This window comes from Geotrypetes seraphini, chromosome 2, assembly GCF_902459505.1.
Source record: "Geotrypetes seraphini chromosome 2, aGeoSer1.1, whole genome shotgun sequence".
Classification (NCBI taxonomy): domain Eukaryota; kingdom Metazoa; phylum Chordata; class Amphibia; order Gymnophiona; family Dermophiidae; genus Geotrypetes; species Geotrypetes seraphini.
The window spans coordinates 315035558-315323915 of record NC_047085.1 but is presented as its reverse complement, the minus strand read 5'-3'; the positions used below and the strand labels follow the sequence as shown (position 1 = coordinate 315323915).

Here is a 288358-nt window from a genome sequence, read left to right as displayed (position 1 = left end):
AACTTATTTATAAATGATCTGGCAATTGGAATGATGGTGATAAAATTTGCAGTGAGGTGATTAAATTTGCAGATGACACTAAAATGTTCAAAGTTTGTTAAAACGCATGTGGATTGTGAAAAATTGCAGGCAGACCTTAGGAAATTGGAAGACTGGGCGTCCAAGTGGCAGATGAAATTTAATGTGGACAAATGCAAAGTGATGCACATTGGGAAGACTAACCCAAATCAGTTATCAGATGCTAGGGTCTATCTTGGGGGGGGGTTAGCACCCAAGAAAAGATTCTAGGTGTCATTGTATATAATACGATGAAACCTTCCACCCAATGTGCATCGGTGGCCAAAAAAGCAAACAGTTTAAGAAAAGTTTGGGCAATTTCTTCGAGGAAAATACCTTAGTCTGTTATTGAGGAAGACATGGAGGAAGCCACTGCTGCCCTGGATCAGTAGCATGGAATGTTGCTACTCCTTGGGTTTTGGCCAGGTACTAGTGACCTGGATTGGCCACCATGAGAACGGGCTACTGGACTTGATGGACCATTGGTCTGACCCAGTAAGGCTATTCTTATGTTCTTAAGAAATATCATAGAAGTACAAAAAAGAGTTGGATAAAACACAGTCCAGTGCAATATGGTAAGTCATGGCTATGTTTCAGCTCGAACCTACATCAATCTTGAGGTGGTAAAATGATACCTGATAGATGTATCCCAATAATAATAGTCTACTTATGAAGACAGGTCTCAAGCCACAGGATAATGAAACTCCTTGGCACTGAAGCCTAACAAAATATGGCTGCACTGAGCTTGTTTGAATAAATGTGACTTTCACCATACAGCATTAGACTTTGTATTTTATCCAACTGTGGAAGGGTGTATATCCCATCACTGGCCAGCAGAGGGGAAGTCTCAGCAGCAGAAGAAAGAGTCTATTTGCATATAGATGCTGCAAAGATACCTGGGAGCTCTCTAGTCACCCTGAGTTGAAAAGAGAGCTGAAAACAAGAGTTCCAGAACAAAGAGTTGGGAAAAGCAAGAGCTTCTGGAGCTTAGATGATCCTTGAGGGGAAGAATGCTGGTGAAAGTCTAACCCTCACTAAGCCTAACGTTGACCGGCTGTGCCTGGTAGAACTTGGAGTGACTGGAGGGTGCTCAAGCTTGATGACTGGCCATCGCTGGTGGAGAGTGTCTGAGAGACTGGGAGAGTCCTCAGGGAGAGACTTAGGGCTCCTTTTACAAAGCTGCGCTAGGGCCTTAACACGTGGAATAGTGCACGCTAAATTGCTGCGTGCGCTAGCCGCTACCGCCTCCTTTTGAGCAGGTGGTAGAATTTTGACTAGCGCGCGCTAATCCGGTGCATGCGCACCTTCGTAAAAGGAGCCCTTAGTGACTATCACAGTCTTCAGGGAGTGACTAGTGACAGGATGTTCTGTGAGGGACCAGTGGTATCCTAGCTGAAGGTGACTGACGAGAGACCAAAGGAAGTGGCCAGAAGACCCAGAGGGAAGCATCCAAAGGAGTTCAAAGTCCTAGGTTGATGGTGATTGGCAAGTGACCAGCAGAGAGACTGGCAGGAGTAGTGGCAACCAGCGGAGAGAATGGTAATGGTACCGGAAGCAGCCAGAAGACCCAGATGACAGGAGGGTCCTTGGGGCACCAGTGTACCAGTAGTATCCTAGTAGTACCAGTGTACCAAGTTCTGTTTTAGAATACTAGCATAATCCAGTGCAATGCCCTTTATCAAGGTATAACCCAGAAAGAAATCCGCCGTTTCCAACTATTGCAAAACCCTGATGTCAAATTAATCTATCATGCAAAAAAAATTTGACCATGTCACTCCTCCTCCGCAAAGCACATTGGCTACCCATCACTCATCATCTCACCTATAAAATACTTCTCCTCACCTTTAAAACAAAAAACTCTAACCAATCAGCATTCATAAATAAACTTTTGATCCCATACTCATCATCCAGGGCCCTCCGATCTAACAATCAAAACCTACTTTCCATACCGTCAATACACGAACTGTTTTATGATACTACTCGCAAATCCATTTTTTCAGTCACCGCCCCCTCTCTGTGGAATGCCCTCCCATTAGATCTTCAATTAGAGAACTCTCTTGAAAAATTTAAAGCCAAACTTAAAACTTTTCTCTTTAAAGAAGCCTTTACTCTTTAGTACCAGCTTCCGCTTCTCAAACCTTTAATTCTTGTGAAGCCTTGAAACATCAAACGCTTCTTCTGAAGTGATCCCTATCCTAATGTTTTGCCACTCCCCATTTACCTTCCTTTTTTTATTAATTTTACCTCAATGTATTTTAAACAACCTTTCCCTCCCCAACTTCCCTTTTGTTCCACGTATGTCAATGTGAATTTGTCTAGTATTTTAATATTTGATAAAATATTGCTTTTATTTACCTATTTTAATTGTTTTCTACCATCTTTTTATATTGTACACCGTTTAGACACTTATTTTGATAGACGGTATATAAAAAATAAAGAAACTTGATACCTAACTTCTAGCCGGCAGCGTGTAGGATCCACTGCCAGTGGCCGGAAGAGAGAGAGGCTGAATGGGGTGTGGGGGTGAGAAGGGAGGGAACGCAAGAGGCTGCAAGGGAAGGTGGGAAGGGAGGGAGGGAGGGAAAAAGAGAGGCTGCATGGACTAGGAGGGTTGGCAAGGGAGGGAACGACAGGCCCGCCCATGTTGAACAAAGGCTACTTCAGATACACTGTGCCAGGTGTATCTGAAGACTAGCAGCATTCAGTAACTATTTGGATAATGGTGCTGACTTTGACATTGCCTGGATAATGGGTGTGATAGATTGTGAGCTCACCAGGACAGATAGGGAAAATGCTTTAGTACCAGGTAGAGCTTTGGATTCTTGCCCAGAAATAGCTAAGAAGAAAAAAATTAAAAAATTTATCAAGTTGGGCAGACTGGATGGACCATTCGGGTCTTTATCTGCCGTCATCTACTATGTTACTATGTTTAGTATTTTGTAAATTACGTGCATAACTAGAGGTCCTGCCCATGTCTCATCCATGTGTATGCCCTCTTGCTTTTACATGCTATTTAAGTTATATGTACTGTTAAAGAATAGTGCTTAGGTGCCCTGCTGGCATTTTTTGCAGATAAGCATACACTTCCATGCATCAGTGCTAGTATTCTGTACATTTACATGTACAAGAAGCATGTAAATGAGGTTAAAGTAGAGCAGTTCTGAACTTGAGAGTCACCTGGTTGTGTGCATGATTAATCCTGCTGTCTATAGACCATACCTGTTATACGTTAGCAGCTTTGCTTTCTCCAACCCAAGGAGAATGTAATCAGGCACTCAGTGACTAACCTGCCCATACTGGCTCCAATCTCAAAACTTGCCGCAAACATTTTGACACTGGAGCCAGCTTGGGCAGGGGTGAATGCCCAAAGTGGCTACTAGACGATCAGGGCTAAAGATAAACCTAGGGTGAGTCTTTGGGTGGCTGGAGGGCAGAGTTTGTGGTCAGGCAGGTAGCGGCCCAATAGGATCCACTGTCTGCCATGGGAAACCTGCGTGGAGAGGGAGACCCATTGGTTTTTGTTTTGGATGAAACCTACTAGCAAATCTTGAATGCAGATTTGGTTTTGGTCGCCCTCTACATCAGTGGCATGGCTTGAGGGCTTGGGCTCCCCCCATAAGTCCCCCCCACACACACACTTTGGGCTCAGTCTCCCACCAAATTTGTGGCACCAAATGCATAGCTGGTGGGAATCCTCAAGTCCTGCCATCCAAAAAGATTCATCGTTGAAGCCCAGGACCATGCTGTCTGAGCAGCAGGAAGTCAACCGCTTCATTGCTCCTCAAACAGCTCAGTCCTAGGCTTCAGTAGAGAATCTTTGAATGGTGGGGCTTCCTCATTCTCCAAGCAATTCCTCTGCTTTACTTTGTGATGTTTACTTTGCTTTACTTGTTGAATTAAGACGTTTACAAATTGGTGATTTTTCATTAAGCTTGTACAAAAACCAAATTACGGATATTGGAGCCAAATATGTTGCAAGTGTCATTGAAGAGTGCTCAAGCCTGACGTGTGTTAAGTAAGTAAATATGCTTTTTATTATTTTTATTTTAAGTAGAGAAAAATTTGTATTTAAATATTATTTGATACCCATTGATATGGTAGCATTGGTACGGTGCGATTCCAACGCTGATTTTTTAGGTGCTGGTAGGCACCTTGAAACTCAGTTAAAAACATAGCTTAAACTGCATTTTTTATTGAGCACCTAAAAAATCAGCACCAGTTAGAGAATCTGGGCTAGTCCAGTGATTTTATACTTTTTTCATTCACTTAAGGGAAGAACACAACTTGGATAAATTTAAGAGCAAATTAAAAAGCTTTCTTTTTAAGGATGCATTTAATAATCAGTAAGCCAGTCTTGTGGCCAGATTTTAACTTCACTGTATAGCTTCTTTGAAGTATACTGATTTTTCCTTCCCTCTTGTTTTTCCCTTGAACGTCTTATTTACTATCAAACAATTTGTATTTCCTTCCCCTTCATCTCCTTGTGTTTCATGGGTCTGTAGTGTTAGTCATTAGTCTTGTAAGACTTAGTTTTGTCATTTGTTGTATTGTTCCCTAAATTTTATAATTTTAGTAATATGTACATCGCTTAGAATTCTGATTAAGCGATCAATCAAATCTTTATTAAACTTGAAACATGAAAATCGCTAGACTAAATGTTTAGCTGTCGATGAAGACTGTCCCAGCTTTATTGGTTGGGCTGAGAACTTTTCCACAGCCCCTCATATATTTGAAATTGGCAAGAAGTGGAGTCTTGCCAGGACACGTGGAGGGGCATAATGAAAAGAGACATCCATATTGCAAGTCGTCCAAAGCTAAAAAGAGCCTAAGACACAAGCGAAAGATACGTCCAACTTTTTTTTTATTTTGAAAATCGTCTAATTATACGTCCTGCCGATCTGATCGTCCAAGCCACTAAATCGTCTATCTTTATACCACATTTCCGTCCAACATTCCGTCCAAGTCCAAAACGCCTAGAACAAGCCCTGTTGTACGTGGGAGGGGTCTGCAAAGTGATGGACTGCACACCCAGACATGCCATCTAAATAGTGGGGTACCTTACAGGGCACTGCTGTGAACTTCACAAAAAGGGTGCCATGGCTTCTCCTCACTACAGCTCCCTTATAGGTGACAGTGAGCCCCGCAAACCATCTCCACAATCCCCTAGACCCACCTATCTACCACCCCAATAGCCCGTATGGCTGCAGGAGCCACTTATATGCCAGTAAAAAAGGGTTTTGGGGGTGTATAGGGCAGTGCACATGTTTCAGTATCAATGCAGTGATTACAGGGGCTTATAGGCATAGGTCCTCCTCTCTATGGGTCCCCAACCCACCCCCAAGACGACTTAAGCTGCCTCTGGGCTGGACAACTAGGCTTTCCTATGCCAGGCGGCCAGGTGATGATGGTCTGGAGGCTAAAATTTAAAGTTGTGAAAATTTTTGTGGGGGTGGGGGGGTTGGTGATCACTGGAGTAGTGTGTGGAGGTCTGTGTTATGTGTTTGCAGTGCTTATCTGGTGAGTGTAGGTGGGTTTTTGTGACTTAGACCATGTTTTACATGGTCTAAGTCACAACGTCCAAGTTCCGTCTAGGCTCTGTTGTTAAACTTTCGGTTATACATGCTGTACGACTAAGTCTAAGCCGCCCTACGTCCCGCCCAAGTCTCACCCTCGACACGCCTCCCGAAATGCCCCGTTTAGCTTTGGACGTTGAGCGGCACTATGAAGGCCTAGGTCGTTTTTAAATACGTCCAAAACCCGGTTTTATTATCGGCGCTTGGATGTTTTTGAGAAATGTTCGTCCAAGTGCTGACTTAGGCCGGTTTTTGGACGTTTTTCTCTATCGATTATGAGCCCCTAGGTATTCAATCCCTTCCCGCAATCCGGGAGTTGCAGAAATCCAAACACTTTTCTGAACACATGCTCCTCCCACCTAAGAGAAAGAGTTAGAGCCCCCTGTAGTTCAGTCCCAAAGCCAAGCAACATACCTGAATAAATCCATGACAAGGAAGAGGGTACTGGGGAAGATCCCCAGCAACATAAACCATTTGTGAACTGCTGTGCTCTGCAAAACATGAAAACAAGCAATAACAGGCACAAAGGCAACATAGAAAAACATTGAAGAACAATGTAGAACTAAACTGGTGTGTGTAACGCGCACCCACATGAAGCAACCTTCGGTAATATGCATACTCACAGAAGAGTGAACTCGCCAGAGGACCCATCTACTGGCGGAAAGACCCTCAAGCCTGTAAGGAGAATAATCGAGGCCAAAGAAAGCAGGCGATGCAGAACAACTGATAGGGCAGGCCGTACTGAATCCTCTAGGGACTAACAGAAAGTAGATTATCAAATAAATAAATAAAAACCTAATCTTCCATTCTGTTACGTCCCTTACGGATTCAGTTTGCTAGGTGACGTACTAAAGCAATGGTAGCGTCTAGGGAGGAACAGAAGAGCCTGCCTGCCACACCGAGATTCCAAAAGCGACATCAAGCAAGCCGCCACATCCACGTGAAAAAAAACGGATAAAGGTAGGAAGAGAGGACCAAGAAGCAGCCCTGCAAATCTCATTTGGAGAAAACACACAAGACTCCACCCACAAAGCAGCAACACTAGGAGTGGGCCTGAAAGGAAATCAGCAGCGGCTTGCATCGGGTAACATAAGCCACGGAAATGGCCATACAAACCCATCGGGCGATCAAGGTCATAGACACCTGCTGACTACGCTGAGGCGGAGCAGTCAGAACAAAGAGGAGATCAGATATCCTAAAATCATTGGTCCTCCAAAAATGGAGCAAGACTCTCTTGACGTCCAACTTGCGTAAGATATGATCCAAGCCTGTGGAATGAAATGTAGGCTGTCACCAGCGGGGTCAGGGCAATGGGTCCCGAGCCACTGGGACATGGATTTTTAGCTCTTGTTTGCTGCAGCTGGCGACACAAGGAAGAATAAGTCTGGTTTAGCCAAAAAGAAAACACAATGCAAACAGGTAAGTAAGGGAAAACCAAACCCTGGACTGGATTTAATTTGTGACATCCAAAACAAAACGGTTGCTTCACACTTCAGCTTTACACCAGTCCCCAAAACAAAGAAAGCAGAAAATAAACTTTGTCAGGAAAATGACCATCAATAGGTAAGTCTCTGAATGTTCAGATGAGGCAAACTCATTAGTCTTATTGTGCTGAATACTCTCTCCAAAAAGGGAATTTCAAAACCAAAAACAGTCAAAACAACCAAACTCAAAAATCTGAATCTTTAACTCTTCATGTTCCAAAAAGAGTTCTTTTCAGCTTAAGACAGAGTTCCCCACAATAAAGTTTCTTTAGTCTGACTAAGACATGGGTTCAGCACAAGTCCTGATTTCTCTCCTAATCAGACTGAGCCTGAACCAGTGCTAACGCACTGATTCCTCCAGCCTCAGCAGGGCTGGACAAGGTGGTGTGCTCCACGTGATGGAATTTTGCCAAACAATGGCCCGCTATCCCTCCACATGTAACGTGGGGCTAACCCCGCCACCTTCTAAACAAACACAGTCTGACCTGCTCAAAAATAGTACCTCCAGGCAGCCTGGATAATTGTAATCCACTATTCGCAGTAATGGACACTTGCCTTCACTTAGCAGACTTCCATAGGCTGCATGCTGGCAGGCAACTCAGGGAGAGACTCCGGCTCCAAATCCAGCTCCACGTCCTGGAACTCTTCAAAAGGACTTTCAAGGGACTCTGCTCCAGCCTCTACCAGTTCCATCTGCTCAGGAACTGAACAGTTTTGCAGCGCTCCCAGCCCTGAGCTTTGCGACTGCCTGGCTTCACTCCCCTTTTCATTCTCCTATTCCAGCAGGGCAGACCTCAGATTTAGGAGCTGAGAACCACGCCCCAAACGCTCAGGTGTGCAGGATATCCTGTTTCTTCTTCCCTGACTACGTGGGGGAAGGGAAACCTGCAGTCTGGCACTAGCACTCCCTCTGCTGGACCCAGGAGTAATGGCAGGAAAAAGTTTACCCTGAGGTTTTAGCAGAGCTGGATAGGCACTATCCACTCTAGCAATGGGGCTTTATATTAGGAACAGCCCTAGCAGGCATACCTTGCATATCGCAAGGCAAACGAATCTCCTGGGTGACATGGAGAGCGGAAACCACTGTTGGTAGAAAGAAAGGTACAGTACGGAGAAAAACTCTGGCATATGAAACACGGAGAAAAGGTCTTAGCGTGAAAAAGCTGTAAGCTCCAAAATATGCCATGCCAAGACAAAGGTGACAAGAAAGACAGGCTGAGCTTCAGATCCAGAAGAGTAGAAGCCTTCAGTGGCTTGAATAGGCTTCCACAAAGCCCTGTAGAATGATGGTAAGATTCCAAAAGGGAAAGGAAGACGCAAGGGAAGCCACAAACGAAGAGCCCCTCTCAGAAACCTGGTCACTTCAGGATGAGCAGGAAGTGAACTAGAACTCTTGCATGTCCTGAAGCACGAAAAGCCTGCTACCAGAACTTTAAAGGAGGCCACCGCTAAACCCTTATCTAAGCCTGCTTGAAGAAAGGCCAGGACCACCAAAATGGAAACCCACTCATGCACCACTTGGTCTTTAGAATACTACTATCGGGAAGCCTTCCAGGTAGAAGCAAAAGAAGCCATAGGTTAGGGTTTCTTAGACTTTGAGTGTCGCGAGGACCTCCTCTGAAGAACCGTGCCTCATGCTGGATGACCAAAGCACTGTGGGTCTCCTTGGACACTGGACCCTGACCAAGAAGGTTGCCAGGGAGAGGGAGGTTGAGCTGCCTGTCCTACTTAAAACTGACGAAATTCACAAATCACGGATGAAAAGGCCAGTCTGGAGCAATTCAAATCACGAAGCTGGGAGGCTTCGTCATCCAATGGATAACCCGACCAACTGGAGGCCATGGAGGAGACACATAAAGGAGCTCGGGAGCTGGCAGGGCTGAATCAAGGCATCCAGCCCTAAGTTTCAATACTAAATTCATTGACTGAAGATGCGCCTGACTTTCCATGAAAGGGACAGTGCTCCCGGGTCTAGGACTTGTTGACTGAAGAGGTCTGTAGACTCCCACCACATGCGCCGCCAAAAGAGATAGAAGACATAACTCCATCTAGCGAAAGAGCATATGAGCCTCCTGGCCCAAGGGAGCGCTTCTTGTGCCCCCTTGAGGAATTATATATGCCACCACTGTGGCGTTGTCTGAGAACACTCGCACTGCTGCGCCTTGCAAAGTGGGCTGGAAGCAAATAACACCAAACGAATTGCCTGAAGCTCCAAATGATTGATCAACCAACACCACTGATGAGGAGACCACTTCCCCTGAATGGAGCAGTCCTCGCAGTGATCACCCCAACCTGAAAAGCTGGGATCCATCTTTAGAGTTAACCATACTAAGATCTGAAGAAATTTGCCCTGGCGGAGAGCTTCTTCCTGAAGCCACCAGTGCAGACTTCTGCACACTGGTTCCATCCAGGGGAGTAGCATCTGAAAGGGATGATGTTGTGGAGACCACCGAAGAGGAGGGACTCCTGTAAAGGGCGCATGTGCGCACTGGCCCAGGGAACCGCCTCCAAGGAGGTTGACATGGACCCCAGCATCTGCAGATAATGCCAAGGCATGGGAGCTGGAAGGTTCAGGAGATCTCCGATCAGCCGCTTAAGTTTCGGACTATGTAGCTTGGGAAGAAATGCACTAACCTGCTGGATGTCGAAGAGAAGGCCCAGATGCTCCAAGGTCTGAGATGGCATCAACTGGCTCTTTTTAAGTTGACAATCCAGCCCAAGCTCTATAGCAGAGAGACAACAAAAAGCCACAATGATGCCAGGTCAGCAGCCACCCCCCTTACATTGGCGGGCAGCTGTCGGCTTTCTGGAAGGAATGGGAACAGATCTCATCAGACCAGTGGGTTCTGGACACTATTCGTGAGGGGCACAAGTTAGAGTTTTCTTGGCCCTCTCCAGATCTGTTGCTCGACTCTCCAGCTCAGGGAAATGTTGGTATCTGATGTTTATTTAATGGGCCCTTTTACTAAATCTTAGGGCTCCTTTTACTAAGCTGCGGTAGCGTTTTTAGCACACGCTGCCCCCTGCGCTATGCGGAAAAACTAACGCCAGCTCAATGGAGGAGTTAGCGTATAGCGTGCACGCTAAAACCACTAGCGCAGCTTAGTAAAAGCATCCCTTAGTGTGTACTAGTGCTTATTAGCATGCAATAAGGTCCTTTAAGCCTGTAGATATAAAATAGGACACCCAGGATTTAGCACACACTAAACTTTAGTAAAAGGGCTCCCTAAGATTTTTTAATGGGCCTCATTTTGTTTGAAATTTCAGGGAGGTTTTTCTGTACTACTTGAACTTTGGTCATAACTAATGAATGTTATCACTTATAATCACCAAAACTCATATGGCACTAATTTTCAGAAGAAAAAAAAAAGTTCATTATATCTTTCTTCAATATTATCACTGCATCTTTAAAAAATGGTCCATTGAAACCCTGAATGACTTTCTTTCCAGAATTGGATGTAACAGAATAACAATGGAGGGAGGGAAGAGTCTAGCACACGCTGTTCAAAAGAGCAGAACTATATTGGATGTTGGGTAAGTCAGATCTTCCAAAATTATCCTTTTTTGTTTTGTTTTGTTCTAGCAGATTTCTCCTGCTCCTATGGGCTTTTCATTTCAGCCAAAATCAGGTGTGTGTTGTGATGCTGTGTACTTTCTTTCACTACTGTCTAGTACTTTTTCCCTGTGATACAGTGGTCCCCCGCGAATTTGCGGTTCGCGAATTTGCGGTCGCTCTGACCGCCTCTTCCTGTAGTTAAGTTGGGCTACACCAATCAGGAGCTGCGTGTCAAAGCAGCTTCTGATTGGTGTAGCCCGACTTTAGACAGGAAGAGGCGGTCGGAGCAGAGCGCGAGTGATTTTCTTCACCCGTCAGCGCTCCAGCTGCCCTCTCCTGCCTCCCCTGCCTTTTGATAGGCAAAAAACTGCATTTGCGGTTTTTCGAAATTCACGGGGGTTCCTGGAACGGAACCCCACAAATTTCAGGGGAGTACTGTATATCCATCTGCCCCCTATATATCTAGGGCTGCAAACTGTGCTAAAGATTATCACAGTTTTATTATTTTCATGAATGCACTGCAACTTCACCTCTGAAGGTAAAACAGTTTTATGTTTGATTAGATTTATTAATTTACCACCTAGTACAAACACAAGGGTCCTTTTACAATGCTGTGGTAAGCACTACTAATGCATGCTTATAGCAGGTTAAAATCCACTACAATGTGGTGTGCTCAGGCGCTCCGTGGTAATATTGGTATCTATGCAAGCTTCCCATGTGCTAAAAAATCATTATTATTTTTTAGTTCTGGGGGCATGTTTGAGGGTGGAGAGTAGGTGTGCTCAGCGCTAATCACATAGGGCAGCTACGTCCCCACTCACTCTTAATATCTGCAAAATAGGTGTAGTTAAAGGCATTAATGGGATGTTTAGCGTGTGGCCATTATTGCACAAATGGATATTACAGCCACGCTAAAAGTGGCCTCGGTGCTAATCGTAGCGCAGGACACTTTTTATAATGACTTTGTAAAAGGGCCCCATAATGTTATAATAAAATAGAAATAAAAGAAAACAATTATTATATTGTAATTACAATTCTGAATTGTATTCTATTACACATTAGTTATTATAGTTAAACTCAGCCTACAGGTAATACATAACTATTCTCAAATAGTTATGTCTTTAGAGCTTTATGAAACACAGAATAAATGGTAATAATACTAAATTCCGTTGGTAGCAAATTCCAAAGTAAAGATCCAGCATAGCAAAAAAAAAAACAAACAACAACCCTGTTTTTAATAGTTATCAGCCTACCAGAGTTCGAAGAAGGAAGCTGAAGCAAATATTTTTGAGAGGAGCGCAAAGAATGTGAAGAAAAATATGTTACCAATTTGTTTCACAGATATTTTGAGGTTCCCATGCAAAAAAGCCTTGTAAACAAGACAAAACAATTGAAAAGAGATTTGCAATGCAGCAAGTAGTACCGTATTTTCACGTAGATAACGTGCACCCGTGTAAAACGCGCACACGGGTATAGCGCACGGGAAACCGAAATATATGTAAAAAAAATTTTTGTATACCACGCACACCCGTATACCGCGCATGCTGCCCGACTCTCCCGTCGCCGCCCTACTCTCCTTTCGCCCGCCCCGACTCTCCTCTGGCCACCCCGACTCTCCTTTCACCCGCCCCGACTCTCCTCTCCCCCTTGAAGTCCTGTCCCCACCCTGAAAGCCTGATGCCCCCCCAGACGTCCGATTCACCCCCCCCCCCCCGCAGGACCGCTCGCACCCCCACCCCGAAGGACCGCTCGCACGCGCACACACCCGCACCCCCACCCTGAAGGACCGCTCGTACCCCCACAGCCTCCCGACCCCCCCATCATGTAGAAGCTCCTACCGATGTCCTGCTGCTTCCTCTTGGCGGTCCCGCCCTTTCTCGGACGTCAAGCCCTCTTGCCCCGCCGACTCCCTGACTCCCCGACACGATCGGGGCAAGAGGGAGCTCAAGCCCTCTTGCCTCCCCGACTCCCCGACACGATCGGGGCAAAAGGGAGCCCAAGCCCTCTTGCCCCGCCAACTCCCCGACAATATCGGGCCAGGAGGGAACCCAAGTCCTCCTGGCCCTGGCGACCCCCCCCCCCCGCTAGTTGTTCGGGCCAGGAGGGAGCCCAAACCCTTCTGGCCACGGCAACCCCCCTACCTCCACCCCGCACTACATTACGGGCAGGACCGCCCCCCCAGCCGACCCACAACCCCCCTGGCCGACCCCCACAACACCCCCACCCCCCCTTCCCCGTACCTTTGTGTAGTTGGCCAGACAGATGGGAGCCAAACCTGCCTGTCCAGCAGGCAGCCAACGACAGAATGAGGCCGGATTGGCCCATCCGTCCCAAAGCTCCGCCTACTGGTGGGGCCTAAGGCACCTGGGCCAATCAGAATAGGCCCGGGAGCCTTAGGTCCCTCCTGGGGGCGGGGCCTGAGGCACATGGGCCCAACCCGACCATGTGCCCAAGGCCCCGCCCCCAGGAGGGACCTAAGGCTCCCGGGCCTATTCTGATTGGCCCAGGCGCCTTAGGCCCCACCAGTAGGCGGAGCTTTGGGACGGATGGGCCAATCCGGCCTCATTCCGTCGTTGGCTGCCTGCTCGACAGGCGGGTTTGGCTCCCGTCTGTCCGGCCAACTACACAAAGGTACGAGGAAGGGGGGTCGTGGGGGTCGGCCAGGGGGGTCGCGGGTCGGCTGGGGGGGCGGTCGGAGGCTCTTGGGGGGGGCGGTCGTTGGGGGGAGGGAGGTTTGCGTCGAGGGCAGGAGGGCCTGGGATCCCTCCTGCCCGTAATGTAGTGCGGGGTGGGGGTAGGGGGTTGCCGTGGCCAGGAGGGTTTGGGCTCTCTCCTGGCCCGAACAACTAGCGGGGGTGGTCGCCAGGGCCAGGAGGACTTGGGCTCCCTCCTGGCCCGAACAACTAGCGGTGGGGGGGGGGGGTCGCCAGAGCCAGGAGGGCTTGGGCTCCCTCTTGGCCCGATATTGTTGGGGAGTCGGCGGGGCAAGAGGACTTGGGCTCCCTTGGGAATCGGGTTGCCAGAGCAAAGGAGAAGAAGGCAGCGTGCTCTGGTAACCTGACTGAGAGAGGGAGAGTCGGAGATACAGAGTTCTGCACAGGGGAAGGAGGCAGGAAGAAGCACAGGACTCGGGGAAGTGGCGAGAGTACGCTCCGCCCACCCCCACCGCATCAGAGGCAGCGTCAGACTCCCCCTTGAATAGGGGGCGGAGCCAACGGCGCACAGCCGTTCGGCGCACGCCGAAGGCAAGCGGCAAAGGCGCTCGCCTTAGCGAGAGCGCCTTTGCGAAGGGCCTTTGAGAAGGGACAAGGCAACGGAGTAAGACAGAAGGGTAAAGAAGCGACAAGTACAGAAGGAAAGCACAGAAGGTAAGAAAGAGACAGACACAAAGGGCCAAGCCGTTCACACAAGTATAACAAGCAGGCAGAGGGAGAGAGTGAGAGAGAGGACACCAGCGGCTGGTAGAGAGAGAGAGGACCCCAGCAGCAGGTAGAGAGAGAGACACCAGCACAGAGCACCAACACAGAGAGAGAAGAGACAGAGAGGACACCACCAACAGGCAGTGAGCAAGAGGACACCAGAGACAGTTAGAGAAAGAAAGAGAGGGCACCAGCACAGAGAGTCAGGGAGGACACCAACAGCAGATAGGGAGAGAGAAAGGACACAAAGCGGACACAAGTCACAAGTAATCTCAACTGATATCTTAAAGAAGGAACAACAATGGAAGCAGAAGGAAGCCAGAAGATGAGCTTTCCAGTGTTCTGCACAGACTGTCATATGTATGACTATCTCCCCTCGGGGAGACAGTCATATGTATGCAGTCGCTGTCAGGAACTGAAAAGCTTGAAGAAGGAGGTCAAGCGACTAGAGGACAAGATTCAGGAGCTAGAAGGATTTCACACCACGGAGAGACACATTGAGGAGGAAGTCAGGGAACTCGAGAGATTCATTGAAGAGGCATACAGGACGAAGGTGGAAGAGAGCGAACTTCAGATGAAAGAAGAAGCTACACGGATACCAACATGCAAGGGAGAGCAAGAAGAAGATTACCTCAAGGATGACACCCACAGAGGACTACCGCAAGAGGGGGAGAATTTGGCTAGTCGAGGCCCAAAAGAAGAAAGTGTGAAGCACATTGAGGACATTGACCTGAGACCGAAGCGAAAATTGAAGAAAGGTAAGTCAGCTATCCTAGTGGGAGACTCGATCCTTAGGCATGTGGACAGCCACATAGCAGGAGGGAGAGAGGACCGACTGGTGACCTGCCTTCCGGGAGCAAGAACCAAGGACATCGTGGACAAAATTGGAATGATCCTGGAAGGGGCGGAGACAGAAGAGACCGCTGTAGTGATCCACATCGGGACGAACGATGTCAGCAGGAGAGACTACAAAAGAAGCACGCTGTTAGAACAATTCAAGATTCTGGGAAGGAAGCTGAAGATGAGGGCCCAGAAGATAGTGTTCTCAGAGATCCTACCAGTACCGAGGGCAGATGTGAAAAGGCAGGAGGAACTACAATCAATAAATACGTGGATGAGGAGATGGTGTGAGGACGAAGGATTCCACTTCGTGAGGAACTGGACGGCGTTCTGGGGCAAGAGCAAGCTCTACAGGAAAGATGGACTGCACCTGAGCGCAGCAGGAACTAGACTCCTAGCAAACAACGTCAAGAGAGGAATAGAACAGGCTTTAAACTAAGAAGAAGGGGAAAGCCGACAGTTGACAAAGGGTCGACGATTCGGAAGACGGTATCCTGTGAAGATACCGAGGGGAAAAATGGCTGGGAAGAAACAAGGGACAAACTGCAGGAGTCGACTAACCCAGAAGAAGTGGTTACAATGTCTGCAGCAAAAGAGAAGAAAATATGGACCGAAGCACAGGGAAAGGAAAGGAGGACAGCAAAATACCAGGATCTAAAGTGCATATATGCTAATGCAAGGAGCCTAAGAAACAAAATGGGGGAACTAGAAGCCTTGGCCAACGCAGAAGACATCGACATCATTGGAATCTCTGAAACATGGTGGAATGAGGAAAGCAAATGGGATACAACACTACCGGGATACAAGCTCTATCGCCAGGACAGAACAGGACAAAAAGGAGGTGGAATAGCCCTATACATAAAAGAAGGCATACAATCCACACAAATGGACACAGCAGAGACGGCCAGCAAGCCGGAATCTCTATGGGTTAAAATACCGGGAAGGAAAGGGCCTGAAATAAAGATGGGCCTATTTTATCGCCCACCCGGGCAAACCAGAGATATCGATGAGGAAATGGAAGCCGAGATGAAGTGTGAATGCAAAAGCGGCAACACGGTTATTATGGGAGACTTCAACTACCCTGGGATAGACTGGAGGCTTGGAAGCTCGAAATGCGCTCGGTAAATCATGCCTGGTCTTTCTTCAGGGACATGGTGAGTGAGGCACAAAATCTGTATATCCCCAGATTCAGGAAGGGGTGTAAAAAGAATCGAACAAAAGACCCGGCGTGGATAACCAAAACAGTGAAGGAAGCGATAGGCAATAAGAAAAAATAATTCAAGAAATGGAAAAAGGACAAAACTGAGGGGAACTGGAAAGAGCACAAGACGCATCAAAAAGAATGTCACCGTGAAGTTCGGAAAGCCAAAAGAGAGTATGAAGAGAGGCTAGCTAGGAAAGCAAGAAATTTCAAACCGTTCTTCAGATATGTTAAAGGGAAGCAGCCGGCTAGAGAGGAAGTGGGACCGCTGGACGACGGAGACAGGAAGGGAGTGGTGAAGGAGGAGAAGGTAGTGGCAGAAAGGCTTAACATGTTCTTCTCATCTGTATTTACAAACGAAAACATGTCCAACATACCGGAACCTGAGCAATTCTTCAACGGAAGTCAGGCAGAAAAATTAACATCCATAGAAGTGAACCTTGAGGACATTCGTAGGCAGATAGAAAAACTAAAAACTGACAAATCCCCGGGTCCGGATGGCATACATCCAAGGGTTCTGAAGGAATTAAAGGAGGAGATAGCGGAACTACTGCAGCAAATTTGCAACTTATCCCTGAAAACAGGCGAGATCCCGGAAGATTGGAAGATACGTTACGCCCATCTTTAAAAAGGGATCAAGAGGTGACCCGGGAAACTACAGGCCGGTGAGCCTGACTTCGGTTCCGGGGAAAATGGCAGAAGCACTGATAAAAGAAAACATCGATCAACATTTTGAAAATCATGAACTTCTGATAACCAGCCAGCATGGTTTCTGCAAGGGAAGATCGTGCCTAACGAACTTATTGCACTTCTTCAAAGGGATCAACAAACGGATGGACAAAGGAGACCCCATAGACATCATATATCTAGATTTCCAAAAAGCCTTTGACAAGGTGCCCCATGAACATCTACTCCGGAAACTGAAGAACCATGGGGTGGAAGGAGACGTACATAGATGGATCAGAAACTGGTTGGAGGGTAGAAAACAAAGGGTAGGAGTGAAGGGTCACTACTCCGACTGGAGGAGGGTCACGAGTGGTGTTCCGCAGGGCTCGGTGCTCGGGCCGCTGCTATTTAATATCTTCATAAATGATCTAGAAACAGGGACGAAGTGCGAGATAATAAAATTTGCGGACGACACCAAACTATTTAATGGAGCTCGGACTACAGAGGACTGCGAAAAGTTGCAAAGGGACTTGAACAAATTAGAAGAATGGGTGGCGAAATGGCAGATGAAGTTCAACATTGAGAAATGTAAAGTATTACATGTGGGGAGCAGAAACTCAAGGTACAACTATACAATGGGAGGGATGTTATTGAATAAGAGTACCCAGGAAAGGGACTTGGGGGTAATGGTGGACATGACAATGAAGCCGTCGGCACAGTGTGCAGCGGCCGCTAAGAGAGCGAATAGAATGCTTGGTATAATCAAAAAAGGGTATTACAGCCAGAACAAAAGAAGTTATCCTGCCGTTGTATCGGGCGATGGTGCGCCCGCATTTGGAGTACTGCGTCCAATATTGGTCGCCGTATCTTAAGAAGGATATGGCGTTAGTCGAGAGGGTTCAGAGGAGAGCAACACTTCTGATAAAAGGTATGGAAAACCTGTCATATTCTGATAGATTGGAGAAGCTGGGTCTCTTTTCCCTGGAAAGATGAGACTTAGAGGAGATATGATAGAGACTTATAGGATCATGAAGGGCATAGAGAGAGTAAAGAGGGACAGATTCTTCAAACTTTCTAATAATAAAAGAACAAGAGGGCATTCAGAAAAGTTGATAGGAGACAGATTCAAAACAAATGCTAGGAAGTTCTTCTTTACCCAACGTGTGATGGACACCTGGAATGCGCTTCCAGAGGATGTAATAGGGCAGAGTACAGTACTAGGGTTCAAGAAAGGATTGGACAAATTCCTACTGGACATGGGGATAGAGGGGTATAGATAGAAGATTACTGCACAGGTCCTGGACCTGTTGGGCCGCCGCGTGAGCGGACTGCTGGGTACGATGGACCTCGGGTCTGACCCAGCAGAGGCATTTCTTATGTTCCTTTTGCCCCGATCGTCTCGGGGAGTCGAGCTCCCTCTTGCCCCGATCGTGTCGGGGGTGCCGCGGTTGGCTGGGGCAAGAGGGCTTGAGCTCCCTCTTGCCCCGATCGTGTCGGGGAGTCGGCGGGGCAAGAGAGCTTGACGTCAGAGAAAGGGCGGGACCGCCAAGAGGAAGCAGCAGGACACCGATAGGAGCTTCTACATGATGGGGGGGGGTCGGGAGGCTGTGGGGGTGCGAGCGGTCCTTCAGGGTGCGGGTGCGGGTGGGAGTGCGTGCGAGCGGTCCTTCGGGGTGGGGGTGCGAGCGGTCCTGCGTGAGGGGGTGAATCGGACGTCGGGGGGGAACTATGTACAAAAATTTTGTACAACGCGCAAGGTTATGCACGGCTTGTAAAAATCGTGTATAACACGCGCGTTATATGCGTGAAAATACGGTAGTCGAGGCAATTCCATCAAAATAGGTGTAATAGAATTTTTTTTTTCTTTCCTGTCACCAGTCTGCCTGCTCTATTCTAACCCAGATTCTCAAAACTTTTAATGCCTGAACGCATTTTAGCGACGGATTATAAAAAAACGGCTTATCTGTCTTTAGTGAGATTTCTAGCAGCATCTGACACTGACATACAAAGGGGCTCTTCAGCATTGAAATGAGCATTCTGATGGATTCTTAAAAATTGCCGAGCCATTTTCTAAAAGCAGTGTCGGCTTTTGGGGACAAAAATAAGCAACTGGTACAGTGGTGCCGATACTGTCACAGCACTGTTTTAAACCCTGGTATGGCAGTGTCAGAGAATGCTAGAAAAGCCGTTTTGAAGTGAACCCCCCCCCCTCCCCTCTTCCCCCTTACCTTTAGATGGCTGACTGGAGGGATGCCTACTCCTTCCAGTCAGTTGGCCTGCTTCTTCCAAAATGGGCCTTCCCCTTCCTGGTGCATCCTGGGATTCACCAGGAAGGGGGCTAAGGCTCTAATTGGCCTAGACGCCTAAGGCCCCTCCTAAGGGGCATCCGTGCCAATCAGAGCCTTAGGCCCCTTCCCGGTGCATGTCTTCCACTGTTGTGTTTTGTTTTGTTTTTGGAGGGGGGAGGTTTGCATTTTTTCTGCACATGTGTCCATCACTATCACCAGCAATGAGCACATTCAAATTTAGCAAGTCTTCGCTACTCTCTGCCAATCTCATTTACATGAGTGTTTTTTTAAGAATGACTCGCTTTTTTAAATTCGCTATCAGAACGGGTTCTATAGCAGCCCGTCGCTTTTTAATGCAGTTTTTTGAGAATCTAGGCCTGACTCTTTTTCAGACTGTGACTCTTTTTATGACAGTTCCTGGTATCTAAATTTAAAATAGTTCAGACCACCTTGTAACTAAGGCATGAACTATTTTTACCAGGTTTAATTTGATAAAAGGTCTGAGTTTCCACTGACTTCAATGCAAAGTTACTGGGAAGTTTAAAAAAACTCAACTTGGGATTCCTGTGTTGGGGACTCTTAGTCTCCAGGTCCCATGGCACCTCTTGCCTTCTGACTAGAAAGCATATCATACCAACACCACAGCCCTTCCCTTCCCAAATTTTCTTATAAAAGTTGCTACAAAAAAGGTTCCAACAACATTTTATATATACCGTTTCAAAAATTAAAAAAGCTATACAGAGCTTGCTTTTTACATAACTTCAAAACCTGACAAATTTCAATCAAATTTCAGGTATATCATCATGAATAAATTTATAATAAGCCTACACTCATGCCGGCCCCCTTACCTAAACAACGTCGCTTCACTACCTGATTCTTGAACTATCACAAGTAGTCGCCTCCGCCGGGGCAGACCAGAGGTCCATCCAGCCCAGCGGTCCGCTCACGCGGAGGCCCATCAGGCATATTGCCTGGTCAGCGGTCCCTGACTAATTTTATGCCTACCTCTACACTTATCTCTAAACCTTCCACTGCTCTTATCTGTACCCCTCAATCCCTTTGTCTTCCAGAAACCTATCCAGGTCATCCTTGAAACCCTGTACTGTGCTATTTCTTATCACGGCCTCCGGACTGATTGGGCCCTGCCGCTTCCTGACTGGCAATCAGTTGAGTCTGTTTCTCACAATTTCTCCATAACATATTCTACACTTTATTCTCTTCCATCTCCTTTCTGGAAATTCTTGTGCCAGTCATTGAGAACTATAACCTTTCTGTAGATACAAATTTTTTATAAGGATCAGATCTTCCTAATGGAAAACCATTTAAAGCAAAATAGCATTTGCACATTTCATGACGGTAATCGCTAGGTGGTAGCAATGTTGTTTAGATGAGATAGCTGGCGTGAATGTAGCTTATACTGCAAATTTATTCAGGATACTAAATCTCAAATTTTATTGAAATTGATCAAGTTTTGACAGTTATGCAGAAAACAAGCTTTGTAATTTTTATTTATTTATTTTTTTAACGCAGTGTGTAAAGAACGCCTCCATTCAGTTTCGGCCATCCAGTAAACCTATCATTGCTGGCAGGCCGCCTCTTCAAAATGGTGGGCCTTCCCCTTTCTTATGCATCCTGAGATGTCCTGAGAGGATCCTAAGACCCTAATAGGAGTGGCCTTAAGTACCTGGGCCAGTCAGAGCCTTAGGCCCCTCCCCGATACATCCCAGTATGCACCAGGAAGGAGAAGGCCCATCATTTTGGAGGCAGGCCTGCCCCAGCCGGCCTTCCTCGTAGAGATATGGGGGATTGGTGGGGGCAGCTACATGGTCCTCCATACATACAAAAATTATCCTTTATTTAAATGCCAAATTCCCTTCAACCCTTATCTTGGAAGCTAGGAAGTCCCACATGTGATAATATGCTGCCTGTTTGTCCTAGGATAAAGCACAATTACTTACCTGTAACGGCTGTTATTTGAGGACAGCAGGCAAATATTCTTACAATCCTCCTACCTCTCCTAGTTGGCTTCTTAGCTTTTTTACTGAACTAATGGCGGAAAAGTGCCAGCACATGCAGAGTCTCGAGACAGTACACTTTTGCACTGTCTGTACCAGGCTCCGTGGATGACGTCACCCACATGTGAGAATATCTGTCTGCTGTCCTCAGATAATACCTGTGACAGGTAAGTAACTGTGCTTTCTTTAGCACTCTCCAGACCAGTAGAGGTTAACTTTACGAATGGGTATATATCTAATCATGACCAGCAGGTGGAGACTGAAAACAAAACTTTGGGACAGTATATACTATCCTCCCTTCTCTATTTCCCTCAGTCTTCTTTCAGTCTCCAGCAGGTGTTGAGTGATCTGTACCCATCTCTCTTGGTAGGGCTGTTGGAATTTGTTTAGGGGTTTATTGTCCCTGTTTTTGGCCGGACGGAGCTTGGTCGGGCCCTGTTTGGGGGTCCGTCCGACCTCGGGGGTGTCAAACCCGGCGGGTCACGAGCGGGGTCCCTCCCCCCACTTCCTCCACCTCCCCACATTTTTTTAGAGGAGCCTCAGCAGTAAGCCTTGCCCCCTAAGTCAAGCAAGGCATATTGCTTCGAGAGCCTGTGGAGTCTGTTCTGTAAAAAAAAAATAAAAAAAAAAATCCTGAGGTAGTGCTGGTCTGAAGGGTTGTTTCCCTTTAAGAAAACTGTATTTTACTGTATTTTTTCATGTAACCGGCACTTTTTTTATAGCTAGGTCGCGTATGGAGCAATTGTGCCCTTCTCCGGGGGAGTAGGACACAATTGAGTCCAGCCGCGAGGCACTCGCGGCCGGCCTGAACTCGGCGGTTTGGGTCGGTGAGGTGGTGGAGCTCCGTCGGCAGCGGCTGCAGGCGCCCAGAGCTCCCCGCCGATGGTGCCTCGCGAGTCGGCTTGGAGCAGTGGGGAAGCCCGGTCTTCCACAACCGCCCACGGAGGGATTCCCCGTAGGATTCCCTCTCAGCTGATTTTTTGACAGCTGATGCCGACTTGCCTGTCTTAGCGGCTGAGACTGTTCAGTCTTCTCAGCCGCTACAGGCCATGGAGGGAGCATTTTTGGCGGGAACTTCGCCATTTTCTTTGTCTGGCCCCTCCATTTTGTCTGCAACCTCAGGTGACCTTCCCCCTGTATGGCGAACACAGGGGCAGGTTTCAGCATGGACCCCTGCTGGGGCAGGGAGTCCCTGGGGACCCCCAGGGGTTTTTTGCCCCCAATTTATTTTCTTTCTTTGTGCGGACTTTTGGGGGTCCCACGTGCGCCTGGGGGGTTTCGGGGGGGGGTTTCCCTCCGCGCCCCCTATGGCTTTGCCTCCCTCTTTTCGTTTGGCGTCCCCTCTTCCTCCTCCCTCATCCAAGCGCCCGCGGGGGGGCTTGGATTGCGAATTGGTGGGCGGAGGAGCATGTTGGCCTGGTTGAGGACCTGGCTGCTTTGGCGGGCTTCCAGGATCCTCTAGAGGGGACGCCTGTTGGCAGCGGGGCGGCGGGTTTCCCGTCTTCCAGAGCAGATGCGTCCGTGGTGCGCTTTTTTATTCAGAGGGATGAGCTTTTAGACCTGTGTAGCAGGTCTCCTTGGTGCTGCATTTTTGCAGTGGCGCCGCCGGAGACCCCGCGTATGGGGGCCCCTCTGCTTCAGGGGGTCTGTCCTGTTTCCCGCTCTTTTCCTGTGCGTCAGGATTTGCGGGATTTTGTGTTGGCGCAGTGGCCTATGGGCGCAGTTTCGTTTGGTGTGCGCCTTGGCTCTTGGGTATCCCGTCTCGGAGGGAGGTAGGGCTACCTTAATTTCGCCAATGGGGAACGCGGTGGTCTCGGCACTTCCTAAGCGGCATACCGTGCCTGTTTTGGACGGTTCTGCTCTTAGGGTCTCGGAGGCGCGTGCGTTAGAGACACTTCTTAAGTATGATTTTGATGTCTCTGCCTTTGGGGTCCAGGCGGCTGTTTGTGGGGAGCTAGTCGCTCGCGCCGGGTTTCGGTGGGCTGAGCGTGTCCTGGATCGGGAGTCTGATGACTGGTCTCTAGTGGATCAGGAGGTAGCGAAGATTGCGATGGCTGCCTCGTTCCTCTCAGATGCTCTTTATGACTTGGTGCGGATTTCGGCTAAGTCTTTGGCATGGCCGCGCGGCGTATTTTGTGGCTGCGCGCTTGGGCGGCGGATTCTGCGTCCAAAGCTAAGTTTATTAAAGTTCCCTTTAGGGGGTCTTTTTGTTTGGAGAGGAATTAGATGAGTTGATTCAGACTCTGACGGACTCGAAGGTGCCCCGTCTGCCTGAGGACCGTGCCCGCCCTGCGTCTAGGTGTGGGGCTGCCCGGGGGCGTTTGCGGGAATTTCGCAAGTATCGCCCGGGGCGTGGGGCTGCTTCTTTCCCGGCTCAGGGTTTTTCCCGGGGTCGGTTCTTCCAGCGCATGCAGCCCTTTCGGGGGGCCCGTCGGGGGGCAGGGAATCCCTCCGCCGGTTCCCCCGCTTCCCGTCCTGCGCAATGACTCCTTGCCGGCGCCCCCTTTGGTTCTGGTGGGGGCCCGGCTGCGCAAATTTTTCCCCAAATGGGCCGAGATCGCGTCCGATCAGTGGGTCCTTGAGGTGGTGCGGGACGGTTACGCTCTGGAGTTTACCCGCTCTCTGCCGGACCTTTTCCTCGCTTCTCCATGTCAGACTCCATGGAAGACGCAGGCTTTTCGTCAGACCCTTCAGCGTTTGCTAGATCTCGAGGCAGTGGTGCCGGTGTCCCCTACGGAGTGGGGCACCGGCAGGTACTCCATTTACTTTGTGGTGGCCATAAAGGAGGGGACCTTTCGGCCCATCCTGGATTTGAAAGGGGTCAACAGAGCTCTCAAGATTCCGTCTTTCCGCATGGAAACGCTGCGGTCGGTCATTCTGGCGGTTCAGCCGGGGGAGTTTCTTACGTCTCTCGATCTGACGGAGGCCTACTTGCAGGTTCCAATTCGGGCCTCTCATCAGCGCTTCCTTCGCTTTGCGATCTTGGGGCGGCACTTTCAGTTCTGTGCGCTTCCCTTTGGTCTGGCCACGGCTCCTCGGACGTTCACCACGGTAATGGTGGTCGTCGCGGCAGCCTTGCGGTCGGTGGGCATCCTGGTTCACCCCTACCTGGACGACTGGTTGATTCGGGCAAAGTCGTTGCAGGAGAGCTCCCGGGTTACGGCTCGGGTGGTGGAGTTTCTCCGGTCGCTGGGCTGGGTGGTCAACCTTTCCAAGAGTCGGTTGGTCCCGGCTCAGCGTCTGGAGTGCCTTGGGGTTATGTTCGACACCTCCTTGGGGAAGGTCTTCCTTCCAGAGGCCCGGGTGAGAAAATTGCAATCTCAGATTCGCCTGCTTTTGGCGTCCCGGGGTCCTCGGGCGCGAGATTTCCTCCAAGTCCTGGGGTCAATGGCGGCATCCCTGGACGTGGTGAGGTGGGCGCGGGCCCACATGCGTCCTCTTCAGTATGCTCTGCTCCGGAGGTGGTCTCCCCGGAGGCAAGATTTGGATGTTCCGGTTCCCCTGCGAGGCTTGGCGCGCTGCAGTCTGCGCTGGTGGCTCCGGACCCCTCACCTGGTTCAGGGGGTGGGTCTGGATCTCCCGCAGTGGACGGTGCTCCTTACGGATGCGAGTCTCCTCGGTTGGGGGGCTCAGTTTATGGGCCACTCAGCTCGGGGCACCTGGTCCGCGGAGGAGGCCTCCTGGTCGATCAACGTGTTGGAGACCAGAGCGGTCAGGCTGGCGCTGTTAGCTTTCCACTCCCTTTTGCTGGGCAAGTCGGTCAGAGTCCTGTCGGACAATGCCACGGCGGTGGCTTATGTCAATCGTCAGGGGGGCACCAAGAGCACTCCTGTGGTGCAGGAGGCGGCTCGGCTCATGGTTTGGGCGGAGTCCCATCTTCTGGACCTCTCGGCTTCTCATATAGCCGGGGTAGAAAATGTTCAGGCAGACTTCCTCAGTCGTCACTTCCTGGATCCAGGAGAGTGGTTTCTCGGCGCCGGAGCGTTTCGGTTGATAGTGCAAGATTGGGGGCAGCCCCTGATGGACCTGATGGTCACGAGTGGCAACGCCAAAGTGCCCCGCTTCTTCAGTCGTCGCAGGGAAGGGCTGGCCGAGGGTCTGGATGCTCTGGTCCAGCCGTGGCCAACGGAGGGGCTGTTGTATGTGTTCCCTCCTTGGCCGCTGGTGGGCAGAGTGCTTCTTCGCATTGTTCACCATCCGGGTTTGGTGGTGCTGGTGGCTCCGGATTGGCCTCGACGTCCGTGGTATGCGGATCTGGTGAGGCACCTGGTGGCGGTTCCTCTTCCTCTGCCTCTCTCGGACGACCTTCTGATGCAGGGTCCCATTCCCATGTTCGACCCGTCTCCCTTCTGTCTTACGGCGTGGCTCTTGAAAGGGGTCGCCTTAGCAAGAAGGGATATTCAGACAAGGTGATCTCTACACTGTTGGGGTCCCGGAGGCTTTCTACCTCTCGGGCTTATGTGCGGGTTTGGCGTCTCTTTGAGGAATGGTGTCGGGCGCGGGGAGTGACCTCTTTTCGCGCTTCTCTGCCTAACATTCTAGAGTTCTTGCAGGATGGCCTGGATAGAGGCCTGGCTTGGTCTTCTCTCCGGGTTCATCTTGCGGCCCTGTCGGCCTTTCGAGGGTTGGTGTCAGGTCAGCGTTTATCGGCTCTTCCTGGTGTGATTCGGTTTCTGCGGGCGGCCAAGTTGCTTAGGCCTCCCCTACGGCCCTCGGTTCCCTCTTGGGATCTTAATCTGGTTCTCTCTGTTTTGGTGCGCCCGCCTTTCGAGCCCTTGGACGACTGTTCTTTGAAGGACCTTACTTTGAAGGCGGTCTTTTTGGTGGCCATTACTTCTGCTAGGCGTGTTTCTGAGCTGCAGGCTTTCTCTTGTAGGGCTCCCTTCTTGGAGTTTTCTAGGGAGCGGGTCGTCTTGCGGCCTGTTCCTTCCTTTCTGCCGAAGGTTGTTTCTCCTTTTCATGTCAATCAATCGGTGGTTCTCCCGGTCTTGGGTGGTCGGGAGGGCTCTTCTGAGCAACGGCAGCTGCGCAAGTTGGATGTCGGTCGGGTCCTTCGCTCTTATGTGCAGCGGACCCAGGAATTCCGGAAGTCCGATCATCTCTTTGTCCTCCTGGCTGGTCCTCGTCGGGGAGCTGGCGCTTCTAAGGCTACTATTGCGCGCTGGATCAAGGAGACGATTGCTTCCGCTTATCTTCTGAAACAGCAGCCTGTTCCGGAGTTTCTCAAGGCTCATTCCACTCGGGGTCAGGCGGCTTCTTGGGCTGAGTCGTCGCTCGTGCCTCCGGTGGATATTTGTAAGGCTGCGGTTTGGTCCTCCTTGCATTCATTTGTTAGACATTATCGGGTAGATGTTCAGGCGCGTCGGGACGCGGTGTTCGGTGAGCGTGTTCTGGTATCGGCCCTTCGGGGGTCCCGCCCGTGAGAGGGACTGCTTTGGTACGTCCCATTCGTAAAGTTAACCTCTACTGGTCTGGAGAGTGCTAAAGAAGGAGAAATTAGGTTCTTACCTGCTAATTTACTTTCTTTTAGCTTCTCCAGACCAGTAGAGGTCCCCACCCTGTCTGTTGTTGTTGTTGTTGTTGGGGCTGTTTTCGCGGGCAGTTTTTGTTTTTTGCTGCGGGTTCTAGTATTTTTCTAGGGCCGGGGAGAATTAAAGAACAGCGGCTGTGGCTCGGCTGGCTTAGCTGGCGAGCTGTGGGGACATTTTCCTTCGGGTATTTCTCCTCTGCATTTTCCAACAGCATTTGGGTATGTTATTTGTTACTCCTGTTCGGAGTATTGTTTTCTTCCTGTTTTCCAGTTCTTGGTTCTGCTTGGCTATTCGGCAGACTGAGGGAAATAGAGAAGGGAGGATAGTATATACTGTCCCAAAGTTTTGTTTTCAGTCTCCACCTGCTGGTCATGATTAGATATATACCCATTCGTAAAGTTAACCTCTACTGGTCTGGAGAAGCTAAAAGAAAGTAAATTAGCAGGTAAGAACCTAATTTCTCCTTACCTGGAGTTTTCAACATAATACAGCAGTAATACAACAAATCAGAGATAATTTTTAACATAAGTTGTACATATTGCATAAAGCTATTAACATGTTACACAGTATGAGTAATGTATCAGATAGAAGTTCAATTCTCAAACACCTGCCTTTGTTCCTATTGGCTTCTGCTTTTGTATTTTGCATTTTCTGTGAGACACCAGTAGGGATTTCTTAAAAAAAAACAGAGTCAGACACATCCAGGGTAGGATGGAGGAAGTGAGTTTATTGGAACTTGATTGAGGGTATATATGAATAGTTTCTTGTAGGTTTTATTTTATTTGAGTTTTGGGTGGGAGGTTGGGGGAAAATGTAATTGTATGTTAATGTCTGAAAGTTTATTATGCTTGTCTTGCGATATTTTATGTATATGAATTATTTGTTGCACAATTGTAGTTTGAAAATCTAATAAAGATATAAAAACAACAACCCAGAGTCAGTTCAGTGCTTAATGATACCATCAAACTTTTCAGTCTAGATTTTTGCTTATATATAAAGACAGGTTGATCACTGACAGTGTTTGCACAACCAGGATTCAGCAGTATCAAGTACTGTGTAAAACCAGCTGGCATGGGCTCCCTCTGCCTCATTATTTTTTGTTTTACAGGATGTGGGGTAACAAGATTGGAGATGAAGGAGCGAAAGCATTTGCAGATGCCCTGAAAAATCATCCTAGCTTAACAAATTTAAGGTGTGTTGTGTGGGAGTAGGGTGGGGAGAAGTGCATCAGATGCATCCATTTTGGGGTATTTGTATTTCAAGTTGGCGTTTTTACTGAAAAGCCAACTTGAAATACAAATGCCCCAAAATGCAGTGTTTGGGTAAAATTAGCAATGTATGGGTAAAACTAACATGAGAAAAGAGTACAGGGATAATTGTAAATTTCATGTGATAAATACATTGTCATTCCAGGGGGGTGTTTTCAAATCTATTCACATTATTTTCTAAGTGAGAAAAAGCTGGTGTGATTCACTCCATGTACTTTGCAACCCTGGCAGTTTTCAAAAAGAAAGTATGCTCATACTTTCCTTTTGAAAATTGATACATTGGCGACTTCTCACAGCAGTTTGTGACTCTTGGCGTGATACCTACGTTTTTTTGTGACATTTTTTCTCTTTTCTTTTTTACCACGGACCCCTGATGAAGGTTGTCCGAAACACGGACCGTGTTGGGTCCCTCGCTTGGTAAAAGGTTTTTAGATATGATTTATTTGTCACAATAAAATTTGCCTGCATCGTGTACAAGCCTGCAGTTTTGGTTTGTTTGCAAACTGAGGCAGTCATATGTGGGACGATATTACATCTGAAGCCCTCAGTGGACAGATATAGAGGTTGGCTTTTCCTTATCATGACCGGGGTAGCCATACAAATGGTTACGCGCAACTGGAAAAACTGGGATCGCTTTAATTTTAATTTTTGGTGGGCAAATTTATGTTTCATTTATAGATGTGAAAAAATGAATGTGGATATGCTGGGACATACTAAGATACTATATTGCATTTTTGTTGGTTTTGAAACTCAATAAAGATTTATAAAAAAAAAAAAAAGAAAATGGATGCAAAGCCCATGAGTAAAAATATCTGCGGGCTTTACAACAATGTTGGTACTTTTAAAAAATGCCTTAAATTTCAAAAAGTTGTACTTTTCTGGCAACTTTGTGTGCTGAATGAGGTACTTGTCAAAATCCTAAAATGCATATTTGACCTGCTGAGCGAAAAGGTACTGAAAGTGGGATATGTGACTTATTTATACCATAAGATAGAAGGATATCAACTCTATAATTCTGCAAAATTTCAACCTCAGGTAAGGACTAATTACATATGAGTTATAAATATTAAGATAAAAAAATATATAATGATATGCTCAAATTAAAGTAAATCAATCAAATATAAAGCATATCTTGTATTGAACTCTAATAAATTATTAATAAATATTGTGAAAAGTGTTCAGTGTCTGAGTGTTTCCTACGAGTACAAGCCGTTAGGGAAACAGAATCGGGACCATCATTACACTTATCTTTTGGGTCCCTGGTAGTGATTTTTATCAAATTTTTTTAACTACTATTGGTTATCTGCTATGCAGTCAGTTGTTAATTACAAAGATAACGAATTAGTAGTGAAAATCACTTATCTTATTCATGATGTTGGCCATATCATGTCTTAGCCCAATCAGCCTGGCCCGGTAGGTACTATTTTCTGATTTTATTTTGATTGTGATTTTATTTTGTGATAAGCTTTCTCTACACTTGAGCTTTCAGAGCAGTTGGATCCTGTAATATGAAATATAAACACAGCTAAGAAACAGTGGTTATAGGATGCAAGACAGGCAGAGAAACTAATCAGTTAGTAAAGCACCTTGGACATGTCAGTGTTTGAATAGTTTTAATATTCAGGAAGTGGAAAAGTCACATTACAGGGCCATACAACAAATAACACTTAATTGGAAAAGTTGGAATAGATTGAACTTTAGTTTTTGGTGGAATTCACTATGCCATATTTATAAAATGGAAAGAACATTAGCCATTCAAAAAGGGAACTTTAATAAATTTCAGGATGTGTGGAGGCCATTATCAGATTATTGTAAAGAATGAGTATATATTTTTCTTCCCTGATTAGTACAAATGGAAATTGGGCGGGGGGAGGGGGGTATTTATTATTGGAAAATGTTTTTATGAAATATAAAAAGGATGGGAGGGAAGGGGATAAATTTAATTTGATAAGATTAACTGTAGAATTTCAAGTGATATATCTATGTTAAAATGTTAATACCAATGTTGATGTACTCGATGTAAGTTATAAAATGAATAAAGAATTATAAAAAAAAATAAAGGAGCCTAAACGACTGCTCCACAGATTGGAACTCCTATATAATACAGTGGTATCTTGGATTACGAGCATAATCCGTTCCAGGATCATGCTCGTAATCCAAAACGCTCGTTTATCAAAGCAAAGTTCCCCATAGGCCTTAATGCAAACTTAGAAGATTTGTTCCACAACCAAAGTTTGCAATGGGGGCCCAGGGGTGAATACCTGCCTGCGGGTGCTGCAGCAATTCCAAAGTGGTGCCTTCCTTCTCTCGGGGTCCCTCAACGTCCTGCGTGCTTATATGTGGTGAGCGTGTTATTGGGGCAGCGGCTGACTTAGGAGAGGAGAGGTGAAACCGCACGCATGCTCATTTAGGATGGCAGCAGGCTTAGATGGGAGTCAGGAGGCGCTGACCGATGGTAGAGGCATCGGCCGAAGCGGGAGGGCAGCCACACGGGGACCCCGAGGGAAGGAAGGCACCACTTTGGAATCGCTGCAGCACCCGCAGGCAGGTACTCACCCCTGGGCCACCATTGCTGAGTGCTCGTTTATCGGGGCAGTGCTCGGTTTACGAGACAAAAGTTTTCTGAGTGTTTTGCTCGTCTTGCAAAACATTTGCAAACCGGTGCACTCGTAAACCGAGGTACCACTGTACGTCAATTCCTGAGCTCTCAATATAGCCATCTTTCTGACCTTAATAAACACTGTTCCGCAAACCATTAATCAAAAAAGGCCGGGACAAAGAAATGAGTCTTCAGCATCTTCCTAAGACTCATATTGTTACTATAATGCTATTAGACATACACAGTCGTGTAAACAAACATGTAAGAGACATTCCCTGTTTGACAGAGCTTACAGTTGATTCATGACAGACAAACAGGACAAATAATAGATCTGAGAAATTCCTTGATTATGAATATGATTAAATCAACATAGGTAGATATGCTCTTTGATATGGCCCTGTAATGTGACTTTTCCACTTCCTGAATATTAAAACTATTCAAACACTGACATGTCCATGGTGCTTTACTAACTGATTAGTTTCTCTGCCTGTCTTGCATCCTATAATCACTGTTTCTTAGCTGTGTTTATATTTCGTACTACAGGATCCAACTGCTCTGAAAACTCAAGTGTAGAGAAAGCTGATCACAAAATAAAATCACAATCAAAATAAAATCATAAGCTGATCACAAAATAAAAGAACCTGGTACCTGTCAGAGTTAATAGACTTTTATCAAAAAGCATGTATAACCAGATATTTCAGCAGGGCATTGTCACACTGGAAGGAGCATACTGGTCAGCACACAAAAGTTATTTTTTTTGTTCTTACCAGAGATGCAAAATTGGAAGACTGTTTTCAGTTGGACATCCATAGGCAGCAATAGTCATTGATATACCAAGAGCCCTTACTACACTTGGTTTTCACAAAAATAATTTTGCAGAGTGGAACAGGGTTGGTGAGGTGCCCTTAATATGAAACTGGTAAAAGAAGTGACTATTCTTGTAAGGGAGGTATTCATTTCACTGCACTAGTTTGCCCATTGAGTTATTGGAGTCCTTTACTTCTGGCCCTGTTTAAATCTCTATCTATCTCATGAAATGTCACTGTTTTATTTTAGCTAACAGAAAAGCAAATCTGCCATGTGCAGCAATTTTATTTACCTCTGTTTCACTGGACATCATCATATTTAATTTTGTTTCAGAGCAAACATATAAAAAAAAAAATGTTTTCTCGTTTCTTCTTGCAGCCTAGCCTGTAACAGCATCTCTACTGATGGAGGCAGAAGCATTGCAGAGGCTCTTCAGCAAAACACTTCTGTGAGGATATTTTGGTAATCATTACAATTATTATAGATGAGCTTTGGCAGTAGATAGGTTGCATTGTTGGTTTTATACCTATTTTACACTATGATCCAAGATAAATGAATTTATTCACATTCTCCAACTTAGTTTCATATATGAAAAAATTCTTAGTAGTTAGTTGTCTTTTCATCAAATTTGATTGTTATTTGATCAAAGTTTATAATTAGTCTGCAACATTGTTTCATAGTAATTGACAGCAGATAAAGACCTGAATGGTCCATCCAGTCTGCCCATTAGTTATATTCATTAAAAATGCATGATTATATTAACTTGTCTCTTCTCTGGTATTTCTGGGTCATAGACTGTAAAGTGCACCTGGTATTGTCCTAGGTTCCAAATGCTGAAGTTGCTGCCCAAGTTCACTCCAGTCTATCCAACCATCCTGTTTGCAGGATATCTACCATAAAGTCTGGCCAGTAACATCCTCATGTTCCAAGCTAGTGGAGTTCCCATTGATGCCCTCCCCAGCCTATCCTACACCAAATCACCACATATGGGACACAGACCGTGCAAGTCTGTCCAGTATATTCTTTGTTTTCTAATTAGAGATTCTCTGTTTATCCCACGCTTTTTTGAATTCCATCACCGTTTTCCTCTCCACCACTTCCCTCGGGCAAGTAGGCATCTACTACCTCTCCGTGAAAAAGAATTTCCTAACATTGCTCCTGAGTCTTTCTCCCTGCAATCTCAAATTAAACCCTCTAGTTTTACCATTTTCTCTTCTCTGCAAAAGTTTTGGTTCTATATTAATACCTTTCAAGTATTTAAATGTTTATATTATATCTCCCCGGTCCCTCTCTCTCTTGACTTCTTTTAGTTTCATCCAGTATTTCTTTCTGTACTCCTCTTCTTGAGTTTTTTTTATATTCCACGAACACCAATTCATTTGTCTTTATTTTTTCTGCCACTAGTTTGGAGAACCATATCGGCTTCCTTTTTCTCTTATTTTTATTTATTTTCTTCACATAAAGGTCAGTAGCTCTTTTTATTGCACCTTTCAACTTGGACCACTGTTTTTCCACTTCTCTTATGTCTTCCCATCCAATCAGCTCTTTCTTCAGGTATTCTCCCATGCTACTAAACACCGTACATTTGAAATCCAAAACTTTGAGTTTTGTATAGCCATCTTCCACTTTGGCAGCTAAATCGAACCAAACCATATCAAGTTTCAAGTTTATTCATGGCTTGATATACCGACCATCACAAGTATCTGGGCGGTTTACAATGTTAAAAATTAAAAAGGTCTAATATTATTTGTGATTTGGGTGGGGTAAAATAAACAGAGGGTAAACCTATAACTATAACAAATTAAGACTGATTAGAAACGAGAGGTTTTGGGGGATAGGGAAGTTTTAATTACAATGATAAATGAAAATAAAAGGAAGGGAAGTAACGAAAGGGAAACAGGGATGTCACTTCTTAAAAGCTTCCCCCCCCCTCCCCCCAGTTATTGGTAGGCATCTTTAAAGAGAAATGTTTAGAAATTAGTTCTAAATTTACTTAAGGAATTTTCATTGCGAAGGTAGAATGGCAATGCATTCTAGAGCAAGAGAGCAACTACTGAGAAAATGGAATTTCTGGTATAGTAAAGGTCCTTGATTGAAGGCACTGTCAATAGATTTTGACGATCGCTACTTTCTAGGTGGGTCCCCACTCAGACATTGGAAATACTTTCTCCATTTGTGAACACCAGATCCAGTGTCACTTTTTCCCTCATGGGTTCCATCACAATTTGTCTGAGCAGAGCCCCTTGAAAGACATCCACGATCTCCCTTCTTTCCGATTCCACAGATGGAACTTTCCAGTATGCATCTGGCAGGTTGAAATCACCTAGCAATAGCACCTCCCCTTTCTTTCCCAACTTTTGTATATCCGTAATCGGATCTTTGTCAATTTGCTGCAATTGAGTCGGAAGTCTGTAGACAACACCCAAGTGGATAGAAGTTTCATCTTCTCTTTACAAAACAATCCATATTGCTTCTTCCTTACCCTAGGCTCCCTGCATTTCAGTCGCTTGGATATCTGTCTTTACATAGAGAACTACTCCGCCACCTTTTCAACCATCTCTGTCTTTCCTAAAAAGATTATAGCCCAGTATGTTGGCATCCCATCCATGTCTATGTGATAGCAACAATATCCAAGTCTGCCTCTAACATCAGGGCTTTTGCTGATCCTGATTTTTGTTGCTTAGACTGTGGGCCATATCTTAACACACGCTTTAGACTTTTAATATCATCAGAGTGCCATGGCCTTTACACGTCAAGAAATAATTTTCTTTAATGGTACTATGTCATCCAAACAAGCTTTCAATCCCATCCTTAAAACATATCAACACCATGTGAACTAATAGTTTCTCTCTAACTGCCCCTATGCTCTGGAACTCAGCACCTAACCACCTAAGAGACGATACGTCACTAAATATCTTCAAGATCAACTTTAAAACATTCTTGTTCAAAGATGCCTTTGGATTATGACTGTCCTTTTAAGGATGTTTTACATGCATTTTAGACCTGCACTATTGCCGGTTTTTCTGTTTTCCTTCCCCCCTGTTCTTCCCTACTTTCTCTTTTCTCTTTAAATAATGTAATCCTCCCCCATTTTCCCTATCATCTCAGTTTTAGTCTGTTTTATTCTGTGTTCCATTACTACCTGTTGTCTGTCCTATTGATTATGTATACTTCTTTTATGTTTCCCCTTTTTATCTATATAACATTACATTAGTGATTTTTATTCCGCTTGTACCTTGCGGTTCAAAGCGGATTACATAAGAAGAGAACTGGACATTTCCAGGAGGGTACATGACATTGGAGAATACAGATTGAGGGTATAGACTTAATAACATTGGAAGATAAATCAGGTTACATTACATTACATAGCAAGTAGTCTGTTTCCATACGTTGGTAGATATAAACCGCCTCAAAGCCTGATTTAGATGGTATATCAAATTTTTTATAAACTTATACCAGTCATCCAATTGTTGAAGCTATGTCTGCTTCAATTTTGCTAAATCAACCTCATCCCTTAGAATAAATACAGGTGCTACTGACCTTGTGGTAATTTGTTGTGATAATGTGATCTTCAAATTTACCATATAATCTGTCCATGGCACAGGATAGCAGACTTGTTTTGCATACTCACAAAGCATAAATCTAAAGTATGACCTTTATGTGTCACTTCTGAAACAGTCTGAATCCATCCCATTCCACTCGAAGCATTTAACCACATTTCAACACGTCAATCTTTTATCAACCTGATCTACTTGTATATTGAAATCACCCAACAGTATTGTACGTGTAAGATCGAGCTTATTTTCAAATAATACCTCAAAAATGATGCTATAATAATAATAATAATAATAATAACAGTTTATATACCGCAGGACCGTGAATTTCTATGCGGTTTACAATGCTTAGAAATGTTACAGATTGAGTGAATAAACAGTTACAGATTGAATGAACAAACAAAGTACAGATTTAGCGACAGGTGATTCTTGCGCTCGGTTGTTAAGGACTAAGATTGAATGGGTTGGTCTCCTAAGTATTTCAGGAATAGATGTGTTTTCAGACGTTTCCTGAATTTTCCATAGGTAGTAGGCACAAGCTATATCTGTATAGATCAGTGTTTTTCAACCGCTGTTCCGCGGCACACTAGTGTGCCGCGAGATGTTGCCTGGTGTGCTGCAGGGCCGCCATCAGGGCAATACTACCAGTCCTGCATTCAGGGGCCCGGAGCTGACAGGGGGCCCGAGGCAGGGGCGCCAGTAGCTCGCCAAGGCAAAGTGAGTCGATCACCCAGGACTCACTTTGTCTTGGCGATCTAATCTATCGAGCCGATAAGTCTTCTTCTCCCCGACGTCAATTCTGCAGTTGGAGAGGAAGTTCGGGCCAGCCAATCGCTGCCTGGCTGGGCGGAACTTCCTCTCCGATTGCAGAATTGACGTCAGGGAGAGCATGCATCGGCGTCGGCTTTGGGGCCTGTTATCCATTGGTGGGTCCTGTTCCCCGATGGCAGCGGCAGTGGCAGTGGCTTGGGGAACGGCAGGGAGAAAGAAAGAAAGGGGGCAGGCAGGGAAACAGAAGGAAAGAAGAGAAACAGAAAAAAAGAAAGAAAGGTCAGGGAGAGAGGAAGAAAAAGTTGGGGGAGGGAATGAGGTGTGGAGGAGAGAAAGCATACAGGCTGATAGAAGGGAAGAAAGATTGGATGCACAGTCAGAAGAAGAAAGTGCAACCAGAAATCACCAGACAAGATAGGAAAAATGATTTTATTTTAAATTTAGCAAAGTGGAGGCAGTATTACCACAGTTTTCAAAGGAATTTGCCCAAATAACTTAATAGTTAACTGGGTAAATTCCCAGAGATGAAAACTTCCCTTCACTTACTATGCACAGTTCTGAATTTATATCTGCTGTCTATATTTTACAATATGGTCACCTTTTACTAAACCGCAATAGTGGTTTTTAGCGCAGGGAGCCTATGAGCGTCAAGAGCAGCGCTGGGCATTCAGCGCAGCTCCCTGTGCTAAAAACTGCTATTGTGGTTTAATAAAAAGGATGGAGGGTATATTTGTCTATTTTTGTATGCTATAAAAACCAAATACAGAGAGAGACTGAGAGCTGTTGACGAAGAGCTACGTGTGTGTCTTTCTTCGATTCCAGCCAGAATATCAGCTTTGTGTTCAGCCAAACAGGCCCAGGTTTCGCACTGAATAAAGTATTTTATAATTTTTCACTATTCTGTTTACTTAATATTTCATAATAAAGTAATTATAAAATACTTTCTTTGTGTTTATTTGATTCCTATTCAAGAGAATTACTTTATATATAGTCAATATAGGCACAGAGTTAAATTTTTTAACATTTTCTAATGGTGGTGTGCCTCGTGATTTTTTTCATGAAACAAGTGTGCCTTTGCCCAAAAAAGGTTGAAAAACACTGGTATAGATGATTCCTGGTGGAGAATAACATAATAAAATATCAATGCTATTGGAAATTAGCAAAAGGAATTCCATATTATTGTTATTCACATGCCATATGCGATTTTACCAAAATTACTAATCCACCCCCTTCCTATTTAACACCTTGTGGCCTAGAGAAAACAGTGTACTTTGAACTGTTAAGTTTATTAATCAGCACCATGTCAGAATCTAATAGCCATGGTTCTGTGATGCACAATATATTAGGGTTAGTCGTGTAGAGCAGGTCGTCTATTTTCTCAATTTTATTCCGCACTTAGTAAGCATTAATTAGTCTCACCTCTAGGGGCTTAAACTGCACTTTCTGATTGGCCATCGTCACTATGTCAACATATTTTAAATTTATGTACGACACCCGATTTTTTTTTTCACGCTTAGAGATCCATATATCCCATTGCTACCTGACAAGGGTGTATCTTGTCACCATACTTGTTCAACTTTTACAAAACAATGTCAAAATACAAAATAAAATATGAAAAGAAGTATAATTCTATTCATAGTAGAGATAAAGTAAGTCTCACAGTATTGGGTCAAGTTGCCTACCATCACACAACTACTAGTAATGTGAGGGGCATAATCAAAAGAAACATCTAAGTCCATTTTGGCCTAAATCACAAGTCGCCCAAAGTCGGACACAGGAAAAGGTCCATTTTTGAAAAATACGTCCAGCATATTTTTTTTTTCAAAAATCGTCCAACTGTACATCCAGCCGTCTGATCATCCAGAACGCTAAGTCGCCAATTTTTATACCCCATTTTCGACCAAAAATTCATCCAACACAAAAACGCTAAGAAAAAGACCTTTTGGGCGTGGGAGGGGCCAGAGAAGTAAGGGACTGGATGCCCAGACATGGCACCAGAGTAATGGGGTACCTTACAGGACACTGCTGTGAACTTCACAAAAAGGGGGCCACAAAAAAACATCTCACTACAGTTCCCTTATAGGTCATGGTGAGCCCCCCCAAACACCCCCAGAATCTAGACCCACCTATCTACCACCCCAATAGCTCTTATGGCTACAGGAGCCACTTATATAGCAGTACAAAAGGGTTTGGGTTTTTTTTTGGGGGGTGCACATGTTTCTCCATGAATGCAGTGAATAGAGTGGCTTATGGGCCTGGGTCCTTCTCTCCATGGTTCACTAACCCAAACCCCAGACCACTTAAGCCATCTCTGTGCAGCTCTACTAGGCTTTCCTATGCCAGGCTGCCAGATGCTGATGTTCTGGAGGCAGATTTGTAAAGTTGTAATTATGTTTTTTTATGGGGGGGGTCAGTGATCACTGGGGCAGTGTGTGGGGGTCTGTACTTTGTGTCTGCAGTGCTTATCTGGTCACTTTGGATACCTGATTTTAGATGGCCTAAGTCACAATGTCCAGGTTCCATCTAGGCAGTGATGTAAAACTTTCGGTTATACTGTACATGTAATACGACTAAGTCTAGGACGTCCCACGTCCCTCCCAAATCCTGCCCTTGACACTCCTCCTGACACACCCCTTTTAGCTCTGGTCATTCAGCAGCGCTGTGAAGGGCTAGGTCATTTTTAAATATGTCTAAAACCCGATTGTCCAAGTGCTGATTTAGGCCGATTTTTAGACGTTTTTCTGTTTCGATTATGAGCCCCATACTGTATTACAAATATTTTTGAGAGGATTGCAAAGCTCAGGAAGGTTTTGGATTGGATTGATTACTTTATATACCATTTATCACAATGTATTTAAGTGGTTTATAAAAAAAATATTAAAATATAACTATAGTTAAGTATTTCAGCTACAAAAATGTAAAGATAGAAAACTATTCCAAAATTCATATATCTTCAAAACAATAACAAAAAATCTCACGAATGTGAAAATCAAGAAGAAAAGGAAGTAGGGAAGGGAATGGGGACTTGTATACCACCTTTTTGTGGCTTTGGCATCAGTGGCGTACCCACGGGGGGGGGGGGCAGTCCGCCCCGGGTGCAGCCTTATGGGGGGTGCACAGCCGGCCCGGTCCCTATCGCACTCCCACCCTCCCAGCGTGAGCAGCAAATCTCCCTCCAGTAGCGTCGGCTGCTTCGCGGCTTTCTCCTCCCTCTGCTGCGTCACTTATGACATCATCAGTGACGCTTCACCGGCAGGAGAAAGCCGCGAAGCAGCCGACGCTACTGGAGGGAGGTTTACTGCTCTCGTTGTGAGGGTTGGAAAGGTTCACTTGGAGGGGGGGGAGAAATAGGAGAGTCAGCGGGGGTTCGGCTGGGAAGGGGGAGAAGCGGTCTGCCTCGGTGCTCCAAGGCCTGGTGCTAGTACCTTCTTCGGGCAGCAGCAGCTTTTACAATTTGCTGCTGTTGCCGGCTTCAGGCCTTCCTCTCTGCCGGGTCCTGCCTACTTTCTGTTTTCATGAAGACAGGACCCGACAGAGAGGAAGGCCTGAAGCCGGCAACAGCAGTGAATTGTGAATGCTGCTGCTGCCCGATGAAGTTCAGGACACCAGGCCTTGGGTAACAGATGGAGGAAAGGGAGCAGAGGGGGAGAGAATTGGGGAGAGTGTTGCTGTGCCCAACTGGAGGGAATGAAAGGAGATGCCAGGGCTTGGAGGGAAGAAGAGACACCAGGGCATGGAGGGAAGGAGGAAGGTATGCCAGATCAAGGGAAAAGGAAGGAGGAGATGTCAGAGCATGGAGGGGGAGGGGGAGATGGAAGAAAAGGAAAGGAGAGAGATGCCGGTAATAAGGGAAGGGATGATGGCAGACTGTGAGGTGGGAAGGAAAGAAAGGAGAAGAGAGAGATGCCAGAGCCTAGGGGAAGAGGGTGGTGACAGAGAGAGAAAAACGGAGAGGTGATAGAGTTGAAATCAATCGTGTACAAAGGAGAGAAGGGGCACGGAATAGATAGTTTATGGAAGGAGCATAGAAAGAGCATAGAAAGAGGGAAGATGCCATATGGAAGAGAGATAGAGAGGGTGCACACTGGATAGAAAGAGCACAGAGGGCAGTGAATGGAAGGGGCGAGATAGAGGGTGAACAGTAGATGGAAGGGGTAGAGAGAGAGGGAAACAGACACTTAATGGAAGTGTGGGGGGAGGAAGGACAGCTGCTGAATGGAAGTGTGAGGGAAAGGGGGAGCAGATGCTGGAAGGAAGTGGGGAGGAGAAAGAAAAAAAAGGGCACATGCAGGATTGAGGGAAAAGGATAGAGTTAGTTACTGGAAGGGGTGAGGGAAAGAGGTGGCAAGCTATAGGTAGACACAGTGAAAGAGGGAAATTGAGGACTGAATAGTAAAAAAGAATTTAGACAGGAGGCAGAAAATAAATTGAGAAGGAAGACCAGGGAAGAACAGGAGGAAGGGAGCGGAGAGAGAGATGCCAGAGCAGGGGGGAAGGAGAGGAGACAGATACCAGACCAATGGGGGTGAAAGGAGAGATGGAAGGGGGAGGCATACAGTTTCTGGAAAAGGAATAGAAGATGCCATATATGGGCAGAGAAATGGTAGACAGTGGATGGAAGGAAGAGAGTAACAAGAAGATGAGGAAAGCAGAAACCAGAGAAGACAAAGGTAGAACAAAAATTTTCTATTTATTTATTGCTTTAGGAGACATGTGGCACTGTTTTCTGTGATATTACACTGTATGCAGAGTCCAGCTTCTTGCTGGTTCAATTTAACCTTTGTCTATGTATTTCTATTTTATCCCCCCTTTTACAAAACTGTGGAGCATTTTTTAGCGTTAGCCGTGGTGGTAGCAGCTCTGATGCTCAGAATTCTATGAGCGTCAGAGCTGTTACCACCGTGGCTAAAATCCACACTACAGTTTTGTAAAAGGGGGAGGGGTAAGTTTTTGATGACATTCCATACTAGGCGAAGGTGTTTTCTGTGTTCTGTGTGTTCGAAAGACATGGTTTTCTGTTAGGATTGACTGCAGGATTGATCTGGCTTGTTTAGTTTTACAATGGGTGTATTGCTGTTGTACTTCTCACTGCAGTATGTAAGATGCTGCCTTTTCCTAGGTACTCATGTGTGACGTGTGGCTTGTTATTAAAAATCATGTTTTTCGTACAGATGGGGGGTGCCAAAAAATGATGGGCCCCGGGTGTCACACATGCTAGGTACGCCACTGTTTGGCATTTCAAAGCTTACATTCAAAGTGGTGGGCATTGGAGGATTAAGTGACTTGCCCAGGGTCACAAGGAGCAGCACTGAGATTTGATCTCATAACCTCTTATACTATTAATAGTAACAGGTAGTGTGTTCTACAGCGACGGACCCAAATAAGAGAAGGTTTGCTGTCTAGTTGAAGTCTGTCTAACCATTTGGAGTATAGGAAGCTTTAATAAATACTGTTGAGAAGAATGCAAAAAAAAAAATAAAAAATGTTGATCTGGCCTAACAAGTACACTTGAAAGATATATTGGTGTATTTAAGTGAAAAAGAAACATAAACTGTGGAACAAAGTTCTGGATTAACCAGTTTGAAACAATTTAATAAACATCATAAAAATCCAAAGAGGCTAAAATAGCAGTACAATACAGTTCACAATAAACTTGAATATACAAAGACCCAACACGGGCTATGTTTCAGCAAGCCAAATTGTCTTCTTCAGGGGTCCTAAGATGGAACACATAAAGAACTATAGGCTCCTTTTTAACTAACCACTGGTAGAGGTTGCTACTGCATGCCAGTGAGGTAAATGCTCCAACGCTCATAGGAATTCTTTCAGAAGCATTAAGAGTAGATAAGTCTAGCTTACGAAGTTTTATAGATATGAAGCTAACATAGCTGAAAGGTCTGGGAATATGGCCTCATTTAACCCTTTAGAGGGTTTTATTAAGCAGTATGAGTGATCTGCCAGAGAAATGGGACAGAGGGAGAGTGGGGATTTGGGTTAGGGAGGGAGGGATGAGTAGATAATGACATGTTTCTGTTAAGAATTTTCTATTGTATGTTTATATGTGTTTATAATTTGTGCATTGCATTTCTCTGTAAGATGTAAAAATTTAATAAAAATTGAACTAAAAAAAGAATGGTCAGACCAAGGTAGAGGACAGCATTTAGATTGAGAAAAAAGATGCAAAGACTTGGTTCTTGTTTTAACTAAATCTAGCTTATGTCCAGCTACATGAGTTGGAGAGCTTACTGATTGAGATAGTTCTAGGTTTTTCAAAAAAGTTAGAAAGTTGTTATTCTTATATTGGTTTAAATTCTCACTGTGAAGATTAAAGTCCCCCTTTATAAGCAATAAGGAGAACTTAGTGTTAACGTCAGTCAGATAATGATGGTAGGCAATAGAAAAGTAACAGCATTGTAGATGGTTGAGAGAGGAGCTCTGGATATGAAAAGTTAAGACCTGTCAATTCTCTAAGGGCTGCTTCTATCAAACTGCGCTAGCAGTTTTTAGCGCAGAGAGCCGCACTGAATGGCCCGTGCTGCTCTCGATGCTCAGAGGAACTCTATGAGCGTCAGGAGCAGCGCAGGCCATTCGGCACGGCTCACTGCGCTACAAACAGCTAGTTTAATACGTGGTGAGGAAATAAAGACTATGGGGCTCATAAACAAAACGACATCTAAAAACACACCCAAGTCGGCACTTGGATGATCTAAAAGCAGGTCATTCAAGTGCTGATAATCATAAAAGGGTTTTTAGACGTATCCAAAGGCGTTTTAGGCCTCTGAATCCCGCTGTGCGCCCAGAGCTAAAAGGGGCATTTTTGGAGGAGTGATTAGGGTGGGATGTGGGCCAACCTAGATTTAGTCGTACTGCAGGGATAATCAAAAGTTTGACGAGGCTGCCTAGATGGAACTTATACGTTGTGATTTAGGCGATCTAAAACCAGGTATAAGTGCCCAAAAAGTATCCAAAGTGACCAGATAACCATCAGGGACAAGGTAAATACCCCCCTCCATGATCACTGACACCATTGCACCCCCACAAAGTTCAGAACAAAAATGTACATACCTGCCTCCAGAACATCAGCACTTGGCATAGGAAAGCCTAGTAGAGGTATCTTAAGTAGTCTGGGGTGTGGTCTACTGAACCACAGAGATGCTCAAAAAGCCACTCTAACTACTACATTCATGGTGGAAAATATGTGCCCCCCCAAAACCCTACTCTACTGCCTTATAAGTGGCACCTGCAGCCATAAGGGCTATTGGGGTTCTAGATAGGTGGATATAGTGGGTTTGGGGGGGCTCACCATGACCTGCAGGGGAGTTCTGTTTGGGATGTTTATGTGGCACCCTTTTTGTGAAGTTCACAGCAGTGCCCTGTAAGGTGCCCCATTGCTGTGTTGCCATGTTTGGGTGGCTAGTCTATCACTTTGCTGGCCTCTCCCATGTCCAAAAGGTCTTGTTCTGGGTGTTTGGGACTTGGACGATTTTTTGGACAAGAATGTGGTATAAAGATAGACGTACTAAAGGTCTGGACAATCAAATGGCTGGACGTAGAAGTAGACGATGTTCGGAAAAAATATATATTTTGGACGTACTTTTCGAGAGTAACATTTTTCCGCTGCTGACTTTGGGTGACTAGCGCTCTACGTCCAAATCTGACTTAGACGTTTCTTTTGACACCCAAGTAAAGTAAATTATAGAATAGCCTGGAGGAAAACCTTGAAAAAGAAGGGATTCTTCACCAGTATGAATCTTTGTTTTTGTGAGATCTAATATATCAAACAAAGAATCAAATTATATAGTAGAGGAGCTTTATTTCTAATTGAACTGCAGTTAAGGTGGTCTAAAGACAAGGTACCTTCCTGTTCAAAGGAGAGAGAACTAAGAGGAAAAGCAATAAAATCTATATCACAGCCTTGTACACATACCTTACTATGAGAAGGGCAGCGTCCCCAACGGGATGGAATACATTCTATATCAGAGAAAATAAATAAAGCGATGACAAGAAGGTTATATGTGTAAAGAGACCGTGAGGTCCTCCCAACGCCCTTTGGAGCTCGCCCAAGAAGCACGACCTTGGACTACAAGTTGCTGTTTTGTGAAGCTTTAAAAGCATTCTTTTTGAAAAAGCTTTTGGGGGCATACGAGCCAACTCTGTGGGTGCTTGAACATCCCCATTATTGATCAACCTCCATTCCTATGTCCAATGAGGGGCAACTGTTTTGTGCTTAGCACTCATAATTATTTTGAAAAGATGGCTTTTATTTTTGGGAGTTCTTAGATTTTTGGTTCCGAAGTTTTGATTGCGTGTTGTTTTGTCATACTGTTAGTTCCATATATCAGTTATGTATGTATTGTATATAAATTGTGTATGTGTTTTTGTAACACACCTAGAACAGTGTGGATTAGTAGGTTATAAAATTGTAAATAAATACTTACAAAAAGTCTTCATCTTATTCCCTTAAAACCAGGTTGACAGAAAATGAATTAAATGATGAAGCTGCAGAGAGTTTTGCAGAAATGCTGAAAGTCAACAGCACACTCAGACATTTATGGTGAGTTGCATGAATACAAGAAGAATGTGCTTTTATAACTCTGCCATCATCCTGTTATAATGCCGCCATCCTCTTATTGGTAAGGTGGAGGTATGCTTACAAAAATTTTATTAAAGCTGGAGCAGTGAACTGTGTGCCACACATGCTTGCTCTTAAACTCATACTCATATTGTGAAGGGAAAAGTTTGGGAACTCACTATGGGAGTCACTTACTAATAGTTAACATACATTGTTAGAAGCTGACCAAAACCAGTGAATTTGGTTCCTGCTGAAATCTGCACCTCAATTTCAGTAACTGCAACAAAAACCATGCCCCCCCCCTACTGCTGCTGCAGGCCAGCCAACCTCTCACAGAAAACATGTACCTCCCCCCCCCCACCCGAGCTACCCATAGCTTTTCGCTCTCTCTCCCTCTGAAGATCTTCACCAGGCCTACCTTGTAAAGACCCTGGTGGTCAAGTAGTGCCTTTAGGGCAGGAGCATTCCAAGTTGCTCTTGCCCCCATCCGTTACACTGAAAAAATTGTAGCAGCGATTCCTTGTGACAGTCTCACAGCAGCCATTTTGGAATTGGGAATGGCCTGAGCAGGAGTGTGTGGTGCAGTGGTTAAAGCTACAGCCTCAATTGCCAACCAAGTACGAATCTGCATATATTAGCGACAGCGTGGGCTGAGGACTTGCATTGCCAGTTGACTGCTCAACAGTTACAACGGGTCCTGAAGAACATTCAGAAGGTGTCACCCAATATTACTCACTGGGAAATGCAATTGAAAATTGTTCTTAGACTTTACATTCCACCGGAACATGCAGCCCGGATGGGGATTACTGCATCGCATTCTTGCCCGAAATGCAATCAGGCTCACGCATCTTTGAGTCACATGTTTTGGGCCTGCCCCGCAATCCAACATTTTGGAGACATCTTGGCCTATATACCACATCGCTTTGGGGACAGCAATGGCTTCCGCAACCAAGGGCGTTATTTGGATTTTATAATATAGCCTCGCCCAAACCCAGGAGAATGTCAGCATTTATCTCCAGAGCCCTTTTGATGGGGAAAAAAAACATCCTCACCAACTGGCTCTCCTGTGATCCCCCGTCATATGCACAATGGAGATCCCTAATGATAGTGCACGCAACTCTGGAGAGACGCATGGTGGGAGACTTGACTCTTGGTCCGGGTCGCAAATTTTGTCAGGTGTAGGAGCACTTCTGGCAGGACCTCACACCGCGTGCTCGCAGTAGACTTTTGAATCTTTAAGATTTTATTCCCACTCTCAGCTGTTGAACTGGCCATGGATTCTTGGGGAGGGGAGGGGAGGGGGGGTTGGGAGGGGAACTGATTATATTGTTGAAAATGTTATTTCCTGAATGGTACTACTGTTTGTATTTGCTTCTTATCCCAGGACAAGCAGGCAGGTATTCTCACTAGTGGGTGATGTCATCCGACAGAGCCCCGACACGGACATCTTGAAAGCATGTCTTGCTTGAAGAAACTTAGAAGTTTCGAGATGCCCGCACCGCGCATGCGCCAGTGCCTTCCCGCCCGATGTACCGGGCGTGTCTCCTCAGTTCTTTTCTTTCCGCGGAGCTGAGAAGTTTGTACTTCATTCTGCGCTGACTGAATTTCAGTTTTTTGCCTTCTTTAACCCGCGTTTCTGTTTATTTCTTTGACTTTATTTCAATTTTACTTTATTTTTCTAAAAAAAAAAAAAAAAATTTAAAATTATTTCTTCCGGCGGTTCGGCCGGGCCGGCCTCGTGGCTGCGGCCTAGCGGCTTCGACCTTGCAGCGTCGATTTTCCGTCCTATGTCCCGACCAATCACCGGTTTTAAAAAGTGCAGCAAGTGCCAGCGTGCGATTTCGCTGACGGACCCACACCGACGCTGCCTTCAGTGTCTTGGTCCGGAACACGTTCCGAAATCGTGCCGGCCTTGTTCCACGCTCACTGCGCGCTCGTTTAAGCGGCGCTGCTTGCTCTGGGAGTCGATGTTCAAGATGGAGACTGCCAAGGACATCTCTGCTACTGCGGCTGTTGAGGTTTCGCCGGTCCATTCGAAACCTGCGTCTGCGACTCCTGCATCGAGCATCGTGAAGCCCGCATCGTTTGTCCAGGCTTCTGCTTCAAGTTCAGCATCGGCACCTGCCTCCGTCTCCTCGGTTCAGGTACCGCCTTCCACTGTCCCTCCCGTGGTCATCAAAGTGCCTAAAGCTAGCAAGCAGAAGCACTTGGCCACGAAGGAACGCGAAGACCGTGCAGGAGGACCCTCTTTCGGTGCGGATCCCTCCATATCGGCTTCGCTTCGATCCCTGCTAGAAGCTCAGTTTGTCGAGCTTATGCGCACTATGGGACCCCGGCTTATCGCCAACATTCAAGGTGAGATTCCGACCTCGGTTTCAGAGGGCGGTCCGCCCCCTCCCCCTCCTCCTCGTCGTTCGATATCTCTGCTCGATGAGGGGGATCGGCGGAGGGCGGCGGAATCCTCCAGGAGGGCTTCCCTTCCTGAGATGCCACCTTTGGAGCCCATCACACCTCCACGCCAACAGGGTGCTAGGGCGGCTCCTGATAATCGTAGTCCTGGGCATACTGCATCGCAGGAGGAGTTCTTCCGCACTCCATACCAGACATGGGTGGCGCTGCGTGAATCCGCATCTCTGCCACCTCTGCGATCCACGGCATCGAGCCCTATCCATTCCTTTGAGGCTTCGAAGGATCAATCGATGCATAGAAGATCTCGTTCTCCGTCCCGTTACCGGGAGGGGCATCGATCTCGGCACTCTTCTCGGCACTCCTCACGTCATTCGGAGGTGTCTCCGCAGAAGAAGATGCAGCATTTGGGATACTCCTCGTCGGATGTGTCCCAGCCGGAGGGGCCGGAGTATGAGGAACCGTCTGCCTCCTATTCTCCATGCCGATCTCAGCTCTCCCTGGACCCGGAGGCTTCCACGTCTTCTAGTCCGTCTCGTCGGCCGGCCTTGGCAGACCAACTGTCTTTCTCATCCTTTCTCCGACAGATGGCGGATGACTTGGATGTGACTTTGGACACTGGGTCCAAATATTCTAAGGAGTATTTGGACACCATGCATTTACCTCACCCTCCGGCGGAGACACTTCGGCTTCCTCTACACAAGCTGCTGGACCAGACTTTCATGCGCTGTTTTGAGACACCGTATTCCTTGCCTGCAGTTCCCAGTAAACTGGATGCTCGATACCGCATCGTTCACCACAAGGGATTTGAGGGAGCTCAGCTTTCTCATCAGTCCCTTCTAGTTGAGTCCTCTCTCAAACGTTCTCATCCCTCCCAAGTCTATGCTTCTGTGCCTCCGGGCAGAGAGGGGAGAACGATGGATAAGTTTGGTAGACGTATCTATCAAAACTCGATGATGGCGACTCGAGTGCTCAACTACAACTTTTTCTTCTCTTCATACTTGGATTTTTTCTTGCCGGTGCTCCGCAAGTTCACTCCTTTCATCGATGCTCAGGCTCGTTTCCAGTTTGAAGAGGTGGTGGCGACCCTGTCCCAATTACGCCTTCAACTGATGCAATCCTCCTACGATGCCTTTGAGCTCTCGGCTCGAGCTGCGGCATGTTCGGTTGCCATGCGTCGCCTGGCGTGGCTTCGAACCATCGATATGGATCCGAACCTCCAAGACAGACTTGCAAATGTACCTTGTGCAGGAGCTGATCTATTTGATGAGTCTATAGAAACTGTTACTAAAAAGCTGTCGGACCATGAAAAGTCTTTTCAGTCTATTCTGCGTCCTAAACCGAAGCCTCAGCAGTCTCGTCCCTCTAGACCGCCTCAAATTTACCAACGGCGTTATCAACCGAGACAGACTCCTCCTGCGAGACAGCCTGCGAAGAGACAGTCTCCGCAAAAGACTCAGCAGAAGCCTCAGATGCCGGCTGCACCCAAGGCTACTCAGCCTTTTTGACTCTCTTCCAGGGAGCATAACCAACGTTCTGTCTTCCCCTGTTTTTCCCATAGGGGGTCGTCTCCATCATTTTTGTCATCGATGGGAGTCAATCACCACAGACCTTTGGGTCCTTACCATCGTAAGAGAGGGATACTCTCTTCATTTCCAACGGGTCCCCCCGGACCACCCTCCAAGAGAGTATCCTTCCAACTTAACGCAGACCGCCCTTCTTCTCCAGGAGGCTCAGGCCTTGCTTCGGCTTCGGGCCATCGAGCCAGTCCCGTTAGATCAGCAGAACCAAGGGTTTTACTCTCGATATTTCCTGGTTCCGAAGAAGACGGGCGATCTGCGGCCCATTTTGGACCTTCGAGTCCTCAACAAGTTTTTGGTCAAGGAGCGGTTCCGTATGCTGACCCATGCCTCTCTCTATCCCCTCCTCGAGCAGAACGATTGGTTATGCTCTCTGGACCTCAAGGAGGCCTACACTCACATCCCGATTCATCCGGCCTCCCGCAAGTTCCTCAGATTTCGGGTGGGACATCTACATCTGCAGTATCGAGTACTTCCACTCGGCCTTTCCTCTTCGCCCAGAGTCTTCACGAAGTGTCTGGTGGTGGTGGCCGCTGCACTCCGGAACATGGGTCTCCAGGTGTTTCCATACCTCGACGACTGGCTCATCAAGGCCCCGTCGGCTCCAGAGGTCATTTCGGCGACCTTGACGACAATTTATTTTCTGCAGAACTTGGGCTTCGAGATCAACTTTCCCAAGTCACATCTTCAGCCCACCCAGACTCTCCCCTTTATCGGGGCGGTCCTGGATACCATCCAACTTCGAGCGTTCCTTCCTCCTCAGCGCATGGATGCCCTTCTTCTGCTCTGCCAGTTGGTGTCTTCTCGCCCGTCCATCTCAACGAGACACATGATGGTCCTCTTGGGTCACATGGCATCCACAGTTCATGTGACGCCTTTTGCCAGACTACATCTCAGAATTCCTCAATGGACCTTGGCATCTCAGTGGACTCAGGTGTCCGACCCGTTGTCCCGCCACATTGTAGTCACTCCTGCTCTACGGCAGTCTCTTCTCTGGTGGATGACCTCTTCGAATCTATCCAGAGGTTTACTGTTTCACTCTCCTCCCCACCAGAAAGTTCTCACCACCGATTCATCGAACTATGCATGGGGAGCTCATCTGGATGGTCTCCGCACTCAGGGATTCTGGACCAGTGCGGAACGACTCCATCAGATCAATCTTCTGGAGCTCAGAGCCATCTTCAATGCTCTTCAAGCTTTTCAACATCTGCTTCACGACATGGTGGTCCTAATTCGCACCGACAATCAGGTCGCCATGTATTATGTCAACAAACAAGGGGGCACAGGCTCGGCCCCTCTTTGCCAGGAAGCTGTTCGAGTCTGGGATTGGGCGGTCCGCCACAACTCCTTCCTCAGGGCTGTCTACATTCAGGGGAAAGACAATGTCCTGGCAGACAAATTGAGTCGTCTTCTCCAGCCTCACGAATGGACTCTCCATTCCAAGCCCCTTCATCAGATATTTGCACAGTGGGGGACGCCTCAGATAGACCTCTTTGCAGCCCCCCACAACTTCAAACTGCCTCAGTTTTGCTCCAGGATATACACTCCCCATCGCCTCGAGGCAGACGCTTTTCTACTGGATTGGGGGAATCGCTTCCTATATGCGTTTCCTCCTTTCCCTCTCATTCAAAAGACTCTAGTCAAGTTGAGATCAGACCATGCCACCATGATTCTGATTGCTCCTCGGTGGCCCAGACAACCTTGGTTCTCCCTTCTACTTCAACTCAGCAGCAGGGAGCCACTACTTCTTCCAGTGTTTCCTTCACTACTCACTCAACATCAAGGTTCATTACTTCATCCCAATCTGCAGTCTCTCCACCTGACAGCTTGGTTCCTTTCAACATAACTCCTCACCAGTTTTCTCAAGCAGTGAGGGAGGTCTTGGAGGCTTCCAGGAAGCCTGCTATTCGACAATGCTACTCCCAAAAATGGACTAGATTCTCCTCCTGGTGTGTTTCCAATGCCACGGAACCTCAGCGAGCTTCCCTTTCTTCTGTATTGGACTATCTTCTACACCTGTCTCAGTCTGGTCTCAAGTCTACCTCTATACGAGTCCACCTGAGTGCTATTGCGGCTTTCCATCAGCCTCTACAGGGGAAACCTTTGTCTGCTCATCCTGTGGTTTCCAGATTTATGAAAGGACTTTTCCATGTCAACCCTCCTATCAAACCTCCTCCTGTGGTTTGGGATCTCAATGTTGTCCTGTCTCATCTTATGAAGCCTCCGTTTGAACCTCTCAACAAGGCTCCACTTAAGTATCTCACCTGGAAAGTGGTTTTCCTAGTGGCCCTCACGTCAGCTCGCCGGGTCAGCGAGCTTCAGGCCCTAGTGGCGGATCCACCATTCACTGTATTCCATCATGACAAGGTGGTCCTTCGTACTCATCCCAAATTCTTGCCTAAAGTGGTATCCGAATTTCACATCAACCAATCCATCGTGCTTCCAGTGTTCTTTCCAAAGCCTCATTCTCATCCTGGGGAATCTGCTTTGCACACTCTGGACTGTAAACGTGCTTTAGCTTTCTACTTGGATCGCACAAAGCCTCACAGAACTGCTCCTCAACTTTTCGTCTCCTTTGATCCAAACAAGTTGGGACGACCTGTATCGAAGCGCACCATCTCTAACTGGATGGCGGCTTGTATCTCTTCCTGCTATGCCCAGGCTGGATTATCCCTTCCCTGTAAGGTCACAGCCCATAAGGTCAGAGCAATGGCAGCCTCTGTAGCCTTCCTCAGATCGACACCGATTGATGAGATTTGTAAGGCTGCCACTTGGTCCTCGGTTCATACATTCACCTCTCATTATTGTCTGGACACTTTTTCCAGACGGGATGGACAGTTTGGCCAAACAGTGTTACAAAATTTGTTCTCTTGAACTTGCCAACTCTCCCACCATCCCATTGGGGTTAGCTTGGAGGTCACCCACTAGTGAGAATACCTGCCTGCTTGTCCTGGGATAAAGCAATGTTACTTACCGTAACAGTTGTTATCCTGGGACAGCAGGCAGCTATTCTCACGTCCCACCCACCTCCCCTGGGTTGGCTTCTCAGGCTAGCTACCTGAACTGAGGAGACACGCCCGGTACATCGGGCGGGAAGGCACTGGCGCATGCGCGGTGCGGGCATCTCGAAACTTCTAAGTTTCTTCAAGCAAGACATGCTTTCAAGATGTCCGTGTCGGGGCTCTGTCGGATGACATCACCCACTAGTGAGAATAGCTGCCTGCTGTCCCTGGATAACAACTGTTACGGTAAGTAACATTGCTTTACTGCTGGAATAATAAAAATCATTTAAACATAAAGCTACAGCCTCAGCACCCTGGGGTTGTGGGTTCAAACCCACGCTGCTCCTTGTGATCCTGGGCAAGTCACTTAATCCCCCCATTGCCCCAGGTACATTAGATAGACTGTGAGCCCACCGGGAAAGACAGGGAAACTTGCTTGAGTACCTGAATAAATTCATGTAAACCATTCTGAGCTCCCTTAGAACGGTATAGAAAATTGAATAAAAAAAGAAAAGTTGCTGCTACTCAGGCCGTTCACAATTCCAAAATGGTGGCTGTGATCTCCTGCAGCACAGAGGAAGGGGGCAGGAGCGATTCAGGATGCTCTTGCCCCAGAGATACCACTATACCACAAGGGCCTTTACAAGGTAGGCCTGGGGAGGGCCTACTGAAGGGGGGATGGGGGAGGAGGGTGGAGTGGAGGGTGCCCCAAATGGGAGTGTGTTTTCTGTCAGGAGCAGTGGGAAGGAGGCTGCCTTGAGGCAGCAGGGAGCGGGACTACAATTTCGTGCTAAAACCAAAATTCAATTGGTCTCTACTGTTAGTAAATGATCCCTAGTGTGGTTTGCCCAAAGCACTAAAATCCCCAGGATTTGGTTGTGTTACCCATCACAGCTGAAGTGCATCAAAGTGATAAATTTAACTTCAGACAAGGCACTCTGATTCTCTGAAACACTCGGGGGCCCAAGCAGAATACATTACCATAGGTTTAGCCCGCTTTTACTGTGTGTTTTTACCGGCTGGTCAATGCAGAAATGGTCTCAGTGTGCGTGTTAACTTAAGAATTGCTATGCTAGGACAGACCGAAGGTCCATCAAACTCAGCATCCTGTTTCCAACAGTTGCCAACCTAGGTCCCAAGTACCTAGCTAGGTCCCAAGTAGTAAAACAGGTTTTGCGCTGCTTAACTTAGGAATAAGCAGTGGATTTCCCCAAGCCATCTCAGTCATGGCCTCTGGACTGTTTTTTTAAGGAAATTATCCAAACCTTTTTTAAACTTTGCTAAGCTAACTGATTTTACCACATTATCCGGCAATGAATTATTTTCTCAAAAAATGTAAGTCTCCCTCCAACTTAGGAATCAAGGAAACTCTTATTTCTTGGCATCCCAAGTCCTCTAAATTTTCTTCACACTTCTACCTCTAACCCTCTGTTGTAGTTCCTTCCTATTTCTCCTACTGTAAACCGCGTCGAGCTCTACGAACGTGGAGATGATGCGGTATACAAACCTAAGGATTAGATTAGATTAGATTAGATCTTGTGTGAAGAAATATTTTCTCCGGTTTTAAATCTACTACTACTTAGTAGCTTCATCGCATGCCCTCTAGTCCTAATATTTTTGAAAAGTAAACAAGTGATTCACATCTACCCTTTCCATTCTACTTAGTATTTTATAGACCTCTATCATTTCCCCCCTGAGCCGTTTCTTCTCCAAGCTGAAGAGCCCTAGCTGCTTTAGCCTTTCCTCCTAGGGAAGTGGTCTCATCTCTTTTATCATTTTTGTCACCCTTCTCTCTATCTTTTCTAATTCTGCTATATCTTTTTTGAGATACAGCAACCAGAATTGCACACAGTATTGAAGGTGCAGCTGTACCATAGAGTGATACAAGGGCATTATAACATTTTTATCTTTGTTTCCATTCCTTTCCTGACAATTCCTAACATTGTATTTGCTTTCTTAGCCGTTGCAGCATGTTGAGCTGAGGGTTTCAACATATCCTCAACAATGAAATCTAGATCGTTTTTCTGGGCACTGACTCCTAATGTGAAACCCTGCATCATGTAACTATAGTTTGGGTTCCTCTTTCCCACATGTATCATTTTGCACTTACTCACATTAAACATTGTCTGCCATTTTGACAGCCAGTCTCACAAGATCCTCTTGAAATTTTTCACAATCCTCTTACAATTTAACAGCTTTGAACAACTTTTTGTCATCAATAAATTTAATTATCTCACTAGTTATTTCCATTTCTAGATCATTGATAAATATGTTAAAAAGCAGCGGGCCCAGCACAGACTCCTGGGGGACCCCACTATTTACCCTTCTCCATTGAGAACATTTAAACCTACTCTGTTTTCTGTCTTTCAACCATTTCTTAATCCATAATAGGATATTACTTCCTATCCCATGTCTCTCTAATTTCCTCAGAATTCTTTCATGAGGCACTTTGTGAAATGCCTTTTGAAAATCCAAATACACGATATCAACTGGCTCACCTGTAGCCACATGTTCATTCACCCCTTGAAAGAAATGCAGTAGATTGGTGAAGCAAGATGTCCCTTAATCTATGTTGGCTTTCTCTCATTAATCCATTCTTATGTACCGTATATGTTCTTTATGATAGTCTCTGCCATTTTGCCCAGCACTGACGTCGGACTTGCCAGTCTATAATTTCCTGGATGACTTCTGAAACCCTTTTTAAAAATCGGCATCACGTTGGTCACCCTCCAGTCTTCTGGTACTATACTGGATTTTAGAGAAAAATTACAAATTACTAACATTACTTGCATTAAGAGGGTTAGTTGAGAGCATAAGGTGTCTAGCAGCACCTTCTCTCTCCCTACAACCCAACCTCCAAATAATTACCCCAGGTTAAAGGTCCACTTAGGTTGTTCTCCTTCTTTGGAAGTAGAACTAGTGGTTTTTATCACATCTTTAGGTAGTGGGAGGGGATCAGTGACCACAGGGGGAGCAAGAAGGGGTCATGCTTTAATTCCTCCAGTGATCATCTGGTCAGTTTGGGCACATTTTTGATCCTTATTCATTTTTAAAACAGGTCTAATCCCAAACATCTAATGGTGCTCCGGAGGTTTTGTTAAAGGTTTGATTATCCCTGCAGGATGTCCAAGCCCTAAGCCCACCCAAAACACGCCTCGTAACACACACCCTTAAAATTTAGATGCAATGGAGAGAAATAGATCAGAAAGACTCACTTGAATGTTTTGACTAGTAAGACGTTCAAGTGCTGGTTAATGCTGTCTTTTAGACATCTTTCTTTTTTGAAAATGAGCCTGTTAAGCTAGGGTCAGTAAAAATCGGTGCTCAATGATATTATAATAGGCTCTCAGAGAAGAGCACACATTATAGAATAGCACTGAGTGGGAATTCGGGTACCAGCACTTCCACGTTCTGAAGCCAGGAGTAATTCCCGGTGCCCAATTTAGGTGCACATCCTTGGTATTCAATAACAATATTCATAAATTTTAGAAATATCCCCAAGGCAATGCCCATGCCTCCTTTTGGGTTGTATGCTGTGGGATTTGAGTGTATATTGTTCTAGAATATTGCCTCAGATACTTAAAAAAATCTCAAATTGATGCAGCAAATGCAAATATTAACAGGGGGTTGTGTTGGAGGAACCACACTATGATAACATAAAGAAATTATTAAGAGTGTGAATCCTCAGTGTGAGGTAGTAAGTTCTAAGAAGCAAAGTCCCAGTAGGAGCAAAAGCTTCAGTGCTCTACCAAGACCCGGACTTGACCGGCATGAGTCTGCTCACTATTTCAGCCGCACACCATCATGGGATTTCACATAACGTGTGCAGAACAAGTGAAAATTATAATAAAAAATATGATAATTCAACAATCCTAGTGAAAATGAAATTCCACAAACACAACACCCTATAATGTCAGGCAAACTTAGAAATGAGGAAGATATTTTCATGGTTAGAACTATACTTAGCTTGTGTAGAGCCTTGTGTATTGCAGACGCTGTGAAAATGTTGATGGGACCACCAGGAGAATAAAACGTTTTCAAGTGTTTTTCCACATCTCCTCAAAACTTGGCTTGGCTTGGTTTCAGTGAATACAAACCCCTTCTTCAGGAACCCTTCCAGCAGTCACACAATTGAAATAAACATCAAAGAAAAGTGAATTTTTCAGACTCTACTGCTCTGCACCATTGCTCGTTACAGGCTGAAAGGGGAGTGCTGAAGCAGAATGCAAAAACCGTTCAAGTAGATGTGATGACATTATGTAGATCGCTCTGAAGAAAGGGATGTTACCAGTGGTGTGCCTCAAGGTTCTGTTCTTGGGCCTGTTCTTTTTAACATTTTTATAAACGATATTGTTGAAGGGTTGTTGGGTAAGATTTGCCTCTTTGCGGATGATACCATAATCTGCAATAGAGTAGATATGCCGGATAGTGTGAATAATATGAAGAAAGACCTGGCGAAGCTTGAAGAATGGTCAGAAATTTGGCAGCTAAAATTTAATGCTAAGAAATACAAGGAAATGCATTTGGGCTGCAAAAACCCGAGGGAACGATATAGTTTAGTGGGTGAAGAACTTAAGTGCATGACAGAAGAGCGGGACTTGGGTATGATTGTATATGATGATCTTAAGGTGGCCAAACAGGTTGAAAAGGTGACGGTGAAAGCTAGAAGGATGCTAGGTAGCATAGGGAGAGGTATGGCTAGTAGGAAAAAGGAGGTATTGATGCCCCTGTGTAAGACTTTGGTGAGACCTCATTTAGAATATTGTGTACAATTCTGGAGGATGCACCTTCAAAAAGATATAAAAAGGATGGAATTGGTCCAGAGGAAGGCTACTAAAACGGTATGTGGTCTTCATCATAAGGCGTATGGGGACAGACTTAAAGATCTAATCTGTATTCTTTGGAGGAAAGGCAGGAGAGGGGGGAGATATGATAGAGATGTTTAAATATCTACGTAATGTAAATGCGCATGAGTCAAGTCTCTTTCATTTGAAAGGAAACTCTGCAATGAGAGGGCATAGGATGAAGTTAAGAGGTGATAGTTCTCAGGAATAATCTAAGGAAAAACATTTTTACAGAAAGGGTGGTAGATGCATGGAACAGTCTCCTGGAAGAGGTGGTGGAGACAGAGACTGTGTCTGAATTCAAAAGGGCCTGGGATAGGCAATTGGGATCTCTCGGAGAGAGAAAGAGATAATGGTTACTGTGGATGGGCAGACTAGATGGGCCATTTGGCCTTTATCTGCTGTCATGTTTCTATGATTAAAGAGAATTTTAAATATAAAAAATTACTGATTTGGACAAAAACAAAGAGAAAGAGACCGAAACTTTAAAGGGAAATAAAGGAGGGTTTATAGTTATCATACTGGTTACCAAAAACTAAATTTGTTATACCAGAGGTGTTAAAGACTAGCTAACTCTAATGTAAGGAAAAAGTATCATGAAACCCTGCTGGAAACATAAACTTGTGAATTTAAATAATAGTATTCCATTCAATAAGTTTGTTAAGTCCATCTGGTTGAATGGAATTAAAGCCAAAAATCCAAAATTGCTCACAAAGTTGAATGCGAGACATCTTGTCTCCTCTAGAGGTGATTGGGATCTATTCAGTAATAAAGCATCTCAGATTATGAAAAGCATGGTCATGTTCTAAGCAATGAGAAACTAATGGAGCCAAGATGGTTGTTGTTTGTATCCTGCTTTTGTGCTCTTGTAATTTAACCTTAATCTGGCAAGAAGTACAACCTACATAGAGCAGAGTGCCAGACCCATTGTGACTGGCATGAGGTAGTGTCTTAAAGAATAATTTTGTGAGTGTAAGGGTGACTCCGAGTGGAAAGTTGTAAAGAATTGACACACAATGGAACACACACCACATGGGTGGTGTTCACCCAAGGTTGTTCCCAATTGAGTCCCAGTATCTCTATTACAGCTGGTAAGGTAATTCTGAGCTGCTGGTTTATTATTAGAGGAAACAAGAGGGCTTGTATTCAACTTCGTGAGAAATTTGGGATTTTTGAATTTAATTCCGTTCAACCAGATGGACTTAATGAATTTATTGAATGGAATACTATTATTTAAATTCACATGCTTGTCTCCAGCAGGGTTTTATGACGCTTTTTGCAATACTTAGTCCATCATACACTAGCTAGTGGGTATTCCATTTCTTACATTAGTGTTAGCTGGTCATTAACATCTCTGGTATAACAAATTTAGTTTTTGATAACCAATATGATAACTTTATACCCTTTAAAGTTTTGGTCTCTTTCTCTTCGTTTTTGCCCAAGTCATTTGGTTATTACTGTATATCTTTAAATTTTGCTTTATTCAAGCTTCTTTTTAATACATGATGTCATTATGTCTACTTGAATGACTTTTGTATTCCGCTTCAGCACTCCCCTTTCAGCCTGTAACAAGCAAGAGTGCAGAGCACTAGCATCTGAAAGTTCACTTTTCTTTGATGTTTATTTCAATTGTGTGACTGCTGGAAGAGTTCCTGAAGAAGGGGTTGTGCTCCCTGAAACCAAACCTGGTCGAACCTATGAACAGTTTTGAGGAGATGTAGAACAGCACTTGAACAGTTTATTCTCCTGGTGGTCCCGTCAACATTTTAATGGCGTTTGCAATACACAAGGCTCTGCACAAGCTAAGTATAATTCTGACCGTGAAAATATCTTCCTCGTTTCTAAGCTTGGCTGACATTACAGGATGTTGTGTTTGTGGAATTTCATTGTCACTAGGACTGTTGAATTATCATATTTTTCATTATAATTTTCACTTGTTATGCACACATTATGATGGTGTGCGGCTGAAACAATGAGCGGTCTCTCTCGCCGGTCAAGTCCGAGTCTTGGTAAAGCATTGAAGCTTTTGTTCCTATTGGAACTTTGCTTCTTAGATCTTATTATCTCACCCTGAGGATTCACTACACTGCATAGAATATTGCCTAGTAAAATGTGTGCTAAATTCATAATCAGTGTCAAATAGTGACAATTAGCACCTAATTATTGGCTCTAGTTGGCTCCTTAGTCAATTTAATTGAGCACACATCTTAGATTGGCATCCAATTTTGGGCACCATATATCGAATCTGGGGGTTGTTGTTTAATTTTAGCAGCTTGTGTATATTCCCATCTTGGGGGTGGGGGGTTTATCATGTTTTTAATTATCATTCATAAGCACAACTTTTTGTTAAAGGGAATTACATTAAGTGAAAATGGCTTGCCAGTTGGATGGATAGTTATTTGAAATCTTAAAAAGAATATGTTTTGTTTTGCTTAGCTCACATTTATGATTTAATCTATGTTTGCACTTTTCATAAAAACAAAGTCCAGGCAAAAGAGATGCCTGTCTTAATCAGGCTAGTACATAATTTGCTGATATCAATCAAGAATCTAAAAGGAATCAGAAGCCGAGCTGTGCAGGTTCCCTTATGTTGGAAGCTGTGATAATGTTTGTCGGCATTTTAATATTAAGAGAAATTTCAAGCTGTAAAATTATTTGCAATAAAACATATACAACTGCATATAATATAAAGAGATAGGAAAGGATTATATGTTTAAAAGTTGAAATATTCTATTTTCCAGGCTAATCCAGAATAAAATTACGATCAAGGGTGCCATGTGCCTCAGGGAAGCTCTTAAGGAAAATACACAAATAAGTGAAATTTGGTAAGATCTTGCATCTTAGATATTGGAAGGCATTTTTATGCTCTTTTGGGGATAGTTCTTGTTGCTTAAATAGTTCTCATGAGCAATGTGCACATTTTTGTCTTTGACAAGATACAGAGTTTTTAACATCCATTCCACATTGACTTCGCTCGTTACCAATTCTTCAGGTACTGGTCAGTAAATGACATTCGCAAACAACAAGGAAATCCAACGGTGTCTACAATTCAAGAACAGCAAGCAGAAAACAAAAGAGAAAACTGCAGCCAGTATGTACAAGATGCAGGCTAAGTTTATTAAACCAACTATTGTCACCCTTTGTTTTACAAACCCTGGGACCCTGAAGAAAGCGTGTTCTCTGAAACACGGACCGTGTCAGGTCCCAGGGTTTGTAAAACAAAGGGTGACAATAGTTGGTTTAATAAACACAGCCTGCATCTTGTACATACTGGCTGCAGTTTTCTCTTTTGTTTTCAGTAAATGACATTCAGTATATAACCAAATGCTCGATCCACCTGAAAAAAATGTGGCTTTTGGAGGAAAAATATCAGTAAATGCCAAATAGAAATTGTTGTAAAATCAAGTTTATGGCATAAAAAGAAAATATATTTGGAACATAGAGGAAGGGAACGGACATAGATGCTTCATTAATTTTTCCACAGACCTGCCAGTTAAGACAGGTTTACCTAGAAAATTATATTCCTTTTTATTAGCTCTAAGAGACCTGAGACCTGAATGTATTTAGGCAAGAGTAACTCCAGACTAGAGAATGATACAGGGACAAATTTGTCCCCGTCCCTACAGGAACTCAGTTTCCCCATCACATCCCTGTGAGTTTTGTTGCTATCCCTGTTCCTTCCCCATTCCTGTAAGCTCTGCCTTAACCACACAAGCCTTGAACACTTATGATTTTAAAGTGTTTACGGCTTGTGCAGATGAGCTCGGAGCTCGCAGGAATGGAGCAAGGACAGGAAAAGAACTCACATGGATGGGAAAATGAGTTCCCGCGGGGACGGGGGAAAATTTGTCCCCGTGTCATTTTCTACCCCAGACTGCCATAGCTGTGTAACAGCTATTCATTCTTATAAAAGTAATTTTGGTACTTCAAATTTCATTTTTAATTGAGTGAACAATAAGGAAGCGTTTCCTGTCACACTCTCCCTAGTTACACAACCAAAAGTCTTATAGAAATGTTTTGAAAGAGATATTTCTATTTTTTATATTTATAGAAATTCCTTTTACTAAAACCCTTTTAATAAATTAGTGCTGGTTTTCCTAGCCAGTTGTTGTGTTCAGCTTTTAAAAGCTGACTTGTTCATCTCTAGCATCTATAAAATCCTTAACATCTTGTATACTATATTCACAAGTAAACCCACATTCATTCAGTGTCAGCTCTCTCACGCATGCATTCAGCATACTATCTGCTCTTTAATATGTGGAAATACTAATATTTACTTATAGGGAAGCTTGTCATATATCTTAGTACTTGTTAAGCTATCCCAAAACTATTCACATTCTGTAATACAGTTGGATTATCAGATGGTGAGTTCAGTAATTATTTTCTACAGCATTTGTTTTTCTTATTTGTAATACTAGTACAGCATATATATTTTTCTGCATATTTTCTCAGGTGTAATTTCTTTAATAGTAATAGTTCCAAAACCTTTCTTAATATCTTCAAGAGTGACATGTCATGTCGGAGATTGCTTGGACATTATTCATTAAGATGCATCAGGGTACAGGTTCCTGCAACAAAATAATAAATTGACATCTAACCTTTTCAAACACTTATAGCAACTCCTGGCACATTAGTAATACCTTGCATTCACTCTCAGTACTCCACTCAATCTAATTATAGGCTTCAAAATGGTACCGACATTTATGTCTAATTTAAAGAGAGATCAGCTTTCCACCCATCGCTTCATACTAACGTCATCCATTCTTGTTTTTCATTGTCTATTGGGAGAAACAGAATCCGGTTTGAAAATCCACCATTGTTCCTTAAATAGCACTCGTAATTGCCACTCTCCCACACTCTCTGCACTGTATCCAAGATACACCAGTGCATATCTGAAATAGTGTGCTGCTGTGTGCTTTCCAATGAGCTGATTCAGTACCAGTTTGACTTTTAGATTTATGTTCATTCAGTACAAATTCACTGGGTGCACATGCCCAGCTCTGCCCAGTGTTCCCGCTAAGCTGCGCTGGGGTGCGCTCACGCACAAAATATTACCTCGCAGCGCACAAGTTTCTCGTCACAGCGCACACAGTGTAGAGCACAGTTCTTCAACCGCCGGTCCGCAAACAAAATCTTGCCGGTCCGCGAAGGATTCGGTCCCCGCCGCAACGAAAGGCCGGCGTCAGCTGACTTGCAACTTCCTGTTGCAGTCGCTGTGCCGGGACTCCTGCCTTCGCCGGGACTCCTGCCTTCCACCGCGTTTGCCTCCTGCCTTGTCTCCGCACCTCCAGACCAGCAGCGGCAGCTGTGTATGCTTTTAACTTCGGCACAGAGCTGCCCCTAATCAATAGTTTAGCGCGGTTTCATAAGGCAGCCTCGGGGCCTTTGCTAGGCCGGCCCACATCGCATCATCGAAGCGGGCCGGCTATCAAAGGCCCCGAGGCTGCCTCATGAAACCGCGCTAAACTATTGATTAGGGGCAGCTCTGTGCCGAAGTTAAAAGCATACAGAGCTGCCGCTGCTGGTCTGAACTCTTGGGCCGCTGAAGGAGGGCAAAAAGCAGCTGTCCTGGAGGTTTCCCTTCCTCTCGCCTTTACAGGTTCCTTTTTTCCTTCAAACGGCAACGGGCCCCAGCATCGACATCAATCAAGTAAGTTCCACTGTCAATCAAGCGGTTCTGCTCGGCCAAAGCTTCCCCTGTGACATGAGCCACCCTCAGGGGAAAGAAAGTGACCCACAAAGGTGAGGGGAAGGGGGGCAGATGATGGAAGTTGGGGGGGTGAGAGAGAGAGAGAGAGAGAGAAGGGGCAGATGATGGAATGGAGGAGATGAGAGAGAGAGAGAAGGGGACAGATGATGGAAGTGAGAAGAAGGGAGAGAGAGCAGAAGGCAGATGGATGTCAGTTGAGAAGGGAGAGCAGATGCTGAATGGAAGTGGGGAAAGAACACATACTGGATGGAAGGAGGAGATAAATAAAGGGGGAAGAAAATAGTAAGATAATGGAGGGGTGAGGGAAAGGGGTGACAAGCTGTGTGTAGACACAGTGAAAAGAGGGAAACGGGACTAAATAGTAAGAAAGAATTTAATTTAGATGGAGGCAGAAAATAGAGAAGGAAGACCAGAGAAGAAAAGGGAAGAGAGAGCAGAGAATGATCAGATCTGAGTGGAGGAAATGAGAAGAGAGATATGCTAAAAACCACAGGGGGGAGGGAAGGATAGAGATGCCAGACCATGAGGGGAACAGAAGGAAGATGATGGATGCTAGACCAAATTGGGGGGTGGGGGGGGGCAGGAGGAGAGATGGCAGGGAAAGACAGACAGTGAATGGAAGGGGCAGATGCTGGACTGAAGAGACAGAGAAGGTTATCATGCTGCTGTACCGGGCCATGGTACGCCCTCACCTGGAGTACTGCGTCCAGCACTGGTACTTTAAGAAGGACACGGTACTACTCGAAAGGATCCAGAGAAGAGCAACTAAAATGGTTAAGGGGCTGGAGGAGTTGCCGTACAGCGAAAGATTAGAGAAACTGGGCCTCTTCTCCCTTGAGCAGAGGAGATTGAGAGGGGACATGATAGAAACATTCAAGGTACTGAAGGGAATAGACTTAGTAGCTAAGGCAGGGAGAACGAGAGGGCACTCTCTAAAGTTGAAAGGGGATAGATTCCATACAAACGTAAGGAAGTTCTGTGGTAGAAAGCAACATATTTATTTGGCTCATAACTTGCTGGCGCCCGATATTTTTAGCTCACAGTGAAAAAAGTTTGCTCACAACACCCGCCCGCTTAGAGGGAACACTGCCCCACATAGATCAAATATACAGCAAATGTCAAGTCACATGATATCGCATAAAGCAATTTATACTTCACCCCAATTTATGGATGAATCCATTCTATACCATCCATAGCTGATGACAGCACAACAACCACATCTTCTATAGTATCCAATCATCTTGTTCTTTTATGTGCCATGTATTAAAAAAAATTCCTTAATAGATATACTTCTTTGAAAAGAAAAGAGGAGCTCTTCTGAAAACACTTTCAATAAATCCATAATATGCCAGTGTTTACACACTATACGAGTGATCTCCATAGATAGCTGTGAATAAGGTAACACAAAAGTCAAAAACTCTTCTTCTCTTTAACAGTATTGTAAAAGGTTATTTCATTGAGGGCTCTGCCCGCCTAATTTAGGTGAGCACCCTGCTGTCTGCCAGGGAAACCTATACCTTTTTTTGCCTTTTTAAATCCGGGTGGTCCAGAAGTGTGTCGGCATGAGCGAGCTTTCTGCACTCCTGCCCCATGCTGAGCCCCTCCCTCACTGGTTGGCTGCCTCAGATCTCGCGGCCAGCGTTGCACAAGGCAGGAGCATGTTTTTCACGCACCAGCCTGGGCCCACGCTGCTTCCAGAATGGCTGCCGTCAGTTCTCATGAGATCTGAGGCAACCATCCAGCGAGGGAGGGGCTCAGCGCGGGGCAGGAGCGCGGAAAGCTTGCTCCTGCTGATACACTGCTGGACCACCAGGATTTAAAAAGGCGAATAAAGGTAAAGGTTTCCCTGGCAAACAGCCAGGTGCTCACCTAAATTAACCAGGTGGAGCGCCCGGCTAAAAGACACTAGGGAGAACACTGCACATCACGGTCTGTTACGCAATATTCCCTCCATTAGATGCAGAAAAAAAGTAGTGCATCTTATGGAGCAAAAAAATATGGTACTCTCTGTTTTTTGTCTTTCAGCCAGTTCTTAATCCATAATAGGATATTACCTCCTATCTTATGACACTCTAATTTCCTCACAAGTCTTTCATGGTATCAGCACTGGGACACAGATCATGCAATGATCTGGAAAGTGCTGACCCCGCAACATTGTGTTCTGAACATTCTCACAGTACCAGCCTTAAAGTAACCTAGACCCCCTTTTATCAAGCTGCAGTAGAGCGTTTTAGCGCAGACTGGCGAGGTAAGTGGTCTGATGTTCATAGGTATTGAATGAGCATTGGAGAATTTACCTCACCGGCCTGCACTAAAGTGCTCCACTGCAGCTTCATAAAAGGGGTTCTGGTTTCTGGTTTATTGAAAATCCAAATACATGATATCAACAGGCTTACCTGTATCCACATGTCCATTTACCTCTTCAAAGAAATGTAGTAGATTGGTGAGGCAAGCTTTCCCATGACTAAATCCATGCTGGCTTTCTCTCAGTAATCCATGCTTATGTATATGTAGGGACCTAACGAGACTGGAAGAATGGGCAAAAAAGTGGCAAATGAGTTTTAATGTAGAGAAATGCAAGGTCATGCATATAGGGAAAAAGAACCCGATGTTCAGCTACAAAATGGGGGGAATAATGCTAAGGGTGAGCAACCTTGAAAGAGACCTGGGGGTGATGGTGGACACAACATTGAAACCTTCGGCGCAGTGTGCAACAGCCTCAAAGAAAGCAAACAGAATGCTGGGCATCATCAAAAAGGGTATCACAACCAGGACGAAGGAAGTCATCATGTCGCTGTATCGCGCAATGGTGCGCCTGCACCTGGAGTACTGTGTCCAGTACTGGTCGCAGTACCTCAAGAAGGACATGGCGGTACTTGAGGGGGTCCAGAGAAGAGCGACTAAACTGATAAGGGGTATGGAAAATTTTGCATACGCTGACAGGTTGAAAATGCTGGGGCTGTTCTCCCTGGAGAAGAGGAGACTTAGAGGGGACATGATAGAAACCTTCAAAATCCTAAAGGGCATTGAGAAGGTGAATAAGGACAGATTTTTCAAACTGTGGGGGCCCACAACCACTAGGGGTCACTCGGAGAAATTGAAAGGGGACAGGTTTAGAACAATTGCTAGGAAGTTCTTTTTTACCCAGAGGGTGGTGGACACATGGAACGCGCTTCCAGAGGATGTGATAGGCCAGAGCACTTTACAGGGGTTCAAGGAAGGTTTGGATAGGTTCCTGGAGGATAAGGGGATTGAGGGGTACAGATAGAACCAGAGGTAGGTCATAGAAGGGGTCAGAAACCACTTCACAGGTCATAAACCTGATGGGCCGCCGTGGGAGTGGACCGCTGGGCGAGATGGACCTCTGGTCTGACCCAGTGGAGGCAACTTCTTATGTTCTTATGTTATAATAGTCTCTACCATTTTGCCCAGCACCAATGTCAGACTTCCTGGTCTATAATCTCCCGGATCATTTCTGGACTCCTTTTAAAAATCAGTGTCACATTGGCCACCCTCCAGTCTTCCGGTACTATACTGGATTTTAGACTAAGAATGTTATAATGCCTCTGTATCGCTCCATGGTGTGACCTCATCTGGAGTATTGCATTCAGTTCTGGTCTCCTTATCTCAAGAAAGATATAGTGGCACTAGAAAAGGTTCAAAGAAGAGCAACCAAGATGATAAAGGGGATGGAACTCCTCTCGTATGAGGGAAGACTAAAAAGGTTAGGGCTCTTCAGCTTGGAAAAGAGACGGCTGAGGGAAGATATGATTGAAGTCTACAAAATCCTGAGTGGATTCTTCACTCCATCAAAAATGACAAAGACTAGGAGACACTCAATGAAGTTACAGGGAAATACTTTTAAAACCATTAGGAGGAAATTTTTTTTCACTCAGAGAATACTTTCCAAGTTTATTATATCTTTGATATACTGTCTCAAAATGTATCTAGACGGTTTACATTCAATAAAAGAATTTAAAAACAGAGATTAATTTAAAAAAAAAAATTAAAATCCATCACATGAGCAACAGATGTGGAGGAGGGGGAGACTACATTTACGATTGACATGAACGAAATACATCAAGATTAAAAAAAGTAAAGGAGGGAGGGGGATGGATAGAACATTGGGAGTTCAAACGCCTCCCTAGAGGCGAATTGAGTAGATGACCTGAGTTGAGTGGTAGACTAGTTAAGCTCTGGAACGCGTTGCCAGAGGGTGTGGTAAGAGCGGATAACGTAGCTGGTTTTAAGAAAGGTTTGGATAAGTTCCTGGAGGAAAAGTCCATAGTCTGGTATTGAGAAAGACATGAGGGAAGCCACTGCTTGCCTTGGATCAGTAGCATGGAATGTCGCTACTCCTTGGGTTTTGGCCAGGTACTGGTGACCTGGATTGGCCATTGTGAGAACGGGCTACTGGGCTTGATGGACCCTTGGTCTGACCCAGTAAGGCTATTCTTAGGTTTACTCTGAATACCTCCCAGGCAGAAACCCTTCCTAGTCCTTGTTTCCCTTTTCAGAGCATGATAAAGAGAAAGAAATTCACACAAACACAGACTCGGTGAAAGCTTTCAGAAGCAGTTAAGTGTCCACTTAACACAGTGGATTACAACTGACTGGCTCACTCTACCTTGCTGCTTTTGCCTTTTTATTGAGAAACTTCTAACCAATGTTATATAAAACAAAAGGTCAGCAGTTTTCCAGCACTGATCTATTCTCTGGTTAATAGCTCAAACATCCCCCCTTTCCTATTATTTTTACCTTTTATGTCTGCTTTTCTTGAATTATTGTAGTTCTACCTCCTCGCACTTTGTTTTGAGTTGCATCTGTTATTGTCCATGTCAGATATTTTTATTATTGATTACAAGTATCCCCTTTTTATTGTACGTCACCTAGAAATCGTGATAGGCGATTAATCAAAAATTTTAATAAACTTGAAACTTGTTAGGCATAAAATTTACCTATCAGCAATTAAAAGGTAGTCCAATAACTGTCAGCACTTAGGTAAAAAATCCTTGGTAAAGTCCAGGCATTGCAGGAAGTTAATACAGTTGCCATATACAGTATATGCTACATTCTGATTACATATGCAATGTTCAAATAGTTCAGGAGCTAAAGGTAAAAAAATATATAATTCAACTTTGTCCTATATGCTTGTTCTTCTGCAAAAGGCATATCGCAACTTTCAGAAACTTTTCAGCATCTGCTCAGGGATATTCTTATCACATAGTGAAAATTATAAATTGCTTAGTCCACTCTTTTTTCTAAATCCTTGGTACTCCTCCCTGGAGAGGGGGATCCTATTCTTATAGATGTTCTCGGGGGTCATCAGGTACATATGAAATACTCTTACTTGGTGCTACCCCCATGATGGTGTCAAATCCAGAATTTGGGCCAATGAGAATTTTAAAAAGAACAAACCAACTTAAAATCAACTGTTCTTAAAAACTGATTATGATGAATGGAGAAGTAATGGGGAAATGGGTGGGAGAAGACACAAACCACACAGAATTGCCATGGGTAAGAGAAAAGGTGGCTATAGGCCAATAATAGCTCACAGGCCATAGTTTGCCCACTCATGCACTACTGCTTTGAGGCTGATTCCTTTCTTAATAGTAAATTCAGCCAATCAGTTCTCAGAAATCTACTTAAAATATGTGATTAATCTCTAACTACCGTATTTTTCGCACTATAAGATGCACCTGACCATAAGACATACCCTAGATTTAGAGAAGGAAAACAAGAAAAAAAACATTCTGAACCAAATTGTGTACTAATATATACCAGGCTCTAAACCCAGCTCCCTTCACTCCCTGCCAGACTCTGCACCAAGCCCCCTTCCCTCCATACCCTACCAGTCTATGCAGCCTGCCCCTCTCCCTGCCAGGCTCTGTACGTTGTCCCACCTCTGGTGGTCTAGTAGTAGGCCGAGACAGGATGGATCCATCCCTGCTGGCTAACAATTTTTTACACCCCCTGTACCTTTTTTAATCATCCCCCTGTACCCTCCCCCAGTACTTTGAAATCATCCCCCGTACCCCCAATACCTTTAAATCACCCCGTACCCCCAGTATCTTTTAAATCATCCCCCAGTACTTTTAGATCATCCCCCTGTACACCCCTAGTACTTTTAAATCATCCCCCTCCTGGTAATTTTAAATCATCCTCCCCCCCTGTACCTGGTGGTCCAGCTTGCTCCTGACCTGTGTGCCACTAGCGAGGGAGGGATACACGCTGGACCACCAGGTACTACAATGGCAGCGGCAGGTAGGCGGGCGGGTGTTTTAAAAGGTGCAGCGGGGTGATTTAAATTGAAGCGGGGGGGGGGGTGTGTGTTAAAAATTGTACCTCGCTCCATAAGATGCACCGAGATTTCCACCCACTTTTGGGTGGAAAAAATGTGCGTCTTATGGAGCGAAAAATACGGTATCCAAATAGTGGGTTGTCTGACAGGGAAGGGATTTTGAATTAAACTTGCACCTTTTTCAGTTGTAGCTCAAGGTAAGTTACATCTTGAAGAGGTAAAATGGCTGTTTGTCCATGGAGAAAGCAAAATTTCTTATTGATAGCAGAAGGAAGAGTCCCACATTCTCTTCCCAGCTCCCTGTAGAGTTTCAGTTGCCTCCTTATTTTGCCTGCTCTTAGCTTTGATATAGACCGAGAAAGCTTCACTGAGCGCTGCTTAGTACAACACTTACTTGTATATGTGCAAAGTTTTATAGGCTTTTTTAGTCAATGAATCTACTTTCTATAGATATATATATATATACACACACACCATATTTTTCGCTCTATAAGACACATCTGACCATAAGATGCACCTAGGTTTAGAGGAGGGAAACAAGAAAAAAAATATTCTGAACCAAATTGTGTACTAATATATTTAATAAAATATACCAGGCTCTGCACTCAGCCCCCTCACCCCCTGCCAGGCTCTGCACCCAGCCCCTCGCCCTGCCCTGTACCCTGTCCCCCCTCTGGTCTTGTGGTAAGCTGGGACAGGCTCATTTAAAAATCTCCAACACGGAAGTAAAACTCAGCAAAGTCCTAGAAGTGCCCACCTAAGTGAGAACCATGCCAGCACCTCAGAACTCTAAAAAGGAAGGTAAAAGGGCTGAAAATATGGTCAGAGAACAATGGATACCCTTGTACTGCTATTGTAGGCCATACTTACACCAAAAACATGGGAGATCATCCAGCAAACCATAGTGCCCTTGGTCAACACCTGCTGCACTGGGTTCACGAAGAAGCTCAAGTTCCCTGGGGGAAGAATTGATATCCCTCGCTCCCCTTAGGCCGGAAAGGAGATGCGCGATTCCTTGCACTTGCCTTGAGGGTATGTAACTTGCTGGGAAAGGGTTAATCTTGTCTGTCTCGTTTCCCCCAGCTGTATCGGGCCTCACTGCTCATGTCTGTTTTCCGCAGCGTTAGAGGCTCGGCAGGTATAGTCACGTGCTCTTTACTTCCCTCATTTATTGGCCGCAGTCTTGCTCGATTACCTTAGTAACAGCTATGAGTGCCGCCCCGTGTCGCAGGTACTCGGTCACGTGCTCACTTCCTCTCTCTGCCATTGGCTGCGGTCTCACTGTTACCTTAGCAGCACTTTAATTATATTTGATTCATAAGACGCACAGACATTTCCACCCACTTTTGGGGGGGAAAAAGTGCATCTTATGGAGCGAAAAATACAGTATGTCGTAATGACATCACCCACCTGTGAGACTTAATCCTGCTGTCCACTGAGAACACTAGGTAGAAGTAAACAGCTTCACTATGTGGACACCAACAGACATGGTGCCATGCAAATGCATTTCTTTATTAAACGTGATTTACCCACACTGATTAGCATGCATTTATTTCTCTAGTATACAAACTAATGGATATATATATTCATTGCCTTCCTTCACACCATACATACAGCACTTTTATATATGGCTCACAGTTGTTTGTTTGTTTTGGTTTGTTGTTGTTGTTTTTTTTTTTTTGGGGGGGGGGGGTTGGTTTGTTTGTTTGTTTTTGTAGGGGGGTAGAATAGTGCCATAGAATATGTTTTGCATCCTGTCCTGGAACATAACTAGAAATCTTGAAGAACTGCACAATCATATGATATACCTCAGGATTTTGCATTGTCATCCATACTTTTTTTTTTCAAAGCAGTTTATTGAAAGACAAAGTACAAATCAGCTGATATAACATTTTCAGAATACAAAATACAGTGCGCAAAACAACAAACCACCAGAACAGGCGGAGACAGTCTGAGGTCATCCATACCTTTTAATGTCTACCTGTATACTATTTGTTTAATACTAAATCCACTTGGGTTACTGTATTGGCTGTATACTGATGATATAGTTTTTTCCCTGTTGATTTTAACATTGACTTGGCTTTATTGCATGGTTCTGTATTAATTTGCTGATTGGATGGAGTAAATAAGTTAGCTTTAACTTGATGAGAGATGCAAGTGTGGAAATTCCAAAACTTCTATTTCCTTTATGTTTTATAAGATAGTGTTACTAATTTGTTCATTGTAACTTTACTTATATTTTACTTTTTACTACTGTCCCCCCCCCCCCCAGCTCAGCATCTCTTCCCCCTCCCCCCCCCCCCCCCAGTCAATCAGGGGTTCTCAACTCCAGCTTCCCAACCCCTGGTACCTTTTTGTTTCTTGCCAAGAACAAACCGTTTAGGATAGGCAAGCTAGAAATTCTTCTAAATTGAATAATAATAATAAACTTGCGGATTTATTCCTTTTTTAGGCCTGTCTGATTCTCAGAATGTCCACAATGAATATGCAGCAGTAGGTTTGCATATGGTGCACATATGCACACTCTTCTCTGCATATACCTTGTGGAGATCTTGAGAAATGGACTGGTTAGAAGTACCTCCAAGACTGGCTTGAGAAATACTGTAGTAGGACTCTTTCTTTATGCTCCCTGGATGACTACCTTGCTAAGGAATAAAATACCAGGGTTTCATTAGCTGTTGTTATGCAGAGGTATCAGAATATTCTGAGAAATGTTTTCCCACAGATGGAATGGATAGTGCAAAAAGTGGTGATATCCATGTTATATACTCTCAAAATTTTACAGCACAGCAAACATACATACCATGAGAAACGCACAGAGCCCCTTGAAAAAATATGCCCCTAAATGTTCATGGGGTTATTCAAAATGCCCAGGTCCAGCACATTTACGGCTTTCCCTTGAAAAAATCACCTCGAGGTAGGAAAAAGCCTCAGAGCCCCTCCTCCACCGGTGTGTGGTGTGCTTCTAACTTCAGATGAGTATCTCCATTGTGGTTATAAGAAAATCTGTTTGTAAAACAACATTTTCATGGTGGCTTTATTCAATACCTAAAGGTTTGCATTGCACAAGGCTTTTTCCTAGTAAAATATCAATCGAGGAGGTTTTTTTATGCTAATGATTTAACTTCACCCCGTGATAGTCTCCACTTCTTCATTCATTTTGTTGTTTGGTTGGTGGAGGAGGGGCTCTAAGGCTTTTTCCTACCTCGAAGTAATTTTTTCAAGGGAAAGCTGTAAATGTGCTGGACCTGGGCATTTTGAATAACCCCATGAACATTTAGGGGCATATTTTTTCAAGGGGCTCTGTGCGTTTCTCGTGGTATGTATGTTTGCTGTGCTGTATGATTTTGAGAGTGTTGTTGTTAGTGATTTATTTTTCTCATTTTGCTTGTGTGGTTTTGGATATCCATGTTATGCCATCGGTCTTCAAGGTGAGCACCATGGTTAGTTCTTAAGAAAAGGAAAGTGGTACTTGTAAAACTGCTCACTTTTTAGGCAAAGGAGCTTATTTTCTAAGCATTTAGACACACAAAGTACCATAGGTTTCTGTGGTACTTTGTGTCTAAGTGCTTTGAAAATGAGCCCCCAAATCTTCTGTCCTCTCACCACCTTTGAGCAAAGGAACCTTGCCAAATAAATAACATTCTTTTCTTATTTTTCCTTTCCACAGCTTAAATGGTAATTTGTTAGAAGAAGCACAGTTCAGCCTCCTGGAAGACGAAGCAAGGATTATTTGCTTTTGAGTAATTTCTTTCCACTGCAAGGCTGTGAATCTTACTAGAGTCTTAATACAATAGATATTACTGACTATAAAATCTCACCAAAGGTTTTAACTGAATGTTTTCAGTTCTTTGTGAACTGGAGACTTTGATGAATAGCTTTGATTTTACTTTTTTTAAAAATATTATTTATTGAATTTTAAATACACAAGTAAGATAACAGCTGAAAAACTTTGCATTGTAGTCAGAAAGTGTACTAATGTAGTATTTATAACTCCAAACTCATAAAACCATGGTCTTTCAAAATAAATAGAAACCTGTTCTAGTATTATATTTGAGAAATCCCCTTTTTTTATGACTATGCTGTCTTACCACTGTAAGGCAGGTCTTCAGATACTGCATTACAAACTGTTTTGCAAAGGATGGCACTTCATTGGTCAGTATTTAAAATGAGTATTCACTAAATATGTGCTCAATCAAAATACAGTTTGTGCTCATACTGAGATATGGGATATTGGGAGACCCTTATTACCATGAATCAAATCCAAAGGTATCCTATGAGCTGAAAAGGTCTGAATCGAGCAGTCTGAAGAATCACTGGGCACAATGAGATACAAGTTTCAAGTTTTATTAAAATTTGATGGATCTCTTAATCTTAATACAGAGCGATGAACAAATCTAAAAAACATAATACACCACCCAATACGGGGAGACAGCATCAATGACATAAGCCAATTACTAGACAAAAACAGACCCGAAAGGGAAGTGGGGGAAGAGATACAATATATGATAGTGAGACAAATATGGATAAAAAAATAGGGAAAGAAGCAACATCAATAAAATATCTAGCTGAAATTAAAAGTGAAATATGATTCTAAAAAATTAGCAGTCAAAAAAAAAAAAGCATCTTTAAAAAGAAAACGTTTTAATTTGCTTTTAAACCTATCAATAAAACGTTCTTCTCTTATGTGTATTGGGAGGGAATTCCACAGTTCTGGAGCGACAACTGAAAAAACATATTGCCTCCAAGGGTTAATAGATTTAAGAGAGGGGATGACCAGCAGATGTTGGTAGTTTGTAATCCTTTTTCTTCTTCTCTACCCACTATTTTAAGTTCTTGTAAACCGTGTCGAGCTCTATTCTCATGGAGATGATGCGGTATATAAACTTAAGGTTTAGATTAGATTAGATCTAAGTGATCGAGCAGGAGTATAGGATATTAAGACTCGGTCAATAAAGGCAGGAGTTTTATTGCGTATTGATTTAAGACTTAGTAGGCAAATCTTGTAAGTTATACAATGTGCTACTGGGAGCCAATGAGATTTCTCGAGGAGTGGTATGACGTGGTCAAATTTCTTTGCTTTCCATATGAGTTTGATTAAGGCGTTTTGAATAAGCTGTAAGCGTCTAATTTCTTTCAGGGGAATTCCTGTGAATAAGGCATTACAATAGTCAATTCTAGAAATAACCAATGAATGGATTAATATATTAAGAGATTTGGGTTCCAACCATTCTGATACTGAACAGATTTGTATAATATTAATTTTCTGGCAGATCTGAGCTGACATAGCCTTTATCCCAGGACAAGCAGGCAGCATATTCTTGACTGATGGGTGACGGCACCGACGGAGCCCCGGTACGGACAATTTTAGAGTGATTGCACTCTAAGAACTTGGAAAGTTCTGGTAGGCCGCACCGCGCACGCGCGAGTGCCTTCCCGCCCGACAGAGGCGCGCGGTCCCCAGTTTCTTAGTTTCCGCGGAGCTAAGAAGACGCGTTTTTCAACGGCTGTTGAAATTTTTTCTACTTGCCTTCCCGCTCGCGTAAACCTTTTTGGCTCTATTGCCTTTTTTCTTTTGTTTCATTTTTGTAAAAAAAAAAAAAAAATTTGTATTTTTTTCCTTCATTTTTGGTTTTTCCCTGGCGGGGCCTTCTGCCACCATCGAGGCCTCGGCCTTTGATTTGGCTGAAGCCGTTTTTACTTTCATGCCCCCTCAGCCAGGGTTTAAAAGTGCCAGCGGTGTGCTCGGCCTATATCTCTCACGGACCCACACAACTGGTGCCTACAATGTTTGGGTCCTGAGCATCAGGCTTCCACCTGCACCCGCTGTGCCACGTTAAAAAAACGTACTCTAAAAAATCGCCAGATACAACAGCGATTACTCTTCGGTGCCGAGATGTCCGACCCTGTTCCATCGACACCGGCTTCGGCACCGGCTCAGTCAGCACCTTCCTCTTCGACGCCGCGCAACACCGCACCGGCGTCCCAGCACTCAGGTAAGCCGGCTAAGAAGCCTTCCCCGCTGGAGCGTCCTCCGGTCTCGAGTGCAGCGAGCCCAATCCTGCCGACTGTGAGGCGCCAGCGGAAGCGCTCCGCCCCTATTGAGGTGAGTCCCTCGACATCGGGCTCCTCATCTCCGGGACGTCGAGCGGCACCGCAGGTACCGCAAAAGAAAAAGGCGGTACCGGTGCCATCCCTGGATGATCGCATTGCGGCCATCCTCCAGGTGCAGCTCAAGGAGCAATTACAACATCTCCTTCCAGCTATCTTGGCACCGAACCTTCCGGTGCCGGTCCGCACTGAGCCGCCGGTACCGACAGTGGAACAGCCTGTACTGTCTACATCCACTGTTTCGGTACCGCTTCACTCGGCCTCATCGGTATCGATGCCAGTCCTCGAACCGGAGCCGAGAGCTCATCATCAGTCGGTACAGACTTCGGCACCGGTGCCACCGATTACATCCCCTGGTTCCATATCGATGAGGTCGGGTAAGTCGGTGCGCAAATCCCGACACTTAGAACCATCTACCCCAGAGTCTCGGGACCGTACTTCCCATGTCAGAGACCCTGATCTGTGGGGAGATTCAGAGGAACCCTTTCTCTCTGAGGGTGAATGTTCCTCAGATGAGGATGACTCTGCTGTACCTGACCCATCCTCTAAACATGACTCCACATCTTTTTCTTCTTTTTTGAAAGACATGTGTGACTCTCTGTCTATTCCTTTGGAGGCTGAGTCTAAAAAGTCTAAAGCCTTTTTAGATGCCCTTGACTTTGACCAGCCCCCAAAGGAATTTTTGAAGCTCCCTCTTCATGACATCTTGAGGGAGACTTTCTACAAGAATCTAGAGACTCCCTTAACGATTCCAGGTGCTCCACGTAAATTAGATTCTTTATACAAAGTAATTCCCATTCCTGGATTCGACAAGCCTCAGCTTCCACACGAGTCTCTACTTGTGGAATCTACGCTTAAAAAATCCTCAGGAGCTAGTGTATATGCTTCTGTACCTCCTGGCAGAGAGGGTAAAGCCATGGATAAATTTGGTAAGAGGCTCTACCAAAATGCAATGTTGGCTAACAGAGCTGGTAATTATGCCTTTCATTTTTCATTCTACCTTAAACATCTCCTTACCACCATGGCTTCATTTGAGAAGTACCTTCCTCAGCGTAAACAACAATCTTTTCATCATTGCTTGTCTTCTCGGTTTCAACTTCGTAAGTTCATGGTAAGGTCCATTTACGACACTTTCGAACTTACCTCCAGAGCGACAGCAATGTCTGTGGCAATGCGTCGCCTGGCCTGGCTTTGGGTATCCGAGCTTGATGTTAACCATCAAGATCGGTTAGCCAATGCCCCGTGCCTAGGGGATGAGCTCTTTGGGGAATCCATGGACTCGACCACTCAAAAGCTCTCTGCCCATGAGACACGCTGGGATACCCTGCTTAAAAATAAGAAAAAGCCTCCTCCAACTAGACCTTTCAGGCAGCAATCGGCCTATCAACGCCGCTTCACAGCTCGCCCATTACCAACAACTTCTCAGCAACCCAGGCGTCAACGGCAACAGCAACGTCAGCCTCCCAGACAACAACAACAGCAACAACAACCTGTGAAGCCACCTCCACAGCAGAAGACACAGCCCTTTTGACTTAATTCTCCAAAGTATAGCCAGTATTCCCATATCTGCTCACCTGCCTCAACCTATAGGAGGTCGTCTTTCTCTGTTCCTCAGCCGGTGGGAAGTTATTACTTCGGACCTGTGGGTCCTCAACATCATCCGCCACGGCTACTCTCTCAACTTTCAGTCTCTTCCGACCCAAAACCTGCCAAAAGAGTCTGCTTTGCACAGTCCTCAATCTGCCCTCCTTATTCAAGAAGTTAAATCCCTCCTCCTTCTGAACGCTATAGAGGAAGTTCCTCTAGATCAACAGGGGCAGGGATTCTACTCCCGTTATTTTCTAGTCCCCAAAAAAACGGGAGATCTCAGACCAATCCTAGATCTTCGCGATCTCAACAAATGTTTGGTAAAAGAAAAATTCAAGATGCTTTCTCTAGCCACTCTTTATCCTCTCCTCAACCAAGACGACTGGCTGTGCTCCCTCGATCTCAAAGAGGCATACACTCATATACCGGTCAATATGACCTCCAGAGGGTATCCCCGCTTCATGATCAATCATTGTCATTACCAATAGAAGGTGCTACCCTTTGGTCTTGCTTCCTCTCCAAGGGTGTTCACCAAATGTCTCATTGTGGTGGCTGCATTTCTATGCTCTCACCACCTTCAGGTATTTCCTTACCTGAACGATTGGTTGATAAAGGCCAATTCATCTCAGACTGTTCTCCTTGCCACCAACCAAACCATCAAGTTTCTTCAACTTTTGGGGTTCGAGATCAATCTACCCAAATCTCATCTCATCCCCACTCAGAGACTTCAATTCATTGGAGCGATACTGGACACTATCCTCGGAGCATTCCTGCCATCCAACCGTCTTCAGTCTCTTCAATCTCTATGTCAGCAGGTGCTTCCACAATGTTCCATCTCTGCCAAGCAAATGATGATTCTCTTGGGTCACATGGCGTCCACAGTCCATGTCACACCCCTCGCACGTCTTCACCTGCGCACTCCTCAATGGACCCTTGCTACTCAGTGGTCCCAAGCGACGGATCCTTGCTCACGACACATATCTGTGACATCATCTCTTCGTCAGTCTCTACAATGGTGGTTGGTATCCTCAAATCTATCCAGAGGTCTTCTGTTCCATCTACCTCCTCATCAACTAGTCATCACCACCGATGCCTCCCCTTATGCATGGGGAGCTCATTTGAACGAGTTCCAAACTCAAGGCCTTTGGACAGCCCAGGAAAAGAAGCATCACATCAATTTCCTGGAACTCAAAGCGATGTTTTATGCCCTCAAGGCTTTCCAACATCTTCTCTTTCCTCAAGTTCTTCTGCTGTGCAAAGACAATCAAGTTGCGATGTACTACATCAACAAGCAGGGTGGAACGGGCTCTCGCCTCTTGTGCCAGGAAGCCCAGAAGATCTGGACTTGGGCCATAAATCACCACCTATTCCTGAAGGCTATTTACATTCAGGGAGAAAAGAATTCCTTAGCGGACAAGCTCAGCAGAATTCTCCAGCCTCACAAGTGGACAATCGATCCTGTCACTCTACAATCCATCTTCGCTCAATGGGGCACTCCTCAAATAGACCTCTTTGCAGCTCCTCACAATCACCAGCTGCCCCTATTCTGCTCCAGACTCTACTCTCCTCACCGTCTGGCAGCGGATGCGTTTCTCCTCGACTGGTCAAATCTGTTCCTGTATGCTTTCCCTCCTCTGCCTCTCATGTTGAGAACCTTGTTCAAGCTCAAGAGGGAACGAGCCACCATGATTCTGATTGCTCCGAGGTGGCCCAGGCAGCATTGGTTCTCCCTTCTACTTCAACTCAGTTCCAGGGAACCCTTTCTTCTTCCACTATATCCTTCTCTGCTTACACAGCATCAGGAGACCCTTCTACATCCCAACCTCCAGTCTCTGCACCTGACAGCTTGGTATCTCTCGGGCTGACTTCTCATGATACGTTTTTGTCTCAGCCTGTTCGTTCAATTCTGGATGCCTCCAGGAAACCGGCCACTCTGCAATGTTACCGTCAGAAGTGGACTCGTTTTTCTTCCTGGTGTCTTCTCTATCATCATAATCCCACTTCTCTTGCAGTGGAGACCTTGTTGGATTATCTTCTTTCTTTGTCCGACTCTGGCCTCAAGTCCACTTCAATCAGAGTCCACCTCAGTGCTATTGCGGCTTTTCATGAGCCAGTCCATGGAAAACTCCTCTCAGCTCATCCCCTGGTATCCAGGTTCATGCGGGGTCTTTTCAATGTGAAACCACCTCTTAAAGCCCCTCCTGTAATCTGGGATCTCAATGTGGTTCTTTCCGCCTTAATGAAGCCTCCATTTGAACCTTTGGCTACCACTCCTTTCAAGTTTCTCACTTGGAAAGTACTTTTCCTTATTGCTCTTACCTCTGCCAGGAGGGTCAGTGAGCTACATGCACTAGTTGCAGATCCACCTTTTACGGTCTTTCATCATGACAAGGTGGTTCTGCGTACACATCCAAAGTTTCTCCCTAAGGTTGTCTCTGAATTCCATCTCAACCAATCCATTGTTCTGCCTGTCTTCTTTCCGAAACCTCATTCTCATTCTGGGGAACAGGCTCTACATACTTTGGATTGTAAGAGGGCTCTAGCTTACTATCTAGAGCGTACTAAACCCCACAGATCAGTTCCCCAACTCTTTCTGTCCTTTGATCCGAATAACTTGGGACGTCCTGTTTCTAAACGTACGTTGTCTAATTGGCTGGCAGCGTGCATTTCATTCTGTTATGCTCAGACCGGACTGACACTGGAAGGTTCTATCACGGCCCATAGAGTCCGAGCTATGGCAGCATCTGTAGCTTTCCTCCGTTCCACTCCTATTGAGGAAATCTGCAAGGCTGCTACTTGGTCCTCAGTTCATACTTTTACATCTCATTATTGTCTGGATGCTTTCTCCAGATGGGATGGACTCTTCGGCCAATCTGTTTTGCAAAATTTGTTTTCCTAATGGCCAACCTTCCCTCCATCCCTCTTTTTGTTAGCTTGGAGGTCACCCATCAGTCAAGAATAGCTGCCTGCTTGTCCTGGGATAAAGCACAGTTACTTACCGTAACAGGTGTTATCCAGGGACAGCAGGCAGATATTCTTGCGTCCCTCCCACCTCCCCGGGTTGGCTTCTTAGCTGGCTTATCATAACTGGGGACCGCGCGCCTCTGTCGGGCGGGAGGGCACTCGCGCGTGCGCGGTGCGGCCTACCAGAACTTTCCAAGTTCTTAGAGTGCAATCACTCTAAAATTGTCCGTACGGTGCCGTCACCCATCAGTACGGTGCCGTCACCCATCAGTCAAGAATATCTGCCTGCTGTCCCTGGATAACACCTGTTACGGTAAGTAACTGTGCTTTCTGGTCAGTGCCTGAGCACTGATTGACTCAGGCATTGACAGGAAAGTAAGGCTTTACAGGCTTTGCATGACGGCGGGAGGAAGTGGGCATCTCTCCCTTTGCCGGGGGTGTGTGGAGGGGTTGTTGCGTGGAGGGGTTGTTGCATGGCAGAAGGAGGGAGTGGGCATCTCTCCCGCTGCTGGAGGGGGGTTGCTTGGCGACAGCAAAATTTTTTGACAGGTCTGATGGCAGCGGAAAGGAGTGGGCATGCATCCTTCCTGCCGAACTTCAATTTGGAGTCCTTTTTGTGCATTTATTCTGTGCATGTGCCAGCTACCATCACCAGCGATCAGCATATGCAAATTTAGGGACCCTCCACGACTTTCCGTGAACCTCATTTGCATGCATGTTTTTTTTAAGAATGGCTTACTTTTTTACATCATTATAGTAGTGTCCGTGAGAGCTGTCCTTCGGATTTTGCCACAAACATTTGAGAATATTCCACTTAGAGATCTTTTACTAAATTACACTAAAATTTGCAGTTAGGTTGGCTTTAAAAGGATTTTACCACACGATAGCTGCAAATTTTACACGGTACCTTTTGGGGGAGTTTCCATTATTTTTATTGCAGGTTGTACATTAATATTCTCATTAGCATGGAGTACCTGCTAAGAGTTAATGCGCAATGTTTCCTTCTAAGGCAGTGGTTCCCAAACCTGTCCTGGGGGACCCCCAGCCAGTCAGGTTTTCAAGATATCCCTAATAAATATGCATGAGAGAGATTTGCATATAATGGAAGTGACAGGTATGCAAATCTCTCTCATGCATATTCATTAGGGATATCGTGAAAACCTGACTGGCTGGGGGTCCCCCAGGACAGGTTTGGGAACCACTGTTCTAAGGACTGGATTGACGTGAATAAAAATTTGAGTTGACATGAGCAAAAAATTTCCATTACATTACCTTGTGAGCACTTCTTTCAGATGCATACATAGACACGACACACACACACAAGGAGATTAGAATTGAGCATTATTCTGTAAACTTTCCTTACTTGTTCACCTGTACTTTATAGCTGCTCTAAATTTTACTCAGACACTGGGGGCCGAATTCTCAAACCTTACCGTGCCTTTAATGATGGTCGCTAAACCGGTTCCAGCTGGTTTAGCATGTCAGTATTTTACTGGCCGAGTATCAGAACGGCTCATCGTGATCTTTTCTGAGCTTCCTAGCAGACTCTGACTCTGCCATGCAAATGTAGTACAATGAGGTCATTACTATTAGAATGGTAGTAAAATAAGCTCATTAATATTTAAATGATCACTCTGGGCAATTCTCTATCATTGCCGGGTAATTCTCAAATCTCAAGCCATATTTGTGGGCACCAGGAAGGAGAAGGCTCGCCATTTTGAAGAGGAGAGTCCTACCGACCAGAAGGCGTGGACATCCCTCCAGCCATCCTTCAATTTCAAGGTATGAGGGTGGGGGGGGGACAAATGACGGAGGATGGCAGTGGCGAGAGGGAATGGGCATCCCTCCTGCTGTCTTTCAATTTAAAAGTATGGAGCGGTGGGTTGTCGGGGCACCCCGGCAGTGGGAGGGATTGGGCATCACTCTTGCCAACTTTCAATTTAAATGTGTGGGGGGCAGTGTGTTAGGGAGTCCAGGCAGCGGCAGGCGAGGAGGGGGACACTTTTCTTTCTGCTGCACTCCCTGCCAGTTAATAAGCTGATTTCCTTTTGAAATCACAGGGGTAATACTAGTCAAAAACTAGTGGAAGTCAGAAAATGCTAGGATCCAAAAAAGTAAACTGACCTCACATTCAAAATAGTAACCTAACCATGGACAATGACCAACAATTTTTAAGTCACTCAGAAACGTGAAACTCTTCAAGGGGGACCGCATCCCCCTAGTGATGAACCAGAGTTTGCCTTCCAGTCATTGCAACTGTTATGGTCACGCTCCAAGGGTGGTTACAAAAATAAATAAAGATTGTTACTGTCTTGCAAATACTTGTGTGAAGATTCTTTCTTTCTTTCTTATATTGTCAAACAAACATCACTTTGAAATGAATAAGTTATGACATAGTGACTTAGCTTTATGAAGGGTTAGGGGTCTCTACATGGCCCCGTTTCGATTTCTTCTTCAGGAGACCCTATCATAAATGTAGACTTTGTTATGTAGCAACATCTAAAAAACAGAGTATATAAAGGAGCCGGTTTGTGAGGAAAGGATTCACTATCCACACTACGGCAATGTCTAAATAAACTTTAAAGGCTATTTCATGAGGGGAGGCACTGCAAGATACATACCGTCGAAGAACGCTGTCGGTGCAAAAGATTTCAACTGCCAGAGGAACCACAACGGCAGCTCTCCGGTTTAAATGTAAAATGGGGGGAGTTTGTTTGGGGCCAGAAGTTAATGTTTTATTGTCATCTGAAATATCAGAAGAAGTGTGTGTATATGTGGGTCGTCTTTTTTGTTTGCTACTACTGGGGAGACCTAACATATAGTAACATAGTAGATGACGGCAGATAAAGACCAGAATGGTCCATCCAGTCTGCCCAACCTGATTCAATTTAAATTTTTTTTTTTTTTCTTCTTAGCTATTTCTGGGCAAGAATCCAAAGCTTTACCCGGTACTATGCTTGGGTTCCAACTGACGAAATCTCTGTTAAGACTTACTCCAGCCCATCTACACCCTCCCAGCCATTGAAGCCCTCCCCTGCCCATCCTCCATCAAACGGCCATACACAGACGCAGACTGTGCAAGTCTGCCCAGTAACTGGCCTAGTTCAATCTTTAATATTATTTTCTGATTCTAAATCTGTGTTCATCCCACGCTTCTTTGAACTCAGTCACAGTTTTACTCTCCACCACCTCTCTCGGGAGCGCATTCCAGGCATCCACCACCCTCTCCGTAAAGTAGAATTTCCTAACATTGCCCCTGAATCTACCACCCCTCAACCTCAAATTATGTCCTCTGGTTTTACCATTTTCCTTTCTCTGGAAAAGATTTTGTTCTGCGTTAATACCCTTTAAGTATTTGAACGTCTGAATCATATCTCCCCTGTCTCTCCTTTCCTCTAGGGTATACATATTCAGGGCTTCCAGTCTCTCCTCATACGTCTTCTGGCGCAAGCCTCCTATCATTTTCGTCGCCCTCCTCTGGACCGCCTCAAGTCTTCTTACGTCTTTCGCCAGATACGGTCTTCAAAACTGAACACAATACTCCAAGTGGGGCCTCACCAATGACCTGTACAGGGGCATCAACACCTTCTTCCTTCTACTGACTACACCTCTCTTTATACAGCCCAGAATCCTTCTGGCAGCAGCCACTGCCTTGTCACACTGTTTTTTTCGCCTTTAGATCTTCGGACACTATCACCCCAAGGTCCCTCTCCCCGTCCGTGCATATCAGCTTCTCTCCTCCCAGCATATACGGTTCCTTCCTATTATTAATCCCCAAATGCATTACTCTGCATTTCTTTGCATTGAATTTTAGTTGCCAGGCATTAGACCATTCCTCTAACTTTTGCAGATCCCTTTTCATATTTTCCACTCCCTCTTCGGTGTCTACTCTGTTACAAATCTTGGTATCATCTGCAAAAAGGCACACTTTTCCTTCTAACCCTTCAGCAATGTCACTTACATACATATTGAACAGAATTGGCCCCAGCACCGAACCCTGAGGGACTCCACTAGTCACCTTTCCTTCCTTCGAGTGACTTCCATTAACCACCACCCTCTGGCGTCTGTCCGACAGCCAGTTTCTGACCCAGTTCACCACTTTGGGTCCTAACTTCAGCCCTTCAAGTTTGTTCAACAGCCTCCTATGAGGAACTGTATCAAAGGCTTTGCTGAAATCCAAGTAAATTACATCTAGCATATGTCCTCGATCCGGCTCTCTGGTCACCCAATCAAAAAATTCAATCAGGTTCGTTTGGCACGATTTACCTTTTGTAAAGCCATGTTGCCTCGGATCCTGTAACCCATTAGATTCAAGGAAATACACTATCCTTTCTTTCAGCAACACTTCCATTATTTTTCCAACAACTGAAGTGAGGCTCACCGGCCTGTAATTTCCTGCTTCATCCCTGTGACCACTTTTATGAATAGGGACCACATCCGCTCTCCTCCAATCCCCAGGAATCACTCCCGTCTCCAGAGATTTGTTGAACAAATCTTTAATAGGACTCGCCAGAACCTCTCTGAGCTCCCTTAGTATCCTGGGATGGATCCCGTCTGGTCCCATCGCTTTGTCCACCTTCAGTTTTTCAAGTTGCTCATAAACACCCTCCTCCGTGAACCTGCAGCTCAGTAGAGCGGGGCAGGGAGAGCAGCTTTGACAGAAGGGAAGAACTGTGCTTAGCAATTGCTCTTCTGAGCAAGTGCCAGGCACAGTTCCTCCCGCTCTTTACCAGCGATTCTCCGCCCTCCACTTTTGCTGTTACATCAAACCAAACCTTTTGGTGATCACTACTTCCCAGGTGGGCACACACTTGGACATTCAATACCCTCCCCGTTTGTTAGCACCAGATCTAGTATTGCTTTTTCCCTCGTGGGTTCCAACACTATTTGAGCAGAGCCTTTTGAAAAACATCCATGATCTCTCTATTTTTCTGAATCTGCAGACTGAAATTTCCAGCCCACTTTCAGGAAGTTGAAATCACCCAACAGCATCTCCCCTTTCTTTCCCAACTTTTGGATATCTGCAACCAGATAGATCTCTATCAATTACCTGCGATTGAGTCAGATAAAAGTTCCATCTTCTCTTTTCTTTTTCAGATCGATCCTAATCACTTCTTCCTTTCCCCCAAGCCCCCTGTATTTCAGTCATTTGGATACTGGTTTTACATAATGAGCTACTCCTCTTCCTTTGTGACCATCTCTTTCCTGCCTAAAAAGATTATAGCCCGATATGTTTGCATCCCATCCATGGGAATTGGTAAACCATGTCTTTGTGATAGCAACAATATCCAAATCTGCCTCTAGCATCAGGGCTTGCAGATCATGAACTTTGTTGTTTGTTTGTGGTTATTGCTTTCCAGTTATCTTTCTGTGGCACTCATTTTTTTGCAGTTTTTTATTTAGTTTCACTTCCTGTTGTTATTTACATTGCTATTCACTTTGCTATCTTTACTACCATCACATCTTGTCTTTTGCTGTGGTGGGCACCATAATTGTCCTGCTTACATATGCCACTCCCCACCTTCTAGAAACATATTGGATGAATTTTTCAGCAAGGATTCTTTTTCCTGCTATAGTTACATGTAGCCCATCATTACAATATAGGTTTTTTGTCTTTCCTTGTATTACCCCATCCTCCTATATACCTAAAGCCTTCTTGATGGCTCCGTGCTTAGAGCAAACTATTGAGAATTCCTCTATTTTGTACTCTTTCCTCTCCCTTTCCATAAGTAGGCAGTACTGCTGAAAAGCAGCAGTCTTAACAAAGGGTTTTAAGCCCTCCTCCCACTCCTGAAAAGTTTTCTGTGCAGTAAGTGGAGAGTTTTTGGCTAGATCATTTGTTTCCAGGTGGATAACATCATCAGTGTTAGAACTCTTACTTTCTTCCCTAATTATAGTCAGTACAGTGGAACTTCGGTTTGCGAATGTTTTGCAAGACGAGCAAAACACTCAGCAAACTTTCGTCTCGCAAAATGAGTGTTGACTCGCTACACGAGCTCTCACTATGGGTACCTGCCTGTGGGTTCTGCAGCCCTTTCAGCATGGTGGCTTCTTTCCTCGGGGTCCCCATGCAGCTCTCCTCCCTCTTCGGCCGATGCCTCTGCCGTCCACCAGCGCCTCCCGGCTTCCGATTCAAGCCGGCCACCATCCTCCAGACGCATGCGCAGGACTTCTCAACTCCCCCGTCAAGCCGGCACCGCTCCAACAACACGCGCACCATGTACAAGCATGCATACTGAAAAAGAAAAAAAATAATAATAATTTAAAGAATAACATAGGTATTTGAACATCTGAAGACAAGAAAGCTGTCAGAAAATATAACACCCATGGATGCATATTACCATTCAATTCTGCTGATAAAGGAACAAGGGAAGGCTGTTGATTTTAATTACCGGAAGATGGACTTTTCATTTTGTTTGAAAAAGGAATTCCTCATTTTCTAGTTCTAATAAAAGACAGTGAGCTCCTCTTTAAAAGATCAGATGAAATGACTAATATTCATTTGACATTGTTACATTTTAATGCTTGTTTGATGCACAGGTGCCTGAGAACCCCTGACTGACGGAGATGCTTCTGCCCTTGAGCCTTGGAATCAGAAGGAAAGGATGGCGTGAAGAACACTGCATTAATGAAGACACAGCATTCATTGCTAACACAAACATGGATGTTGGACCCTCCTATTTGTTTCAATTGTGGAGCAAAGGAATACTTAGTATCGCTTCTCTCAGGCAATGGATGTGATTCTAGCGAGTCTGCATTCCTATAATTTTGTGGCCTGTGTTCAGGGAGACCAAAGACAATACCTGACGGCTCAGGTCTCAATAAAAATTTCACTGGGACAAGCCAAGCTGGAAATGGCAGTGTTACCCTGGCTCTTCTCTTCAGTTGTCTTGGGTTAGGACTTGAGAGAGTAATCTGAACGTAGCTACATTCCATGCCAAAAAGATGAGAAAGAATCATGCTCAGTGATTTTCCTGCCAGAAGAATGGAGTGCTCTGGCCAGGACTCTAAACTACCTAAATCCTAGCTGCAATGCCACTTAGAGAAATCTAGAGTTTCTTGATCACTAGCCCAGCACACTTCTCATTTAGCAGTAGGAGCAATAAATTAGAACCAGCCATTCCAACATAAGACTTTAAATGGACCATCAGAGGTAGTATTTTTCAAACAGGCTTGTTGTTGACCTGAATCGTTGTTCATTATTTTTTAGTTTTTAACCTTTCTATCCAAATACAGTATATATATATATGCATTTCTTTTATTTATTTTTCTATACCATTCTCTAAGGGGAGCTTAGAACAGTTTACATAATTTATTCAGATACTTAAGCATTTTTTCCTCTGTTCTAGTGGGCTATCTTTAAAGTACCTGGGGCCATGGGAGGATTAAGTGACTTGCCCAGGGTCACAAAGAGCAGCATGGGTTTGAACTAGAGAATGACACAGGGACAAATTTTTCCCCGTCCACTCAGGAGCTCATTTTCCTGCCCCATGCCTGTGAGTTCTTTTCCTGTCCCTGCCCCATCCTCATCTGTGCAAGCCTCATACACTTCAAAATCATAAGTGTCCGAGGCTTGTGCGGTTAAGGCAGAGCTTATAGGAATGGGGCAGGGACAGCGATACAACTCATGGGGATGGGGAAATTGAGTTCCAATGGGGAGAAATCTGTCCCCATGTCATTCTCGAGTTTGAACCCACAACCGAATGTAGCTTTAACCACTGGGCCACACTCTAGCTTTTTTTGCATGTGTCCAAACATTATGTGACCTCAAATCACTTAACTTATTTCTTCAATGTAACAACCGGACCCACTGCTAACATGGCCAGTGTTTCTTCAGGGAGGTGGTCCACTGCAAAATGGCAGTAAAACAAGTGAGACCTCAAGCAATGATTTTACAAAAAATTAAAAGTAATCATTGCAAACATGAAAAAGTGTAGACAGGCTGGTCCTTATTTATTTATTGGGATTTATTAACTGCCATATGAAGAGATTTACCCAAAGCGGTATACAAACAGCTCTTGCTGCATCATATACTTCTTTAATTCCAAAATTGTGGCAATAGTGTTGCCACTATGCTATATATAGCAATCAAATGACTGAGATCCGGATTCAGGAACTCGATTGGAGGATATTTGCCAATCAAACCCAAGACCACCACTCAAGCTCAGCATTAAGGCCATTTGATTGGACTGAATTTAACTGGTAAATCCATTTCTGATCCTTTTAGTTCAGCCAGTAATTAACATTCCCACCCTAGCTGAATAGTGTCAATCACTCACTAATGAATGTTCTGCCAGGCATGATCCAATTCAATGATGCATCAGAGAAGATGATAAATCTTGAATTGTGAATAGAGTACTATGTTCATTTAAATGTACTTTGATCTTGTAAAAACATCCCACATAAACCAAGGAGCATGGACATATGATGATATAGATATTGCTAGAATTAAAGGACCGAGATGCATAAGAACACTGAGTTCAATGACAAACCCAATCCCACCTCTCTATATAGTCAATACACACCACTGGCAGCCACCACATTTGACATGACGCAGTGCTTCATCAGTAGATGATACATAATCCAACCTTTTGTAGGTAAGCCACTCACCAATTGTTTTGCCACATCAAAACACACAAATTGGATGATCATAAAAACAAGGGTGAATTTACAACACTTGCCAGTGGCCATGCAAACATGTTAATATTTTAGAGCCCAGATTAGAAAAGGTAGCACCGCTACCCAAAAATTATTAGGTGGAGATTATTTATATTGCAATAATAGTACCCTCTGGGCATTTAGAGCTCAGAGATAAGCTTTACAAAGTACTTCTACCGGATACCCTCGATCCACAAATTGCTGAAACATCTTCATTGCTTGTAGAAGGGATGAAAACTTCCAAAATGCAAGTATTCCTTGCAAGTTTTCTGGAACAAAGTAGTAGAGACCTTCTCACCATCTCAGACCATCCTAGCATCCCAAATCTCCAAAGTACTGGCATGAGCATGTCCAGTTTCACTGTAGGATCTAGGACATACATATCTACAGTTTGGGTTCCTCTTCCCTCCATGTGTCACTTTACACTTGCTCACATTTCATGTTGCTATTTGGATGTCTAATCTTACAGGCTTATCTTCTTGTAATTTCTCACAGTCTGCTTGTGATTTAAGAACTTAGAAAACTGTGTGCTAGAACAGCTGCTTTAACATTTATACAAGGCACATTCAATAATTTATCTATCTCAGAATGAAAGAAGAATTTTCAAAAAATTTGTTTTATTTTTTAATATAGCCCCTTGATAGCTCTATATACTTCAACCATAAGAACATAAGAATTGCCATACTAGAACAGACCAAAGATCCATCAAGCCTAGTATCCTGTTTCCAACAGTGGCCAATCCAGGTCCCAAGTACCTAACTCAATCCCAAGTAGTAAAACAGATTTTATGCTGCTTATCCTAGGAATAAGTCTTAGCTTTCCTCAGGCCTTCTCTCAATAACAGCCTATGTACTTCTCTTAAGAAATTATTCAAACCTTTTTTAAAATCCTGCTAAGCTGATTTCACTACATTCTCCAGCAACAACTTTTAACCCCTTTGAAAATAATTCTTGTTTAACCTTCAAACCAGGATGCCACAGCTTCCTTGATGTATTCATCACTTGAAAACTGCTGTCCACAGCAAGATTTCTTCAAAACTCAGCACAGGAAATAATCTGAGGGAGCCAGGTCAGGACTGTAGGGTGGATAGTTCAGCTTGTTGCAACCCACATTCTCAGATGGAAGCCTGTGATTGTCGTGACATGTACACCGGTACATTGTCCTGGCGAAGTAGCATGACTGCTATGAGTTTTCCTCATCTTTTCTCCTTGATTGAGTCTGCAAATTGATCCTTGTGTTGGTGTAACTCTCCTTGTTTATGGTTGTCTTGCATGGCAGGAAATCCAGAAGCAAAAGTCCTTCATCATTCCAGAAGACAGTTGCCATAATTTTGCCTGCAGATTTTTCTGACTTGAACTTTTTGGGGTGGGGAATGACTTGTGTTTCCATTGCACTGACTCCATTTTAGACTCAGGACCTCTGAAATAGAACCAAATCTCATCTCCATTTGGCCTTCATGGAGCATCTCCAAGTTCTCCTGACAGCACTGGAGCCTCATGGTCTTCTGTTATCCCAGGACAAGCAGGCAGCATATTTCTCTGACGTCATTTCATTTTCTTTGTTTCTGTTGGTTGCTATGTGTACTGCCAACTAATATCTATTGCCAAGGGCTGGGCTAGATTAGGATATTGGGAAAATAGGAACATACCTAGGGTCCAGAGCTTAGAGCAGGGGTAGGGAACTCCGGTCCTCGAGAGCCGTATTCCAGTCGGGTTTTCAGGATTTCCCCAATCAGACCTTAGATTAAGTGGGGATGGGCGGACCCGCTATGCCTAAGGCCTGATTGGTCCAGGCTTCTAGAGACTGGGCCAATCAGGCCTTAGGCTTCAGAAGGATGGGCCGGGAAGGGGCGGGCCCGCCTCATTTCGGCCAGACGGGCCTACCGGCTGGACGGGCAAGTCCTGTCTGGTGGGCGATGTCATTTACAGAACCCAGTATGGCCGGTCTAAAAGTGTCATATTACTAACTCTTCAGAAGTCTCGAGACAGCCCATACCACGCACGCACAAGTGCCTTCACACCTGACATCAGCTCACAGGACCATCAATTCTTCGTTTTCCAGAGAGCAAAGCAGCTGTGTGTTTCAGAACTCCTTATCACTTTTTGGTGCCTTTGCATGTAAGATTTTTTAAATTTATTTCTTCAATATTTATTTCCTTTCCAGTTTACTTTAGTGCTTCATTTTTCCTCTTTTTATCCTTTTTAATTGATATTGCACTTTTGGGTCTTCAGCCCTTCAACTGTCTTTTTTCCTTCAGCAAGCATCGTCTAAAACGTATACCTCTACTATCTGTAAACATTGCTTCTTTCGACCTTGCTTAACAGGTTTTTCCTTTGATAACGAAGCCTTCTAGCAGTTTTAAGAGATGCATTTGGTGCAAGAGGACCAGTTTGATCTCTCACCCGCACAAGTGGTGCCTTCAGTGCCTTGGCCCTGACCATTGGGTGGACTCTCTTACACACTGTCTCACTCTTCTATCACGTTCTCTAAAGGCTTGTTGGCTTCAACAGGAAAAGCTTTTTAGGACTTCCTCAATGTCAGCCTCTTCCACAATGGATTCTGCTACTGTACCGGTACTGACATCTGAGCAACACGCTTAACAGCATTCTTCCTCTTCGCACCATGCATCACTGATTACATCAGCTTCAAGTTGATGCAGTCAAAACATTGACACAAGTAGCACTCCCCATCAGTGCTGGCTGTGTCATCTCTGAGGCATACCTCTTACTTAAGATCACCAACGGCTTGGCATCCTGCCGCACCATCTGTAGTGATTGCTCTAGACACAGTACTGGACCAGCTTTGGGAGCTGCTTCAAAAGGAGCTGGCTGTTATGCTGCAGAAGTATCCATCACCACTGCCTCCGACTCTTCGATACCAGCCAGGCCTAAGCCTGGTTTTTCAAGGTCTCATGGTACTAGATCTTGTTCTCTCATCAACAATCAAATCTCTACATTCCATCATCACAACTCCACATCTACTTCAACCAACTGGTACCATGGGAATACTAGAGATTCTTTTTGATGCTCCAATAAGCATCGTACTCCTCATATTTTACAGCACCAGACTCTTTCCTCTCCATGTAAATTTTCAAGGATTGGCTATATGGACTGACATCTGTCGATGCATACTGGGTCTGAACCAGAATTATCGGCCCCAGAGTTTATGGGATTCCTTTGGACCTTTCTCCTCCACCACCACCACCACCCAGCTGGAGAGCTCTGCCAGATAGTTTAACCTTTATGGCATTCATTAAACAGCTAAGTCAAGCTATCCCAGTCAACCAAAACTTTGACCTTGACCCACAGGCTGACTTACTTGATGCTCTAGATCAGGGGTGTCCAACCTGCAGCCCCGGTCAAAGGCAATGCAGTGTTTTCCTCTGCTGCCCCGGGTGTTTACTGTCTTATCAGCTCCCTCCTCTGTCTTGCTGCAGTGTTTGTGCGGCCCCAGAAACATTTTTTTTCAGCCAATGCAGCCCAGGGAAGCCAAAAGGTTGGACACCCCTGCTCTAGATTTTAATGAAGTGCCTAGAGCCCTCGTCAAACTTCCATTTCATACTCTTTTATAGGAGGCTATGTTTAAGAACTGGAAGACCCCATTACATATTACAGTTGCTCCCAGACACATTGATTCACTCTACAAGGTGCAGCCCTGTCCTGGATGTCACCAGCCTCAACTTCATCACCAGTACCTCCTCATGGAATCTGTGCTTAAAAAAAGCTTCCAATTCCAGATCACATGTCCTTGCACCACCAGGTAGAGAGGGTATACCTTGGACATGTTTGGCCGCCACTTCTTTCAGAATGCCATACTCACCAATCGTGTTCTGAATTATCATTTTTATATGACATTTTAAACAGCTGGTGCAATATCTTACTCCATTTCAGTAGAAAACAATAAGAGGAAGCATTTTATGAAGCAATATGTCAATAAGCATGAAAACTCCTTAAAGATTTAACAAGGAAAATGTGAACGGATTTCACACTCCTTGTAAAAACCAAAAAGTTGGTCGTTTGTTTTTTAAGTCTCATGTACTGAAAAAAGAGGAGCTTAGTAAGAATAGAACACTACTAAAAGTGTGATCTGAACCCCTGAAAACATATGTCTAGAAGGAAAGTAATTGAACTTTGAAAACTACTGTCCCCTGGTAATGGCGCATTAGAAACTTGGGAATCAAAATATATAAAATTTTACAAAAATAAAATAAGGAATGGAGAAACGAGTCATGATACAAGTATAAGTGCCACATGAAACACAAATACCTAAAAAGATGAACAGGAAAACCTAAGAAACAAACCTATGTCATTGAATTCCTGTACCCTCTTACTTTAATATAGAAGAGGAAACATGGGTAACCTGGGCTTAGCCATGTTCGAACACATTAAATCAAATAAATTACTCCTGAGCCAGTGGCACCAACTTAAGGTAAGGAGATACCGTAGAGTTGAGAGTGACCTAACTAAATGACAAGAGGCAATGTTCCTGCAGAGTTAAGGTGCTGAATAGAATCTTAGGAAGCAACAGAGATTCTTCAAGAAAAGTGGTCACCAACATAAGAAAACACAAGAGGAAATGGCAATCAGGAGTAAACCTCAATGTTGCACAAAGAAGTATGTAATGGAGAACACCAAAATGAGGAGAACTACATTTCTGGATCAGAAGCGTAATACCAGAGATCCAGCAAGAAACAAACGTAGACTCAGAATAAGGTCTTGTGTGTGGATTTTAGAAATAGAAACCATAGAAAAACATGTGCAAATATTTCCCGCACTCAAACCCATTGAAGGAGCTATGAGTAGGATGAAATGCACACCACAATATTTCCTACAGAAATATGGAAGCATAAGGGCAAAAAAGTCAAACAGACCAACTACTCTGCTCCTTCGCAACAGCCTTTAACTCTTCTCTAGATCAACACCAGAAGTAAAATAACTCTGCAAGACTATTAAGAAATAGTTGTTACAGGAAAACCCACAAGGTCATCAACCAAGAAAAAAAATAAATTTTTTTTACTGACCTCCAGGTCAGTTAAAATAATTCCAAAGATGGATCAAGATTACAGACTTTCGATGCCACCATGGAGGGGTTCTGACTCTTCTCCCGAGGAATAGAGAAAAACAAAAAACAGGAATTAGTCTTACAAAGATGTGACTGTACTACATTAGCAGGAATGAATATACTATCGGTATACATTAGCAGGAATGAATATACTATCGGTAAGAGATTTAAAAAGGAGGTGACCTAGGAGTAGTCTAGAGCAGTGGTTCTCAACCCTGTCCTGGAGGACCACCAGGTCAATCGGGTTTTCAGGCTAACCCTAGTGAATATGTATGGAGCAGATTTGCATGCCTCTTACTTCCATTATATGCAAATCTCACTCATGCATATTCATTAGGGCTAGCCTGAAACCCCGATTGGCCTGGTGGTCCTCCAGGACAGGGTTGGGAACTACTGGTCTAGAGGACACAACATGTAAATCATGTTAGATGAGATCCCAGCATACCGTAGAGAAGTGTAAAAGGTAGAATGGTAACACACTGAATGAAGATCAATAGAAACCCAAAGACTTGTAACAAAGGTACGGCTTGATTTCAGTACTTGATTTAATATCCAATAAGTACTGTGTGATGCTATAAAAAAAAAACTGCAGCCGATATAATGCTCTGTCAAGAATAAGCAGGACATAGTCAATGTAAATGATGTGAAGTGAGCACAAAGTCAGCGACCCTGGAATGAATATCCTGCACTGATACCTGAGACTGAGCGGGTATCAATGGTGCCACAGGGTGTCGAGAGGTGGGAGATCTCCAAGAGGATGCATGCCCAGTAGGAGACAACCTGCACATAAGAAGAACACCAGTGTTGATGTGGAGTTATTCCTCAATGATGTATCCTAGACAGGTACCATTGATGTAGATACCACAGTACTGAAGATAAACTACTACTGCAAGGAAATACTGCATAAAGGCTCAATAATCAATGCTACGATGTAAGAAGAACCTGGAGAAAGTACCATTGTTGGATATGCTACACTTAGCATGGATCAGAACAGATGCAGAACGATGCATGAAGAGGCACCAAAACCATATTACATCAAGTGGTATTGAAAGTGTCACAAACATCGAGGCATTGAAGCGATGCACTTCAAAATGACAATCTGTATCAATTTTCATCAATGAAGAGGAAGCACCATGACCATGTAGCGGTGTCCACAGACGTCAAAGCATGAGTGCCTGAAAAGATGATGTGCTTCAGAAACGACACCCTATATTGCCCAGAAATCAATGCATCAAAATGAACTCAGTGCTTAATTGGCAGGGCACAGTCCACTGCGATGCATCTGCGTCGACATGGTTGAAACATTGGTTACAGAAAGGCATGCATCAAATAAGACTCGATGCTAATATGCCACCGAGGTAAGTAGATGGAGGTATCAATGTATATCAGAATAGGCAAATCCCAGTTGCAGGAAGTCCCACTCCAGACCTATAAGTTGAAATAAAGAAACAAAAGAAGAAAAACTGCCATTAATTAATAGTGTTATCTTCTTCTAATCTATAGCCCCGGAGTCAGATACAGTCGATGAGGGTGAGCCAAGGTAGAGTAGAAACAAGGCAAAAAAATCTATCGATGATCACAGTATCAAAGTAAGGATGGAAATTTCCCTGAGGGCTGCTGAACATCGAAAGAAGTTTGAAGAAAGTCCAAAATTTATTTTCCTTTCTACTTTTTTTCTGTACATGATTTTCAAAGAATATAAAGAAGAAACTTGAAAAAGTTTGTAATAAATATAAATGGGAAGGCAACTTGATGGAGAAATTAGAGATTCGTCTTCTTCACGCCGTGGAAAATGAAAATCTGACTTCACGAGCTGGTGTTGGGCAGGAAGGCATTTGTGCATTTGCAGTGTGGTCTTAAAGCTTTTGAATTCTTAAAGTGCCAGTGGACTTTTTCACTGTCTATACCGTCTCCATGGATGACATCACCCACATGTGATAATATGCTGCCTGCTTGTCCTAGGATAATTCCCATTCCATGTTTGTCTGGGGCCTTATTTCAGTTAGGATTGTTAATTTGCCAAGTTAAAAAAAACCCAAAACTTTGATATATCATCTTCTCTATTTCATTGCCTACTCTCTCCATCCCAACCAACATAGCTAGGGAGTCCATCTGTGAGAATATGCTACTTCCCTGACCTAGGATAAAGCACAGGTACTTACCTGTAACAAGCATTTTCCAGGTGAAGGGAAGGCCCCGATAGGGCAGGTCATGAGCAACCCACTCAGAGTGCTGCCTCTGCTGACTGGCCACTGCTGTTGTTACTTTAGGAAGCCTGGAAGTATGTCAGGTCTTGGGGGTGGGGTTTGGCCACCGAATCTGTGAATCTGATTTTTTTGGTCAACAATCGATTCACCAAAGTGAATCAGGCAGCACTACTGTGCAGGAGTAAACTTGAAACATGTCACAACATGCATAGACTTGTTTCAACATACTTGCTACTTTCTTTCACACTCAGGTAGATAATTAACACCCCTCGTAAATGGCTTGATAACAGGAATAAGCGAGGTGATCAAATGTGCTGACAACAGAGCTCTGAAGAACCCCACTATTCTCCCTTCATCAGGTTTTGAAAAGCCATCCGGGGAAATCCGGACATCTGGTAGCCCTACTCAATCCACAATAGGCCACTGCCTCCTATCTTAAGACTGCAATTTCCTCAGAAGTCTCTCAGGGTAGTTTGTCAAATGCTTTGGGAAAATTTAGATACACTATAGGGTGCATTTTCAAAAAAGAAAAAACATCCAAAATGTGGCATAAAAGGCAGACGGAAGATTTTCCTCACCTAACCTCTCAATTTGCTATTTTCAAACCTTATTTTCTAGACGTATTTCTATGCTGTTGATCAGTAGTTCATCTAAATCTCAAGGGGGCAAGTTAGAGGCATGGTCTGGGCAGGCTTATGACTTGGCCATTTCTGCCATAATCAAACAATTGAGAATACATCTGGATGTTTGGGGCTATACCTGTTTTAATAGCAAGTGCCAAAAAGGTGCTCAGACTGACCAGACCACTGAAAGATGTAAACATGACCTCTCCCCCAACCATACTCCTCCAAAGGTAGACTCCCTCCCACCCCTAAAATATGAATGGAACAGTACATATCTGCCTGTATGATAAGTTTTGGATGATATAGCCAGTCCTACGAGAGCAGCAAACAGGTCTCTGGAGTAGCTTAGTGGGAAGTATAGTTAACCACAGAAATGGGGACTCAGGCCCATATCCCACTCTACTACACTTATAGTGGAATCTGTGAGGTTTCAAAAATCCACCCAAATCCCACAGTACCTACATATAGGTAACAGTTGCAGACATAAGAGCTATTGGGGTGGTGTACACTGGGGTCCAGTAGGTTTTAGGTGGGTTATTGAGGGCCCACCATACACTGTAGGGAGTTATGGTGAGATGTGTACCTGGACCTTTTTATGTGAAGTTCACTGCCCCCCAAGGTGCCCCGCTGCTCTGCTGAGATGTCTATGTGACCAGTCTACTATAAATGCTAGCCCCTCCTACATACCAATGGCTCGTTTTGTGTGTTTTCCTTTTGGACATGTTTTTTTCAAAAATAGTTCAAGAAGATAGACGCACATCTGAAAAATGTCAATTAAAAAAAAAAAATGGGATAGCCATTTTGCAATTTTGAAAACAGGCATATTTGGTATTGGATTTTTGTGCATCTTCTGCAAAACACTGAAACTTGAATTTGGACATCATATCGAAAGTGGACCTCCACCTAAACCAGCTTATCTTTATCCATGTCTATTTACACATTCCAAAAAAATAATGGTAGTAAAATGGCAAAGCAAGACTTCTGCTTGGCTAAATCCATGTTGGCTTTGTCCCATTAAACCAGGCCTTCACAACTCAAAAATGATCCGGGGCCGAAACAAAGTCAGAAAATGTAGCAAGGACCGCAGATAGTGGCCATGGCTCAAGACACCCAGAAGTGCGCAAGCGTGACATCATATCAACATCCATGCATGCGCAGAGACCTTCCAGACGGGCCCTGAGATGCCAGCAGGGAAGAGGGCGGGAGAGAGGTACTTGTGCCGGCTGATTGCCTACAGCAGTGTTTCTCAACTAGTTCAAGCTAAACACCCCCAAACAACAGACCTCCCAAGCTCCGCCCCAGATCCTGCCTCTTTACTAATTGTAATGCAATTTTTTTCCTTTTATTTTTCATATACACACTACACACAGCAGATATAAATTCTCAAAACTGAAACATTTCAATCACTATATTGAAAATAAAATCATTTTCCTTACCTTTGTTGTCTGGTGACACTATTTTTCTGTGCTTTTAACTGTTTCCAGGGCCTTTTTATCCATTGACTGTTTTTCTCTCCTTCACTTTCTGCCCTACATCCATCTTCAGCATTAACATTCAATTTTTCCATTTTTCTGCTTTCTTCACAAAATCTACTTTTCCATGTCTTACCTTCCCTTCCTATTTCTTTCTCCTTCCCTTCCCATTTTCATGGTCTGACATCTCTCCTTCCCCCCAATAGTCCATCTCTCTCCTTCCCTCCCTCCTCCAGGGATCTGATCTCTCTCTCCTTCCCTCCCTCCTCCCATTGGTCAGACTTCTCTCTCCTTCCTTTCCCCCCTTCACAGTCTGGCATCTCTCTCCTTCCCATAATCTGGCATTTCTCTCTACTACCATTATTATTTCTATAGCGCTACCAGACTCCCCTCCTTCCCTGGTATTTCTCCCTTCCTTTAGTCATCTCTCCCCCCCCAAGTGTAAAACTTCTCTCTCCCTTCCTCCTTTCCGCCCCCTGCAGTCCATCTCCCTTCCCTTCCTCCTTTTTTTCTCCCCATGCACCATCTCACCCTCCCCTCCAGTGTGTAGCACCTTTCCTTTCCTGCTCCTGCCAGGCCAGCAGCACGTCTCCCTTTCATCCCCCTTGTCCAGCAGTACCCCTTCTCCCTTCCCTCCTCCCCTGTCTAGCAATACCTCTCCTCTCTTGAGTCTAGCCTAGCGGCAGCTCCATATGTACTTTTAACTTCGCTACACCATGATGTAGGCAGCTGTCCAGGCCTACCTCGGTAATGAGACCTCGAACGCTATATACTGGTTTCAATAAGTATATATTTATTTAGCCAATCAATAACAGCTTACAGGAATAAATCATTTAGCATATAGCGTAACAGAAGGTGATCTCTAGGCCTAGAGGTCCTCTGATGTCTGTTCTGCCCTCTCCCTTCTAAAGGCCTGGTTTTTATACATTTCTTAGTGGCCAACACCACGTTGGTCTACATCACATGATACATCCTTATTGGTTATTTACCTATGCACTACTGCCTAGTTACCTTCCTTTATTGGCTGGTTGACCTGCGTCATGTTATATGTTCACTCTGTTTTCCGTAAGACCTACCTTATTCCCTGAAATGCCTGTTTCCCCACCATATTAGTATTTCCGAGCACAAGCCCCCCTCCCAACTTTAAACATCTCTGACACTTTCTATTAGATGATTTTTCTTATGAATTCTTTCTTCTGAGAATTCTGTCTTCTGACCATGGTCTGTTTATCTCTTTATGGTATCTGGCTGGGTGGGCCTTGGTGTAAAACCACAGCTAGCCCACAGCTTCAGGACCTGTTGCTTTTTCTCTAGTTTTACTTCTACAGTAGCTAATTGAACTCATAAAACAGCGTATTTCTCCATCTTTGCATGCTCTTCAGTCAATGGTGAAATATCTTTCCATAGTTAATCTACTGTTTCTATCATCTGCAGAGATAGATAAGGTAGATGTCAGTTGCAGGGGTTGAGGGCAGTTTTTCTATAAAGAGAAAAGTGATCTTTGTCTTTTTCCCATCCCCCTTCACCTGGTTTAATAATGTCAGGACTTACAGGGATGTATCCCACTTCACCTGGTTTGCTAATGTCAGGACTTACAGGGATGTATCCAGAGCTTCCATGCTTTATCCTCTCTCATCCCCTCTTCAAAGCCCCGCCAGGTGGCTTTGACCCCTGTTCATTCGGTTAGATTGTGTCAGAAATTGTACATTATGGGCCCAGGGCTATGTGCTAGGAACTGCATATGGTAAAGGAAAGAGACAAGTGCCCACCCTTACTACGCTACCGAGGACAGAGCAGTATAACATGTTGCAGTGTACTTATTGCTTATAATACTAGGCTAAGCAGTCAATGATTCAGATATTGTGCGAAGCAGAAATTACATGGGCATTTAAGCTTCAAATAAATGACTTATACCTTTAGGGTTAGACTGCTGTGTTGGAAACATCAGCATAGATTACTGATGTAGTGGGGATAGGTGGTGACTCGTGGGAGGGGAAATCAGCTGCTGGTGTTTCATAGGGAGGTACATTAAAAATCAGCCAAGTCAAGATTATCAAAAATGTTGTGTATGGGTCTGTGTAGGGGTCTCTATTTCAACATTTGGGATAGTTCGGGCAACCAGGCATCTGCAGGGGTTAACCTGATACATTTTAATATATTCTCTCTTTATGGCTTCATCCTGTTATGAGCATACCACATCCAAAAGGGATGGCGGGATAAATTAACAAGTTAGATTATTTCCATGCTCTTCCAAAACAGCTGGGATCGGTGCAGACTCGGCTGGGTCCAGACGCTAGGGGTGAAAGTCCAGGTAACCACATCAAATCTTACGTCATCATCCTTCAGCTGGGCTCATCTCTTCTTCTTCACTGCAGTTCTCCTTAGCTTAGCAGCAAGAAAGGGAATGGAAAGAATCCAACTGGATGGGAAAATAACTAGGGAGCTATTGTGGGAGTCAAAACAGGATGAAAATGCATAAAGTCACAATCAAGAAAAACACATGAATCTTGCAATAGGGCTGTTAGAAATAATTATGAACACATGAAAATATATATATGTACTAATACTGCATGAGTCCATAAAAGAGTGAACGTGCAAATTAATAAGTCCATAATTAAAGCTGTAAAAGTTCAAGGTCATAAAGATCATCCCGTCTTTGGTAGCAACAGTCAGGAAGTCTTTGCTGGTAAGTCTAGGCACTTATCCAGTTTCTTCTCCGGTAGCAAGATCCTTCCGTTGGGGCTCATCCGTCATCGGGGTTTCATACGGCCGAAAATCTTTCTTCCAGCGATGATATTTCAAATAGCATTAGTCCATAATTATGCAAATAAGTCATTAATAGACATTAAAAGGATGTAAACACGGATTCTCATGTAGCATACAGCTTCCTCTGATAGGCAATTGTCTTTGAAGTGATCCATAATTAATAAGACAAAAATATCTGTACTGTATATATCATTTAACTTGTTTCCAACAATACCTGAGCAATATTACTAACAGGATAAGTACAGCGTTAAAAGATGACATACAAAAGAAAACAAAAACTTATCTGCTTTAATTCAGATAGGCTAAGGTCTAATATATATATTAGCTGAATTATATTTGTCAGCCTAAGGGAGTTATAGTTACAATGGCATATGATGTTCAAAGGACAGGAGTAATATGCTAAACATAAATATGAATTAGCAAAGAGTCAAACCCAAGCAAAAGGATGGCTAAGCTTTGCCTTTAATTTTCTTTACAGCCAGCATTCATACGACGGCGTTCTGGTAAGAGTTTTTCTTATTTTCAGCTTTGCCTTTTATTTCAATTTTTGGCTTATCGGGTTGTGGTTTCACAGTTTCACTTTTTAACTTTTATGTTAGTTTTCAATACATACTTTATGTGCCAGTATTTTAGAGACGGCGTTTTGACAACCGTCCTTCTTTTTATCTTCAGCTTTAATTTTTAGTGTCTATCGGTCTGTGACACTTCAATTTTATGGTTTACTTTATTTTTCATTCCTTTTTTGTTACATATCTTTTAATAGGTGTACTATTTCTATTTTAGATAAATACAGTTTTCTAGAGTGGTCCATACTAGAGGTTATTTATACCCAAAGATCTCCAAGGTACTGCAGTGTTCTTAGATCTCATTTATTTTACTTAGTATGCTTGGGTGTTTTATATCCTTTTTTAAATTTGATTATTGCTCTTCTAGTTGTTTTTTGGTTTAATTTGAAGTATACTGTGGGACATTGGTCCAATATTTTTATAAAATATACTTAAATAATACATTATATATTGTCTCTAGTGTTTAAATATATTTTATTGCTTTGTGGCTATTGATTATATAGTATTGAGATACATTAATTGGTTTTGACTTGTTGTTTTTATAAATAAAAAATATTTTTGTGTTAAATATATGTTTCTAGTGACAATACATATATATAGATTTTCCTACTCCATAGATTATAATACATTGATTTCTAGGGATAATACATTGATTTTTTAATTACTTAATTAACATTTTTTATTTTTTAATTACTTTATTAGTATTTATCATCTTTTAATTACTTAATTATTTATTTTTGATTCGTTAATATATGAAATGTCTTAATTGCTTTGCTGTGACATTTAGATTATGTTTGATTTTAATTTTATGTGTTGTTATGGTTATTTATATGATATTTGTATGATAAACTTACACAATATTAGTTATTTATAAATTTGTATTATTTTTGATGTTAGATTTATTAAATTATATGTTTGTTTGCATTGGTGAATGAGATTTTTATACGCAAATTGTTGTTTCTTTTAATATATTTTTAATATGTTTTTAATATTTTCTAGTATTTTGAATGTGTTTAATATTCTTATTAGTATATATTATATTATTATAGTGTTCATATGTCTCTATATGCGTTTATATAATTTTATACATTACCTATAGACTCCTGACGCAGGCCGTAGGGCCGAAACATGTACATGTCGGGTCGAGTATTTTTGGAAGAATAAAGAATAACCTGATTGTCCAGATGAGTTGAAAGACATCTTTATTTGTTGCACCTTTCTTTATTGGACAATTCCACTTGTTTTTATTGTTCTATCTTTTGTGGATTTGTTACCCCTGTGTTTTGCGTAAGCTATAGCCTTAAACATATTAACACATAGGTTATATTGAAACATACTAAAATAAAGAGGATAAACCCTAAAAATTACAATAAAATAGGATTTATGGGAGAAATGTCCTTCCCATGGGATTCTATCAAATCATGGGTTCAATTTTGTTTCTTTCACTAATATTCTGAATGTCAATCAGCAAAAAGACCTAAACTACAATAATTTGAATTCCAATCAATAGGACTGGACATTTCCTTCAGCAACTTATTAGAAAAGATCTTAAACAACAGTTAGAACCATTTTTTAAAATAAAGCCAAACGCTAATTGCATTGTGTTAAACCAAAAAGTATTTCTGCGTGTATCAGAGAATATGTAAGAAAAAGAAGAAGTAATATTTCTTTTACAAGTTCCAAGAAAAGGCAGAGAGAGAAAGACTGCTAGAAGTTTGTTTTTTTCCGAAACTGTTATGATAAGTAAAGGAACAATAGTTTCCCTTTGATATTGCTACTTATATTGAGTACTCGTAAATGGAAATCTAGCAAAGTCATAGTTGTTTAGCTCATAATATATTACACTAGCTGATGCCCCGGCGTTGCACGGGTATTTAATTATAGCAATAACACTGTAAATGGATTCAAATAAAGATACTTTATAGTGGTGAATGAAATTATTTTTTTATAGCTTAATAAAAAATACAATATTCAAATTATAATGTGAAATATATGACAAAATGAATACAATACAACTAACGCAAAACGTGATTATAAACAACATTTTTAGTTTCACCTCCTGGAGCAAGAACATATAAATTATTGGGTGAACCCAGCCTTGAGCAAGCAACATAGAGTTGTGGGCCGCGAGACCCCCAGAACATATCACCCCAGGTAGTGAGGGATCTGCATACCAAGTTTCGTTCAAATCAGTCAAGCCGTTTTTGAATTACTGTGAGAATGGCAGCTTTTTACATTTTTTCCATTGACATGAATGGGTGAAATCTGATTTTCTGTTTGTAGCTCCGCCCACGTGTGCAGGTGGGCCGCGAGACCCCCAGAACATATCACCCCAGGTAGTGAGGGATCTGCATTAGAGAATGACACGGTGGCGGTTTACCCGCGGCCACCGCATTTTAGCCGCGGGTCACCCGCCGAAAACGGGGAAGAAAACTAGCAGTTGCTGCGGCGACGGGGACAAGGCCATTCACCGCCCGCGGGGCGGTGAATGGTCTTGTCCCCGCAGTGAGGCATGAAGGATCGCGCGGTCCCCGCAGCTCACACCCACCTGCCCAATCGATTCTAGTGTTTAGCCAGCTCTCTCCCTTCTCCTCACCTTAGTTTGTAGATTTTCTTTTTCGGCGACCCGCCCGCTATCAGAGAGCCGCGCACCCGCTGCTGCTCAGTTTCAATCTTCTGCTCTGACGCAACCGGAAACAGGAAGTTGCAGCAGAGCAGAAGATTGAACACTGAGCAGCCGCGCGTGTGCGGCTCTTTGGGAAAGCGTGCAGGTCGCCGAAAAAGAAAACCTATAAACTAAGGTGAGGAGAAGGGAGAGAGCTGGCTAAACACTAGGATCGATTGGGCAGGCAGGTAGTGGCTGCGGGGACCGTGCGATCGCTAGTGTTCCCGGCTCAAATTGGAAGGAGGGAGTGAAAGGGAAAAGGATTCTGGGCCAAGGGGATGAAGTCGGAAAGAAAAACCCACAGCAGGAAAGAAAGGGAAGGACTGGCAGGTGAGCCAGATGCTAGAAGCAGGGGGGGGGGGAAGAAAGAGGGAAAAAAGCTAGATGGGGTTGAAAAGAAGAGACACACTGGTATGGAAGAGGAAGATAGGGGAAATCTGGACACAGGAAGGTAACAGAAAGAGGGGAAATTATGTGCATGGGGCATTGGGACAGAGACATAAAGGGGACATGCCATGGGGATGGTATATGGACACAGGGGGGGCAATGACAGATACATAGGGGAGATATTAGAAATGGAGAAAATAGGAGCACAGAAGCGAGATGGTTTGTGGGGATGGGACAGGGACCGAGCTTGCAGGCTCCAGTGGCTTGCACAAATTACATTGTAACGTGCCATGAAAATAAGAGGAAGGAAGGTAGATAGGCCACGCGAGAGGAGCTGAAGGGTAGTAGAAAGGAACAGATGGTAAAGGAGGGAGGGAAGGGTGGTGGTGGAAAGGAATAGAACAGACATTGAAGGAGGGTGGAGAGGAACAGACCCCCAAGGGAAATGTGGAAGACAGAGTGGTAAGAAGACAGATGCCAGACTATGCGGGAGCGGAGGGAAGAAGATGGGTGCTAGACCAATTGGGGGGGGGGGGTTAAGGGAGAGGCACAGTAACAGCAAATGGAAGACGCAGAGAGAAGACACACAGTGGATGGAAGGAATTCAATGAGAAGATGTGGAAAGCAGAAACCAGACAACAAAGGTAGAAAAAAAAAATTATATTTATTTATTTATTTTTTGCTTTAGGATAAAATAGTATATTAGTTGTGTTGATAAAAATTTATAAACAAAGCCCTGCCAGCTGAACATCTCTTTCTCTAGTTCAGCAGCAGGAACTTTGATTTATAAGAAAGGAATAAGCTAAATATTACAGTACTAAGGCTTATATGGATGCAGCGGGGACGGTGACGGGGCGGTGAATGGGATGGCAGTGGCGGTGACGGGGCGGTGAAAGGGATGGCGGTGACGGTGACGGGGCGGTGAAGGGAACGGCGGTGATGGGGCGGTGCAGAGGATGGTGGGCCGGTGACGGGGCGGTGACGGGGACAGATTTTTTCCCCGTGTCATTCTCTAATCTGCATACCAAGTTTCGTTCAAATCGGTCAAGCCGTTTTTGAATTACAGTGAGAATGGCAGCTTTTTACATTTTTTCCATTGAGATAAATGGGTGAAATCTGATTTTCTGTTTGTAGCTCCGCCCACGTGTGCAGGTGGGCCGCGAGACCCCCAGAACATATCACCCCAGGTAGTGAGGGATCTGCATACCAAGTTTCGTTCAAATCGGTCAAGCCGTTTTTGAATTACTGTGAGAATGGCAGCTTTTTACATTTTTTCCATTGACAAGAATGGGTGAAATCTGATTTTATGTTTGTAGCTCCGCCCACGTGTGCAGGTGGGCCGCGAGACCCCCAGAACATATCACCCCAGGTAGTGAGGGATCTGCATACCAAGTTTCGTTCAAATCGGTCAAGCCGTTTTTGAATTACTGTGAGAATGGCAGCTTTTTACATTGTTTCCATTGACATGAATGGGTGAAATCTGATATTATGTTAGTAGCTCCGCCCACGTGTGCAGGTGGGCCGCGAGACCCCCAGAACATATCACCCCAGGTAGTGAGGGATCTGCATACCAAGTTTCGTTCAAATCGGTCAAGCCGTTTTTGCGTGATCGCGGCACATACACACACACATACATACCTCCGATTTTATATATATAGATTCAGGGGAAAAAACCAAACAGAACAATACACATTGCTTAAAGCTAGACAAATAATTTTCCTAACAAGAAGTGAACAACCTTTAATGGGTTAACATGTTGAAACACTCAAAAACTTGGCTTAGGACTTAAGAAATAAAAAGCAGAAGTTATTCTCACTTCGGTATGTTAGCACAACATTAATTAATATTACCATTTGGGATAGAAGCAGATCATAAGAACCCTATGCAATATGTTCCAGTTATTGTAGAGACATGAATAATGAAAAAACAAAAAGAAAATAGCAACTGATAATTTCAAGTTAAAGAAATAGAGCACTACATTTCCCAGTGTCCTTAAACATAGACACATCAACCAGGAAGTAGCTCGGTATGTTTGTGTAACGGAAAAAAAAAAAGAAGAAGCATAACTCATTTCTTAAACTTTGATCACAGACAAAGAATAAGGTTTGAAATCGTTGTGGTGAGTAGTAAAAAAATAAATCTTCTTTCATTATATTGGTAATTATAGTGAGCGCTCATAAATGGAAATCCACTCGTATTTCCATAAACACTGAAGTTGACACAGGGCACAATACAACAGATAATGACTCATAGTAACATAAAAGACTGTAACGCTGAAAAATAGACAGACATTAATTGCTAGCAAATATCAAGGTAGTGCCCCTCTTGTATAATTTTTTATTTCCTTTTTTTCCTATTTAGAGTACTCGCATTAGGTGTTCTTTTCAAGTGCACTGTAGTTTTTCCTAACTCTAGAAAACAAATGATCGTTAGTAATGGGAAAAAGTGAGGTGATGAGAAACGCCCATAATAAAAATCCCAGACCTAGAAAGACAAAGGGTGCGTTTATTTTTACATTGCCAGTTATACTTAATGCCTGTGAGTTATTTGGTTAGACATAATCACTTGTCACAAATCCTTCCTATCTACGTACACTATCTTTATATATTCCCTTCATTGCCAATCTAACATAACACTTTCTATTGACTTTCGATATTTGTCTCTTATCCCTTCTTTCCAATACTGTTTGTATTTATATATAAAAACAATAGTGATCCAAATCATTTCTGTAATTTCGTTCTTCTCTTTCTCAAAAACAATCCTTTATAATCCAGCAAACTTATATGAAATAAATAATTGTTTAATGAAAGCTTATGGTAACATTGAAACGCAGTTAAAATATATACTTCCTCTTTCAGTCTCATTCACTCTCATCCCCCTCACCCCCCCCCCCCCAATTTTTTTTTTTTTTTCTCTGGTTCGTGACCACAAAAGAACAGGAAACAAAAACTCACGAGAGCAATGCTTTCGCTGTCTCACAAAGTGCCATATGTTACACAGGTGAATACACAAGCGTAAAGCAAACAGCATAAACGGAAGAAAAAAAGGAAGCCATTAGACAGCATGACAAGCTGAAAATATTACAGTAAAACACAGACTCAGAGCTATGCCAAGGCTAGAAGACCCCTCTTGTTAGTAGCAAAGAAATAAACCCATAAAAACAGAACTAATAAGCCAAAACTCATACAAAATAGTGGCCACACATGATAATACTACATCATAAGGGGCTAGGTAACACAAAGCACAATGCAGAGAAGAGGTGTATACTTTCGGCTCAACAATGGTAGGAAATATGGGGGCAAAAGGAGGAACAGGATTGTCTAAGCAACAGCGTAACAGCTTAACAGAAGATCAAGAGGGAACAGACAAGAGAAAGAGAAGCTAGGGCTAGGGGCACAAGACAAATAACTCTGGCTAGCACTGGCAGCCAGAGAAGTATAAGACAAGGGGATTCCTAAGGTCAGCAAGAGCAGGGGGAGAAATCAGACATAGCAGCCTCCGAGACAAAAACACTACTTAAGCACAGTTTCCTAGAAAGTGGGGGAAGGTGGGGAACGGGGTGCATTGCTGTTGAATAGTTTCACAGATATCATCTAATGCCTGAGAGATAGTGGCCCACGGGACAGGGGAGTAACGACCAGTATGTGTTGTAAGAGTGCGATCTGTCTGCCATTGCACTTGGTGTGCAACGGAAGGTGGAAAGATAGGACTAGGGTTAAGAGTATTTGCTGGGGAGAGCAAAGGGGCAGTGAACAGTGGCAGAGAGCGATACAAATGGGAGGACTGAGACGCTAGCAGCAAAAGCGGAGAAGCAGGAGAAGAGGGTGGGAGACTGCAGGAGCAGGCAACATGGGAGAAATAAACAATATATCCAACTACAAAGTGTACAAACTAATGAGTCTAAAAATAAAACTAATAAGAATACTTACAAAATGATGCAATGTGATCACAGAAGAGCAGGTACCTTCGTAGCAATAACTCAGGTGTGGCCAGAGACCACAGAAACAGCATAACCACCAGTCAAAGCTGGTCCAACAGTCACACCATAAACAGTGATAGTTTGATCTAGCAGAGAAAACGTCAGGCGTGGCTCAAGACCACAAGAAAGAAAGGAAAGAATTTAACCAGCAATCGAATCAGTGTCTGTACCCAAAAAGAAAAATTAAGGAGAGTAAAAAGAAGGCATATAACGGAAGTGTTAGTAGGTAACAACACAGCTGCGCTGAGACTATACCTAAACACCGGCTACCCGACCCGCCAGTAATTGATCAACTATTAATTACACTGCACAACAATTTTTTGGTTAAGTCTTGATTCCTGAAAAGTTTTTGGTGATTATGACAGGTACCAACTTGGTATGCTCAAATATGGTTTTGGTTTTACTGCATCACGTAAGAACTATGAGAAATAGACATTTTTATGTTTACTGACAATAAAATATATAGTCAAGTTTACGTTTCGCACAAGCGACTAAATGAAACAGAATTAAAAGTGTTTTGCTCCCGAGTTTCTTTTATATTCAGTGTCTGGTGCATCACGTTGTAGCATCCAACAATAGTCGGCAAGCATTGACGGATTCCAATTGCCCTGGTATCGTTTCTCCATCGTAGCTATGTCTTGATGAAACCTTTCACCGTGCTCGTCACTCACAGCACCGAGATTTGCGGGGAAGAAGTCCAAGTGTGAATGGAGGAAATGAATCTTGAGTGACATATTGCACTTCATTCTCTTGTATGCTTTGAGAAGTTTGTCTACCAGCTGAATGTAGTTTGGGGCTCTGTAATTGCCCAGAAAATTGTCAACAACGTCTTTCAAGGCTTTCCAGCCAATTTTTTCCGGCCCAACTAACAGATCTTCAAATCGCTTGTCACTCATAACATGTCTGATCTGGGGGCCAACAAAAATACCCTCTTTGATCTTGGCATCAGTTATTCTTGGGAACATCTGTCTTAAATAACGAAAACCTTCCCCTTCCTTGTTCATTGCTTTCACAAAATTCTTCATGAGTCCCAGTTTAATGTGAAGAGGAGGCAAAAATATCTTTGTCGGGTCAACAAGCGATTCATGTGCTACATTTTTCTGTCCTGGAACTAACTTTTTACGGAGTGGCCAGTTCTTTCTAGAATAGTGCGACTCTCTGTCTCGGCTGTCCCATTCGCAGATGAAACAGCAGTACTTTGTATAGCCAAGCTGCAGTCCTAGTAACAGAGCAACGACTTTGAGGTCTCCACAGATATTCCAGTTATACCTGGTATACTGGACATACTTTAGTAACATTTCCATATTCTCATATGTTTCTTTCATATGTGCTGCATAGCCAACAGGTACTGAAGGATAAACGTTGCCATTGTGCAACAGAACAGCTTTCAGGCTTAACATTGACGAATCAATGAAAAGACGCCACTCTTCCGGGTTGTGATCACAACCAAAGACCGAGAACAATCCTTCAATGTCACAACAGAAACAGAGACTGTCGACTTGTGCAAAAAATTTGGTTATATCATGATGCCGGTCTCGAAACACAGAAATTTTCGTACCTGGTGATAGCAAACACCATTCCTGCAGTCTCGAACCTAGCAGCTCAGCTTTTGCTTTTGACAGACCCAAATCTCTGACCAAATCGTTCAATTCGGACTGTGTTATCAGATGTGGATCGCCTGATGAGGATGGTTCAAAATCCGGGTCAATGTCACTGTTAGAACCCTGCACTGCAGTTTCTTCATCTGGTTCGTCTAAGGTCCAATCCTCTGGTGGTTTCGGAACTGGAAGACTGTCATCATGTGGCATGGGTCTCATTGCTGAAGGCAGATTAGGATATTCAATTGACTTCTTGTTTTTGGCAGAGAAACCAGACACATTAGTCAAACAGAAATAACAGTCCGTCACATGGTCTTTCTGTTCTCGCCATATCATCGGAACAGCAAATGGCATCGTCTTTCGAGTACCTCTGAGCCAGGCTCTCAGACTAACAGCACATGTCGCACAGCAAATGTGAGGCGCCCATTGCTTGTCTTGATCACCTATTTTGCAGCCAAAATACAGATGATAGGCTTTCTTTACAAGGGCAGTCATCGAACGTCTCTGAGGCGTAAGTGTATATTCCCCACAGATATAGCAGAATGTGTCGCGGCTGTTACGACACCGACGAGACATATTGCCCGACACCAAAACGTCTATAGCATCAAGCTTACTTACTGTTATATTGCTACAGCTACTATACTACTATACTTTACTATACTGATACTATATACACACACGGACTATCTATATTAACCAAATGAGCAGGATCGGTGTATGGAAGCCACCATTATAGCATGGTGAGACAGCGCAAGCTCGTTCAGACCTGCCCAGACATGCCCAGGATGTCATCTTCCATAAAACAGCTTCCAACCTGGCTAGATTTTATGCATGGACATACCCAGGCGGCACAAACCGTTGTTGATAAGACACTTATGGGAGAAAAAATTGTTTGCATCCAAATATAAGAAAAAATCACGACAAAATTGAAGATTTCTCTGAAATGGTACGTGATGGGTAATTTTTGATGTAATATTCATGATCAGCACCCAAAATTCTATAAGAAACACCCAGCAGTGTTCAGGAAGCAAAAACTTTGTTGTGCAGTGTTACCTACGTATGTATATCGACAACGCCCTGCACTATCGACTGACTAAGCTATCGGCTGACTACATGACCCGTCAGCAAGCAAATATATCCTAAAACCTAAGCTATCGCCTAACTAAGCTAGCGGCTGACTACACAACCCGTCAGCAAGCAAATATATCCTAAAACCTAAGCTATCGCCTAACTAAGCTAGCGGCTGACTACACGACCCGTCAACAAGCAAACCTAAGCTATCGGCGGACTACTCAACCCGTCCGCAAGCAAATATATACTAAAACCTAAGCTATTGACTACCTAAGCTATCGGCGGACTACTCAACCCGTCCGCAAGCAAATATATACTAAAACCTAAGCTATTGACTACTTAAGCTATCGGCGGACTACTCGACCCGTCCGCAAGCAAATATATCATCTTATGAACTATGGACTGCCTACCACCGGTCAGTCCGACTAACTACCCAACGCGCTAGTCTATACAGGACCCGTAGGACAGCTAAGGATGGTAGCCCGGTCCTGGGTGAATTGACGTGAACTCCTGCTCCAGGGTCCGGGATCGTCCAAAGTTGACGCCACAGGGCCTGTGTAACGACAAACAAACAGGATTAGTAAAAGAGAAACAAGAGTCTTAGGGCAGACTACATTCTATTGCCGGTCAGGAGGAGAAAGAGAGGAAAAAAAAACAAAAACGGTGTAACAGGGCAAGCAAGATAGGAAGGATAAGGCAACAAATCAGCAAGAAAAGAATGAAGTTTAGGTACAAACAGTACATGAGTAACCCATAAAGCAAACCCTAGACCCAGGAGCGAACTTTTGGCCAAAAGTTATATGGAGAGGCAATCTGACAAGCAGAGTATAGGCCTGCAATCCAGTGAGGTCTCTAAAGGGGCATGTTCCCTCTTTCAACGTCGGGGTTCACCACTGATGTAGGCAGCTGTCCAGGCCTACCTCGGTAATGAGACCTCGAACGCTATATACTGGTTTCAATAAGTATATATTTATTTAGCCAATCAATAACAGCTTACAGGAATAAATCATTTAGCATATAGCGTAACAGAAGGTGATCTCTAGGCCTAGAGGTCCTCTGATGTCTGTTCTGCCCTCTCCCTTCTAAAGGCCTGGTTTTTATACATTTCTTAGTGGCCAACACCACGTTGGTCTACATCACATGATACATCCTTATTGGTTATTTACCTATGCACTACTGCCTAGTTACCTTCCTTTATTGGCTGGTTGACCTGCGTCATGTTATATGTTCACTCTGTTTTCCGTAAGACCTACCTTATTCCCTGAAATGCCTGTTTCCCCACCATATTAGTATTTCCGAGCACAAGCCCCCCTCCCAACTTTAAACATCTCTGACACTTTCTATTAGATGATTTTTCTTATGAATTCTTTCTTCTGAGAATTCTGTCTTCTGACCATGGTCTGTTTATCTCTTTATGGTATCTGGCTGGGTGGGCCTTGGTGTAAAACCACAGCTAGTCCACAGCTTCAGGACCTGTTGCTTTTTCTCTAGTTTTACTTCTACAGTAGCTAATTGAACTCATAAAACAGCGTATTTCTCCATCTTTGCATGCTCTTCAGTCAATGGTGAAATATCTTTCCATAGTTAATCTACTGTTTCTATCATCTGCAGAGATAGATAAGGTAGATAGATGTCAGTTGCAGGGGGTGAGGGCAGTTTTTCTATAAAGAGAAAAGTGATCTTTGTCTTTTTCCCATCCCCCTTCACCTGGTTTAATAATGTCAGGACTTACAGGGATGTATCCCACTTCACCTGGTTTGCTAATGTCAGGACTTACAGGGATGTATCCAGAGCTTCCATGCTTTATCCTCTCTCAACCACTGCCGTTAGCATTAGTTTAAATACAGTTTCATCATTGAGAAGTAAGGATTGAACCTCCCATAGAAGAAGAGAGGACTGCACAGGGTTGGAAGCAGATTCTCTTGGAGGATGATCTGGAGGGAGGGTTTTGAAATGTAGAATATAACCCTGACAAATGACGTTAACACCCATAGATCAGAGGTGATGAGCTCCCAATTGATGTAATACTGAAGCCGTCCTCCTATAGGCCGAGGGAGAGATTGCAGCAGTGGTACTGAGGCTATGCTCTTGAAAAACACGTAAAAAAGGACCAGGCAGGTTTGTGCTGAGTAGCCGGCTGGGCTTTTGCCCGACATCGCTGCTGCTTCTGTCTTTTCGGTGGAGGACGAGGAGGAGCAGAAGCCTTGGCAGAAAACCTGCGTTGGTATGAAAGAGGGGCTTTCTTCTTAGGTTTGACCAGAGTGTCCCATCAGGTCTCGTGGGCAGAAAGCTTTTGTGTGGCAGTGGTAGATGGTCCAAAAAGTTCATCACCTAGACATGGAGCACTAGCGAGACGGTCCTGGTGATTTAAATCTAGGCCAGACACCCTAAGCCACGCCAACTGTCTCATAGCCACAGACATGGCTGCTGCTCTGGAAGTGAGTTCAAAGGTGTTGTAAGCAGAGCGCAAAATGTACTTTCGTAACTGGAAAACTGTGGAAAGAAGATGTTGGAATCCTTTTGACTTGTGGGCAGAAATCTGTTTAACAAGATGTTTTAAATAGCAGGAAAAAAATAAGTTGTAATTTCCTGATCTGTTTGCAAGTATAGAGTTCTGGTATAGATGCCTACCAAATTTATCCATGATGTGTCCCTCTCAGCCTAGAGGGATCAATGCATAAACACTGGTGGAGGATTTAAGTGGATTCTACAACAAGTGACTCATGTGGCAATTGTGGTTTATCAAATCCAGGCAATGCCACTATTTTGTAAAGAGACTCAAGCTTTTTAGGTGCCACTGGGATAGAAAGAGGAGTCTCAAAATTCTTGTCAAAAGTCTCCTGTAAAATGCCATGAAGATGTAACTGAAGCATTTCTTTGAGAGGTTGTTCATAGTCTAGGGTTTCCAAAAATTCTTTACTGTATTTAGAATCAGCTTCTAAAGGAATGGAAAGATCTTTCCCCATCAGTCAAATTAATTTTGAAAATGAAATCTGTTCTGGAGATGAAGCCCTGGTAGATTGGAGAGCCAGATGCAGAAGAGGCAGCTTCAGTAGATGATGGTGACCGAGGGTCAGATTCTCCAAACAAATCCGAATCCTGCAGTAGTGAAAGAGAGCGATGTCGGGATCGGTTCCGACAATCCGGTGAAGTCTCAAGGTGCTTACTTTTATGTAAAGCCTCACCAGATGGTACCGGAGACACTGGTATGGAAAACTGTAATGAGAAAGACCAGTGCCAGGAAAATGTGTGCTTCGACCCCCATGTCGAAGACCTGGAGCGTCAAAACAAATCCTTGGTGCACACCGGTGTTTCAGTGGTGCATGCAGTCAGTGTCATGATATGCTCAGACTAAGTGTCTGTGTCAGTACCAACAATTGAAAATGCTTCCCTAATTCCTCTCAAAGCAGTGCATCAATCTTTTGCTTCAAGAAAAGCACCAGTACCTTGGGTTTTTTTAGCCATACCAATGGTGCAGCGACACAGTCCAGTGAGGAAAATGCCGATGTAGAGGTACTCACTGAGATTGGGACCATGTGCTTTTGGGGCTTTTGTGAGGTCAGCATGACTTAGCTCAATGCAGCTTTGACCTGTGTTCCGGAGGGGGAAGTGGAAGGCTTCTTAGCTGGCTTACCTAACGGGATGGTATACTGCGACACCAGTGTCATTGCTGGTGTCTATGCCGGAGTCTTCGGCACGGATTTAGTTGAAGAAGCAGTCGGTGTCGACTCCGCTTCAATGGTGTCAAACAACTTTTGATGCTACAAAAGGTGATTCTGAAGAGTTCACTTCTGTAAGGAAGAGCAGCACTTACACTTCTCAAGACACTGAAGGCACCAAGAGTGCGGGTCTATAACAGAAATGGGCCAAGCGTAGTGACCTCACTTTTAAATCCCATCAGCAGGTGTGACAAGGATGGGATTACCACTAAAGTGAAATCAAACTCTATGATAAGGCAGCAAGAAGGCCCCGCTGGGCCAAAAACTCGTAAATGGCGAAAAAGAGGTGTTTGTTTTTTTTTTGTTTTATTCAGAAAAGAAAAAAAGATATAAAGAGAAAAAAAAAGATAGTCACAAGCCACAAGAGCGGGAAGGCAGCAAAAAAAATTCAACTGCTGTTGAACGCGTCTTACCTCCGCGGAAACTAAGAAACTGAGAGACCATGCACCTATGTCGGGCGGGAAGACACTCGCACATGCACAGTGTGGGCTATCGCGAACTTTCTAAGAAATTAAAGTGGTGATGCACTTTTGAAGTGTTTGTACCAGGGCTTCGTCGGTGACATCACCTATGTGTGAGAATATGCTGCCTGCTTGTCCTGGGATAAATGGTGCATTCCCTTAGATTTACTGGCATTAATGTTGTGGCTTCCTCCAAGAGACCTGTCTGATGCTTACATGAAATGTTGGATCTTCTGTTAAGGCCCCTTGTTTGTGGAACACTTAGGGCTAGATTCACTAACCTGACTCTCCGTGCCCAATCCGTGCAGGGCCAAGCGTAGTGACCTCACTTTTTAAATCCCATCAGCAGGTCATTGGCACTCAGACTTGATGGGGTGGGTCAGAGGAGTGGGCAGATTTGATGGGCTGTAGCCCTTTTCTGCCGTCATCTTTCTATGTTTCTGTTTCAATTCAGGAAACAAAAAAATTAAAATAAGGGTGATCGGAGGAACGCCCCCCCTCCAACCACACGGATCACTAATGTGCGATCCTGACACATGCGCAGACCATCTATTTTCCTGTAGATGGTCTGCACATGCCTTTCTATTTCCCATATGATTTGGTCTACCTGATAGGCCCCTTCACAATGCAAGATTGCTATGCATCTTTTCGGAAACATTTGTGTTTAATGCGGCTCTATAAACTGGTTTTTGGATGGTTTTATCTGCTCCCCACCATGTTTCCCAGTCCTGTGACCTCCACACCTTTCTCGGTGAAGGATATTTTGAAGCTGGAGCAGCATCAAAGTGGCCTGGTCGCAGAAGGCCTCACCTCCTCTTGCCTGCTGTCAACCTTTAAGCAGGAGATGTACCCGGGGACCCCAATCCTCTCGGACATTAGCGAGGATCTGACCCAATGTGAGTCCCCCAAATCCTCCCCCGGCCACCTTCAACAGTTTTCTATGTGTGTCCTATAATGGGAATTAGAAAGCTTGCAAGCACACACTAATTTGTGTCCGTTTGTGCTGGGTTGTTGTGTTTTTTACTGGCAATTTATTGATTCGCCTGCTTTCTGCCGCCCTTCCCCACAGTGCAGCACCATTTTAAAATCATGGGCTCACACTGCAGGGAAGGGTGGCAGAGAGCAGGAAAGTCAGGGCCGCAAGAGCAGGGCTTGGCTGGAAGGGGCAAAGCAGAGCGGCAGAGATGGGCTGCAGGGCTGGGATTTCAGGCCGAGGACAGTCATAAAGGATGTTTTCAACTGGGCCCCAGCAGTTGCTTCTTGTGTTGATCAGCCAGCCCAGTCGGTCTGCAAGATTTCTTTAGTGACTCGCGTCCCTGCCTACTTTGCATGCCGTTCCCCTCATTTGCATGCACGGGTTGGAATCGGATCGGCACAGAGGTAAGTGAATCGGGCCGGAGTAAAATCGGATCGCAAACCAATTGGTATACGATCGGTTTGCTTAGTGAATCTAGCTCTTAGTGAGGATTGAAGTTAATTATTTTAATTTTTGGAAAAAACTGAAAATTTTATTTATGCTACCTATTCAGTTTTGTTTTTACTACTGGCTATATTTTGAATGTTTTTGTACTCTGCTGAGGCTGACTTTTTAAGATCATGCATAATACAAATTTAAACAATTAGTACCTAAGGTGCTGAGGAGACTTGTGTGAGGGAAGGACTGTGTATGCTCTATACTAGGTTCTCTGAGCTCTGGAAGGTCTCTTTTGCTCTGGCATTACCCCAGTTTTATGTCCGACTCAATCCTTGCTGGTCATTTTTCTATATTAATGTAAAAATAAAATGCACTAGTGCAACTTAGTGTGCTATATAATATGGTACCTTTTAATAAATCTAGCTCTAAATGAGAAGACTGGATGGACCAAGTCTTTCTGTTACCAACCATGGTGTTACCCTTCTTCACATCGAGAACAAGTTTACTACAACAAAAGCTATATTAGGTTTTTAAATAAAGTAGATATGTAGTCATTCATCCTTGGGGTATTAATGCATCTAAATACAGTACATAAATTTTTACTCATACACATAGGCAAGACTGTTGTGGCCAGATGAAGGATTAAAATAATTTAATCAAAACACATTAAAATTGGCAATCAAAACATTTACAGGGATAGGTATGTATAGCACACAAAACACATGAATTTATTGCTTCCTACATGTGCAAGTGTGGATTCACACTACTTAAAACACAGCAAAGATTTTAAACAGACATAAGCTTATAAAAGCATTACAAGTTTAATTAGATAACTAAAAAGTGCCTTGAACTTGATTTTCATAGCCTGAACATTCAATTGTTTAGTAGTCTGAACTAAGAATATCTATGAAAATTCAGAGTAAAAAGCAAGCAGCAAGTGTTTACACTGTAAGTCACCAAGTAAAAGGTTGTTTTATTTTAAAAAATAACACTAAAACAATTGTGGAATGTACACTAACATTTGGATTCCCTGGATGCTTTTCAGGGGTAGGATACATGTTTTGCAGCAGTGCTGGTAGAACAGCAAGGTGAAGGGAGGATGAGAACTGATTGTTTACAGCAGCAGTAGCTCAAACTAAAAATCAAATTGGATTCTTTACATTATCAAGCCTCCATTTCTATTTTTCTCCAAAGATTTTTAAAAACTATCAAGACTGCATGTGCTTAGAACAAACTATGGTTACCCTTTAGTTACTTCTGCTTTCGTTCTACTTTAGAGTCAAATACTGGTTTACAATAGATCAGCACAGGACCATTTGATGAAGAATGATGAAAGTGAGCATGTAAGAACAGTCAAATCTCAATTTTCCTCAAACTACGGTAAATAAAAAATATAGCAGTATCAGTTATGTTTAACTAGTATTTTAGAGAACATGTTCATAGTAAATCTCCTGAAGTTCTATCAACATGTTCTCTAGAAACTTCTACTGCTCCTTTGAGGAGCAGCAGAGTCTACCTAGGGCAGGGGTAGGCAATTCCGGTCCTCGAGAGCCGGAGCCAGGTCAGGTTTTCAGGATATCCACAATGAATATGTATGAGATGGATTTGCATGCACTGCCTCCTTGATATGCAAATCTATCTCATGCATATTTATTGTGGATATCCTGAAAACCTGACCTGGCTCTGTCTCTCAAGGACCGGAATGGCCTATCCCTGACCTAGGGTCATCCTCTACCGCAACACAAATTCAGCACCCCCATCCTCCCTTCTACCTCAATGTCTAGAGATGCTGCTCACAGTCAGGTTTCAAGCCAATCCGCAGCTCTATCTCCAACAGAGGTAAGTTATACAATTGAGAGCAACAGTGGCAACTCAAATATAAACAGGAGTAGGTCATAAAAAAATTCAAGTTTAAACACTGCCCTATATACCACCACATGTAGGTTATGGGTTAGTTTGAAGTATAAATAACTACTATATAAGAATATATATATGTTACACCATCTGAAGCCACAATAAATTGTGTACTGGGGGCATGGGAGAAAAGGGATTGGGGCATGCATAATTTCATAGGGGGGGGATGAAGTTGACAAGAGGGGATAATTTTATAAGGCACATGAATATACAAAACAACATTATATGTGCACGAGGGCTCTTATAACAATTGCCCAAGAGTACATGACCATAAAGTAGCTATTTTAATGTAACTTAGTAGGAATTACTGGGGCTGAAAACAGGTAGAGCAGAGAAAAGATTATACTTTATAAAATATGCTTGAGTGTGCCCATTCTTTCTGGACAGCAAACAATAGGGATAAACCAAAAAGAGGAGACCTGGGTTCCTCAAAACAAAATCAAAATGTTTTTCTACAGATAATATACAAGCTTTTTATTGTATGTTTGACATATAGAACATAGCTTATAAAAATCACATGAACAAAAAAAAAAAAGCTTTTGCTGTGTAATCTACTGACTGAAGTAGGATTCAAAAACCTTTGCTGTATTTCTGACCGACAAAGGTAGGACTCGATGTGGTGCCAAACACCTGCATCAAGAGTCACACAATCTGATTGTATTAAGCACAAATACCAGCAGCAAACGTAGGTCAGTACATACATGAAAGCATATCCTTTAATCTTTTTTGCAGCCTTCTGCAGCTCAGCTACCTGGCACACGCTATAAATTTTAAAGGATATACATTCATATGTATACTGACCTACTTTTGCTGATGTTATTTGTACTTAATACTGACTCCTGAAGGAGGCACTTTTGCTGAAACACAGGGCTCCTTTTACAAAGGTGTGCTAGTGTTTTTAGCGCACGCACCAGATTAGCGCGCGCTAGCCGAAAAAACTACCGCCTGCTCAAGAGGAGGCAGTAGCGGCTAGTGCATGCTATTCCGCACGTTAAAGCCCTAACACGCCTTTGTAAAAGGAGCCCACAGTATCATGTCACGTCCTACCTTTATCTGTTGGAAATACAGCAGAGGTTTTTGAATCAGTCGGATGCACAGCAAAAGCTTGTGTGTTCATATGAGTTTTTATAAGCTTTGATCTAGATCAGTGGTTCTCAAACCTGTCCTGGGGGACCCCCAGCCAGTCAGGTTTTCAAGATATCCCTAATGAATATGCATGAGAGAGATTTGCATATAATGGAAGTGACAGGTATGCAAATCTCTCTCATGCATATTCATTAGGGATATCTTGAAAACCTGACTGGCTGGGGGTCCCCCAGGACAGGTTTGGGAACCACTGATCTAGATGTTGGACACAATAAAATTCTTTATTCTTTTTTGCTATTTTGTTTTGAGGAATCCTGCCCCCAGGTCTCTTCCTCTTGTGTGCTTTTTTATTGTTTGTTTTGTTTACCCCCTACTCTGTTTCGATTCTCTGGTGGCGATGTTGTCACACACACTTACCCCTGCCCCAGCAGATGTAATCAAGTATACCTATTTCTCTGGGCACATATAAAATGTGCACTTTGTGCCTTGTTATAAAATTACCCTCCACAAGTGGGAACGAACTCCATTGGGAACTACTTCTGAAGGATGAAAAACTGAACTGTCAAAATGATCACCAGTTTTAAAAAAAGAGATATATATCTATAACAGACTTCTCCTGTCCCTTCAGATAAATCAAAGGAAATAAGTATTAGGCATGGTAGCTATTGCTGGCAAGACAAGTATGGCATTCATTTGTATAAGATTATGCAGCAGAAAAGTTAATCTTTTCTTTTTAGAGCACTTGTGAACCAAGCCATCAGTTACCATTTACAGTATTTTGAAGCTCTTTGCTGGCTATTTCTTTTTTTAATGCATGACTAAAGGCATTTCACAGTACCAACAGATAAAAACTTGTTTCTCACAGAAAACCATAAAGCATGTAAATGGGATGGGCTATACTTATTCCCACACATGTTCTTTTCTGTCTAATGCACTAAAGCAAGAATACTAGAGGAGATGAGAGTAGGGTTAGCCCTATTAAATTGTTTAGGACAGCTATTTCCCCAAATTCAGAATCTAGTGCCTCTAGAGCAGGGGTAGGGAACTCCGGTCCTTGAGAGCCGTATTCCAGTCGGGTTTTCAGGAGTTCCCCAATGAATATGCATTGAAAGCAGTGCATGCAAACAGATCTCACGCATATTCATTGGGGAAATCCTGAAAACCCGACTGGAATATGGCTCTCGAGGACCGGAGTTCCCTACCCCTGCTCTAGAGCAGGGGTGGGCAACTTTGGTCCTCAAGGGCTGGAATCCAGTCGGGTTTTCAGGATTTCCCCCATGAATATGCATTGAAAGCAGTGCATGCAAATAGATCTCATACATATTCATGGGGGAAATCCTGAAAAACCGACTGGATTCCGGCCCTTGAGGACCGGAGTTGCCCACCCCTGCTCTAGAGCCACAATTTTAGTCTTTCTTGCAGAGATTTTAAGCATCTACATCTCCCTTTAATGATTTCTCTATTCTTAAAAAATACATTTTTAAATAGAAGGCATAAGCAGCATTTACTACAATGGACTTGTAACTTACCTTAAGTTCTGATTTGGAAAGTAAAGCAACTAAAGAGGAAATTCATCAATGTGTGCTACTATTGTGTTATTTTACCACAAGTTGTGCTATTTTAGCACAAAGTCTCATTGAATAAATTGGGACCCTGTGATAAAATAGCACAACTTGTGGTAAAACAACCCATCTTAACAGTAGCACACATTGATGAATTCCCCCCCTTAATCTAAAATCCAAATTCATAAACTAACAAAATTTATAAAGGCTGAATTAATTCTCCCCAAAAATGGCTTTAAGCAAAGACAAAATTTTGGCATTCGTTCTTATAATTTCAATAAATTCAAACAACACTCATATAGCATGCAATTATCTCATCCTTTATCTCTTATTTATAACTTTAAGGATTTCGGATGGGTGCAGTAAAGCTTCATTAATAAGCTTTATGAAGTACTACTAAAATTGTCATTCATCCTTAAAGTTATTTTATTATTTTAATCTTTTTATTTTGCTTTTTATAAAGCCACTTATCTTTAGTATTCAGCTTAGTCGGCTGGGGACTGCTGCCGACATGTTTCGCCGTACTGGCTGTATCAAGGCTGTCCCCTAGATAGAAAACAATCGTATTATTACTGCATCCTACCAGATAAACTTATAATATCTAATAACTGTTTCTTGTTTCTTATCACCTTATCGTATATTAGTGCTCAACTGCATCTGTCCCATCCTGTCTCTAGGGTTAAGATGACGGCGGTGTTTTTTCTAATCAAATTTATTGCACGTTCTCCTATGACATCTCACGTCCAGCATTTCTGATTTGACGGCCTGCCGTATAGGGAATATCCTCACATATATAGTTATTCCCTATACGTCAGGCCATCAAATGAGAAATGCTGGACGTGAGACGTCATAGGAGCACGCGCAATAAATTTGAAAAAAACGCCACTGCCATCTTAACCCTAGAGAAAGGAGGGGACAGATGCGGTTGAGTACTAATACACGGTAAGGTGATAAGAAACAAGAAACAGTTATTAGATATTATAAGTTTATCTGGTAGGATGCAGTAATAATACGATTGTTTTCTATCTAGGGGACACCTTGATACAGCCAGTACGGCAAAACATGTAGCAGTCCCCAGCCGACTAAGCTGAATACTAAAGATAAGTGGCTTTTAAACTATTTATAAAAAGATTAAAAATAAAAATAACTTTAAGGATGAATGACGATTTAGCAGTACTTCATAAAGCATATTAATGAAGTTTTACTGCACCCATCCGAAATCCTTTTAAAAAGTTATAGATAAAGGACAAGATAATTGCATGCTATATGAGTGTTATTTAAACAAAAAGATGCATGCAACTTGATGACCTATTTCTCCACAAGATCCTTGTGGTGGTATTTTTTAAATAAACAGTTGTAAAACACATGACTATGCAAAAGAGTAAATATTTTCAGTCCCAGGGCATTTCAGTTTACTAATCCTATCAATATGTTTTATAGGGATTCTTAGCATTAGCAAGAAATGGATTGTCAAGTATTTTCAAATAAACTGTTTTAACCCTCTCTGAGGCAGTGCAGAACTGGAAATATTAAAACAAACACTCTACAAATTAAACAGGTAGATAGATATCAGTTGAGATTAAAACTCCTAAGTATCTAACACAAATAGTTGTCCTTCCTTAGAAAATTAGATGCAAATTATGAGAGAAAAATAATCTAAATTAAAATATCCTTTAACAAACCTGTCAAAATTTATATCAGTGCCTCTCCTTTTCCCATAACTAAGTCATGGAAACACTTCATGCAGCTGGCATCTACATTTGAAAGCTTACATTTCTAAAGAGCAACCTACACCAGCAAACAGATTGTATAATCTTCAGTGGGGGGAAAAAAAAAAGATACCCGTTAACTGTAATTACTGTAATTGGCAGCACTTTAAAAGAAAATTGCATAGCTACAAGATTATATTTTGCTGCATTTACTCTCCACAGTTAAACATCCCCCTCCTCTCCCCCAAAGATGAGTAGTATATAGAAATTTGAAGTGTATGCAAAATTTAATAATCATTAAAAAAAAAAAAAAGAGAGAGATGAATGTAGATTTGACTGCTTGCTCAGATTTTCCTCTTCAGGCTGCATTCTGACAAAACAGTAACATTTTATTAAAAATACATTTTTATTAATCAGCTTATTTGTAGCAAGTAAATTTACCTTTAAACATCTTTAAAACACCACACCATTGGAAAATCCAGTTACAGTTAGTTTATCTTTCTTCAATTCACTTGCTGTGTTTTCAAATTATGAGGTGGAAAAGCTTTTTGTTCAAATTTTTCCATTTGCTGTATGTTATAATTTTTAGGATCAAACTTGTTTGTTGGGGGTAGGGAGGAAATGACAACTGTAATCTGTCTTCAGCAGCATACAATACAAAAAGTATTTATACTAAAATGATTTTAACTTTGGCCTTCAATAGAAAATGTTTATCAACTGTAATTATGGAAGGGGGAATATACAAGGTTTATAGTATGTACAGCAGCTTCTTCAGTTCCTGTGTTTGGCACACCAAAGCAGTCAGCCTGGTTAAGAAGATTCAACACAACTTGATTCTGTCTTTATATGAAGATTCCGTTCCCACAGAAACTCTAGTTTTAGGCAGGGTATTTTCTTGTTCTCATCTTTAGAGGGAATCCTGGTTCTCAGTAGAACATTCAGTGTTCATGAAGCAGTGAGAAAACCTAGAATATGAAAACATTAAAATAAAAATCCTTACCAATAAAGTCCACATGAAGGTTTTACAAGCAAGGTAAGGAACCTAACATTTTCTGATAATACACTAAAACTATTTACACTAATGGCTGGATTCTGTAAGAGGCGCCTATATCGGCAGGTGCCTTGAAAATAGGCAGTGTGTCAGTCACACTTAGGTGCTGTTTACAAAATTCTTAGGCACTGGTAACGTAGGCCAGTGTTTTACTGGCCTACACTGCAAGTGCCTAAGTTCTTTTGAGAATCGCGTCTAACGGTGCCTAACTCTATGTCCGCCCTAAACACGCCCATTTAGGTGTTGGGCACCCTACCTTTTATAGATTAGATAGGTGCCTATAGAAAATTATTTTTTTCTCCCAATTATGAGTGTGATAAAGCTCATTTTGGTAATTAATACAGGTGCCTGTAAAATAACCCTGAACTGGGTGACCATTGCAATGACTCCTAAAAGCTGGCATCAACTGTATCTCCCAGGAGGGAATGCAGAGGTGTGCCCCTGGAGAGGGCAGCTGATTGCAGTCACCACCACAGGCTGCTCTTTGCTGCCAGTAACCATGGAAGCGATTGTGAATTCTGAGTTACCCGTGTCAGCACTGTCAGATTGAAAATTAATACATAGAAACAGAAATATGATGACAAATAAAAGCCAAATGGCCCACCCAGTCTGCCCATCCACAGTAACCATTATCTCTTCCTCTAAGAGATCTCATGGGCCTATCCCAGGCCCTCTTGAATTAGACACAATCTCTGCCTCTACCACCTCTTTCGGGAGACTGTTTCATGCATCTACCACCCTTTCTGTAAAAAAAAATATATATATATATTTCCTTAGATTACTCCTGAGCCTATCTTAACTTCATCCTATGCTCTCTCATTCCAGAGCTTCCTTTCAAATGAAAGACAACTCATGCGCATTTACGCCACAGATATCTGCATGTTGCTATCAACCCTCCCCCGCTTTTCCTCCAATACAGATTGAGATCTTTAAGTCTGTCCATATACGCCTTATGACAAAGACCACATACAATTTTAGTAGCCTTCCTCTGGACCGACTCCATCCTATTTATATCTTTTAGAAAGTGCGACCTCCAGAATTGTACAAAATATTCTAAATGAGGTCTCACCTACAGGGGCAACAAAACCTCCTTTTTCCTACTGGCCATACCTCTCCCTATGCAACCTAGCATCCTTCTAGCTTTTGTTGTCACCTTTTTAACCTGTTTGGCCACCTTAAGATCATCACATACAATCACACCCAAGTTCTGCCCTTCTGTCGTGCACATAAGTTCCTCATCCCCTAAACTGTAACATTCCCTTGGGATTTTGCAGCCCAAATGCATGACCTTGCATTTCTTAGCATTAAATTTTAGCTGCCAAATTTCAGACCATTCTTCAAGCTTCGCCAGGTCTTTCTTCATGTTATTCACACCGTCCTGGGTGTCTACTCTATTACAGATTTTGGTATCATCCGCAAAGAGGCAAATCTTACCTGACAGCCCTGCAACAATATCATTTATAAAAATATTAAGAACAGGCCCAAAAACAGAACCCTGAGGCACACCACTGGTAACATCCCTTTCATCAGAGCGACCTCCATTGATCATTACCCTCTGTCACCTTCCACTCAACTAGGTCTTGACCCAGCCCGTCACTCTGGGACCCATCCTAAGGACACTCAGTTTACTTATTAGATGTCTGTGTGGGAACACTATCAAAGGTTTTGTTAAAATCTAAATAAGTCTACTCCGCTTAAGTGCAAGCCCTTTGGACCGGACCGCCACATGCGCTTAAACGGAGTGTGCGCTTAATCTGAGTACCACATTTTAGTCATGAAAAATCATAGTACGCTGTAGTCAAATACAATAAAACTTTTATTCCGCAAAAAACACACTGAATACAATTTAGCACGATTCAGTTATAGAAACAGCATTGTTCTGTCTAATGCACTCCACTGTAAACCTGTTTTTTAAACAAACATTCTACATCATTGTTTTCTGCACGCAGATTGCACGATTCAGGCTGTGTATCTGACTACTGATGCTGTAAAACTGGCCATAGTCGTGACATCCATTTATCTCCAGATAACAATGCAGCATGTGTAGGGACTTCAGCATGTCCCAGAAGGAAACAATCTCTGCAGGTGGTTCATTAGTCGTGATGACCGCAGCAGGATCTCCATCCTCAGATTCTTGGTTGTCTGCAGTGTCCTTTATGACTGTACAGATATCGGAATTAGTGCTGTCAGATGATGTGGGCATATCGTTGTCAACGGTGACATACAGCTCAAACTTTTGTGGCGAGAGTCCAACTGGGAGTTCAATGGACAACGTGTCAACTTCGATTGTCTCATCAGATGTGTGAATGAAGCTCGCCCGTCGATAGCAATTTGAAATCGCTGATGATGAGACCCGACGCCATGCCTCCCGTACCATGTGAAGAGAGTTGAGCACTGTCATTTTTCTCACGAGCTCAGCAGCTCGGGGGCTGGATTCCGGGCTTGAATCAATCACTGTCATCACATATCTTAGGACGAGTGACCTGTAATGACGTTTGCGATTATCCCTTGGTCCATCAGTTGGATCAAAGAGGTCATGTTTGGTGGCAGAAACACGAGTTTGATGTTGGTTAGTCTTACATCACTGCTGTGTGCTGCACAGTTATCACACAGCATTACAATGGATCTTACGCCTTCTCATCAGACTGTCAAGCTTCTGCAACCATTCAATCCACAGTGTCGCCGTCATCCATGCGTTTTTGTTGCTTTCATATTCAACAGGCAGGCATTTAATGTTTTTGAAGCACTGAGGATTTTGATTCTTCCCAATCACCAGTGGCTCAAGCTTTTCACTACCGTCCATATTGCCACTGAGCAGCAATGTCAATCGTTCTTTTGGAACCTGGAAGCCAACAGTTTCACTGTGTTTGAAAACCAATGTTCCATCAGGGATGAACACCAGTACAGGCCTGTCTCATCGGCGTTGAAAACATCATATGGTTCATATCCACCAATGACTGATGGCAACACTTCCATGACCCATCTTTCTGGACCAAACTCATCCGTGTCTTGTTTTTCGCCATGCTGCTTCTTAAATTTTATGCCATTATGAACCACTCTAACCCATCCGTTTGTTGTTTTGAAGTCTTCTACGCCCAGTTTTTCAGATAGCTGTGCTGCCTTCTCCATCAGCAGAGGCCCACTGATTGGCAGTTGTCGACTTCTAGCTTCAGCAAATCATCGCAGAAATGCCTGTTCAATGTCTCCAGCCTTCCCAATTCTTTTCCGTTTTCTGGTAGGATTGCTGTTTTGCCAGTCTTTCAATATGGCTTGCTTTTTTTTTTTTTGTAAATCCTAGAACGCTGTAATGTTTTGCAATAGAGACCTGACTCTCCCGTTGGTCAAGTCTCTAAGACATCGACACGTTCAGCCAAAGACAATGACTTTTATCCAGCATGGTGGACACGTTCAACCAAAGAGAATTATTTTTATCCACGCGATGCCATGGTGCAGTTCTGAAAATTCGAACACCTGGCCAGGCCTAGACTGCTGTTCTGAAACACATGGCTCATCAACATCAGAACGTGATTGCTTTCAACCGGAGTGCACATAATGTGAATGAATAGAGGTGGGACCTATAACATCAGTGTGCATAAGCAGATTGTGTGCTTATCAGAATTGCAAATATCCAGAGTTTGCGTCCATTGACTTTAATGTAAAAAAAAAAAAAAGGGGTGGTAGGCTGCAGATAACCAAAGCGTGCGCATAACCTACGTGCACTTAGGTGGAGTCGACTGTACACCACATCTAGCGTACTCCCTCTATCCAATTCTCTGGTCACCAAGTCAAAGAAATTGATCAGATTTGTCTGACAAGACCTATCTCTAGTGAATTCATGTTGCCTCTGGTCCTGTAATCCACAGGATTCCAGAAATTTCACCATTCTCTGTTTTAAAAGTGTTTTCATTAATTTGCTTTCCACAGAAGTCACACTTACCAGCCTGTAATTCCCTACTTCTTCCTTACTTCTACTTTTGTGGAGAGGGACCATATCCGCCCTTCTCCGGTACCACTCCCAACTCTAGACTCATTGTCAGTGGTGCCACCAAAACTTCCCTAAGTTCCTTCAGCACCCTCGGATGTACACCATCTGGCCCCATCGTTTTGTCTACATCAGTCAGTGGTTCTCAACCCTGTCCTAGGGCCCCCCCCCCCCCAGCCAATCAGGTTTTCAAGATATCCCTAATGAATATGCATGAGAGAGATTTGCATATAATGGAAGTGACAGGTATTCAAATCTCTCTCATGCATATTCATTAGGGATATCTTGAAAACCCGACTGGCTGGGGGATCCCCTAGGATAGGGTTGAGCACCGCTGGACTACATTTATTTTAGCTAGCTCCTCATGAACGCAACCCTCTGAAATTGATCAGGGTCTACCACTCCTCCATCTCCTATCTCCTAATCTGTAGCTCTGCACCTGGTTAAGGTGTTTTCTCCACAAACCTTTTGAGTCATTATTATTCTGTAGTATCTATCCTCAAGGATTACTAGAAAACAGACTAACTCCCCAGTTGAGTGAGATTCCACTTTCCACTATCCTGTTCTGGCACCATTTTCCCTTGCAGGCTATTAGTAAAGACCAGAGGGCACACAATCAAGCAAGCATTTTGTTTTTGGAATGGTAATGATTGCCTGTGTCTAATCAGCCCAATATTCCCCCATTATTAAAAAAATCCTAGTTTAAATTAGACAGATCTCACCAGAATCAGCCCAATATTCCCCAATTATTAAAAAAAAAATAAAAATCCTAGTTTAAATTAGAGAGATCTCACCAGAAACTGATCACTGGAGAATGCCAGTGCCAGTCAACTCAGTTTTCCACATCACTTAGTAGTTATGGTACATATCTCTCTATGCCTCTTGGGATTTTATCTGTTCTCTGTCTTTGATATTCATTCTTTCTTTAACTCAATGCCAGATATTCATTTTTAGTGTCTTAACTGGTGCCACACAGTTTCAAATTATTATCTCCCACCTTATTTTTAATTGCAACAATTGCTAGGCACAATTCATTGGTTGAATAATTCTAACAAGGGGGACTATCCCTTCCTACATTGATCGTCTGGTTATACAAAATGTTCTTCAGATCTTAGATGGTCTATGACATCCACTCACAGGAGTAGGAATGGAAGAATATTCTCAAATTGGTTTAAGGTCAAAATTTTAAGACACAGCACAAATATCTGAACCATAAGTGTAGCCGATTTATAAGAGTAAAGTGATAAGTTAAAGTAGCACACAGAATTCAAACAACATTTGTGAAATGATTTTCAAGCTCCTGAGTTATAAATTATAAGCTCTGTTCCTTACTAGAAAATGCCGTGGGCCAGGGAAATATTTGTCCCCACGATCTCTGTCCCCATCCCGCCCCCGTGAACTGTTTGATCCCATCTGCACAAGCTTTGAATAGTTATGATTTTATATTGAAATCATTTTATTAAAGTATAAAAAGAAATATTCTGTACAACTGTACTTTTATAAATCACAAATACAGAAGAAGAATCAACAAAACCCATCTTCCCTCACAATATCCTCTCTACTATCACTAGGAAGGGGCCTAAGGAAGTTCCTGATTGGCCAAAACAAATGGAATTGATGTGACAGAGATGGTCCATTCTGCACCAGAGTCCCTGGGTACGAAGATCATCCAGATAAGCCCCCCAAGCATAGGCCGACGAGTCCGTCGTGAGAACCTACTCCGGGGTAGGAGTGTGAAACAGAAAACCTCTGGAAAGATTGGTAGAGAGCATCCACCAACGGAGAGATTGTTTCAATAAAGGAGTCACGACAATGTGTCGAGACACCGGATTCCGGTTCTGGTTCCACTGGGAAACCAGAGTCCACTGAGGTATGCAGAGGCGAAGTTTGGCAAAAGGAGTGAACTGTGGAAGCCATATGGCCCAACAGGATAATCATGAGACGGGCCGTGACCGAGGACAGGAGAGACACCTTTCGACAAAGATGAATAAGAGTCTCCCGGCGAGGCCAAGGCAAGAAAGAGCGAAGACAAAAAGTGTCCAGCTTCGCCCCGATAAACTCGAGGGACTGGGACTGACACAGCTGGGACTTGGGAAAGTTCACCTCGAAGCCGAGACTCTGAAGGAGGGAAATAGTTTGATTTGTAACCACCAGAACCGTCTGGCGAGACGATGCCTTGATCAACCAGTTGTCGAGGTAGGGGAATACCTGAAGCCCCTGTAGACGCAGGGCCACGGCAATCACTACCAGGCATTTCGTGAAGACTCTCGGGGAAGCAGCAAGGCCGAAGGGGAGAACACAATACTGGAGGTGGAAATTCCCCACCCAGAATCTCAGATACCGGCGAGTAGCCGGATGAATCAGGATGTGCGTATAGGCCTCCTTGAGGTCCAACGAGACAGCCAGTCCCCCTTGTCCATCAGGGGATACAACGTAGGAAGGATGAGCATCCTGAACTTTTCTTTGCCCAGAAACTTGTTCAGAGCCCGGAGGTCCAGTACTGGCCGCAGGTCTCCCGTCTTCTTGGGGACCAGAAAATACTGGGAATAAAACCCTGTATTCAACTGCTCCGGAGGAACCTCCCCGACTGCCCGGAGGCAGAGGAGGGCCTGAGCCTCCCGCAGAAGAAAGGGAAGTTGTGCCCTGGAAGAAGGAAACTCTCTTGGCGGAAGGTCCGGGGGTACCCCTCCCAGACAATGGAAAGAACCCACAGGTCTGTGGTAAGCTTCTCTGAGGATAGAAATGATGGAGACGGCCCCCGATTGGAAGGGAAGGAGGGGGAAGACTCCAGGAGGAAGGGAGCCGGCAGGCTCAGCAGGAATTGTCAAAAAGACGGTCCAGGCTTCGCCGGAGCAGGAAGCTGGACCTTAGAAGGACACTGCTGCTTCTTCTGGGGCCGCCACGGGGGCAGGCGAGAGAACGCAGGCGTAGATTTCTGAGGGTATCGCCGAAGTGGAATTTTGTACAGTTGAGCCAGAGGAGTCTTTGGTTTGAGGCTCACTAGGGTAGCGAAGGACCGCTCATGCTCCGAAAAGCATTTAGTGGCAGCCTCGATGGAGTCAATGTTTTCTTAGGGACTTAGATTTGTCTGTTTTGATTAGATTATAAGCTCTATTGAACAGGGATTCTCTTACATGTTTAATGTACCTTGCTGCTTATGTCTGGCAGAACTTTTAGAAATTAGTAGTAGTAGTAGATTAGTTTAGTACCTGTAGTGGGATAAATTCTTTTTAATTTGAAAACTTTATTAACTTTTAATAATGATAAAGAACAATAGGTAAACAAAAGTCCAAAGTGACTTACGAGCTATGTTCCCTCTAAGGTACGGTCGCTCATTTTTCGCATGTATTCAGTCGCTCATATTTTTTGCAAGTGTTGCTCGCATTTACACTGCTGCTCACTTCCAGCAGCCAGAAGTCAAGGAAGGAAACTGCAGATCCATATGAAATACATCTGTGAAGGCAAGAAGAAGAAACAAAACGCAGTACCACTCTGCTTAGGCAAGGTGTGTTGGCTGTGCTAATCCCCTGTCCTGTCTTGATTCCACTCCTTTTCCAGGGCAGAGGACCAGCACAGCCAACAGTGCATGCTGAGCAGAGCGATCCTGCATGTGTTTCTGCTCCACCAAGTAATTTCACGGATGATATGTTTCATGTGTATCTGCATGTATTCCTTACCTTTTGGGTTAGTTCAATTTTCTTTTCCTCCGGGAGTTTGAAGCAACAGAAGTTGCTGATTTGACCGGTAGAAGTTCTGCCTTAAAATCCCGATCCAAGCATGCTTTCAGTGTCCAGGAGAGGTATCCTGTTCTCTGAGAAAATGAGATAATGCAGTCAGGTGATAGAAATCATTATAAACATTCTGTAGAGGAATTAGGAAAATAACTTACAACAACCAGATAGCAGTTGATTAAAAAAAAATGTGTAAAGAGTGACTTCCTACCAGACATAGGCTCGCAGTTCCTCAGTTCTTCGTTCTCCGTGGAGTGAAGTGCGTTTCTCTAGTACCTGGACTTCAGTAAAGCTTTTGACAGTGTCTCACACCGCAGGCTGCTAAGCAAGATGGAATCGATGGGGTTAGGAGAGACACTAACTGCATGGGTCAATGACTGGCTGAGTGGCAGACTTCAGAGGGTGGTGGTTAATGGTACCCTCTCTAAAACATCGGAGGTGACCAGTGGAGTGCCGCAGGGCTCGGTCCTGGGTCCACTCCTTTTCAACATATTCATAGGGGATCTGACTCAAGGGCTTCAAGGTAAAATAACACTATTCGCCGATGATGCCAAACTATGTAATATAGTAAGTGAATGCAGTTTACAGAATTATATGGCGCAGGACCTGCTTACATTGGAAAGTTGGTCCTCAACCTGGCAGCTAGGCTTCAATGCTAAGAAATGTAAGGTCATGCACCTCGGAAGCGGAAATCCATGCAGGACATACTTCTTGAACGGAGAAACTTTAACTAGGACTTCAGCAGAACGAGATTTAGGAGTAATCATCAGTGCAGACATGAAAACTGCCAATCAAGTGGAGAAGGCTTCATCTAAGGCAAGGCAGATATTGGGTTGTATCAATAGAAGTTTCGTCAGCCGAAAGCCTGAAGTCATAATGCCGTTGTACAGGGCCATGGTGAGACCTCATCTGGAGTACTGTGTGCAATTCTGGAGGCCATATTACAGTAAAGATGTGCGCAGAATTGAATCGGTTCAACGGACGGCCACCAGGATGATCTCGGGGCTCAAGGGTCTCTCGTACGAAGAGAGACTGAACAAATTGCAGCTCTACACTCTTGAGGAACGTAGGGAGAGGGGAGACATGATCGAAACATTTAAGTACCTCACGGGACGTGTCGAAGTGGAAGATGATATTTTCTTTCTCAAGGGACCCTCGGCCACAAGAGGGCACCCGCTCAAACTCAGGGGCGGAAAATTTCATGGCGACACCAGAAAGTATTTCTTCACAGAGAGAGTGGTTGATCATTGGAACAAGCTTCCAGTGCAGGTGATCGAGGCAGACAGCGTGCCAGACTTTAAGAATAAATGGGATACCCATGTGGGATCCCTGCGAGGGTCAAGATAAGGAAATTGGGTCATTAGGGCATAGACAGGGGGTGGGTAAGCAGAGTGGGCAGACTTGATGGGCTGTAGCCCTTTTCTGCCATCATCTTCTATGTTTCTATGTTTCTATGTATGGCCAATTCATCCTACAGGTTAATTGAAAATCTTTTATTTTCAGTTTGTGTGACTGAACTTGTTAGTTTTTGGGATATGAATATCCGACGTGATTGTAGTCCAATTTATAACACTCCTAGGGTCAGCTACAGGACAAAGTACTTTATAGGACTCTTAGGGGAACTCTGCTTTAGTTCAGACTCCCCAAAGTGAATTGCCAGTTATCAGTGTGACAAGACCTCCCAAACCTGTTAAGAGGACCCTATAGCCAAACTTTCATGAAGCCTATAATGAATATGCATAAGATGCTTGAATGCATCCAGCTTTAGCCACAACAAATACGCTATATGGCAGGATTTCTGAAAATATATCCTGGTGACTTCAGACTGTGGCTTTCTAGCTCTCATGCAATATCTATTGTAGCTAACTTCTCATGGTGTTTGATGTATTCTGAGTTTGACTGGCTACAGGGTCACCACAACAGGTTTGGGAAATCCTGTCATATTAGTAGTAGGTGAATATAACTATTTTAGGAGTGACTCAAAGAAGGCTTAGACCCTTGGCTAGCCCCCCTCCCCCAACCCCCCAAAAAAGAAAGCCCAAATAGTTTTGTCTCTTAATCTTATATGAAGAATGATGTTTTAATAACTCAGAATAACTATTACTGGAATATTTTTCACATAGAAACATGATAGCATATAAAGGCCAACCATCCAGTCTACCCATCCGCAGCATCCACTGTCTCCTTCTCTCCCTAAAAAATCTCACAAGTCTGTCCCATGTTTTCTTGAATTGACACACAATTTTTGTCTCCATCACCTCTACTAGGAAGGAGACTATTCCACACATCTACGACCCTTTTCTGTAATAAAATATTGCCTTAAATTACTCCTGAGCCTATCACCTTTTAACTTCATCCTATGCCCTCTCATACCAGAGCTTCCTTTCAAATGAAAAAGACTCGCCTCATGTGCATTTATGCCACAAAGGTATTTTAATATCAATCATATTTCCCCTCTCCTGCCTTACACCTCCAAAGCACACATATTAAGATCTTTACATCTGTCCCCATATGACTTATGACAAAGCCCACTGACCATTTAGTAGCCTTCCTAGACCGACTCCATCCTGTTTATATCCAGATGTCCAGATTTGTACAAAATATTCTAAACGAGGTCTTACCAGAGTTTTATATAGGAGCAATCAATCAATATCTTCTTTTTTCTATTGGTCATTCATCTTCCTATGCATCCTAGTTATCCTTTTAGCTTTCGCTGTCACCTTTTCAACCTGTTTGGCCACCTTTAGATCATCACATTCCATCACACCTAAGACCTGCTCCTTTTTCATGAACAAAAGTTCTTCAGCCCTTAAACTCTACTGTTCCCTTGTGTTTTTGCAGCCTGAATGCATGACCTTGCATTTCTTAGCATTACATCCTAGCTGACAGATTTCAGACCATTCTTCAACTTCACTAAGTCCTTCCTCATGTTATTCACACCATCATGGGGTGTCTACTCTATTACAGATTTTGGTATTCTATGCCAAAAAAGAAAATATCTTACCCAACAGCCCTTCAGCAATATCGCTAACAAAAATGTTAAAAAAGAACAGGCCTGAAAACCAAACCCTGAGGTACACCACTGGTAACATCCCTTTCCTCAGAGCGATATCCATTGACCACTACCCCATCACCTTCCACTCAACCCGCAGCCTGTCATTTTGGGACCCATACCGAGGACACTCAAGTTTATTTATTAGATGCCTATGTGAATACTGTCAAAGGACTTGCTAAAATCTAAATATACCACATCAAACACTCTCCCTCTATCCAATTCTCTGGTCACCCAATCAAAGACATTAATCAGATTTGTCTGACAAGACTTAACTCTAATGAATACAAGTTGCCTCGGATCTTGGATTCCAGAAACTTCACCTATTCTCTATTTTAAAAGCATGTCCATTAATTTACTTACTACAGAAATCAGACTTACCAGTCTGTAGTTTCCTACTTCTACCCTTCTCCAGTCCTCCAGTGCCACTCCCATCTCTAGAGAAGCATGGAAAATGTCAGCCAGCAGAGCCGCCAGAATTTCTGAGTTCCTTCAGAACCCTCGGATGTACATCATCCGGCCCCATCGCTCTGTCCACCTTTAGTTTAGCTAGTTCCTCACAAACACATTCCTCTAAAAAAATTGATCAGGGTGTGCCACACCTCCAGACCTAGTTGCATTTGTCTTCTGCAGTCCTATTTCTGACGTTTCAACTGTGAACAAAGAACAGATTTGTTAAGTAATTCAGCCTTATCAGCTTCTGTATATTTCTCCCCTTCACCTTTGAGTCTCAATGTCAATTTTACATTTTCCCCATCACTAATATATCTAAAAAAATGTTGTGCCCCCTATTTACCATGTCGGCTATTTTCTTCCATTTGCATCTTTGCTTTTCTGACTACCTCACCAGCCTCTCAATTTTTCCAGATATTTTTGCCATCTTTCTCTTTCTGCAATCTTTTGTAGTTTATGAAAGCTAACTTCTTTTTCCTTACTTACTACTTTTGAGAACCAAAGAGGCCTTCTTTTCCTCACTTTCCTTACAAAATGGCTGTTGCCCTCAGAATAGCTTTCAGATTTTTTTGCTGCTTTCCTACTTCTTCCAGATGGTCCCATTCAATTTCTTGACATAATCCTCCAACTGAGCAAAGTTAGTTTTTTAAAGCCTAAAAACTTTACTGTCAAATGAGCCCTCTCTACACTTATCTTAATATTAAACCACATTATAAAACTCATCCACCTTAACGTGCTAGGTACAAAACTGTTCTCAAGAATGAGCTCAAACTATCGTTATATACGTATGTAGTATAAATAACTAATGTAAGCTATTCAAAACCATAAGAGGAGGAAAAAAGCCTCAGAACCCAACCCTTGCCATCCAGAAATTTGGCTAAAGGTATAAAGGGTAGCGAACCTCACTGGCCTAAAAACAAAAAAACCCCACCTCTGTGTGGTGCAATATATCACAATAAGGTAAGAACAAAATTACTTATCTTGCACGGAAGGTCAGCACACATGCATGGAGATACAGTTTTTGTATTCCCAGACAGGATTGATCGGCAACATTTACACCCTGAGGCAGCATAAAATTGTGAAACACTGACCACACTTTGTGTGCTCAACTTCCGTGCAAGATAAGTAGTTTTGTTTTTACCTTGTTGTGATACGTATATTGCACCGCTTTTTCATAAACAGAGGTGGTTTTTTTTACGCCAGTGAAGTTCGCTACCCTTTATACCTTTAGCCAAATCTCTAGATGGCAAAGGTTGGATTCTGAGGCTTTTTCTTCCTCATGTTTTTGAATAGCTTGCATTTGTTATTTATACTCCACACCTATATACTGATAGTTTGAGCTCATTCTTGAGAACATTTTTGTACCTAGCCTGTTAAGGTTGATGAGTTTTATATTGTTCTATTGTTGAATTCCACTGCACTTGGTTTTGTTTGGGTTTCATATTAAACTACACCATAAGGTGATCACTGGATGCCAGATCACCCATTATAACATCAAACATTTTCCTGGTTAATAAGCACTAAGACGCGGATGCACTAAAGTCACTGTGCATCCAATGATCATTGCTAAACCGGTTGAACCAGTTAGCATTGATAACTTTACTGACCGATGTAGTCAATGGCTCACTGATGCTTTTCCATGCGTCCATTGCAGCCTCTTACTCTGCTATGCAAATGAAGTCATTAGTATTAAAATGAAGTCATTAATATTAAAATCAGCCCTCCAATCGAGGCCCTAACATTGCTTTGCAATGCACAAAAAATAGCAATTAGTTCTACTGACCCAAAAAACATGACAGGTCTGCCATATTGCCACAAGGGGGGGGGGGAGAAACAGGAGGGATGCCCACTCCCTCCTGCCTCAGAAACCCAGACCCCCCACATTTCCAAACCCCCTAAACTCCCAACCACCCCCAGTGAAGATTGTGACCACCCAAAACCCTCCCTCCCCTGTGAAGATCAGCAGCAGGAGGGATGCCCACTTCTCACCCGCCTTGTCCTCAAGACCAACTCCATACCCCTGTCTATCCAAAATCTGAGACCCCCTCACAACCCCAGGCTCCCCCTGACACCAAGGCCCCTCCCACCAACAAGTCCCCAAGAGAGTAGCCTAGGGGAGTCATGTCAGAACCTCCTCCCCAGCAGATCAAGCACACCCCTCCCAATTCCCCCCCATATACCTTGTTGTAGAAATCTGACAAAAGGATGCCCACTCCCTCCAGCCAGTAGACCCACCTCTTCAAAATGGTAGCCCTTCCTCTTCCTGGTGCATTGCATCCTGGGATGCACTGAGGAGGAGCCTAAGACTATCTTGAGAAAATCAGACTCACCAATTCAACGACCAACACTCCCCACGCCCCTGACGAGACCAGACATACTTCTGAGGCCTCTTAAAGCAGTAGTGGCGGCAGCAGCAGACAGTCAGCAGCAGCATCACTCTGAATGGGCTGTTCTGCAGGCTGCCCTGCCGTGGTCTTCCCTCTGCTGCATCACTGATGATGTGGCAGAAGGAAACTCTAGAGGGGTAGGCTGCAGAGCGTGTTCAGAGCGCTGCCATTTCCTTTTGCTGCTCTCCCTGCCGGTCAATCAGCTGAGTCAGCAGCACTCAGGGAGACCTGCGGCTCAATTGATAAGAACAGGGAGAGTAGCTTTGACAGAAGGGAGGAGATGTGCTTAGCAATTGCTCTTCTGAGCAGAACACCAGGCACAGGTCCTTCTGCTCTTTACTGAAAATGGCGTACATATAATTTGCATGCTATTATGCTGAGAATCGTCCATAAAATAAAATTGCTCCCACTACATCGACTCAACTCACTGGATTTTACTACGAGTTTTGCGAATCCGGCCCTTAAGAATGCCATTTTGATATGATGTCTAAGTCCAAATTTAGATGTTTTCTATAGCACATCCAAATATCAAGTAGAGAAAATGTCCATTTTCAAAACTGCAAAACATCTGTCTTGTTTTTCAAAAATGACCATTTCTAAATGTGTTTGCCCTTAATGCATCTTTCTGACCACTTTGAAAAAACATCCAAACGCAAAACATATAGAGGTAGGAGGGACCAGCATTTTCAGTAGACTGGCTACACAGATATCCTAGCTGAGCAGTGGGGAACCTTAGTTGGCACTGCTGTGAACTTCACATAAAAGATTCCAGATACACCTCACTATAATCCCCTTATGGCAAGCCCACCAAACCCCACCCAAACCTGTCTACCACCCAAATAACTCTTATGCCTGCAGGTGGCACCTATTTCAGCACAGAAGGGTTTTGGAGGGCACACACTTTTCCATCATGACACATGAGAACAGTAGAAAATCCCATGCCCTATTTACGTTCCCTTCAGCTAAGGGCTGTAAAAGTAAGAAACATTATGGGCACTGTTTTTCTTATCAAGCAGCTTATTTCAACAAAGATTTTCGCCCATTATTGACCAAATCAACATCTTATAAACATTACAGAAAACTATTGAAGACTTTTCTTTTTTTTGAAATTTTTGGCTAGTTAAATCTTTGTATATTGCATAATCTTTTGTTAACCGCATTGAACTAAGGGTTATGCGGTATAGAAATTTGTTGTTATGTTATGGGATATAGGCCTGGGTCCACTGCATTGACTACAAGGCTACTACAGACACCATTTTGCTGCTCTACTAGGACTGGTCCCAATATCTGCAGCTGTCAGACGTATGTACTGGGGTTTTTTCACATCTTTGGGGGGGGGAGGCAGTCAATGACCATTGGGGGAATGTAGGGAGGGGGGCATGCCTAAATGCCTCCAGTGGTTATCAGGTCAGTTTGGGCACATTTTCAGCATTTATTCATATTTAAAACATGTCTAGATCCAAATGTCTAAATGGTGCCCTGGATGTTTTGTAAAGTGTTTGATTATCGCTGCAAATCATAAATCTTAAGCCCACTCTAATCCCACCCATAAACACACCTCCAACAAACCCCCATGAAATGTAGACGCACTGCTGAGAACCATCTAGAAAGTAGGTTTTGAAAATGGCAATCTAGACATTTTGGTGATCCAAGTGCCACTTTATAACATCTTTTGGAAATTTTTCTTTTTTGAATACGAGTCCCATAGCTAATCAGTGTTTCCCAAGTCACTCCTGGAGTGCCCCCTTGCCTGTCAAGTTTTCAAGATATCTACAATGAATTTGCATGAAAGATTTGCATACATTGCCTCCATTATATGCAAATCAATCTTATGCATATGCATTGAGGATATTCTGAAAACCTGACTGGCAAGGGGGACTCCAGGACTTACTTGGAAATCGCTGGTTTACAAAACATCCAAGAGTGCATAACAATTTTTTCTTGCTTGTTTCTAACTACACTACTCAAAAGGGGGTGTGAACATTGTTTACTCCTACAACATGCTTACTTTAAAGTTGTCAATCAATTCATTCTCTAAAATTACCTATGAAAAGGGGGGCCACCAGCTGTCCTTAATCTGAAGGATGTTCAGGGCAGGATCTGTTTACTTCAAACCATTCATCTATGCACCTGAGAACAAACACAAAATAAGCCACTAAGAACAAGCAAAGCATTTTTCCTTTCTTTTCTTTTTTTATTTTAAGGCTACCTCTCATCCAGGAACCCTTTATGTAAAAAGGGTGAGGAAGGTGAAATTTGTTCTTAGCTGATAAAATTTTCTTTCCATGATTCCTGCTAGACCAGTCACCCTACCAGCAAACAGACAAGAGAACCATAGTTTTCCAGTGACATCACCAGCAAAAGGCATGGTGCAGCCTGGAATTTGTTAATATGTTAACATCAAAGCTAAAATAATATACCCTATATTCCACAGAATCCCTGTAAAAACAGAACCCTCTACAATAAATACTGAAGACTGTTTTTAATAAGCTGAATATAAGGCAGATCCTAAGAGGTACCCCTCTCCCCCCAAAAAAAACTCGCAGTCTTCTCAGCAGGACCTGGTGAGCTAGCAGGAATCAAAGAAAATAAATTAACAGGCAAGAATAAGATTCACCTTATCCTCCTAGCCCAGTCCACACTGACAGATGTGCCACAGCTTTATTCTTCACTGATATCAGATCTGTAAAGTACATTATAAATAGAGTACAAAGGTGGCCCAGTTGCTACCTATGGGTCCACAGCTCAGGCCTCTGCCCAAGAGGTTTTGCGAGACTTTATAGAATGTGCCACCACCCTCTGGTTCAGAAGGTATACCAGCTCAATTGGACAACTTCAGCAGATTGTACAAGGGTGATGCAGTGTTGAACAAACAGGCAGTCAGACTTTTGAAAGGAATTAATGACTTCCAGGTAACAAATAAAAATCCTGTTGACATCCAGCTTGTGCTGAATCTTTACTGTCTCATCCTTCCCCTTGAAAAAAAGCCAGCAGATATGAATTGGTTGAGGTGGAAGATAGACACCACCCTTGGGCAAGAAGTACACCACATATACAGGAAGAGACAGTCTGCTCTGAAAGGCAATAAGGATCTGCAACACAGGCTCACCTGGCTGAGCATATAGTCACCAGATAGACCTACTTCAAGGTTAAGTTCGTCCCCATCATACACCATGACTCACAGGAAGGCTCTGCTAACACTTTTACCAGATTAAAATCCCTTTGCATAGGTCAGAAGTTGAATATGCCTGACCCGCTGCCAAAAAAAAAAAAAAAAAAAAGATCCCTATACACCAACACCCTTAAACAAACAAATTAAGACTGGGCTGCCACATGAACTTGAGTCGAAGGCCAAGCCCCAGTCATGCTTGCCTTATAGAAAGGCTAAAATGGAAGGAATATCTGGCATATGCAAGTGGTGTTGTAGAGCGCAAAGAAGTTTATCCCATTGGCAAACGGACCTGAACACACACTAAACAGAGCACCTGCAAGTCCTTTGGTAAGATAGCAAGAGCAGACACTGAGTAGCTATTACTCTTCAAACAGACCCTCTCAAGGGCCAAGCCACAATTAAGAAGGGATTCAGATTCTCTATGAGAATCAGAAATACAAGACCTATACCTTGTGGCAACTGCAGCAGAAACCCTGATGGTAACCAAACTATATTGGCCAGTGTGGAGTTACCAGGATGACTAGAAATAGATGCTCGACTACACTTCTCCCTCCGTATTTGCGGTGGATGCGAGCTGCCAATAGGCGCAAATATGGAAAACACACGAATAACTTTTTTATGTGTTATTCGCAGTTTTGAGAAAGCGCCATCGTTTTTACTTTTGAAACCGCGAATAACTTTTCAACTGTTATTTGCGGTTTTTGAATTAAGCAGCCAATCAGCAACTTCTGGGCAGCCAACCAGCGATTTCAGGGCAGCCAACCAGCGATTTTATGCATGCTGGGAAGAAGCCTTTCTCTCTAGGGATGCTGGGAAGCAGCGTTTTTCTCAGTGCACATTGGGAAACATGGAAGCAGCGAATTTGTGGGAGGAAGCAGCAATTTTCAGAGTTACAGTACAGTAATGGTAAGTGATAAACTTTATCAGTACTGTACAGAACAGTAAAAGGAAAAAACTTTAGTGATGATGTTTTTTTGGGGGGGCGGAGTCAGCGGCCGAAAAATCGCAAATAAGCAAAACCGCAGGTAAAGAATGAAGACACAACATACTCTTGACAGGGCAGGGCTTCCGAATATCATCCCTATCTATTGGAAAAGATATTATCAAGGTAAAAACCTCATCTTTTTCCAGTGCATTAGGTATGGTATGCTGAACACTTGGGACGTACCTAAGCAATCCCTACATCAGGGCGAGTACAGGCACCTGCCCGTAGCACTGAGGACCCAAAAGCCATATCCTCCCATGCTGACCTGCAAATCTCCTCAGGCAGGATTGCTCATGCTTCTGCCCAAGAAAAAGCTACACCTCTCATCAAGTGCACTTTCAATGAAACGGGCAACTGCTTACCACAATCAACCTATGCTGATTAAATGGCTGAATGGATCCATCTGGAAATAGCAGCCTTGGAGGCAGGACTGCTACATCTCAGACCACGAAAAGATGATCTGAGAGTCAGAAATCATTAGTCACCTCAAGAATGCCAGAGGTCTCTCCGGATGTCCAGGACCTTCAATGATTTTGTCTTCCTTCCTACAACATGTGGCATGAAAAGCTGGCAGTCAGACATCCTAGTTAACATGAAAAATAGGCACCACCTTTGTAAAAAAAAAAAAAAAGGGGGACTGTCTGTACAGACACCCCCCACTTCCGCAAACCCGAGGAACGGCTCCCTATACGACAAAGCTTGTAATTCGGAAACTCTTCTGGCAGATGTAATTGCCACTAAAACATCGTTTTGACCATAAGATCATCAGGAACACTGCCCAAAAGTTACAGAAAAAGCACAGTTACTTATCGTAACAGTTGTTATCCAGGGACAGCAGGCAGATATTCTCAACAGTGGGTGACGTCACCGACTGAACCCCGCAGCAGACAGCCTCGCAAGCAGACTTGCTTGAAGATCTTTATAAGAGCTTACGAGTGCTGCACTGCACATGCACGAGTGCCTTCCCACCCGGGTCAGGGTGCGCGTCTCCTGTGAAGTACCTCAGTTCAGATAGCTAGCTAAGAAGCCAACCAGGGGAGGAGGGTGGGTTGTGAGAATATCTGCCTGCTGTCCCTGGATAACAACTGTTACGGTAAGTAACTGTGCTTTATCCCAGGACAAGCAGGCAGCATATTCTCAACAGTGGGTGACCACCAAGCTAAGCATAGTGGGATGGAGGGAGAGTTGGCAAGTTAAGAAAAAAGATTTTATAAAACAGACTGGCCAAAATTGCCATCCCTTCTGGAGAAAGTATCCAGACAGTAATGAGAGGTGAATGTATGAACCGAGGACCAAGTGGCAGCCTTGCAGATTTTCTGAGGAAAGCTACAGACGCCGCCATTGCTCGAACTCTGTGGCCCGTGACTCGACCCTGCAGAGGGAGACCAGCCTGAGCATAGCAGAAAGAGATGCAAGCAGCCATCCAGTTGGATATGGTTCGCTTCGAGACAGGATGCCCCAACTTATTTGGATTGAAGGAGATGAAAAGTTGTGGGGCTGTTCTGTGAGGTTGAGTGCGTTGCAAGTAGAAAGCCAAGGCACGCTTACAGTCCAAAGTATGGCGTGCCACTTCTCCAGGGTAAGAATGAGGTTTTGGAAAAAATACTGGAAGAACAATTGATTGATGTGAAATTCTGAAACAACTTTAGGCAAGATGAGTACGGAGGACCACCTTGTCATGGTGGAAAACTGTGAAAGGTGGATCCGCAACCAAAGCTTGCAACTCACTGAATCTTCGAGCAGGACGTGAGGGCAATCAGGAAAACTACTTTCCAAGTATGATACTTGAGATGAGCCTTATCAATTGGTTCAAATGGAGGCTTCATTAATTGAGCCAGGACAACATTGAGATCCCAGACCACTGGAGGTGGCTTGAGCAGTGGATGAACATTAAAAAGTCCTTTCATGAAGCGGGAAACCACAGGGTGTGCAGACAGAGGTTTCCCATCAAGAGGCTGATGAAAAGCAGCAATCACACTGAGATGGACTCGGATAGATGTAGACTGGAGTCCAGATTGTGATAAGTAAATAATCCAAAACCAAAGCCAAGGATGTAGACATTGGCTCAATTTGGCGAGTAGAACACCAAGTAGAAAATCTAGTCCATTTCTGGCCGTAACACTGCCTACTGAATGGCTTTCTGGAAGCTACCAAAATATCCTGTACAGATTGAGAAAACTGTAGAGAGTCAGTTAGGTTTAAAGGTACCAAGCTGTTAAGTGTAGAGACTGCAGATTGGGATGAAGTAAGGACCCTTGACTCCCGAGTAAGCAGAGAGGGAAAAACTGGTAGAAGCAGAGGCTCCCTGGTGCTGAGTTTAAGTAGAAGGGAGTACCACGGTTGTCTGGGCCACCGAGGAGCTATCAGAATCATGGTGGCATGTTCTGTCTTGAGTTTGACAAGAGTCTTGAGAATCAGAGGGAATGGAGGGAAGGCGTAGAGAAACTGACCCGTCCAGTCCAGGAGGAAAGCATCTTCCTCGAGATGCTAGGGAGAGTAAATCTGGGAGCAGAACTGAGGCAGCTTGTTGTTGAGGGGAGACACAAAGAGGTCTATCTGAGGAGTCCTTCACTGAGCAAACACCTGACGTAGAGTCGAGGAATTGAGTGTCCATTCGTGTGGTTGTTGAAGACGACTCAATTTGTCCGCCAGACAGTTGTGCTGACCTTGAATATAGATAGCTCTGAGAAAGATGTTGTGATGGATTGCCCAATCCCACAGTTTCAGAGCTTCTAGACAAAGGGAGTGAGATCCCGTACCTCCCTGTTTGTTGACATAGTACATGGCGACTTGGTTGTTGGTCCGGACAAGGACTACCTTGTTGTGAAGAATGTGTTGAAAAGCTTTGAGAGCATTGAAAATCGCTCTGAGTTCCAACAGATTGATGTGACAAAGACGGTCCGCGGGAGACCAATGGCCTTGGATACGGAGACCGTCTAGATGAGCTCTCCATGCGTAGGTTAACGAGTCTGTTGTGAGAACCTTCTGGAAAGAATGGAAGAGAGCATCCACCAGTGGAGAGGCTGCCTCAACAAAGGAGTTACTGTAATTTGTTGGGAAAGTGGGTCGGTAGCTTGTTGCCACTGAGATGCCAGGGTCCACTGAGGTATGCGAAGGTGAAGTCTGGCTAAAGGTGTCACGTGAACTGTAGAAGCCATGTGACCGAGTAGCATCATCAACTGTCCGCGGAAACTGAGAGTAGATGGGACATTTGATGGCAAAGGCGAATGAGAGCATCTTGGCGTGGTGGAGGCAGGAACGCTCTGAGCCTGACAGTGTCTAGAATGGCCCCTATGAACTGAAAAAACTGAGAGGGGCTCAACTGAGACTTTGGAAAGTTGACTTCGAACCCCAGACATTGGAGGAACGTAATAGTCTGTTGGGTCGCTGCAATAACCCTAGTTGAGAGAGGGCCTTGATGGGCCAGTCGTCTAGGTATGGAAAAACTTGAAGACCCTGGGTACAGAGGGCTGCAGCCACCACCACCAGACACTTTGTGAAGACTCTGGGAGATGAGGTGAATCCGATGAAGATTCCCCATCTGGAATCGTAGATATTTGCGAGAGGCTGGATGAATCAGGATACGAGTGTAAGCCTCTTTGAGATCCAGAGAGCATAGCCAATCTCCCTGATTCATCAGGGAATATAAAGTTGGTAAAGAAAGCATCCGAAACTTCTCTTTAACTAGAAATTTGTTGAGGGCTCTGAGGTCCAGAATGGGTCGCAAATCCCCCGTCTTCTTTGGGATTAGAAAATAACGGGAATAAAAGCCCATGTCCCGTTGGTTGACGGTAACTTCCTCGACAGTTCGAAGGCGAAGAAGAGCCTGAGCTTCCTGAAGAAGAAGGGGAAGTTGCGACAAATTTGAAGAACATTCTTTTGGAGGGCAATCTGGAAGCACCTGAAGAAAGTGAAGTGAGTATCCCTCCTGAAGGATGGTGACAACCCAGAGATCTGAGGTGATCATCTCCCATGCTCGGAGAGGAGTTTGGTGGCTGCCTCGATGGAGTCGTCAAAGAGTTCATTGCCCAAACACGGGAGATTTGCCAGCCGGTCTTGCAGATTTGGGTCCATGTCAACTATGCTAGGCGACGCATGGCTACCGCAAAGGTGGAGACCCTCGAGGAGAGTTCAAAGGCATCATACGTCGCCTGAAACATATAAAGTCGAATCTGTGACAGCTTATCCAGTAGCCAACGAAATTCCATCCGGCGATGGACAGGCAAATCATTCTGAAAAGAGGGCATGGATTTGATGCCCTGTTTCAGATATGATGTAAAAGTAAAATTGTAGTTCAGAACTCTGTTCGCCATCATAGAATTTTGGTACAGGCGCCTGCCAAACTTGTCCATAGTCCGGCCTTCCCGGCCCGGTGGGACAGCCGCGTAGACCTTGGAAGGATTAGACTTTTTCAAGGAAGACTCCACCACCAAGGATTGGTGGGAGAGCTGAGCCTTTTCAAACCCTTTACAGGGGACCGTTTGGTACCTGGACTCCATCTTGGACGGAATTGCTGGAATAGCGTAAGGAGTTTCCACATTCCGGAAGAAAGTCTGCTGCAAAACCGGATTCAAGGGGAGGCGAAGGGATTCCTTCGGTGGATAAGGAAGCTCCATCTCCCCCAAATATTCCCGGATATACCTGGATCCGGACTGGAGGTCCAGTTGCAGCGCTTTGCCCATGTCCATCACAAACCTGATGAAGGAGGACGGCTTGCCCGCAGAATGCCCCTCAAGGGGCAAAGCCGAGCGGGACTTCGAGGCAGCAGAGAACGAGGAGGAAGCCTCCCTCGAGTACTGCGCCGGCATGTCAGTGTCCACAAGCATGGACGTCGAGGAGGCCCCACTGAGAGAACGAGGGGGAGTCAACGACAGCCTGTGCTTAGAGAGCCTGGAAGGCGAGGACCTGGGGGTCTGAGGAACGGAGACCAGGGGAGCCCGCCTTGGCGAGCCTCGGGAAGAAGAGACTTTCCGACATGGCAGGGAGGTTGGAGTCTTCGACCTCGAAGCCCCTTGGTGCAGAGACCAAGACGGCATGGGAGAGCGATGAAGACGAGGGTCAGACAGTACTAGGTCCGAGGACCTTATGGACCCCGTAGTGCGTGGACAAGGCGACCTACCCCGCCTCAGAGGAGAATGTCTAGGTTGTTTGGCGGACCGCTGCCTCGAGGAAGAAGTACGTTTAAGCCGGTGCTTCGACCGAGGTTGGGCGGCAGGAGAAGTCCGCCTTGAGGGAGTAGGCGAGGAGTCACTCAAGAACAAGCATTGAGACTGACGCACCTTGCCTCGAGAGCCCTCGGCGCGACACTCAGGCTGTTAAATGAGCGAGGTCGAGGCCGGGGCAAGCTGAGCCAAAGCAGAGGAGATCTGCAAGGTTAAGATAGCCTTAAGCATATACTCTAACATCGGCACCAAGACCAAAGGATTTGGATGAACTGGTGCAGCAGTGCGCTCCAATAAGGACGACCTCGATGTAGAGTATTCCCGTAATGTGGAGGCACGCTTAGAAAGAGGTCTCGCCGAGGCTGGCAGGACTACACTCACTACCTGTTTGGCCAGAGACTCTGAGGACGGCTTCTTCGGTAGCTGAGCTGAACCTAAAGGAGGAAGAGGAGACTTACCCGAGGCCGAGGTCTTCGAAGCCGGAGCTGCCGAGGCCTTCGAAGTCGAGGGAGACTTGCTCGGGACCGTGGTCTTCGAGGCCGACGTCGAGACCAAGGCCGAGGTAGAGGCTGAGACCGGGGTCGAGGATTTCTCCGCTAGTGGGTCCATGTTGAAGAATTCCACAATCTTGGCCTGCCATCGACGAAGAGCCCGAGGCTGAAGGGTGGCACGAGGGCAAGAGTCCGTGATGCAGGTCTGTGATGGAGATCATCCGACCGCACTGCGTGCACTTCTTGAACCCGGTAAGAGGCCAAGACATAAGGCAGGAAGGAATGCCACGGCCACTGTGAGGCCGGGCGGCCAAGGAAAAAACCGGGGTCCCCCAGTCGCGAACGAAGAAGGAAATCAAAATGGTTTTTTGGGGGGGAGGGTTTCATTTAGGAAAATAAGGCGCGGGGCACAGCGACTTCCGAAGAAAAACAATAAAAGAAACCGCGGTGCAAGAAAGGCACTTAGTCGCAGAGAAGAGAGACAGGGCTTTCTGGCTTCCGCGGAAAACTAAGAACCGAGGACCACGTTGAGGAGACGCGCCCTCTAGCTGAGCAGGAAGGCACACGCATGCATGGTGCAGCACTAGCAAACTTTAAGATCTTCAATCAAATTTGCTTGAAAAGCTGTCCGTGAAGGGGCTCCGTGGATGACGTCACCCACATGTAGAGAATATGCTGCCTGCTTGTCTTGGGATAATAAGGAGTTTCCATATTCCTGAAAAAAGTTTGCTTTAAACCTCAAGGTCTCCTTGGGTGGATGAGGCAACTCTATATCGGCCAAGTATTCAGGAGAGTACTTGGAATCCGAGTAGAGATCCAGCTGAAGAGCTTTTCCCATGTCAAAAACAAACTTGGCAAAAGAGGCAGACTTCGAGGTCGAGGCATCTTCAGGAGAAGTTGTGCGAGACTTAGGAACCACCGAATAGGAAGGAGAATCCTCTCTGGAATACTGAGAAGGAGGCTCAGAGTCCAGGCGCACAATGATTGAAGAAGCTCCACTACTCGCGACAGGAGGAGTTAGAAAGTGCTTGCACTTCAAAACCCTCGAGGGTGAAGTTCTCGGGGTTCGAGGAACAGAGTGGGTCAAGGCAGGAGGAGAAGACTCCCTCGGAGGCGGTCTCGATGGAGTAGTCTTCGACCTCGATGGACTGCGAGGAGAAGTAGCTGATGTAATAGCCTTGCGAGACTTATGTTTAAGTTTAGTAAAAGCCTCGATAGCCTTTGATATACGAGGCATGGAAGACTCCGTATCCATAGGAGAAGAGGGTTTCTGCTGAAGAAGGGACTCTTGACTGAGTTTAGAAGTGAGATGCCTCGAATGCCTTGAGCGATGCCTCGATCGAGGTTGAGGAGACTATTTAAAGGGACTCTCTGCGGCGCACGCCAATCCTTCCAGCACTTTTGCACCTACCTGCACTTTACTTATATGAAGCTGTTATTTTGTATATGTTTTAGTCTTTTTATTTTAAAGTTTAGAGGTTTTTAACCAGGCTTACTGTTTCAATTTCAGTTCTTTCTGCTACTGTGCCTCTGCCGCCGCTTTGCGGCGGCCCGCCGGACTCCTCCCCCTCCAGGTCAGCGCATGCACTATTTAAAGGGACTCTCTGCGGTGCGCGCCGAAGGAGCGCACATAAGGAGCAGGTCCTGCTCCTTAGTTCGCTCCTTCGTGCGCACTCTGAGAGCGCCTTTACTAATACCATTTCTCTTACACTTTTTACTATATTCATTTACTTCAATATATTTCTATTTTCTACTTTCTACATACTCAACAACTCCTTTTTTGTTCTCAAGATGTCTACTATAGACAATAATATCCCCGTTTATTGGGGCAACAGACCCTCTAAGCCCATTTCTCTTAAGACAAATGCATCTTCCCCACATTCTTTCATAACAATACCACTTTCAGCTCTACACTCCAACAATTCCTTAACAACACTCTCGCAGGTTCCTAAAATACACTCTCTTCCCATTAATCATTCTTTAAAAATTGGTCTTATTAACTCCAGATCAATACGTAATAAACATCATTTATTGAAGGACATTATACTCTCACATAAATTACATATTCTATGCATCACGGAAACCTGGCTTACTTCTGGGGACGAAGCTTTCCTTTCCTATTGTTGTCCTCCAAATTTTGACTACCATTGGAACCATAGGCAGAACCGTAAGGGAGGCGGAGTTGCCATTATCTTTCAAAACAACTTAGTGAAGATTTGCGAACAATCAACGAACAACACTACGACTGAATTCTTACATGTACAAATTAAACAAACCCCAAAAACTGACCTTCTATTAATCTATAATCCACCCCCCATAGATAATACCAAACTTAGTTCGTTACAAAATCTTATATTTGATTTCTGTTCGGATACGATTTGCCCAATTATACTAGGAGACTTTAACATTCATTTTGACAACCCGATCAATTCGTACTCAGCCGAAATGATTAATTTCGCTAAGACATTAGATTTGGAACCTCTTATTAACGAATCTACACATTCGTCGAAGCATACTCTGGATATGATTCTCACAACCAAACTTCAGTCTATAACTCATTCACTATCCCAAATTATACCAGTACCATGGTCTGATCACTATTTAATTGTATTCGATTCTTGCATTTCTCATCCTGTAGAAACAATCTCTCCCTCTGCGTCCTTAAAAAAATGTACGTTTAGAGATTATTCCAAATTGGAAATCTCTAAAATTTCTACTTTCTTTAGCCCTTCGATTCTTATACCTAACTTTGACTGTATAGACGATCAATTATCCTTCTGGAACTCTTCTTTAGAATCTTGTTTAAATGCAACAGCTCCTTTAACCTCCATAACTATCTCTTTCCGTAAAATACGCAATCCATGGTACTCAAAGGAATTATCACTAATCAAAACTCAATTACGATCTCTAGAAAGAAAATGGCGCGCATCAAAATCCCCTGTTAATTTACAACGGTTTAAAGAACATGCACATTTCTACAAAAATAAAATTAATCAAACAAAAAAAACTTACTATTCTAACAAAATCTATAAAGCTAAAAACAGCTCTGAACTATTTTCAATTCTTAAATCTATTACGCCAGAATCAAAAATCAATAATAGCTCATTTGAATCTACTCCCAAAGCACAAGATTTGGCCAATTACTTTTGTGATAAAATTGAGAAATTACAAAAAACCTTTTCTCTTCAAATATCTGAAGAATTTTCTCTCTCTTCAGATTCATCTGTTGTACCAACATCTAAATGTTCCAATTTTAATCTTCCATCACTTAAGGAAATAGAATGCATCTTTCAGCGAATTAAATTAAAAAACTCTCGTTTTGAACTTATCCCGCCTTTCTATTTGAATAAATTTTTTTCCTGCTTTGGTTCTTTTATCCACTCACTTATCAAGAATAGTCTTTTAACAGCAACTGTTCCTACTGACTGGAAAAAAGCAATAGTCACTCCAATTCTGAAAAAATTCAATGCCAATCGAAGTGATGTAGCTAATTATCGACCAATTTCCAACTTACCGTTCTTAGCAAAAGTGATTGAAAAATTGGTCTTTGAACAACTATCAGATTTTATTGAAACCTCCAATGCATTACATCCCAACCAAACCGGTTTCAGGAAACACCATAACACTGAATACTCAATGCTAGGTCTTATCAATAATATTCATTATTTTCTTGATCACCATAAATCGGTTGCCTTATTCTCCTTGGATCTTTCTGCAGCCTTTGACACTATAGATCACACTCTGTTACTTTTCCGTCTGGAATCCTTTGGTATTAGTGGACAAATCTTAAACTGGTTTAAATCTTTTCTCTCTGATCGCTCATCTACTGTTGTCACTAACAACGTTCACTCTGCTCCTTATACTACATCTTTTGGAATACCCCAAGGTTCTATTCTATCACCTCTCCTATTTAATATCTTTCTCTCCCCATTACTCACCATCTGCCAATCTTTAGGTTTCACTCCATTCTCATATGCAGATGATATCCAACTCCTTCACCCATTTGACCCAGAAAAGGACGATGAATTTACTGAAATAAACACTAAACTAGAAAAAATCAAAATCTGGCTTAGCTCCAATAAGCTTTCTCTGAACATACAGAAAACACAATCAATGATTTTTACCTGGAGAAAAGACATCGTTCCAATATCCTCATTTTTACTTGATAATTCTCCACTTGCATCAGTAACATCATTAAAAATTTTGGGTGTAACTATTGACTCTGACTTAAACTTCCATAACCACATTAATCAAATTGTCAAATCTTGTTTCTATAAACTCCGACTTATACGCTCTATTTCCTCTTTTTTAGAACCCAAATCTATTAATATACTTATCCATTCTATGATAATATCAAAACTAGACTATTGCAACTCTCTACTCTTCAATATACCACAAAAGGATAAAAAGAGGCTCCAAATTATCCAAAACACCGCAATAAAACTAATCCATAGAGCAAAAAAATACGACCATGTAACCCCTTTACTGATAAAATCCCATTGGTTACCCATTAACCATCGAATCACTTTTAAAATAGCACTACTAATCTTTAAAACTATGGCATCTAAGGAACCACAATTTATTTCCAAAATGATTATTCCTTACCATGCTTCTCGTTCCCTTCGATCTATTTCTCAAGATCTATTATCGGTCCCTTCTTTAAAAACCGTAGGCACAAGAAGAAACGAAATGTTCTCTGTTTTAGGACCTCACACTTGGAATTCCCTGCCCTTCTACATAAGAAAAGATAAAGACCTCAATTCTTTTAAAAAATCTTTGAAAACTTTTTTATTTAAAGATGCTTTTACTATTTAATTTTATACTCGGTTTATATATTTCTTGTTTTTCAAGCTCATCTTTTAATCTCTTAATTCTATTTTTGCCCCTTCCTTATGTGTGTAACTTTAATGTTTTTTCCATCTTAGACTGAGAATATTGTAACTTTTTCCCTTTTTTCCCTAATGTATCAAGTTTGTGATGTAACTCCTTAAAGTTCTAACATTGTATGTTATAAATTTTTGCCTTTGAAAAATTTGTTAAGAAGTTTTGTTTTTAACACTATTTGTTATCATTTATGATATTTTACTGTACATCGCTTAGAAATTGTTATAGGCGATACATCAAATAAAATTGAACTTGAACTTGAACTTGAGTAGGTGAGGAGTCACTGGATGAGAGACGGCGAGACTGCCGAGGCTTGCCTCGAGGTGCTTCAACTGGAGTCTCAGACTGCCGCTCAGGCAGCAGGGTCGAGGACGGGAGGAGTTGAGCCATGATCGAGGAAATCTGAGTGGTCAGAATGGCTTTTAACATGTCCTCGAATATAGGCACCGAGACAAAGGGATCAGGTCTCGAAGGTGCAGCAGTGTGCTCCAAGGAGGGCAACCTCGAGGATGAGTATTCCCGATGCTTGGAGGCACGCTTAGCTGGAGGTCTAGAAGAGGCTGGCAGGACCGCAGATATGGCCTGGGATGCCTGGGACTCTGGAGGCTTCTTAGGAGTAGTACCTGAAGGAGAGAGAGGAGACTTATCTGTCGAGGAACACTTCAGAGGAACTGCCGTTGAGGCCTTTGCGACAGAAGGTGTCGAGGTCGAGGCCTTGGTGGAGGCGAAGCTGGCATCGAGGTCGAGGCAGAAGCTGGCATCGAGGTCGAGGTCGTCCCCGAAGCCAAGGTCAAGACCTTCTCAGGCGGTTGGTCCTTTCGAAGAACGTAGGGAGAAGGGAGACATGATTGAGACATTTAAGTACATCACAGGACGTGTAGGGGTAGAAAATGATATTTTCTTTCTCAAAGGACCCTCGACCACAAGAGGACATCCGCTCAAACTCAAAGGTGGGAAATTTCATGGCGATTCCAGAAAGTATTTCTTCATGGAGAGAGTGGTGGATCATTGGAACAAGCTTCCAGTGCAGGTGATCGAGGCAAGCAGCGTGCCAGACTTTAAGAATAAATGGGATGCCTATGTCGGATCCCTACGAAAGTTGAGTTAAGGAATTGGGTTATTAGGGCATAGACTAAGGGGATGGGTCAGTAGAGTGGGCAGACTTGATGGGCTATAGCCCTTTTCTGCCGTCATCTTTCTATGTTTCTATGTTTCTATAGTGCCAAAAAGTTGGAGAAGCTTGGCACGGCGTCTATGAAGGGCTCGAGGTTGAAGGGTAGCACAGCGCGAACAAGCGTAGGGGCAATGTTCAGAACCCAGGCAAGTAATACACCGACTATGAGGATCGGTGATTGAAAGGGTCTTGTTGCACTGGCTACACTTTTTGAACCCGGTAAGAGGCCGGGACATTGAAAAAACAAAGGCCGACATATCGAACAAGGTGAGCGGCCAGGCCTAGGCCGAAAGGCCACTGGCCGGAAGAAAAACAAGAATACAGAAATAAGTTTTATTTTTTTATTTAACAAAAGAAAGTCCATATGGAAACGCGAGCACAGCGATTATCAAAATAAAAAAGCTGCGGTGAGAGAAGGCAACGAAGGCTGCAGAGCTGAAGAGAAGAGGACTTCTCGGCTCCACGGAAAACGTTGAACTGAGGTACCTCACAGGAGATGCGCGCCCTCACTCGGGTGGGAAGGCACTCGCCCAAGCGCAATGCAGCACTCGTAAGCTCTTATAAAGATCTTCAAGCAAGTCTGCTTGCGAGGCTGTTCGCTGCGAGGCTCCATCGGTGACATCATCCACTGTTGAGAATATACTGCCTGCTTGTCCTGGGATAATAGGGGTTTTAGGAAAGAGAAACCAAGTATCTAACAGGGGAAACCCTCAAAAACTGTTTTTAGATACACCTCCCCCTCCCATCCCCCCCCCCCCCCCCCCCGATTTTCTCCACAGACTTTCACAGCCTGTACTCACAAAACCTTGTGCTGGGAGAGAATGCAGCAGCCTGCTTCAGCCCCTCTTTTCAATGTAGCTGGAATAACTTCCACATCAGACCAAGGCTCAGCGCTTCTGCTGAGATCTTCAACTACCAGTCAGACTCCGGACTGGACCTCAACTCCTGCACCACATACTGAATGATAAGGGGGAAAAATGTGTGTGGGGGGAGAGGGAAGTAACCCCCCCCCAAAAAAAAAAAAACAAACCCACAGCTTTCCATAGGAACGCTTTAATGACAAACAGCATATACTCAAGCTACTGCCAATGTCAAATAAGTGAGCAAATTGCTGGGGACATGGGTCCTGAGCTCCAGAAAACTTCAGAAAACTGGCTGAACATATCCCAATAGGCAACACCTGCCAGCTGCACCACATCTGCTCAAATCTCCACATAGGCCAAGCAGCCACCGGTAACAGTGGTTTCAGGAACCACAGCAAACCCATGAAACCCAACAAAAAAAAAAAGCAAAACAACAAAAGGAACAGCAAACAGAACAATAAAGCACCTTCTGGTTCGCTTGCAGAAGAAAGAACTGAAGGGGGTAGATGAACACATGGAGGAGGAGGAATTTCAGAAGTCTGAGTGGCATCTTCTGCAGAGGTTTGCAGGTTTGGGAAAATTACCCAAGCGCTCAACATACCATTCCTACTGCACTGGAATAACTATTGCCCTGAGGTCAGTTTTGTTTTGTTTTTTAATAAATTGCAGAGGCCAAGATGGAGCGGGGAAGAACAGACTACTCATCCTTGCTGGCAGCAGCCCAATTATGTTAGTGCATCAATCACTTGGCTAGTTTGCATGGGGTTTTAGCTAATTTGCATGGCTGGATTGGAAAATGGGCAATCAAGGGGAAAAACACACAGTGAGCCGTTTTGTGCATTGGGTCAGCAAATTTGATCATCACTAAAGCAGTCCAAACTGGTGAAAGAAGAACAATGGTAACTTTGTCTGGAGGAGGCAAACATTCCAAGCACTATCCCCCTGGTTGGTGGGGCCATGGTCCCTGCGACCCATCCCATTCTACTGATCTATGAGTCAAAAGTAAGAGAGAGAGAAATTACTGCACTTAAGCACTTGTATGTTGTAGCCTGGTGATGAGATCGCACTTTAGATATACTGCAGACAAAAATTTGAACCACAGGGTTCCATGTATTTTGTTGTACACACTACTCTGCGGAAATCAAACAGAAGTAGATACCTGTGAATAACCCAGTAGGGATATTTCAGGACTAAATGTACACCAGTCAAAAATAAAAAATATCCATATTTGGAATGGGATTTACAATCATAATTGCTTTACCTATCATATCATAAGCACTACAAACCCAGTTTCAGCTGGCACATTTAGAAATAAAAGTAACTTTGTTGATTGCTGGTATTAAATATTTAAACACTAAGCTGCACTTACCCTTTATGGTATATACATAGACAAGGCAGCCGTGCTATGGTATCTCCCTGCAGCAACTCTTCCAGACATATTGCACACTCCCCAGCATCTTTACTCAACACATCCTCTGGAAGAAAAAGCAAATTTGTAGATAAGATCAAAACGTCTTACTGGGAAAATGCTGTGAGTTGCTGTACAGGTAGTTATCTGTATTCTTTAGGCTTCAACATCAACTATGCAATGTAAGCCATTATTTGAGTCACAAACATTTTACACTCCTTGTTCAGATTTTAGTTCTGCCTCACCTAGATTATTGTTAACCGTCTCTATTCTTCATCTAATTACATACAAAGCTCCAAATACACCAAAATATGAACTTATATTAAATCTTATTAAGTTTGATAGGGTGCATCCAGTGGCATTGCGAGGGTGAAAGGCACCCCACCCCCTCCTCCGCCCCTTCCCCTGTACTTCTAACTTTCCCAGCGCATGAAGGTGCATGCGCAGTGGGGGGAGGAGTGGGAAGGAGCGGGAGGTTGGCGAGGAGGATGGGTCCTGGCTCCCCTATCAAGACGGTACCCAGGGAAGACCACCTCCCCTTACTATGCCACTAGGCACATCTGGTGCTACGCAGCCTTCACTGGCTTCCTAATGAGGCCCGTATTCTTTTAAGTTAGCTTGTATAGTATTTAAGATGTTTGAGGGATCTCATGCAGAATTTCTACTGGGTTTACTTTCAATTCCCTCCAATCATAGAGTCTAGGACTAACAATCCCTTTCTTTCCATCTTTCTAAGGGATATATTTTTAAGAAAATTCTGTGCAAACTCAGCCCTCAGGCCATTTTCTTCTATCTCTACCTCCCAAGTTGTGGGCATCATCGTTTTATGCTCTTTTTCATAAGAATTTGAAGACTCATTTACTTTAAAAAATTATGTATAATGTTTCCTCTTTTTTATTAACTGCTTTGAACCACCATTTGTTGGGATTTAGCAGGATACAAGATTATTATTACAGGACATTGAATCTTTTTATTTCTATTTTTTAACAGCCCAGGCTAAGGATGTTGTGGGGTTGATGTTCATGGCCTTGACGTAAAGGGTATACCAGCTATCACATATAGCACAGTTACTTACCGTAACAGGTGTTATCCAGGGACAGAAGGCATATATTCTCACATGTGGGTGACGTCATCTACGGAGCCCCAGCGCGGACAGCTTTTCAAGCAAACTTGATTAAAGTTTCAAGTTTGCTATGCTGCACCACGCATGTGCATGCCTTCTTGCCCACTAGAGGGCGCATCCCCACCTCGTGGTCCTCAGTTCCATAGCCAGCAAAGAAGCCATCCCCGGGGAGGAGGGCAGGTTGTGAGAATATATGCCTGCTGTCCCTGGATAACACCTGTTACAGTAAGTAACTGTGCTTTATCCCAGGACAAGCAGGCATGATATTCTCACATGTGGGTGACCTCCAAGCCAACCAAAAAAGGGCAGGTGGGAGGATGGCAATTTAGGAAAACAGATTTTGCAAAACTGACTAGCCAAACCGGCCGTCCCTCCTGGATAACGTATCCAGGCAGTAGTGGGAGGTGAAAGTATGAACCGAAGACCAAGTGGCAGCCTTGCAGATGTCCTCCACCGGAGTAGACTGGAGGAAAGCAACAGAAGCTGCCATCGCTCGGACCTTATGTCCCGTGACCCGACCATGCAGCTCGAGACCAGCCTGAGCGTAGCAAAAAGAAATACAAGCAGCCAACCAGTTGGACAAGGTGCGCTTGGAAACAGGACGTCCCAACCGATTAGGATCAAAGGACAAAAATAATTGAGGAACCTTCCGATGAGACTCGGTGCGTTGAAGATAAAAAGCCAACGCCCTCTTACAGTCAAGCGTGTGAAGCGCCGCCTCCCCAGGATGAGAGTGGGGCTTCGGAAAGAACACCGGAAGAACAATGGACTGATTGAGGTGGAAATCAGACACAACCTTAGGTAAAAACTTTGGATGGGTGCGAAGAACCACCTTGTCATGATGGAACACAGTAAAAGGTGGGTCCGCAACCAAAGCCTGCAACTCACTAATCCGACACGCGGACGTGAGTGCAAGTAAAAAGATCACCTTCCAAGTGAGAAACTTAAGATGAGATTTGTCCATAGGCTCAAAAGGAGGCTTCATCAGCTGAGCCAAGACCACATTAAGATCCCAAACCACAGGAGGAGGTTTCAGAGGAGGATTAACATTCACTAGACCCCTCATGAAACGAATCACCAGAGGATGAAGAGAGAGAGATCGACCCTCTAGATGCCGATGGAAAGCAGCAATAGCACTAAGATGCACCCGAATAGAAGTCGTCTTCAGCCCAGACTTGGACAAATGTAACAAATATTCCAGAACCGAGGACACCGGAACCGAACTCGGATCCAGATGGTGCGAAGAACACCAGGATGAAAATCTGGTCCACTTCTGGGAATAACAAAGCCGAGTCGAGACCTTGCGCGAGGCTTCCAACACCTCCCTGACCGACTGAGAAACAGAAACCGAAGTCAAGGGGAAAGGAACCAAGCTGTCAGATGTAAGGACTGAAGATTGGGATGCAACAGCGAACCCCGACTCTGAGACAGCAGAGAGGGAAAAACAGGCAGAAGTAGAGGCTCCCTGACACTGAGTTGAAGGAGCAGGGAGAACCAGTGCTGACGAGGCCAACGAGGCGCAATGAGAATCATAGTGGCTCTGGACGACTTGAGATGAACCAACGTCCTCAAGATCAGAGGGAAAGGAGGAAACGCATAAAGGAACCTCCCTCCCCAGTCGAGAAGAAAGGCATCGGCCTCGAGATGGTCCGGGGAGTACATCCGAGAACAATAGAGGGGCAGTTTGTGAGTCTCCGGGGAGCAAACAGATCCACCTGAGGAGTCCCCCAGCGATCGAAGACCTCTTGCAGAACTCGGGAGTGTAGCGACCATTCGTGCGGCTGGAGAAGACGACTGAGTTTGTCGGCCAGACAATTCTTCTCTCCCTGAATGTAAACCGCCCGCAGGAAGATGTTCTGGGAGACCGCGCATTCCCAAAGGCGCAGGGCTTCCCGGCACAGGGACCAAGAGCCCGTCCCCCCTTGCTTGTTTACATAATACATTGCCACTTGGTTGTCCGTCCTTACGAGGACTACCTGATCGCGCAGCAGGTGGCAGAACACTCGAGCTGCCAGAAAGATGGCACGAAGCTCCAACACATTGATGTGACAAAGACGGTCCTCCGCTGACCATAGACCTTGAGTCCGCAGACCGTCGAGATGAGCCCCCCACGCGTACTCCGAAGAGTCCGTGGTCAGGACCTTGCGATGCGGAGGGACGAGAAAGAGCAAACCTCCGGAAAGATTGGAATAATTGGTCCACCAACGGAGCGAGCGTCTCAAGGAAGGAGTCACCGTTACAGGAAAGGAGAGCGGGTCCCGATCCTGACGCCACTGGGAGGCCAAGGTCCACTGAGGGAGTCTCAGGTGCAATCGGGCGAACGGTGTGACATGAACCGTCGATGCCATGTGGCCAAGTAGAATCATCAGACGGTGTGCTGAGACGGAGCGCTGCAGCGAAATCTGACGGCACAGTCGAAGCAGAGCCTCCAGCCTCGGAGGGGGGAGGAACGCACGAAGGTGAACCGTGTCCAGCACGGCCCCGATAAACTGAAGGGATTGAGCAGGGCACAGCTGCGATTTGGGAAAGTTCACCTCGAACCCCAGACGTTGAAGGAAGATGATAGTCTGTCGGGTCGCTGAGATAACCCCCTCCCTGGATGACGCCTTAATCAGCCAATCGTCCAGGTAGGGGAAGACCTGCAGCCCTTGAGATCTTAGGGCAGCCGCGACTACCACCATACACATCGTGAAGACTCGAGGAGACGACGCCAGCCCGAAAGGGAGGACCCGATACTGAAGGTGCAACTCTCCCACCTGGAACCGTAAGAACTTGCGGAAGGCGGGATGCACCGGAACATGAGTATACGCTTCCTTCAAGTCTAGGGAGCACATCCAGTCCCCTTCCTCCAACAGAGGGTAGAGAACCGGAAGCGACAACATACGGAACTTCTCCCGGACCAGGCACTTGTTGAGCTTCCGGAGGTCCAAAATGGGGCGTAAGTCCCCGGTCTTCTTTGGGACCAAAAAGTAACGGGAGTAGAACCCCCGCCCCCGTTGTTTTGGGGGGACCGGCTCCACCTCCCGAAGGCTCAACAAGGCCCTGGCTTCCAAGAGTAGAAGAGGAAGCTGGGCTCGAATGCCAGGAAATGCCCCTGGCGGTTGTTCCGGTGGCGCTGCTGAGAAGTTCAGCGAGTAACCCTCGGAGATGATACGGAGCACCCAAGCGTCTGACGTGATCATAGCCCAGGCCGAATGAAAGGCCCGCAGCCGGCCCCCGATGGGCAGGGGGTCCGGCAAGAGTGCAGAGGGGGCCCGCCCCCATCCGCGCATCACGTCAAAAAGAGGGCGCCGGCTTAGACGCCCCTTGCGTCTGAGGTTTCGGCTGAGCCCCTCTGCCCTGCTGCGGGGGTCGCCGGGGCGGAGGCCTCGAGAATGCTGGTGTAGACTTTTGAGGGTATCGCCGCGGTGGAGGTCTAAATGGCTTCTGTGGCGGTACCCGTGGCTTAGGACGGACCAAGGAGGCGATGGAGCGCTCATGTTCGGACAGGCGTTTGGTCGCCGCCTCCAAGGACTCATCGAACAATTCCGATCCAACACATGGCAGATTGGCCAGGCGCTCCTGCAAGTTCGGGTCCATATCAACCGTTCGGAGCCATGCAAGATGGCGCATCGCTACTGCAAAGGCGGAGACTCTGGAGGCCAACTCAAATGCGTCGTAAACAGCATGAAAAAGGTATAGACGCAGCTGTGACAAGTTGGCCATAAATTTACCAAAGTCCCCCTTATGGGAATCCGGCATGACCCCATGATAACGGGGTAATGCCTTCACCATCTGCCTCAGATAAGATGAAAAAGTGAAAGCATAATTAAGGACCCTAGCCGCCATCATGGAATTGGAGTAGAGGCGGCGACCAAACTTGTCCAGGGACCGCCCTTCCCGCCCGGGAGGGACCACAGCCGAGATCCTAGAAGGCTGGGACTTCTTTAACGCCGACTCCACCAGCAACGACTGGTGAGACAGTTGTGCTTTCTCGAAGCCCTTGCATGGGATGGTACGGTACTTCGACTCCATTTTTGACGGAACCGCTGTGACCGTAAGAGGGGAGTCCAAGTTCCTCAAGAAGGTCTGATGGAGGACCTTATTGAGAGGCAGACGAGGAGTCTCCCTCGGGGGAGAAGGTAAATCCTGCTCCTCCAAAAACTCCTTGGTGTATTGAGAACCGGACACCAGATCAAGGTCCAAGGCCCTCCCCATATCAAGCACAAATCTCGAAAATGAGGAGGGCTTGGAAGGCGGGGAGGGAGACCGAGAGGCCCGCGTCGCCAAAAAGGAAGGGGAAGCCTCACGGGAATACCGAGGTTCCCTACCGGTACCAGACCCCGAATCCCACGACGACGCCCCGAGCGACCTTGAGGGGGTCGGGGACCGCCTATGCCTCGAGGAACCCCTTTGGGAAGTTCCCCGGGAACGAGGTACTGAGGCCTGCCCCTTCCGTTTCGGCGAGGAGTCTCTCGACAACCCTCCCTCGGAGGAACGGAAAAGCCTCGGATTATCGAGGTGGAGCTCCGAGACACGCAGCGTCTCAACCCCGGTCGGCGAGGAGCGACCACGTCTCCGAGGAGAACCCATAGAATGCTTGGGCTTCCTTGGCCGACGCTTCGCCCGAGGCCGACCCGAGGGCGAGGAGCCCCGGGAGGACCTCGACGAGGAAGAAGTGGAAGAGATCCTCTGAACTCGCCGCACCCTGTCCCGAGGCCGCACACTCCGCTCCGGCTGGTCGACCGAGGTCGAGGGCAAGGTCGGGGTCGAGGCCGGAGCCATAATTGGGGATGCTAAACCACTACTAGTCAGTCCAGGGAGGATGGGCACAGATAGGAGGTAAAACACAAAGGGCTAGATTCACTAAGCAAACCGATCGTGTACCGATCAGTTTGCAACCCCGTAGCGACCAAATTTCCCTCCGGCCCGATTCACTAACCTCTCCTGCAATCGCTTCCAATCCGTGCATGCAAATGAGAGGAACTGCATGCAAAGAAGATAGGGACATGATTCACTAAATAAATTTCCCGATCCGACTAGGCTGGTCAATCAACCCAAAAAGCGACTGCTGGGGACTAGTCAAAAACATCTTTCCAACTCTCCAGCTCCTGCCCTGCTCTCTGCTATCCCGAACCTCTTTTGCCCTGCCCCGCACTGCGAGCCCGTGGTTTTAACACGCGGGTTAAAACCACAGGCTCCCTGGCTTATGTAAAAAAGTTAAAATTAAAAAAAAAAAAATTGCATCTCGCACTGCCCCCCCCCTGCGCCATCTCCATGCCGATTCCCCCACGCACTGAGACTTGCCATTTGCATCAACAAGTAGTGTGAAAAGAGCAAAGCCGGAACTAGAGACGCCGTTAAAAGCAACAGCTAAGTCAGCTGATGTGGATATCGGCAAAGAACTAAAAGCATTTAAAGAAATTGTGACAGAAACGGCAAAAAAGGTAAATGCGATCACAGAGGAAATATCTGTAATTACTAAAAGGTTGGAACAAATGGAAAATAAGTCGGTGAATATAGAACTGAGATTAGAAGCAGTGGAAGCAGTCGCAGCAAGGAAGACGGTGGAACAAAAACAAATTGACTTTCTCACCCAAGAGTTGGAGGACCTGTCGAACCGCGAAAGAAGATGTAACTTGAGGGTCTTAGGTCTTCCGGAAGGGGTGGAGAAAGGGAGCCTTATTTCCTTTATGGAGAATTTGCTGACTAAAATACTGCCTGTGAAATCAAAGTTCCCGATAGAGATCGAGAGAGCACATAGAGTACCTGCTAGGAGGGATGAAAAACAAAAAGGTCCACGTCCTTTAATCTTTAAGCTTCTCAGGTATCAGCAGGTTTTAGAAATTATTCAATTGGCAAAACAAAACAGGAATTTAAAATATCAAGATGCCAGGATTCATATAGTTCCAGATTTTGCCAAAAACACTGCTGTAAGAAGAAAGGCTTTCTTAGAGTTCAGACCCCAATTAAGAGCGATGGGGGCTAAGTATGGCTTGCTTTATCCGGCGCTAATGAGAGTCACTATCTATATATAAAATCGGAGGTATGTATGTATGTGCCGCGATCACGCAAAAACGGCTTGACCGATTTGAACGAAACTTGGTATGCAGATCCCTCACTACCTGGGATGATATGTTCTGGGGGTCTCGCGGCCCACCTGCACACGTGGGCGGAGCTACAAACAGAAAATCAGATTTCACCCATTCATGTCAATGGAAAAAATGTAAAAAGCTGCCATTCTCACAGTAATTCAGAAAATCACATTTCACCCATTCATGTTAATGGAAAAAATGTAAAAAGATGCCATTCTCACATTAATTCAAAAACGGCTTGACCGATTTGAACGAAAATTGGTATGCAGATCCCTCACTACCGGGGGTGATATGTTCTGGGGGTCTCGCGGCCCACATGCACACGTGGGCGGAGCTACAAACAGAAAATCAGATTTCACCCATTCAAGTCAATGGAAAAAATGTAAAAAGCTGTGGGACCGATTTGAACGAAACTTGGTATGCAGATCCCTCACTACCTGGGGTGATATGTTCTGGGGGTCTCGTGGCCCACCTGTACACGTGGGCGGAGCTACAAACAGAAAATCAGATTTCACCCATTCAAGTCAATGGAAAAAATGTAAAAAGCTGTGGGACCGATTTGAACGAAAATTGGTATGCAGATCCCTCACTACCGGGGGTGATATGTTCTGGGGGTCTGGCGGCCCACCTGCACACGTGGGCGGAGCTACAAACAGAAATTCAGATTTCACCCATTCAAGTCAATGAAAAAAATGTAAAAAGCTGTGGGACCGCTTTGAACGTAAATTGGTATGCAGATCCCTCACTACCTGGGATGATATGTTCTGGGGGTCTCGCGGCCCACCTGCACATGTGGGCAGAGCTACAAACAGAAAATCAGATTTCACCCATTCAAGTCAATGGAAAAAATGTAAAAAGCTGTGGTACCGATTTGAACGAAACTTGGTATGCAGATCCCTCACTACCTGGGGTGATATGTTCTGGGGGTCTCGCGGCCCACCTGCACACGTGGGCGGAGCTACAAACAGAAAATCAGATTTCACCCATTCATGTCAATGGAAAAAATGTAAAAAGCTGCCATTCTCACAGTAATTCAGAAAATCACATTTCACCCATTCATGTTAATGGAAAAAATGTAAAAAGATGCCATTCTCACATTAATTCAAAAACGGCTTGACCGATTTGAACGAAAATTGGTATGCAGATCCCTCACTACCGGGGGTGATATGTTCTGGGGGTCTCGTGGCCCACATGCACACGTGGGCGGAGCTACAAACAGAAAATCAGATTTCACCCATTCAAGTCAATGGAAAAAATGTAAAAAGCTGTGGGACCGATTTGAACGAAACTTGGTATGCAGATCCCTCACTACCTGGGGTGATATGTTCTGGGGGTCTCGTGGCCCACCTGTACACGTGGGCGGAGCTACAAACAGAAAATCAGATTTCACCCATTCAAGTCAATGGAAAAAATGTAAAAAGCTGTGGGACCGATTTGAACGAAACTTGGTATGCAGATCCCTCACTACCTGGGGTGATATGTTCTGGGGGTCTCGTGGCCCACCTGTACACGTGGGCGGAGCTACAAACAGAAAATCAGATTTCACCCATTCAAGTCAATGAAAAAAATGTAAAAAGCTGTGGGACCGCTTTGAACGTAAATTGGTATGCAGATCCCTCACTACCTGGGATGATATGTTCTGGGGGTCTCGCGGCCCACCTGCACATGTGGGCAGAGCTACAAACAGAAAATCAGATTTCACCCATTCAAGTCAATGGAAAAAATGTAAAAAGCTGTGGTACCGATTTGAACGAAACTTGGTATGCAGATCCCTCACTACCTGGGGTGATATGTTCTGGGGGTCTCGCGGCCCACCTGCACACGTGGGCGGAGCTACAAACAGAAAATCAGATTTCACCCATTCATGTCAATGGAAAAAATGTAAAAAGCTGCCATTCTCACAGTAATTCAGAAAATCACATTTCACCCATTCATGTTAATGGAAAAAATGTAAAAAGATGCCATTCTCACATTAATTCAAAAACGGCTTGACCGATTTGAACGAAAATTGGTATGCAGATCCCTCACTACCGGGGGTGATATGTTCTGGGGGTCTCGTGGCCCACATGCACACGTGGGCGGAGCTACAAACAGAAAATCAGATTTCACCCATTCAAGTCAATGGAAAAAATGTAAAAAGCTGTGGGACCGATTTGAACGAAACTTGGTATGCAGATCCCTCACTACCTGGGGTGATATGTTCTGGGGGTCTCGTGGCCCACCTGTACACGTGGGCGGAGCTACAAACAGAAAATCAGATTTCACCCATTCAAGTCAATGGAAAAAATGTAAAAAGCTGTGGGACCGATTTGAACGAAAATTGGTATGCAGATCCCTCACTACCGGGGGTGATATGTTCTGGGGGTCTGGCGGCCCACCTGCACACGTGGGCGGAGCTACAAACAGAAATTCAGATTTCACCCATTCAAGTCAATGAAAAAAATGTAAAAAGCTGTGGGACCGCTTTGAACGTAAATTGGTATGCAGATCCCTCACTACCTGGGATGATATGTTCTGGGGGTCTCGCGGCCCACCTGCACATGTGGGCAGAGCTACAAACAGAAAATCAGATTTCACCCATTCAAGTCAATGGAAAAAATGTAAAAAGCTGTGGTACCGATTTGAACGAAACTTGGTATGCAGATCCCTCACTACCTGGGGTGATATGTTCTGGGGGTCTCGCAGCCCACCTGCACACGTGGGCGGAGCTACAAACAGAAAATCAGATTTCACCCATTCAAGTCAATGGAAAAAATGTAAGAAGCTGTGGGACCGATTTGAACAAAACTTGGTATGCAGATCCCTCACTACCTGGGGTGATATGTTCTGGGGGTCTCGCGGCCCACCTGCACACGTGGGCGGAGCTACAAACAGAAAATCAGATTTCACCCATTCAAGTCAATGGAAAAAATGTAAGAAGCTGTGGGACCGATTTGAACAAAACTTGGTATGCAGATCCCTCACTACCTGGGGTGATATGTTCTGGGGGTCTCGCGGCCCACCTGCACATGTGGGAAGGGTGGGTTCACCCAATAATGTATATGTTCTTGCTCCTGGAGGTGAAACTAAAAATGTTGTTTATAATCAAGTTTTGTGTTAGTTGTATTGTATTCATTTTGTCAAATATTTCACATTATAATTTGAATATTGTACTTTTTATAAAGCTGTAAAAAAATATTTTCATTCACCATTATAAAGTATCTTTATTTGAATCCATTTACAGTGTTATTGCTATAATTAAATACCCGTGCAACGCCGGGCCATCAGCTGGTAGAAAATAAAACTATAACATTTAGTAGTCCAGAAAAGCTGAGTGAGTTCATTAACAGATATGAACAGCCAATGACAATGTAAAAGGAAAGGGAATGTAAGACTTATAGAAAAGTGAATTCAATTTTTTTTTTTAAAGTGTGATCTGAACTTATGAAGGATAGATGAATATACTGAAGGGGATGTATCTTTTGTTTGTTCAACTTTGTGTGGTTTTTTTTTTTGTTTGTTTTTTTAATGACATGGAATTCAGTTATAATTTTCACAATTTTAAATTCAAGAGATGGAATGTTTGTTACTGCTGATATCCTGCACAATATGAGTTAGTTTTTGGTGACTAAAATGACTAAAAAGGCATTTAGAGGGGCATGATTTGGTGCAGGATTGAGAAATTGATTATACAAGATGGAGTACATGTAAAAGAAATAGACAGAAGCAAAAAGTTGAGAAAATGGAAAAGCACAAAGTCTCTGTAGTACAGGAATACCGAAGTTTGACTGTAATGTGATGAATGATTTTCTTCAATCAACGTCATACTTTGTGGAATATTAAATATAACAAGGAAGGAAACGAAGAAAATAATCTTTAAAGTTTAAAGATATGCAGTTCTTTAAAGATATTTTAAATGTCTCTCTTGGTAATTTTGGATGTTCTGTATGATTATTGTTATATGGTATGATGAAAAGTTAGGAGACAGGAGTAGTTAGCAAATAAATGTTCTAAGGAGTCACGTGATGTCGTGAGCCGGCGTGCATCTAGCTCAGCCAGCTCCGGAGCTCGTTCCCCTCATTAACAGCAACGCGGGACGAACGGCGAAACCGATTTAAGCGTACTTCGGCGCATTCAGTGGGGAATTGTATGGACAGATTCCTAACTACAAATCACCTAACCATGGCCACGAAATCGGCGAAAAAGGATAAAGAACGGGGTAAAACAACGGAGGACAAAATGGCGGACCCAACATGTGGAGTGCTAAGACAATTTACGCCGGAGACCCTGGCAGAATTGAAAAGTATAGTTACCCAAGCACTATCTCCTAGTATGGAGCAATTGTCTGCCCAACTCACGAAACTGGAAGGTATTATGGAGGACCATTCAGCGAGGGTGACAGAGCTGGAAGAACGAGTGTCAGCAGCGGAGGATGAGGCCCGCGGGGTAACAACGGATGTGGCCCGCATGAAATTGCAATTAGACCAACAACAGGCTAAGTTGGAGGATCTTGAAAATAGATCTAGAAGGGGGAACTTAAGATTTATGGGGTTCCCTGAGACAGTTTCAGACTCCTCTCTGATATCAGTGTTAGAAACATGGCTAGCTAGCGAATTGCCGATGCCTGCAACCATAGGCCCAGCACGCTTTGAACGGGTCCACCGCGTGGGACCCCGAGTGGGGAACGACCAAAGGCCACGGGTAGTGATCGGAAAATTGCACAACTACAGGCACAAAATGGAGATACTTAAAGAATTTCGCCTTAAGAGGGAGACACTGAATTATGACTCTGTACCCATTCGAATTGGACAGGATTACTCTGCTGCATTGACAGAAAAGAGAAAAGTATTTTACCCTCTGTGCAGGAAGCTGGCTGATCTCAAATGTCGATTCCTCTTTCTATATCCAGCTATACTGAAAATCCAATTTGAGGGCAAATGGCATGTGTTTGAATCAGATGTCATGGCTGGAGAATTCATAAATAGACTGGGGACTCCAGGAGCATCCATACCTCGACTATCTGAAGTTTACTAGACTTATGTGTGATTTCTCACTGTATATTACTGCACCTGCTGTTTCTCCCATAATGTTTTCCTATTTTCAGCTAGTCTTGTGGGGGGGACGAGTTTCCATGCATCAGAGACGTGCTCTACCGTCCTGTATCCTAGTGCTACGGGATGGGAAATTGTATTGGGGGGGAAGTTAGGGCTCAGGGGATTAAGGGGAGGGTGGGGGGGGTATTAGCAAGGGAGGGAAGGAACGCATATATTGATAACTGCATACCGTTAGATTTATCCTCTTATGTATTATGTTTCAGTGAATTAAGTACTTGTTGCGGGTTATGTGACCAAACCAGTTCGGGTGATGCCCCGGGGGTAGGCTGGGCGCCTGGGGTTATCATGGAAATACTGTTGCGCCATGCATGTTACCCCGGTTGTGATGAGCGGTAGGACGCTTAGAATATTGTCCTGGAATGTAGGGGGCATAACATCTCCAGTGAAACGGACTAAAATCCTTAGCAGATTAAAACATCACAAGGCAGATCTTGCTTGCATTCAGGAAACTCGGCTAACCGTGACTGAACATGCTAAATTACAAAGGGGATGGGTAGGACAGATTTGTTCTGCATCTTCCCCTAATAAACATGCTGGTGTGGCGCTGTTGGTGCGCAGAGGGTTTCAGGGGAGGGTGGAACAAATACATGCTGACCCCATGGGAAGATCCTTACTTTGTAGGGTGATCACGTCAGATCAGATACTTAACCTACTTATTGTATATGGCCCTAATCAATATGACCATAAATTTTTCCAGGGCCTGGTTAAACTGGGCCAACGAGACCCAACAAACTCATTGCTGATACTGGGGGATTTCAATCAGGTCATGGACTCGGACCAGGACCGTACTGGACCAGGCATGGGTCAATCCTCAGCGCCACACAGAGGCCTACCTTATTTGTGTGACGCTCTGGACCTGGTAGACCCCTGGAGATTATTGCACCCACGAGAGAGAGACTACACACACCAGTCACGGGCCCACCAATCTTTCTCCAGAATAGATTACATCTTAGCATCCACATCTCTATTTTCCCATATTGAGACCTCTGAAATTGGTCCTCTTTCTATATCAGACCACTGTCCAATATGGATGGATTTACTGAATGGGACATCTCAGATTTTGGGGGGGTGGCGTTTCCCTTCTTATTTAATTGATCATCAAGAATTCAAAACATACTTAACGGGAAAGTGGGAAGATTATCTGCGCTTTAATGCTCAACACAGGGACACACCCCTTCTGTTCTGGGAGGCGGCTAAGTCCGTCCTTAGGGGAGATATCATATCCTATGTAGTGGCTTACAGAAAACGATTGGCACAGGGCATCATCCACCTAGAGCGGCAATGTTTACTTCTAAAAAAACAACACATAGCACATCCGACGCCACGCTCCAATGAGCAACTGACGTCAGCACAGATTGCTCTTAACGCCTTGATTCATGACCGCACAAAAAAATATCTATACTTTACACAACACAAATATTATAGATACGGGAACAAACCGGGCAGATTACTTGCCTCTCTCACGAAATTGAGAAGGTCAGATCGGTATATTCCCTGTTTGCATATGCCGGATGGTACGAAGTTGACAAAAACAGGGGAAATATCGGATAGGTTTTTCCATTATTATAAAGCACAGTTACTTACCGTAACAGGTGTTATCCAGGGACAGCAGGCAGATATTCTTTACGCATGGGTGACGTCACCGACGGAGCCCACGGTACGGACCTTTTTACTAGAAAGTTCTAGTTGGCCGCACCGCGCGTGCGCGAGTGCCTTCCCGCCCGACGGAGGAGAGCGTGGTCCCCAGTTAGTATAAGCCAGCTAAGAAGCCAACCCGGGGAGGAGGGTGGGACGTAAGAATATCTGCCTGCTGTCCCTGGATAACACCTGTTACGGTAAGTAACTGTGCTTTATCCCAGGACAAGCAGGCAGCATATTCTTTACGCATGGGTGACCTCCAAGCTAACAAAGAGGGAGGAGGGATGGTTGGCCATTAGGAAAATAAATTCTGAAGTACAGATTGGCCGAAGTGCCCATCCCGTCTGGAGAAAGCATCCAGACAGTAGTGAGTAGTGAATGTGTGAACTGAGGACCAGGTGGCCGCCTTGCAGATTTCCTCAATGGGTGTGGAACGGAGGAAAGCAACAGAAGCGGCCATAGCTCTTACCCTGTGGGCCGTGACAGCACCGTCTAGTGACAGACCGGCCCGAGCGTAACAGAACGCGATGCAAGCTGCAAGCCAGTTGGATAGCGTCCGTTTAGAGACCGGTCGACCCAAACGATTTGGGTCGAAGGTCAGGAAGAGCTGAGGGGACAAGCGGTGAGCCCTTGTACGATCAAGATAGTAAGCCAGGGCACGCTTGCAGTCAAGACTGTGCAATGCCTGTTCTCCGGGATGTGAATGAGGTTTCGGGAAGAAAACAGGCAACACAATGGACTGGTTGAGGTGAAAAGCTGAGACCACCTTAGGAAGGAACTTTGGATGGGTGCGCAGAACCACCTTGTCATGGTGAAAAATAGTGAACGGTGGATCGGCAACCAGTGCATGAAGCTCACTAACCCTCCTGGCAGAGGTGATGGCAATGAGGAAAAGAACCTTCCATGTCAGAAATTTGAGCGAAGTTGTGGCAAGCGGCTCAAAGGGAGGTTTCATGAGGGCAGATAAAACCACATTCAGGTCCCAGACGACCGGAGGAGGCTTCAGAGGTGGTTTGATGTTGAAGAGGCCCCTCATGAATCGGGAAACCAGAGGGTGAGCCGTGAGAGGTTTTCCTAAGACAGGTTCATGAAATGCCGTGATGGCACTGAGATGGACTCTGATAGAGGTAGACTTGAGGCCTGCATTGGACAGGGAGAGCAAGTAGTCCAGAACAGTTTCCACCGCTAAAGAGGTGGGATTGTGATGATGACGGAGGCACCAAGAGGAGAACCTGGTCCACTTCTGATGGTAACATTGGAGGGTGGTCTGTTTCCTGGAGGCGTCCAAAATGAGACGGACAGGCTGAGACAGATTTCCTGAAGAGGTCAGCCCGAGAGAAACCAAGCTGTCAGGTGGAGTGAAGACAGATTGGGATGTAGTAGAGACTGATGTTGCTGTGTAAGTAGAGTAGGAAACACAGGCAGAGGAATGGGATCCCTGGAGCTGAGCTGAAGCAGGAGGGAGAACCAGTGTTGACGAGGCCACCGGGGAGCTATGAGGATCATGGTGGCGTGGTCTTTGCGGAGTTTGGACAAGGTCCGCAACATCAGAGGAAGTGGAGGGAAGGCATACAGGAACCGATCCCTCCAATCGAGCAGGAATGCATCCGGGGCCAGACGATGAGGAGAGAAGAGTCTGGAGCAGAACTGGGGCAGCTGATGGTTGTGAGGAGCTGCGAATAGGTCCACCTGCGGAGTGCCCCAGCGAGCAAAGATGGAGTGGAGCGTGGGAGGGTCCAAAGTCCACTCGTGAGGTTGAAGGATGCGGCTGAGATTGTCGGCCAGGGAGTTCTGTTCGCCCTGGATGTAGACAGCCTTGAGGAAGAGACTGCGGGCCGTGGCCCAGGCCCAAATGCGAAGAGCCTCCTGACAAAGGAGGCGAGATCCGGTGCCGCCCTGTTTGTTGATGTAGTACATGGCAACTTGGTTGTCCGTGCACAGGAGCAGAACCTGAGGGCAAAGAAGGTGCTGGAAGGCCTTGAGAGCATAGAACATGGCTCGTAGTTCCAGGAAATTGATGTGATGAAGACGCTCCTGCGGGGTCCAAAGACCTTGGGTGCGTAGGTCTCCCAGGTGAGCTCCCCATGCATAAGGGGAGGCATCCGTGGTGATGGTCATGGAATGCGGGGGCAGATGAAAAAGAAGGCCCCTGGAAAGATTTGAGGAGTTCAACCACCATTGTAGAGATTGCTGAAGAGACGATGTCACAGAGATGGGATGAGAAAGAAGATTCGAGGTCTGCGACCATTGGTTGGCCAGAGTCCATTGAGGTGTCCTGAGGTGGAGTCGTGCCAGGGGAAGCACATGCACCGTCGAGGCCATGTGGCCCAGGAGGACCATCATCTGTCTGGCAGAGATGGAGTGATGAAGGAGCACCTGACGACACAGGCGGAGCAGGTTCCGCTGACGGTCGGAGGGGAGAAACGCCCTCATCAGTGTGGTGTCGAGAACTGCTCCAATGAACTGAAGGCGCTGCGTGGGAAGCAGATGCGACTTGGGGTAGTTGATCTCGAACCCCAGGAGGTGGAGGAGAGAGATGGTATGATGAGTGGCTTGTAGCACAAGCGGAGACGTAGGTGCTTTCACCAACCAATCGTCCAAGTAGGGAAACACCTGGAGGTTGTGAGACCTGAGGAAGGCCGCCGCCACAATGAGGCATTTGGTGAACACCCTGGGTGATGAAGCGAGGCCAAAAGGTAGCACTTTGTACTGATAATGGCGATGGTGCACCTGGAATCTTAGGTAGCGACGTGAAGCTGGATTGATTGGTATGTGAGTGTAGGCCTCTTTGAGGTCCAGGGAACATAGCCAGTCGTTCTGAGAGAGATGAGGGTAAAGCGTGGCAAGGGAGAGCATTCTGAACTTCTCCTTGACAAGACATTTGTTGAGGTCCCTGAGATCGAGAATGGGACGTAGGTCTCCTGTCTTTTTTGGAACCAGAAAGTAACGGGAGTAGAATCCCCGGCCCCTTTGTTCCAGAGGTACTTCTTCGATGGCATTGAGGAGAAGGAGGGATTGGACCTCCCTCAGGAGGAGGGGGGTTTGAGTTGAAAGAGAAGCAGACTCTACGGGAGGATTGTCTGGTGGAAGAGTCTGGAAGTTGAGAGAGTAGCCGTGGCGGATGATGTTGAGGACCCACTGGTCCGATGTGATGACCTCCCAACGGCTGAGAAAAATGTGGAGCCTGCCTCCGATTGGTTGAGGGAGAGGCAATGAGGGTGGAAGACTGGCTAAGCCCTGGAGAGAGGAGTCAAAAGGGCTGAGAAGGTTTGGCAGGAGGAAGAGGCTTGGCAGGTTGATTAGACTGTGCACGAGCCTGGTTGTGGTGTTGTTGGCGAGCCCGCCTAGGTTGCTGTGAAGGCGGGTTAAGCGGCCTAGCGGAGAACCTGCGCTGGTATGAAGACTGTGGTTTGTAAGGCCGAGCAGGAGGGGCCTTCTTCTTTGGTTTAATGAGAGTATCCCATCTGGTCTCATGGGCGGAGAGTTTTTGTGTGGTGGTATCCAGAGACTCTCCGAACAATTCGTCTCCCATACATGGGGCGTTGGCTAGTCGGTCCTGATGGTTGACATCCAGATCAGAGACCCTGAGCCAGGCCAGGCGGCGCATGGCCACAGCGATGGCAGATGCACGAGAGGTGAGCTCAAAGGAGTCATAGATGGAGCGCACCATAAATTTTCTAAGTTGAAGCAGGCTGGAGATGTGCTGCTGGAATAGTGGAACCTTGTGCTCCGGCATGTACTTTTGCATGGCGGAGAGTTGCATTACCAGATGTTTCAGGTAGAAAGAAAAGTGGAAAGAGTAATTGTTTGCCCTGTTGGCAAGCATGGCATTCTGGTAGAGCCGCTTGCCAAACTTGTCCATCGTTTTGCCCTCCCTGCCAGGAGGGGTAGAGGCATATACACTGGAGCCTTGAGTCTTTTTTAAAGTGGACTCAACCAGGAGAGATTCATGGGGCAGCTGGGGTTTATCAAATCCCGGGATTGGGATAACCCTGTAAAGGCTATCCAGTTTACGGGGTGCCCCAGGGACAGTTAATGGATTTTCCCAATTTTTATAAAAAGTTTCCCGTAGGATGTCATGCACGGGTAACTTCAGGAACTCCTTAGGAGGTTGATCGAAATCTAATGCCTCCAGGAAAGCTTGTGACTTCTTGGAATCAGATTCCAGAGGCAAAGATAAGGCCCCCGATAACTCCCTGAGGAATTTTGAAAAAGAAGATTGCTCAGGTTTAGATGTGGTATCGGGGGCCGAGGGCTCTTCGTCCGACGACGATGCATCCTCCTCGGTACCGAGGGGAGATTCCTCCCAGAGGTCCGGGTCTCTGACATCGGTGTGTGCGTGCCGAGAGACTGGAGTGGAAGGTTCGGTATGATGAGCTTTAGACCGAGACTTGCCTGAGCGTACCGAGACGGTACCGGGGGATGAAGACCTGTGTCTGTCTCGGTCCCGGGAAGAACGGTGCCGGTCAGGTTCGCGGGAAGACCGGTGTTCCGCTCGGTCCCGAGGAGGATCGGATGTCGTCAGAGCTACGGCCTCGGCATGGGCATGGATATGCGGTGCCGAGAGAATGGGCATGGAGGGGTCCATAGGTACCGATGGCGTGGATACCGGTTGGACGGTGTGGGGCTCGGGCCGGTCTGGTACCGAGAGCAGCGGTGCCAGGATAGAGGGCAAGAGCTGTTTAAGTTGCATTTGGAGTTGTTCCTGCAACTTATCCTGGAGGATGGCCGCAATGCGGTCATCCAGGGTTGGCACCGGAACCACTTTTTTCTGCTTTGGTTCCATGGGTGCCGCTCTACGCTCCGGCGATGAGGCGGCCGATGACGAGGCACTCACCGATATCGGAGCGGAGCGTTTTTTAGTTCGGCGTGGAGCCGAAAGAGCCGGTGTCGCCACCGAGGTGGGAGGGCGCTCAAGGGTGGAAGGCTTCTTAGCCGGCTTACCTGGCGCCGGTGGCGCCGATGTAATGTCAGGCGGTGTCGAGGTGGTCGGTGCCGACTTCGATGGTGCCGCAGTTGAAGAAGTCGAGTCCATAGTCGGGCCGGTGCCGAACAGCAGACTTTGCTGGATTTGGCGATTCTTCAAAGTGCGTTTTTTAAGAGTGGCACAGCGGGTGCACGAGTCCGCCCGATGCTCCGGTCCCAAACACTGTAAACACCAATTGTGTGGGTCAGTGAGGGAGATCGGGCGTGCACACCGCTGGCACTTCTTAAAACCGGGCTGCGGGGGCATGAATGTGAACACGGCCTCCGCAAAATCAAACCCCGAGGCCTGGATCGTGACAACAGGCCCCGCCGGGGCAAAGACAAAAAACGAAACAAAAAGAAAATATTTTTTTTTTTTTTTTTTGGAAATGAAATAAAAAAGAACCCGAAGGTAAATAAAACGAAAAAAGAACGCGAGCGGGAAGGCAAAAAGAGGATTTCAATCGGAGTTGAAAAACGCACGTCTTCTTCGCTCCGCGGAAACGAAGAAACTGGGGACCACGCTCTCCTCCGTCGGGCGGGAAGGCACTCGCGCACGCGCGGTGCGGCCAACTAGAACTTTCTAGTAAAAAGGTCCGTACCGTGGGCTCCGTCAGTGACGTCACCCATGCGTAAAGAATATGCTGCCTGCTTGTCCTGGGATAAAAGATTTTACTCCTCGGTAGAAGATGAGGGGGGACCCGACGCAGTTGATTTTCTGGAGGATGCGGGGATGCCCAAATTGACCGCCCCAATGCGCACCTCATTAAATAGACCAATCCAGGGGAAGGAAATACAGTCAGCAATAAAACAACTAAGGAACCGAACTTCCCCGGGCCCTGATGGGTTCACTCCGGAATTTTATAAGCTTTTACTATCACAGTTGTGTGGACCCCTGGAGGCGTACTATCATGCGGCAGATGAGGGGGGAGCATTTCCGGAGGGAGCCAATCATGCATACATTACCTTAATACCAAAACCAGGGAAACGAGAGACGGATGTAGAATCATACAGACCAATTTCACTACTTAATGTAGATATTAAAATATTGGACAAGGTATTGGCCAATAGGTTGGCAACACTGCTTCCTCAATTGATTGTCCCGGAGCAGGTAGGCTTTGTTAAACAGCGTCATTCGGTCCTAAACGTTCGAAGATTATTGACGGCCATACATAGAACACAAATAACACGACAAGATGGGATTTTGGTAAGCCTAGATGCGGCTAAAGCCTTTGATAAGGTCAACTGGAAATACCTATTTTCAGTGCTATCCTATATGGGTATTACTGGTTGGTTTTCTGACATGATCCGGTTATTATATACGTCACCTACAGCTAGTATTTTGGTAAATGGGACACGGACTCCTTCCTTCCAGATAACACGGGGCACGAGGCAGGGTAGTCCTCTCTCCCCATTGTTGTTCTTGCTATATCTGGATCCTTTTCTGCGAACGCTGCAGAAGGATGATGGTTTGGTGGGCCTCCCCGAGGGGGAATCTCAATTGCGTGTACTGGCGTATGCCGATGACATGCTACTGACATTAGCTGACCCTCAGGCCTCTCTGACCAGAGCTTTAGCTATATTGGTTGAATTTAGCCTATATTCTGGAATGGTTCTAAATTTTCAGAAATCCCTGGTACTCCCTCTGTCTCGAGATATCCCTACTAGATGGAGGGGAGCCTTTCCATTAAAATGGGCAACCACTTCATTGTCATATTTAGGAATACAAATACCTATAGATATTACTAGTTTATATTCATTGAACGTCCTACCGCTTCTCACTACTACCAGACAGAAATTGTCAATTTGGAAGGACTTTCCTATATCATTAATGGGTAAAATTGCTTTATATAATATGGTGATTTTGCCCCAGTGGCTATATATTTTTCAAATGCTCCCAATTATGTTATCCTCCAAACATGAGAAAGAAGTTGGGAAATGTTTAACTTCATATCTGTGGAATGGTAAAAAGGCTAGGATTTCCCTGTCCATTTTGATGCTTCCTAAGGAACAGGGAGGACTGGGACTTCATAGCCTCCGACTGTTTTCTCAGGCGTGCCAAATGAGGCACCTGAGTGATTGGTTCCGGGGGACCAGCCATTTTTCGGCAACTTCTTCTGAGCAGACACTCTGCTACCCATATCACTTCAGCTATTTAATGCATACCTTACATCTTCCAAGGAACCCACCACCAGTTGGAAATATTTTATTTCAACCGCTGCGACAGGTGTGGAGGCGGTTATGTAGACAGTTAAAGATAAATCCAATAGCCACTGCTTACCTGCCTTTCATAGATAATAACGACTTCTCACCTGGGACGTCTAGATTCCAGACATCGGTGTGGAGAACCTCTAATCTACACTATATTTCACAGGTGGTAACGGCACAGGGAATGGTGCCACCCTTCACTGTGATGCAGACTGAATATAACTGGACTCCTAGGGACTGGTTGGCATATGCACAGATGACATCTTATATTCGATCTCTACCGTCGGCAGGACTCACAAATCATAGTCAGGAAGCTATTTCCGAAGCGTTATGCCTGACGGCCCAGACCCAAATTCCATTGAAATTCCATCTACGTTTTTTACGAGACAGTTTGGAGCCCATTTCTTATGACAACTATGCTGCCCGTTGGTCAGGGGATATACCATGTGAGGTGACTGGACTGCACATTCAGCAGGGTCTTAAAGCTATCTACAAAGTAACACGTCAAGTGACCCTAATTGAATTGAATTATAAATTCTATTTACGTCTATACAGATCTCCAGCTTACCTATATCGTGCACAAATTAGTGCTACTGACACGTGCGCTAAATGTGCTCAACCAGGAGCATCATTGGGTCACCAATTTTGGACATGCCCTTTGGTACAGGGCTTTTGGATACAGTTGCAACAGCACATCACCTCTATGTGGCATCATGGTTATGTTACTTGCCCGGACTTGTTATTTACCATGGACTCAATCCCCCGGGTGTCCCCGAAAGGATTTCGAGGTTTCATGGCCCGGACAATCCTCTTGGGAAAGAAAACAATATTACATTGTTGGATCACGTCGGATCCTCCGACGGTGTCACTCTGGAGAATACTGATGCTTCGTCAAGCGTCAATGGAAAGACTATCTTTGGCATCACTGGACACTCCTATAGGACGTACATTTTGTTCCGTTTGGGAACCCTTTTGGCTGACATTGTCTCATAAAGCGCAAAGTAATTTATTGAACCCGTAATAACTTGATAGATAGAAGATGGAATCTTGTTAATTAAGGATGTTGGGGGGGTGGGGGGGTGGGGGGATGGGGATAGGGAGGGGGAGGGAGGGGGGATGATTCGAGTTTGAAAAGATGTAAACAGTTCTTTCTGTTATGTTATAAAACTCAATAAACATATTTAAACATAAATGTTCTAAATGAGAGGATATTAGCAGAATGAAAGAAATGAAGTTGTGAGGATCTTTATGTAATAATACTATAACTTTAATTTTAATGAGAGTTTTGGTAGAAGTAACTGATAAAAGAAAAGAAAATGAACTCAAATATATGGATAAAACTATATAAGAATTCTTAGTTGATTTGATAATTTATAAGGAAGATTGGGGGTGGATAAATCTTTTGAATTGAACATAATTTGATATGTAAAATTTTATTTATAGGTAATATTTGGTTTCAATTAATGTAATAGTCTTATATAGTAGAATATTGGTTGAAATTCTGAATAGTAATGAATGTTATTTGAATTTCAGAATGGTACTAATATATATTAGTAAACATCCTATCAGTATGGCCAGCTGTTTTGAATGGATATCCATAGAGTATTTATTATTACAGTTGAAAATTAATTTAATTCTTTAAAGATGCAATACAGAGCTAAGGAATGTTGATAAACGTTATTAAGATATGATACAATGATATTATCACTTTAGGTTGTGGGTATTGGTATAGAAAAGGAATAAACTTAATGAAATTTTATTCAATAAATTAACAGATAGCTGATGAGTTAATGAACAATGTTTATTGAAAAAAAAAGAAAAAGGGAAAAAAAAAAGAGAAAGGGGAAGGAAAAAGGAAAAAAGAAAAGAAAAAAAGGGGAAAAATTAGTTATATAGAATACATAGGAGGATACAGGGAAGGATGAATTTATATAAATTAAATAGATTGATATGAGTTGAAGATGGTAAAGTAATGTAATTTATTTTACTTCTGTCATTTTAATGAAATGTTCATGACTTTTTATATGATGTTGTTTTTAAGATGGTCTTTGGGGAACTTATTATTATCTAATCTAGTATGCGTGTCATCAAGTATACACTGTTATTTATTAATTGGGGGGGTGGGAGTGGGTGGGATTTGGGATAAGGGAAAGGAGATTTGATGGAATAAGGAATGAGGTATTTTTTATAGTAGAAATGAAGATATATTTATTGGGTGTGAGGGTGTCTGATCATTATAATTTCATTAAATTGAGTGCTATGTTTTTAAATGATATGTTAAATGGATATTAAGTTTTATTCTAGTAACGTCAATGGCCTGAATCATCCAATAAAGAAAAAGAAAACTTTAAATTTTTTGCAGAAACAAAATGCGGATATATATTTTATTCAAGAGTCACACTTGTCGTTAGAAGAATCTAAGAAACTAATAGGTGGTTGGGTTTCGAAATGTTTTTTTGCCCCAGCAGTGGGTAAGAAAGCTGGGGTTGCTATTTTAATTAATAAGAGATGTTCAGCAAATTTTCAATTTTGTAGCTGCGGATCCTTTAGGAAGGTGGGTACATATTAAAATGATAATGGGAAATACTGCCCTGGACTTATTCAATGTGTACACTCCAAATGTGAATCAAATGGAGTTTTTTTTAAATATTCAACAGTTGTTATTACCACTGGCTACTACTAATTTAGTGGTGGCTAGAGATTTCAATGCTGTAATAGATCCAATTATAGATAAAAGACCAATTAGAATTATTAAATCATTAGGGCTAGATAATTTAATACAGTCATGTGATTTAGTTGATATGGCGTATTCTTCATTTTAATGATCGAGAATTTTCATTTTGTTCACAGGTCCATAATTCATTTTTGAGAATTGATTATATCTTTGTTTCCAATAGTATAGTTCAAAAGGTTGGAAAAGCGGTTATTGATCCTATAATTTTATCTGATCATGGTGGTGTGTGGATTGAATTGCAATTGGATGAACAAGAATGTCCTAAACCATTCGGCATACATCAAAAAACAACTTAAAAAACAATTTATTGATTTGGAAAAAGACATTAAGGTAATGGAAAATAAACTAGTTAATAGATGGGAACAATATACTTTACAAAAATTATTAAAAGCAAAAGCTAAATATAATGAGATTGCTTCCCAATTTGTTAGGAAAGACTTGTTTTCTCAGCAAGTTAAATTCTATGGAAACTCAAACAAAGCAGGAAAACTATTAGCTAATTTTCTTAAAGCAAAAAAAAGGAAAACTAAAATTATTGCAATTAAGGATATGCGGGGAGGTTCACACACTACAAATCATCATATTTTGAAAGTTTCTTTCTTTTTATAAGGATTTGTATTCTTCTGAATCTTATGAAGACAAAGAACAGGATGGTTTGGAGTTTTTAAATTTTATTAATGGACCGAAGATTCCTGATCATATAAAAAGTTTAGAAGATCCTGTTTCTTTGAAAGAATTAGAAATAGCATTGAAATCTCTTAGAGTTGGATCCGCTCCAGGTGGGGATGGATATATTGTTGAATTTTATAAATCATTTCAAAGTACTCTTTTACCTTATCTATTAAATTTATATCAATATCAACTGACTAAAGGTTGTATTAAAGGTACTATGGCTGATTCTTTAATTATTGTTTTGCCAAAACCAAACAGAGATTCAACTTTGGTTTCAAACTACAGGCCTATATCGTTAATAAATGTGGATGGAAAACTTATAGCAAAAGTATTGGCTCTAAGAATGGCTAAAGCTCTTCCTTTTATTATTGATACTCACCAAACAGGATTCGTTGCTAAGAGACATTCTTCAAATAATACTAGATTAGCTTTCCATTCTCTAAATTTAACAAAAAGTATGAAAGATCCGGCTTTTCTGATATCTTTGGATGCAGAGAAAGCTTTTGATAGAGTTGAATGGTCTTTTATGTATCAGGCTTTATATTGGTTTGGTATAGGTTCTGGTTTTATTCAAATGATTCAGACATTGTATAGCTCTCCTGGTGCAAGGTTATATATTAATAATAGTATGTCAGATAGATTCAACTTGTTAAGGGGAGTTAGACAAGGTTGTCCTTTATCTCCTTTGCTTTTTGATGTTGTCCTGGAACCTTTGTTAATAGCCATCAATCAGGCAAAGGGGATACGAGGTATTCCTTATTCGAATTGGGAATTTAAACTCTCTGCTTATGCAGATGATATTCTGCTTTATTTGAGAGAACCAGAAATTACCATTCCAAGTTTACTTGAATTAATAGAAATGTTTGGAAAGTTTTCTGGTTATAAGATTAATTGGAGTAAGTCAGAAATTCTCCCGCTTAATGTTCACTGTACCAAAGGTTTATTTGATCATTTCTCATTTATATGGAAAGAAGAGGGTTTAAAATACTTAGGTATTACCATTAAAAACATAATAGAAGAAACAGTGGAGAATGAAAAACTTTTATTAAAGAAGATAACAGATGTGTGAGCAATAGAATCCTTTACCTCTTTCTTGGTGGGGAAGAGTTCAAACGATCAAAATGATGATGTTGCCTGTGGTTTGTTATCAAATGAGCACGATACCAATTTTTTTTCGGGGGTCATTTTACAAAAGGTTAAATAGTATTCTTACTAAATTTGTTTGGTTGGGTAAAAGACCTAGAATTGCTTTAGTATCTCTACAAAAAACAATTATAGAGGGAGGGGTAAATTTTCCAAATTTTTATAGGTACCATCAAGCCTATATTTTAAGACAGGGTATGTATTGGATCCTCCCAGATCTCATGGAAAATGTACCAGACTGATTGTATTTGGAATGGCGGCTCCTGTTTCCCTTACATTTATCTCATCTTATTAGTATAAATTTGCCCAGGAAATATAAAAATAATAGAATTTTGTTGGATACTTGGAAAACCCTACGTTATGTTAGTAAGTTATCACCAGACCCAATTTCAAAGTCATTAAATCAATCAATTTGGGTAAACTCCAAGATCAAAAGCGGGTTTAAAATCGTTTGGAAGCATTGGATTATTGCAGGTATACGGACTTTAAATGATGTGATTACAAATGGATCATTGCTTAGTTTTTCACAATTGCAACATAAATTTGGTTTAAATAAGTCACAAAGTTTTAAATGGTTGCTGTTGAAGCAGGCCATCCAGGAAGGGTTTCCTGAATGGAAAGTTCTTAATTCTCAGTACAGTTTGGAATTCCTGTGCTTTCAGGCAGATTTCTTGGGTCACCAAGCCGCACAGTGGTATAAATTGTTATATGGATATTTAAATAAAAAACAAAGAACTGGTCTTAGGAACATTTGGAGCATTGAGCTTGGGCATCAAATTTCTGCCTCTCAATGGCCACGTTTTTGGTCTTGGAGAATAAAAACTACAAGGGCAGCATCTATGAGACAAACTTGGTTTTTTTTGTTGCATAGAGCTTTATGGACCCCAGTTCGTTTACAGAAGTTAGATAGTTCCAGATCTAATAGATGCTGGCATTGTGGTTTAGAAGTTGGGACATTGGATCATTTGATATTTTTCTGTCCCTATATAAATGCCTTTTGGAAGTTAATTTGGCCCCAAATTAATTCACTGTTAGAAAATCATGTTGCCCTTTCATATGACACTATTCACTGTTAGAAAATCATGTTGCCCTTTCATATGACACTATATTATTCGGTACTTCAATAAGATTTAAAAGCCAAATTTCAGCTAATAATAATAAACTTTTATTAATTTTAACAGGGGTTGCCATTCAGCAGATTACAGGGAATTGGAAATATTATACTAAATTAAATTATACTTTTTGGTGGAATTCATTGTGCCATATTTATAAGATGGAAAGGGTATTTGCTCTGCAACAAGGTAATTATAATAAGTTTAAAAAGATTTGGGGGCCATTGGCGAATTATTCTAGTGATCAGACATCTTAAACACCAAAGTATTGAATAAGATAAGGGGGTGGGATTCTGAAGGATAATAATTGATAATTTATTTATTGGTATATGGGCGGGAGGGTTGGGATTCTTATAATTATTTATTTGGAGTAATACAAATTGGTATCTGGGAGGGAGGGATGGGTTTCTTATATTATTATTTATTTGGAGTAATACAAATAAGAATGTCAAGTGATGAATTAAGGTATTTCTGAATGAATGTTGTACACTTGTTGTAATTTTTGAAAATGAATAAAGAATTATATAAAAAAAAAAAAAGAAGAAGGTAAACTGGGTTGGTGGATGATCTGGGTTTCACTTTTCAAACACAGCATTTGATTGTGTATCTAAGAAAACACGCACATACGCTTTTTGTTTTTAAACACCAAATGAAAGAAGGCCGTACCGTTTATTTTTTCTAAGAAATGTTACTCATCATAAGAGGTTTTTAGCAGCGTCCATATATTTTTTTAAGTTTCTTTTCTAATATATTTTTTCAGGAGTTCATCATCATGTGACTAAAAATTGGGATTAGTGTTTTAAAACTGCATGCAAATTGGTAAGGATATAGGAATCCATTGGCAATGTTAAGTTTTTCATGCACAGTACTTGTGCTTTTTGTAACTCCTATTGCTTTGGGACATTTTGTATGTATTACAGTCTAGGACATGAGTGGTTTCAACCATTAATCATATTAGAAACTTCAATGGATAGAGCATGTGTCACATTTGATCATACCAAAACAAAATATTTTTTTTAAACAAAAGGGAGCAGGTGCTATGTAAAGACAGTTTGGAAAGGCCCAACACAGGTCCTTCAGGCTACAGTAATCAATAATTCATTGACATTTCTCAACATGCTGCTTAAGGCTAATAGGTTAGCTTTTTACGGAAATGAATAGTTAGCTACTTAAAAGTACGTAAGAAATATAATATACTCACTGCTGGGCCAGCAAAGGAGTTGCGGGGAGAGCTGAGCCTTGTGAGCACGTGGCTACGTGCAGCTAACAGAGAGGGTTAGCAGAGGGCAGAGCGGAGGAGACAGCAAGCCGGTGCAGCGAGGAAAACCGGAGAGAGAGCTAGCAGGGAGAGAGAGGAAAGAGCAGGCAGCGGAGGAGAGTGTAAAAGCAGAGCGGAGGAGGCAGTTAAAGCGGAGAGAGGGCGGAGAAGGCAGCGAGTGGAGTGGAAAGAGGAACGGAGTAACAGAGCAGACCGGGAGAGAGGCAGACGGTACACGGAAGGGGGAAGAGGCGAGAGTTAGCTCCGCCTACCCCCCGACGTCACCAGACTAACTCCCCCCATAAAAGGGGAGGAGCCAACGGCGGAATCCACAGCGCTGGGCCAGCAAAGGAGTTGCGGGGAGAGCTGAGCCTTGTGAGCACGTGGCTACGTGCAGCTAACAGAGAGGGTTAGCAGAGGGCAGAGCGGAGGAGACAGCAAGCCGGTGCAGCGAGGAAAACCGGAGAGAGAGCTAGCAGGGAGAGAGAGGAAAGAGCAGGCAGCGGAGGAGAGTGTAAAAGCAGAGCGGAGGAGGCAGTTAAAGCGGAGAGAGGGCGGAGAAGGCAGCGAGTGGAGTGGAAAGAGGAACGGAGTAACGGAGTAACAGGCCTTAGCGAGAGCGCCTTTGCGAAGGAGCCTTGCGAGGGAACCAGAAACGCCAAGTAATTCACTTTTCTCTTTTCTCGTTTCTCCTTTTTCTATTTTCTCTCTCTTACCCACAGCAGGAGCACACCAGCACTTCACGAGAGCAATGGAGGACCCAGGAACCCAGAGGTACTTTCCAGTATACTGCACAGAGTGTAATATGTACGACTACCTCCCCTTGGGAAGGCGGGAGTACATATGCAGTCGGTGTCAGGAACTGGAGAGCCTGAGGATGGAGGTCGGCAGATTGAGGGTCAAGGTCCAGGAACTAGAGGGACTAGAGGGACTGAGAAACACAGAGGAGACGAACTGGTCAACCAAGGACACAGACGGAGCAAACCCCATGGTGGACCAGGTGAGGGACCTCGAGAGATTCATCGAGGAGGCCTATAGGAGGAAGGTGGAGGAACAGGACCATCAGCTGCACGGACATATGTCGGCAGACGAGACCCAGGATCCACAAGGCGACACCGGGGAAGGACCTAGCGGGGGAATCACGCAAGAGGAGGAGATCGTGATCCACCGGGAACCCGAGGGAGAGACACCACATTACACTGAGGACACAGACCTGAGACAGAGGAGGTTGCTGAGGAAAGGGAAGTCTGCTATTGTGGTGGGAGACTCGATCTTGAGAGAGGTAGATAGTCACGTAGCTGGAGGAAGGGAGGACCGGCTAGTGACTTGTCTCCCAGGGGCCAAGACACGAGATGTCACTGATAGGATCGAGAGGATCCTGGACGGAGCAGAGACAGAGGAGACTGCGGTGATAATCCACATCGGAACGAATGATGTGAGCCGGAGGAACTTCAGCATGGCCACACTGACTGACCAGTTCAGGACCCTGGGACGAAAGCTGAAGCGGAGTAACCGGAGGATAGCATTCTCAGAGATCCTGCCTGTACCGAGAGCAGATGAAAAGAGGCAGGCAGACCTCCAGGCTGTGAATGCATGGTTGAGGAGATGGTGCCAGGAGGAGGGCTTCCACTTTGTGAGGAACTGGACGTCCTTCTGGGGAAAGAGCCAGCTCTACCGGCGAGACGGCCTGCACCTGAGCACAGCGGGAACTAGACTACTGGCAGCAAATGTGAGGAAGGAGATCGAGAGGGCTTTAAACTGAGGAGAGGGGGAAAGCCGACAGCTGATCTGATGTTGACGCTTCGGACAACAGTATCCAGAACAGATGCTGAACGGGCTGACTGCAAGGAGGAAGTAGAGAGACCGGTGAATCTTATGATCAGACAGCAAGGGAAACACCAGGTAAAGGGAGCTTGCTGGGAGGAGACTAAGGGGCATAGAGACACAGGGGGACTGGGTGGCACGAGGGCGAAAACTGAGTGCAATATAGGGGTGCCACAAGGCGAGGGGGATCAAACAGAGCCTCAAGGGATGATAGCCCAGGAGGAGACCGGTAGGGCTAGAAAACCCAGTGGAGAAGCTGGAGATAGGGGTGGCGGAAATGTGGGGAAACCGAAATCTGCGAGAGTAAAGGCTAAGGGCAAAGCAGAAGCACAGGGAACAGGAGAACTGCCCGAAATTCAAGGGGAGGCGGCCCAGGTAAATACGGAGGTGGAGGAAAAACGACGGGACCTGCGGTGCTTATACACCAATGCAAGAAGCCTCATGGCCAAGATGGGTGAACTAGAGGTCGTAGCCAAGGGGGAGGACCTGGATATAATTGGAATTACAGAAACATGGTGGACAGAGGAGAATCAATGGGATGTGGCGCTGTCGGGGTACAAGCTCTACAGGAGGGACAGGACCCACAAGAAGGGGGGAGGCATAGCACTATATATAAAGGACTCTATCTACTCGGTCGGGATGGATATGGCAAAGAAGGCAGAGGGGCTGGAATCGCTATGGGTCAAATTGCCGGGAAACAAGGGTACAGGCATAAAACTGGGGCTGTACTATCGCCCACCTGGTACGCCGGAGGAAATCGGACACGACTTGGAAGCTGAACTGAGACAAGAATGCAGGACTGGAAGTGTAACAGTGATGGGGGACTTCAACTACCCGGGGATTGACTGGAGTACGGGTCACTCCAACTGCACCAAGGAAACAGGATTTGTAGAAGCTGTGAGGGACTGCTTCATGGAGCAACTAGTCAAGGAACCGACGCGAGGGAGTGCTACTCTTGACCTCATCTTAAACGGATTAGGGGGGCCTGCAAGAGGGGTAGAAGTGGGAGGACCACTAGGCAACAGTGACCACAATGCGATCCGATTCACATTAGAAAGGGGGACACCCACAGTAAAGAGGACCGCAACAACTGCGTTCAACTTCAGGAAAGGGAACTATGTTGCTATGAGGGAAATGGTGGAGAGGAAGCTCAAAAACATCCTTAGGATGGAGACTGTAGGAAGCGCCTGGACCCTATTCAGGGACACCCTGCAGGAAGCACAAAGAATGTACGTCCCAAATTTCAGGAAAGGCGGCAAGAACAAGCGGTCAAAGGACCCGGTTTGGATCTCAACAGAAGTAAAGAGGGCATTAAACGACAAGAAAGTGTCCTTCCGGAGATGGAAAAAGGACCCAACGGAGGAAAATCACCAGGCGCACAGGAAATGCCAAAAGGAATGCCACCGAGAGGTTAGAAAAGCAAAAGGGAAATATGAAGAGGGGCTGGCCAGGGAGGCGAAAAACTTCAAGGCATTCTTCAGTTACGTAAAGGGGAAGCGACCAGCGAGAGAGGAGGTGGGGCCGTTGGACGATGGGGATAGGAAGGGAGTGATCAAGGAGGATAAAGAGGTAGCTGAGAGGTTGAACACATTCTTCTCGTCGGTTTTCACGAGAGAAGACACATCTAACATACCAGACTCAGAGGAGCTCATGAGTGGGGAACAGGCTGAAAAATTAGAACACATAGAGGTAAGTAAGGAGGATGTCCTCAAGCAGATAGACAGGTTAAAATGCGGCAAATCGCCGGGCCCGGACGGGATCCACCCAAGGGTTCTGAAAGAACTAAGACAAGAAATAGCGGGCACAATCCAGCATGTTTGCAACCTATCCTTGAAAACTGGAGAGGTACCAGAGGACTGGAAATTGGCGAATGTCACACCTATCTTCAAGAAGGGATCGAGGGGTGACCCCGGAAACTACAGGCCGGTGAGCCTGACTTCAATTATAGGGAAGATGGTGGAAGCTATGATCAAGGATGGTATTTGCGAGCATATCGAGAGATATGGCCTACTGAGAACAAGCCAGCATGGATTCTGTAAGGGAAGATCATGCTTAACGAACCTTCTGTACTTCTTTGAGGGAATAAGCAGTCGGGTGGACAATGGGGAACCTATAGACATCATTTACCTTGATTTTCAAAAGGCTTTCGACAAGGTGCCACATGAAAGGCTGCTTAGGAAACTGTGGAACCACGGGGTGGGAGGGGATGTGCACAGATGGATCGAGCACTGGTTGTCGGGTAGACTGCAGAGGGTCGGAGTAAAGGGACAATACTCTGACTGGCAGGGAGTTACAAGCGGTGTGCCACAAGGATCGGTGCTAGGGCCGTTACTCTTCAACATATTTATCAATGACCTGGAAAAAGAGGCAAAGTGCGAGGTTATAAAATTTGCAGACGATACCAAACTGTGCGGCAGAGTCAGGTCTAGGGAGGAGTGTGAGGACCTGCAAAGGGACCTGGACAAGCTGGAAGACTGGGCAAACAAATGGCAAATGCGCTTTAATGTGGAAAAATGCAAGGTCATGCATATAGGGAAAAAGAACCCGTTGTTCAAATACAAATTGGGGGGGGCATTATTGGGAGACAGCAGTCTTGAGAGAGACTTGGGTGTGCTGGTGGATGCATCACTGAAGCCATCTGCACAGTGCGCAGCAGCCTCGAAAAAAGCCAACAGGATGCTGGGCATCATAAAGAGGGGCATAACAACCAGGACGCAGGAAGTCATCATGCCATTGTATCGAGCTATGGTGCGTCCACATCTGGAATACTGCGTTCAGTATTGGTCGCCGTACCTCAAGAAGGACATGGCAGTGCTTGAGAGAGTCCAAAGGAGAGCAACGAAACTGGTAAGAGGGCTGGAACACTGCCCATACGCCGAGAGGTTGGATAGGGTGGGGCTCTTCTCTCTGGAAAAAAGGAGGCTCAGGGGAGATATGATAGAGACCTTCAAGATCATGAGGGGCATAGAGAGGGTGGATAGGGACAGATTCTTCAGGCTGAAGGGGTCAACAGGCACGAGGGGGCATTCGGAGAAACTGAAGGGAGATAGGTTCAGAACAAATGCAAGGAAGTTTTTCTTCACCCAAAGGGTCGTGGACACTTGGAATGCGCTACCGGAGGAAGTGATCAGGCAGAGTACGGTACAGGGATTCAAACAGGGATTGGACGGATTCCTGAGGGATAGGGGGATCGTGGGATACTGAGAGAGGTGCTGGGATGTAACACAGGTATAGAAAGCAAACCAAGTAATAAGTATAGAAATCCAACCAGGTCGTGCATGTGCAAGACCGGAGGGTTAGGACTTCAATGGGAAGATAAGACTCAATGGGAAACCGAGGTGGCAAGGGGGCCCCTTCTGGTGACTCAGACAGGCCGTGACCTGTTCGGGCCGCCGCGGGAGCGGACTGCTGGGCAAGATGGACCTGTGGTCTGACCCAGCGGAGGCACTGCTTATGTTCTTATGTTCTTAAATGTTTATACATTAGAAAAGTGATTAGTGGGTATTTCAAGTGACCCATTGCTGTGTTACAGACACATTTCTCATTAACTATTGCATTTCACATGCAATAGGTAAATAGCATAGGTGGTACTTAATGATGTAATTCATTCACCTTTTTATGATATTAGTTAATAGCTTTCATTTTGACCAATGGAGGCTCCAACCACAAATTTTAAAAATCTTTTTTGTTCTGGCATATATTATTTGGTGTCTTTCCTTTTCATGTATTGGTGATTTGATTTATGTAAACCTCCTAGATAGATGATTCTTTTTAAACGATTTTAAAGCCACACAAATTTTCTCTGAGCTGAGACTAATATCCCTTTAATTGTTCCTTCAAATTGCAGAGACAAGTGATATTGTTCATGTTTATTGATCTTTATATCAGAAAATAGAGTGCATAGGTATGCAAGTAATTCTGCCATCTGTTTATCACCTGTCTCAACTGTCTTCCACATTAGTTTTTGTATGTCTTCTATATAAATTAAGATATGTTTATTGTCACATTCTTTAATTTCACAATGCACATTCCACTGAAATTGCTTATATGATAAATCAACACTATGTGTTTTTATCATTACATTAGGATTATATCCATATGAATGTTACTAATTTGGTTATTTATTATTTTGTTTTAATTTGTTAATGTTTATAGAGTGGAATAGATTGCTGATGCAGCACAGTTACTCACCTGTAACAAGTGTTATCCAAGGATAGCAGGCATCCATGCAGCCTGATTATAGACAGTGCAAAAAGTGCACTGTCACATTAAAAGTCTCAAGGGCCGCCCATACCACGCATGCGCTGGTGCCTTCTTGCCAACATCAGCTCGCGGGACCATCGGTTCAGTAAAAAGGCTACGAAACCAACTAGGGGAGGTGGGAGGGTTGTGACAATATCTGCCTGCTGTCCTTGGATAACATCTGCTACAGGTAAGTAACTGCTTTTTCCTAAGACAAGCAGGCAGCATATTCTCACATGTGGAAATCCCTAGCTGTCAGGATCAAGTGAGAGGTAATAATGTTTCTATTAACATGAGTGACAAGTTTAGCAGAGTCTGAGGGAAGTTGGCATCTAAATGGAGAATAAATTTTGTAGAACTGCTTGGCTGAACAGACTGGATTGATTCTACAAACAGTGGTGTGATGTGAAGGTACGAATTGAGGACCAGGTGGCTGCTTTGCTTTGAATGGGAGTTGAATGTAAGTAAGCTACTGAAGTCGCCATTGCTCTTAACTTTTATGTGCAGTCACCCAGGTTTCGAATGTCAGCCCAGCCCAAGTCTAGCAAAAAAAAAAAAAAAATATATATATATATATATTTATCCCAGGACAAGCAGGCAGCATATTCTCACATGTGGGTGACGTCATCTACGGAGCCCTCGCGCGGACAGCTTTTCAAGCAAACTTGATTGAAGTTTCAAGTTTGCTACACTGCACCACGCATGTGCATGCCTTCTCGCCCACTAGAGGGCGCATCCCACCTCGTGGTCCTCAGTTCAGTTTTTTCCACGGAGCCAGAAGCCCTGTGGAAATTGAGCTCTGTGAATTTTGCCTTCTGTCGCCGCGTCCGGTTGTTTTTTCGTCGGTCGCTGTGATTTATTTTGTCTTTTCTTTCTTTCTTGATCGTTTAAAAAAAACAAAAAACTGAGAAACCCGAGTTTTTTTTGCCTTCTGTCGGCTCCGGGGGCTCCCGTGAGCCGCGGCCGCGGCAGGCCTTGCTTCCGGCCGGTTCGGGTTTCATGTCCCGTCCTGTGACGGGTTTCAAAAAGTGCACCCGGTGTGAGCGGTTACTTTCTATTACAGACCCACACCGGTGGTGCTTGCTCTGCTTGGGGCCCGAGCATCCGACTGATTCTTGTGATCGGTGCTCCACCTTTCAGGCCAGAGCGCTCCGCCGACGCCGTGCCAGGATGGCGGAGCTTTTCTCGGTCGACTCCGCGCCGGGGAAGGCCTCGACGTCGGCCTCGGCCTCGGCCCCGGCCTCGACATCGGCCTCGGTTCCCTCGGCCTCGCCTCGACCTTCTCCTTCTTCGAAGCCTACACCCTCGCTTAAGCCTGCCTCGGGTAAGTCCTCTCTTCCTTCCTCGACTCCAGGGTCGACTAAGAAGCCATCCTCGGGCTCCTCGACGGCGGGTGGGTCGTCCTCGGCCCCGCCAAAGACTACGGCCACTAATGCCCCGAGGGAATACTCGAGACCGAGGTCGCCCTCCAGGGAGCATCCCCCGGCCTCGGACCTACCTACCACGGTAGGGATCCTGGCGTTCCAGGATCTGTTACGAGCTCTGATTGCCTCGGAGCTCTTCGGGGCCCTCGAGCAATTGCAGCAAGCCGCGACCTCGGCTGCTCCGACCTCGATGGCTCCGCCCTCTGCGGCCTCGGCCTCGACTCCCTCGGGCACTGGGGCGGCACCGGCCTCGACCCCGACCTTGCCCTCGACTTCGACCTCGGGGGCCCCGCCTGAGCGAAGCGTACGGCCCCGTGACAAGGTGCGCAGGGTGCGTCGGATTTCCTCCTCCTCTTCCTTGAGGTCCTCCCGGGGCTCTTCACCCTCGGGCAGGCCTCGGGCGAGGCGCCATCCGAGGAGGCCCAAGCGGTCGCGAGGTTCTCCTCGGCGCCGTACTCGCTCCTCGCCTCTCGGGGGTGAGGACTTACGGGTCTCGGAGCTTCGTCTCGACAACCCGGAGTTGCTTCGTTCTCCCGTCCGAGGGGGTTCTTGTGACTCCTCGCCGAGGAGGAGGGGGCGTGCCTCGGTCCCTCGGACTCCTGGGACTTCTCCCAGAGGGTCTTCGAGACGCGGACGGTCCCCGACCCCCTCGAAGCCGTTGGATAGGGCCTCTTGGGGCTCGGGGTCCGGTAGGGAGCCGCACTACTACCATGAGGCTTCCCCCTTCTGTTCGGCGGAGAGGTCGAGAACCCCCTCGCCTCCCGCCAGACAGTCCTCCTTCACCAGTTTTGTTCAGGACATGGCACGTGCTTTGGGTCTGGACCTCATGGCGGGATCCCAATACACTAAGGAGTTCCTCGAGGAGCAGGACCTCCCCGCTCCCCCGAGGGAAACACCGAGGCTTCCTTTGAATAGGGTCCTTCTTCAGACCTTCCTTAAAAACCTGACTTCACCTCTTACAGTCACAGCGGTGCCGTCCAAGATGGAGAGCAAGTATAGAACAATCCCACCTAAGGGGTTCGATAAGGCTCAACTATCTCACCAGTCCTTGCTGGTCGAGTCGGCCCTGAAGAAGACACAACCCTCCAGGGTTTCTGCGGCGGTTCCGCCCGGTAGGGAGGGTCGGACCCTCGACAAATTTGGTCGTCGCCTCTATGCGAATTCCCTCATGACAACCAGGGTACTTAACTATGCCTTTACGTTTTCATCATATTTAAGGGGCATGGTAAAGACCTCCCTCAGTACAGGGAGGACCTGCCGGTCTCCCGTAGGGAGGGGTTTGACAAGTTCATGTCCAACCTTTCTCAATTGCGCCTGTACCTCTTCCATGCGGTGTACGACGCATTTGAACTTGTCTCGAGGGTGTCGGCCTTTGCGGTAACGATGCGCCGGCTGGCGTGGCTGCGCACCCTCGACATGGACCCTAACCTGCAGGAGCGTCTGGTGGATCTCCCTTGCGTGGGGTCCGAACTTTTCGATGAATCCCTGGAGGCAGCGACCAAGCGGTTGTCTGAGCAGGAACGCTCTTTGGCCTCCTTGGTCCGACCGAAACCTCGGGCCACGCCGCAAAAACCTTTCCGGCCACCCCCGAGGCGTTACCCTCAAAAGACGACGCCGGCCTTTTCTAGGCCTCCACCTCGGCGTCCACCTCATCAGGGGAGGGGCGGACAATCTAAGCCTCAGCCGCAGAGCGCGTCCAAGCCTGCGCCGTCCTTTTGACAGTCTGTGCGGATGGGGCGGGTTCCCCTCCGCGTTCATGCCGGAACCCCTACCCATAGGGGGTCGACTCCGGTCCTTTTATGTGGCTTGGACCGAGATAACATCCGACGCCTGGGTGCTCCGGACCGTCTCCGAGGGCTACTCTCTAAATTTCTGCGCTATGCCACCGGAACAGCCACCCGGGGCTCGCCCATACGATCGGGCCCAACTCCCCGTCCTCCTGAGGAGGCCAGGGCCTTGTTGAGGCTTCGGGCTGTGGAACCTGTACCCCTCGACCAGCAGGGGCGGGGGTTTTACTCCCGTTACATTTTGGTCCCAAAAAAGACCGGGGACTTGCGCCCCATTCTAGACCTCAGGAAGCTCAACAAGTTCCTGGTCCGGGAGAAATTCCGGATGTTGTCACTTTCGGTTTTGTATCCTCTCTTGGAGGAAGGGGACTGGATGTGCTCCCTGGACCTGAAGGAAGCGTATACCCATGTTCCGGTGCATCCCTCCTTCCGCAAATTCTTACGGTTCCAGGTGGGCGAGCTACACCTACAGTACCGGGTCCTCCCCTTCGGCCTGGCTTCGTCCCCTTGAGTCTTCACGAAGTGTATGGTGGTGGTCGCTGCAGCCCTGAGGTCTCGGGGGCTTCAGGTCTTCCCATACCTGGATGATTGGCTGATCAAAGCCCCAACCATGGAGGGGGTTATCTCAGCGACCCGACAGTCTATCATCTTCCTTCAGCGACTGGGATTCGAAGTAAATTTTCCCAAGTCACAGTTGTGCCCGGCCCAGTCACTTCAGTTCATAGGCGCAGTGCTGGACACTGTTCGCCTCCGTTCATTCCTCCCGCCTCCTCGTTTGGAGGCTTTGGTACGGTTGGCCCGTCAGATCCTTCCTTTACCTGTGGTGTCGGCTCAGCGCATGATGATGCTTCTGGGCCACATGGCATCTACAGTCCACGTCACTCCATTCGCCAGACTGCACTTGAGAATTCCTCAGTGGACACTGGCCTCTCAGTGGCGCCAGGAGTGCGATCCTGTCTCTCGTCGCATAACAGTGACTCCTTCTTTGAGACGTTCACTCCGTTGGTGGACCGACTCTTCGAATCTTTCCGGAGGTTTGCTCTTTCTCGTCCCTCCTCATCGCAAAGTTCTGACCACGGACTCCTCCGAGTACGCGTGGAGGGCCCACCTGGACGGTCTGCGGACCCAGGGACTGTGGTCGGCGGAGGATCGCCGCTGTCACATCAATGTGTTGGAGCTTCGTGCCATTTTTCTGGCGGCTCGAGCGTTCTGCCACCTACTCCGAGATCAGGTAGTCCTGGTGCGAACGGACAACCAGGTGGCCATGTATTATGTGAACAAGCAAGGTGGGACGGGCTCTTGGTCCCTCTGCCAGGAAGCTCTGCGCCTTTGGGATTGGGCGATCTCCCAGAACATCTTCCTGCAGGCTGTCTATATCCAGGGAGAACGAAACTGCTTGGCAGACAAACTCAGTCGACTTCTCCAGCCGCACGAGTGGGCTCTCAACTCCAGAGTCCTGCGCGAGGTCTTCCATCGCTGGGGGACTCCACAGGTGGATCTGTTTGCCTCTCCGGACACTCGCAAACTACCCCTTTATTGTTCTCGGATGTATTCCCCGGATCATCTAGAAGCGGACGCCTTTCTTCTCGACTGGGGAGGGAGGTTCCTTTATGCGTTTCCTCCGTTTCCCCTGATCCTGAGAACGTTGGTTCGCCTCAAATCATCCATAGCCACTATGATTCTCATTGCGCCTCGGTGGCCTCGTCAACACTGGTTCTCCCTGCTGCTTCAACTCAGTGTCAGGGAGCCTCTGCTTCTGCCTGTGTTTCCCTCTCTGCTATCTCAGAGTCGAGGTTCGCTGTTGCATCCCAATCTTCAGTCGTTACACCTGACCGCTTGGTTCCTTGCCCCTTGACTTCGATCCCGGTTTCTCAATCGGTGAGGGAAGTTTTGGAAGCCTCGCACAAGGTCTCGACCAGGCTTTGTTATTCCCAGAAATGGACCAGATTTTCCTCCTGGTGTTCCTCGCGTCATCTGGATCCGGGTTCGGTCCCGGTGTCTTCGGTGCTGGACTATTTGTTACATCTGTCTAATTCCGGCCTGAAGACGACATCTGTTCGAGTACATCTCAGTGCCATTTCTGCCTTTCATAGGCATTTAGACGGACGTTCGCTTTCGCTTCATCCTCTGGTGACGCGTTTCATGAAGGGTCTACTCAATGTTTGCCCCCCTCTGAAGCCTCCTCCCGTCGTTTGGGATTTGAATGTTGTCTTAGCTCAACTGATGAAACCTCCCTTTGAGCCTATCGACAAGTCTCTTCTCAAATTTCTTACTTGGAAAGTGGTTTTTCTGATTGCCCTCACATCTGCTCGACGGATTAGTGAGTTGCAGGCTTTGGTTGCGGACCCGCCTTTCACTGTGTTTCATCATGACAAGGTGGTTCTCCGCACCCACCCAAAATTTTTACCTAAAATCGTGTCTGATTTCCACCTCAATCAGTCCATTGTCCTTCCTGTGTTCTTTCCTAAGCCCCACTCCCATCCTGGCGAGACGGCGCTCCACACGCTTGACTGTAAGAGGGCATTGGCATTTTATCTCCAACGTACCAGGTCTCATCGGAAGGTTCCTCAATTGTTTTTGTCCTTTGATCCTAATCGTTTAGGACATCCTGTTTCCAAGCGCACCTTGTCCAACTGGTTGGCTGCTTGTATTTCTTTTTGCTACGCTCAGGCTGGTCTTACGCTCCCGGGTCGAGTCACGGGGCATAAGGTCCGGGCGATGGCAGCTTCGGTTGCTTTCCTCCGTTCTACCCCTATGGAGGACATATGTAAAGCTGCCACTTGGTCTTCGGTTCATACGTTCACCTCCCACTACTGTCTGGATACTTTGTCCAGAAGCGACGGCCGGTTTGGCCAGTCGGTGTTACGTAATCTGTTTTCCTAAATTGCCATCCTCCCACCTGCCCTTTTTTGGTTGGCTTGGAGGTCACCCACATGTGAGAATATGCTGCCTGCTTGTCCTGGGATAAAGCACAGTTACTTACCGTAACAGGTGTTATCCAGGGACAGCAGGCAGATATTCTCACAACCCGCCCGCCTCCCCGGGGATGGCTTCTTTGCTAGTTATGGAACTGAGGACCACGAGGTGGGATGCGCCCTCTAGTGGGCGAGAAGGCATGCACATGCGTGGTGCAGTGTAGCAAACTTGAAACTTCAATCAAGTTTGCTTGAAAAGCTGTCCGCGCGAGGGCTCCGTAGATGACGTCACCCACATGTGAGAATATCTGCCTGCTGTCCCTGGATAAAGCACAGTTACTTACCGTAACAGGTGTTATCCAGGGACAGCAGGCATATATTCTCACATGTGGGTGACGTCATCTATGGAGCCCCAGCGCGGACAGCTTTTCAAGCAAACTTGATTGAAGTTTCAAGTTTGCACACTGCACCACGCATGTGCTAGCCTTCTTGCCCACTAGAGGGCGCATCCCCACCTCGTGGTCCTCAGTTCCATATCAAGCAAAGATAAAAGCCATCCCCGGGGAGGAGGGCGGGTTGTGAGAATATATGCCTGCTGTCCCTGGATAACACCTGTTACGGTAAGTAACTGTGCTTTATCCCAGGACAAGCAGGCAGCATATTCTCACATGTGGGTGACCTCCAAGCCAACCCAAAAATGGGCAGGGGGGAGGATGGCAATTTAAGAAAACAGATTACGTAACACCGACTGGCCAAACCGGCCGTCGTTTCTGGACAAAGTGTCCAGACAGTAATGGGAGGTGAACGTATGAACCGAAGACCAAGTGGCAGCTTTACAAATCTCCTCCATAGGCGTGGATCGGAGGAAAGCCACCGAAGCTGCCATCGCTCGGACCTTATGCCCCGTGACTCGACCCGAAAGCGGGAGATCAGCCTGAGCGTAGCAAAAGGAAATACAAGCAGCTAACCAGTTCGACAAGGTGCGCTTTGAAACTGGGTGTCCTAAACGATTAGGGTCAAAGGACAAAAACAATTGAGGAACCTTCCGATAAGACTTGGAACGTTGGAGATAAAAAGCCAACGCTCTCTTACAGTCAAGCGTATGAAGCGCCGCCTCACCAGGATGAGAGTGGGGTTTCGGAAAAAACACCGGAAGGACAATGGACTGATTGAGGTGGAAATCAGACACAACCTTAGGCAAAAATTTAGGATGGGTGCGAAGAACCACCTTATCATGATGAAACACCGTGAAAGGAGGATCCGCCACCAAGGACTGCAGTTCACTAATCCGACGAGCGGACGTGAGCGCAATCAAAAAGACCACTTTCCAAGTTAGAAACTTAAGATGAGACTTGTCGATGGGCTCAAAGGGAGGCTTCATCAGCTGAGCCAAGACTACATTAAGATCCCACACCACCGGAGGAGGTTTCAGAGGAGGATGGACATTCACTAAACCCTTCATGAAACGAGTAACCAGAGGATGAAGAGAGAGAGAACGACCCTCGAGGTGCCGATGGAAGGCGGCAATGGCACTGAGATGCACCCGAATGGAAGTCGTCTTCAGACCCGACTCAGACAAATGCAACAAATAATCCAGAACCGAAGACACAGGAACTGAACTAGGTTCCAGATGTTTCAAAGAACACCAGGACGTAAACCTGGTCCACTTCTGGGCATAACAGAGCCTAGTCAAGACCTTGCGCGAGGCCTCCAAAATCTCCCTCACGGCCTGAGACACCGGAATCGAAGTCAGGGGGAGAGGAACCAAGCAGTCAGATGTAAAGACTGAAGATTGGGATGTAACAGCGAACCCCGACTCTGAGACAGCAGAGAGGGAAATACCGGCAGAAGTAGAGGTTCCCTGACACTGAGCTGAAGAAGCAGGGAGAACCAGTGCTGTCTGGGCCAACGAGGCGCAATGAGGATCATAGAGGCTCCGGTCGATCTGAGATGAACCAGCGTTCTCAAAATCAGAGGAAAAGGAGGGAACGCATAAAGGAACTTCCCCTCCAATCGAGAAGGAAGGCATCTGCCTCGAGACGGTCCCGGGAGTACATCCGAGAACAATAGAGGGGTAGTTTGTGAGTCTCCGGGGAGGCAAACAAATCCACCTGAGGAGTCCCCCAGCGGTCGAAGACCTCGCGCAGGACCCGGGAGTTCAGAGACCACTCGTGCGGCTGAAGAAGCCGACTGAGTTTGTCTGCCAGCCGGTTCTGCTCGCCCTGAATGTAAACTGCACGCAGGAACATGTTTTGGGAGACCGCCCATTCCCAAAGACGAAGAGACTCCTGGCAAAGAGGCCAAGAGCCCGTACCCCCTTGTTTGTTGACATAGTACATTGCCACTTGGTTGTCGGTCCGCACGAGCACCACCTGATCGCGCAGTAGGTGGACAAACGCTCGCGCAGCCAGAAAAATGGCGCGAAGCTCCAGCACGTTGATGTGGCACCGACGGTCCTCGGGCGACCACAGCCCCTGCGTCCGCAGACCGTCCAGATGAGCCCCCCACGCGTACTCTGAGGAGTCCGTGGTCAGGACCTTGCTGTATGGCGGAACGAGAAACAGCAAACCCCCGGACAGATTGGAAGAGTTGGTCCACCAACAGAGCGATCGACTCAAAGAAGGAGTCACTGATATCGGGGAAGACACCGGATCGCGATCCTGCCGCCACTGAGAGGCCAGAGTCCACTGAGCGAGTCTCAGGTGCAAGCGGGCGAAGGGCGTGACGTGAACCGTCGACGCCATGTGACCCAGCAAAATCATCATGTGCTGGGCTGACACCACCGATTGCTTCCGACAGTGGCGACTCCACCGCAGCAGGGCCTCCCGTCGAAGAGGGGGGAGGAAGGCGCGGAGTCGAACCGTGTCCAGCACGGCTCCAATAAATTGGAGAGACTGAGCCGGGCTCAACTGAGACTTGGGAAAGTTCACTTCGAACCCCAGGCCTTGCAGTAAACTGATAGTCTGTTGGGTCGCTAAGATAACCCCCTCCCTGGACGGGGCCTTGATCAGCCAATCGTCCAGGTAGGGAAAGACCTGTAGCCCCCGAGAGCGCAGGGCCGCCGCAACCACCACCATACACTTGGTGAACACCCGAGGGGACGACGCCAGACCGAAGGGAAGAACCCGATACTGCAGGTGCAAATCTCCCACTTGGAACCGCAAGAACTTGCGGAAAGCGCGGATGCACCGGAACATGGGTGTATGCTTCCTTCAAGTCCAGGGAGCACATCCAATCCCCTGCTTCCAGGAGTGGATATAAAACCGGAAGCGACAACATACGGAACTTCTCCCGGACCAGGCACTTGTTGAGCCTCCGAAGGTCCAAAATGGGGCGCAAGTCCCCTGTCTTTTTCGGGACCAGAAAGTAGCGGGAGTAAAACCCCCGCCCCCTCTGATCCGGCGGCACCAGCTCTACGGCGCGGAGGCTCAACAAGGCTCTCGCCTCGATCAGGAGAAGGGACAACTGGCTCCGCGACTGCGGCCAAGCTCTGGGTGGCATGTCCGGAGGCTGCACGGAGAAGTTGAGCGAATAGCCCTCTGAGATGGTCCGGAGCACCCAAGCGTCGGACGTGATCCCAGACCACGCCCCGGTAAATGCGCTGAGGCGACCCCCGATGGGGAGGGGGTTCAGCGAAACCGCGGAGGGGGCCTGCCCCCAACCGCACACCCCGTCAAAAAGACGGCGCGGGCTTGGCCGCTCCCTGCGTGGCGGGCTTAGAAGGGCCACCCCTACCCTGCTGGGGAGGTCGCCGTGGTGGTGGTCTAGAGAAGGCCGGCGTAGACTTCTTAGGATACCTCCTCGGGGGCTGCCGGAAGGGACGCTGCGGAGTGGCCTTAGGCTTCGGACGCACCAAAGAGGCCAGGGAGCGTTCCTGTTCGGAAAGCCGCTTGGTCGCCGCATCCAATGAGTCGTCAAACAGTTCCGACCCGACGCAAGGCAAGTTAGCCAAGCGCTCTTGTAAATTTGAATCCATCTCGAGGGTACGAAGCCACGCCAGCCGGCGCATGGCCACCGCACAGGCAGATACCATCGAGGCAAGTTCAAACGCGTCGTAAACTGCGTGGAACAAGTAGAGGCGCAGCTGGGAAAGATTAGAGCTGAAGGTGGCAAACCTGTCTCTATGGGACTCTGGTATCACCTGGCGAAAAGAAGGGAGGTCCTTCACCATTGTACGCAAGAATGACGAGTACGAAAAGGCATAATTCAGCACCCTCGTCGCCATGAGAGAGTTGGCATAAAGGCGACGGCCGAATTTGTCCAGGGTCCGGCCCTCCCTACCCGGCGGGACCGCTGCCGACACCCTGGAAGGCTGCGTTTTCTTAAGTGCCGACTCTACCAGAAGGGAATTGTGAGAGAGCTGCCCCTTCTCGAACCCCTTGATGGGAAGGGTGCGATATTTTGACTCCATTTTGGAGGGCACCACTGCGACCGTCAAAGGAGCCTCGAGATTCCTAAGGAAGGTCTGATGGAGGACCTTGTTGATGGGAAGGCGAGGGGATTCCCGAGGGGGGGCAGGAAGATCCTGCTCCTCTAAAAACTCCTTGGTGTAAGTGGATCCCTCTAACAAGTCCACACCCAAAGCCACCGCCATATCCTGCACAAACCTCGTGAAGGATGAAGGTCTAGCAGGAGGAGAGGGTGACCGAGACTTCCCTGCCGAGCCGAAGGGAGAGGCCTCGTGAGAGTACCTCGGCTCCCTCCCCGATCCCAAGGAGGCACAGTCCTGTGACCTCGAAGGGGTTGGAGACCGAGGTTGTCGAAAGGAACCCTTGGGGGATCCCCCCGGGGTCCGGGGCACCGAAGCCCGTCCCTTCGGCCCCGGCGAGGACGCTCGAGAACTCTCCCTGGCAGGAGACCTGAACAAGTTGGGATTATCGACCCGCAGGTCCCGTACCCTCAAGGTATCGACCCCGGCCGGCGACGAGCGACCGCGCCACCGAGGCGAGGCCCGAGACCGCTTGGCCTTCCTCGCACGGTGCCTCGCCCGAGGCTTGCCCGAAGGTGATGAACCTCGCGAGGACTCCGAGGACGACGACGAGAGCCGCCGCACCCGGCGCACCTTGTCGCGTGGGCGCACGCTACGCTCCGGCTGTCCCCTCGAAGCCGAGTCCGAGGGCAATGCCGAGGTCAAGGCCGTGGGCGCCTCGGGAGCCGAAGCCCCGGTACCCGAGGCCGAGGTCGCCAACTGCGGGGCCATCGAGGCCGAAGCAGTCGAGGCCGAAGCCTGCTGCAGGTGCTCAATGGCCCCAGTGAGCTCCGAGGCGATCAACGCCCGGAGCAATTCCTGGAACACCGGGATCGACATCCCCTGGGGCAATACCTGCCGACGCTCCTCAGAGGGCGACCTCGGTCTCGAGTATTCCCTCGGGGCGATGGACTTGGGCATCCTGGGCTGAGCGGAGGTGGACCCTCCTGCCGTCGAAGAGCCCGAGGATGGCTTTTTAGACGATCCTGGAGCTGAGGAGGGAAGTGGAGACTTACCCGAGGCCTTGAATGCAGCAACCTGCTTAGATGGCATCGAGGGACGAGGCGAAGCCGAGGGTCCCGAAGCCGAGGCCGAGGTAGAGGCCGAGGTCAAGGCCGGGGCCGAAGCCGAGGCCGAACTCGAGGCCTTCCCAGGCGGGGACTCGACGGAGAAAAGTTCCGCCATGCGGGCCTTACGGCGCGTGAGTGCCCGCTTCTGGAAGGTGGCACACTTGTCACACGCGTCTGTCGGGTGCTGGGGCCCCAAGCACCGTAAACAGCACCGATGAGGGTCTGTTATTGAAAGTAGTCGGTCACAACGACCGCACTTTTTAAACCCCGTAACAGGCCGGGACATGGGCCTACAACGTGGCCGGGAACGAACGAGGTTCCCGGGCCGTGGCTACCGGGAGCCCCCGGAGCAACGGAAAAAGAAATTTTTTTTTTTTTTTTTTGAAAAAAGAAAAACAAAGAAAGAAAGAAAATCTACGCGCAGCGACCGCGTCGAAAAAACGTACACAGCCGCGGCGACAGAAGGCAATTAGAGCACACAAATATCCACAGGGCTTCTGGCTCCGCGGATGAATTAGAACTGAGGACCACGAGGTGGGGATGCGCCCTCTAGTGGGCAAGAAGGCTAGCACATGCGTGGTGCAGTGTGCAAACTTGAAACTTCAATCAAGTTTGCTTGAAAAGCTGTCCGCGCTGGGGCTCCGTAGATGACGTCACCCACATGTGAGAATATCATGCCTGCTTGTCCTGGGATAACACCTGTTATGGTAAGTAACTGTGCTATATATACACACACACATATATATACACATACAGTCTGCCAGCTATGTGGCGACGGTTCTCTTTATCACAAAACTCCAAAGTTTGTTTGGATCAAATAACAGGAATAGCTGAGTGGATGTTCTGTAAGGCTTACTCCGATCCAAGTAATAAGCTAATGCACATTTACAATCCAGGGTGTAGAGTGCAGCCTCACTAGGTTGTGCATGCGGTCTTGGGAAGACTGAAAAGCACAATGGATTGGTTTAGATGAAATTTTTTGGAGGAATTTTGTATGAGTTTGGAGAACCACCATGGTAAAATGCTGTAAAAAGTGGATCTGACACAAGTGCTTGAAGTTCACTTACTTGGCGAGCAGTTGTAACAGATATGTGGAATACCACTTTCCAAGTAAGATGTTTAAGAGATGAGGACGAGATTGCCTCAAATAGAAGTTTCATCAGGATGGAAAGGATCACATTAAGGTCCCAGGCCACTGGAGTAAGTCTGAGAGGTAGTTTAGTGTATTTAAGGCCTTTCATAAATCTGGCAACCAAAGGATGAACAGAGTGTTTGTTTGGGGTTTTTTTTTATCAATAGGGTGTGGAAAGCACTAAGAGCACCAAGATGCACCCTAACTGGAGTAGTTTTGAGACCCAAGTTGGAGAGGTGAAGGAGGTAAGCCTGAAGTCGTTATGCCATTGTATAGATCCATGGTGAGACCACACCTGGAGTACTGTGTGCAATTTTGGAGGCCGCATTACCGAAAAGATGTGCTGAGACTAGAGTCGGTGCAGAGAATGGCAACCCGGATGATCGCGGGTCTCAAGGATCTCCCTTACGAGGAAAGGCTGGATAAGTTACAGCTCTACTCACTCGAGGAACGCAGAGAGAGGGGAGACATGATCGAGACGTTCAAGTATCTCACGGGTCGCATCGAAGCGGAAGAAGATATCTTCCTTCTCAAGGGTCCCACGGCAACCAGGGGGCACCCGTGGAAAATCAGGGGAGGGAAACTGCACAGTGACACCAGGAAATTCTTTTTCACTGAGAGAGTGGTTGACCGCTGGAATAATCTTCCACTACAGGTCACTGAGGCCAGCAGCGTGCCTGATTTTAAGGCCAAATGGGATATATACGTGGGATCTATTCACTGAGTTAGGTGGGGAAGGGTCATTGCGGTGGGCAGACTGGATGGGCCGTGGCCCTTATCTGCCGTCTATTTCTATGTTTCTATGAGGTAATCCAAATCTGATGGAAAAAGGACAAGTGGTTGGTTTCAGAGAATGGAGAATACACATAAATATAAATGAGGCTTCATCAGAGTAGAAAGGATAACATTAAGGTTCCAGGCCACCGGAAGAGGTTTAAGAGATGGTTTATGAAAGGCCTTAACCACATCTAATCTGGCAACCAAATGATGAACAGGAGAGTGATTTTGTTTTTTGGGTTGGTTTTTTATTTATTTATTTTTTTTATTAAGTAGGGTATGGAAAGTGCTAAGAGCACCAAGATATACCCTAACTTAAGTAGTTTTGAGACCTGAGACAGAGAGGAGGAGGTAATCCAAAACTGATAAGAGGACAAGTGGTTGGGTCCAGAGAAAGCATAGTTACTTACTATAAAGCATAGTTACTTACCATAACAGGTGTTATCCAGGGAAGCAGGCAGATATTCACACACGTGGGTGATGTCATCCACAGAACCCGGCATAAACAGTGAAAGTGTATTATCACCAAGCTTTTAGACAGCCTGCACTGCACATGCACAAGTGCCATCCCGCTCGACGCCAGCTTACAAGGTTGTTAATTCTATGCCCAAGCAAAGAAGCCAAACTAGGGGAGGTGGGTGGGTTGTGAGAATATCTGCCTGCTGTCCCTGGATAACACCTGTTATGGTAAGTAACTATGCTTTATCCTTAGAAAAGCAGGTAGCATAGTCTCACATGTGGGACTCTCTAGCTTTAATAAAAGGGATGGAGGGAGATTTGGGTTCCAAGAACTAATAAAAATTGTGTTGTCTTGCAAGAACCTAGACCTAATGTCTGATACGAGAATGCGGAGACAAGGGAAGGAATAAAATGTAAAAAAATGAGTAGAGGAACTCCACGCTTTACTAGAGGTAAAAAGAGGACCATAGAAAACCTATAGGCATGGAGGTTGAAAAATAATAAAATGACTTCTAGAGGCCGGCGAACCTAAATATAGGTGATGGAGACACCAAAAAGATTCAATAACCAAATAAGAAAGCACTACTGGCTAATGCACCCATATGGACCATATGAGCAATTGAAACCAGTCATGGCCCATAGTAGATACGAAGGGAAAGGAATTTCAAGGAATTTCTTAGGCAAACAAAAGCATGAGTTTTGTGAAAAGAATAGAGGATAAAAAGGAAGGAAAAAAAATTGATGCTATGAAGTATAAAATTAGAATGAGATAGTGGCTTACTATGGAAAAAACAACCTCCTGATAAAATAAAAAATTTTTATCTTACAAAGGCTGAGAAAGGATTGTAATAAGCCTTAAAATGAGAAAGTCAGTAGAAAACAGGAAGATGAAGCATATTACACAAGCAAGGATTTAGCAAGGAAAGTGTGAACAGATTTATTTAATATCCTTGTAAAAACAAAAAATTGGTTAAGTGTTTTTGTTTGGGGGTTTAAAAAAAATAAAAAAGGCTCCTCATGTACTGAAAGAGGAGCTTAGTAAAGTTAAAATGCTACTAAAATTGGGACATGAACCTATTAAAGTGAGATGGGAGACTTTCTACACAGGATGGAAGACTGTTGCCTGCATTCAACGTAAGTCATGGGCTGACAAAGACTAGTTTCTTCTGGATGCTATCTGTGTGCCCCTGTGAGTGCTTACGTTTCGATTCTTTGCTGCGAAGACAGATTTCCAAGGACACCAACAGTGCTGTGAAAGTGAAACTCAGCAGAGAACTCCATATATGGCCACAGGAATCTCGGAGCTGATGAGTCCCAAAAGGAGGGCTGGCATACCCATGTAAAGAAAAGAAAGTTTGAGAAATATTCCTGTTATGGGTACCCCCAGGGAGGATAGAAGTATGGACTGGGGGTGGGATAGACAGGCGGCATATTTGAACCTATAGGGACAGTACACGAACAGAACTGGAGATGTGTTTACAGGACAAAGAAAAAACTCTGTATATAACTTCATGCTTTTTAGGGTGGGGAAGAAAGCCCAACATATATTCAGAAATGTGCTGACCTCCTGTCTGTATACTCTCTCCATTGTATTTCCAGACTGATAATACAAGTTTCCTTCTGGTATGTTATTTATATATGAGGGTCATTTCATAAATAATGCACAGGTTGGCAATATTGGGAGTGGATGATGCAATTGCAGTAAACCTTGTTTCACTTTCACTTCAGTGCTTAAAGCAGCAGGACGAGTGCTTAGGAGCTCTGTAGTGTACATAGTGTGGCTGTGACAAGTATGGGAAATGGAGGCTGCAGGTGTCTCGGGTACAGTGTCTGTTGATGATCAGAGGTCGTACATTAAGATTGAAACTCTACATGGCAAAAACCCAACAGAAATCCACAGTGCATTACGTGAAGTTTGTGGCGAGTTATTAGTGGACCGTAGTACAGTTTCTCGGTGGGCAACTCATTTTCGGAGTGGTCGTGTGAGCATAGATGATGCAAGACCAGGAAGGCCGAAATCAACAACCGATGAATGATACGTGAAACTCGTGGCTCATGCTCTTGAACAAGATCATTGTGCAACATGTGAGGAACTTTCTGAAACCACAGGGATTCCACCAACATCAGTATACCGAATTCTGACAAATGATTTTTTTTAAAAAAAGAGAAAAATTTCTTTGCGATGGGTCCCCCACTTATTGACTGCTGAACAGCAGCAGAGATGCCTGGACAATGCAACCGTGCTGAAACAAAGATTCGAAGTTGAAGGTCTTAACTCTTATTGTTCTTAACTCGTATTGTTGCTATTGATGAAACATGGGTCAGAGACACTGAGCCGGAGCTGAAATCACAGTCCAACGAGTGGAGCGCTCCATCTTCTCCACGACCTAAAAAATTTTGACGAGCACAATCAAAATTCGATGAGCTCAATCAAAAGTCAAACAAATGGTGATTTTGCTTAAGATCATAAAGGCATCATCATCACAGACAAAGTTCCATGTGGAAGAAGAGTCACAGCAGTGTATTATCGTGATTTTTTACAAGAATGCGCAGAAAAATGCACAAAACCCAACCTCAGTTGCTCTTGGCTGGGCCACTCATTCTTAATACTCTCCCACACATTGAAAAACTGCAAATACAGCTGGGAGGTGTTACCTCATGCTCCCTTCTGTCCAGACATAAGTCCACCAGACTTTTTTTCCAAAGTTGAAACAACCTATGCGTGGACATCGTTTTGCATCTCTGAAAGAGCTTTCTTCTGCCGTTACCCAAACGGTGTCTTAGATGGAATAACGAAGCTTCCCGGACATTGGGACTCGGTCATTGCAAAGCAGGGAGAGTTATTATTATTATATTGAAGGATTGTAAAGAAATACTTGAAAAAAAAAAATAAAAAGTAATAATAATAATAATAAAATAAAAACATGTACTGTATTTTTCACTCCATTAGACACTTTTTCCCCCCTCAAAAGTGGGTGGAAATAAGGGTGCGTCTAATGGAGCGAATACCCAAAGTGCGACCCCCCCATTAACTTATTTTAATGCTGCCACCCTCCCTTGCTTGCTGGCCCTCTTCCTCCTCCCCATCCCCCGCGCACCTTTTTTTTTTTTTAAACTTCTGGCGCCTCACTTGCTGAGAGTGGCGCACAAGGGTTGCTGGTTGTTTGGTCCCTGCCGCTTCCCCAAGAACGGACGGCAGACGCAGCAGCCTCCTCTTCTGTTCTTTCACAGGAAGTGACGCAGGACCCGGCAGGCAACCTGGTGCGCTGCTATGCCACGAGAGAACACAAGAGGAGGCAGCCGCATCTGTCGTTCTCAGTGGAAGTGGCAGAGACCAGGCAGCCAGCAATCCTTGTGTGCCGCTCTCAGCAAGTGAGGTGCCAGAAGTTTAAATTAAAAAAAAAGGTACACCCGGGGGAGGAGGAAGAGGGCCGGGGCCTGCCTGCTGCTTGCCTGGGGGGTGAGGAGGGAGAGGCTGGGGCCTGCCTGCCTTGCCAAATTAAAAATAAGGCGGGAGAAGGGAGAGGACGGGGCTCTCCTGCCTGGGGGGGAGAGGCCTGCCTGCCTGCCTACCTACCAACCCACCCACCGTGTCCCTACCTGCCTGCCTGCCAGCCAGCCAGCCACTAGGCCTGCTTGCCCGTCCTGTCCCAGCCTACCACTAGACCACTAGAGGGGGGGCAGGATACAGAGCTTGGCAAGGAGTTTGGGGTTGGGTGCAGAGCCTGGCAGGGAGAATTTGGTTCAGCATGGTTTTTTTCTTGTTTTCCTCCTCTAAATCTAGGGTGCGTCTTATGGTCAGGTGTGTCTAATGGAGCGCAAAATACGGTAAATTAAAAAAAATCATGTGCCTTATTTATGAAATGACCCTCGTACTAACAATAAAAGTACTGTCTGTTTTGGAAAATACAATGCGCGTCTGTGGTCATTCCTTCAGGAGTCCAAATGACAGTTTATTCTTGGATTTAGATATCAGCTGCTTAACAGGACAGGATCTTTCCAAATAAAAATCAACTTAAAAAATGCTTAACACAAGAAAGAGTGTAAGTAAAGTGCATGACAGGAAGCCTGCTCAGCTGAAAGGACTGCAAGATCAGAAGTCAGCCACTTCAAAAGCATATGTCCACAAATACCGGTACCTACACAAACTCCATGCTAACACCTTGAACACATAGATCCACACCAAGTACAGAATAAATCACAACAGAAATTGTAGGTAGAAATTAAACTATAAAAGTTACTCTGCAATTCATTGCAAAACCAGAGAAACAAACAGCAATTCATTTCCTTTCATACTGTAGTACATATGCAAATGTCTAAAACAGACATTCTAATAACACTGCATAAATATTCAATGACAAAAGTGCTCCTAAAGGGATCAAGAACACACCCCATAAGCAGGCAGAAAAGCAATGCAATTAATAGAACAAAATATAAATTCACTTACCATTATATGTTATTCTTGGCTTTGTCAAACACATTACAAGATGCAAATCCATTTCATCTGTAGGTATAAATTTTGAACATACAGGGCACTTGAATCCTAAAAAGAAACAGATACTTGTAAAATATATAAAGACGTCAACCGGTCATTACAATAGTTTCCAATACTGAGACTACATTATGAAAGATCAGATTTTACCAAATGCATTTATAAATGGAGAAATGAATGATTGTTCACTCTTTAAATGGTGGCAAAAGGGATATTGTTGCAAGGGCAAGGCAATCTCTTCTCAGAATGACATAGAGATTAGGTTATCATCTTGCTAATATATTACTTTTCTAGTAGACAGGAGTGTCATTCTAGACCAATGTGTCTCAAACTTTCTCAAGCCGGGGCATACTAATGGTAGTGGCCACGACTTGAGGCATCCAGAAGTGCACAGACGTCGCTGTGATGACATCACACATATGCGTGACATCATCACGTCGACATGTGCAGAGGCCCTCCAGATGGGCCCTGAGATGCCAGTAGGGGGTGCCAGCGGGAAGAGGGCTGGAGAGGAGAAGCACTGGTGCCAGCTGATTGCCTACAGCAGTGTTTCTCGACTACGTCAAGCTAAGTACCCCCTAAGTCTAACAAATATCAACCGAGTACCCCAACCATAGACCTCCCTAGGCCCATCCAAACTCTGCCCCAGATCCCATCCCTTTTACTAATTGTAATGCAATTTTTGCCATTCATTTTTCATATACACAGCAGATATAAATTTCAATCACCATACTGAAAATAAAATCCAGCTATCCTCTGCAGGCTGCTGTAATTAGCTTTAAAGGTGAGACTGGGAGGCCAGGAGGGAAGCCGGAGGAAACTAGAGAGAAGAGGAAATCATGCAGGCCTTCGGCGAATTGGGCAGCACTGGCACTGTACCGCGTAGGATGTCAGCTGGCAGGTGCCTCTCTTCCTCCTCAGTGGGCCGCAGCACACTTGGAATCTCAGGAGGGGGTGCCTCAGCACACAGTTTGAGATACACTGTTCTAGTATTCTCCCTATGCCTACAAGTTATACAGAAGGAAACCATTCCAAGTTTTCAACTCCTCCTCCAGAGGGCTCTGCTGCCCTCTTCAGTTTGTACCAAAGCAGGTGACAGCCCTATACAGAAACACATAAGAAGGGTATGGAAAGCACTAATGGACTCCGACCGAAGTGGTTTTGAGGCCAGAAGTGGAAAGATGGAGAAGGGGGTTCCAGAACTTGCCAGCAGACAGGATGGCTGTGTGATTCAGCAGCTCCTCCCTCACTAGCACCATTCTGCTTATCTGTCAGCATAGCAGTTCTATTTTTCACTCTAAAAGTGAATAATTTATTTAACTACATCACCTACTGCAAATATGTATCAGGCAGGCAGACGAGGTTGGAAGCAGCTTTTGTGGCTGGGAGCACAGCAAAAAGGCAGAAGACAGATCCTCCAACTCCATCTAAAGTTCCCCTCCCAAAGGACACTTCTGAATTTGAACAACTGATGGAGGAATTAAAATCAGAGGTGTGCTGCAAACACATACTAACAAGTTGGATACAATGCAGGAAGAACTACATTCTCTGAGAAAGCAGATGAAAGTGTATGAAATCAAAACAGATCAGCTTGAGCATCAGGTAACTGACATAGAATGCAGTTGTATAAAGTTCAAACAGATTGTAAAGATATGGCCAGACTCACAAGGGAGTTGGAAGAAGCAAATAACTGAAGTCGCAGAAGTAACATTAGAATCCTTGGGCTCCCTGAGGGGATTGAAGGTACCAATGTTATTTCTTTTGTAGAAGAAATGCTGCCAAAGTTACTGCCTCTTGACCTGCATTTCCCACTAGAAATTGAGAGCACACCAGATTCCAGGGAGAATTTCTAACAGACACAAAGGTCCCAGGCCTATTATCGACAAGCTAATGTGTTTCAGACAGGCAAAGGATATTCTGACTAAGGCTAAACAACTCAACTCCTTAAAATGGCAGGAAAACAGTATTCACGTCTTACCTGACTTTGCCAAGGCAACTGCAAGCCGCAGAAAGCAGTTTTTGAATCTCCGTCCTCAATTAAGACAGGTGGGTATTAAGTACGGTTTGTTGTATCCAGTGACTATGAAAATTACAACAAAACTACCCACTATGAGGACCCGGTAAAACTTGAGGAGTTCCTTAATCAACATATGGATCATATGTCTTAAAGAGGAATTCAGAATGAAGCTACAGTGTATTTCATAAAATTATTTTCTTTTTTTCTTTCACTGAGTTAAGGGATTTGTTCATAAATCTTTCCACGTAAGATGAATAGGGTTTAATTTTATCATTTGTTTTAGTTTAGTGATTAACAATGAATGTATGGTGCTGGGAATCACAGGAAGGTTTCTCATGAGCCAGTGGAAGCAAGAGTATTAGAAGAGAGGCGGGACTTTCAGGTTTCTCTGTTTCTATTCATTTTAATCATAACATGGTGGAGTCAATGGAAATAAGGTTAGAAACTTCAATTTAGGCATAAGACTGTTGACTTTAAAAAACAAAACAGAAAACAGGCCAAATTATTGTTGTTCCAGCTGGCAGAAGGTGTTAAGTGCCGGTTGATGCTGGTAGAATATCAGTTTGAAACTTTTGAATTGAATGGCAGCACGGCCTTTGAATCAGCAAGTGAGGGAGCGAGCGCATATGACAGTTTATGTATAGAGGATTGGGGCCTAGTTAGTGGGCGAACTTGCAGCATGGAGGCGATTTGACTGCTGCTCCTCTGCCTCCTCTTCTTGCATAGATTAACTGACCATTGCACTGTGGTCTGTATGGGAGTGAAGCGCAGAGCTGGCAGCCGCGTGTTACTTAAAAAAAAAAAAAAAGCAATTAACCTTCTTGTTCATGTCTGAGGCACCACCCGGCCCTGAAGGAAATGAAACAGAATAGAAGGCAAAGAATAAGAAGTGGCCGCGGGCCAAAGATCACAGTGAGGATAGAGTGGCTTAGTGACCCCAAGTTCCCAGAGGCCTGCAGGAGGAGGAATAATTTGAAGCCTCGGCTGCTGCCGTAGCGCTTACCACCATAGTTAAAAGATCATTATATCTGTAATGTTAAAGATGATGCTGTGACTAGTCATGTAGAAATTGAAGGGCTGTGGGTTTAATAATTATATTGACTTTTCCGATTCCATCTTAATAAATATTACTGGCCAGTTATACCCCAAGACCTGCTGCTGGGCCCCAGCTAATGCTGCCTGTGATGGACATAATATAAACAGCACTATCATTTTTACGAAGGGCTGTTTTGTGGTGATGTATGAAATGCTTCAGCATAATAGCCAGCTTATTGGTGGAGCTGCAGCTGCTGCCAAAGCATTAGTACTTGTATCCATCTTGGTAGCCATGGTGCTGTTTCTAAAAGTGGACCGAGACATGTTCCAATGTCTTGAGCTTGTGACAGTAGCATAAGAACCTGCACTAAATACCATTCAACACAGAAAGGAGCCGAGATATACATTATATGCAGACATTGTGATGCCTTTTGTTGCCTTTCCTTTGTGTCTTGGGGTTTGATCCCATGGCAGATATCATATGATCCATGAATCAACAGTTAAGGAATTTCTGTGCATTGGAAGAAATACAGTAGCCTTCTATGCAGATGTATTACTATTCCTAGTAAATCCAGAAATATGCTTCCAAAAAAAAAAAAAAGAGCTCCCAAACCTTGAACTGTCCAGTGCTCTGTTACAAGACACAAACACTCTTGTGGGGTAGTGATCAAATATACTATACCCCACAGAAGCTCGCATTCCAAAGTGATGGCGATTGTATCCCTTTAAGAATGATGAGAGTTTGCCAGATATGTGTATCCAAAGAAAGCAGGGATAAGATCTGTTTGGAGAGGAGCGGTGGCAGCAGGTCCAGTCTACAAAGGAAGATCTCATTTCCTGGGTCATAGTGGGTCTACAGTACCAAAGATTATATTTGGATATTTTAGTGACTGATTCATATGTTTGGTTATTAGAGTTATTATTTTATTGTGAGTTGCTGATTAACAAGTTATTTTTCTCCTGTGATTTTCATTTAGTTTTCTATAAGTTATTTTAAATGTTAACCCTATTTATTTCCTTGCTCATTGAATTAGATTGCACTTCCCATATTTTAATTGAATTAAATATAATAGGGAATATTTTGAGGAATGAATTTAAATTATTTATAAATTAAATTTACTGTTAATTATCCTTGCTTGGAGCGCCTAGTCATGTTCCAAGCTATTTTATGTTTTAAGGGGTTTATTTATATTTTATATATTTAAATGACTATTAGGGAATGACTTGGGATACATTATTGTTATTTCCATTTGCTTATATTATAAGCTTATATTTATCTCTAATGGGATTAAGTAATGGTTTTCTTGAATTATTTTAATGGAATATAAAATTTTTTTAATGATTTTATTAAATATGTTAGAATTTTCTGAGATTTAGTTCTAGCTATATTGATTGTTATTTATGCTTACTTGAATGTGTTTAATTGTATATATAGAGTGATGACATCCTTATTAATTTTATATGGGGGAATTTTCTGGGAATAATTATTTATTTTAGCTGTTACATGATGGCTCAATCTAGGGATGCAGATGGGGTGCTTGGAGGAGGTTAGTAATCACTGGCCTACATGTTTGCTTACAAGTTTTCATGTGATATGATGGGGTGGGTTTGGGGAGGGATTGGGGGATATGTGGGTTTTAGGTTCTGGATGTGCGTGATTATTTTATTTTTAAATTTATTTAAAAGGAATTTGGGGGTTTATCTATTAGTACTTATTAATCAAATAAAATGCCTTTAAAATTGTATTCCCTGAACGTCAATGGACTCAATCATCCCATCAAAAGGAAAAAGGTGCTTAATTTTTTTAAAACAGCAGGAGGCAGACGTTTATTTTATACAAGAAATGCATTTATCATCAAGTGAGTCAGCCAAATTGGAAGGGGTGGGTGGGTAAAGCACTATTTTTTTGCACCTGCAGTGGGGGAAAAAAACTGGTGTGGCTATCCTAATCAATAGGAATTACTCTGCTGTATTTGGCAATACTCGAGTTGATCCTATGGGTAGATGGCTCCATGTTGATATGACTTCAGGAAACAATGCCTCAACACTTCTTAATATTTATGCTCCTAATTCAAAATCAGGCCTAATTCTTTAAAAATTCCAACAAATAATTCTGTCACTGACTACATCTAATTTAATTGTAACAGGAGATTTCAATGCTGTCATGGATCCATTATTGGACAAACAACCTAGTAAGCAACTAAAATCACTTGGTCTAGGACAATCTAGTGCAGTCATGTGGATTGAAAGATACATGGAGGCTTTTTCATTTTTATGCTCGTGAATTTTCTTTTTGCTCTCATTTTCAAGAATTGATTCAAGTTTCAAGTTTATTAGTTTTTAATATCCCGATCATAAAACAAATCATAAAACAAAAAACATTTTTGTTTCGGATAATTTAATTCAACAGGTTACAAAGGCTAGCATAAATCTGATCCTTTTGATGGATCATGCTGGCATTTGGAATAAATATCAGTTAGACAAAGAAGATTCTACTAGACCTGCTTGGAGATTTAATAATACATTGCTTGCAGATTCAAACTTTCAAGGAAATTCAAATGAAAATGAAGGAATATTTTCATTTCAACATCTCAGAGGAAATCTCTTTGGAAACTATTTGGGACGCTTTCAAAGCTACAATGAGAGGGCAAATAATTTTGTAGTCAGCGCATATTAGGAAATTGCTAAAATTAGAATTTTCCAATTCGGAACAAACTGTTCTGACTTTAGAGTCACAATTGGCCTCAAAATGGGAACAAATTACTTTGCAGGCCTTTTTGAAAGCTAAATATGAGATTTCCTCGCAATTGGCAAGGGAAGATTTGCTTTCTTAGCAGGCTCTGTACTATGGAAACTCAAATAAAGCAGGAAGATTATTGGCTAATTACCTTAAAGCAAAAAAGAGAAAAGTTAAAATTGTGGCCAGTACAGATGAAAAGGGTAAAATTCATACCCAAATTGGAAATGTTTTAAAACAATTTTTGGATTATTATAAAGCTTTATATTTCTTCTGAGCTTTATTCAAATAAAGAAATTGAGGGAATAGAATTTTTAAAATTAATTCATGGGCCAAAAATTCCCGAGCATATAAAAGGAAATCTTGAAGTGCCTATATCACTTAAGGAACTCCAGTCAGTATTGAAGTCCCTCAGAGTTGGATCCACTCCGGGTAGTGATAGATTCACAGTGGAGTTTTTCAAAACATTTCAAATTATACTTTTACCTCATCTATTAAATTTATATCAATCACAACTGACTAAAGCAGGGGTAGGGAACTCTGGTCCTCGAGAGCCGTATTCCAGTCGGGTTTTCAGGATTTCCCCAATGAATATGCACGAGATCTATTTGCATGCACTGCTTTCAATGCATATTCATTGGAGAAATCCTGAAAACCCGACTGGAATACGGCTCTCAAGGACCGGAGTTCCCTACCCCTGGACTAAAGATTGTATTTCAGGTACTATGGCAGAATCTTTAATCATTGTTTTGCCAAAGTCAAACAAAGATCCCATGTTGGTGTCAAACTACAGGCCTATTTCTTTAATTAATATAGATGGAAAACTCTTGGCTAAGTTATTGGCTCCAAGATTAGCCAAGGCTCTCCCTTATATGATCGGTATGCACCAAACAGGTTTCGTTGCTCAAAGACATTCTTCAAATAATACCAGATTGGCATTACACATGCTAAATTTAGAAAAAACAATGGATGATCCGACCTTCTCTGTCTCTTTGGATGCAGAGAAGGCCTTTGATCATGTAGAATGGACTTTCATGTATCAAGCAATGGATTGGTTTGGTATAGGATCCAGATTTATTCAAATGATTCAAACCTTGTATAGTTCCCCTTCTGCCAGATTATATATTAATAATACATTTTCAGAGTGTTTTTGTCTGGAGAGGGGAGTTAGACAAGGATGTCCCTTATCTCCTTTGCTTTTTGATATTGTTTTGGCACCCTTGTTGTTGGCTATTCAGCAGGCAAAGGAGATACAGGGTATTCCGTATGCAGGTCGGGAATATAAGGTATTGCTTCATTTGAAGAATCCTGAATCTACCATTCCGCATTTACTGGAACTGATTGATTGATTTGGCAAATTTTCTGGTTACAAAATAAATTGGAGCAAATCAGAGGTTCTTTCATTAAATGTGCATTGTGTATTTGATCCATTCCCTATGGAAGGAAGAGGGAATAAAATATTTGGGCATTATGATTCAAAGAACATTGGAAGACATGACAGTAAATGAAAAATCCTTATTATTGAAAGTCAAAGAAATATGTGAGCATTGGAACCCACTACATCTTTTCTTGGTGGGGGAGAGTTCAAACCATCAAAATGATGATTTTGCTTGGAGTTTGCTACCAAATGAGTATGTTGCCGGTTTACTTCCAAGGGTCTTTTTATTAAAAAATTGAATGGGATCCTTACAAAGTTTATTTGGCTGGGTAAATCTGCTAAAATAGCTTTAGCATCTACAAAAACCACAATCGGCAAGGGGGGGGGGTAAATTTTCAAAATTTTTGTAGATATCATCAAGCTTTCATTATGCATCAGGGCATGTACTGCATCCTTCCTGAACTGATGGAGCATCTTCCGGTCTGGCTTATTTTAGAATGGCAACTTATGTCTCCATTACGGTTAAAACAAACAAAACCACTGAGAGAGATAAAATTCAAAGACATACAAGAATTCAAATCTAATCAAATATAACAACAAAGAATCCACTCTGTAAAAGCAATCTAAATTCATTCAAAGTTATGTTAGTATGATCTAAATATACCAATATCAATACATAATAAATAATATAAATGCATTCAATACTTTTATTTCTAACATCATAAATTCCTTTAAAAAACAAGCATACAAACCTACAAACATACATCAAAGCATTTCAAGCAGAAACAAAAGAATACTATTTACTTTCTCCTGAAAATTCACAAGTCTTTAATTAATCCCCCTGGTAGTCCCATTGTGTCATGTCAGAAGTCTTTATTTGAAACTTTGTCTCAATTTATTGATTTCTTTCTCCCAATTGCGAACATCCCCTATCTAGCAAAACTAACTGAAAAAATTGTTTTTAACCAGATATCAGAGTATATTGAAAAAACAAATATTTTACATCCAAATCAGACAGGTTTCAGACAAAATCATTCCACAGAACATTCTTTAATAGGCATGACATCATCCATATTATATCACTTAGATCATCATACATCTGTTCTTTTGATTTCAATTGATCTTTCCTCAGCATTCGACACTATTGATCACACCCTCTTAATAGATAGACTTCAATCCATCGGCGTTACTGATCAGGTTCTGCTCTGGTTTAAGTCTTACTTTGAAAATCGTTCTTCCACTGTTTTCTTTAATAATACAATTTCAGAAAGTTTCTCATTACCATACGGTATTCCACAAGGATCAATACTTTCTCCTCTTTTATTTAATATCTTTCTTGCACCTCTCATGACTCTGTGTCAGTCTATCGGATTTTCGGTATTTGCTTATGCGGATGATATACAGCTGTTACATCCAATTGATCTTAATAGCTCACAAGAAATATCAGCCATAAATGGAAAACTAGATCAAATTCATCAATGGCTGGATACAAATAGACTAGCCATGAACATCAGCAAAACCAACATTATGCTTTTTCCATGGAAAGACTGTTGTACACTTTCTTTTTCCATTTCTATTAAAGACATCCCCTTGCAACTGACTCAAAATATTAGGATTCTCGGGATAATTTTTGACAATAAATTATCTTATCATGATCATATAAGTCACATGGTTAAATCAACTTTCTATAGACTTCATCAAATTCGTTCTGTGGCCAAATTCTTATGTGCAAAGTCCTTGAATATTCTAATCCATTCTTTAGTAATCTCTGAAATCGACTATTGTAACGCCTTGTTTAAAGGTTTGCCGAAAAAAGAAATTAGACGTCTGCAAATTATACAGAATGCCTCTATTAAAATTATTAACAAAGCCAAAAAATTTGATCATGTGTCTCCATTACTGAAAAAAGCACATTGGCTCCCAGTCGCTCATCATATGTTATATAAATTATGTCTGCTTACCTTTAAATCCTTATTATTTAAAACCCCTGCCTTTGTTTTTAGAGTTTTAATTCCATATTATACCTCTAGACCATTGAGGTCAAATGATCAACATTTATTGGTCATTCCCTCGTTGAAAATTATTAACACGAGGCGTCATACTATTTTTTCAGTAACGGCACCTCAATCGTGGAATGCCCTCCCACTATATATAAGAGAGGAAAAGAATTTGGAAAAATTTAAGAGCAAACTTAAGAGTTTTCTTTTTAAAGATGCATTTAATGAGTAAACGAAATGCTAATGACTCTTTTTATCCGTATATTCATTATAATCTACATTTGTTTCCCTTCCTCTTGTTTTTTACTTTAAATGTTTTTCCTTTAAATACCGATTGTAATTTTATTAATAATTCTCCCTTTTGTTCTGATATTGTCTGTATAAGTTGTTTTATTATGTCTAATAGACTTAGACTTTGTCTAGGATTGTTTGTATTTGTTGATTTAATAGGATTATTTGTCTAAGTCCATGTTTGTGAGATATGTTTCCCATAATTTTGTATTTTATTTAATGTGCATTGTATTTTATTTAATGTGCATCGCCTTGAATTTGAAATAGGCGACTAATCAAATTTCATAATAAACTTGGAAACTTGGAAACCTTTCGTATGTAAGATTTCTTCTTATGTACATGATTCTATGGATTTCATCATGCAGCTATCTAGGGTGGTCATACCTTTGGATAAAAGGGACTCTATTCTTTTGGTTACCATGGACATTATGTCCCTATATACTAGCATTTCTCAATTGGATGCTATTTGTATTCTCAGAAAAGTGTTGTCTGAGTCTGTTGATGTTGGTAACCGTCTGGAGTTGGTTTTATCCATGGCTGACTGTTAATAAAAATTATTTCAAATTTAATGAATCATTTTACATCCAAAAGAAGGGTGTTGCCATGGGTGCCACTGTGGCCCCTTCTATTGCTTGTCTTTTTATGGCTGCCTTTGAAGAATCATTCATTTATTCATCTGTATTTTTTTCTTATGTGCTTTACTGGAAGAGGTACATTGATGATATTTTTATTATTTGGTGGGGATCTCAGGCTGAATTAGAACAATTCTTGGCTTATCTCAATCAATGTGACCAAAATATTCAGTTTACATGACATGTCACCCTACAGCCATCAATATTTTAGACATACAGTTATATTATTGTGATGGGCAATTTGATACTTCAATTTTCCGGAAACCTACTGACACTAATACAGTACTTCACTACCGTAGCTACCATCCAGAATTATTGTGTAATAGTATACCCATGGGCCAGATGCTGAGACTTAAACGTCTGTGCTCTTCTGACAGGGATTTTAAAATTCAAAGTCATCATATGTCCCAGAGATTTAGGCAATGTGGATATCCGTTTCGAGTGATAAGACGGGCGGCCAAATGTATGACTTATGCTGAACGTCAATGGTTATTTCTTCCCAAGCCCCCCAGCGATACATCTGATCAAAGGATCACTTGCATGCTTCCTTTTTCCCCTTTGTTCATGCATGTACAGAACATTATCGGACAACATTAGCATTTATTAAATTTTCACTTGGAGTTTAGAAATATGCCACCGTTTGCCTTCAAACGCAGTAAAAATTTGGAGGAATGTTTGAAACATCATTCATTAATTTCAATGGCTGATAAGATGGGTCATACCCCTTGTGGAAAGTGTAGGTATTGTCAATATTCAATGGATACTGATTGTGTATCGATTCCCAATGTGGATATTCAGTTTAAATTACATCATAAAACCGATTGCAATTCCACTCAGGTAGTTTATGGCATTTTTTGTCCTTGGCATAAGCTCTATATCGGACAAGCTAAGAGAGCCATCAAACTCCATATTGCCGAACACCTTAGCTGTATTAGAACTCTGAAAAGTGATGCTCCATTGGTTGACAATTGGGTTCAATTTCATCACTCTTTATCTGATTTGCGGTTTTGTGTCTTTAAACAGTTTGTCACCACCACTGGGGGGGATATTTCTCAGCTGCTTACTTACCAGGAGCAATCGTTGATTTTTGCATGGAAGACTAATTCCAAACGGTTTGAACAGAGAGAGTGGCTGGTGTTACATTAACAATTATATTTAAAGTTACTTTTTCGGCATCTTAATTGCCATGTTTGATTTGTTCTTTAAGTCAATTCAGCTGTTGCTTTCATCATCACGCTGTTTCTTACTTATGCACCACCCTCTCAAGACCGTCATGACGTTTGTGTAGCGGTTGCTATCTTTGATCTTAGCTAAGTCAGCTTCGATGTCTCGCCTAGTATGATTGCTTTTATTCATGTTCACATTGTTTATTTTGTAAAAGTTGGAATGTTCATTTCGGTTATGTTTGTGTGTGTTTGTGTTTTATCCTTTTCCCAGTACATTTCTTCCTCTTGATAAAGAACGTTATCGAAACACGGCTCGTGTTGAGGATGGAATTGGATAGTTTTGTGGAAGACTGGATGAATTTTTATTCTCTATGTTGCTGAACACCTCCGGATTACTTCACTGGATTTTTGCACTTGCACTTTTCTAATTCTGATGAACAAGTCTGCACATGAACCTTTGCATTTTTGTATTTTTTATCTTTACTCAACTTTCCCTCTATTGGATGGCTCAGGACTCCGATTTGTCCCATTGGCTTCGGTTTTGAAGGCCATTTAAGCTGACGCTGAAGTTTGGACTTACTTGAGTTAAGTGACTTTTTAATCTAATGACTTTTTAATGAATTATCGGATTCCTTTGCCTCTTTTAATATCTCTTTTGTTTCTGCTTGAAATGCTTTGACGTATGTTTGTATGCTTGTTTTTTAATGAATTTATGATGATAGAAATAAAGTATTGAATGCATTTATAATGTACTGATATTAGTATGTTTAGAACATACTAATATAACTTTGAATGAATTTAGATTGTATTTTTACGGAGTGGATTCTTTGTTGTTATGTCCCATTACGGTTAAGCCATACAGCACAGTTACTTACTGTAACAGGTGTTATCCAGGGACAGCAGGCAGATATTCTCTACATGTGGGTGACGTCACCAACAGAGCCCCCTAGTGGACATTTTCACAAGCAGACTTGCTTGAAGATCTTCAAGCTTGCAATTGGCCCACGCATGGCGCGTGCCCCTCCCGCCCGGTTTAGGGCATGTGTCTCCTCAGCATGTCCTCAGTTCAGATAGCTAGCAAAGAAACCAACCACGGGGAGGTGGGTGGGTTGCGAGAATATCTGCCTGCTGTCCCTGGATAACACCCATTACGGTAAGTAACTGTACTTTATCCTAGGACAAGCAGGCAGCATATTCTCTACATGTGGGAGACCTCTAAGCTAACTAGAGTGGGATGGAGGGAGAGTTGGCAATTTAGGAGAACAGATGCTGCAAAACTGACTGGCCAAAGTGGCCATCACGCCTGGAGAAAGCATCCAGACAGTAATTCGAGGTGAACGTATGAACCGAGGACCAATGGGCAGCTTTATAGATTTCCTCGATGAGAGTCGAGCGAAGGAAAGCAACAGACGCCGCCGTCGCTCGGACCTTGTGGCCTGTGACTCTACCCGGCAGGAAGAGACCGGCCTGAGCGTAACAGAAAGAGATACAAGCGGCCAACCAGTTAGAAATAGTCTGCTTAGAAACAGAGCGACCCAAGCGATTAGGATTGAAGGAGAGAAACAGCTGGGGAGCAGAACGGTGAAGAGCGGTGCGCTTCAAATAGAAAGCCAGCGCACGCTTACAATCAAGAGAATGCAGAGCCACCTCTCCATGGTGAGAATAGGGCTTCGGAAAAAACACAGGAAGGAAAATGGATTGGTTGATGTGAAACTCAGAAACAACCTTAGGCAAGAACTTAGGATGGGTACGGAGGATCACCTTATCGTGATGGAAGACAGTGAAAGGCTAGGAGCTCGCTGACCTGACAGGCAGAAGTGAGAGCGATAAACACAACCTTCCAAGTAAGACACTTCAAGTGAGCCCGCGCTAGTGGCTCGAATGGAGGTTCATTCAATTGAGCAAGGACCACGTTAAGATCCCAAACCACAAGAGGGGTTTAAGGGGCGGATAACGCGGAAAAGGCCTTTCAGAGACAGGCTTCCCATCAATCGGCTGATGAAAAGCAGCAATGGCACTAAGGTGAACTCGAACCAAAGAGGTCTTGTGACCAGCACCAGACAAGTACAACAGATAATCCAAGACAGCAGATAAGGAGGCAGACAGCGGCTCCTGCTGTCGAGCAGCACACCAGGAAGAAAAGCGGGTCCACTTCTGATGGTAACACTGGCGAGTGGACTCCTTCCGAGACGCCTCCAGGGCGTCCAGCACAGGCTGGGAGAACTGGAATGAGGACAATTAAGTGCAGAGACTTGAGGTTGGGATGAAGCAGAGAACCCTGACTCTGCGTAAGCAGAGAAGAAAAAACAGGTAGAGGAAGAGGCTCCCTGGAACTGAGTTGCAACAGATGGGAGAACCACGGTTGTCGGGGCCACCGAGGAACTATCAGAATCATGGTGGAATGCGAAGACTTTAGCCTGACGAGTCTTCAGAATCAGAGGGAATGGAGGAACGCATACACGAATTAGTTCGTCCAATCCAGAAGGAAGGCATCCGCCTCGATCCTGAGAGGGGTGTAAACTAGAGAACTGCACGGGTACAGGGACGACGGGGATCCTGTGGGTTCCCTCTTTGGGTCACGGGGATCCTGTGGGGATGCCCCCCAGGGTCACGGGAATCCCATGGGGATGCCCCCTAGGGTCACGGGGTTGGATGCACTCGAGCCACGAGACTCGTCTTCTTTTCCCTATCTGCCCTGCCGAAGCACATCGCCGACCTGACATTGGGAAAACTTCCGGTCGGCTGTGTGCTGCGGCAGGGCAGGTAGGAAAAATTCAAAGGCAGAGGCGTACCAAGGTGGGGGGTGGGAGGGGGCGGTCCACCCCGGGGCAGCCTTAGGGGGAGGGTGCAGAGCCGGCCAGAAGATCCCCTTACCTTCGTGGCGCTTTCCCCCGACCGACCAACAACAGGCCCGGTCCGACAAAACTCCCTGCCCTGTAGCCGTGTATCTAAATTACCTTCTTACAGCAGCTGGATTCAGGGCAGGGAGGTTTGTCAGAACGGGCTTGTTCTGTTGTCGGGCGGGGAAGCGCCACGAAGGTAAGGGGCAGGGAGGGAGGAGGAAAGGTGGAGTGGAGAGGAAAAGACGCTTAAGGGAAATGGGTAAGACAAGAGGGGGGAGAAGGATACTGAAAGCACATGGGGAAGACAAGAGGGGGGAGAAGGATACTGAAAGCACATGGGGAAGACAAGAGGGAGGAGAAGGATGCTGATGTAGAGGCAAGGAATTGAGTGTCCATTTGTGAGATTGCACACCTGAGGAGGAAAGAGGAGACTTATCCGAGGCCAGAGTAGCAGGAGGAGCCGAGGCCGGAGCCTTCGAGGCTGACGGGGACTTCGAGGCCGAGGCACCCAACGAGGGCGCCAAGGCCGAGCTACAGGCCTGTCCCGCAGGATCCATGGGGCCAAAGAGTTTGAGAATCTTGGCCACCCGCCTACGAAGGGCCCGCGGTTGCAAAGTCACACATCGGGGACACGACTCAGCGCAGTGCTCTGCACCCAGGCACTCCACACAACAATGATGAGGATCGGTGATGGAGATAACCCGGTTGCAATTAGTACAGTTTTTTAATCCGGAACGAGGCCAGGACATAAGAAAAAATATGGCCGCGCCCCGCTAGGCCAGGCGGCTAGAGGAAGACCGGGAACCCGGTCAAATTGAAACGAACTGAAAAATAAAGGAAATGAAAGAAATAAGACGCGAGCACAGCAACTCAATCAACAATAAGCAAACAAGCTGCGGTGCAAGAGGGACAAAGAGAACGCACGAAGCAAGGGAGCAGTGCTTCTGGCTCTGCGGAAAACAGAGAACCGAACAGAGGACACGCTGAGGAGACGCATGCCCTAGACCGGGTGGGAGGGGCACGCGTGCATGCACGGGCCAATTGCAAGCTTGAAGATCTTCAAGCAAGTCTGCTTGCGAAAACGTCCGCTAGGGGGCTCCATCGGTGACGTCACCCACATGTAGAGAATATGCTGCCTGCTTGTCCTGGGATAATTTGAGTATCAAGTTGCCCAAATCTACAAGGACAATAGTATTCTTTGTGCCACCTGGAAAACATTAAAATTCATTAACAATTTAACATCTATACCAGTACAACAATCCACATGTCAATCCTTATGGTTCAACTCCAAGATTCAAATAGGCGAGTCTAAGATCCTCTGGAAGCATTGGCTGCAGGCAGGTATACGTACTTTAGATGATGTGTTATTAAATGAGAAAATGCTTGATTTTTCACAACTGCAACAATCATTCAGCATTGCAAAGTCTCAATCATACAAGTGGTTGCAGTTGAAGCAGGCCATTCAGAAGGGGTTCCCCGATTGGCGAAATGTAAAGAATCAGTATAGCTTGCCAGGCCTATGCTTCCAGACAGATTTGCTAGGGCATCAAGCTGCAAAGTGGTATATATTAATATCGGAAAATTTGAATAAAAAAACAAAAACTAGTTTAAAGGATATTTGGAACATTGAAATTAACCAGCAGATTTCTGCTACTCAATGGCCACGGATTTGGACTTGGAGGATGAAATGCACAGCATCTGTGAGACAAACTTGTTTTTTTTCTATTACATAGAGTTTTTTGGACCCGAGTTCATTTGCAGAAGTTAGACAGTTCAAAGTCTAATAGATGCTGGTATTGTCATATTGAAGTAGGGACACTGGAGAACAGAAGGCAGAGATTGAGCCTAAATGGGAAGTTCTCGGACTGGGAAAAAGTGACTAGCGGTGTGCCCCAGGGCTCGGTACTTGGGCCCATCTTATTTAATATCTTCATCAATGACCTAGAGCAGGGGTGCCCAACGCGTCGATCGCAATCGACAGGTCGTTCGCTCAGGCGACCCCAGTCGATCGCACAGCAGGTTCCCTTCTTCCCTTCTCTTTTTTTCCCCTCCTGACTGGCCCGCCTCTTAAAGAACGCTGGCCAATCAGAGTGCTGGAAGGGCGGGGTGAAGGTCGGTGGGGGACGGAGCTCAGCGCATCACAAGAAATAGAAGCGCCAGTAATGATTGAGGTAAGAGCGAGGCCTAATGCTGCCCGATGTACAATTTTAAAAACCCCAAAATCGGCCTCCCAATCAGTGGCATACCGAGGTGGGGCGGTCCACCCCCGCCCCGGGTGCACAGCTTGGAGGGATGCACAGCCGTCCGGGTCCTCCTGCCCTTCCTTTCCACCAGTCTGCGCACGGGGCTTGCACCCGCCGCCCAAATGGTGCTGTTGGTACTCGCGGGAGTTGACGGCACCATTCGAGCGTCGGCACGGGACCAGGCGGGCGCGAGTCCCGAGCGCGGATCGGGGGAAAAGAAAGGCAGGATGACCCGGACCTGGCCGGCTGTGCACCCGGGCGGATCGTTCCCCCTTCTAAATCCACTTGTCTTTTATTCAGTTCAACTAATGAGCATTGTGACAGGCAGTTCTTATGGGGCAGTTGTTGGAGGTATTTCTTTGTTTTTCTGTGCCTAAGTATTCTATTAATTTAACTTCCTTATTCCTATGGGGATCTCCAAAGGGGACGAATGGGAGACGGCCGGTGGCAGGTGGTACTTTAGCAATTCTTACAGGTTGCCATAGGCCTCAGGAGCTGTCTTCCCTCTGCCGTGGTCCTGCCCCTCCTCTAAGTCAGAGACAGGCTTGGGGCAGAGGGAAGACAGCTCCTGAGGCCTATGGCAACCTGCAAGGATCGCTAAAGTACCAGCGATCCTCTCTGCAGACTGCTCTCTGCTGGAATTAGGTAAATGGATGTGGGGAGGGTAGGCCTTCGGGGGGGGGGGGGGTGCAGTCCTTCAAGGGGTAGTGCAGGCCTTCGGGGGGGAAGTCAACCTTTGAGGGGGAATGTGCAGACCTTCAGGGGGGGGTCAGGCCTTCAGGGGAGGGGGGCTGTATAATAAAAAAATATTTGAACATAAATACAAAGTACACTCGGTGTGTATATATATATATATATATATATATATATATATATATATATATATATATATATATATAAATAAATATATATATGTTTAGCATTTTTATTGTTGGTAGATCATTTTGACTTAGTCATTTTAAAAGTAGCTCTCAAGCCCAAAAAGTGTGGGCACCCCTGACCTAGAGGATGGAACATCCAGTGAGATCATCAAGTTTGCAGATCACACAAAGCTATGCCGGGCCATCAAATCGCAGAAGGACAGTGAGGAACTCCAGAGTGACTTGAGCCGATTGGAGAATTGGGCAGATAAATGGCAGATGAAGTTTAATATGGAAAAATGCAAAGTGATGCACTTAGGCAGAAAAAATAAGGAACACAAGTATAGTATGTCAGGTGCAACTCTGGGAAAATCTGAACAAGAAAAGGACCTGGGAGTATTAATTGATAGGACACTGAAGCCGTTGGTGCAATGTGCGGAGGCAGCGAAAAACGCGAATAGAATGCTAGGCATGATAAAGAAGGGAATCACGAGTAGATCGGAGAAAGTCATAATGCCGCTTTATAGAGCGATAGTCAGACCACACTTGGAATACTGTGTCCAGCATTGGTCTCCATACCTAAAGAAGGATATCAAACTGCTAGAGAGGGTGCAGAGACGAGCAACAAAGCTAGTGAAAGGTATGGAGAACCTGGATTACGAGGAAAGAATTAGAGACTGGGGTTGTTCTCCCTTGAGAAAAGGAGACTACGAGGGGATATGATCGAGATATTCAAAATACTGAAAGGAATCGACAAAAGAGAGCAGGAAAAAACATTATTTACAATGTCCAATGTGGCACGGACGAGAGGACATGGGCTGAAGCTAAGGGGGGACAAGTTCAAGACAAATATCAGGAAGTTCTGCGTCACGCAACGAGTGGTGGACACCTGGAATGCTCTCCCAGAAGAGGTAATTGCGGAATCCACCGTTCTAGGATTTAAGGGTAACTTAGATGTACATCTTCTTATGAGTGGCATGAAGTGACATGGGTAAGGGTAAGCTAGATGCACTTCTCTTTACGAGAAGCTTAGGGCGATATGGGGACCAAAACTATGCCAGGGTACACCTGGCGGGGCCTCCACGTGTGCGGATCGCCGGACTTGATGGACCTAGGGTCTGTTCCGGAAATGGCGCTTCATATGTTCTTATGTACTACTGTCCTTTGATACTCATCTTTTGGAAATCAATATTGGGACAAATTAACAAAATTTTGTTGATTTTGGAGTCTTCGATTCCGTTATTGTATGAGGTGGTTATTTGTGGTTATTGTTGTCACCTAAACCTCCTTTAGACAAGTATAAAAGTAGATTATTTTCCATCATGACTGGGATAACCATGCAAATTGTTACCAAAAACTGGAAAAATTGGGATTGACAATTTCTCCTTTTGGTGGGACTCTGTTTATGCTACAAATATGAGAAAATTAATTCAAAAATGTTGTGTAATAAGTTATTTAAATTAACATGGAGTCCATTGACAAATTTTGTTAATGATGATTAGCTGATTTATTCTCCTGATTTCTTATTTGATTTACACATCCAGGGAGGATGGGTATTTTATTTTAGATGTCATTGATCAATAAAGCACAGTTACTTACCGTAACAGGTGTTATCCAGGGACAGCAGGCATATATTCTCACATGTGGGTGACGTCATCTACGGAGCCCCGATGCAGACAGCTTTTTCAAGCAAACTTGATTGAAGATTTAAAGTTTGCTCTGCTGCTCCACGCATGCGTGCCTTCCTGCTCCACTAGAGGGCGCATCTCCCCCTCGTGGTCTCCAGTTCACTTAACCAGCAAAGAAGCCAACCTCGGGGAGGCGGGCGGGTTGTGAGAATATATGCCTGCTGTCCCTGGATAACACCTGTTACGGTAAGTAACTGTGCTTTATCCCAGGACAAGCAGGCATGATATTCTCACATGTGGGTGACCTCCAAGCTAACTGAAAAGGGATGGAGGGAAGTTGGCAATTTAAGCAAATAGATTACGCAATACCGATTGGCCGAAACGGCCATCGCTCCTGGACAATGTATCCAGGCAGTAGTGGGAGGTGAAAGTATGAACCGAAGACCACGTGGCAGCCTTGCAGATTTCCTCAATGGGTGTGGGCCTGAGGAAGGCTACGGAGGCTGCCATCGCTCGGACTTTATGTCCCGTTACTCGACCATGCAGCGCGAGACCAGCCTGAGCGTAGCAAAAAGAAATACAAGCAGCCAACCAGTTGGACAGGGTGCGCTTGGAAACTGGGCGACCCAGCCGATTAGGGTCGAAGGACAAAAACAATTGTGGGACTGTCTGATGAGACTGAGTGCGTTGGAGGTAAAAGGCCAACGCTCTCTTACAGTCAAGCGTGTGTAGCGCCGTCTCTCCGGGGTAAGAGTGGGGCTTGGGGAAGAATACTGGCAAGACGATGGACTGGTTGAGATGAAAATCAGACGCCACTTTAGGCAAGAACTTAGGGTTAGTGCAGAGGACCACCTTGTCATGATGGAATACTGTGAAAGGTGGGTCCGCCACCAGCGCCTGTAGCTTGCTAACTCGCCGAGCGGAAGTGAGTGAGAGCAGGAAGATCACCTTCCAAGTGAGGAATTTCAGATGGCATTTGTCTAATGGCTCAAAAGGGGGTTTCATGAGTTGAGCCAGGACCACATTAAGATCCCAAACCACCGGGGGAGGTTTGAGAGGAGGGTGGACATTCAAAAGACCTTTCATGAAACGAGAAACTAAGGGATGGAGTGAAAGGGCTTTTCCTTCCAGGGGTTGATGGAAGGCAGCAATTGCACTAAGATGTACCCGAATGGAGTTGGTCTTCAGGCCGGAGTGAGAAAGATGGAGCAAATATTCCAGGACCAAGGGGACCGGGACCGACACCGGGTCCTGGTCGTGCAAGGAGCACCAGGACAAGAATCTGGTCCACTTTTGGGAATAGCAGGTTCTAGTCGAGGCCTTCCTCGAGGCTTCCAGTATTTCCTTGACTGATTGCGACACAGGGGGAGAAGTCAGGGGGAGAGGAACCAAGCATTCAGATGAAGAGACTGAAGATTTGGATGCAACAGTGAACCCTGGCTCTGCGATAGCAGAGAGGGAAACAGAGGCAGAGGTAGTGGATCTCTGGTACTGAGTTGAAGTAGAAGGGAAAACCAAGGCTGGCGTGGCCACCGAGGAGCAATCAAGATCATAGTGGCTCGCACTGGTTTGAGATGGACCAGCGTCCGCAGAATCAGAGGAAAAGGCGGAAACGCGTATAGAAACCTTCCCTCCCAATCTAGGAGGAAGGCGTCGGCCTCGAGGCGGTCCGGGGAGTACATCCGGGAGCAGAATTGAGGGAGTTTGTGGTTGAGGGGGGAGGCGAACAGATCTATCTGAGGAGTCCCCCACTTCTCGAACACCTGTCGTAAGGTTTGAGCGTGCAGCGACCACTCGTGTGGCTGGAGGAGGCGGCTGAGTCTGTCTGCCAGGCAGTTCCGCTCTCCTTGTATGTACACCGCTCGAAGGAAGATGTTGTTGGAGATCGCCCACTTCCAGAGACGCAGGGCTTCCTGACAGAGGGCCCGAGACCCCGTCCCCCCTTGCTTGTTTACGTAGTACATTGCTACCTGGTTGTCGGTTCGGACGAGAACCACCCGGTCATGGAGCAGATGTTGAAAAGCCACAGCGGCGAGATAGATGGCCCGAAGCTCCAGCACGTTGATGTGGCAGCGGCGGTCCTCTGTTGACCACATCCCCTGAGTGCGTAGGCCATCCAGGTGAGCTCCCCAAGCGTACTCCGACGAATCCGTGGTGAGTACCTTGCTGTGTGGAGGGGCGAGAAAAAGTAAACCTTTGGATAGATTTGAAGAGTCGGCCCACCAGAGGAGCGATCGTTGCAAGGAAGGAGTCACTGTCACGGGACGGTCGATTGGGTCCCGGTCCTGATGCCATTGGGAGGCCAGGGTCCATTGAGGAATCCTCAGGTGGAGGCGGGCGAAGGGTATGACGTGGACGGTAGAGGCCATGTGGCCCAGAAGAGTCATCATCTGCCGAGCTGATACTGAGGTCAGCAGCGAAATCCTTCGACTCAGACTTACTAACGTCTCTTGACGTGGAGGGGGAAGGAAGGAGCGGAGTCGAACCGTATTCAGCACGGTCCCGATGAACTGTAAGGACTGAGAGGGGCGCAGCTGGGATTTTAGGAAGTTTACCTCAAACCCCAGACCTTGAAGGTAAATAATAGTCTGTCAGGTCGCTGAGATAATCCCCTCCCTGGACAGGGCTTTGATCAGCCAGTCGTCCAGGTAGGGGAATACCTGGAGGCCCTGCGCGCATAAGGCAGCTGCGACCACCAAGAGGCACTTCGTGAAGACTCGGGGTGACGATGCCAGGCCAAAGGGGAGGACTCGGTATTGTAGGTGCAGGTCCCCCACCTGAAAGCGCAGGTACTTGCGGTGAGCGGGGTGCACTGGAACATGTGTGTAGGCTTCCTTCAGATCAAGGGAGCAGAGCCAATCGCCCTCGTCGATGAGAGGGTAGAGAATTGGTAGGGAAAGCATCCGGAACTTTTCCCGCACCAGAAATTTGTTGAGTCGCCTCAAGTCTAGAATTGGGCGCAGGTCTCCCGTCTTCTTTGGTACCAGGAAGTAACGGGAGTAGAACCCTTTCCCCCGTTGGTCGGGGGGAACCACCTCCACTGCCCATAGGTGAAGCAGTTCTTGAGCTTCTGAGAGAAGGAGGGGTAACTGAGTTCGGTTGGGAAGGCACGCCCTTGGAGGATTGTCTGGAGGGTTTTCCCGAAAGTTGAGAGTATCCTGATGAGATCACGCCAAGGACCCATGCGTCCGACGTGACTTGTTCACAGCGCGGGTAGAAGGCTCTGAGGCGTCCCCCAATGGGAAGGAGGCCTGGGGCTGTGGCGGATGGGGCCAGCCCCCATCCGCTTATCCCGTCAAAAGGACGGGGATGGTTTGGTGGTTGCAGGCAGCTGGGACTTGGGCGGAGCCCGATGGTGAGCTTGCGGGCGTCTGGGTGGAGGCCATGAGAAAGCAGGGGTAGACTTTTGAGGGTAGCGGCGAGGAGGGGCCCTGAACGGCCTGGACGCTGGCGGTTTTAGTTTTTGCCGAACGAGGGAGGCAAACGAGCGTTCGTGCTTCGAAAGGCGTTTCGTAGCTGCCTCGATAGTGTCATCAAAAAGTTCTTTGCCCACGCAGGGGAGGTTAGCCAACCTGTCCTGTAAGTTGGGGTCCATGTCGACGAGGCGTAACCAGGCTAGGCGGCGCATGGCGATAGCGAAGGCTGCCACTCTGGAGGAAAGTTCGAAGCCATCATAGGCCGCATGAATTAAAAGGAGGTGTAGGTTGGAGAAGACCTCCAGGAGCAGGTTAAAGGCTCCTTGGTGTGAGGCCGGCAGGTCGGTCGCAAAGGCTCCCAACAGTCCAATGAGATGTTTCAAGTAGGACGTGAAGGTGAAAGTGTAACTTTGTACCCTAGAGGCCATCATAGAGTTCTGGTACAGTCTTCTGCCGAACTTGTCCAGGGTCCGACCCTCTCGACCTGGGGGGACCGCCGCTGAGACCCGGGAGGGGTGAGCCTTTTTCAGGAAGATTCTACCAACAGCGACTGGTGGGAGAGCTGTGGTTGCTCAAAACCTGGGTATGGTACTGTACGGTACTTGGACTCCATTTTGGAGGGGACAGCTGTTACCATATAGGGGGTCTCCAGATTCCTGAAGAAAGCCTGTTGGAGTACCGGATTGGGCGGTAAGCGAAGGGACTCTCTGGGCGGTGACGGTAAATCTAGTTCTGCCAGGTACTCTTTAGAGTATCTTGAGTCGGACTGGAGGTCTAAGTCCAGAGTGTGGCCCATGTCCTGGACAAAGCGAGTGAAGGAGGGGTGAGACGTTCCCGGGGCCCCGTGTGGGGACGGTGAACGAGACTTCCGTCGGGCGGAGAAGGACAGGGAGGCTTCCCTCGAGTATCGAGGTTCATGCTCTGACCCGCGCTCCGAGACCGGGGAAACACTGTGGCAGTGTTCCGGGGTCGAGAACCTATGTCGTCTCGAGGAGCCCCTCTGAGACGATGCCGGGGTACGGGGTACCGATCGATGTCGAATCGGTGACCTCGACCCGGACTCCCTCGGCGAAAGCCTGGGACCTCGGCTCGGAGCCCCGGTCCGAGGGGGAGATAGGAGGATGCGAGGGTTGGAGAGTGATAACTCAGTCACCTTCAGCGGTCCTGTACGGGGTGTCGGTGAACGGCCTCGTAGTGTGGGAGAACTCTGGGCCTTCTTAGAGGTACGGCGGTTTGAGGTTTCGGTCGTTTTAGCGCGACGCTTTGCCCCGCGGCGGTCCGAGGAGGGAGAGCGTCTCGGGCGCCTCGGGGAGGAATCCGAGGAGGATGGAATGCGGCGAAGCTCACGCACTTTGCCCCGAGGGGGCTCGACGCAAGGCTCAGGCTGGTCCGGCACACGCGAGGTCGGGGCCGGTTGTAGATGGGCAAGTGCAGCGGACAGCTCCGACGAGATCATCGCCCGGAGCAGGTCCTGGAAAACGGGCACGGACAGCATCGAGGGCATGTCCGATGCCTCGGTGCACTCCACCAGGGGCGACCTCGTATCAGAGTATTCCCGTGTGGTGGAGGCACGGCCCGAAGGCTTGGAAGGTTTCGCCGGGGCTGAAAACATTGGGCTTCCACCATGCGTCGCCGGTGTCCCCGAGGCTGGCTTCTTCGCTGGTGCGGAACCTGAAGAAGGAAGAGGAGACTTACCCAGGGCCGAGGTCAAGGCTGGGGTCGAGGCCGACCTTGAGGCCGAGGTAGAGGGTTGATCGGCGGTGAAAAGGTCCGCCATGCGGGCATTTCTTCGACGAAGGGCCCAGTTCTGAAAAGTAGCGCACTGGGGGTAGGAGTCAGTTGGATGGGCGGCCCCCAGGCAGAGGATGCACCGGCGATGCGGGACTGTGATGGAAAGAAGCCGCTCGCACTGGGTGCACTTTTTAAAGCCGGTCAAAGGCCGGGACATAGAAAAACGAAACTGGCCGAGGCCCAAGTACCCACGCGGCTGCGGCGACCCGGAAGCCTCCGGTTCGGTCAAAATGAATTAAGAACAGATAAAAAATATAAATAAAAACACGCACAGCGACTAAATCAATAAAACAAGAAAAAATTGCGGTGCTAGAAGGCAGTTGGGGCAGAGCCTAAAAATACACGTCTTCTAGGCTCAGCGGAAAAATTTGAACTGGAGACCACGAGGGGGAGATGCGCCCTCTAGTGGAGCAGGAAGGCATGCATGCGTGGAGCAGCACAGCAAACTTTAAATCTTCAATCAAGTTTGCTTGAAAAAGCTGTCCGCATCGGGGCTCCGTAGATGACGTCACCCACATGTGAGAATATCATGCCTGCTTGTCCTGGGATAAGTTCAATATAACTTTCACTATATGTCTGAAATAATGCATTTGGTTTTTGTTCTTGTATTGGGGTTGGGAGGGAGGGGGAAAAGTTTTTGAAGTATTTCTATGACTGATGTAAATGCAATTTTGAAATTAATTATATGTAAATTTTAATGCATTGTTTATGAATTAAAAATTAACAGAATTAAAAAAAAAAGAAAGACGGAGAAGGTAATCCAGAACTGAAAGAAGTGAAGAAGATGAAGGTTCTCAGTGATAAAGAGAACACCAGGAGGTAAAAATGTCCACTTCTATTGATGAAAACTAAACAGAAAACTTCCTATGTTATCTTATTGCCATTCGGAAGTCAAACGTGCCAATTTACAAAAATTCCATAATATAATATTAATATAGGTCCTCAGTATTCACTCCTCTCCAGTCAGGACAAGCCTGTAATAACAATTATCCCAGGACAAGCAGGCATGATATTCTCACATGTGGGTGACGTCATCTACGGAGCCCCAGCGCGGACAGCTTTTCAAGCAAACTTGATTAAAGTTTCAAGTTTGCTATGCTGCACCACGCATGTGCATGCCTTCCTGCCCACTAGAGGGCGCATCCCCACCTCGTGGTCCTCAGTTCAGTTTTTTTCCGCGGAGCCAGAAGCCCTGTGGAATTTTTGCTCTTTAGTGTTTGCCTTCTGACACCGCGTCTGAGTCATTTTTCTCGGTCACTGTGCTTGCTTTCTTTTTTTATTCGTTCGTGTGTTCGGTAATCGTTGAAAAAAGAAAAAAAAAAAAAAAAAGAACTTTTTCGTCGGCTCCGGGGGCTCCCGGTAGCCGCGGCACCTCGTTTTGTTCCCGGCCGTTTTTCGATTTCATGTCCCGTCCTTTGACGGGCTTTAAAAAGTGCACCCGGTGGCGATCGGCTGCTTTCAATCACCGATCCCCACCGGTGGTGCTTACTTTGCCTGGGTCCCGAGAATCCCACCGACTCCTGTCCTCGGTGCTCGACTTTTCAGCCAAGAGCTCTCCGCTGCCGTCGGGCCAGAATGGCGGAGCTCTTTGCTGTGGACCCCGCGGCGGGGCAGGCCTCGGCTTCGGATCCGGCCTTGATCTCGGCCTCGACTCCCTCGACCTCGCCGCGACATCCTGCTTCGTCGAAGCCTGCGTCCTCGACTTCGAAGTCGACGGGGGGTAAGTCCTCACTTTCTTCTTCAGTTTCAGCCTCGAAGAAGCCATCCTCGGGATCCTCGACGGGGGCGGGTGGGTCGTCCTCGGCCCCGCCCCGAGCGTCGAAGTCGGGTGCCCAGCGGGAATACTCGAGACCGAGGTCGCCCTCGAGGGAGCACCCGCCGGCCCCGGATCTACCGGCCATGATGGGGGTTCCTGTTTTCCAGGACTTGCTCCGGGCCCTCATTGCCTCGGAGCTGTCGGGCGCCCTCACGCATCTGCAGCCGGCTTCGGTCTCGGTGCCCTCGACTTCGGCCCCCGGGGTGGCTCCAGCCTTGACCCCGACCTTGCCCTCGACCTCAGTTGACCAGCCGGAGCGGAGTGTGCGGCCTCGGGACAGGGTGCAGCGAGTTCGGAGGATCTCTTCCACTTCTTCCTCGTCGAGGTCCTCCCGGGGCTCCTCGCCCTCGGGTCGGCCTCGGGCGAAGCGCAGGCCGAGGAAGCCCAAGCGTTCTAGGGGTTCTCCTCGGAGACGCGGTCGCTCCTCGCCGACCGGGGCTGAGACGCTGCGTGTCTCGGAGCTCCACCTCGATAATCCGAGGCTTTTCCGTTCCTCCAAGGCAGGGTTATCGAGAGACTCCTCGCCGAAAAGGAAGGGACAGGCCTCGGTACCTCGTTCCCGAGGAACTTCCCAAAGGGGTTTCTCGGGGCATAGGCGGTCCCCGACCCCCTCGAGGTCGCTCAGGGTGGCGTCGTGGGGTTCGGGGTCTGGTACTGGTAGGGAACCTCGGTATTCCAGTGAGGCTTCCTCTTCGGCGACGCGGGCCTCTCGGTCTCCCTCCCCGCCTTCCAAGCCCTCCTCCTTTTCGAGATTTGTGCTTGATATGGGGAGGGCCTTGGACCTTGATATGGTGTCCGGTTCTCAATACACCAAGGAGTTTTTGGAGGAGTAGGATTTACCTTCTCCCCCGAGGGAGACTCCTCATCTGCCTCTTAATAAGGTCCTCCATCAGACCTTCTTGAGGAACTTGGACTCCCCTCTTACAGTCACAGCGGTTCCATCAAAAATGGAGTCGAAGTACCGTACCATCCCATGCAAGGGCTTCGAGAAAGCACAACTGTCTCACCAGTCGTTGCTGGTGGAGTCAGCGTTAAAGAAGTCCCAGCCTTCTAGGATCTCGGCTGCGGTCCCTCTCGGGCGGGAAGGGCGGACCCTGGACAAGTTTGATCGCCGCCTCTACTCCAATTCCATGATGGCGGCTAGGGTCCTTAATTATGCTTTCACTTTTTCATCTTATCTGAGGCAGATGGTGAAGGTATTACCCCATTATCATGGGGTCATGACGGATTCCCATAAGGGGGACTTTGGTAAATTTATGGCCAACTTGTCACAGCTGCGTCTATACCTTTTTCATGCTGTTTACGACGCATTTGAGTTGGCCTCCAGAGTCTCCGCCTTTGCAGTAGCGATGCGCCGTCTCACATGGCTCCGAACGGTTGATATGGACCCGAACTTGCAGGAGCGCCTAGCCAATCTGCCATGTGTTGGATCGGAATTGTTCGATGAGTCCTTGGAGGCGGCGACCAAACGCCTGTCCGAACATGAGCGCTCCATCGCCTCCTTGGTCCGTCCTAAGCCACGGGTACCGCCACAGAAGCCATTTAGACCTCCACCGCGGCGATACCCTCAAAAGTCTACACCAGCATTCGAGGCCTCCGCCCCAGCGCCCCCCGCAGCAGGGCAGAGGGGCCTAGCCGAAACCTCAGACGCAAGGGGCCATCTTTTTGACGTGATGAGCGGATGGGGGCGGGCCCCCTCCGCACTCTCGCCGGACCCCCTGCCCATCGGGGGCCGGCTGCGGGCCTTTCATTCTGCCTGGGCTATGATCACGTCAGACGCTTGGGTGCTCCATCTCATCTCCGAGGGTTACTCGCTGAACTTCTCAGCCAGGCCGCCGGAACAACCGCCAGGGGCGTCTCTTTGCAATCAAGCCCAGCTTCCTCTTCTACTCTCGGAAGCCAGGGCCTTGTTGAGCCTTCGGGCGGTGGAGCCGGTCCCCCCAAAACAACGGGGGCGGGGGTTCTACTCCCGTTACTTTTTGGTCCCAAAGAAGACCGGGGACTTACGCCCCATTTTGGACCTCCGGAAGCTCAACAAGTGCCTGGTCCGGGAGAAGTTCCGTATGTTGTCGCTTCCGGTTCTCTACCCTCTGTTGGGGGAAGGGGAATGGATGTGCTCCCTAGACTTGAAGGAAGCGTATACTCATGTTCCGGTGCATCCCGCCTTCCGCAAGTTCTTACGGTTCCAGGTGGGGGAGTTGCACCTTCAGTATCGGGTCCTCCCTTTCGGGCTGGCGTCATCTCCTCGACTCTTCACGAAGTGTATGGTGGTAGTCGCGGCTGCCCTGAGATCTCAGGGGCTGCAGGTCTTCCCCTACCTGGACGATTGGCTGATCAAGGCATCATTCAGGGAGGGGGTTATCTCAGCGACCCAACAGACTATCATCTTCCTTCAACGTCTGGGGTTCGAGGTGAACTTTCCCAAATCGCAGCTGTGCCCTGCTCAATCCCTTCAGTTTATCGGGGCCGTGCTGGACACGGTTCGCCTTCGTGCGTTCCTCCCCCCTCCGAGGCTGGAGGCTCTGCTTCGACTGTGCCGTCAGATTTCGCTGCAGCGCTCTGTTTCAGCGCACCGTCTGATGATTCTACTTGGCCACATGGCGTCGACGGTTCATGTCACACCGTTCGCCTGATTGCACCTGAGACTCCCTCAGTGGACCTTGGCCTCCCAGTGGCGTCAGGATCGTGACCCGCTCTCCTTTCCTGTAACAGTGACTCCTTCCTTGAGACGCTCGCTCCGTTGGTGGACCAACTCTTCCAATCTTTCCGGGGGTTTGCTCTTTCTCGTCCCTCCGCATCGCAAGGTCCTGACCACGGACTCTTCGGAGTAGGCGTGGGGGGCTCATCTCGACGGTCTGCGGACTCAAGGTCTATGGTCAGCGGAGGACCGTCTTTGTCACATCAATGTGTTGGAGCTTCGTGCCATTTTTCTGGCAGCTCGAGCGTTCTGCCACCTGCTGCGCGATCAGGTAGTCCTCGTACGGACAGACAACCAAGTGGCAATGTATTATGTAAACAAGCAAGGGGGGACGGGCTCTTGGTCCCTGTGCCGGGAAGCCCTGCGCCTTTGGGAATGGGCGGTCTCCCAGAACATCTTCCTGCGGGCGGTTTACATTCAGGGAGAGAAGAATTGTCTGGCCGACAAACTCAGTCGTCTTCTCCAGCCGCACGAGTGGTCGCTGAACTCCCGAGTTCTGCAAGAGGTCTTCGACCGCTGGGGGACTCCTCAGGTGGATCTGTTTGCCTCCCCGGAGACTCACAAACTGCCCCTCTATTCTCGGATGTACTCCCCGGACCGTCTCGAGGCTGATGCCTTTCTTCTCGACTGGGGAGGGAGGTTCCTTTATGCGTTTCCTCCTTTCCTTCTGATCTTGAGGACGTTGGTTCATCTCAAGTCGTCCAGAGCCACTATGATTCTCATTGCGCCTCGTTGGCCTCGTCAGCACTGGTTCTCCCTGCTCCTTCAACTCAGTGTCAGGGAGCTTCTACTTCTGCCTGTTTTTTCCTCTCTGCTGTCTCAGAGTCGGGGTTCGCTGTTGCATCCCAATCTTCAGTCCTTACATCTGACAGCTTGGTTCCTTTCCCCTTGACTTCGGTTTCTGTTTCTCAGTCGGTCAGGGAGGTGTTGGAAGCCTCGCGCAAGGTCTCGACTCGGCTTTGTTATTCCCAGAAGTGGACCAGATTTTCATCCTGGTGTTCTTCGCACCATCTGGATCCGAGTTCCGTTCCGGTGTCCTCGGTTCTGGAGTATTTGTTGCATTTGTCCAAGTCTGGGCTGAAGACAACTTCTATTCGGGTGCATCTTAGTGCTATTGCTGCTTTCCATCGGCATCTAGAGGGTCGATCTCTCTCTCTTCATCCTCTGGTGATTCGTTTCATGAGGGGTCTAGTGAATGTTAATCCTCCTCTGAAACCTCCTCCTGTGGTTTGGGATCTTAATGTGGTCTTGGCTCAGCTGATGAAGCCTCCTTTTGAGCCTATGGACAAATCTCATCTTAAGTTTCTCACTTGGAAGGTGATCTTTTTAATTGCACTCACGTCCGCGCGTCGGATTAGTGAGTTGCAGGCTTTGGTTGCGGACCCGCCTTTTACTGTGTTCTATCATGACAAGGTGGTTCTTTGCACCCATCCAAAGTTTTTACCTAAGGTTGTGTCTGATTTCCACCTCAATCAGTCCATTGTTCTTCCGGTGTTCTTCCCGAAGCCCCACTCTCATCCTGGGGAGGCGGCGCTTCACACGCTTGACTGTAAGATGGCGTTGGCTTTTTATCTTCAACGCACCGAGTCTCATCGGAAGGTTCCTCAATTATTTTTGTCCTTTGATCCTAATCGGTTGGGACGTCCTGTTTCCAAGCGCACCTTGTCCAACTGGTTGGCTGCTTGTATTTCTTTTTGCTACGCTCAGGCTGGTCTCGAGCTGCATGGTCGGGTCACGGGACATAAGGTCCGAGCGATGGCAGCTTCTGTTGCTTTCCTCCGGTCTACTCCGGTGGAGGACATCTGCAAGGCTGCCACTTGGTCTTCGGTTCATACTTTCACCTCCCACTACTGCCTGGATACGTTATCCAGGAGGGACGGCCGGTTTGGCCAGTCAGTTTTGCGAAATCTGTTTTCCTAAATTGCCATCCTCCCACCTGCCCTTTTTTGGTTGGCTTGGAGGTCACCCACATGTGAGAATATCATGCCTGCTTGTCCTGGGATAAAGCACAGTTACTTACCGTAACAGGTGTTATCCAGGGACAGCAGGCATATATTCTCACAACCCGCCCTCCTCCCCGGGGATGGTTTCTTTGCTGGCTATGGAACTGAGGACCACGAGGTGGGGATGAGCCCTCTAGTGGGCAGGAAGGCATGCACATGCGTGGTGCAGCATAGCAAACTTGAAACTTTAATCAAGTTTGCTTGAAAAGCTGTCCGCGCTGGGGCTCCGTAGATGACGTCACCCACATGTGAGAATATATGCCTGCTGTCCCTGGATAACACCTGTTACGGTAAGTAACTGTGCTTTAAAGAGCATATGATGAGATCAAAAATTAAATACAGAAAACTAATTTCTTGTAAAAGCTCCCCTAACATCCACTGCTTCAAAACAAGTTGTGAGTTTTTTTGAAAAAAGCAGAACAGTTTGTACTTATCTGAGTATGAAGACAGTTCTAAACGCTCATTTATTGCCAAGTTACTTGTTCTACAGAGCTCCATTTCAGAGAATGGATCCCCTTCCTCAGGAGCAAACACTGGATGCTAGCAGAGAAATTGTCAGGGGAACAGGCCCCCAAGCCACCGCTACCAAGTTCTGAGCTCTTCCTGCTTCCAGACACCATAAACAGGACAGCAAAAGCACCGGGCCCACCAGCCTTCCCACCCCCCTCCGACGTCGGAGAGGAAGTTCTGGGCCAGCCAATCGCTGGCTGGCCCAGAACCTCCTATCCGACATCAGAAAGACAGACAGAAAGAAAGAAGAGGGGCAGGGAGAAAGAATGACAGAAAGAAGGGGGCAGGGAGAAAGAAAGAAGGGGCAGGGAGAGAGGAAGAAAAAGTTGGGGGAGGGAATGAGGTGTGGAGGAGAGGAAGCATACAGGAGGCTGAAATAAGGGAAGAAATATTGGATGCATTGTAAGAAGAAAAAAGTGCAATCAGACTCATGAAATCACCAGGCAACAAAGGTAGGAAAAATGATTTTATTTTCAATTTAGTGATCAATATGTGTCCTTTTTGAGAATTTATATCTGCTATCTATATTTTGCACTATGACCCCCTTTTACTAAACTGCAATAGCGGTTTTTAGTGCAGGGAGCTACGCTGAATGCCCCGCGCTGCTCTCGACACTCAAAGGCTCCCTGCGCTAAAAACTGCTATCGCAGTTTAGTAAAAAAGGGAGGGGGTATATATGTATATTTTTATATAGTTGTTACTGAGGAGACATTGCATAAAGTCATCTACCTTGATCTCTATGAAAAAAAACCCGGAATATAAATAATTAACATTTTCTCTGCGTACAGTGTGCTTTGTGTCTTTTTTAATTTTATTGTTGGTAGATCATTTTGACTTGTTCATTTTAAAAGTAGCTCGCAAGCCTAAAAACTGTGGGCACCCCTGCTTTAGAGATATGCAAGGAATCGTCCAATTGACAAAGAAGGAGAGCCCATACCGCCCTGTTTGTTAACCAATCAGGAACTTCCTTAGACTCCTCCCTAAAGAAGTCCCTGATTGGCTGAGGCGCCACAGGCCCCTCTCAATGGAGGAGCCCGAGGTGCCTCAGCCAATCAGTGCCTTAGGCCCCTCCCTGTGCATCAGATGATGCATCAGGGCGTGGCCTAAGGCCAGTATTGCAGCGGAGGCAGGAGCAGAAGGACTTTGGGCTTCCTCCTGCTCAAGAAGATGATCTCGAGAGGCCTCAGGAGTAGGAGGGACTGGGCATCCCTCCTGCTTCCAGCAATTCTAAAGGTACGGGGAGGGGGTGGGCTGCACCTGGCCTGCTGGTCGGCCTACTACAAGGAGGGAGGTGGGCCAGGCCAGGTGGCATTTAAAATGGCAGGAAGGAATTGCCTTCCCTCCTGCCTTATGTTTCCAGGGCATCAGGCGGGGGGGGGGGGGCATCGGTACACGGGGCATTTTTTAGGGGTTTGGGGAGGGAGGCGGCACTTCGGGTGTGAGCTTTTTTATTGTAACTGAGCAGTTATTTTTCATGTGTAATACATGCAAAATATCTGCCAGATTAAAATTTAAAAAAAAAAAAGCTGTCAGAAGCCCCGAAGCAGTGACAGGAGGCTCCTTCACTTGTCACTACTGTCAGGGTCTGCGCATGCTCCAGGATAGCTCTCTAGCAATCCGTGCTGTGTCAACAATCATCCCCATTTGCATGCAGGCCTTTTGTGAATTTGTCGGCCTGCTTGCAATTGGGAACGGATTGGAGATACAATCGGGGTTTAGTGAATCTGAGACAAAGTCTAGGTCAGCCCACATCCCACCCTAACCTCTCCTCCAAAAATGCCCCTTTCAGCTCTGGGCACAAAGTGGTATTCAGAGACCTAAAAAGTCCCTGGATATGTCTAAAAAGATGTTTTGATTATCGGTATTTGGACGACCTGTCTTTTAGATCGTCCAAGTGCCAACTTGGGCAGGTTTTTAGATGGTACAGTAAAACCTTGGATTGCAAGTAACTTGGTTTGTAAGTGTTTTGCAAGACAAGCAAAACATTTTATTAAATTTTAACTTGATATACAAGCAATGTCTTGCAATACAAGTACATACACGCATCACAACTGAGCCAATGGTTCTTCTCTCTCTGACGCTACAGGAGAGCACAGTTACTTACCGTAACAGTTATCCAGGGACAGCAGGCAGATATTCTCAACAGTGGGTGACATCACCGACTGATCCCCGCAGCAGACAGCCTCGCAAGCAGACTTGCTTGAAGATCTTTATAAAAGCTTAGGAGTGCTGCACTGCATATGCGCGAGTGCCTTCCCACCCCAGTCAGGGTGCACGTCTCCTGTGAGGTACCTCAGTTCAGATAGCTAGCTAAGAAGCCAACCAGGGGAGGAGGGTGGGTTGTGAGAATATCTGCCTGCTGTCCCTGGATAACAATTGTTACGGTAAGTAACTGTGCTTTATCCCAGGACAAGCATGCAGCATATTCTCAACAGTGGGTGACCGCCAAGCTAAGCATAGTGGGATGGAGGGAGAGTTGGCAATTTAAGAAAAGAGATTTTGTAAAACAGACTGGCCAAAATGGCCATCCCTTCTGGAGAAAGTATTCAGACAGTAATGAGAGGTGAATGTATGAACCGAGGACTAAGTGGCAGCCTTGCAGATTTCCCAATAGGAGTTGATCTGAGGAAAGCTACAGACGCCATCATTGCTCAAACTCTGTGGCCGTGACTCGACCCTGCAGAGGGAGACCAGCCTGAGCATAGCAGAAAGAGATGCAAGCAGCCATCCAGTTGGGTTCCTCCCCTCTAACTCCCATTACCTTTTGCAAAAAAATTTCAAGCGACCTGTTCTGGACAAAATTTCTCAAACAACTCTCCTCTGCCCCCAAGCCTGTAGACCCCGAATCCAACTGGCATAACTGGACCGCCCTCTCCGAGTCCACCTACCACTCCCTCACCCCCCTTTCCACCAAATCCATCTCCTACCCTCGCAAAGCCCCCTGGTACCTCCCTTATCACAGAGAATTAAAGCAGAAATGTCGAGCCTTGGAGCGCAAGTGGAAAAAAATCTAACTCCCCTATAGACAGACAGTCCTGGAGAGCCAACATCAAGCTCTACAATTCAGCACTGAAAAAAGCAAAGAAGAACTTCTATGGTGAGAAAATCACCAGATCCAACAACCAGAGCGGTACACTTTTCAATATCTGGCGCTCCCTAACCTCCAAAAAAGACTCCATCTCTCTCCCCTCCTCTCCCTCAGCCGAAGTTCTAGCAAAATTCTTCAATGAAAACGTCACCACCCTACGATGTTCCTTCCCACCTGCAATCTCCTACAACTCCCTGGTGCTCTCTGACCCCAACCCTACCCTAATGGCCCCTAGCACTATCCCAGCCGACAGATTCTGGGCTGCCTTTGAGCACGTTTCCGAATCCAACATCCTTAAACTATGTCTGAAACTGAAATCCTGCAAATGTTCTTTAGACCCTTTCCCCTCCTATCTCTATGAAGAAATACCCACTCAGGCCATCTCTTCCATTACCAAACTCCTAAACTCCGCCCTACATTCGGGCCTCTTCTCCCCAGAAATGGGCCATATCGTCTTAACCCCTCAAGTAAAAAAAACCCGACCTCGACCCTTCCACACCATCCAGCTATCGCCCAATAGCAAATATCCCTCTCCTAACCAAGTTACTCGAGACCATCATATCGACCCAACTCTCATCCTACCTAGAGAAATTCTCCATTCTCCTACCCTACCAATATGGCTTCCGCCCCAATTTCAGCACCGAATCCCTACTGACCTCCCTAATCTCCAAGGTTCAACAACTTCACTCCCGCAACAAGTTCGCCGTCCTCCTGCAATTCGATCTTTCCGCCGCTTTAGACGTGGTTCATCATGATGTCCTAATCTACCAACTCTCCGAGATCGGCATCACCTCTACAGTCCTCGAATGGTTCTCAAAATTCCACCGCTCCCGATCCTACACTGTCAATAGGAATGGCATCTCATCCTCCCCCTGGATACCAATCTGCGGAGTCCCGCAAGGCTCACCTTTATCTCCTATCCTTTTCAACATTTATATGACCTCCCTAAAACTCCTCCATCTATCCCCCCTTGAAACAATTTACACCTATGCTGATGACATCCTCGTCCTTCTCGAAACAGACTCGAACCTCACTAATCTCTCAGAGAACATATCCTCTTGCATCTCGAACCTCCAATCCTGGGCCCACACTGTCCAAATGAAATTGAATGAATCCAAGACAAAACTACTCTGGCTTGGCCCAAATCTAGCTCACCTACCCACCTCAATCCCACTGTCCTCTGGCTCCACCCTACAGCTCGAATTCTCCAGCAAGGTTCTGGGCATCATCATTGATTCTACACTGTCCTTCAATGACCACCTCAACTCCCTGGTAAAAAAAAATGCTACTTCAGCCTTCACATGCTGAGGAAAGTAAGATCCTGCTTCCACCAAAATCATTTTGCCGTTCTCGTCCAATCCATCATCCTCTCCAGACTGGACTACTGCAATTCTATTTTCTTAAGCCTAACGAAGAAAAACCTTCACAGACTCCAACGGATCCAAAATGCCGCGGTCAAGCTTATCTTTGCAAAAAGTAAATTCGATCACGTCTCACCGCTCCTTTCCAAGCTTCATTGGCTCCCGATAATTCCCAGAGTTCACTTCAAATGCATCTGCCTAACTTTCAAGATCCTCCACGGCATCCTCCCTCCATTAATTCCACTTTCTTGGAATTCCTCAAATCTTAATTCCACCAGACCTACCCAAAAATTGAAATTATCCTTCCCTTCATTAAAAGGCATTTCCCACCCAGGAAAACTGGGGACATCCCTCCTCTTCAGATTCATCGAGCTCTGGAACAACCTTACCTCCCCTCTTCGAAACCTGAGTGCTCTCCAACCCTTCCGTAAACATCTGAAAACCTGGCTTTTCTCCAAAACCTAACACTCCCCCCTCTTCTGACTTCCCAGCCCCTAACATTCTTCTCTCCTCTGATCTCTTCTAGCCCTTCCTTGGAGTTCCTTTCTCATTACAATTCCTGTAAACCGTGCCGAGCTCCACAACTATGGAGATGGTGCGGTATACAAACCCAAGGTTTAGTTTAGTTTAGACATGGTTCGCTTCGAGACAGGGTGCCCCAACTTATTTGCATCAAAGGAGATGAAAAGTTGTGGGGCTGTTCCGTGAGGTTGAGTGTGTTGCAAGTAGAAAGCCAAGGCACATTTAAAGTCCAAAATATGGAACGCCTCTTCACCAGGGTGAGAATGAGGCTTTGGAAAAAATACTGGAAGAACAATAGATTGATTGATGTGAAATTCTGAAACAACTTTAGGCAAGAATTTTGGATGAGTACAGAGGTCATGCTGGAAAATAGTGAAAGGTGGATCCACAACCAAGGCTTGTAACTCACTGATTCTTCGAGCAGATGTGAGGGCAATCAGAAAAACCACTTTCCAAGTAAGAAACTTGAGATGAGCCTTATCAATTGGTTCAAATGGAGGCTTCATCAACTGAGCCAGGACAACATTGAGATCCCAGAAGACTGGAGGTGTTTTGAGCGGAGAATGTACATTAAAAAGTCCTTTCATGAAGTGGGAAACCACAGGATGTGCAGACAGGGGTTTCCCATCAAGAGGCTGATGGAAAGCAGCAATCGCACTGAAATGGACTCAGATAGATATAGACTGGAGTTCAGATTGTGATAAGTGAAGTAAATAATCCAAAACAGAAGCCAAGGAGGTAGACATTGGCTCCATTTGGCGAGTAGAGCACCAAGCAGAAAATCTAGTCCACTTCTTTAACACTGCCTAGTAAACAGCTGTCTGGAAGCAACCAAAATGTCCTGTACAGATTGAGAAAATCGTAGAGAATCAGTTAGGTTGAAAGCTGTTAAGTGTACAGACTGCAGATTGGGATGAAGTAAGGACCCTTGACTCCGAGTAAGCAAAGAAGGAAAAACCTGTAGAAGCAGAGGCTCCCTGGTGCTGAGTTGAAGTAGAAGGGAGTACCACGGTTGTCTGGGCCACCAAGGAGCTATCAGAATCATGGTGGCAGGTTGTGACTTGAGCTTGACAAGAGTCTTGAGAATCGGAGGGAAGGCGTAGAGAAACTGACCTGTCCAGTCCAGGAGGAAAGCATCCGCCTCAAGACGCTGGGGAGAGTATATCTGGGAGCAGAACAGAGGCAGCTTGTTGTTGAGGGGCGACTCAAAGAGGTCTATCCAAGGGGTCCCCCCTTAAGCAAAAACCTGATGTAGAGGCGAGGAATTGAGTGTCAATTCGTGAGGTTGCAGAAGACGACTCAATTTGTCCGCCAGGCAGTTGTGCTAACCTTGAAAGTATACAGCTCTGAGAAAGATGTTTTGATGGATTGCCTAATCCCACAGAGCCTCTTGACAAAGGGAGTGAGATCCTGTATCTCCCTGTTTGTTGACATAATACATGGCGACTTGGTTGTCCGTCCGGACAAGGTCTACGTGGTCGTGAAGGTGTTGAAAAGCTTTGAGAGCATTGAAAATCGTTCTGAGTTCCAACAGATTGATGCGACAAAGACGGTCCACGGAAGACCAATGGCCTTGGGTACGGAGACCGTCTAGATGGGCTCCCCATGCGTAGGTTGACGAATCTGTTACGAGAACCTTCTGATGAGGGAGAGTGTGGAACAGCAAACCTCTGGAAATATTGGAAGAGAGCATCCACCAGTGGAGAGACTGTCTCAACAAAGGAATTACTGTAATTTGTTGAGAAATTGGATCGGTAGCTTGTTGCCACTGAGATGCCAGGGTCTACTGAGGTATGCAAAGGTGAAGTTTGGCAAAAGGAGTCACGTGAATTGTAGAAGCCATGTGACCAAATAGAATCATCATTTGTCTCGCTGGACTTGAGGTGAGATGAGACACTTGATGGCAAAGGCGAATAAGGGCATCCTAACGTGGTTGGCAGGAATGCTCTGAGCTGGATAGTGTCCAGAGTGGCCCCGAAGAACTGAAGGGCCTGAGATGGGGTCAACTGGGATTTTGGAACGTTGATCTCGAACCCCAGACATTGGAGGAACATAATAGTCTGTTGGGTTGCTGCAATAACCCCTTGTTGAGAGGGGGCTTTGATTAGCCAGTCATCCAGGTATGGAAAAACTTGAAGACCCTGGGTATGGAGAGATGCAGCCACCACCACCAGACACTTAAGAACATAAGCAGTGCCTCCGCTGGGTCAGACCAGAGGTCCATCGTGCCCAGCAGTCCGCACACGCGGTGGCCCAACAGGTCCAGGACCTGGACTGTAATCCTCTATCTATACCCCTCTATCCCCTTTTCCAGCAGGAAATTGTCCAATCCTTTCTTGAACCCCAGTACCGTTCTCTGCTCTATTACGTCTTCTGGAAGCGCATTCCAGGTGTCCACCACACGTTGGGTAAAGAAGAACTTCCTAGCATTCGTTTTGAATCTGTCCCCTTTCAACTTTTCCAAATTCCCTCTTGTTCTTTTATTATTCGAAAGTTTGAAAAATCTGTCCCTCTCTACTCTCTCTATGCCTTTCATGATCTTGTAAGTCTCTATCATATCCCCTCTAAGTCTCCTCTTCCCCAGGGAAAAGAGTCCCAGTTTTTCTAATCTCTCAGCGTATGAAAGGTTTTCTATCCCTTTTATCAGACCTGTCGCTGTTCTCTGAACCCTCTCGAGTAACGCCATATCTTTCTTAACGTACGGCGACCAATATTGGACGCAGTACTCCAGATGCGGACTCATGAAGACTCTGGGGGATGAGGCAAGTCCAAAAGGAAGAACTCTGTATTGTAAATGAAGATTCCCCACCTGAAATCTTAAATACTTGCGAGAGGCTAGATGAATCGGGATACGAGTGTAAGCCTCTTTGAGATCCAGAGAGCAGGGAATACAAAGTTGGTAAAGAAAGCATCTGAAACTTCTCTTTGACTAGAAATTTATCGAGAGCTCTAAGGTCCAGAATGGGTCACAAATCCCCCGTCTTCTTTGGGGCTAGAAAATAATGGGAATAAAAGCCCATGTCCCGTTGGTTCAAGGGAACATCCTCAACAGCTCGAAGGCGAAGAAGAGCCTGAGCTTCCTAAAGAAGAAGGGAAGTTGCGATGAATTGGAAGGACACTCTCTTGGGGGGCGATCTGGAAGCACCTGAAGAAAGTGAAGTGAGTATCCTTCCCGAAGGATGGCGAGAACCCAGAGATCTGAGGTGATCATCTCCCACTGGTGATAAAAATTATGAAGACAACCTCCTATGGGCAGAAGAGAAGTCTGATGGAGGGAGGTTAGTATGCTCAGACTGGAAATGTCAAAAAGATTGAGCTGGTTTAGCCGCAGGAGTCTGAGCTTTCTGCTGTCGTTGATGCTGTGGCAGTCGTCTAGGCAGATGCCTGGAGAAAGCTGGCATCGTTTTTTGAGGATAACGACGTGGTGGTTGCTTGTATGGCCGAGCAGGAGGAGTCTTAGGCTTTGGCTGAATCAAGGAAGCAAAAGAGCGCTCATGTTCAGAGAGGCACTTTGTAGCAGTTTCAATGGAATCATCAAAAAGTTCATTCCCCTGGAAGGCAAGTTTGCTAGACAGTCCTGCAAATTGGGATCCATATCAACAATGCGGAGCCAAGCCAGATGACGCATGGCTACTGCAAAAGCAGAAACTCTGGAGGAGAGCTCAAAGGCATCATATGTGGCTTGCAGCATGAAGAGTCGAAGTTGAGACAGAGTTCTAATAATCTGTTTGAATTCTGGAAGACACTGTTCAAGAGCCGGATAAAACTTAGGTATCATTTTGAGGAAGTGATTAAAATAACCAGTGAAAGTGTAGGTTTAGTTTAGTTGTAGTTGAGAATTCTGTTAGCCATCATGGAATTCTGGTATAGTCTACGGCCAAACTTATCCATGGTACGGCCCTCCCTGCCTGGAGGGACCGCTGCTTAGAGTTTAGATGGTTGAGCTTTCTTTAATGAAGACTCCACAACCAAGGACTGGTGAGACATTGAAATTTCTCAAATCCCTTACAAGGTACGGTGCGATACCTGGATTCCAGCTTGGATGGAATGGCTGTAACCGAATAAGGAGTTTCCATATTCCTGAAGAAAGTTTGCTTTAAGTCAACAGTCATAGGAAGCCTCAAGGTCTCCTTAGGTGAATGAGATAACTCCATGTCGGCCAAGTATTCAGGAGTGTACTTGGAATCAGAGTGGAGATCCAGCTGAAGAACTTTCCCCATGTCAAAGACAAATCTCGCAAAAGAGGCAGACTTCGAGGTAGAAGGACCCTCAGGAGAATGAGAGCGAGACTTAGGAGCCACTGTATATAAAGGAGAAGCCTCTCTGGAATATTGAGGAGGCTCAGAATCCAGCCGCACAGTGAATGAAGAAGCCCCACTACCTGAGACAGGAGGCGTCAGAGAGTGCTTGCGCTTAAGAAGTCTTGATGGTGAAGTCCCCGGGGTCCGAGCAACAGAGTGGGTCGAGACAGGGGGAGAAGGCTCCTTCGGAGGTGATCTCGATGGAGGAGTCTTCAACCTCGATGGACTTCATGGAGAAGCAGCCGGTGTAAAAGCTTTGCGAGACCTGTGTTTGGATTTTGAAGAGGTCTCGACAGCCTTTGATAAACGAGGCATAGAAGACTCAGTATCCGGAGGAGGAGAGGTCTTCCGTTTGAGAAAAGACTCCCGACTGTGCTTGGAAGCAAGATTCCTCGAATGCCTCGAGCGATGCCTCGATCGAAGTTCAGGAGACTGTGTGCCAGGAGAAGGCGAAGAGTCACTGGATGATAAGCGACGAGACTTCCGAGGTTTGCCTCGAGGTGCTTCAACAGGAGGCTCAGACTGGCTCGTAGGAGCAGGGTCGAGGCCGGGAGGAGCTGAGCCATGACCGAGGAAATCTGAGTGGTCAGGATGGCTTTCAACATGTCGTCGAACATAGGCACCAAGACGAAGGGATCAGGTCTCGAAGGTGCAGCTGTGCGCTCCAAAGAGGGCGACTCGATGATCAGTATTCCCTATGTTTGGAGGCAAGCTTAGCTGGAGGTCTCGAAGAGGCTGGCAGGACCGTAGGCACGGCCTGGGATGCCTAAGACTCTGGAGGCTTCTTAGGAAGGGTACTTGAAGGAGAAACAGGAGACTTACCCACAGATGAAGACTTAGAAGGGATTGCAGGCGAAGCCTTCGAGACCAAAGGTGTCGAGGCCTTGGTCGAGGCAGCCACGGGTGTCGGGGTCGAGGTCTTGGAAGTCGAGGCCGTACCCAAAGCTGAGGTCGAGACCCTCTCAGCAGACTGCTCCATAGTGTCAAATAGTTGAAGAAGTTTGGCACGTCATCTGCGAAGGGCTCGAGGTTGAAGAGCAGCACAGCGCAAACAAGTATTGGGGCAATGTTCTGGACCCAGGCAAACAATACACCGACGATGAGGATCGGTGATTGAAATAGCCTTGCCGCACTGGCTACACTTTTTGAACCCAGTAAGAGGCCTGGACATAGAAAAAAGAAAGCTGACGAACGAACGAGATTCAGCAGCTAGGCCTAGACCAAAAGGCCGCCGGCCTGGAAAAGAAACACGACAATAAAATATGTTTTTTGGGGGTTTTTTAAGTTAAACTAAGAGAAGGAATATGCGAGCACAGCGACTAGAAAAAATAACAAAGCCACGGTACAAGAAGGCAACGAAGGGCTGCAGAGCTGAAGTGAAGAGGACTTCTCGGCTCCGCGGAAAACATTGAACTGAGGTACCTCACAGGAGACGTGCGCCCTGACTCGGGCGGGAAGGCACTCGCGCAAGCGTAGTGCAGCGCTCGTAAGCTCTTAAAGATCTTCAAGCAAGTCTGCTTGCGAGGTTGTCCGCTGCGGGGCTCCGTCGGTGACGTCACCCACTGTTGAGAATATGCTGGCTGCTTGTCCTGGGATAATGTAGTGACTGTTCTAAATGAGCGAGGTTTTGCAATACGAGTATATACAGTATACACACATCATAACTGAGCCAATGGTTCTTCTCTCTCTATTTTAGAACAGTCACTACACTCTTGCAGTGTCAGCCTTGCAATACGAGTGCATACAGTATACACATGTCACATCATCACAACTGAGCCAATGGTTTTCTCTCTGATGCTGAAGGAGTGTAGTGACTGTTCTAAATGAACAAGGTTCTGCAATACAAGTACATATATTTTTTGTATTAAAGTTTTGGGGTTGTGGAACGAATCGCTTGAGGTTTCCATTATTTCCTATGGGGAAATTCGCTTTGATATGAGTGCTTTGGATTATAAGCATGCTTCTGGAACGAATTATGCTCGCAAACCAAGGTTTGACTGTATTTCAGTTTCAAGACATATATCCCTGAAGCAGTGGTGTAGTTGAGACTTAGTGGGCCCTGGGTCAGCAGGACAGATATCCCCCACCCCCCAGCTCAGCTATTTATCCACCTGGTGGGTCCTCCACAGCTACAGCACTAGACAGCACTAAAGGCTACCTCTCTAGCCACTGGGACCTATCCTTTGTCATGTTGATATAACTTCCTGTGGGCTGGACATGGCAGCCTTTTAGACTGTGGTGGACTTGGCAGGCGGTTAAGCAGCAGTGCAGGGAGGTGCTGAACCTCAGTGCAGAAGGATCAGCTGCACGCAGCCTCTACTACTGGGCATTTTGCTGGACTCTCTTAATGGTAGCTACTAGTTACATCCTTGCTCTCAAGTCATGAAGGTGGTTCATTTGGAACTGGACCAAAAAGGGAGAAAGGGCAACTAGCATTATGGAGGTGAGCCTTCTTGGTTTTAGTACAACAGAGGAATTATTTTCTGAGGCCAATGGTTCTCATACAGCAAGAGTGGTCTAGCAAAAAAAAAGAAAGAAAAAAAAAGGAGAACCTCAGGAAGTGACTTTCAGCTGTTTCATGATTCTTTTAAATAAACTGTGTATACAGTACAATAGCTAATTAAATGCTAACCGTGTATAATAAGTACTGTATTTACATAGTCACTGATTACAGCAAGTAAGCAAACTCATGGCGAGCCCACTGGGGTTTTTTTTTTTTTAAATACACCTTGTCAAATCTACCATGACTGTCATGGTAATTCATCTTTCAGGACATTCTAAATCTAACTATAAAAGCCTAGAGTATGAACCTGTTTTCCAGCATCACAATATGATGCTCCATTTCAAAATCGAATTTAACTAAATTATATTCTTCCATTACAACAAGACATATAACAGCAGAAAAATGAATTATGGCAATGTCTAACTTCAGGGGGGGGGGGGAGCAGTAATTCCCTTCGCCTGCATGAAAATAAGTGTAAATAAACGCTTTGCATTTTCCTCGGCTGTGGAAGTTACATCTGGAAACAAGAAGTCTGCACTTTGCAGAATAACTTTCCGTGTTACTAAAAGCTCAACTAGCTAAGAAACAAGTAAAGGTAAACCTTTTCAATATCACCCTTGCGGTGTGCTCTCGTCGGAGCCAGCCGCCCGGTGAAGGGCAGCAAAGGGCAATGCTATCACAAGGCATGGCATACCTCCAAAGAGATGAGGGGACAGGTGCGAGGGCAGGGAGCCGATGAGGAGCCGGGTGGTCCCGGCGCCAGACCGCTCCCTGCTTCCCTCCTCGGGGGTGCTGCTGCCGGAGTCCTGCGAGCTAAGCATGCCGCCGCTGTTCGTCGGGATGCTGAAGGAAGACTGGTTGAGGGAGTGGGCTCTGGCCCCCGAGGGCCCCCCGCCGAGGCCGCTCGCCCCTCCCCCCATCGATCTGGTCCTCGAGCCCAGGGAGTGCGGCTGATGTTGGGGAGCTTCCGCCGCCGCCGCCATCTCCATGCCCCAGGCTTGGCTGTGATGATGGAAGCTGACATCAGGCGAGCCATAGCGCACCGCTACCGCCGCCGAGGTGGAGGTGCCGGGCCCAGACCCCCTGCCGGCCCTGCTGCTGGTCCCGCTTGCACCGTTGCTGCTGCTGCTGCCGCCGCCACTCCCGGGAGGTGCCTCCGAGCCAGAACTAGCCCTGGTGCGGCCGTCCGAAGCCGGGCTGCTGCTGCTGCTACTACTGCCACCGCCGCCGCCGCCGCTGCTACTCTGTTTCGCTCCCATCCTGCGCTATCGCCGCGGTCTCGCAGCCTTGCTCCTTCCGCGCTGGGGCTCACGTGCCGGGGCAAGGGACTGACACCCGCCCCCGCTCCCCGACGGCCGAGGCCACCCGCCTCTCCCACTGCACAGCCGCAGCGCCGGGGACACTAGGCATGGCGTTACCGGAGAGGAAGGGAGACCCCCCCAAAAAACAAAAAAAACCCGCGCTCAACAAATCCCGCTTCCTCAAAACACACACAGTCGACGAGAAGAGAAAAAGGGACGGGAAGAAAATTATGAAGGAAACGGGCAGAAAGTTTCCAACGCAGGTAGTCAGCGGCCGGGCCGAGGGGTGGCTTTGGCCGTTGCCGCGGGGCTGGGTGTCTCGCGCTTCCCCCTCCCTTCCTGACCGGGGGGGGCAACACTGTATTACAATCAGTACAACTGTCCTTCTTCCTCTCTCTCTCTCTCTCAATGTCCGTCCGTTCGTTCCTCCTGGAAGCGGCAGCGGCCGCTGCTATTGTTCTCCGCTGGTGTCGGTTGTCCCCCACGAGCCGTTCCGGCCGCACGCTCCTCGCTGCTGCTGCCACCTCCGTAGTTCTCGTGACACCTCCGCGGCCCCCTCCGCCATAATCAGTGATAAGAGGGCCGCCGAGGCCGCGCTCCCGGCGCCCTCTCCCCCTGTGCTGCCGCCACCAGCCTAGACACCACACAGCTCTGTCGCCAGCCGACCGTGTCGCTGCCTGCAGCGCACAGGCGACGCTAAGTGGGGAGGGGGGGAAAAGAGAAGACGCGACACTGACACGCGGAAGAGTTAGGTGAGACTCGTCCTTAGTCCTCCCTCCCTTTCGTTTGCTTCCACCCTCCTCCCTTTTTCCATCACTAAGGTACGGTCCGCCCTCTGACGTAAATGTGAGGACATTCTTACCCCCCTCCCCCTCCAAGGTACCGATCCGCCAGTGATAAACGTGACCGCCACGCGACCCCCTTGAGGCGGGCGCAGCGTTTGTTACGTTCTGCCCCCTCCCCCTTAGCCTTGTTACTTAAGCTTAGGCCCTATCACCTCTCGCCTGGCGTTGGCTGTTGTGATTGGTTGGGATTCTTCGCCGGGGTGGGAAGATCACAGGTAGACCAGTAGATCACGGTGATAGAGGCAACATGTGTGGGGCGTGCATTTCCAAAGGCCGTATCAACTTTATGGACTTATGTATTTACAAACAGTAATAATTTGGCAAAAACAAGATATAAGCAATAACTTTTTTTTATTATTGCAGTAAATGTATGTTGCACACTTTCATAACCATATACGATCTACTTCTCTGTCTCAAGGCGTTTCACATGTTAGATCCCTGGAGACAATTTCATCCGAATGCTAGGAATTACACCTTTTTTTCATTTTCACGTCAAAGTTATTCTAGAATAGATTATTTCTTAGCATCTAAAAATCTTTTATAATCTGTCACTAAGATACAATCACTGCTACTACTATTTCTTTCTATAGCGCTACCAGACATATACATGAAAACATAGAAGAGGCAGTCCCTCCTCAAAAGAGCTTACAGTCTAGTCAAGGCAGTCAAACTGGACAAGAAGGTGCATCTATACATAGTGCTTAGGGGGGGGAATTACAGAGGGAATGATAAGACAGATGTTCGTGCTTAGCAAGTGGGTTGGAGTTTGGCAATGAAAGCAGCTTCATAAACATTCCTAGTCAGTGGCATAATAAGGGGGAGGTGGACTGCCACGGGCGCCGTATCGGGGGTGCCAGCACCTCGCCACGCCATGGTCATGCCATCCCTACCCCCCTTGTACCTCTGTAGATCTTAGCTAGTATGAGCAACTTCTGCCTTTTGCTCGTACCAGCCTGGTTCCCCCCTAAATCACTTCTGGGTCATGAGGTCAGGAAGTGATGTCAGAGGGAAATCCAACACTGACACAAGGAACATGCTGGAGAAGCCACTTGCGCTAGCGAAGATTTAGAGGTACGGGGGGAGAAGGGAGAGTGTGAGTGTGGAGTGGGGGGGACGAGAAGGAGCGGAGGCTTGGAGAGGAGGGCGTAGGGGCATGCCACTGCCCCAGGCGCCTCCTACCCTTACTACATCACTGTTTCTAGTGACATGTCCAGTGGTGTAGTAAAGAAAGACGGACCGCCCCAGGTGCTGTCTTCATGGGGGCACCAGCATCTCTGCCCCCTTGTACCTCTTTAAATGTTTGCTGGCACAAGCAACATATTCCACCTGCTGCTCGTGCCAGCCTCGGTTCCCTTCTGACATCACTTCCTGTTTGCAGGACTAGGACGTGACGTCGGAAGGGAGCCGAGACCAGCACAAGCAGCAAGTGGAAGATGCACGCACTGGCAAACATTTAAAGAAGTATGTGGGGGCGCACGGCGTGGCAAGGAAGAGTAGGGGGTGCACAGCATGGTGATGCAGGGCGCCAACCTCCCTCTCTACACTACTGGACGTGACCATACATTCTACAATATGGGATCATTCTAAAATTAAGATAAACAAGAAAGTCATATTTTGGAATGATTGGTCTAGTAATGGTATAAGGACTCTAGTGGAATTACAATTTTCACTTTCAAGTAACCAGCAAGCAGTTCAGATGGCTCCAACTGTAGCATAGTATCAATCGCACTGATTTTTTATCTTTTATTACCACACAAAAACCTTCCACTACCAAGAGATGTCGTTACAAAAAATTTCTTGATAGGACACTATCATTTCAAGCAGGCATCTGGAACAACACCCTAAGCGCACTCCTCCTGAACTCCCCATCATACCAATCCTTCAGAAAATGTATGAAAACCCACTTATTCCAGGAGGAAGTCACCGATGCGAACGGGAGCTTGATCTGTGAGCTCCGTTCGGGCCCGGCGCTTAATTATCAAATTGGCTGTGCAAAACGCGCTAAAATACTTTTTCTTGCAGCGGTGTGGAGGGAGCAAGGAGTAGGGACCCCATGGCAACGCGTAAAAAACTTCCGACGGAGAAGACCGGCCAGCGCACGTTAGAGCAGGCGCTGAGCCAGACGGCACGTGGCGGTGTGGGCCTGGAGACCAGCAGCAGTGATGCGGCGCAATTGAGTGGGGCTATCGCGGCGGTGGCCGACATGCTGACAGAGCCGGTCCCGGAATGCTCCTCACCGGACCCGCTCACAAAGGTCGATATACAGCGCTGGATTTCAGAAGTTAAAGCTGAGATTTCGGCCGTAGCGGTGCAGGTCCGGGAGGCGGTGCAGGAGTTGCGCACGGACCTTGTGGAGGTGGGCACACGCGTGGAAGTAGTGGAAATGCGTATGGACAGTTGTGAGGAGACTGTGACCGGAGTGCAACGCTCCTTGGAAAGTGCTGCTGCGGACCATCAGCTTCTTTAAGACAAGGTGGAAGACCTGGAGAACCGCACCCGGCGTAATATCCTGCAGGTGCGGAGGTTTACCTGACCTACCGGAATATAAAGATGTTCGCGCTACCACTACCAACTTGATTCGCTGGCTATTGCAGAATGACACCCTGGAGCCGGGTCTTGAGCGTGCTCATCGGGCGCTGGGGCCCCGCACCTCTGATCAACCTAAAGATATTGTGTTGTGTCTTCAGAGCTTCGTGCTTAAAGAACAGATCTTCCGTAGAGCCCGAGAGCTGGGCACGGTGACCTGGGAAGGACATCGGCTGGAGTTTTATCAGGACCTGGCGGCAGGTACGCTCCAGAAGTGCCGGGCGTTTCTTGAAGTGACTAAGGCTCTGCAGCGTAGCAATCTGCACTACCGTTGGACTTATCCGTTTGGAGTGGTCATTACTATCAATGGAGTACATACTAAAGTTGCCACTGTTCGTGAAGCCTGGACCCTGCTGCAACAAGCAGAAATTGAAGTTCCTGAAGAGCCTGCTCCCCCTGTGAGTGCGTTGTCCAGTTGTGTGGGGCTCCCTACCGCCTCTAGATGGCAGCGAGTGGATCGTGGACCCCGAGTGGGAGGGGAGGCCGTGGAGGTGGACCCTCACTTCAGGCTACTGCTTCCTCCTCGAGTGGCCTCTCTTGATGGCGGGCTGACACCTTTTGATTTGATGTAGTTTCCTCCCTCTGCTATCGAGGGGGATATTTCTCCTGCTGGGGTGTTGTCTACCCCTGGTGACTGTGCTCCTGAGTTCTTGTTCTGGTTTGGAGCTTAGGGGGGGACACTTATGGACTGGACATGATGTGTGGGTGCGGGGTGGTGTGGAGAAGTGGGGGGTCTGGCGGGGAAGCGGGATGGAGGGGAGGAGGGGATTTTGTGCTGTGGGGGGTTGTTGGGCAGGTGTGCTTGATTCTGGGATTGTAGTGTCTGTTAATTTGATAGTTAGTATTTGGTTGTGGGGTTATGTGACAGGGGCCTCGGGGATTGTTACCTTCCTTGTACGTTGGTGGGAGATCTGTGGACTCTCACATGGGGAAAAGGGGGGTGGAGGGGAGGGTGGGTGGGGGGGGGAGGGGGATGCAGGGATGACAATGTTTGGGTAGGGTCTTCATCTATTTGGTGTCCTTTAAAATATGGGAGGGTTTAGGTTGGTCTCTTATAATGTCTCTTATAAGAGGAGGGCTTTCTATAGGGAGTTGATTCGCTTGAAAGCGGATGTCTGTTTTGTACAGGAAACTCATCTGCTCTCGACCCATGAATATCTAGTCAAGGATTCCCGCTTTCCCTAGACGTTTTGGGCCTCTAGGGTGGGCACATCCAAGAGGGGAGGGGTGGGGATTCTCCTCCGTAAGGGGCTTCGGAGCAAAGTACAACGGGTGGTCAGGGACCCTCAGGGAAGGTATATTATGTTGGAGATCCTCATTGAGGGGTGTTTATATTCTCTGGTTAATGTTTATGCCCCCAATGAAGGCCAGGGGGCCTTCTTTCGTGATCTGGTGCCTCGAATTCTCCGGTTCAAGGGGGGTGCTTTGGTTTTGGGCGGGGATTTTAATCTTACTGTGACTCCTCGTTTGGATAATTCGGGGAGGGCAGATCATTATGGGAGGAGGGAGCGTAAGATGCTGAGGGAGGCGCTGGCTGCCCTGAATGTGGTTGATTGTTGGCGCTGGCTGCATCCTTTGGACAGGGACTACACGTATTTTTCTGGGTTGCACTCCATTTACTCTAGAATTGATGCTGTATTTGTGGAGCGGGGGTTGCTCAGTCGGGTTGAGTCGGCGGGGATAGAATCGATTACGTGGTTGGATCATGCTCCTGTTTGGACCAGGTTCCGGGGGGAGGGGGGTAGCTCGGGACAGAAATTTGGGCGTTTTAATGATAGTCTCCTCGATGACCCGGAGGTTGTAGTACAGAATGAGGGGTGGTTACGGGATTATTTGGAGATGAATTTGGAGTGTGGGGCCTCGATGGAGGCGCTTTGGGAGGGTCTGAAGGCTACCCTTTGGGGCAGATTGATTGCTCTGGCCTCTGCTCGGCAGCGTAAACGTAGGGATGCTGCAGCGGCCTTGTTACATACTATTGGGCGTTTGGAGAGTCTCCATAAACGCCGACCTTGGGATGTGGTGCTGCGTGGACGCTTGTTCCAGGCGCGCCGTGATCTCCAGGCGTTGGATCTGGAGCGCCTGCGATTCAATCTGCAGCTATTGCAACAGAGATATTTCGAGTTTTCTAATAAGACTAGCCGACTAGTAGCTCATCGATTGAAAGTGAGGCAGACGCGCAATCAAATTCTGTCCGTTCGGGCGGCTTCAGGAGAGCTGTTGCGTAAAGATGACGATATTCGAGCACGTTTTATAGAGTTCTACTCACACATCTATTCTCCGGAAGTGACTGGGTCCTCGCCTGATCTCGCTAGCTATTTAACTTCGGCAGTGTTTAACTTGGGACAATATTCAACAACAATTATATACAGGCAAAGAATCAAGAGAACATAGTTTCAATACTGTAAGTCCATTTATATTGTGGAAAGGTTCCTTGAGCCTTCTAGCACATCAGAGGCATAGCTAAGTGGGGTGCAAGAAGAGCAGCCACTCCGCCAAACTGATTTTGAATGAAATGGTGCCTAAGTAGACTAGCCCTTCAGCCTTACACTGGCGCCTGTTTTACAAAATGTCCTGACATCTGAAACTGGCACAAAGGGCTCCTTTTACTAAGCTGCACTAGCGGTTTTAGCGCATGCTACAATACCGTACGCGCTTGACGCTAACGCCTCTATTGAGCTGGCGTTAGTTTTTTCGCATAGCACAGGGGTTAGTGCGCGCTAATCTGCAGCGCGCACTAAAAACACTACCGCAGCTTAGTAAAAGGAGCCCATAGTCTTTTAGAGATGGAATCTCCTCAGGTGGAACTCTGCTTCTGACTTCTTTATCCTTCTAGATCAGTGATTCTTAACCTTGTTGGAGGTACTGAACCCCACCAGTTTCATATGCGTGTTCACCGAACCCTTCTTTATTGGAAAAATAAAATATGATTTTTACAAATTCAAAACATAGGTATACAGTGAGGGAAAAAATAATATCAATTTTGAAAACAAAAAAATTCTCCTATATTTCGAATAATAATAACATAATAATGAAATTTACTGCAAATCAGTGTGACTTCTGCTGTTGCCTCTCAGAGACCAGTTCAGAAATGCGCAGCTTTACCTTGGCAAGTGCCACTCTCATGTCATTTTCGCAACAAAGTCTGTTCCTTTTCTTCGTTTTTATGTCCAGCATCCTCGAAAAGGATTGCTCGCAAAGATATGTTGTAACAAACGGTATGAAAATTTCCAGAGCTTTCTTAGCAATAACAGGGTACGTTACCATTGTTGACACCAAAACATTGAGAATGTTGTTGTTCTGAAGAGTTGCTGTTGAACCTGGCTCTGCTGAATTTCAATGATTTCATCGAGGTATTCATCATTGACATCTGTTGTCTCAACACTAAACATGAACGGCTGTCTCACCCATGCTGGATATGACTTTCTTGTAGGGAAGTATCAGTCGAGAGACTTTGCAAGCTCATCTAAGTGCGTGGCAATAGTTTGCTTCAGTTCCGTGGGTACAGAAATGTCTCCGATTCCAGATACATCTTCGATCTTACTTACACAGTTGTCTAGCAGGGGAAAGTTTGCGAAGTTATCGTTTTCTGTTCGTCGTTTCCATAATGGTAGCTTTTTTTGAAAAGCTTTCATGTTTTCTTCCGCTTCGATGATGTTGTTTCCACCACCCTGCATATTGAGATGATTGAGAGCTGCAAAGATATCAGCCATGTACGCTAAAATGAGAATGAACTCAGAATTTTTGAAGCAATCTGCCTGACAATGTTGCTGCTCTTGCAAAAACAGAGCAAATTCCACACGCATGGCAAAAACATGATTCAGCACCTGTCCCCGGGATAACCACCAAACGTTAGAATGGTACAGAAGTACCTCAAATTCAGATCCCATTTCTTTACACAGCTCCTTGAAGATGCGGTGCTTCAGAGCATTATTTTGCACATAGTTCACGCATTCCACAACAATTTTTAAAACTTCTGCCAGTTTTGGAGACAAGGTTTTTGTTGCCAACGCATGCCTGTGCAGAATGCAATGCGTAACAATGATGTGTGGTGCATCGGCATTCACTAGCGCACCAAAACTGGACTTTCTTCTGAGCATGGCTGGAGCTCCGTCCGAACAAACTGCAGAAACCATATCCCACGAATGATTGTTGTCTTTGAAGAAGTCATCCACAAGTTTCTTCACATCAGTTGCCTTAGTTGTTGTTGTAAGAGGCTTACAAAATAAAAAATCTTCCTTTATCACGTCGTCTTTCACATAGCGCACGAATACTGCAAGCTGGCTTAGATTGGAAACGTCTGTGGTCTCGTCAAGTTGAAGGCTGAATTTTGCCGGCTTGAAATCAGATCTGCAACTACTTGAGCCAAGATGTCTTTGCTCATGTCCTCTATTCTGTTGCTGATGATGTTATTTGAAAGAGGAATTTCAGATAGCTGAACTTCAGCCGCTTTTCCCAGCATGATATTCGCCATCTTCAACACAGCTGGTTTTATGAGTGTTTCACCAATGGTGTGTGGTTTGCCCTGCTTTGCGATCAGGTAAGCAACTTCGTACGATGCTGTGAGGATTGGTTTGTTGATGGGCACAAAGCCGAGAATAGGCAAAGTAGCCTTTTCATCGAATCTTGCTCTCTTCACCTTGAATTCAGCGAGCGTTGTGTTCTTGTATTTTCCATCTCCATGCAGCTTAAGGAAGTGTTCCCTTAGTTTTGCCGGAGCTAGACTAGAATTACTCAACTTGGCATTGCAAATCATGCAATTAGGACGCTGACTCCCATCACGTTCCGTTATACATGTGAATCCATATTATACATATTCATCCGACCACTTTCGTATTTTGCTCGACATAGTTAGTAAGGGATTAAAATATTAAGATAGGTATCACACGACGTACCATCACAACAGTTACAATTCGACTACTGTGCGCATCAAATTCCCTGCAGCACAGATAGGCCAAGCTATGTTGCGTGATCACCTGCAGCCAATTATGGACAAGCAGGGCGTATCATCACGAATCATAAGCGCTTCGGTCACGTTCAATCATCTATCAGTTAAATCACAAATTTTGATCAGGAATTGATTGATGTATATAAGGCGTTAGTTACAGATTGATAGATCAAGAAACCGAGTACACGATCAGTCTTGATCAAAATAACTGATAGATGATTGAACGTGACCGAAGCGCTATATGAGTCGGAGGTGTGTTTTGACCTCCGCCGAACCCGCGAGACTGACTCACCGAATCCCTGGGGTTCGGTCAAACCCAGGTTAAGAACCACTGTTCTAGATGTTATAAAACACTCCATTTGGTCAAGGGTCAAGGGTCATGGATTTGATATACCACCTTTCTATTACAAAACAAAAGTGATTATATTTAGGTATTTTCTCTGTCCTCTCTTGCTCTCTCACGCATTATCTTTTTACTGCTATTCACAGGTGAAAGCAGTGCTGGTGGATTGGACCCCCACCCCAATTTCCATCTCGATTCAGTGCAGCAGCTTAAGTGGCTCTGCTGCTGACACCACACTCTTTATCTTCTCTCATGTACTAGCTGTGTTAATCCAAACTCTTCTTTAATGAATGGCACAGTAGCCAGGGGAGGAAAAAGCCAAAGCTAAGCACCTCCCCCTGGTATACAGTACATGCTGCCATAGATTTTCCCTCCAAATGGTGTCTCCTCCTACCATGTGTCAGTGAGGCATCCCTTGATCTGGAAACTGAGTGATCTTTCCAAGTTTACACACACAGTACTGGTAGGGACACTAGAGAGCCATATTCTATAAACGGCGCTATAAGTTAGGCAGACCGCTTCATTTAAAACTGATTTAAAAAGTAAGCATCAGGAGGCATCTAAAGTGTAGGTGCCGTTAAAAGGCTAGATTCACTAAGCAAACCCATCGTGTACTGATCGGTTTGCGAGCCCTTTGCGAACCGATTTCCCTCCTGCAGTATTCACTAACCTGTTTTGCGATCCGATTCCAATCTGCGCATGCAAATGAGGGGAACTGCATGCAAAGTAGGCAGGGACACAAATTTGCCGATTCGACTGTGCTAGCCGATCAACCCATAAAGCGACTGCTGAGGACCAATTGCTGAAGCCCTTTCCAACTGCCTTCTGCCGCTCTGCTCTCAGCCCTGTCAGCCCTGATCTTCTGCTTCCCCGATTTGCCTGCCTGCCCCAACTGTAGCTGCCCTGATCGCCTGCCTGCCCCGATCTGCCTGCCTGCCCCTACAATGTAGGCTCCATTAACGCATCTAAAGCAGGACGTCTAATGGTGCCTTATGCCTAAGTGGGCGTGATTGGGGCAGAGAGGGACTTAAGCACTGTTAGGGCCGCGTGTTTGAGACCGCTGTACAATGTGATATGATTTACAGTATTAATCTTATATAGTGCCTGTCACTAGGCATTCAGCTGTTTGCAGCCATAAACAAAATTTATCTCATTACTGTACAAACCCTCTTCAGAGTTGGATGCTTTACAAATATGCTAAAATAGATCTTTTTTGGACCCCGGTTAGGTTGCAAAAGTTGGACAGTTCTAAATCTAATAGGTGCTGGCACTGTCATCTCAATATAGGGACACTGGATCATTTGCTATATACGTCTCCCTCCATATTTGCGGTTTCGATTATTCACCGTTTTTAGCTTGCTGTCTCACCCCCCCCCCCCCCCCAAATTATGTCAGTTTGCATAGAGAAATCGCTGATTCCAAGCATTTACAGAGAAAATCGCTGATTCCCAGCACTTTCTTCACCATGTTTTGCCTCTCCTTCAGGAACAGACCAGGTCTCCCACCGTGTTATTCACGGTTTCACTATATTCACGATGATTTTTACTAGAAAACAGCGAATAACATATGAAAAAGTTATTCTGTATTTGCGGTTCTGTTAATCCCCTATCACAGCGAATACGGAGGGAGAAGTGTATTATTGTCCCTTGATACTCAAATTCTGGAAAGCCATATGGGGTAAAATTATTACGATATTGGAAGTTCCATTATCGCTATCATATGATATAATATTGTTTGGAACAATATTATTCCCCAAAAAATCAATCAAGGTAAATCAGAATAAATTGCTCCTCATTATGACAGGAGTAGCTATGCAGTTGATAATGAAAAATTGGAAAAGTTGGGATAACTTAAATTATAGTTTCTGGTGGGAATCCTTATGTCAGATTTATAAGATTGAATACATTAATTCTGTACAGAGGGGACACCATAGCAAATTCAAGGATATTTGGGGCCCGTTAACAAAATATTGTAAGATATGAATATGAATTATTAGTATTATTTTTCTTTGATTCATGAAAGATTATTATACACATCCAGGAAGGGGGGGGCTAGGGTGGGGGAAGGGGGTTTAATAGCAGTATATTATTTATTGGATTAGAGTGCAGTATATTACTTGATTGTTCGTATGTTTGCACTAAGAATTTGATTTTAAAAATTAATAAAGAATATTTTAAAAATTAAAATTAAAAAAAACAAATATGCTAAAATAACAGTTATTGAAACACTAAAATAACATAAAAATGGCAAATCAGAGAACATCTTCATCATTAATATAATCAGAGCCTACCATTAAAGAACTGACTCCATCCCCAATCCAATCTGTGGAAGATGGAGGTAGAGAAGAGGTTAGAATAATAAGAGAGGACGAGGCACAAAGGATTCCTAGAGCAATGGCATGAAGAAATCCCAGACTAAGGCTTATTTGCTGTAACTGCCAAATGGAAGTGCCAGTTGTTTTAATTTCCATCTGTCCCAGTCGGTGATAAGTGTAGCAGTTTTGTGACATTAAAATCGGTCTTAACAGCAATCAACATGTTTATGTAATAGTGCATTGTATACTTTTTTGTGACCTGTCAATTTTTTTCCTGCTCCTTTGTGCTGCCAACTCAGTTGGAACCAGACTGAAATCTGGCACCATGAGCTTCCATTGAAAACTAGGCAGGGATTTCTCTCCTATTTCATATTACCTCCTCCCACATATCTGGAGCGATCACTGCAGTGTCTTTCTGGAACCTTGTAATCATGGACCCTGATTCTAGCCACCAGGTTTCACAATTAAGCAATGAACATAACTCCCTCCTCCCCCCCCCCCCCCCATGGACTCTGAAGCTGCATCTGCAACCTATCCAACATCAGGATCAAATTAGAACATAACATAAGAACATAAGTGTTGCCATACTGGGACAGACTGAAGGTCCATCAAGCCCAGTATCCTGTTTCCAGCAGTGGCGAATTCAGATCACAAGTACCTGGCAAGATCCCAAAAGAGCAAAATAGATTTGATGCTGCTTATCCTAGAAATAAGCAGTGGATTTTCACATGTCCATCTTAATAATGAATTATGGACAGTGGCATACCAAGGAGAGGGGGCTGTTTGCATCAGGTGCAACCCATAAGAGGGTGCTCTTAGGGCCAACGTTGTGAACTTCTTCAAGCAGTGGTAGCATTCACAATTCACTGCTCTGCCAGCGTCGGGTCTTCCTCTCTGCTGGGTCCTTCCTTCACGGAAACAGGAAGTAGTGGGACCCAGCAGAGAGGAAGGCCCGAAACCAGCAAAAGTCATGAGTTGTGAATGCTGCACTGCCAACAGAAGGGGGGGGTGACAGAGAAGGGAGGGGGAGAGAAATGCTGAACCCATTTGGGAAAGAGAGGGAGGTAGGGATAAGGAAGACCAGGGAAGAGAGAGGAAAGAAGAGAAAAGAGATGCCAGATCAGGGGGGAAGGGAGAGAGGGAAAGGATAGGAGATACCGGACCATGGAGGGGGAGGGAGAGATGCTAGGGTATGGGGGGAGGGAAGGAGACAGATGCCAGACAGGAGAAAGGAGGTGAGGGAGAGAAAGGAAGGAGAGGAGATGCCAGATCATGGAGGGGGAGGGAAAGATGGAAGGGAAGGAGAGGAGACAGATGCCTGGGCATGGGGAGAGGGAAGGGAAGGAGATTGAGATGCCAGACCATAGGGTGTAGTGGAAGGAAGGAAAGGAGAAGACAGTAATGCCAAAGCATAGGAGAGGGGTGAAGCTGAAATGAATCATGTACAAAGGAGAAAAGAGGCACAGAATAGAAAATTTATGGAATAAATATAGAGGGAAGATGCCATATGTAAGAGAAAGGGCAGACAATGGATGGGAATGGGCAGAGAGAGAGAGGGCAGAGGCTGGATGGAAGGGAAAGAGCAAAGAGAAGAGGATTAAAGCAGAAATGACAAAAGATAGAAAATATTTTTTTGTTGCTTTAGAATAAAGTAGTATTGTAGCTGTATTGATAAGTTTATAAACAGGAAATGGAAATAAAGCAATATTTTTATTGGACTTAACCCCCTTTCTTAGGTAAGGACAGGATACTTTAACAGCAGTATACTATACTGACCTGAAGAAGGAGGATTTGGCCTCTGAAAACGAATTGAAAAATGGATTAGTCCAATAAAATTATATTTTCTTATTTCCCATTATTTGTTTTATTTCCGTTTGTTAATTTGTAAAGTTTTTCAAAATTGACATCTGCTATTTTTATAGTTTGCACAATATTAGGAACATGCAGTGGCATAACTAGCATATGTGACATCCGGGGCCCATCATTTTCTAATACCCCCTCCCCTATATGAAAAACATTATTTTTAGTAATAATCTAAACGTTGCACAAGAGTGTATCTAGAAAAAGGGAGCATCTTACATACTGTGACAAACCCAGCACCAGCACTAGTTCGGTCCCTAATAGGATCGGGTGCAGAAGAGCTGATCAGATTGATTCTGGCGCTCAACTTGAGGCTGACCTCCCTTGCCCCTATGATCAGAGCAGTAGTGATCTGGAGCAGAGGCAGGCAGACTGGCAACAGCAGCCTCCGGGCTTTAGGGCAGCTAGAGAAGCCACAAGGAATATAGCTGCATTAGATAAACCCAGGCAGAGAAAAGCTGCTTTAGAGCCAAAGCCCATCCCCCGCTACAGGCTGAAGGGGATTGGCTCTGAGCTGTTTAAAAGCAGGCTGAGACAAGCAGCAGGGGGAGGAGCGAGTGACCAGGGCGAGTCGCTCCCACAGCCCAAGGCAGGTGAGGAGCTGTGGAGCCGAGCAGCAGAGTCAACCGTGCCAGATTGGCCCATGCAGGATTTGGAAGAAATCCTCCCCACTTCAAACTTCCAGATTGTGTGGAAAGCATGGAGGTACAAGTAGCTGGCCCTATGTTAGAGAGCCAGACAGAATGTATGGACACTGAATGAAGGAAGTGAGTAACTGGAAAACAATTAGTGGTTTGTGTTGTTTTTTTTCTCCCTTTTGCCTATGTTTCCTTCTGTGCAAACCAAGCCTGAAGAATGTGATATATGTTTGGGCTTTATGAGTATTTTGGGTTTAGGAATAATACTTGCCTGAATCCTAAAACTATTGGATTGATTTAAAGTCCAGTTTGAGAACAAGAAGCTAAAGATAGAACATTTAAGTTTATGTTTTGAACTTTGGAAATCCTGCTGTGGCTCCCGTTCCTGAGAAGCTAATTAGCTTATCTCTCTCAGCTGGTTTGTTTTGCCTTCATGAGGGAGCTGAGGAAAAAGCTGAACTGTTTGCAAGGCTGTGCTGTGGCTATACTGTCTAAGGAGGTATTTCAATATGATTTATGGCAAGGATTTATTCCAAACTTCATATGGCTACTGAAATCTGCTGTTGCAGGTCTCTAATATTAGTGCTGAGAGAAAGTTTGAATTATGTGTGAACACCAGTGTAAGGCAAGCCTGAGTCAGAGCACAGGATCTCGGGAATAACCAACTACAGGAGATTGCTGTTTTGTTAAAGCTTTATTTTTACAATTGACTTTATTTTTGAATGAAATGCAAAAGTGATTTTTGTTTTATGTTGCATCTTTTTGACCACTGGGTCAGAATAAACATCATATTCTTTCTTAAGAACTTGGTTTGACTGGTGATATTTTGAAACCCTTTGCTTGCCTTGTCTCTCCCAAGCCTAGGCAGTTGCCTAGTGCTACCTGAAAAGTCCTGAAGGTACCCCTGGTTAGAGGGGACACGTCAGAATCCCGGTGTTTGTCACACGACAGCCCTGCACTGCGGAGGGTTTGTGACAATACTGCAGTGAGCAGTAGAACCTATTGTAAAACTAAACAAGCCAGACTAATACAGGTGGATTCTTCACAGTCAATGCTATCAGAAAACCATGTATTTCGTACACATGAACACTGAACACCCCCCCTCCCAACGGCCAACACTCCTATCCTCCACTACCTACAGGGTAGCCTGTGTTCTCCAATGCTGCTTGTGGTCTCCTCTATATTGTTTATTTGCCACGGTCCACCCCCCTCTGAAGCAACTTTCTGCTTCCGCTTGAGCAAACTGCAGCAAAGGAACCATGCAGCGCAAGAGGATCACTGATGTGCTGCTGACCTCCTTGTAGTTTTCGTGGTGAGGGGAGCTTTGGAACCGAGTGGTGGGGAGAGCATTTGGTGGAACCGGGGGCAGGGAGGGAGGAAGAAGGGAGAGATGCTGAATGGGAGGGGCAGAGAGTAGAGGAACAGGGGGGGCACATGTATGGAGGGAAGGGGAAAGAAGATTGTGCGTATGGATGGAGGGAAGTAAAAGCGGAGGGAAGAGATGGTGCACATGGATAGAAGTGGGAGAAAATAGGAAAGAGATGGTGCACATGAATGGATGGAAGTGGGAGAGAAGAGAAGAGATGGATGGAGGAGAGAAAATGGTCATAAACAGGATAACTCTTATCAACAATTTCAGGTTCAAATATTTATATCTAACCAGATCTATATATAGTTAACAATTTCTCCCTTTCATTTTTAGATCTTGTTTTATTTGTAAAACATTTTTAATTACCCTCCTGATGTTATTTTTCCTTAAATGTTCTCTTACTTTCTTTAATAATTGTAGTTCAATCATTTTTCCTTATGTATCACTTATTGATGGTATGTTTGTCTGTTTAAATCATTTTATGTTTTCCTCCCCCCAAAAAAGTTTTTATTGTTAAACGCATTGAAAATATTTGATATTGTGTTTATATCAAAATTTTAATAAACTTGAAAGAGTTGGAGAAATAGATCTGAGATGGAGGCAGAAAAAGGAAGAAAACTAAATATGAAAATCAGTGACAAAGATGGATGTAGTGCAAAAAATGAAGGAGAGGAAAGAAACAACAAATGTATACGGATGCCTTGGAAACAGAGTTAAGAGCACAGATGGTACAAGATGATAAAAAAAAATTAAACAGATAACAAAGATAGGGAAAATGTTTTTATTTTCAATTTAGTGATTGAAATATGTCAATTTTGAAAATTTACATCTGTTGTTTTTATATTTTGACTGTTCATGAAGAAATACATTTCTTTCTGTTTCTCTTGTGGTGTACTGTGTGCAGAGTCTGGCATATTAGGGTTTAATTTGTGTACAATAGTACTTTTACTTTGTGGGTTTGTATTTGAAGAGCATTTTTGCTGTTTTCTGCTTGTGTGGCTGAGGTCAGGTATTCTGAAGGGGATAGAAGTCCAGAAACTTTGGTTGGTGTTGTGGCCCCAAATAAGAAGACTCAAAACAGTCCCAGCTGAAAAATTTGTGATTATTTATGGCATGGTCCCTGACAAATGACACTCACATTCCTAAATTTCTAATCTTGGTTTATATTTGAGTCAACCTTTTTTCCTCCTTTTTTTTTGGGGGGGGAGGGAAGTTACCTTGGTTTATATTTGGATAGGTTTATATTCGAGTATATATGGTATATAAAGCCTTATGCAACCCAGACATGGAAATGGTGAATTCAGGAGATTTAATCAAAAAAGGCTCTAACCCATTTTTAAATATCAGCCATTTTGCTGTCATAACTTATCTGGATAGGTATCCATGTACCAGCGCTGAATATTGGTGGTACATGGAGAACTTCTGGCTCCACTCATGGACTGCCCCAGTGCTATTTGGATGGTGCTGGAGCACAGTAAAGATTTTCAGCAGCAAAATCTGGGTAATGCTGCTGATTTATTGAAGACTGGCCCCAGTGAGCGGCACTTATCCAGATATATCCTGTTAAATATCGAGCCCACAGTTTTTGTTTTGAATGAAACAAAAATCAGAAAATAACCTCTCTGAAATGAAAAGAAATTTAATGGCTGGCATCCTTCATGGAAAACTCAACCTTCTGCTTCCCTGTGTCTCAAAAAGTCTCATGCTATTCTATTATAAATTTTTCTCTGATGTCTGTAAATGAGAGTTTTTGCTTATTATGATATTGTAAAAAAAAAAAACACAACCCTAAAACCTCCCCTAAAATAAATAAATAAATAAATGTCTCATGCTAAAAACTCGTAGAGAATGACATAGGGATAGAATTTGTTCCCGTCCCCATGGTTAACTGTGGGAAACCAACCCTGTGTCATTCTTTAAGGAGAGAGGGAAGAATCAGGGTATAAATAGGCCCTCAAGCCTTGCATTGAAGAATGCTGGTGTAAAAGGACTGAGGTTGAGATACGACACTAAAGAATGACACAGGATGGTTTCCTGTGGTTATCCGTGAGGATGGGGACAAATTCTGTCCCTGTGTCATTCTCTATCAGACATGCATGCAGTATTCTGTGCCCCTCCCATGGACCAGTGTGTTCATCAGATAGTGGATGTGATCACAGTGCTACTGCTTCTGTATACAACCCCATTTGTAAATTTGCTTCCTTTGTGCATCATTGAGATATAATCACATCAAAAGCTATATGAAACTAACTAGGAAGGGAATTGTTATCACAGGATTAAAATGTTTTAATCTAATGTCAAATGTCAAAGATTTGCCAAGAACTCATAGCATAGGAAATAGGTTCTTTCACAGCAGATGGTTTTTCTGACTGATTTGCCTGTTCCCTCATAATTTATGCTGTTTCATATTTGGCAGTTCCATCCCACACAAGCCCTCCCAGATTGTATTTCTGCAGGATATGGAACAAAGTGGAACATTTTGCTCACGTGTGCACCAGAGGTGATTCACATGGCTATAGGGAGGCATCATTTCATGCCAGTTTGCGATTTTCATTCATCTGTGTACTTTCCCAAATCTTTCACACACGCAGCTTTGCCAGCACACTAGTGTGAAGGCAGTTTTGTGCTTTGTCTCAGTCCCAGGATGCCTGCCTCGCTTATTTTGCAGGATAAAGGATTTTCTGCCTATTGGACTGTGCAAATGAAAAGCATTTGTAAAATAAAAGTTGGAAGGATGCAAAGGACCGTGTCTTGTGAATGCAGCCTAATTATGTGCCACAGAGTGTGCTAGAGATCGTACCTGTGGGAAGCAGAACATTGTAAAAGTAATATATAATTTTTTTGTAGATCTAAATAAATTGCTGCTTAGCCAGTCAGGATCCCAGATATATTCTACTGCAGGGGTGAACAGCCATGGCCCTCGAAGGATGCAGCCCAGTCAGGCTTTCAAGATTTCCACAATGAGCATACAGGAGATCTATTTGCATACAATGCAAATAGCAGTACATGCAAATCAACTGGGAAATCTTGAAAACCCGACTAGGGGCTAGATGCACTAAAGCAGTGTTTCTCAACTTCTTCAAGCCAAGTACCCTCGCCCAAGCTCCGCCTCCAGACCCCACCCCTATAATAATAGTACAATACTAATTGTAACACAATTTCTTCCATCCATTTTTCATATACACACAATATAATCTTATTAATACATAATGCTAATAACAAAATTTAAAAAACACAAAGCACACTGTATGCACAGAAAATGTTAATTATCATTTATATTTAGGGTTTTTTTTTTCAGAGGTCAAGGCAAATGACTTTGAAATATGCAATCAGTAACAACTGTAGAAAAATAGACAAATATAGTGCAAAATATAGACAGTAGATATAAATTCACAAAACTGACACATTTTGATCACTAAATTGAAAATCAAATTATTTTTCCTACCTTTCCTACCTTTGTTTGGTTATTTAATGAGTCTCTGGTTGCATTTCCTTCTGACTGTGCATCCAATATTTCTTGCTTTCTGCCTCCTGCATGCTTCCTCTCCTCCAAACCCCATTCCCTTCCCCAACCAATATCTCTCTCTCTCTCTCTGTCCCTCCATGAGACCAAACTTTTCTTCCTCTCTCCTCTCTTCCTCTCTCCTCCGCAAACCCCCAACAGGCGGCCCGCGTACCCCCAAGGGTATGCGTACCACATGTTGAGAAATACTGAACTAAAGCTACCGATCGTCTACCGATCATCACTAAACCGGTTTGTCTGGTTTAGCAACCAATCGTATTTGTCAGCCTAATGCTCTAAATGGCTCACCGTGTGGTTTTCCATGCGATTGTACATTCTCTGATTCTGGCATGCAAATAAGGTCATTAATATTAAAACCAGGCATCCAATCGATGTCCTAACCTTGCATGTCAGAATTGGGTCGGTAGGACCGACCTAGAAAACCTGACAGATCTGATGTTTTTTTTCAATTTTTTTCTATGTGCATAAATGGTTGTGTGTAACACACACACAATATCTGGTCCATAAAAAAATGCCTTGCTGCCCTCCTCCTGGAACCAGAATGGAGGCAGGAGGGATGCCACTCCCTCCTGCTGCCACAAAACCCCCTTCCACTGACCCCCCAAAACCAACCCTTCCCCTCCCCGTATCCTTTCCTAAAAATAATTGGCAGGAGGGATGTCCACTCCCTCCTGCCACCAGATGCCCCCCAGACCCCCCCAAAAAAACTCCCTCAAACCTCCCCTGTACCTAGAAATTAGGTTTACAGCAGGAGGGATGTCCAGTCCCTTCTGCTCCTCAGGTCTGCCACTCCAAAATTGCGGGCCTTCCCCTTTCCAGTGCATCCCAGGATACAGAGGGAGGAACCTAAGGCCCTGATTGGCTCAGATGCTTAAGGGCCCTTACCTAGGAGGGGCTTAGGTGCTTGAGCCAATCAGAGCCTCTCCCCGTGCATTTCAAGATGCACCGAAAGGAGAAAGCCTGTCATTAATATCTGTGCCATAAAAATACAAGAAACAGCTGTGTGGCAGGAGGCTACTTTGCGGCTTTTGCTGCTGCTCAGCTGTTTGGGCTTCCCCAAACCGGCTCTGCCCATGTGTCAAAGCCGCTCTCAGCGTGACTGATCAAACAGGATTACAGTGAACCTGCATGCAAATCATTTACATGAAGATTTGTTGGAACATCGATCACTGTTACACAATTGGCCAAAAGATCGGCCAACAGTGACTCACGCTGTCTTAGTGACCATGTTTAGTGCATCTAGTCCTAGGCTGTGGCCTTTGAGGACCATGGTTGATCATCCTTGCTCTACAGCCACTTCAGGGTTCATGATTGTCAGCATATTTGTACTGCAAATGCAATTACCAAAGGAGCATAAGAACAAATTGTAGAGAAGCACTTTACCAAGGTAATATGGAATGTTTGTTACACAAATGAGTCTTACCTTAGTCTACATCATGGCTAGATTGAATGTTTCACAAAGCATGGACTCTTATATGTTTCTGGTACAGTGTGACATTCTTATGGCAGAGGCTAATGTAATAAAATTCAAGAAGCTTAGTGCACAGCTTAACCTGGTTCCGATGCACAATTTTCTGTGCTGTGATGGCTGCTATATGCAGAAGAGGAAATTGGTGCACAAAGAATCAGCAAACTGTTAATTTAAACCCAATGATAATAAAGGTATTCCTGTGCAAACAACATCTGATTCCTTATGGCTGGGTTATGCACTTTAACTCATGAGTCTCTTGCAGAAGGCATCAAAACAGTTTCTCAGTTCCATCCAGTGGCGTAATAAGGGGTGCGCAGTCTTCCTAAGGGCGCAGTAACCCTCCTCCTCTCCACAGCCCCCTTCCCACTCCTCTCCTTGCTGTGCACACACCCCTTGCCTTACTCCTTACCTTTTGTACTTCCCCGGCACAAGGTTGCTGCCCGCGTTGGCGTCAGCGCTCCCTCTGACATCACTTCCGGGACCCGTGCCTAGGAAGTGATGTCAAAGGGCGAGCCAACACTGATGTGGGCATGCTGCTCACATCAGAGAAGTTAAAAAGGTACAGGGAAAGAGAAGGGGGCATGTGCATGGCAGGGGGGTGGGGAAGAGGGCGGGGGAGGGGCTTCACCACCTCAGGCTCCGTTCATCCTTACTACACCATTGATTCCACATTGTCCCTCTGGGAAGAGCCCCCCTCTTCAAATTTACCTTTTAAGAACACAAGAATTGCCATATTGGGACAGACCGAAGGTCCATGAAACCCAGTATCCTGTTTTCAACAGTGGCCAACCCATGTTGAGAAGGTATCTTTTTCTCTGCTCAGAATTAGATTTTTTATTTTCTGGGTCTATTCCAACGGTCTCAAACTTGTGGCCCGGGGGCTGCATGCGGCCCGCCAGGTACTATTGTGCGGCCCGCAATCTGTACTAGTGCTGCTCGCTCTTTGCAGCATCCTCCAGCTTCCCCCATGGCCTCCCACTCTTACCTTCAGATAATTACCGCAGCCTGCAGAGAGGTTCGCCGGTGCTGTAGCAATCCTTGCAGGCTGCCGTCATCCTCAGCAGCACGTTCCCTCTGCTGCCTCTAATAAGACATTAAATATTTTTTTCTGTGGCCTTCCAAGTACCTACAAATCCAAAATGTGGCCCTGCAAAGGGTTTGAGTTTGAGACCCCTGGTCTATTCCAACCTTTGCAAGGCTTCCCAGTGCTACAGAGGTTCCCAGTAATCCTGGGGCAGCTCTCCCTGGGAGAGGATACAGACATTGTGGTCTGTAGCTGGCGGGGGGGGGGGGGGGTATCCTTCTGAAAGGTCACCTGGCTGCCCTAACACTTGGAGCTCAGGGAAGGTCCCTTATGAGCATTGCTCACCCTTGTGGAGTTTAGGCACTTGAGCACAGGCTGATCTGACCCCATAACTGGCCAGGAGGCTTGGCGGTGGTTGGCTGCGTCCCTCCCCCCCCCTTCCCCCGAAGAGTTGTGTGGTAGTATGTGGGGTGAGGATTTCAGGCTTTCCGAGCATGGAATGGTTGACAAGCCACGGCACTCATTTATTGCTTGTCTGAGGCAGAAATTCTTCTCCATTTTCCAGCAGCAGTGAGAGCTAATGCAGGCACAGCACATGGCAGTTCTGTAAGTACAGACTATTACTGCTTAAGGGAAACATCGGGTTGGATCAAAATTTGACCATTTTGAAGGTTTCTGGGGCAGTCCCAAGGGTCCCCTACCTTTAAAATCCTGTTTTAAGATATTTTTTTAAACTTTTGTTTGGTTCAACGTGTCGATTTTTTGTGCCAAACACTGCCCAATTTTGTTCTATCTACCTCATATTTCTAGACTTTACTGAAAATCATTTATGATGGACTTTTTGGGTGTTTTTAACCCTACCTCTTGTCAGTATTGTACTAGAAGAGCGCTTCAAGAATGTCTGTGTAGCGCATGCCATGGGACACATGAGGGGAGCTGGAGCCATGAACTTTATATATTCAATTTTCTATACCATAGTAACATAGTAGATGACGGCAGATAAAGACCCAAATGGTCCATCTAGTCTGCCCAACCTGATTCAATTTAAATTTTTTAATTTTTTCTTCTTAGCTATTTCTGGGCAAGAATCCAAAGCTCTACCCGGTATTTGATACTCAACTAGATTAAAACTTAATAAAGATTGAACAAAAAAAAGACACTCAACTAGATTTCCCAGCCCCTCAATTATAAAGCTTTCGGTTTCTGAGGATTCTGGAAATTCCTCACATGATTTATTAGATTCACTATCTGCCAAAACCTATTGAAAATGCTGTTATTTGAATTTAACACATTTTACCAGTTGTTTAAAGACAAAAGCACTTCCCTAATAAAAAGCACTCTAAAAATAATCTGATAGAAAAGGAAGAGGGGTGAAGACTGATGGGTGATCAGAAGGCAAGAGTTTAATAGAAAGTTATAATTCATATTAGAAATCTCTGATCTTTAATTCCTTTCTTATCATTTCAATGCATCTGATTGTTGATCATTTTAACTTTAAGGCCTGGATTCTGTACAGGACGCCCGGTCTCAGAAGCCGACTGGTGTCTTATATAGAATCGGGTCTAAGGCTGCTTAAGTTAAACCTGATTCTCTAACCAATGTCCATGTTACAGACACCAGTTAGAGAATTGGGTTATTATAGACACGAATTGGGTTATTGTAGCAAGGGATCTCACTGCTGTGATAAGTTTTGCGGCTGCCCAATCCCTCCTTCCGGAACACCCCCCACCCCTGATGAAGATCACTGGCAGGAAGGTGATCAATTTCTCCTGCTGGCAATCTTCAAGGGGGGTGAGGGATGTTCCGGGCAGGAGGGATTGGGAATTCCTCCTGCCGCATTCGTTTGGGGGGGGGGGGGGACGACTGGCGTCTGCAGCCGCTAAACTTATCGTGACATTCTGGCACTTGGCCACGGACATGATAAGAGGGCTTCAGTGGGGGAAGGAGGTAGTGCGGCATCTTCGGGGGTTAATAAGAGTCCAGGGCCTTGGAGAGCCTTTCCGCTCGCCTTCATTTTGCTCGCCCTATGTAGAGTAGGCTGGGGGGGGGAGGGAGGTTGGTTGATGTTACTCTTCTTTTGTCCATGCTTGTGATAATATTATATATGATGCATCCTTGTTTGTACTATGCACCTTTGGGGTGCCCTGGCATTGTATTTGTTGTTGTTTGCATCAATAAAATTGTTTGAACCTAGACTTATCGTGACAGGGAGATCCCTTGCCATGATAAGCTTAGCAGCCATATCTATTTACAATATAGGCCAGCATTTTGCTGGCTTACATAGTATGCGTCTCTCGTTGGCCTAGGAAGATGCATAAGGCCACCTAGGTTTGCCTAAGGCTACTTCCGGGGCAAACCATGCCTCCCTATGCTCCCGGAGGTGCCTCCAATGTAGGCACCTCCAATATAGGCGGCCTGCCTCGGGAGCTTTTTTTTTTTTAAACGTGCATCCTGATTGGCCTGTTAAACAGCAGTAGGATGCCTATTGCTGCCTACAATCAGGACGCCATTTATAGAATCTTGGCCTGAATGTCTTGCATTTCTGGATTACTGAGGATCTTGATGATAAAGTCATTGATGGTCTGTCATCATCTGATCACCTCTACTCTTTCCATACTCCACTAAAATGCTTTTTATGATTCACATATACATTTTAGTACTGCTGTCTTTTGCTCATTGTATCCTAATCTGAGAAAAGTAATCCTATATAATAAAACGCTAGCCGCGCATGCGCACTCAGACCTGCATGATCTGTAATCCCTGATCCGTGAGATGTAGGTTCGTGGCATTGCAGGAGTGCGCATGCGCGCCTAGGGTTCTTTCTTCGTCGTCGTCTTCGCCCCTCCCCCCCCAATCCCCATTGAGTCTCCCACCCGATTTTCTCTTCTCTCAGTCTGGCCGGCTCCCTTAGTCCCTTGCCGCCGCTGCCACCCCCTTCCCTTCCCTTCCCGCGGTCGACAAACCTCTTGGCTCCAGCAGCGGCCGCAGCACTGTAAACACGCTGCTTGGCGGCCTCTACTGCCTTGATTTCCTCTTCCGTGTCCCTGATGACATCATCAGAGACGCAGCAGAGCAGATCGGGGCAGTAGAGGCCGCGAAGCAGCGTGTCTACAGTGCTGCGGCCGCTGCTGGAGCCAAGAGGTTTATCGACCGTGGGAAGGGAAGGGGGTGGCGGCGGCAAGGGACTAGGGGAGCTGGCCAGACCATGGGGATGGCGCGCATCTTCAAAAAAGTGTAGGCGGGAGGCGATTGAAGGAGTTTCAGCTCAGGAACGGCTGGAGGGTGCTGCAGGTGGCCCATGCAGGTAAACATTCTCACAGGAGGGGAAAGGGGGCTGCTTCGGGGGGAGGGGTGTGCTGGGAGGCAGATCATTTTGCTTAGGGGGGGAGACAGAAGGGGGGCCACGGAGAGACAGGGAGGAACTGGAGCGGGAGAGGGAAAGGGGCCTGCTTTGGGGGAGGGGTGTGCTTGGAGGCAGACAGCTTTGCTTGGGGGGGAAGACAGAAGGGGGGCCATGGAGAGACAGGGAGGAACTGGAGCGGGAGAGGGAAAGGGGCCTGCTTTGGGGGAGGGGTGTGCTTGGAGGCAGACAGCTTTGCTTGGGGGGGGGAGACAGAAGGGGGGCCACGGAGAGACAGTCAGGGAGGAACTGGAGGGGCAGAGGGAAAGGGGTCTGCTTTGGGGGAGGGGTGTGCTGGGAGGTAGATAGCTTTGCTTGGGGGGGAGACAAAATGGGGGGCCACGGAGAGACAGTCAGGGAGGAATTGGAGGGGTAGAGGGAAAGGGGTCTGCTTTGGGGGAGGGGTGTGCTGGGAGGCAGACAGCTTTACTTGGGAGGGGAGACAGAAGGGGCACCATGGAGACACTGTCAGGGAGGAATTGGAGGGAAAGGGGGCTGCTTCGGAGGGAGGGGTATGCTGGGAGGCAGATCGTTTTGCTTAGGGGGGAAGACAGAAGGGGAGCCACGGAGAGACAGTTAGGGAGGAACTGGAGGGGGAGAGGGAAAGGGGGCTGCTTTCTAGCACCCGTTAATGTAACAGGCTTAAACACTAGTGCTAATATATTTTTTTGTCTAGTTTTCATGAATTATTAAAAAAAAAAAGTGATCTTTTTATTAGACTATTTGATATTTTATTTTTGTGTATTCAAGTGGCTGAACATGATAACATGACCATAATTATCCAATAATTATCCAATATGAATAAGATACTTATATCAAAACAAGTATGAATTTATTACAGATTTACAGCAGTTTCTATTTCTGTTTTACATGACAGCAAATGACAACTGAAATGGCCCATCCACTCTGGCCTGTCATGGTCCCATTTCTTACTAATGCAAGGTTATTGCACTGCTCTTTTAAGTTCAAGCCTTCAAAATTTCCATTTGTTTCCACTGCTTTCTCTGGAGGAGAGGCCCAATTCCAGGCATCCACAGCCTCTTTTCATTAAAAAAACAAGGTTTTCTGACATTGCTCCCATTTTTATCTCCTTGCAGATTCATATCATGCCCCTTACGTTTGACAGTTTCTTTCACAAGGGGTTCAGAATCATTTCCATTCATCATTTCTGTATCCAGTCTATGCCTCCCATTTCTCCTAATTCCCCCTATAATAGGCACTGCACCATCTCTGCTGTGCCCTGTGCTGGTCTACTACTGATGAAGGTTCTGTTGTGGTTCCAAGTTTCCTGGTATCCTCTGCACTGGATGGTTCTAGATCTTGGGCGTGCATAATTGCATTGTTTTATTGCTGTTGTGGTTATGCTGTTCTTGTTCCTTCATTGCCCATCTTTGTATTGGGATTTACTATTTGGTTATAATGTGCCCCATTTGATATGGATTGTAATCCGGAATTGTGTTGAAGGGATGTAGTAAATATTCCTATACTCGTTCCCCATGCATTGAGGCACATTCTGACACAGAAAAGTAAATTGCCATGTGTAGAACGAAGCCATGCTGGCTGCGTTCTACACACCTATACATAAAAGTCCCTGTTGTTTTCTCAGTCCAATTGTGTCACACTTAGTCTTTGTTAGTATTTCACCAACACCAGTTACAAATACACTCAATCTTATGTATTGTATTATGTTCTCAATTGTATGGACCTTCTGACTGCAGCCAGGCACCATGCCACCGGTTGCTTAACTCTTCGTCAGTCCAGCCTTTATTAAAGTGTTTCTTTTAAAAGTGTCATTTTTATAGCATTTTTTTTCTTTTGTTTTAACTTTTTAACTTATAATTTTAACTTATATTTTTCTACCAGAAGAACGTCACTTAGCTTAATGGTGATCTGTCCTTCCTTCGCCTCTCCCGACATGCATGTTTCAAAGTGAAACTTTTCTTCAGGGTTGAGGTAAACTTCGATAAAAATAGAGAATGTATTGTTCCTTCCTTACTCATAATTAGTTAGACTACCCTAACAACAGACAATGCCGCTATAATAACGCAATCTGAAGTACAGAGAGACAAGAAACAAACGCTTACTGTTTGAGGGAGCTCATTCCATCTTAGAACATGGCCGCGGTTTAAAATTAGAGCCATTTAAATACAGCTGGCCTGACGCACACCACGGGGGCGTATGACGTAAAGCTACGTGAAGATCTCTCATAGGATAAAAATGACACTTTTAAAAGAAACACTTTAATAAAGGCTGGACTGACGAAGAGTTAAGCAACCGGTGGCATGGTGCCTGGTTGCAGTCAGAAGGTCCATACAATTGAGAACATAATACAATACATAAGATTGAGTGTATTTGTATCCGGTGTTGGTGAAATACTAACAAAGACTAAGTGTGACACAATTGCGTTCTACACACAGCATTTGTCATTTGGAAACCAATTCCATAGTACCTGCATATTATTTAATGACCGGACCCTTGAGAAAAGCTTTGTTAGCTGAAACATGGCCCATGTCAGGTCCGTTAGTTTTTAATACGGTTGATATGGATATTTTTCTTAACATTGATTGAAGAAATAAAGGAAGTTCTAGAACATTGGGTTTCTTTTACTAAGGTGCGCTAGGGCTTTAACGCGCGGAACAGCGTGCGCTACATTGCCCCGCGCGCTAGACCTTAATGCAGCATTGAGCTGGCGTTAGTTCTAGAAGCGTAGCACGGGGTAATTTCCTGCGTGTGCTAAAAACGCTAGTGCACCTTAGTAAAAGGAGTCCATTGTGTTCTGTTTTGTTGTTGGATTGCTCCTTTTTCTGTGGCACATTGGGTCTTCCCGTTTTTGCTTTTCACAGTTTTAATTTTCTCTTCTTTCTAGGTAGGCTTGCCTGAGTTGGTGGGAATCAGTTTATTGTGGGGCATACTTAACGTGACCATTTATTTTTTTCATTAAAACAGGACATCTATTAATTTTCAGTCCCGCCCCAATCCCGTCCTAGCCCTGCCCCAGCCCTGCCCCTAATTTCTTCCATTCATTTTTCATGTAAACACAATATCTTATTAATTCATAATGGTAAACATTAATTTAAAAAAAAAAAAACCTCACAAAGTACACTGTACGCAGAGAAAATGTTAATTATCATTTACGAGTTTTGTTTTTTTTCAAAGATGTCAGGGCAGATGACTAAAATATGCAATGTCACCTCAGTAACTATAGACAAATATAGTGTATAATATGGACAGCAGATATAAATTCTCAAACCTGACACATTTTGATCACTAAATTGAAAATAAAATCATTTTTCCTACCTTTGTTGTCTAGTGATTTCATGAGTCTCAGGTTGCACTTCCTTCTGACTGTGCGTCCAATATTTCTTTATTTCTTTCTTTCACATCCAAATTTTCTTTCACAATCCAGCCTTTGGGTCCAGGTCTCTTTCTCTTTTCCCTCTGTTACCCTCTCCAGATCCAGTGTCAGTTCTCCTTTGTACCTACCACTACCTTTGTTCCAGGTCTCCCTCTCTCTCCCTCCTCTGTTATGATCTTCCATCTCTCTGTTCTTCTTCAGGGTCTCTCCCCCTCTGTCTCTTCTGACTGCACATCCCAAAGTCCAGCATCTGCCTCCTGTCTTTCCCCTTTGGTCCAGGCCTTTCTCTCTCTAGTCTTTCTTCTGCTTACAACCCCCCTCTTTTTCTGCTTCTCTCTCTCCTTTCTTCCTCCCTCCTTCCTATGTTCCCCTCATTGCCTTCCAGCCCTTGTCTCACCCCTCCCTCTCTCCGAAGCATGGTCTACTGCCGATTCTTCTGCTCCCCCCACCCGGTCCACCGCCGCCTGCTGCTGCTTCCTGCCTCTTGCCGCAAAAACAACAGTAGGAAAGGAAGGTCCAGGCACTAGCCCACAAGACTGCTCCCCGACGTCAATTCTGACATCAGAGAGGAAGTTCTGGGCCAGCCAGGCAGCAATTGACTGGCCCAGAACTTCCTCTCTGACATCAGAATTGACGTCAAAGAGAAGGCTTGTGGGCTGGCGTCTGGACCTTCGTTTCCTGTAGTTGCAGCAGCGGACAGGAAAGCAGGGAGAGTGCCCATTCTCCGCGATCGCCTGTTCCATTGTCCCCACACAAAGCTTTGGGATGCCGTCTCTGATAACGGGACATTTCGGCGTCCCAAAGCTGTGCATGGGGACAACAGGACAGGGGATCTAAAAACGGGACAGTCACATTAGGCATACTAGGGGCCTGTTTTACTACAAGTTTTTGTCCATTTTGTCTCTATAGGAAAAATGCTTAGTAAACAGAGTAACAACAGTCCTGAAGGCCCTGTGCAAATTAGGAAGTAATTTGAGTTGTAGAACGTAGGATGTAACACAATTTGCTTTTTCTGCATTTGACTTTCAGCATTTTCAATTCTGGAAACATGTGCTTCTCATCCAGTAACTTCTAATTGAATCCATCACCAGCTTCTTGATTCTGTCTGCTGCTATTTGGCAACTACACCCTTTCAGGATCAATCTAATGGGCCTCATGGGAGCTCTGCTTTGTCCCCCGAGATTAGTTTATCTGCTCCCTGGAAGTGTTTGCTGCCTGGGTCACAGGTGTGCCCCAAGCCTGGATTATCTGCTTCACATTTGGTAATTTCACCTCTTATTATGAGTCTGCCTTAAATACACTATTTTCCTATCTGGGTTCTTATACATAATTAGTCTTTGTATATCTTTTCTCACAGTTTTTTAATGCTTGGGCTCCTTTTCCAGATGTTTCATTTTCTAAATTGTGATTTTGTCTGTTATGTATGACATGTTCATTTTCCTTTTTCACAATTTCCATTATTTTCCATATTTCCAGGATTCTGATATCCTTTAGAATTAAAGTCCCTCTCTAGGAAAGCCAAGCAATCAATGGTTTATAATGCTGTGGAGGTGGATCTTTTTTTTTTTTTTTTTTAATATTCTTGTATGAAGATTTCTGTGGCTTGTTAGCTTTGGTTACTTTCTTCCTCCATCCCCCTCCCAATATGTTATGTCCTCTCTCAACCTGCTTCGCCTCCAGCTAGTTGTATGGAAAACAGCTTCAGGGGTCCCCATGGCACACCTTCTCTTCCCCTTCTTGCCACTCAATTCCAAGCTTTCTCTCCCTCATCTACCTTACATTGCATTTCTGTTTACAGGGGGTGACTAGCATGGAAGCAATTCTTTGTACTGAAATTCATAAGTGATTGGGAACTTTTGATCCCTGATGCAAGTACTTACACTGAAACACAGCGTTATTTTGTCTGAGGGCCTGATTTAGAATATATAGGAAGCATGGACTGTAGGGTTGTCCAGAAAAACCTAACGTTGGAAAAACTGTGCAAATTAAAGTTTTTTCCATGAATTTGATTGTGCTTGATCAGAAAATAATTTAAAAAAAAATTTTTAAGGCCCATCTTAGGGTCCCTCAAAGCCACTAATTACATAAAGCTCAGTTTAACTCATACATATAAAGAGGTAGTTGCCATCAGATGGAGTAATGTTCACTATATACAGAGGTACAGCTACACGATGGGAAGGCTATCATTCAGTGAGAGTACCCAAGAAAGGGACTTGGAGGTAATAGTGGACAAGACAATGAAGCCGTTGGCACAGTGCACAGTGGCCGCTAAGAAAGCGAATAGAATGCTAGGTATAATCAAGAAGGGTATTACAACCAGAACGAAAGAAGTTATCCTGCCATTGTATCGGGCGATGGTGTGCCTGCATCTGGAGTACTGTGTCCAATATTGGTCGCCGTACCTAAAGAAGGATATGGCGATACTCGAGAGGGTTCAGAAGAGAGCGACACGCTTGATAAAAGGTTTGGAAAACCTTTCATACGCTGAAAGATTGGAGAAACTGGGGCTCTTTTCCCTGGAAAAGCAGAGACTTAGAGGAGATATGATAGAGACTTACAAGATCATGAAGGGCATAGAGAAAGTGGAGAGGGACAGATTCGTCAAACTTTCGAAGACTACAAGAACGAGAGGGCATTCGGAAAAATTAAAAGGGGACAGATTCAAAACCAATGCTAGGAAGTTCTTCTTTACCCAGAGGGTGGTGGACACCTGGAATGCGCTTCCAGAGGGCGTGATAGGACAGAGTACGGTTTTCGGGTTCAAGAAGAGATTGGATGATTTCCTGAAGGAAAAGGAGATAGAAAGATATAGATAGAGGATTACTTTACAGGTCCTGGACCTGATGGGCCGCCGCATGGACCTCTGGTCTGACCCAGCATAGGCATTACTTATGTTCTTAGGGTTTGGGCTCTTTTGCATAACTTTTGTAATTTACCTACTGTATAATTTTCAATTTAGGTTGAGCTCCTAATTTACCTTTGTTATATTTTTGTCTTGGGGGGATGTTATTGGGTGATTCTGTAATGTTTGTATTTTTTTAAAAAAAGGGGATTCCATTAGAGAATGTTGGTGAAGATGGCAGCTTAAACACGAAGTTCCTGTTATTTCTGCGATATCTGAGACCTTTACTGTATTAGCTGTCAGCCTATAATGTCTTCCAAAGCCGCACATGTCGGATTCTAGTGCCGCTTTACCAGCTAATAAGCATTCAAAATCAGATCCTACCTCACACCAGTGGCGAACCAAGGGGGAGGCGGACCAGCCTGGGTGCACGGCTTGGGGGGGTGCACAGACGGCCAGGTCCGGGTCCTCCTGCCCTTCCTTTCCTCCGGCTGCGCCGCTACAATCCTACCTCCCCCCACTGACAAGAACTCTTTCCAACATCAATTCTGGCTGGCCCGGAACGTCCTCTCCGACATCAGAATTGATGTCGGAAAGACTTCTTGTCGGCGGGGGGAGGTAAAATTGCAGGCGCAGACTGGGGGAAAGGAAGAGGAGAGGCGCTTTTTTTTTTCCGCGGCAGGGAGGGCAGGATGTAGGCAGGCAAACTGGCTGGCTTTAGCACAGCAGGGAGGGAGGGAAATGAAAGACAGGCAGGCTGGCTTTGGGGGTGGCCAAAATCTGGAAGGTAGTGGGGGGACATAAGGAGGCACTGGGGGCACCATGGACACAGGACGGAGGCACTGGGGGCACCATGGACATGGGACAGAAGCACTGGGGGCACTATGGACACAAGACGGAGGCACTGGGGGCACTATGGACACAAGACGGAGGCACTGGGGCACTATGGACACAGGACAGAGGCGCTAAGGACATGAGGAGGCACTGGGGGCGCTAAGGACATGGGAAGGAGGCACTGGGGGCACTATGGACACAGGAAGGAGGCACTGGGGGCACCATGGGAAGGCATACAGGCACTATGGACATAGGAAGGAAGCACTGGGGGCACTATGGACACGGGATGGAGGCACTGGGGGCACTATGGACACAGGACGGAGGCACTGGGGGCACTAAGGACATGGGAAGGAAGGACGGAGGGAATAGAAAGGGATAATTGTGGGCCTGAGTGCAGAAAGAAAGAAATGAAAGACAGGATACACAGTCAATTAATAGATGTCCCCGTTTGATGAAAAAAATAAATGGTCACGTTACCTCTGACTTACTTTCTCTGCAGCAGAGTTGGCAGCCGTACTGGGGTGCAGGAAGGTCCCGCGCTGACTCATCTGCCAGCTCTGCTCCGGAAGAAGTATGTTACATCGGATGGGGTGGACCTGGCAGGCGCAGTCATTGCGGTACTTTGCCACAACTCCCTGCGTCTGCCAGGTCCACCCCCTCCGACGTAACTTACTTCTTCTGGAGCAGAGTCAGCAGACAAGTCATCGCGGGACCTTCCAGCATGCGGCTGCTGAGTCCACTCCAGAGCAAGTACATCATAGTGGGGTGGACTGGCAGCCGGCAGCTACAATCATTGTGGGACCTTACTGCATGAAGGGAGAGAAAGGAGCAGAATTGCTGGAATGGAAGAGTGATGGAAGGAAAGAAAGGGGGCAGGGTGGTATGGAAGGGTGGTGCTGATAGAATTGATGTACAGAGAAAGGGGAGAGACATAAGGGGGAAAGATATTGGAGGGAGAGAAAGGGGGCAGATACTGATTGAAGAGGGGTGGATGGCGAGAGAAAGGGCAGACATTGGATGGTAGTGGGGAGCCTATGCTGGATGGAAGTGCAGATGGGAGAGATAAGGGAGCAAATGCAGGAAGGAAATGGGAGGAGAGAAAGAGGGGAGCAGACGATGGATGGAAGTGGACAGAGAGAGAAGGTACTAGATGTATGGGTTGGAGAAAGAGGGTACATGATGGAAGGAGGGGAAAAATAAAAGGAGGGCACATGATGGGGAGAAAAGGATTGAGTTAGGGAAACACTGGGGGGGGGTGAGGGAAAGAGGTGGCAAGCTTTAGGTAGACAGTAAAAAAAGACTTTGATGAGAGGGTAGTAAGAACATAATCTAGACAGATGCAGAAAATAAATTAAAAAGGAAAATGAGGGAAAAAAGGGAAAGGGATTGCAGAGGAGAGGTGTGGGAGAGGAAAGGAGAGGAGAGAGATGCTAGACCAATGGGGGTGAAAGGAGAGATGGAAGGGGGAGGCATACAGTTTCTGGAAGGGGCATAGAAGGAGAGAAGATGCCATATAGGGGAAGAGAGACGGCAGACAGTGGATGGAAGGAAGAGAGTTACAAGAAGATGAGGAAAGCAGAAACCACAGAAGACAAAGATAGAAAAAAATTTTCTATTTATTTATTGCTTTAGGAGACATGTGTCACTGTTTCTGTGGTGCACTGTATGCAGAGTCCAGTTTCTTACTGGTTCAATTTAACCTTTGTCTATGTATTTCTATTTTATCCCCCCTTTTACAAAACTGTGGAGCGTTTTTAGCGTCAGCCGTGGTGGTAGCAGAATTCTATGAGCGTCAGAGCTGTTACCACCATGGCTAAAATCCACACTACAGTTTTGTAAAAGGGGGAGGGGTTAGTTTGTGATAACATATTCTATACTAGGCGAAGGTGTTTTCTGTGTTCTGTATGTTCGAAAGACATGTTTTTTTGTTAGGATTGACTGCAGGATTGATCTGTACTAGTCTGGCTTGTTTAGTTTTACAATGGGTATATTGATGTTATACTGCTTACTGCATATGTAAGATGCTGCCTTTTCCTAGGTACTCATGTGTGACATGTGGCTTGTTACTAAAAATCATGTTTTTCGAACAGATGGGGGAGAGGGTGTCAAAAAATGATGGGCCCCGGGTGTCACATATGCTAGGTACACCACTGCATCACGCGATGGAATAACGTTCAACACCATCATGGAAGAACTTCTGAGCAAAAAAGATATTCTTCATGACAACTCTGCAGCTCTTGCAGATTTAAGAACTGAGTTGTTCAACGTGCAGGCACAGATGGGAAAGGCGCAGGAGGAAATTGCAGGCTTACAAGAGATGTGCTGCTACCACTGACATTACGGCCCAATTACAACAGAAGCAGCAGCTGATAGAGGTGTTGAGAAGGGAGCTAGAGAGTTGGTCCAATCAGGCAAAGAAAAATAACCTGCGAGTTTTAGGAATCCGTGAAGGGGCAGAGGGAACCGATTTACTGAAATTTATGGAAACTCTACTGCCCCAGCTGGTAGGTATGCATTTCAGAGCGACCTTTTTAATTGGAATCTGCACATCGGGTCCCTGCTTCAAGAAGACCTCCAACCTCTAAATATCCCAGACCAGTTGTAGTGAGAGTCCTCCGCCTTCCACAGGTGTTTGAAATACTACGTTGGGCAAAACTTAAGGCGCCATTACAGTTTGTGGGTCAGAAGGTTATGATATTGCCAGACCTGAATAAGGAGACAGTGCAGCATAGAAAACAGTTTTTGGCATTGAAAGAGCATCCGGCTACTTTGGGTGCACAATCTGGGCTTTATTTTCCAGCGTGTATGCGAATAACTTTATTCAACACTACAAAGACATTTGAAGATTCTGATGAACGGAGTAAATATTTGGACTTGGTGATAAAACAGTATAGATAGACACAATGTGTATGTCTCTGTATTTACTGGTGCAGTTCAGAAGCCTGTGTTTTGAACTTAGTGGCTGCATTAGAATGTTGCAAGAAGTTTGTTCACTTATGAGATAGGCTGTATGTATTGAGTGTGATGTTTAATAGGAAATATAATGTTGCTTCTGGTTTGGGGTATTATTGATACCACTTCTTTAGTGCCCAGTAGGTTGCACTATGTTTGCGCTTGGAAAGGAGATATCGGAAGGCTTATTGCAGTGGGATGGGAGGAATTAAATAATAGCATTTTACTTAAGGTAATATTAAAACAGTAGCATAGTAAATGACCTTTATTTGCTGATATTGTGCTCATTTTGTTATATGAAGGTTGTTAGTTTAAATGTAAAAGGGCTCAATAACCCTTTAAAAAGGAAAAAAAAAAGATGTATCTGAATTATTTAGATGCTGACTGTGCTTATCTACAAGAAACTCACTTAGATTTAACTAACTCTAAAACATTCGGAGACACTATTTATGAAGCAGTGGCTCTCTCTCCAGCATTAGCAAAATGGAATGGAGTTCTGATACTGCTGAGAGACGATCTCCAAACTTCAGAGGAGCGGCTTGAGGCCTGGCATAGTTGTGGCCTTTTGGCTGACACTGTGGAACCCTTGGTTCCTCTAGTTCCCAGAGAATTTCTGTCTGGGACCTTGAATGGCTCTCTGGGTAGAGACTCCTGTGCAGTGGCGTACCAAGGGAGGGCGGGAGGGGCGATCCACCCCGGGTGCGAGCCCTGAGGGGGTGTTCCGGCGTCCGTTCCCCCCTCCCCCCGACGTCTGGTTCTTCCTCTCTGGCCTCCCCGCACCATTAAGAGTACCGAAGCAGCCTGCAGCAAGATCGCGATGTCAGCGATCTTGCGCTGCTTCATGCTGTCCTCCGCTGCGGTTCCGCCCCCTCCACTGACGTCGGAGGAGGGGGGCGGGTCCGCGGCGGAGGACAGCATGAAGCAGCGCAAGATCGCTGACATCGCGATCTTGCTGCAGGCTGCTTCAGTACTCTTAATGGTGTGGGGAGGCCAGAGAGGAAGAACCGGACGTCTGGATGGGGGGGGGGGGCGAGCGGTCCTTCGGGGTGGGGCGGGCAGGCAGGCCTTCAGGGGGAGATGCAGGCCTTAAAGGGGGGGACAAGCCTTCATGGGGGGAGACAGGCTTTTGGGGGGGGACAGGCAGGCAGGCAGGCCTTTAAGGGGGGGGGGGCAAGGGGTGGGGCAGGCCTTCAAAGGGGTGCAGGCCTTCGGGGGAGGTGCAGGCAGGCAGGCCTTTAAGGGGGGGACAGGGGGTGGGACAGGCCTTCAAGGGGGGGACAGGCCTTCAAGCAGGTGCAGGCCTTCGGGGGGATGCAGGCCTTCTGGGGGGGTGAAGCCTTCGGGGGGGGGGGTGCAGGCCTTCAAGGGGAGGGACAAGCCTTCAGGGGGAGATGCAGGCCTTAAAGGGGGGGGGACAAGCCTTCATGGGGGAGATGCAGGCCTTAAAGGGGGGGGACAAGCCTTCATGGGGGAGACAGGCTTTCAGGGGGGGTGACAGGCAGGCAGGCCTTCAAGGGGGGGGGGGACAGGCAGGCAAGCCTTTAAGGGGGGACAGGGGGGGTGGGACAGGCCTTCAAGGGGGTGCAGGCCTTCGGGAGGGGGGGAAGGCAGGCAGGCCTTTAAGGGGGGGCAGGCCTTCAAGGGGGTGCAGGCCTTCGGGGGGGGTGCAGGCCTTAAAGGGGGGAGACATGCCTTCATGGGGGGAGACAAGCTTTTGGGGGGGACAGGCAGGCAGGTCTTTAAGGGGGGGGACAGGCCTACAAGGGGGTGGGACAGGCCTTCAAGGGGGGGGACAGGCCTTCAAGGGGGTGCAGGCCTTTGGGGGGGGTGCAGCCTTCAGGGGAGTGCAGGCCTTCAAGGGGGGTGCAGGCCTTCAAGGGCGGGGACAGGCCTTTGGGGGGGGGACCCTGGTGTAGAAGTACACAGAGGGAAGGGGGTGTTCAAAGAGATGTGCATATGCCAGACTTTGGGGGAGAAGAAATAATGGGTCTGAAAATAGAGGAGAGGGAGAGAGATGATGGACCATGGAATTTAGGGAGGGAAGGAACAGAAAGGGAGAGAAATTGGACGCAAGGGATGGTTTGGAGGAGGGATAGAGATACTGGATAGGAGGGTAATTGGGAAAAGAAAGGGAGAGATGGTGGGCCCTGGGGTGGTGGGGAAGGAGGGAGAGATGCCGGATGAAAGGGTAGTTAAGAAAAGGTGGATCTGTGGAGGGAGATGAAAAAAAGGAAAGAAACCAGACTTCCTGGGGAGGGAAGGGAAATGGAAAGGGAGGACAGAGATGGCAGATGGATGGTTAGCATGAAGAAAGAAGGAGACCCTGGCAAGCAAGTTATCAGAAGACAACCAGAGCCTGGGACCAACAAGATTTGAAAAATAACCAGACAACAAAAGGTAGAAAAATTAATTTTATTTTCTGTTTTGTGATTACAATATGTCAGATTTGAAATGTGTATCCTGCCAGAGCTGGTGTTAGACCGCAAACGTGAGCTAGGATTTAACAGAGAGAGGAAAAGTCCTTTTTGTTTGTTTATTTTATTTACACCACAGCGCCAGTGTAGTTAGGAGAAGCCAAAGGGGGTGAAAAAGCTATAAAACCCACCAGGATTTTTGAAAAAAATCACCCAACTGGGCAGAAAAATCGAATCAAAAAAACAATTAAATAGGCTGAATCGAAATTTTTATTCCTGAATCGGGCAGTTTGCACTACTGTCTCAGACTTTAGGACCTGGGATTGGGGAGAGATGGCATCCTCAGTACTTTATAATGCAAGTGAAATAAGGATTTGGTCAGACTTTTGAAGGGTCTGCAGAAGAAAAATATTGTATAGGCCGGGGACATGAGACAGCAGGAAATGGGAACTTTTCTTCCTTCTATTTTTGTGAATG

The 288358-nt window shown here is 45.5% G+C and overlaps 2 protein-coding genes across 9 annotated transcripts in view; one reads left to right on the top strand and one right to left on the bottom strand.

Annotated features, from left to right (window-relative positions):
- The window catches only part of NOD1 (nucleotide binding oligomerization domain containing 1), a 111536-nt gene extending 39442 nt beyond the window's left edge, over nucleotides 1-72094 (top strand). For 5 of the 6 annotated variants that reach the window (XM_033930060.1, XM_033930055.1, XM_033930059.1 and 2 more), the window contains exons 6-12: nucleotides 3989-4072; nucleotides 10565-10648; nucleotides 27739-27822; nucleotides 31683-31766; nucleotides 44100-44183; nucleotides 58775-58858; nucleotides 71715-72094. In XM_033930060.1, the coding sequence (XP_033785951.1) occupies nucleotides 3989-4072; nucleotides 10565-10648; nucleotides 27739-27822; nucleotides 31683-31766; nucleotides 44100-44183; nucleotides 58775-58858; nucleotides 71715-71787 (577 nt within the window). In that variant the 3' untranslated portion in view covers nucleotides 71788-72094. Of the gene's footprint in view, nucleotides 1-3988; nucleotides 4073-10564; nucleotides 10649-27738; nucleotides 27823-31682; nucleotides 31767-44099; nucleotides 44184-58774; nucleotides 58859-71714 lie in introns of those variants that run through there. The other variant, XR_004538024.1, reaches the window with a different exon arrangement.
- Nucleotides 72095-122131: 50037 nt separating this feature from the next.
- On the bottom strand, nucleotides 122132-252041 carry ZNRF2 (zinc and ring finger 2). Of its 3 annotated transcripts, none has more exons than XR_004538020.1 (8): nucleotides 250560-252041; nucleotides 206985-207080; nucleotides 154381-154486; nucleotides 138325-138410; nucleotides 133822-134093; nucleotides 130600-130709; nucleotides 130335-130468; nucleotides 122132-122589 (listed from the first exon to the last, which is right to left on the bottom strand). XR_004538020.1 is itself a non-coding variant. In XM_033930053.1 (5 exons), exons 1-4 carry the CDS (start codon nucleotides 251122-251124, stop codon nucleotides 138353-138355), a joined length of 825 nt encoding a protein of 274 aa, XP_033785944.1. In that variant the 5' UTR covers nucleotides 251125-252040; the 3' UTR covers nucleotides 122132-122589; nucleotides 138325-138352. The 3 variants fall into 3 exon arrangements, 1 of the variants encoding a protein (XP_033785944.1); XR_004538021.1 differs by having other exon boundaries at nucleotides 130600-130706; XM_033930053.1 differs by lacking the exons at nucleotides 130335-130468; nucleotides 130600-130709; nucleotides 133822-134093 and having other exon boundaries at nucleotides 250560-252040.
- Between the last annotated feature and the right edge of the window lie 36317 nt (nucleotides 252042-288358).

What these genes read in the sequence shown, in the direction of transcription:
- ZNRF2 (XM_033930053.1), bottom strand. Translation starts at nt 251,124, where the DNA reads ATGGGAGCGAAACAGAGTAGCAGCGGCGGCGGCGGCGGTGGCAGTAGT. An exon ending in GTCCCCTCATCTCTTTGGAG is followed by an intron (nt 207,081 to 250,559) that starts GTATGCCATGCC and finishes GTTTCTTTTTAG; the next exon opens with GATTCAAGTGCCCTGTATGT. An exon ending in GCCAAGAATAACATATAATG is followed by an intron (nt 154,487 to 206,984) that starts GTAAGTGAATTT and finishes TTTTTCTTCCAG; the next exon opens with AGGATGTGTTGAGTAAAGAT.